The sequence below is a fragment of the Hoplias malabaricus genome, chromosome 8, assembly GCF_029633855.1.
Source record: "Hoplias malabaricus isolate fHopMal1 chromosome 8, fHopMal1.hap1, whole genome shotgun sequence".
NCBI classification, from domain to species: Eukaryota; Metazoa; Chordata; class Actinopteri; order Characiformes; family Erythrinidae; genus Hoplias; species Hoplias malabaricus.
In genome coordinates, this window is record NC_089807.1 from 38,277,943 (window position 1) to 38,508,787 (window position 230,845).

Below are 230,845 nucleotides of genomic sequence, written 5' to 3' on the forward strand. Positions count from 1 at the left end.
ACACTCACACCTACGGACACTTTTGAGTCGCCAATCCACCTACCAACGCGTGTTTTTGGACTGTGGGAGGAAACCAGAGCACCCGGAGGAAACCCATGCAGACACAGGGAGAACACACCGCACTCCTCACAGACAGTCACTCGGAGGAAACCCACGCTGACACAGGGAGAACACACCAACTCCTCACAGACAGTCACTCGGAGTGGGACTCGAATCCACAACCTCCAGGTCCCTGGAGCTGTGTGACTGCGACACATTTGGGATTCTGGAGTCTAATGACCAATCTGTGCAATAAAACAATCCACTCCTTTTACTCCCAAGTCAAGTCCAGAGAATGTAGAATTGTCCCTCGTCCTCATTTCAGAATCTCCAGTCACAGTCCTGGATCAGGTTTATTTTAGAGCACAAAGACATGGTTAAAGAGCAAAACACGAGTGTATAGAAGTCTCTTAAAATGAATTATGTGTTACAGAGGTGATGGATACAGATGAGTTCATTACAAAGTAGAGTATTTCTTTAAGACATGTTCATTTTTATAATAGTTGCTGCAGTTAATTTACTGATTATTTCTAGATAACACAGTATCTACAGTTCTGCATTATTTTTTTAATTTATTAAAATTAATACGTACTGCATGATTTAATGCAGATACAACTATGTGCTTGTGTATAATTAAACTCTTAATACATACTCTACATATCAACATGTTTGTAAAGACACCTCTTTTAGGTTGTGAATGCACTGCTTGCCCATAGAACAACACAAAATGAAATTAACTTAAGGTCAACATGCCCAATGCCAAACATTGCCTAGAGGGGTATAATGGAGTAAACGTGGAGTAAAAGTTACTTCAGCAAAGGGACATTTCAAAAGAAATGTTGGATGTACAGGTGTTCACCCAAACTTTTGGGCATAGATTGTAAGTTATAATTACTTTATTTTAAGCAAAACATAACAGAGGAAATAAATCATGAAGGTTATATTCGTAGTATTTGTTTAAAGGCTCAAAACTTATGAGGGATTCCTACTTTCTTGGAACATTAGGGGCTTGCCACGGCCCTTTGTACTGGGGCAGTACAGCAGCACGCTCCTCCCAGTACTCCATTGGTCTTTGTTGGGAGATGCTGAGGTAGTGAGGATTATCTGAGAGCATGTCCTCCGGAAAGATGTCCTCAGGAACTGGGAGCAGCCGGCCTTTCCTTCTGACACCCAAGCTTTTATTCCACCACAGCCATGTTCTGCTCGTCCTGGAGCCACATCTTGTCCTTGAAGGGGGCTGTGACACTGTACGATCTTGGGCCTAAAAGAACAATGTATAAAAGGTTAGACTGGCTCACTGCAGTTCTCAGAAGGAGAATTTATTATTTTAATTATTAAAAAATATAAAATAAAACATAAGACCTGCATCATAGGCAATCAAATCTTATTGAAATATGAAATAATAAGTTTGAAATAGGGCGGCACGGTGGCGCAGCAGGTAGTGTCACACAGCTCCAGGGACCTGGGTTCTAGTCCCGCTCCGGGTGACTGTCTGTGAGGAGTGTGGTGTGTTCTCCCTGTGTCTGCGTGGGTTTCCTCCGGGTGACTGTCTGTGAGGAGTGTGGTGTGTTCTCCCTGTGTCTGCGTGGGTTTCCTCCGGGTGACTGTCTGTGAGGAGTGTGGTGTGTTCTCCCTGTGTCTGCGTGGGTTTCCTCCGGGTGACTGTCTGTGAGGAGTGTGGTGTGTTCTCCCTGTGTCTGCGTGGGTTTCCTCCAGGTGACTGTCTGTGAGGAGTGTGGTGTGTTCTCCCTGTGTCTGCGTGTTTTTCCTCCAGGTGACTGTCTGTGAGGAGTGTGGTGTGTTCTCCCTGTGTCTGCGTGGGTTTCCTCCGGGTGACTGTCTGTGAGGAGTGTGGTGTGTTCTCCCTGTGTCTGCGTGGGTTTCCTCCGGTTTCCTCCCACAGTCCAAAAACACACGTTGGTAGGTGGATTGGCGACTCAAAAGTGTCTGTAGGTGTGAGTGGATAAGGGTTACAGATAATGAATGAAGTTTGAAATAGAGTGTAAACAATGCTTAAAGCACAAAACATGCCTCTCTCACACACCTTGTATAATTGTTGTATAAAAGCATGAAATGTAAGATGAAATCTATCATCTGTACCTGATCTTACTAATGTTCCCAGAGCCAAATGTTCCAAAATCATGTATAAAGCCTTCCCAAACGAGCAAATGAGGACAAACTGGTTGTTATGGGCAGTAAACAATCTCACTATTTGCTTTGTAGATGTTTTAAATTGCGTTTTTAACCACAGTGAACATTTATGTGATAGGAGTTCTCTGTTGGAAAACTAATTGACTGTTACATCTTGCTGCGCTGTCACATCTGACTGAGTTCCACTGTAACGCCTCGTATTTGGCCTCTCTCTTGTTGTCTTAACGTTCTGTTAAAGGTGCAGTAAACAGAATAGACAGGTCACAGCCCGTTTAAATGAAGACGAATGAGAGTGGGACTGTGGCGTTAAGTGTGGTGTGTTCTCCCTGTGTCTGTGTGGGTTTCCTCCGGGTGACTGTCTGTGAGGAGTGTGGTGTGTTCTCCCTGTGTCTGTGTGGGTTTCCTCCGGGTGACTGTCTGTGAGGAGTGTGGTGTGTTCTCCCTGTGTCTGTGTGGGTTTCCTCCGGGTGACTGTCTGTGAGGAGTGTGGTGTGTTCTCCCTGTGTCTGTGTGGGTTTCCTCTGGGTGACTTTCTGTGAGGAGTGTGGTGTGTTCTCCCTGTGTCTGCGTGGGTTTCCTCCGGGTGACTGTCTGTGAGGAGTGTGGTGTGTTCTCCCTGTGTCTGCGTGGGTTTCCTCTGGGTGACTGTCTGTGAGGAGTGTGGTGTGTTTTCCCTGTGTCTGCGTGTTTTTCCTCCAGGTGACTGTCTGTGAGGAGTGTGGTGTGTTCTCCCTGTGTCTGCGTGGGTTTCCTCCGGGTGACTGTCTGTGAGGAGTGTGGTGTGTTCTCCATGTGTCTGCGTGGGTTTCCTCCGGGTGACTGTCTGTGAGGAGTGTGGTGTGTTCTCCCTGTGTCTGCGTGGGTTTCCTCTGGGTGACTGTCTGTGAGGAGTGTGGTGTGTTCTCCCTGTGTCTGCGTGGGTTTCCTCCGGGTGACTGTCTGTGAGGAGTGTGGTGTGTTCTCCCTGTGTCTGCGTGGGTTTCCTCCGGGTGACTGTCTGTGAGGAGTGTGGTGTGTTCTCCCTGTGTCTGCGTGGGTTTCCTCCGGGTGACTGTCTGTGAGGAGTGTGGTGTGTTCTCCCTGTGTCTGCGTGTTTTTCCTCCAGGTGACTGTCTGTGAGGAGTGTGGTGTGTTCTCCCTGTGTCTGCGTGGGTTTCCTCCGGGTGACTGTCTGTGAGGAGTGTGGTGTGTTCTCCATGTGTCTGCGTGGGTTTCCTCAGGGTGACTGTCTGTGAGGAGTGTGGTGTGTTCTCCCTGTGTCTGCGTGGGTTTCCTCCGGGTGACTGTCTGTGAGGAGTGTGGTGTGTTCTCCCTGTGTCTGCGTGGGTTTCCTCTGGGTGACTGTCTGTGAGGAGTGTGGTGTGTTTTCCCTGTGTCTGCGTGTTTTTCCTCCGGGTGACTGTCTGTGAGGAGTGTGGTGTGTTCTCCATGTGTCTGCGTGGGTTTCCTCCGGGTGACTGTCTGTGAGGAGTGTGGTGTGTTCTCCCTGTGTCTGTGTGGGTTTCCTCCGGGTGACTGTCTGTGAGGAGTGTGGTGTGTTCTCCCTGTGTCTGTGTGGGTTTCCTCCGGGTGACTGTCTGTGAGGAGTGTGGTGTGTTCTCCCTGTGTCTGCGTGGGTTTCCTCCGGGTGACTGTCTGTGAGGAGTGTGGTGTGTTCTCCCTGTGTCTGCGTGGGTTTCCTCCGGGTGACTGTCTGTGAGGAGTGTGGTGTGTTCTCCCTGTGTCTGCGTGGGTTTCCTCCGGGTGACTGTCTGTGAGGAGTGTGGTGTGTTCTCCCTGTGTCTGCGTGTTTTTCCTCCAGGTGACTGTCTGTGAGGAGTGTGGTGTGTTCTCCCTGTGTCTGCGTGGGTTTCCTCCGGGTGACTGTCTGTGAGGAGTGTGGTGTGTTCTCCATGTGTCTGCGTGGGTTTCCTCAGGGTGACTGTCTGTGAGGAGTGTGGTGTGTTCTCCCTGTGTCTGCGTGGGTTTCCTCCGGTTTCCTCCCACAGTCCAAAAACACACGTTGGTAGGTGGATTGGCGACTCAAAAGTGTCTGTAGGTGTGAGTGGATAAGGGTTACAGATAATGAATGAAGTTTGAAATAGAGTGTAAACAATGCTTAAAGCACAAAACATGCCTCTCTCACACACCTTGTATAATTGTTGTATAAAAGCATGAAATGTAAGATGAAATCTATCATCTGTACCTGATCTTACTAATGTTCCCAGAGCCAAATGTTCCAAAATCATGTATAAAGCCTTCCCAAACGAGCAAATGAGGACAAACTGGTTGTTATGGGCATTAAACAATCTCACTATTTGCTTTATAGATGTTTTAAATTGCGTTTTTAACCACAGTGAACATTTATGTGATAGGAGTTCTCTGTTGGAAAACTAATTGACTGTTACATCTTGCTGCGCTGTCACATCTGACTGAGTTCCACTGTAACGCCTCGTATTTGGCCTCTCTCTTGTTGTCTTAACGTTCTGTTAAAGGTGCAGTAAACAGAATAGACAGGTCACAGCCCGTTTAAATGAAGACGAATGAGAGTGGGACTGTGGCGTTAAGTGTGGTGTTTGTGGCCTTAATGATGCTGTTTGTGGCTGTTGTCTGTGACTGAACGCGTTCATTAAGACTCTCAACGCCAGCCGAGGACTCCAGCAGTGAACCCGCCTCTGAACCTCACACAGAGCATTAACGGGATCAGATACACACCAAAGGTCACAAACCATCTCGAGAACATCATTAAACAGTGCTTCAGTAGAAAGGGACGGCTGTTGAGAGACTCTTACCCCCTGCCTGCTCTCTGCACACTGAGGATTTTCGAGTAGTAATGTCAGAATATCAAAATAGAGACCATAAAAATGGAGGAAAATTAATAGCACAGTTGAAGTGTGCTTTCAGAAAAGAGGTAGTATTAACACACACAGGCCTGCCTTTGGTCAAATGCACTTTCTAACAATTTATTGATATTAAAGGGGACATATTATGATTTAAAAATACCTGTTCAGTGCATTACAACATTAATATGAGGATCGGGAGACTACCAACGCACACACTGTGAAACAAGTCCACCCAGTCCATTGTTCTCTGGATTAAACAAGCCCGTCTGATTCTGTGCCGCTTCGTATGTCAAGTTCACACTTAAGAATTTTCTTGACTGTTCCTCCGAGTCACTCCAATAATGCGTATGTCAGCGCGCAAAACTGAGATTAAATGGAGCAACAAAGAACAATCAGTGCTGAGAAATAACAGTACTGAATAAATATGAAGACAATGAAAACAAAGAAGAAAACCAAGCAAAAATGACTAAAACCCAGAGCTTCTGCTCCTCACGCTTCACTCCTGGGCTCACGCGCTGAACTGAGCTGTGGCTCATTCTCATTGAAAGGGACAGGTGCGGAAACTACTAGTCGTTCTGAACATGGCTGTTTCCACAGGGGAAGATTGCTGCTGTGTTGTTTGATCCTTGTGGTATTGTGACCAATGCATAACACAGACATTTCATTAAGGTCCCAGAACTGGGGTTAACTTGTAAAAGTAATGTCACTACATGTGTCCTGCTGAGTGCAGCTTTTAATCATTAGCAGTGAAAGTTAACTAAAGTCATTTGTAGTCAGCATAGTAGTGTGTGTGTGTGTGTGTGTGTGTGTGTGTGTGTGTGTGTGCGTCTTCTTGTCCATTCAGCGCATAGTGCTGCTGGTCAATGAAACGTAGCTGTGTGAGAAATTATTTGTGAAGTCAATATAGAAGTTTCACAGATGACTAACTGGAACAGTCAAATCAAGGTCTTCTCTCCACAGAGCTGCTCTACTGCTGACATCACTGTGGCACTTGATTCAATGAGTTTTCATTTCATACAAGAGTTCTTAACAGAACACGTTTATTTTAAAGAGCTTATTTCAAGGTCATTTGAGAAAGGCTGTTTTTGCTGTTCCCATTTTACCTCTCAGTGACAGCAACCATTACCGTCCTTGCATAATCCTGAACCACAGTTTCATTTTCACTGAATAGTATTCATTCATTCATTCATTATCTGTAAGCGCTTATCCAGTTCAGGGTCGCGGTGGGTCCAGAGCCTACCTGGAATCATTGGGCGCAAGGTGGGAATACACCCTGGAGGGGGCACCAGTCCTTTACAGGGCAACACAGACGAAATCGGAGGAAATCGGAGCACACGGAGGAAACCCACGCGGACACAGAGAGAACACACCGCACTCCTCACAGACAGTCACCCGGAGGAAACCCACGCGGACACAGGGAGAACACACCGCACTCCTCACAGACAGTCACCCGGAGGAAACCCACGCGGACACAGGGAGAACACACCACACTCCTCACAGACAGTCACCTGGAGGAAACCCACGCGGACACAGGGAGAACACACCGCACTCCTCACAGACAGTCACCCGGAGGAAACCCACGCGGACACAGGGAGAACACACCGCACTCCTCACAGATATTCACCCAGAGGAAACCCACGCAGACACAGGGAGAACACACCACACTCCTCACAGACAGTCACCCAGAGGAAATCCACTCAGACACAGAGAGAACACACCGCACTCATCACGGGAACCTCGCGGGAATCGAACCCACAACCTCCAGGTCCCTGTGACTGCGACACTACCTGCTGCGCCACCATGCCACCCATCTGTTTTTCACATTGTGTGAACATTTCCTGATGAATGAACGAATAGAAATGCTCAGAAATAACTTGGAATACATTGACTTTCATTTAAAGTTAAGACTTTTTCTTACGGTTACTATTTTGGAGATACATGTTTTTCATTGCACAGAGATGATATGTTAGTAAATGTTTATTAACAAGTTAATGTTTTTCATAAAATGTTTTTTTGACTTTGTGTTAGTGAAAAATGGTTTAAACTGAAAGTAAGTTTATGGACAAATGTTTGATTAATTTACTCTTTACTGTGGCTGTTGGTAAATTCTTTTCAGGTTTTGAGCTTGACCTTGATAAATATCTTATCTATAACATCCTTCACAACACTGTCCACATTATGACCTTTTTATAATAAGAGAATTCAACTTGTTCATGTGTTCTCCGCGTGTCCGCGTGGGTTTCCTCTGGGTACTCCGGTTTCCTCCCACAGTCCAAAAAAACATGTTGGTAGGTGGATTGGCGACTCAAAAGTGACCGTAGCTGTGAGTGTGTGAGTGAATGTGTGAGTGTGTGTTGCCCTGTGAAGGACTGGCGCCCCCTCCAGGGTGTATTCCCGCCTTGCGCCCAATGATTCCAGGTAGGCTCTGGACCCACCGTGACCCTGAATTGGATACAGATAATGAATGGATGGATGGATGGAACTTGTTCATTTGTTCAACAGCTTCTAAAATCTATGCACAGCTCAACGTATCCATACGCATTGCCAAGTGTTGTCTGGAGGGGTCGCACTAAGGTGCTTGGCTTTGGGTGGTGGAGCAATGTAACTGAATTCCCTGAAGTGATGCAGCTTTGGGAGGAGTTGGCTTTTGTAATTCAGAGTAATCAACCATTTCCATCAGAAGATAAAAAGTTAACCCTTTGTGACATTACAGTGAACTATTAGCCAAAGGAGTTTGTACTAAATTTGGACAAAATTGTCACTAAACTCACTGACCAGTCTAGAGCTCCTCCTGACTCTTAGGGTTCTGTGCCTCCTTTCTCCAGTCCTCTCCTCACTCCTCTCTCCAGTCCTCTCCTCACTCCTCTCTCCAGTCCTCTCCTGACTCCTCTCTCCAGTCCTCTCCTCACTCCTCTCTCCAGTCCTCTCCTCACTCCTCTCTCCAGTCCTCTCCTGACTCCTCTCTCCAGTCCTCTCCTCACTCCTCTCTCCAGTCCTCTCTCCAGTCCTCTCCTCACTCCTCTCCTCACTCCTCTCTCCAGTCCTCTCCTGACTCCTCTCTCCAGTCCTCTCCTCACTCCTCTCTCCAGTCCTCTCCTCACTCCTCTCTCCAGTCCTCTCCTCACTCCTCTCTCCAGTCCTCTCCTCACTCCTCTCTCCAGTCCTCTCCTGACTCCTCTCTCCAGTCCTCTCCTCACTCCTCTCTCCAGTCCTCTCCTGACTCCTCTCTCCAGTCCTCTCCTCACTCCTCTCTCCAGTCCTCTCCTCACTCCTCTCTCCAGTCCTCTCCTGACTCCTCTCTCCAGTCCTCTCCTCACTCCTCTCTCCAGTCCTCTCTCCAGTCCTCTCCTCACTCCTCTCCTCACTCCTCTCTCCAGTCCTCTCCTGACTCCTCTCTCCAGTCCTCTCCTCACTCCTCTCTCCAGTCCTCTCCTCACTCCTCTCCTCACTCCTCTCTCCAGTCCTCTCCTCACTCCTCTCTCCAGTCCTCTCCTCACTCCTCTCCTCACTCCTCTCTCCAGTCCTCTCCTCACTCCTCTCCTCACTCCTCTCTCCAGTCCTCTCCTCACTCCTCTCCTCACTCCTCTCTCCAGTCCTCTCCTGACTCCTCTCTCCAGTCCTCTCCTCACTCCTCTCTCCAGTCCTCTCCTCACTCCTCTCTCCAGTCCTCTCCTCACTCCTCTCCTCACTCCTCTCTCCAGTCCTCTCCTGACTCCTCTCCTCACTCCTCTCTCCAGTCCTCTCCTGACTCCTCTCTCCAGTCCTCTCCTCACTCCTCTCTCCAGTCCTCTCCTCACTCCTCTCTCCAGTCCTCTCCTCACTCCTCTCCTCACTCCTCTCTCCAGTCCTCTCCTCACTCCTCTCCTCACTCCTCTCTCCAGTCCTCTCCTGACTCCTCTCTCCAGTCCTCTCCTGACTCCTCTCTCCAGTCCTCTCCTCACTCCTCTCTCCAGTCCTCTCCTCACTCCTCTCCTCACTCCTCTCTCCAGTCCTCTCCTGACTCCTCTCTCCAGTCCTCTCCTGACTCCTCTCTCCAGTCCTCTCCTCACTCCTCTCTCCAGTCCTCTCCTGACTCCTCTCTCCAGTCCTCTCCTCACTCCTCTCTCCAGTCCTCTCCTCACTCCTCTCCTCACTCCTCTCTCCAGTCCTCTCCTCACTCCTCTCTCCAGTCCTCTCCTGACTCCTCTCTCCAGTCCTCTCCTCACTCCTCTCCTCACTCCTCTCTCCAGTCCTCTCCTGACTCCTCTCTCCAGTCCTCTCCTGACTCCTCTCTCCAGTCCTCTCCTCACTCCTCTCTCCAGTCCTCTCCTCACTCCTCTCCTCACTCCTCTCTCCAGTCCTCTCCTGACTCCTCTCTCCAGTCCTCTCCTGACTCCTCTCTCCAGTCCTCTCCTCACTCCTCTCTCCAGTCCTCTCCTGACTCCTCTCTCCAGTCCTCTCCTCACTCCTCTCTCCAGTCCTCTCCTCACTCCTCTCCTCACTCCTCTCTCCAGTCCTCTCCTGACTCCTCTCTCCAGTCCTCTCCTGACTCCTCTCTCCAGTCCTCTCCTCACTCCTCTCTCCAGTCCTCTCCTCACTCCTCTCTCCAGTCCTCTCCTCACTCCTCTCTCCAGTCCTCTCCTCACTCCTCTCCTCACTCCTCTCTCCAGTCCTCTCCTGACTCCTCTCTCCAGTCCTCTCCTGACTCCTCTCTCCAGTTCTCTCCTGACTCCTCTCTCCAGTCCTCTCCTCACTCCTCTCTCCAGTCCTCTCCTCACTCCTCTCTCCAGTCCTCTCCTCACTCCTCTCCTCACTCCTCTCTCCAGTCCTCTCCTGACTCCTCTCTCCAGTCCTCTCCTGACTCCTCTCTCCAGTTCTCTCCTCACTCCTCTCTCCAGTCCTCTCCTCACTCCTCTCTGCTCTAGGCAGAAAAAAAGATAGGTCATTCAGTTCATGACCATCAGAACAAAATACTGTGTTAACATTTGTCTCCAAGTCATCCATCGACATCTTGTTCATGGCTCTGGTGAGAATAATAAATGCAGATTTGAAAAATAATTTTTGTCATAACAGGATTTTGCTGGAATGTTTAGTTGTTATTATATGAACGTGTCCAGTCAGCAGTGGAGAACAGGCCAGACTCATCTACATGACTCTTTAATATAATAGGAATAAAAATCAATTTACATTCATTGGTCTGTTCATTCATTTATTCGTTTAATAGAATCTATCTATCTATCTATCTATCTATCTATCTATCTATCTATCTATCAGACTAGGTTTGTGTAGAAATATATTGCACCATATGTCAATAATTAATTATGAACTTTGTCTCTATAAAAGCCTAGAGTGTTAATGAATCTAAACAATTATGGTACCTCTTAATGACCCCTCCATTAATCATTTGTTGTAATATGTATAATATATTATCAGTGACATGGCTGAGCATGTTTGATTTGAAACTGCAGTAAACCAAAGAGAGGCAAATTCAGACAGCCAGGTTTTCTCTCGTCATAAACTTAAGAAACCAATTTACATTTGCGGCAAGACTTTCGAGCTGTAGGCGAGCTGCAGAGGTGTTAAGAACACACCCTGGAGGGGGCGCCAGTCCTTCACAGGGCTTAAATGATACCAGTGAAGTTTTTTTTTTTTTCCAATTTATTAAATTAATTTAGAGTGGTTATTTAGGGTGACCAGATCTGAGATGGTGAAAAAGAGAACTACTGACGTGCAGACTGACCAATTAAATGTTTACAGAGAAAGTTATCGACTAATAACGGTAGCTCTACAGTCAGACCGTCCAATCATAAGATTTTAGGCTACTTCACCACGCCCCCTTCTCACTCAAGCGAACCAATCGGAGTAGGGGAGGGCGGGACTAGTTTGTAAACGAAACTTCTGGAAGTTCTATGTAAGCTCTAGAAAAACAAAATTTGTGAAATTCCGCCTGAACATTTTTTAAGTCTAAAAAAGAGGACATGTCCGAGTAAAAGAGGACGTCTGGTCACCCTAGGTTATTGTCAGTCGGTCGCTTAATCAGTTACTCAATATGTATCAACATGTAACTGACTCAAAAACTCTATATTATTATGTCTGCAAACTTCCCAAGCTTATAAATGTACGTTAAAATAAAATCCCCTAACGCTCCCGTAATGGTTTCTCTCAAAGAGGGGGGGCTATCCGTTATTTTCTTCACTGCGTGGATTCATCCCATTTGCCCAAAGATCTCTTTACACTCAGAATGAGAAACATGTGAGCGGCGAGGTGTGGGAGTTGAAGTCTCTGAGGCAGTTTCGTCTAGTGAAAGAAGACGGGAGTATTGTCTTTTAAAACTACATTTCCCATGGTGCATTGCTGGAAGTCGGCGGTGCCACGTGATTGCTGAGGGTTCCTGGGTTTAGGAGCTGTGTTTACTAAGCGGCGGGGTTTGAGGCTGCGTTTATCTGTGTTGTGTGTGGTTTTTTTGTTAAAATGAGGACGTACCTGTTGTTTCTGAGCCTCTGTCTCGGTGTTGGAGTGATGGCGGGAAAATACTCCAGGGATGTGAATGAGGTTTCTAATGATAGTAAAAAAGCGGTGGAGTTCAGAATCGCTAAACTCAACCAGGTCTGGGAGAAGGCGAACAGGGTAAGATTTCTGTGCACATATCAATGCTCTGTACTGTACTGCACGTCATGTTTAGAATTGTTGACAGCCTTAGGCAAAGTGAACGTTTATTTCGGTCCAGAGTTGCCACTGGCAACAGGGAAGAATGAATTAATTGCTGGGAAACCCTGGTCATTCATTACATTCAGGTGACTTTATTTTGCTGCCAGATAAAGATTTCTGAGCCTAGAAAACAATAGCTGCATCACTGACAGATCATAACACTCCCTCCAGAGGCTTCAACAGAATTGCTCATCACTTTGTAATCAGGTAAATCTGGGTTTCTTGTTGCTAAGGGCATGTGAAAATGGTTATAGTTTCATATCGGAACACAGCCATGAGTTCTACTCTTAATTTCTTCATAGTTGTTTTTCTTTGCTTGATACAGGTCAATTATTTGTTGCAGGGTCAAAAACAAAAACACACATTCACACAGCAGTCACACAGCTCCAGGGACCTGGAGGTTGTAGGTTTGATTCCCGCTCCGGGTGACTGTCTGTGAGGAGTGTGGTGTGTTCTCCCTGTGTCCGCATGGGTTTCCTCCGGGTGACTGTCTGTGAGGAGTGTGGTGTGTTCTCCCTGTGTCCGCATGGGTTTCCTCCGGGTGACTGTCTGTGAGGAGTGTGGTATGTTCTCCCTGTGTCCCCATGGGTTTCCTCCGGGTGACTGTCTGTGAGGAGTGTGGTGTGTTCTCCCCGTGTCTGTGTGGGTTTCCTCCGGGTGACTGTCTGTGAGGAGTGTGGTGTGTTCTCCCCGTGTCTGTGTGGGTTTCCTCCGGGTGCTCCGGTTTCTTCCCACAGTCCAAAAACACACGTTGGTAGGTGGATTGGTGACTCAAAAGTGTCCGTAGGTGTGAATGTGTGAGCGAATGTGTGTGTCTGTGTTGCTCTGTGAAGGACTGGCGTCCCCTCCAGGGTGTATTCCCGCCTTGCGCCCAATGATTCCAGGTAGGCTTTGGACCCACCGCGGCCCAGAACTAGATAAGTGCTGACAGATAATGTATGAATGAATGAAAACACAGACTGTATGATCCCAGTAGAAAAACCTGAAACGTAATGATATGCATTGGAACCACTGTACAGGTCACCATGCCTTTAGTAGCACAGTGGAACTGTGTTTTCTGGAGTGATGAACCACCTTCCACATAACTGCCCCAGAACAAATCCTTTAATATTAGTACTTGACCTTGCAAACGTGATACTTTCATATAATTTGTGTCTTTCTTACTTAGCCCTCTTTTATCTCACTGTTCTTCCCTCAGATGCAGCTTACCCCAGTGCGTCTCTCTGAGCTCCACAGTGACCTGAAGATCCAGGAGAAAGATGAGCTCCAGTGGAAGAAACTGAAGGCAGAGGGGCTGGATGAGACCGGGGAGAGAGAGGCCAAACTCAGGAGGAACTTTAATGGTGAGACACAGTCATATGACCTGATTTGTTGTTAGTTAAAGAGCTCGAAGAAGAGTTCGGGGGTTAACTAGTCTGGGTTAACCTTAAGGGTAATGATCTACTTCTTACTGTGATTCTATAGAATATTATCTGAGATAATCCTCAGTGGCTTTACATAATGTCTGCTTTCTTAGTCATTCTTGCCAAATATGGAATGGACGGCAAGAAGGATAACCGTGCTTTGGACAGCAACACCTTGAAAGATCACGACATCAAAGAGGGAGACATTTTTGATGACCCCAGACTTGACAAACTCTGGAACAAAGTGAGTTCTGATTCTGAGAAGCTTTTCTATTGACAATAGCTTAATAGTTTACTGATTGATTATGATGAGTATTGCTTTGTTGGTCTTTTTCATTTGCATCTCTTAATCTCAGTCTACCCCCATCGACTGCTCTTCTCTCACCTTTATTTCATTTCTAGGCTAAAACATCAGGAAAGTTCTCTGAGGAGGAGCTGCAGAGCCTGCGGAGAGAGTTCCAGCATCACAAGGACAAAATCCATGAGTATAACATTGTCTTGGATACAGTGAGCAGGACAGAGGGTGAGCAGATTGATGCTTCTTTACTAACGGCCTTAAATAGTAAGGTCTTATTATAGGTCAATCTTTAATTCTTGACTCATGTTTAAAAATCTGTTGGATGAATCACAAAGGCACATTATACCAACACACACAAACACACACAAAATATGACATCTGCGTCTAATTCTAAAACGTGGCTTTATAGGGAATGTCTACGATTGTAAGCAAGAAATACTTTTTATAAAATTCAGATGATGTTTCCTCACCATTTGCTGCTCTATGGTCTGTTGGTGTGCTGTAAAGTATTCTAATGTTTTTGCGAAAAAAAACAAAAAACAAAGTGGCTCAGTCAGACATACTAGGCTTTCTCTCTCTCTCTGCTGATTGCACAGAAATTGCAAAGACAGCACCAAATGTTGAAACTCATGACAAGAATTTAAGATACTGCTTTATTTTACAGATTATTTAGGTAAGAACCCACACTAAATTCAGGAGACTGCTAACTGAAGTTACAAACAGGTTTTTGTTGTAATTCAAACAGTGAATAAAACCTTACATGTAAGTTAAACATGAGCCACGTTTTTCTCTTCAAACTTACAGTTCCAACAAGATGTGGAGCTTCTGAACATAAATAAACCAGAGAGATCTGCATTTCTCCACAATCATAGACATTCCCTTTGAATCATCTTTCTTCTGTGTCCCATTTAGAGATCCATAAGAATGTGATCTCTCCTGTGGAGGGAGAGGGGAAGCAATCAGATCTCCATGAGAAACACTCAGATTTAAAGCAGAGGATGAGGGATCTGAACCAGGGATTTGAGCGACTCCGCAAGATCTCTCACGAAGGCTTCAGCGCTGACAATGGTATTCAGTTACTCTAGTTTGTTTTTTTAAATTTAGCTTCCCATAAATTGCTCTTATAAATAAATGTTTGTTTATTTGCATGTACGGATGCTAGAAAAATATACAATAGATGTCAGAATCCCTATATAAACAGCAGAGTGCAATTTATGCTGATCTCAGTCCTTAACTACAGTGGAACCACGAGTTACGAAGTGTTCCGGATACGTACACATCGAGTTACGAGTAGAGGTGCGGGCAAAATTTCTGATCCAGTTACGAATGTTTTCCGGAGTTACGAAGAGCTGATCTTCGGGACCCGACCGATAGTTGGCGTGGTGTTCGTTCACAGATTCCTCTCGCATGCGGCCACCACGTTCTTCTCACGTGTGACCGTGCAGTATCAAGTCTTATCTCGTTCGTTATAACATTTTTACAAGTGGTTTTAGTGTTTTTTACAAACTTTATTGTGCACCATGGCCTCCAAGAAGACCACAAAAGCAGCAAAAAACACACAATCTAAAGTGCTAAAACAGCGAAAGGCACTACAATTTTGACACTAGTAAGGTCAGCTGTGCACGAAGAAATGGAGAAGCTGATGGTAATTCCTGAAGTAATTTAGAAAGTGCAATTGTAGTTTTGTTTAAAGTGTAAGAAAGCCCTGTTATCTACGCTTCGTTCCGCCAGTATCCCTCCCTCCCGCTCTCCGTTAGCTATGCTCATCTGTCGCCAAGGTAAGATTACCGTACCGTATTTTATACGTTTCTTAATCTATTTCGTATATGTTCTTTCATCTATTTATTTTCTTGTAATTTTAAGTTTTGTGTGGGTCTTTCATTTTGAAAAACATGCATTTTTTCATAAATTAGGACGTTTTGAGGACTCGTCAGAGGGCGGGAACCGATTAATCCAATTTCCATTATTTTAAATGGGGAAAATTCGTTCCAGTTACGAGCAGTTCCAGTTAAGAACTCGGTTCTGTAACAAATTAAATTCGTAACTCGAGGTCCCACTGTACTGTCAGCATGCACAATTATATATTTATGTTACCAACTGTATAACGTGGGTGCAATTTGAAGCAGATGTATGTAAATAATGGAAAGCAGAGACTGCATTTACTGAGATCTGTCATAAAAATGTTTTGAATTCTGGCTGGCATTCACCTTCAGGGGCAGCAGTGAGACATCTGTAGGCATGTCAATCTAAAGAAGCTCAAGAAAGTGCACAGAGCCTAAAGAGTTCTGCCACAGTCGACCTGTTACCTGCTTTCTGATTTGAAAATAGAAAAAATAGGAAGGAAATAAAAAACAGAAAAAAGCTGTGGATTTGTTTTCTGGGTCTGTGTTGAGCATAACTCCAAGCACATTCACAGTCATCCAAAACGGCTGCTAAAAGTAAACCATGACACTAGCATGACTAGCTGACTCTAGTCATTGCTCTATGGCTCTGGCGCTATCCTGGTTAAAACATCAGCTCTTAGAAGCAACGCAGCCTTGGTTCCCATCAAAACTGGTGCAAATGTGAGACGGTTCTCTAGATAGCACCAAAGGTCTACGAATCCTAAATGGTACCAGTTCAGAGATCCATTTATAGTCAAAAAGGCCTTGTTCTTAGGCAAGTCTAGAAATGTAGGCACACTGCGGAGCAGCAGAAGCATCTTGGTTGAGGAGATAGATCTGGGCAGTTAGCATTCTCCTTCAGTACACTGAGCTGTCCAGTAAGTGGCATGTGTTAATGCCAGTTTGGAAAAAAAAGAGGGGGTGGTGGTGCTCAGATTAACTATCACACATTCACATTCTCTCTCTTTTTGTGTCTCCCTCCATGTAGAATTTAAGGAGCCCAGGGTCATAGAGCTCTGGGAGATGGCTAGAAGATCCAACCTCACAGAGGACGAACTTGACTCTCTGAAAGTAAGATTATTCTGATACCTCGCACACATCAGGCACTAAAGCACTTAAATACAATCACTGAATATGGCTCGACTCCACAGAGACAGACACTTGTTTACACTGCAATGCCGGGTGTTCTTATATAGTCTTCAAATGTCTCTGCCTCTGAAAGTTTTTGATGTAACGGGCTCTCAAGAGGAGCAGAGTCGAGTCTTTGTTAGCAGTTTGTTGTCACTGGCAGGCAGCAAAATCAAAGTCTGAGTTTTTGTGTGATGCTGTATAGCATATTTATGATTGGCTAATGGAATTGTTGCTTATGAGGCTTTGAAAGAAAATGGAAGCGACAAAGTATAGCAAGAAGGGTGTCCAGTAGAGAGTTGAATAATATATAACTTAAAAATAGCTTGATTCCTGCTACATTTAAGGAAGTATATTCACTCGGGATGTAATCTGTAATGCGTGTGCTGACTTTTTGAGTTTTTCCCTGCACCTGAGTCCCATCAGCAGCTAATGTGAAATTCCTCCTAGAGCTGATTCAGGTGTGTTACAGCAGGAAAAATATGAGCAGTGAAAGAGGACTGTATTTGTAAACTGCTTTATGAAACCTTGGGTGCATGTCAAATCTTTTAAAGCTGCCTTGCTCTCTATAAAGACTACATCGGCAGATGGAATTGTAACTAAAATTATATTGAAACACACATTTACGTTGTAGTTAAACCGTGATTAAATTAGCACTTATTCTCATATTACATTCTGCTCATATTACTGAAGCCAAAATGGAGGTTACAGAGACACATAAGGACAGCAGAGAATGTCAACAGTGGGATGTTTAATTTACATAAAGTAATGTGATTTCTGGCTGGCGTTATAACTCCTTTAAAAGACAGCAGTGCATGTTTGGTTTATTTGAACTCAAGATGAGGCTCATCAGTTGTGAGCTATCAAGTGTTAGCAGTTAGCTGTTTGGCTTGTCGAAACTAGCTTAAGCAGGCAGAGATACACACTTGATCTACAAAAAAGTATCAGATGAACCAACAACCAAAATATCGAGATTAATAAAATATGATCTTTCCAAATGCCTTCCATGTACCAGATATTTATTCACAGTGGATATGCTAAGTAGCTGTCTGCTAGCTTTAGCCTGATTCAACAGATCTGATTATGGTTTTGTGGTTCAGGAGGAGCTAAAGCACTTTGAGACAAAGGTGGAGAAACACCAGCACTATCAGGAACAGCTGGAGTACTCCCACCAGAAACTGCAGCATGTGGAGGCTCTCGGGGACAAGGAACATATCACGAGACACAAGGAGAAATACAACAACCTCGCAGAAAAAGCCAGAGAGATGGGATACAAAGTAAGACTCCATTTCTGACTGCATTTACATATTTTCATAGTGCTCATGGTTAAAAGCATCAAGGGGTCCATTAGTGTCTCTAAAACACTGTGGTACATCGCCCACCTATAAACATTGCAGTATTTTAGCCAAAAAAAAAAAGTTTCACCGGAGACTTTTAAGAGTTGCAGATCAGCTCTGATTTCACCAACTCCCACCACAGTCTCGCACTCGTGATACAAGTTAAACTTGTAAACAATTACAACAAAGACAGTCATGGCAGACAGAACTTTTCCTCCCTCAAGAAGGTGAAAACTCTCATCCCACTCAGCTTGGAGGAGGAGGAACAATGCTCAGTCTCATAAATATATGTATATTTGCATGGGTATGTAGACAGAGGCACCAAAGCAGATTAGAGTTAACCTTACTGCTTTGTTTAGCTTGGCTCACACACTAAACGGATCAGCCATAATATGTTTAATCCACCTCCATATTTGTACACTAACCTCTTAGTCTGTTGCGTTGCATACTTTTTAGACTCTTTTACACTGTTCTTCAATGGTCAGGGCCACTACACAAGCAAATATCACTTAGGTAGTGGACTGCGGTGCAATAACACTGATGTGGCGGTGGGTGTATTATTGCAGTGGTTCCCAAAGTGTGGAGCTGTGTTGAAATTGAGGGGCAGGGGCGCACTCAAGTCAGCTATAGCGAGTTCACTGCGTGCGAGTTCACATGCACGGACACACCTCCTGTCTGTTCCATATACATTTCTGTAACTCTAAACTGGAGCATGAGGCACCCAAGTCAGTTCCATCTTTTTTTGTGAACTGTGTACGTTCAGGAACTAATAAAGTATATAGTAAGGTCTGCACAGCCATAGATGGACTGCATTCTGTAATTGAAGAACTACTGCTTGCACCAATATTAATGAGTAGAGCTGATAAAAATGGAGTAACAAGGAGGCGGCTTGAGCGTTGTATATGTTTTATGTGTATATAAAAACTCGTAACCAAATTTAGTCTTGACACAATGACTCTCTTTATGTAAAATATAAATTTTATTTAAATTATTTATTGTAAATATTGTACACTGTAAACAGGTATTTAAAAAATATAATGCTTTTATTGTTTCTAACACACATTAATGTAAATACATATACGTCAAATACCACCATAAATAATATTTGTGTTTTTGTTTTTTTATTTATTTACAATGAAAATATATTTTACATTGTTTTGGCACATACTTATTTAAAGATGTCTGTTTTGTGTTAAAATGGACAGAACATACTTTAGGGTAGGGCTGGACTATAATTCAATATCAATACAGGGGGTCCTCGACTTACGACGTTGATCCGTTCCTACGTCGCGTTGTAAACCGATTTTCGGTGTAACACCTATCCTCCTCGGTCCTGAGCCGCGTAACCGTGTATTCTTCCGCCGCTCACACCAAACACGAAGTTCGCGTTACGACGTTTACGACACAAAACCACTTAAGTCGAAACCAGGCTTTATATAGTAAATCGGAGATGTGTCGTAACCACGAAACATCGTAACTCAGGACTGACGTAACCCGAGGACCTCCTGTATATGTCACAATATAAAAATTTTCAATAACAATGATATTTTAAACACACTTTCAATATTACAATATACATTATTTACATCATCTGCCACTGACTGGCGTTCATTACAGAGCACTGTTGTTAGTTCTGTGCACTCAAATTTTGTTTAAAAAAATTAATATTAGCAAAAACAGTATGTTTATGTGTAATGTCATTTGTCTTGTTTGGAAATTTTTCAGTGGATTTTATACTGTTCATATCGATATTGGAGTTATATTCTATCACCCAAACATTAAAAAATATATTGAGATTTACATTTATATTTAGCGTTTACAACAACGCTATCATTTTTTAAAATTATACTTATCATGTTATACATTTTCGACACATATTTACTTGTTAGCTGTGTATATAGAGCTTGGTATATTCAGATGACCATTGGAAACGCAGAGGCTGGCCGCCCTCTGTTACGAGTTCAGTGCCTGGAGTGAATCTCTACACAGCCACAGATGGGTTACATTCAGAGGTCAAATTTTGTTGCACAGTTGTACAATGATCTTGAAGCGTGTCACTTTTAAATGTTCAGAATCTTGTGTTCAGAACATTGACATTGACTCAGGGCGGTTCGTTATCACAGCAGAAGTGGAATGAGTTTATTTCATTTGAAGGCAGCGATGATGAAGTACCACTTTCTCTCTTTTCTCCTTTGCAGATGAAGAAACATTTGCAGGATATAACCAATAAGCTCTCACAAAATGGACTGCAACACAATGAACTGTGAGCGCTACCACGTCTTCTCCATGGCAACAGACCAACCTGCTGCTCACATTCTTCTGGTCACATCCCCCCCGTTTCCATCAGGCACTCATCAGGGTCCACTGATTCCTACAGGTTTTATTCAATGAGCAATTTGTTATTTCAGATCTAGGAACTGTCGATAAGCACTGATTTTTACTTGATTTTCAGTGTTGGGTTTCATCTATGTTTTGGTTTAGTTTAAATTTTAGTGCCAAACATTACACATGGCTTATGTCATTTGACTGCTACTATAGATGACAGAGGCGACTAAGTGCTAGATGTTACTAACGCTGGCTGCATCATTTCAACTGCATCATTTTACTACGTCTCACTGTTTTTTATACTGATCATTTTCACAGTATCTGTTAATGTGATGTCTGTAAATAAAAGGCTGTTTTGTTCATAAAAGACCCATTCAAACTGTTTCAGAAAGTTTCCTCAAGTGTGCCTGGTTACAAAAGGGGACCCACAGTACATGCAAGACATAAATTCATCCCCAAGGAAAGTACATATCAGAGTCTGATTTATGGAGAAAGTGATCACGCTCTGTCAATGTTATGAAACTTTTCAGAACAGAGACCTAGTCAATGAGACCAGAGTCACTAGATGTATTGTTTATTGTACTAAGATAGAAACTTTGAAAAAAAAGAACACATATAAAAATACTGCATCTATTTCTCATGATTGTTACATCTGAAACTGTAAATGTACAAGTTCTGGTTGGTCGTTTGAAAGCAGCAGATTATATACAGTGAAGCTAATTTAGGCTCTGCACTTATGCACACTATATCAATAATAAAGTGAAAATTTTAAATATCTCACATTTTCTATACTCTACACCCAAAAAACAGATAAAGAAGCTGGCATATGTGTGATATGATGGTATAGACACTATAATCATCTAAAACCGATGCTTGCAATATCATTTAACTAAAAAAAAGAAGCATTTATCCTATGTGATAATGTGGCCGTTCTGAGAGCAGTGTTCAGGTGAGTGTACCACGTCTCCTCAGTTCAAGCTCTTGCAGTCTCTCCTCTCTCCCTTGAGCATGCTGAGCTCCCACTCTCTGAGCTGTCTCTGTGGCTGTGATGTCAATATGGGCATATTTAGTGCTAGGCGCTCCTGTATATACACACACACACACACACACACACACACACACACACACACACACACACACACACACACACAAACAAACAAAATATACTCTTCAGGGCTCTTATTTATACTGAGCTCTTATTCATTCATTCAAGCACCTTTTTGTACACTGCAAGTGAAAAGCTCACATTGGATAGAGACTCATCGCTGATCAAGTGCTGCTTGAAATTCGCAGCACAGCTGTGTAATACAGGAGCAAAGCAGTAAACAGTGAAATACATTTATTTATTACAAGATTGACAATATTTCCCATTTGGGATGGATCGCCCATCTGTCCATTTACTTGCCAATCATTTCAACCATCATCTGTCTATACATCCACTCACACACACATTAATCATCTCAACCATCCACTGATCCATCAAACTATCCCTCTCATCCTTACTCATATATAAAAATCATCCATCCAATCACTCAGCTGTCCATCAATCCATCTATTAATCCACCCAGCCATTTTCTTATTTAGCAATTTATCCATTCGTCCACTTGGAATTTGGCAGACTGTAAACCACCAACAGCAAGAGAAACTCAAAATTCAATAACAGTACATTTAAGACTGATTTTCATAACTCATTTTGGCTGTCGTCTTGACTTTGTTAAGGTGTGTTTAGGGCAATGGGTCGGCAACCTGCGGCTCTTTGATCTCTCTGATGCGGCTCAGCTTTTGAAAATAATGAGTATTTAATTAAAATGTATTTTATTTTGGTTCGTTCATTTTCAAAATGTAATTCTATGAAGATTATGGCGATCTTGTAACATCTAAAATATTTTAATATTGAAAATATTTTTGGGGGCGGTACGGTGGTGCAGCAGGTAGAGTTGCAGTCACACAGCTCCAGGGACCTGGAGGTTGTGGGTTTGATTCCCGCTCCGGGTGACTGTCTGTGAGGAGTTGGTGTGTTCTCCCTGTGTCCGCGTGGGTTTCCTCCGGGTGACTGTCTGTGAGGAGTGTGGTGTGTTCTCCCTGTGTCTGCATGGGTTTCCTCCGGGTGACTGTCTGTGAGGAGTTGGTGTGTTCTCCCTGTGTCTGCGTGGGTTTCCTCCGGGTGACTGACTGTGAGGAGTTGGTGTGTTCTCCCTGTGTCCGCGTGGATTGGCGACTCAAAAGTGTCCGTAGGTGTGAGTGTGTGAGTGAATGTGTGTGTGTCTGTGTTGCCCTGTGAAGGACTGGCGCCCCCTCCAGGGTGTATTCCCGCCTTGTGCCCAATGATTCCAGGTAGGCTCTGGACCCACCGCGACCCTGAATTGGATAAGCGCTTACAGATAATGGATGGATGGATGGAAATATTTTTGTCGCCCTTAATACACATCACAACTTCCAATGTGCGACACGCAGAGGACAGCATTTTTGTTTGCTGCCAGTGGATAATTTAAGTTCGGCGTTTTTTTTCCATTACTGCAAGGACTCAAATAGACATTGACTATTTTAATTAACCGTCAACACAACGTCTTTTTTTCGGAGTTAAAAATGTTTTGTTGCGTGCAGAAATGTTATTTCATTTTCTCTGCAGTCGTTCATTGATTTCATAAATGTAACACAGTATAGTTTGTTTATACATAGCACAAAGGCAAAAAGACCCTGTTATGCGCATTGTTATTTCATTTAAAATTTCAAAAGGGTTTTGTGGCTCCCAGTGTTTTCTTTACTGTGTGAAATGGGTCCAAACGGCTCTTTGAGTGGTAAAGGTTGCCGACCCTTGGTTTAGGGAAACAGCTAAAAAACGTCAGAATAAGTAAACCCAGTCACCTCTGACAGTGTGGCCAGTGTCTGGAACATCTTGAAGGTCCAGCTCCATGTAGTGCAGCTGTCTTTTAGAAGTCGGACTCACAGGGATATTGACGTAATTGGCAGAATCTCCCTGAAGCCGGTCAGTAAGTGTGGGTCCAGAATCAGCAGGAAAAACGAATGACCTCCCTGTTACACAAAACAAACACCTTATATCGGGACGGTTGACCCGTAGAATGTGTTTCTTAATAAAATACAGAGTATTATAATGCAGTAACTGCATGCAAATGTTTATATCTCATGCGACATTAAATGCAAGAAAAGCCCTAGCACTATTGCAGCCAACGTGTAAACACACAGCGGTTTTTCACTAATACACTAGAGCAGTCAAAATTTTACCAGTTGATTTTTCTTAATATAGGACCGTTATTATGATGTTGATGCACAGTTGCACATTTCCTACAGATTCCTCAGTAAAATAAAAACTTCCACATCATCAAATGAAGGGAATGACTGGGGATAAAGGAACAAATCTGTATCTAACCAGAAGGCTGACCGTCTTCTCTAGCACTGAGCTCTGCTCTTCTGGGCAGCTCCATGCTGTACGCCATGCACACGTAACTGCTCTCTGGATCCGCTGAGGCAGAGCGAGACAAGGTCAGACATTAACAAAGCAGTGTTAGAACGGTCTGGTATCTGCTCACCATGAAGCTCACGCTCTGGTTAATGATTCCTGAATGCTGACCTTTATGCTTTGTTTCACTGTTTTTAATCAATCAACCCCACAGGTCCTCTCAACATATGAAAAACAATAAGACTGCCTCCAGAGCCCTCATTACCAGAGAAAGTGGACTGTCTGAAAAGGCCCCGAGGGCTCATGGGAAATGTAGGCACTGCTGATCCGCGTCCTGCTGAGAGAAAAGCAAGCGACTGTCATTCCATGTAAATGAGTCTATTCAAAACAGAATGGAATGAATTACGGTGAAACGTTTCAAACCCACTCTCAGTGTCCAAAAATGACCTCTGCTGTCTGTGGCTATTCGTCAAGTGACACCTGCTCCTGTCCTCTGCCTGTGGATAGATAAAGGCCATACTGTAAAAACAAGGCCATACAGCTATTTCATTCATTCATTCATTATCTGTAACCCTTATCCAGTTCAGGGTCGCGGTGGGTCCAGAGCCTACCTGGAATCATTGGGCGCAAGGCGGGAATACACCCTGGAGGGGGCGCCTGTCCTTCACAGGGCAACACAGACACTCACACCTACAGAAACTTTTGAGTCGCCAATCCAACTACCAACATGTGTTTTTGGACTGTGGGAGAAACCCATGCAGACACAGGGAGAACACACCACACTCCTCACAGACAGTCACCCAGAGCAGGAATCGAACCCACAACCTCCAGGCCCCTGGAGCTGTGTGACTGCCCCACCATGCCGCCCACTATTTAATTCTGCTATATTTAATACAGTTTAAAAGCAATTACTTCAGGATGTTTAGTTGTTGTTTCGCTAAATTAGTACACTTTCTGCCCCATAAAAATTCTGTGAGCTAATTGTAAAGCCTACATTTGAAAATATTATTATTTAGGGCTGTGAAACTAATCCATAAATATTTGGCAACAAATGTCATTATTAATCAATTGGTTCATTCCATTGTAACATGGAGATATTTTCAGTTAAAGGTGCAGCAGTCCAAGCAGGAGCTATAAACCAACGTGTTCCGCTCAGAGAGATCTTTCCCAGATTGAAGTAACCAGCAACCCACTCTGAATTCAAGTCTGCTCACTTTAAATAGAGGTTGGTTAAATTTTTTAATCAACTTATCTCCTTGCCTTGAGGAAGCAGCAGAGGACCTCTCTGCACTTTTAACCTTTACTTCAACTTTTTCATTCATTCATTATCTGTAAGCCTTCTCCAGTTCAGGGTCGCGGTGGGTCCAGAGCCTCCCTGGAATCATTGGAAGGCAGGGAACACACCCTGGAGGGGGCGCCAGTCCTTCACAGGATACTTCAACTGTAAAATGTTTAAAATCTGAAGACTAACAGCAGACACTAACCTCGGTTATCAGAGTTTACAGAGGATACACTCTGTGGGTTTCTGTGCTTGTTTTAATCACAGATAACATCAAATGGAGAAATGAAGCTTGGTTTGGCTCCCATGTGTAACAGTGATAAACACTGGATAAAAGAACTAGATCTGAGTAAATATTAGACCCCTGCACTCCTCTATCCCTTTTATCCTCAAAGTAAATGTGTCTTTTCAGGTATTTATTTGATTTCTCTCATTATAAAAGCGCTGTTAATTTACATTCCACACTTTTACGCTCAAATCCATGTCGATTCCAAAGGGGGGTCTTTGTGTCTGGATGTGTCCCTTGAACTTTAGCACCATTTGAGTGTCTCTATTCTACAACATGAAATACAGCTTCCAAAAAGAGAGCCAGCCTCAGTCCAGAATGTGACATGTTTATAGTTTTCTCTGTAAAGACAATTCCTACAGAAAGATGGGTGATGGTCATATTATTAATATTATTTAATATTCTTAAAAAAGGGGCAGCACGGTGGTGTCGGTTCTCTCTGTGTCCGCGTGGGTTTCCTCCAGGTGACTGTCTGTGAGGAGTGTGGTGTGTTCTCCCTGTGTCCGCGTGGGTTTCCTCCGGGTGACTGTCTGTGAGGAGTGTGGTGTGTTCTCCCTGTGTCCGCGTGGGTTTCCTCCGGGTGATTGTCTGTGAGGAGTGTGGTGTGTTCTCCCTGTGTCTTCGTGGGTTTCCTCCGGGTGACTGTCTGTGAGGAGTGTGGTGTGTTCTCTCCGTGTCCGCGTGGGTTTCCTCCGGGTGACTGTCTGTGAGGAGTGTGGTGTGTTCTCTCCGTGTCCGCGTGGGTTTCCTCCGGGTGACTGTCTGTGAGGAGTGTGGTGTGTTCTCCCTGTGTCTGCGTGGGTTTCCTCCGGGTGACTGTCTGTAAGGAGTGTGGTGTGTTCTCTCCGTGCCCGCGTGGGTTTCCTCCGGGTGACTGTCTGTGAGGAGTGTGGTGTGTTCTCCCTGTGTCCGCTTGGGTTTCCTCCGGGTGCTCCAGTTTCCTCCCACAGTCTCCCACGCGTTAGTAGGTCGATAGGCGACTCAAAAGTGTCCGTATGTGTGTGTGTGTGTGTGTGTGAGTGTGTGTGTTGCCCTGTGAAGGACTGGTGCCCCCTCCAGGGTGTATTCCCGCCTTGCACCCAATGATTCTAGGTAGGCTCTGGACTCACCGCGACCCTGAACTGGATTAGTTTACAGAAAATGGATGGATGGATGGATGGATGGATAGATTCTAAAAAAGGGGATTGTTTATTATATTTTGTTGTATATTTTTTGTTTATCATATTTTATATTCATTCTATTTCCTTTATAATTATGTTAGTAATTTAAGTACTGTGTACAAACTAAGTAATTGATTAATTGGGGGGGGGGATAATATTGACCAATTAATCAATTATGAATATCATTATTTATCATTAATTGCAACCCTATTATCATTTGGAGTGTAATACTATTTGAGATGATACTATTTGGAAATTCTTATCAATAAACGCATTAGCTGTAGCATGTACAGAAAAAAATACCTCTGGGATGTCTACTCTCATGCTCTCAGCACCTGTAGACAAGGCACTGCTGACCAACTCAGGCTTTGGTTTGTCTGGTAGAACAGGAAGAGATGGGAATCCTGTAGAAGGCATTACCTGTGAATAAAAATAGCATAAAAAAACCAGCATAGCATTTGATTTAAAGGTTATTCTAGGATACATTTTAGAAAAAAAAAAATTGACAACCATTTTAAAAAGCACTTGATTTTCTATTAGGGCTTTAAGGCAGTACTTTACACAAACCTGCTAATGTAGTTAACAATGACTAGAGGACAGTGAGGGCTAATTAGCCTCATTCAATTTGCTTAATGCTCATTTCAGGCTTTTCATGAGATATGAAACACAAATGATGGTACAGTCAAGTCAATACTGTTGACAGTGGAACTCAGATTTTAAAGTGCTTAGACTTATAATCTGTCGTTTTATCTAAAATACAGCATATTTTCTACTGTTGGCTCTCATTCACATAATCAGATCATTTTACTCTCATATCATAAGAGTTCAGTGTAGGTTACATTACATGAACAGGTAATAATGTATAACTAAATACCTGTTAAAATCCAATTTAGTTCCAAATTTAGTTAAGACTCCCCCAGTCACATAATGTCACTGAGATTGAAGGGTAAATATTAGAATGTTGTCGCTGTCCAATTAAAAATGTTTCTCCATTTTGGTTGATTTTTAGATCTACATCATTTGAACACAGAAATTGTCCTTTACATCATGTGTAATTTTATTATCAATGAAAAAATAGAAATGTTCCATAATTTACTTGGAATCTAATCTTTTTACATTCACTTCCATTCAAAATTAAGAAGAATTTATTTTCCTTACATGTGAAGCCAGTCAACAATTTGGCCATTGGACAGCTCAACATACTTGTAGGAGAACTGTAACTGCCCAGCCATGTTAAATTTACTAAAAACCCCTTGTGTTGGATAATATTGCATTTAGTCAGTGGGGTGAGTGAGGGCAAGTCTACACACCCAATGAGAGCGAGGACAATTATACATTGTTGGACTCCCAGTCTCAGATGGTTGTGGCATCACCAAGGGTCAATCTCCCGATAACTAATAGAGTTGTCGCACAAAAGCCCTGGAGGGCATTTTAAACATAACACCCCTGACCCTGAATATGAGAAACGTTATCATTTGTGAATCAAGTAATAAGTATAGTCACAAAATATAGTCATAAGTATAGTCACCTAAACACACAAATGGAAATCCAGACAGAGAAGCCAAACGTCAGTAATCCCCACCAGAGCATTATGACCAAACACTCTTAGGCTGTCAAGCACGTTAAAGCTACCGAGACACTATCTCTGCTTCCAGTAATATCCTCCCTGCACTTCATTTGTATGAAAAACAGGAGCGAAATAATGATGTCTGCATGCCAGTGTTTGGGTGATGCAGAGTGCTTTTGGATGGTAATTACTGCACTCTCTGTTTATTCTGGTGCCACCAGGCAAAAGGGACATGACAAACACATTTAAATTCTCTTAAATTCTCACAACAAGGCTGACTCCCTGATCCAGACGGCTGATGGCAGAAAGGGTGTTAAACAGATGGCTAACTGATCTACAGTGAGACAGAGCCTGGACAGAGGGCTTAAACATATGAGTAAGGTCTGATTTTTCATCACAGTTAAAAGTTTGTGGTCAAATAAGGTTATATGTGATCTCTCTCTCTCCCTTTCTCTCTCTCTCTCTCTAAGGGAAAACTGCTTTAATGTGCACTTCTCACTAAATGTAATATTGGACAGTAGGGCTTAATAGAGGTGGCCTGGTCTAATTTGAGGTATAAAGCTGATAAAATGTACTGTAGCTTTGCCACACTTTGTTGTAAGTAGACTGTTGTAGGGAGTTAGACACTTTTAGGCTTCCTTCTGGACTTTTACGTTGACAAGGCTGAATACGGGTAGAGTTCTGGGGGAGTTGTGTAATTTATTAAAAAAACAACAACAAATACCTGAATTTTAAAATTAAAAACCGAATGTCTACCAAATGAATGAATATCTGAACAGCTGAACGAGCCCTACTGGACAGATAGTCTTTGTAGTAAATAAAATACTATCTAAATCAACAATGAATCTTTAAAGAAGACAAAGATCACATTATGATCTCTCAACAGTTTCTAATATTTGCTAGGGCATAATCTCAATATACCAACACATTTGGGTTTTTGGTATCTGTCTCCATTAACTACAGCAGTTTAGCTCCAGTTTACACATTGATGTTATTTCAGAATAGTTTTGAATAAGGCACAATTCAAAAGGCCATCTGAACTTTACAATGTACATATACTAGTCTTAAACCACACAATATCTGCTGAATTCTAAAGTTGGAAATACAGTGATCCCTCGTTTTTCGCGGGGGATGCGTTCCAAGACCACCCGTGAAAAACGAATTTCCATGAAGTAGAGGAAAGATATTTTTTTTATGAATGTAACGAGTATTTGGACTTTTAAAACCCTCCCTGTACTGTTAACAACCCACCCTTTGCATTAAACAGTCATTCTATAATGTTTTTCAGCTGGAACTACATGAGATATCCTACCAGTTTCTTTAATAGAGTCATTCCTAAGCTGTGATTTAGCGTAAGTAAGTTTCACTCGGATGAGGACATGAACAATACATGTACTGTACGTAAGAAATACTTATAAATGATATATTTTGTCACCTGCAGGCCTAGTCTAATACATTTAAATAATAATAAAAAATGCTTTTAATTTACACACCATAAGATGATGATATTTTTAGGCGATATAGCGGCCATAAGCCCCAAAAAACCCGCAAAGTAGCGAGGTATGGTAAATGAACATGACTGTTTTGGTAAACAAAACAATATAATCATCAGTGATCCTCAAAACCAGGTCTTTATTAAAAAACAAAGCTCTTCTTCATGCTGTTATATTAATATAGATACTAATTATCAGAGCCTTAATAAGTCAACTCTGCCACTTAAAAGAATACAATGTAAGAACTGGCTCTTTTGTCTCCTGAGCACCCCCTACCTGCTGCTGAGTGTAATTCACGTTTACAGTACTCTCATGAAATCAATTCTCAAACACATCTCTCTCTTCCTCACTCACTCACTTAAACACGACCAGCTCTCTCACACCCTCTCCCTGTCTCTCTCTAACAGACAAACACACACCTCTCTCACTCTCTTTTGCCCACTCACTCATCGAGTGATGTTTACAAAAGTAGCAAACGGCTCTGGGGCGCTCCAGCTGATTTTGAGCCGGGGGGAGTGTGTGTAATCGAATAAAATAATGTTGACTGCATAATAAAACCCATATATCGCTCATAATACACACTGGACCATGATATTACAACCATAAAGTGTAACTTTGGTGGTACACTAACCGTTATAACCACAGCAACCGACAGTAAAGCACTTATTACCAGAATCAATGTCCAATGCTAAAAACTGAGCTAATCCGGCTAAAGTAACTCTCAAAAACAGATTATAACACTGTCCTCAGCAAAGGTTCCACCGACACAATGTGTAACTTGTAATTTAGTTCACATAGCAACCAAGGAAAAGCACTTTTTACTAGAATTGATATCTAACCCGTTAAAGTGTGCTAATCCAGCTAAAGCTAGCAACAGCAAACCCTGGCTCGCTGCTCAGTAACTCTAAAAAACGGATTATAACACTTTTGTAAACAAAATTATCACTAAGTGGCACCACAACACATGAACAAAGGGCAACAAATAATTACTGCTCCAACTTGTTTCCTCATGTAAATTCAATCCAGTATTAACTCTTGTATTTCATTGTATTTCAGCTGAGAGCTCATTTTCTTCTTGAACTCTGACTAACATAACCCAGTAAGAACTTCAAGGAGAAAGTGAAACTCCTATTTCTTTTTACTTAGATCAGATGCCTGCATAAGCAGCTATTTTGTTATGAAAGAGGGAAAGACAGACAGCTTTCCTATACACCTAGAGACAACAAGGCCTGCTGTTCTCACTTGGAACAACCAGAGGTTTTTGTGGCTTAAAAATTAAAACATTTTACTGTGTTACCCTACCTTGAGTCCTCCGCATACGGGACAGATCACATGACGTGATGTGCTGGAGCCTCCAGAGGGCATTATTCCTTCAGCAATCCCACTTAATCGGGCAGATGCAGTCAGTTTGGGAGCAGGATCTACAGGGCTTGTTGATGGCCCCAGAAGTCCAGGTTCACTGCTCCGGTCTGGAGCAGATTGGACTCCAGTGTCTAGGGCAGATGGGTATCCAGTATCTAGGGCTGGGGGCTGGGGCTGGAGCTGGAGAAGCCTGCGGGGGGTGTCGTAGCGCTGCAGAATATGAGCGGGCACCTGGTACTCAGATTCCTGCTCTTGAGAAGTCCTGCTAACAGGACAAACACAAACTGGCATGTGCTCTGGTGCCAGTGAAGTCCTTACTGGTGGACAGGAAATGTGGTGAATGTTCTGGAACTGTGGCAAATGTTTCTGACCTGTGTTGATGCTGAGGTTTGTATTGGACTGTACATTCATGTTGAGGTTGGGGTTGGAAATGAGACTGAAAAGTGACCCAAACTCATCTGTCCCCACCTTCCCAGTGTCCAAGCTACTTGCACAGGATGAGAAGCTTCCTGAATACGAAGAGTGACTGGCGGTGGCGATGCCACTGTCGGTGGAGCTCTGGCGGCCAGCCTCCTGAAGGCCGATTGGTGGCGGAGGTTTGGATGGAGGGATCAATCCCTCCAACATTGCCCTGTACAAACGTTCCTCACTGGATGTGCTGATTGATGCACTCAAAGGCTTCATGGTTGATGGTGAAGATTCTACAGGAGTGGGATACCTGAGTGGGTCAGGCCACACTGCCAAACGACTGCTAGTGTCTGATCGGCTGGTATCCGAGGAAGAGCTGGATATGCTGCGGTCATCTCCAGCCAAGGAGGGGCCATAGCTGGAGTGGGATGCTGAACAAGACAGAGAAGGTAAGGACAACGGGTGACTGAGTGAATTAAGTGTTTGCCACAAAGGTTTCACTTTAATAGAAAACTTGCAGAAAAGGGGGATACTTCAGACATCACCCTTCTGATGTAATTTTACATGTAATCAATCATCGCATCTCTTCTAAAATATCTCTCTACTCTAGTGTGTGTATGTTCACAGCCCTTAATAATTAGTGTGTGTGTGTGTGTGTGTGTGTGTGTGTTCACAGCAATGAATGGGTTTTTTAAAAAAAGATTTTCATTTTAGATTTACACTATATAAAATACACTATATAAAAATAACAGTGAATCATAAGAATTGTGTAAACCATATTACTTTGATTTGTGTGTGTGTGTGTGTTACCTGAGCTGCTGTGCCGGCTGTTGAAAGACAGCAGGCTCAGGCGTTTCTCCAGCTCACAGGCCTCCTGACAAATCCTCTCCTCCACAGAGCATGGGTTAGCAGCAGGGTCTAGAAAATCAAAAACAACCAATTACCATTAGACCAAATGAGCTAATTTAATGTTATCTCTTTTATTCTGTCTTTTGAAAACGTCTGCGTGCAGGCACAGGCACAGACACAGACACACACACACACTCTCTCATCAGTGTATATTCTGATACACCACACAACACCACACAATACCACAAAACACCACACACACAATCTCATCAGTGTATAGTCTGACACACCACAACACCACACACACACACACACACACACACACACACACACACATCTGAGGCAGGGAAAATGACTGCAAAGCAAGAAGTGAAAGTGGCAGTGTTCTCTCTCTGTAGAATAAGCCGGGAAACTGTTCCCAAACAGCTCAGATAAGATAATAAGTCAACTCAGAAGAGAATAAATAAATTATCTCGGCTAGAGATAAAATGTATGGCTTAGAGACAGCAAAGAAATAAAAAACTACCAGCATAAGCAAGAGATAAAAAAGCTATGGAGGCATAAAAACAACACAGCCCAAGAGAGAGGGAGAAGTTTACAGCCACAGATGAAAGGACATGAGTGAATCGAGAGATTAAAGGAATAAGATGGACATTCAGCAGTGGCTGCTTGGTTCCAATGACAACCAGAGTCGGAGTGAAGGACAGTGGCGACTTCTCATGAGAGTGCTGAGGTTTCTCCTTTTGATTATGTTAGGCTTTGGGTTTTTGACATATTAGTGCTTTAAAAAGTTTAAAATTCACGTTTTTTACCAAAACAAAAACAAAATGTATGTGTTAATTACAAAAATTATACCATTATTATAAAACCTAAAAACAATATTTTGACATCAGGGAGTTTGACTTGTTTGCTTTTAAAGGGGACATGTACAATTGTAGACAAATGCTGTTCTCTGGTTTGTTTACATTCAGAAGCGCGTCGTTTTTTTAATTGGGATTGGGAAATAAATGATTGTGTATGTGACTTAAGTTTACCTTGTCTGTATAAGTATATTCACTGTTTGAATGATCACAAAATCTCATTTTTAACTGAAATTGTTTAGTTTTTTTTACACTTTCGGTCAACGTTTTTACTTTCATGCAGTTATCGCTCTCCTGAATTTAGAGCAAGTTCCATTTACAGCAAAAATTAGTAAATATTATTTCCTCATGGAGCAGTAATAGAGCAATATCCTCATTTTGGTTCATGCTTTTCAAAGTTTTGAGGGCTCCTCATTGTCTGAAAACTTTCAAAATACCGTTTTTCTAACGTAAGAATATAGACAGTTGGGTTTCACACATTTTCAGACACCGGGGGCTTCATAAACACATTAGAACAGAGAGCTAGCAAATGGTGAGGAAACATCCTCAAAATTTTAGAAACGATTATCATACAAATCGTGAAAAATCACCTTTATTTCTTAAATTTGTTGTGATTGAGCTGGCACCATTCTTACAGAAGAAATTTAATGCGCATTACAATTAGCTCAACAAGAAAGGGCATTGATGTTGGCCTTAGGCACCAAAGATATTTCGATGTCCACTTGTGCACAGGTGCATGAGCAGTGTCCATTGTCCTTCACACCACATTCACCCATACATTTTGCCCTAAGGATGAATTCATTCCATTTGAAGGATACAGTAGAATTAATCAGAATCAATTCATCGTCATATAAATTATGCAGCCCCTCATGAACAGAAAAACACAAAAATCCATAAAGGGGCGAATAGCCAAGGTCATACTATCGTCCCAATGAACAAAGACTGAACTGTGCGTAATACAGACATTTGCTTTAACAGCACACCAGACATGGCTGCATCGTGTTCATTCAGCTACCCCCAATAGCTCCCTGTCAACCAATCTTTATTCTGTGTCACCGCCTGCAACAAGAACATGTAAACATGATGCAATACCCCTGAAAACATGGAGTCATCTGACATATGACATAATCTGATGATTAAAAAATGATGCCATAAAGAAAGCCAGTTTCTAAAGAGGATAAGTTCAAAGTGTTCAGCACCAATACGTCCAGTTTCCTGCGTCCAATCACAGGTGTTCTTAGTCATTCTAACAACAGAGCTGCTTCTTTATACCGCTCGCTGTCTTCTCTTAGCTTTGGCACTTGTTCTATGCATTAAATAATTTTATATTACTCAGCCGCCAGGTTTTCCACTGCCTTAGTTAGGGCACCCTCCCGCTTCAAATAAATGAGAACATAAAAACAGACACCAGTGGCACCTTAACACTGAGCCTGCAGTGCTATAAACCACAGATAACTACAAACAGAAAAACATAACTGTAAAAGATTATTGTAGCATTGTAGGACCCCCAACATACACCAACAAAAACAACTGAACGGCTTTAGACAGCACTTGGCCGACTCTGTGGCATGAGACACCTGACCCTAACACCACAGAGAACTATGTGAGTTATTAAGATATGATTCAGTCTGCCAAGTTACTGCTTCCAAAATATACGGTTACACTAGAAGTAAGGGTGGCCATTTGAGGACAAACTTCATACACACTCAGTCTTACATTAACACATAAAGCTGCTAATGAACATGCTAATCTGACAAACAAGGTACCAGACGGTCTTAAGCCAACACACACACACACACACACACACACACACACACACACACACACACACACACAAACACCCACCCAGGTTTTTAATGCAGTACAAAATGTATCTATACATCAAACAGCCATAACATTAAAGCCACCAACTTGATTCTACATTGTCACTGTTTTAAACACACTCTCTGCTCTATCCAATTCTTCAACTTTATTGGTCCAACCTTATTGGTTTGTGTTGGTCGTACTATACTCCTTCATCAGTGGTCACAGGAAGCTGCCCACATGATGGTGTTGACTGGATAATTTTAGTTGGTGGACTATCCTCGGTCCAGCACTGAGGGGTTTAAAAACACCAGCAGACAAGTTGTGTTTGAACTATGTTTAAAGCACAACACACCACCAACATGCTCTTCTGTAGTCCTCCAGACCATTACGGAACAAGGTACAGGGTGCTTTATGAAGTATGCAGAGCAATAGACAGACTACTATCTGTAAATGTAGAGTTGCAAAGTGTACTTTTATGATATAGTGCTGATATAAGTGTTTAAACGAAGTGGCTTTAAGGTTATATACTGGAGTGTTTTCCCCATCAAAGAGGTCTAATATGAGGCAGTGTAATTAATACAGAAAATCAAGCCACTCATTAAAGATTGAATATGTTATTAAGGTGGTTAATGGAAAAAGATCAGTCTGGACCAGGTCGATATCTGAGGAGTGAACTTTCCATAGATCCACGAGGAGTTTGATTCCGTGTTAATAAAAGTGTAGTGAATCATAGTGTAACCCACTCCCAGACAGATGAAGCCAGAGGGAAAAAAGCCTGGATAAATCATTTAATCACTGTTCATTAGCACTCATTAATGATAATTAACATGATTTAACAGTACATGGTCATGAGTGCGGCTGCAGCTGCTTGACGCAAGCGCCCCACAGTAGCCTAGTTCAATAAAACTGTAATTGCACAAGCTATTAACTGTGGAGAGGAAACGAAAGGCTGCTGTAGGTTCTCCCTGGGGATCTGCTTAATGATACACATTGAGAAAAGTGAGTGAATGTCTATTTTCCCCTTCATTTTAGATATTTTTTTTCTCATCGCAAAAAAATGAGTGATTTGATATCAACACAGAGCCCAATGCTGCTCTACATTCTCTGCTCCAGAAATACTCAGTCATTCACTGTCTGAAACTGATTAAACAGTTCAGGGTCGCGGTGGGTCCAGAGCCTACCCGGAATCAATAGGCGCAGGTGACACACACTCACACATTCACACCTATTGACACCTGTGAGCGCGGCACAGTGGCGCAGCAGGTAGTGTGTCGCAGTCACACAGCTACAGGGACCTGTGTCTTCGTGGGTTTCCTCCGGGTGACTGTCTGTGAGGAGTTGGTGTGTTCTCCCTGTGTCCGCATGGGTTTCCTCCGGGTGCTCCGGTTGGTAGGTGGATTGGCGACTGAAAAGTGTCCGTAGGTGTGAGTGTGTGAGTGAATGTGTGTGTGTTGCCCTGTGAAGGACTGGCGCCTCCTCCAGGGTGTATTCCTGCCTTGCGCCCAATGATTCCAGGTAGGCTCTGGACCCACCGTGACCCTGACCTGGATAAGCGCTTACAGATAATGAATGAATGGACACCTTTGAGTCATCAATCCACCTACCAACGTGTGTTTTTGGACTGTGGGAGGAAACCAGAGCACCCGGAGGAAACCCACACATACTGCTGCGCATTTTCCATGTGCTCAAATCTTCCATGAGAAGCAGTTTAATAGTCGGCTCCACTGTCCTAATGTAGGTACAGAGCTATAGTAATTGAATGATGTTTTAAAAATGTCAACACCACACTTCAGTGATGTCATACAATAAGCAAAATGCTGCATGACGACAAACTGAAAGCCTATTTTAATGTGAATTATTAAAAGCTCAGTTTTGCTTTGTTCCATCCCATAGACTCATCACATTTGTTCACCACATGGACTTCTCATTCTACATTTAACATAAAGCAGGACAACTCTGAATTAAATCTTTGCTACTGTGCAGTCTTTAGTCTGCATGACTACACCAAAAGTGCAGCTAAACTGCTTCTAAAAGTGTGTAGTTTCCCAAACAACTTTTCTGCAAAGCTCATTACTTTTGGGAGCCTTGCTTTCAGAAGGCTGCAGAAACAGAAGAGGTCTGGACTCTAGCACGGCCGGACCATTGTTCTAAGAACACCAGCAGCTTCTTTGTTTTATTTAAAAATGTTCTTCCTTTTCGTCTAGGCAGCAGCATCTTGACAACTAACCACACTTTTAGAAAAAGATCCTTTTAATCATGCCAAAGGTCCTTCAGCTGTTCAGGGTTTTATATAGAACCATTTCTTTTAATAAACAACTCTTGTAGAACCGTCATTTTTAAGAGTGTACTTACAGTAAAAGGATGTATCTGTTCTGATCTGAGCTCGACTGTCTCCTGTCTGTTAAAGATGAACGCTTTAAGCTTTAACTGTTGATGGTGATATTTTTGAAGACTGCCAAGTTTTTGCATGACTCCTATTTTCTCTTTATAATTTATAAAACACCATAAAGCCTTGATTGAAGCCTTGAGTTTCTCATTGTTTATGTACAAGTGTTATCTCACATTTACTCACCAAATATTTCCTAAAAATTAATGTCTTGTATTTAAACAAGAGTTTTGCCTAAAAATTGAGTAAACAAAAGCCATTTACCCAGTAGTATATAAAACTGTATTAATTTCGAGGGTATAAAGTGCAAGCTTATGACTTTTCATGGCTCTATGAGCCCCCCCCCCCTCTCTCTTACCTCCGCTCTGCGTGAGCTTTGACAAATGTTAATTAATGTAATTAATGAACTCATTTTGCTGAAAAATACAAAAAGAGAGAATGAGAAAGAGCAAGAACCAATGAGAGGCAGCAGAGCATGAGAATGAAAACCACTTTAACCCCCCTGCCCCCAAACACACACACACACACACTGTATTAACCTGGCAGAGTTGGCCGCAATCCAAATGGTGCCCTGCTTGGAGACATGCCTCGAGCAATACAGTCGAACAGAAAGCTGATCTGCTCCCCCTCTGTACAGACCAGAAAGAAGACACCCGTCCCTGAAAATGTGTGAGAGAGCGAGAGAGAGAGAGAGAGAGAGAGACAAATCAATCCCTGAAACCACATTTCTTCTCAAGCCATAATATTCCATTCAAAGGGGGGGATTATATCTACTCCCACATTAACTGACCCTGCCTTTCAGCAGGAGATCAGTTCAATTCAGCTTCTACAATAACTCTCTTTGGGTAATCTCTAATGAAAGAACTCCATGTAAACCTCTTCCAGTGACAAGCATTCACCGCTTTCTTGTTCTCCCCTGGGTTTAGCTGATATAAAACAACATATACGAAAATACAAAGTACATTGTAAAGCAAATTTGTCCACAAATGTGAGGTATCAACGAGTGTTTTTCCCTTCCACAGCGACTGCTGTTAAGCTTCTACTCTTTTTGAAAGGGTATGCACTAGACTGTGAAGTAATTATATGAGAATTTTAATTAGATTCAGCCACAAGAACAGCAGTGAGGTCAGGTACTGATTTTGGATAGCTAGTCCTGGATCAAAGAACTCACTCCACTCCATCTCTTACATACCCAGCCAGCACTTGGAATTGCTCATGGTAACTTTAGGTGCAGACAGGATTAGCTTACAGAATGGGCATAATAAGTTTTGAATCGGCACAATGCAGCTTGTGAAGCAGGTATAGCAAGATTTAATCGGAGCAGGGTTAGCTCACAGAAAGGGCATTGAAAGTTTTAATCAAGCAAAAGTAGCTCAAACAAGTTTTAATCACTCTTGAGAAGCTGGCACAGAGGGCACGGTTAATTTTAATTGCACCGGCAGCTCCTGGAGCAGTGAATTTTTAAAATCACAGCAGGCCAGCTCGCAGAGCAGCAATAGTGAGTATTATTAGTCACTCAGCTTCACTGTTCCACACCACCATCAAATTACAACATTATAGTTTGTCAACGGCGGCTTCATTCACTTAGTGTATTGATTGTGCACAGATTCATTTGTAAATCACAACAAGAAATTTTATATAATTAATTTTAATAATAGTTAGAATTAAATGTTGGAAAACAACTGTTTGAAACACCGAACACAACTGTGAGATTCATAAACAAATCGTTCTTTTAAAAAATATGTGCTTTGCTGTCGGTTGAATGGATCCTCAAAACCGGATAAATAGTTTATGCAGTGTATACATCTGTTCTGTCTTAATTAATTCTAATAAAATGTGAATGATTGTGTTTCACAATTAACATCCATCCATCCATTATCCACCGCTTATCCGGGTCCGAGTCGCGGGGGGAGCAAAGAAACCCAGACCTCCCTCTCCCCAGCCACTGTCTCCAGCTCCTCCAGGGGTATACCGAGGCGTTCCCAGGCCAGTCGAGACATGTAGTCTCTCCAGCGTGTTCTTGGTCTGCCCCGGGGCCTCCTCCCTGTTGGACACGCCCAGAACACCTCACCAGGAAGGCGTCCAGGAGGCATCCGAACCAGATGCCCGAACCGAGTCAACTCCGAGTCTCTCCTGGATGTCCGATCTCCTAACCCTGTCTCTAAGGGAGAGTCCAGACACCCTGTGGAGAAAACTCATTTCAGCCGCTTGTACCCGCAATCTCGTTCTTTCGGTCACTACCCAAAGCTCGTGACCATAGGTGAGGGTTGGGACGTAGATCGAACGGTAAATCGAGAGCTTTGCTTTTCTGCTCAGCTCTCTCTTCACTACAACGAATACACAATTAACATAATACATTTAAACACAACTATGTAACAATGTACCTGTTCAAATGATAATATATTTTCACCCTGTGAATCTAATCTTAATCTATGGTCTGTATTTTCTGAATAAAAGCCTTTTGTCCTTTATGAGGCAGAGTCACATAAAATTTTACATGCGACGCAACAGATTTTAATCAGGGAATTACCCAGAACAGAATCTTAAGGACTAAAACACTTTTAAGGACTTCTAATAAGAAGTATGTGTATTTTGAAAACATGCATGATTGCCTCCTGTTTATAGAAATTCCGGTAATCCTTGTGTCACAAATGCTTTGCAGCTCCTGTAGGTCTGGCATTTTTGCTGCTCTTTTTATTTGCTTTGCACAGGGTTCCATTTGTGAAACAGCTAACTGAGTGGGATTATTTGTACAAATTAACTGAAAAAAACTAAGCGTTTTTATGCTTTAAAATGAGTGAGAATTTTACATGGACAAAGTTTTGCTATGACACTGCACAGGTGCATGGTGTGATTCCGCTACAGCATTTCTTTGCCTCCAGTTTAATGAAGCCTCAGCCTCCAGAACTCTTTGATGGTTGTAAATATAGCGGTGCCAAATCCCTGGGCGTCACTATGGAGACTGAGAGGCCATGGCTATAGGAGCAGAAGGACTTTATAAAAATAACCAGAACACACTTACTGGTGGGTTTCATAATACATCAACAGGGTTTATAAATACAAGAGACGCCTTTTCAACAGCATGTCCTTTTCCTCTTGTCTCCACACCGAGTCGCTGAAATATAGCCACAATCACGGATGCTCTGAGAGACTCTCTGCCAGCGGGTTAATGCAGTGGCGTCAGCTCAGGAGATTAATGTGAAAGGCACCGAAGATGTGGCTGATCTTCGGAAAGCAAGGGTCACTCCAATGTGCCAGAGTGATGAAATCTGCCTTTATACACTTTATCAGATTGTTGGGGAAAAGTGAAAACATTTCTGCACTTCTTATACCGCAGATCCCTTAAGCATCTCATTATTCATCTAAGACCACTATTGTTCAAAACTAGGGATGTGTATTTGGACTAATTCCTTACCGGCCCTTAACGCATTATCTCAAAGTTCACTGGTTTTACTCTCAGTCTCGATGGTGTGTATGTTTCACCCTCATCTGTGGTTCGTAACCTCAGTGCACTTTTTGATATTAATCTTTCATTTGAAAGTCTTTTTTCACTTACGTAACATTGCCCGTGTTCGGCCTACCAACCAACGCAGAAATCCTGATACACGCTTTCATTTCATCTCAGCTTGATTATAGGTATTATATAGTTATTCCTCCTTATAGGTATTCCCAATAAAACAATTTGCCTACACTAAGAAATCCGCCCACATTACTCTTCTTCTACTCTACTTCTATTACTCACCTACAAATCTCTGCATGGTCTTGCACCTTCTAACTGAACTGCCTCCCCCATACTCTCTTAGACCTTCTAATGTTGGCCTTCTGTCAGTTCCTAAATTTAAATTGGTCTCAGTAGGTGGTAGATACTTTAGCGTATCTGCCCCAAATGTGGAATAACTTGTCGCAGTCTCTCAGTCTTTGTTCCTCACTTTCCTCTTTCAGATCTAAACTTAAAACCCTTTTCACTCTTTGTTAATTTGATGAATCTGCTGTCCTGCATTTGTCACTATTAGTTTTTTATTTCTCTCCTCCTTTATGGAAAGTGTCCTTGAGTTTGAGAAAGACACTATATAAATTAAACATTCATTCATTCATTATCTGTAACCCCTTATCCAATTCAGGGTCGTGGGGGGTCCAGAGCCTACCTGGAATCATTGGGCGCAAGGCGGGAATACACCCTGGAGGGGGCGCCACTCCATCACAGGGAAACACAGACACACACACATTCACTCACACCTACGACACTTTTGAGTCGCCAATCCACCTACCAACATGTGTTTTTGGACTGTGGGAGGAAACCGGTGCACCCGGAGGAAACCCCACGCAGACACAGGGAGAACACACCAACTCCTCACAGACAGTCACCCGAAGGAAACCCACACGGACACGGGGAGAACACACCAACTCCTCACAGACAGTCACCCGGAGGAAACCCACGCAGGCACGGGGAGAACACACCAACTCCTCACAGACAGACACCCGGAGCGGGAATCGAACCCACAACCTCCAGGTCCCTGGAGCTGTGTGACTGCGACACTACCTGCTGCGCCACCGTGCCACCCTAAATTAAACATATTATTATTAATATTTATTGATTTGGACTAATTCTAATACGAAATGGAACTCTCCCTGTTCTGTCTTAAACCAGATTAAGTACTGCTCTCATATCATTTCTCTTCAAAAGACTTTCCCTCAGTGGCAGAAAGAGAAAGTGATTTGGAATTCCTCAGCACAGAAAGACTGCTCATAAACAGCCAAACAAACCCTGCTCGGTCTCCCTCTTCAAATCAAACATGACAGCTGACAAACTCACTAATGACATGACAGCATTAGCGTGAGCTGTGCCAGAGCTCTGAGCAGTGACGGTGTGTTTGTGCTCCCCCACTGGGGCAGGACCACAGGTACATTTCCATTTTAATACAGCAGCCCAAGCCCAGAGTCATCAGCTTCTCACTTTGCACTAATGAATCAAATAAGACATGCCCTTTCAACCCTGATTCAACCATCCACGCTACATTAGTGTGTCATGCTAATAAAACAAGACACGGATCAACTGCTCAGAGAGGAACACGAGAATGTGAATATCAACAAAGTAGAACACGTTTATTAGGTAGTTGTTTTCCAAGATTCCATCAATTTTGTGCATTTGGAGTGGTCCCTTATGAAGCAGAAGTCTCCAAAGCATTTACACATGCTGAGTTCAGGTGTAAATGAGAAACTGAGGAACCGATTTTCCACTTAATTAGTGTTAATGATCAGCATGACTTTAGCTCCTTGCCAATTATTGATTTAATATATTTAATATCATTTTTACAGCGAAACTCATTCAACTATTTTCAGTCAAACTATTTTTTCATCAATTTAAAGAACGTGCAAATTAAATTATCATTATTTTTTATGTATTAACGTATTATTTTTAATTGTCGTATATGTTTATACGCAGCAAAACACTCTAAGAAAAACTATGGTACCATTCTTTATTTTTTACCACACTTCACCATGTAAGAAATTGACTGCATTGTGAAGCTGTGTTTGGTGCTGATTGGGACCTATATATTTTTTGTCTCTGTATGTAGAGGTCTGAAGTCGGCATGACGCCTTTAACTCAGTCCCACACACACCTCCAACATATAAAACTGCCGTGAGTTCCCTTCATAGCCCACGCTAACAGCTGAGCATTCCCCAAATGAGCCAGACACCACCTTCATAAGCAATAACAAATTAATTAAAAAATTCATCAAAAGAAAATTCGTTTTTTTAGGGGGATGTAACAGCAGGACTTGGATCGCAGACATGGCTTATATAAGTCAGGCTTTTGAGACTACTGAGGCTAAAAGAACAGCTGCAGGCAGTTATGCCAGAAAGGCAGCTGGTGGGCTTCAGTAGTGCTAACGAAATGATCTCACACTGGACCCTGTCACACATTACCGAACACCGTGCGTGAGCGTGTGTATATGTGCGTGTGTGTAAATGGCAGAGTACACAGGGGGGGGGAGGGCGTATGTGTGGGTATGGATTGGCCATCATCTCATTTTCACATTCAGTATTGGCACAGACCCTCTGCTACTTCCACTGCCTGGAATGTCACTAACACAGAGTGAAAAAGAGCAAAAGGAATGGAAAGCCTCAATGACTCCTCCAGCATCCTATAATACAGTTCTTAATTAATCGCTACTTTCTAAGATTTCCCAACCTCCATTCTATATTCTACCAACAACTATATACACTAACAACCTAAAAGTATTTTATATTTACTCACTGTTATACAACTGTTAGCTCAGAACAAGTAAATTGGTTAGAGAAGAGACATATTATAAGGTGCTGGGATAGAGTATAACAGCATGGGGACTTTTAAACACTTACCTATTACTTAGCTTTACAAGTGTGTTTTAAAAATTGTTAATTAAGGAACATGTGATGATAAGTGAAATATGAACTCACAGTAGCCACAGCGTGTCCCTCCCTCGAAGACAAATCCATTGGGCACTGCGCCATACCGCCTTAAGTCAGACAGCCTCCAATGGCCAATAATGGATGGAGGGATGTCTCTGGCTATGACTAACAGGTTGTTGCACAGATGGAGTACAGCTGGACCGCTCTCTAGCTTGGTGCCAGGCTGGACATTGACACTGAACCTGTGGACTGAGAGTAAGGATAGTTTTAATTTGGGATTTGATAGAGTGGTCCTGTATAGACACTGCATAGTGTTGTCCTCCAAATAGGAACTACACTGAAATACTATGTATCTAAACTCATCCCCACTGACCATACAGGAGCGCTTTATAGTTCCACAATTAGACTTTCATCCAGCTGTGGCCCCTACAGGACCACCACCGTGCAGATATGATTTGGTTGGATCATCATTCTCAGTGCTGCAGTGACCCTGATGACGTGGTGGTGGTTTGTTAATGTGTGTTGTGCTGGTACAAGTGGATCAGACACAGCAGTGCTGCTAGAGTTTTGAAGGCCCCAAATGTCGAACAATAGTCCACCAACTGAAAATAATCCAGCCAACAGCATCCTGTGGGCGGAGTCCTATGTCCACTGATGAAGGATTAGAGGACGACCGACACAAATTGTGCAGCAACACGTGAGCTACTCTCTTTGAATTTACATCTACAAGGAGGACCAACAAGGTACGAGTGTCTAATAGAGTGGACAGTGAATGGACACAGTATTTAAAAACTCCAGCAGCGCTGCTGTGGCTGATCCACTCGTACCAGCGCAAGACACACTAACACACCACCACCACCACCACATCAGTGTCACTGCAGCGCTGAGAATGATCCGACACCCAAATCATACCTGCTCTGCAAGGGTTCTGAACATTGGAAAGCAAACTGATATGGGGATAGGAAAATATACAGCAACAGAGGGACTACAGTCTGTAACTGCAGAACTACAAAGTGCTTCTAAATGGTCAGTGAAGCTGACAGAATTAACAATGAGGGTATGCATTTCAGGGAATGAGGGAATCCAGTTCAGTGTATGCATTTTCCATTGGATTCCATTCTGCACTACATTGTTAATGTCAGTCAATGTGTTATGCTAAATATAACTAGCCAACTGTGTGATCAATTAGCTAAATTAACCGGGTTATAAAGTGCCATTAACGACCAAAAAGACATTACACTACATAGCCCTACCAACTATTTTAAGAAAGTGGTAAATAAACGTGAAGAGTATGTAAGAATTTATGTCATTCTTGTTTTGCAGTATGCAGTGGAAAAAAGCTAACATTTACTATGTATATACATCAGCACCAAGCTCAAATAATGCCTTTACAAAGTTGTGAAGTGTAGGCAGGCTACCATTTAGCAGGTTTGAATAAACTGTGCTGTGAGGTGCGTTTAAATTGAATAAAATAAACAGATGAACACAGTAATGTGCATTAGCGCCTGTGTAGCCAGAGGCAAGAAAACCTAATGAGTTCTCTTATGGAACAGGAAAATAAATCATTTATGGAAACGATGAGCAAACAAGGGAGGGATCGGAGATGCTAACACCATTTTATAACACTTGGGACAAGAAATCGATTATGGGCTGAGCATAATCAATAAGTGAATCCTTTCAAAGAGACATTATTAGCTGTTACGCATCGATGAAGAATCTAATTTCCTGAGTCGGATTCCCATGTCTGTTCTACCACACACAAATACACTCACACACACACACGTGGCACTAACACTCTTCCATACACAGACAGACGAGCAGAAGTCCCCTATGGTGATGGACTCATCAATCAAGCTCAATCAGAGGCGATTTAGCGACCCGTCCCACAGTGAGGGAGTGCAGTGGAGGACCCAGTGAGTGATGAGAGCCATCGAGTAGGATGGGGAATATTCACCGTGCTTCGCTGAACTCAATCTATTATCAGCTTGATTGTCGGCATGGCCTCAGCAGAAAACACAAACACACACAGATACAAACAAATAAACATGGGATGGACTTGAAAATCAAAGACGCAACAGAGCACAAAAATGACCTCGGTATTTATGGCCTGCTATGATCAGAATTCAGTGGGACTGATTCAGAGCTGTTTCCTGAAATCAAGGGCATAAACACTGCCACACTTCTGCACTATCAGCATCTGAGAAGGCATTGCGATAGATGTTGTAATATTTTTGTGAATATCTGATTACATTCAGGCGCCTTATTGACATTAGCTACTGATGCTGGATGATTAGATCAAGGACACAAACACCCACTGCCCCTCAGTTCAATGCTAGGGAGCTGTGTAACCCCTTCAGCTGATGCTTGGCACAGAACATGGTGAGCTTAAGCTCAATTTAAAATGCTCCGGCAGGTTAAAGCAAGTAACAGTTCAACGGACTGAAATGTTGTGCTGTTCTTGACTCTTGCAAAGAAAATTGATTGATCCATGCATCTGAAAAAAATGCTGTTGAAACTCGTCCCTGAGGATTTCAAAACAAACTGCTTCACAATGCAACCAATTACAAACGAGATATTTTAAATATGTCTGTCCTAAAGGCACTGCAACAGAAACATACTTTTTACAGGATAAAAATAGTTTGGCAAATGATCAAGCCCAAAAGACCTTGACTGCTCTTGTACAGGAAATATTCCATAATATTAGAATACATTCATTATCTGTAACCCTTATCCAGTTCAGGGTCGCGGTGGGTCCGGAGCCTACCTGGAATCATTGGGCGCAAGGTGGGAATACACCCTGGAGGGGGCGACAGTCCTTCACAGGGCAACACACACTCACACCTACGGACACTTTTGAGTCGCCAATCCACCTACCAACGTGTGTTTTTGGACTGTGGAAGGAAACCGGAGCACCCGGAGGAAACCCACGCGGACACACGGAGAACACACCACACTCCTCACAGACAGTCACCCGGAGGAAACCCACGCGGACACGGGGAGAACACACCAACTGGGTGTGTTGGAAATATGGGTTCTTTACATGTAAACTGCATGCACTTGAACCATGTCAGTGTACATATAACCTAACATGTCATGCTGGTCCAATTGTGCCTAAAAATGTTAGCTTTTATCTTCACAGCTTATGGCAGGAATTTGATGGGAGCACGTTCTGGGAAAACTTTAGGTCTCTGACTGGATTTCTGACACCTCAGGAGACCATATTTAACCTCAGCTTTTCACAGAATGATGTGGTTGCTTCACACATAACCTTGCCTGGCATTCAGCAGTGTGATCTGAGACGGACCTCGCTGCCACTGAAGACGTCTGCTATGTGAGGGTGGAGGGGTGTGTTTTTGTGGGCAGCCTGAAACAGGCATGTGTTGAATGGTAGGAGTCAGGTGCCAGACGGCAGGGATTCGGTTCATTCGGACCTGACCTGTGAACCTGGGACCTAAGTCCCATACAGTACTGAGAATGTGATACGAATATTATCTTTTGGAAAAGCAAATGGGAACGCTCTGAAAAAACATAAGTCATACATAATCAAAAGCCTGCATAAACTATTTTAAGTTGTGTACAAATTAAAACTATACCAACCTATATTTGGTTTGAGATACAGGGCTGTTTTTGCAATAAATATTTAGAGCTATATAAAGAAATAGACATTTTACAGTGCGATATGTTTTGGTTTTTTATGTGTGTATTTTATATAGTTTCATTTATATTTCATTTCATATTTGGAAAACAATCTTCACAGTTTTGCTGACCTCACCCAAAGGCAGCTTAACATATGAAGTGAAAGTGAAGGGAATTCACTGTCTCACAGATACAGAAATAAAATCTAATTTGATAAAATATGCCATTTCTTCCACTGGATTAACAAATCCCTCATCCATTACACAGACAGACAGGGAGACAGACAGAGAGACACACACACACTCACCCTCTCCCAGGCAGTAGCGGATGCGCGAGTCCCAGGCAAGGAGGTTTTCCCGGCTGTCGAAGCCCAGTGTGACGGACTGAGACAGACAGAGAATGCTGAGTGTGTAGCTCATTCCCTCAAAACCCTGCAGAGCCTCCAGACCACAGATATCCCCAAGAGTGGCCTGACTCCTCTCTCGGTGACCCTTACTTCTCTCAGAGCGGTCCTTATACACCAGCAAAGACACACAGTCTAAAAGAGAGAGGGATATATCAAATTTCACAAAGCTTCAACATACAGTATATTTTCAAATGTATATGAAAATTAACACTATGCTTAAGTGGGCTGCCATCCAATCAGATATGCAACATAACTATACACTGATATACTCTGGATGCTGCTGTCATTTCACAAGCTTCCGAAAATCCTAGAAAAGTACTTGGATATCATTTATTACAATGCAACAATTGTTTGGCTTTTTCATGGGCTACGCATTGTATTTATCAATTAACTGAATTAATGCAAGGGCGGCACGGTGGCACAGCAGGGTGATTCCCGCTCCGGGTGACTGTCTGTGAGGAGTGTGGTATGTTCTCCAAGTGTTTGCGTGGGTTTCCTCCGGGTGACTGTCTGTGAGGAGTGTGGTATGTTCTCCCTGTGTCTGCGTGGGTTTCCTCCGGGTGCTCCGGTTTCCTCCCACAGTCCAAAAACACACGTTGGTAGGTGGAATGGTGACTTGAAAGTGTCCGTAGGTGTGAATCTGTGTTTGTGTGTGTCTGTGTTGCCCTGTGAAGGACTGGCGCCCCCTCCAGAGTGTATTCCCGCCTTGCGCCCAATGATTCCAGGTAGGCTCTGGACCCACCGCGACCCTGAACTAGATAAACGCTTACAGATAATGAATTAATTAATCCAATTTTTATGCTTGCAATTAGATTATGATAATTTATATTAAATTAAGTCAAAATCAGGGTGGCGCAGCAGGTACTGTCGTGGTCACAGCTCCTGGAGGTTGTGGGTTTGAGTCCCGCTCCTGGTGACTGTCTGTGAGGAGTGTGGTGTGTTCTCCCTGTGTCTGCGTGGGTTTCCTCCCATGGTCCAAAAACACACGTTGGTAGATGGATTGGTGACTCAAAAAGTGTTCATAGGTGTGAATGTGTGAGTGTGGGTCACCCCCTCCAGGGTGTGTTCCTGCCTTGCGCCCAGTGATTCCGGGTAGGATCCGGACCCTGAACTGGATAATCAGTTTCAGACAATGAATAAATCAAAATTGAAATCATGTCCTAATAGTAAAGAAAGACGTGTTAACGCAATGACATTGCTCAGTATAAATGAGGGTAACTGCTGAATTTCAACATACAGTAAGAAGTTAAGAGGGGTCTTTATGCTGCAGTGACTTTATCTCAGCACTGTAATGCCTGAGTCATTTAATGTACACTGAGAATTTATTTCTGTGTCTACAGTACTACAGTGTGTGTGTGTGTGTGTGTGTGTGGGCTCCATCACAGTTCCACAGCACCTGGCCACTACCACAAGTATGTGTGGATGGACTAGCAGCTGTCATAACAAGTACACAGCAGATAGAGAGTGATTTCTACCAACAGCTGGAGACTCAGTGACTCAGTCGGTAAGAGAGAGAGAGGTATAGAAAATTGAGAGAGAGAGAGAGAGAGAGAGAGAGAGAGAAAGAGAGAGACTGACTGAGTTGGCCAGCTGAAATGTAAAAGGTTCCCATGTGAATTCAACATATGGCTGTAAAACCTTTTTCATCATTTCCAATTTAAATGTTAGTTTGCCTGGGGAAAAGCTAGTGAAATATTCAGCATATGTGTTCACGTTCATTCATTGTCTGTAACCACTTTATCCTGTTCAGGGTCGGGGTGGGTCTGGAGCTTACCCGGAATCACTAGGTGCAAGGCAGGAACACACCCCAGACTGGGCGCCAGTCCAATCTGGCCATATGTTGTAGAGATCAATTCATCTATCATTTCTTCTGAGATCAAGCATGTTAAGGCGTTTTTGTTTTTTGTCTCCCTTTGCAAAAGCAACAGCTTACACTCCTGTTAGTGAAGGGATAGCGTAGTCAAGTACTGGTGTATAATACCACTTCAACTCCTCTCGAAAGTATGTGGCGATCATAATTCACAGAATGAGGTGCCATTGCTCCACAGCCCAGTGTTGGGGGGATTTGTACCATTCTAGCCAACACTTGGCTTTGGTATTCAACATAGTCACATGAAGCTCACGTGCAGCTGCTACAGAGCGTCAGTTAATTTCTTACATTTCTGTGGAAATTACTGTGTGAGCACAATATAAAACCCTTCGTCTAGTGTTCAGTTTTATTGGAATATCACAGCTACAAATATGTTTAAACAAAGAACCGGATACGTTCATAAGCACATTTCTAGTTTTCCGATATATTTTTCAAATAACAAAGCTGCTAGCACACTGATCTTTTTCTGAAGGTCAATCCTGTATACATCATCTGTCTTAATGTGTCAGTTTTGGTCACATGCCTGGAATTATTCAAATTAATGTATTTCTGATATTTAAATTTGTTTGTCTCTGTATTTTACCATCTGTTTGATTAAAAAGTCCTCCTCCAGCCATCAATTAAACACTTAAACGTGGATATCTGTTTACTACAAGACATATTTAGCAATTATTTCCAGGAAATATCCATTTATGTCTGAAAATGTAACGAGATGTAGGTTTTACTCTACACTTTCACCTCGTACAGAAGGATGAATATGCAATTAATCCTCTCCTATGGTACATATTCCTATCTATGTTTACCTGTTGTTCTAGTTTACCAAAAACACGCCCACACCACACGCTAATGTGATTGGTTCCTCTGATTTGTGACATAAGAATTCAAGAACACTGTAATTGGTAGAAAATGAATAATGTATAATGTATGTATGTGTGGGTTTTAATGGGTTAATATTTAGTTAATTAGTTAAAATGTATCAGAATCGTTTTTTGGGCAAAATTATACATATTTTAAGCATTTAATTTTAATCATAAGCTGATTTAAATGATTAGTTTTAGCCCACGTTCAATTAGCCTTTTGTTTAAACATCTAGAATATTCCAGAACCCCAGAATTTGGGACGAGGACAATAGGACTCTCAGTTCTGACAAATTAATACCTTCGGTGTTCTTTGTTAATCTCGGATATTAAACTGAAGTTAGTACAAATTTTAAAAGTGCGTTAGCTGACCTGCTACCGGCGACGGTCTCCGAAGAAGGACCCATCTGCTCTTCCACTGCACAGACACAACAGAAACTGGTAAACTGGAGTTTAGCACAAAACCAGCGACAAATGAACACTTCACAAATACAGAGGAGTCGACAAAACACGAAATAGCGCACAGAAAGAAAGTTCTAGAGACCTTTTTCCCCTCTCTGAGTCTCACTTGGCCCTCTACGACAACCGTATCCGTCATCTTCTGACATGGTTCCCGACAGCTGTGTGTGTGTGTGTGTGTTTGTGAGTGTGAAGGAGTGAGGGTCTTAACTAAAGGGTCACTTTCAAAATAGCTTTAATGATCTACTCGTGTGTGCTAACCCGCTAACCTCTCGTCTGTCTCTCTGTGACACACGCGCGCATATACCCCCACCACCCACAGAGAGAGAGAGAGAGAGAGAGAGAGAGAGAGAGAGACTCCCAGCGTTTTCACAGTTGTTCCCTTGGGTCAAGGCGGCAGGTTAAAAAGTGAAAATTGAATTTAGAAGCCCTTAACCCTCCCAGTCCACACGCCATTACTGAAAAGTCCCAGATTATAGTGCCCAGTTATTGTTGTTATATGAAGCTTGGAGGGTCTTCAAATCAATTCAGTGACCTGCTAGAAACTTCTACCTTACATCATTATGTTATCATTTTCTCATAATTCTTGGCTCTAACCGACTTTCGTAACTGGCTAACCCACACGGCCCTCAGAACTAAGACACTGTGCAAAGTAGCATTACCCGCTATCTTTCCCTTTCGCCTTCATTTTTTTGTATTAGATATTAACAGTTTGACTAAATAGGAGTCTATTAGGTGGAATTTACTGTGTGCCAAAGTGAACTAAACAGGGAGCATGGAGCTGAGCTTTTATTAACATATTGCCACATGCTAAACATCTTAAAAACAAGTATTTAACTACATGATCCATCCATCCATTATCTGTAACCGCTTATCCAATTTAGGGTCGCGGGGGGTCCAGAGCCTACCTGGAATCATCGGGCGCAAGGTGGGAATACACCCTGGAGGGGGCGCCAGTCCTTCACAGGGCAACACACACACACACATTCACTCACACACACTCACGGACACTTTCGAGTCGCCAATCCACCTGCAACGTGTGTTTTTGGACTGTGGGAGGAAACCGGAGCACCCGGAGGAAACCCACGCGGACACGGGGAGAACACACCAACTCCTCACAGACAGTCACCCGGAGCGGGAATCGAACCCACAACCTCCAGGTCCCTGGAGCTGTGTGACACTACCTGCTGCGCCACCGTGCCGCCCTTAACTACATGATTGAAAACTTAATTTTCATAAAGAACCTTAAATTATGATGTGCTTCAAAATAATTCAGTTTATACAGGTATTATCTGTAACCCTTATCCAGTTCCGGGTCGCGGTGGGTCCAGAGCCTACCTGGAATCATTGGGCGCAAGGCGGGAATACACCCTGGAGGGGGCGCCAGTCCTTCACAGGGCAACACACACATTTACACATACGGACACTTTTGAGTCATCAATCCACCTGTGGGAGGACACTGGAGCACCCGGAGGAAACCCTTGCGGACACAGGGAGAACACACCAACACCTCACAGTCACCTGGAATCGAACCCACAACCTCCAGGTCCCTGTAGCTGTGTGACTGTGACACTACCTGCTGCCCCACCCCATCTTCATGATGTTAATACTAATTTATAAACAGAGAGAATAGCGAGAATAAAGCCTCTGCCATTGCTACTTTAGGCTAAAACAACCCTTGCCTTCCCCTTGATGTAAAATTACAGTCTGCAACTACAACACAGGGGCATACATATTAAACTGTCCATTGTGTTTACATTGTATTTCCTTTAAGATGTGTCCCACATTTACAGCTAAAGGAGGAGGAGGGAATAATTATCATTTATACATTTATGTAACTGCATTACCAAGAGAAAAGTGAATGCACACTTACTAACTCTTAGCTAATGAGATTTAAGATTTTCTTTGTGGTCTTATGCAACCACACACCGGTGCACAGAAAAGCCTCTATATACTGTGGCTGAGGTTCTGGGAAAAAAGGGTTGGTGACCACTCTCTTCTAACATATTTTACTCAGATGTCTTCTTTTCCAGGTGACCTGTGATTTTAAGAGGACTCAGAGAAGTCATTCCTGTTCGCAGCGGTACCGGAGAGTTTTATGGAATAATTTGTCCCCGAGGCTTAGTGCTGTGCCTCTCACAGGGGAAATTAGTTTCTCTCCCTGATGTCTCTCTTTAGTCCTGCAGGCATCAGTGACCATTTCATAGGGTAACTTTGAAAATTTTTCCTTGATAGAATTCTTTAAAAGTTTTATTTATTTTGTACTTTTTTCCCCCCTAAAGTAACTTACTACAGGAACCACAGGAAGAGTAGCAGAGCCAAGCTGAAGCTACTCACACCGTTGAAAATTTGAAGAAGGTGTCTAGACATTTGTGCCTATGGTATGTATTATTGCAATACATGTACTGACGATGGAAGAGAGAGCAGTGAATCTTTAACAGACCCTGATTTTTATGTATGTAGAACTTGGGAGTCGTGTTATCCTCATCAGAATCATAAGTGCTTGGCTGTTACAGAGACGAATATACTCAATATACACTGATGGGCCCGATATGTGTAGCTCCCACTCCTTAGCATTGAGATCAGGTTCTTTAAGCATATTCATTGCTAACAAGTTCATAAAATCCAGTGATGAAATCTCTGAGGTAGTAGAATTAGACTAAAATAGATCTGCCCTGGTCTATTAAGTGCTTTTATTATGAAATTAAAACGTCTACGCGCAACAACAGATCAAGTGCAGATACACACAAAGTTAATATCATTATGTGCACTGCCGAACAGCTGGACTTATGTACAGTAGTAGACTCTGGAGTAAAGGACAGCTGTTCTCTGAGGTGTAGAACCTTCACATGCTTCACACCTTGGCAGTCTGATGGACCAGTTTTAGTTTGGTGGATGCCTGAATAATGCTACGTATAAAAATGCATATGTTTCATGGTTTGAAGGAGGAGGGATAATGGTCTTACACTTGTTTCCATGGCTTTGAAACTCCATATTAATGTCCTTTAACGTGGTTTTGGAAACGGATATCCAACAGGCTCTTATAGATGTGATTGTCAGGTTTTCAAAATACATTTGGTCATCTACTGTAACTGCAGTTAGTAGGTGGTTTTAGCGGCAGTGACTTTTGCTGTTGAACCTTTGGTCTTGGTTTGAATTGTGATCCAGTATATTTGAGAGCCTGGTTCTGAAGGGGACTTGCGCTTATGTTTCTAAATTTCTGCCCACTTAATTGTTTAAAATGTAGAGCCATTCAGAGTGGTTTGCTGTAGTTGGATTACATTTATCATTTAGCTTGTGGGCCACCCTTTGCACACTGTGTGGTTCCATTTCCAGCTCAGTGCTGACTGTGTGAGGAGGAGCAGTCAACAGTGTAACACCTATAAATATGTGAGGAAACACGGCCCTCACTGTTGTATTTACATAAGTGTGACGGGTCAGTCTTTAGTCTGTAGTACAAAATGACTTTTCACATGGGGGTTTAGTTTGTAGTGTTAAAATAATAGTGTTATTTATCCTCATTTATTCACCTTAAGCAAGGCATATTGATATTAATATCAACCACTAAGGCAGACCCTACAAAGATGTTAAGCTAATGTTAGCTAGTTAGCATAATTTTTCTAAAGGTTATAGTAGTGTATCTTAATGTACTATAGGCAACGCTTACTTTTATTATGGGTTGCAGTGGAAGTGTCTAAAAGTTCATTAAAGGTCATACTTACTATTCCCCAAGGATCTACAGAGAAGACATCAGCATTTTTCTGTTTTACACGACAATATTTTCGAGACCCTCGCCCCAAAACACACACAGAAATCTTTTACTTCCAGACTGCACTGGAATGAATTGTGAACCTTGTAATTCATACATAACTGCAACTTATTATTGAAAAAAAAGTGACAAATCACTTTAAAGTGGAATTATTATAAGTGGCATGCATTATTTATTACATTCATTCACCTAGCTGCGCCCCAACTGCAATAGCGCAGTGCCGCCTTAGGGGGCGCACCCACACGTTGAGAACCACTGGGTTGAGCTAATACATACCTATGCATATATAGACCAACAAATTAATTCATTTTTATGCAGTAGGCATAGGCTATGTGCTGTGTTCTTGATGGATAGTTCATATTTTGGCTTTCAAAAATGTCATCTCATTGTCTCACTTCCGCTTCCGGGTGAGAGTACGCTGTGCGCGTTTGTTGCTGCCGCTTCTCGCTGGAATTATTATTATTATTTATTTTTATTTTTCTTCTTCCCCCCTCCCTCATCATTTATCTACTTTTTCAACTCTTTAACTCCTACGTCTGACGTCTCTCCGGTGGATTCTCTAGACTCCTTTTGCGAGTTTGTTTACATCGACGCGCTGAGCTGCATCGTGCTGTATGCGGGTGAGAGTTTGCTGTGCGCGTTTGCTGCTGCCGCGCCTTTTTTTTTTTTTCTCTTCCCTGTGTCCCATCTCCGGAGTTATCCTGGTGGCTGGCTGGTGCTGTGGGGTGGCCAACGTGGCGAGGCCTCGGGCATTTCGCACGGGAGTTTTTTTTTTTTTTTTTTTTTTTTTTGCGCCCCCTCTACATTGGTCATGGCGTTCGGGTACACGCCAGCCCAACTCCACACTTTTTGCTTTCATTCTCGGCTTGACAGTTCCACGTACAAATTATGTCAGGCACTTGGAATAACCCGGCGCCCACGCTACATTCATCGCTCCTCCAGACCTCGACTTACGGCGTATCGTTCTTCGGACTCTGCTATTCCTGTCATATGGTCTTGTAGGCGGAACCAGCGCTTCGCATCTCCGTACAGCTCTCGAGGAATCAACGCTGACGTTCTCCGGTCTTTCCCACGAGCCACCCCACTGCCATCGATGCACTGCTCCAACACGTCACACAGACTTAAACTTGGACTACTTAACTCCCGCTCTATCACAGATAAAGCTCCTTTACTTTATGATCTCATGGTTGTGAACCACATCCGTGTATTTTTCCTCACAGAGACATGGCAAAAACCTGGTGATCATTTCCACCTAAATTTGTTGACTCCTAGTGGTTTTAGGTATTTAGCCAAGCCCAGGCCCCAGGGGAAGGGGGGTGGTCTCGCTGTAATTCTTGATGATTCACTTAATGTATGTCTCTGTGAGTTTCATGAGGTAAAATCATTCGAATACATGGCTCTGAAACTGGTCAGCTCAACCCCTGTGCTGTTTCTGTTAATCTATCGCCCACCAAAGCCCTCCTCTGACTTCTTCACATAACTCAGAGATACTCACCTTGGCCAGTTCTGCATGTCCAGCTTTGGTCATGCTAGGGGATTTTAACATCCATGTTGATGCTATCTGTTCACTGACAACTGAATTTGAGTCTCTGTTGGGCTGCTTTAGCTTGACACAACATGTTGATTTTCCCCACACACTCACATGGCCACACATTGGATTTAATTTGTTCTTCTGGTCTATTTGTTACCTCTGTCTCTGGCTCTATTGTTGGTGTCTCTGACCACAAGCTTGTTGAAGCATCTGTTAACATCTCTGTTTCACGCCAGTGCGTAATATCAAAGCTATCAAACCTCAGTCTTTTTCCGCCCTTCTTCAGTCTTCTGCACTTTCTTCTATTTCCGGGCTGTCCTGTCCCGATGACATTCTGACTCTCTTTAATGACACTGTTTCTGGTGTACTAGACCAATTGGCTCCCTTAAAGACTAGACAGGTCCCTGCTGGTCGCTCCTCCCCTTGGTTCACTCCTGAACTCCGTGCTTTAAAAACCACTGGTAGGCGTCTGGAGCGCCGCTTCAAGAATTCTGGTCTTACTGTGCACTTAATGGCATATGCTGACCACATGATTTCTTATAATACTGCTTTAAAATCTGCCCGTTCTGCACACATTACATCTCTTATTAATAATTCTGGTAACAAGCCCAAAACACTTTTCGCTACTGTTAGTAAACTCATTCAGCCACAAACAATCAAGAACTTTAACACTGCTGAGCAATGTGAAGTTTTCCATAGATTTTTTAATGACAAGATTGCTAAAATCTACCATCAGCTCCTCTCATCTCCTTCTTCACCTGAAGATTGTTTCCATTTGAGCCCAGCTCATAAACCCCTGGCTAATTTCTCTCCCATTGATCCAGAGCTTATATCAGAGCTTATAGTCAATTCCAACGCTTGTACCTGTCCACTCGATGCTGCTCCTACCCCACTTCTTAAAAAATATTCAGCCATTATATCCAGCCCCATTTCCCATCTCGTTAATATGTCTCTTGCCTCAGGTTATGTCCCCATAGGCCTTAAAACATCTGCCATCACACCCATTCTCAAAAAACCTGGTCTGAACACAGACAACCTTGATAATTTCCGACCTATTTCTAACCTCCCCTTTTTAGCTAAGCTTTTAGAAAGGGTGGTGGCCATTCAGTTAGAGTCATTCCTGATGGACAGTAATCTTTTTGAGCCTTTTCAGTCTGGCTTCCGCACAAAACACAGTACTGAGACAGCCCTTTTGCGGGTTTTAAACGATATCCTACTCGCTACTGATTCTGGTGCACTCAGTATCCTTCTTCTCTTAGATTTGAGTGCAGCATTCGACACTGTTAATCACAGCATACTCATCTCTCGTCTCTCAGCTATTGGCATAACTGACACAGCACTTTCCTGGTTCATCTCTTACTTTACCAATAGATCTCACTTTGTTGCTCTTGGTATACACAGATCTTCCCCTAGTACTGTTACACAAGGTGTTCCCCAAGGTTCAGTCCTAGGCCCTATACTATTCATCATATACATGCTGCCACTTGGTCAGATCATCCACAGCCATGGTCTTAAATATCATTGTTATGCAGACGACACTCAAATATACGTGAGCACCAAAAATACCTCCACTCTGCCCCCCTCTGCCCTTATTTCCTGCGTTCAGGATCTGAGACACTGGTTGCACGCCAACTTTTTGAAACTCAACACAGAAAAAACTGAAGTCCTGCTCACTGGCCCCAAGTCCACTCTTTCAAAAATCTCTGATATCACACTTAACTTTGATGGTGTGGCTGTAAAAACCTCTCCAGTTGTTCGCAATTTAGGTGTACTTCTTGACTCCTCCCTGTCCTTCAAACCTCATATTAAGGCCCTAACCAAAACATCCTTCTTCCATCTACGTAATATTGCTCGCCTTCGTCCCCTGCTTTCTGTTAAGGACGCTGAAATTCTGGTCCATGCTTTCATTTCCTCCCGTTTAGACTACTGTAATTCTCTCTTCATTGGCCTTCCTTCTACGACCATACACTCCCTTCAGTGTGTTCAGAACTCTGCTGCTCGGGTCCTCTCTTATTCTAAAAAATCAGCTCATATCACCCCTGTTCTTCATCAGCTCCACTGGTTACCTGTCTCGCTCCGTATTCAGTTTAAAGTTCTCCTGCTCACATACAAAGCTCTGCATGGTCTGGCGCCAGCCTACCTTTCTGAACTTTTACACTCCTACTGTCCTACTAGATCACTGAGGTCCTCTGAGAGCGGTCTTTTGTCAGTACCAAAATTTAAACTGGTTACTGCTGGTGGTAGATCATTCAGCGTGATGGCACCCAAGCTCTGGAATTCATTACCACAAAGTCTTCGTCTCTGCTCTTCATTTTCTGCCTTTAAAACCCAGCTAAAGACCTATCTCTTCTCTCAGTACTTCTGCACTCTGCAGGCATAAGTGTATTCCTCTATATTTTTATTTTTATTATTATAATTATCTTTTTTTTATTTTAATTTTATCTTTTTTTTTTTTTTTTTTCCCCTCCCCCTTCTCTCCCCCTCCTCTTTGTGTAAAGCGACCTTGGGTATTAGAAAGGCGCTATATAAATATAACTTATTATTATTATTATTATTATATTTTGGGTACATTTCACCTTAAAAAGTGGGTTTTAAGCAGTCTAAGTTGGCTCTGGAAACCATTGTCTGCATACTTCTGCCATTTTTCAGTTTCTCTCCCTTTATACCACTGCATGCCTCCCCACACAATCTTTCTCTCACTCAATTACCTGGGTTATAAATCCTGGCAGAGCGCAGTATCTTCCTGTTCTCAGCTCAATGAGACGTGGCTGAAGCATAACAGCAGCTCAGCAGCTATTACAGCGGAAAGTGTAAGAATAAAGAGAGAGTGAATGGAAACCCAGAAGGCAGTGAGAGTGACCTAGCCACTGAGCAAACTCAGGCTGGAGTCAGTTCAGCAGAGAGACTGTAACTCAGGCAGTTATTAACCCAGATAAAGTATGACAATTGACTCATAGGAAATGCACTGAGATACCACAGGGTGTCCATGACTATGGAAGATGTAGAATGGTGCTCCATCTTCGTCTCTGTTTTGTGAGTGTGTATATGTGTGTGTGTGTGAGTGTGAGTCGGAAAGAATGCCTCAGTCCAGGCTGGTTTATGTTACCTGCTGTTTTACTTTAAAACTCAGTTGTAATGTGCAGTAAGTCATGTACCCAAAGCCTTAAGAACAAGCTACTAGATCTCTATTGAGGTAATAAAGACCAGTGAGGCCAGTGGTAAAAAGGTCTTACAAGTTCCAAGTTCCAAAAGGTCTTACAAGCTATAAATTCCGAAAAGCATGCAAACTGCTATATCTCAAGTTTAACTCTTAGAAAGTCAAGTTAATGCTTGTATTCCTGAATATATACAAAAAAATAAGAATATAATTTTCACCAAAGAATTTCTGTTGAAAATGCAGATTTCAAATCATTCCATTGTGTTAGAAGCACACAAAACATTTTATTATAATTTGAAGGGGTTGAAATGGTTGTGTTGCAAAAAAGAAATGTCTGAAATGCAGATTCGAACCTGTTGACACAGCAAGAAAATCTACATGATTTAGAGTGGTGATGAATATTGACAATCAGAGACAGGCCTCCAGTAAATAATGAGGAAAATACACATCTACACATCTATTAACTTCTGTAATTGCTATATGCTAAAAGCAAATGTTCAGAAGGCCAAGAGCTTTTGCACAACAGTGGTCCCACCCTCTGGAAAACAACATAATTAGTTGATCCAATTTTTAGAGCCTAATCATATTGAGTGGTGCCTGTTTTTAGTGGTGCCTGTGAGGCACTGTATGATACTCTGGAACATTAGCGGTTCTATTCACACATGTGCTTGATTGGACATTACCTAGTCTTTGTACTAGGGGGCTAGCAGGATAAGTCTGATTATATTATATAAGTTAATTATATTTTAAAAACAGTATTACTTCAAAATTATTTATATAAATTATTTTACCAGATTTGCATAAAGTCTCTCTCTCTATATTAATTTGCTGAATTCATAAGGAGTTCTCTGAAGGCCATGGGCCTGCGGGTTCCCCACTGTGTAAATGCAGCATAAAAGAAAGGGAATATAACATTTCTAAGGATGAAACCAGAGAAAAAATAGCCACTGAGGAAAGCCTTTGGGATGCTGAAATAGAAAACGTTGAAGTAACACATGACTACAAGTCATGTAGCATCTGAAAATCATTGCCGTTAGTAAGTTCAGACAAACGTAGCTTTGTGCTTGCTTTGCTCGTTCAGGGAGTCTTTAGAGGGTTTAAGGGTGTCCTTTGTGCTTGGCTTAATGGGAGGTTTATTGGGCAGCAGTGTGTGTGAGGTGTGGTAGACTCCTCTCCTGATTCTCCCTTTGCGGCGGCTCAGATCTCCCAGCAGCTCTTCCGCATCCAGCTTCGGATCCAGAGGCCGGGGGGCTTCTAGACACACTCCGTCCACATCCAGCGGTCTGCGGGTGGGTAGGGCAGAGTGACCAGACCCACCTCTGATCCGTGGTACTGGAGGTGGTGGAGGTTTGGGGGGAACAGGTGGCGGTACAGACGGCGCTCTCTTGTGGGAGAGTTTGGAAACGCTGCTCCTCTCTGTCTGCCGCCTCCTGTTTTTTCCTGAAATGATCCGCGAGTGCACAGGAGAGAGTGAACACATGGTTAGAGAGCAAAACTTGATCAAATGCAGTGGTGCAGTCTGATACAGAACCCACTGGGGCTGTTTTAACCTGGAGAAAAAAAAACATCTAGGGCTTAATCTCAGTGAGCTTTACACTATTGGTCCAATGTCTAGAAGTGAGCTTCAACATGCAAAACAATGCAAAGCAGCTACCTTTACAATCATATGCAAAAATACTGATAAGTAAACATTCTCTGTAGAGAACACTCTTAAATAAGGTATTTGTTTATATTTCCTGAGTTTAAAATATTGAAAAATAATAAAACATACAATATAAAAAGTGCCATTGCTTTGACCACAGCACATTTAATGTTCATTTCTTTGTCCAATATTTTTGCCCAAAAATGTAAGTCTATTCCATTTGGAATATATTTTAACTTATTTTCAAATGCCTTTTAAAGAGGTTACACAAACTTTTGCATATGAATGTGTTGTGGAGAGGGGTATATTCAATTACATTTGAGTATTTTACCAGTTAATTTGAGTAATTTACCAGCATCACTGTAGAACAGCAAATCCAAAACAAGGATTAATATATAATAATGGTGGCAATTTGAGTATAGTTTGAACAGTGGTATATTATATACAATTTATATAGGGGAAATAATACTCAACACTAGGGTGACCAGACATCCTCTTTTACCCGGACATGTCCTCTTATTTAGACTTAAAAAATTTCCGGGCGGAATTTCACAAACGTCCGGGAGTTTGTTTTTCTAGAGCTTACATAGAACTTCGAGAAGTTTCGTTCACAAACTAGTCCCGCCCTCCCCTACTCCGATTGGTTCGCTTGAGTGAGAAGGGGGCGTGGCGAAGTAGCCTAAAATCTTCTGATTGGAAGGTCTGACTGTACAGCTACCGTTATTGGTCGATAACTTTCTCTGTAAACATTTAATTGGTCAGTCTGCACGTCAGTAGTCGTCAACACAAAACCATACCATACATAAAACCAACCTATCTATTGGGACCGTCCTAGGAAAAACATGTATCTCCATTTTCTATCGATATTTTGTTTACAACCTTGTTTTGTACACAGCAGCTGTCCTTCACACGGTGTGAGCATTTTATTTTAATGGAATAAAGACTTTTGTACATTGACTACTATTCAAAGGTCTTCTATATAATTACTTGGAGACACTTGTTATTTTTTTTGACAGCAATGAAACGCATGCACACACCCTAAAACACTACAACATTTTCATGCACTCACAATTTATGCGAAATTCCACTGATATATTTATAGAATTATTGTTAGTTCAAACAATAAGGTATAAAATGAATTAATTCAGAGTGGTTTAATGTGAAATGGCCTTCTTAGAGAAAGTAAACTATTTAGAATAGTTCACAGAAGAAGTGACTGGAAACAGATGTCTGAAGTACATTTGAAAATACATTGAAATAAATATAGTCACATGTTCTGCTAAAGACTGGGAGATATATATATATGTATTTCAGACACTGTGGCCTGTTTCCTACATCACTACTGATCACTACACTCACTACAGTAAAGGGATCAGAGTCTACCGTAGACCATTTCACATCAAAATGACTTTTTTGATTTATAACAGTTTTTTTTCTTTATAAGTTAATAAAAATGGAAAGTGGAATTTCCCTTCATTAAACAGGAGCACACAAGAAAGAGAAAAAGAAGAACAGTACGGATTCCTGGAGTTGAACTTACAGCTTTGACGTCCCAGACCATTTCAATTAAGGTAAACACTTCGTTTTAATTTGCAATAGTGTGTCAGTAAATGGACTTGGGCAGAGATGGATGACTGCCCTGGGCTAATTCTGGAGCCATCAGTCTTGATGTTGTCATAAGGCGAGTCCTTTTCCATCACATGACTGTAAACACTGAGCTAATGGGAGCAGAGAGCTGACCTGGGCCATTTGTTTTTGAATTAAGAGTGAAAGGCCAGCATCTTTACCAGAAGTAAGTGTGCAGAGCAGGAAAACCTAGACTCCTGATGTGCTACTATGTGTGATTTGAAAAAGAGGTTAAAAAAGATAGCATTTATGTTACTGCAGGTCGTACATAAGGCTACATTACAACAATATAAATAAGCCTTTCATTAGAACTGACATAAACCTACATTAACGTTCAGAAAGCCTTTCCCAGTAAACAAGGAACGTCCCTGGACGTTCAAAATAGGTCTAAAAGTAGTCTGTCCGTCAAGGACATATTTTAAACGTCAATAGACGTCCAAAATCTTAATAAGTTAGTTAAGTGGTGACCAATCGATAACGTCAATGGACGTCCAAAATACGTCTAATGATCGTCTTTCCAATGTCTGTGTTTGGACGTCTTTTCAACTTTCATTTTCAACCTTAAGAGAACGTTGATTAGACGGCAGTCATTACGTTATTTCAACGTTGAAACAACGGCTAAATGTTTACTGGGTTGTCAGCAGTCAGTTGTTTCAACATAGCCAGTGTTTTTTATTGATAAATGTTTTATTTTAGTTAATGTCAGTGTAATGAAAGGCTTTTATAGGGGTTTTACAGCCTCGTGAATGATGACCTAGAGTAGTGGATTAAGTCCTGAAAAAATAAAACAGTTGGTTGAATTTATTATTATATTTTTAAAGAATGTGTTTGTCAAGAAGATTTCATGAATGAGCTGTTAATATGAAATACTAAAACATTTTTTAAATGGTCCTTCAAGGGATTTTCAGTAAAGGTAATGGTTCTGAACCACAAACACTCCCAAAAAACTGTTTAAAGGATTTGTTGCATTGTGAAAGTTTTCTCCAGATTGATTGAATAGGTACTGTATATGGTTCTATGGTTTTCTAAAAAATAACAGATTACCAGAACAGAACAACAGACATTTTGGTGGTACGTAGCAACCCTTTTCAAAAAGGTCCTACAGAACCATAATTCAAAATATTTCACATCAACTTGAACAACAAAAATCCTTTAAGCATGAAAATGTTTTTTGAGTGTTCATGACTTTTACAGAACCACTGTCTTTACGGAAAACTCCTTGATAAACTACTTTAAATTCAGGCCAAATAATGAAGCTTAGACTTAATCACACTGCCCCCTTGTGGTAAGTGTAGCACCTCACAGCGTGAGTTAGATCTGTGAGGATTAGGCGGGAGAGGACAATTTAGTCAGGCCTCAGATTGGAACTCATTAAAGATCTGTGAAAAAGGGTGAAAACGTTTTAGAGAAACACTCAGAGACAGAACAGAAGTTAAAGACCCATGCCACTGAACTGAAGAGTGTAAAATCCAGACTATGGGGACATTTTAATATGTGAGAAGCAATCAATCAGCAGAGTACAAGCTGCCATGACCAGTAGGTGGCGCCACGTCTCTGCTGAGTGTTATAACTCTACATGCTAATGCTAATAATGTTTCAGGAAAAACCTATCATAGACCCAAGTCAGATTTATTTTCTGCTATAAGAGGCATAAGCAGTTGAATATTAATTAGAGTTTTGTTTATGTAATTAGTGTAGATTTTTAAAAAATCACTGCCACAAATCTCCAGGGTCTCAAAGCCCTGGGTTTGATTTTTGACTTGGGTCACTATCAGTGCAGAGATGTGTTGTCTGTGTCTGTGATGCGTGTGTGTGCTTGTGTGTGTGTGTGTGTGTGAGACTGGGTAAGCTTCAGACACCCTATGATGGACTGGCGCCCTTTTGTATGTAGGGTGTATTATTGTGCACAGTGCTAAAACCGAGCCACTGGACCAGACCCTAACAGGTTTATGGGGTTATAGAACATAAATATATGAATAAATCACAGAAATTATATGTATGCCACTGTTACCAATGTTTTAATGTCTTTTTGGCATATTTATGTACATTATAAAATACACATTTTATTTACAACCCCAAAATGAACAGTGTATTTATGAATGTTTATATAAGTTTGATTTTTGGGAATTCTTTATTGGTTTTTTGGGTCTGTATGCCTTTTATATACACCTCTGCCATGAGTGGAGCAGGAGAACAGTGCCTTCTCCTCCCTCAACATTCACAGCTGAGTTGCCTTTGAGCAAGGTACATAACCCTACAGATCCAAACTGCTAAGATGGCCGCCCACTGCTCCAGGTGTGTGTATGCTCACTGTCACGGGTGGGTTAAATGCAGTGGCACAATTAAGTTATACTGGCCTGCAATGACAATAAAAGCATATTACACTTTTAATCTCTATCTGCGTGTGCTGAAATCTTGGGGTGAAGCGTATAGCTATAATCATAATAATAATCCTGCAGTAGTCTCAAGAGGCCTGGGCAGGTGTTAATGCAACACAGATGAACAATAGGGAATAGGGTTTATGGCTGAAAAAAAGTGTTTTTCAGTGATTGGATGATCATATAACCACAGCGTCATTGGTGAAGATGTGCGTAACCCTTATTGTGCAACGTGAGGTCTGATGTTTCTGAGTGACGTGTAAAGCATTAGGCTTTAATGCGGTAATAATCAAGCCCTAAACCTGGACGCGCCCTGAGACTGACTCATTACAGGTGATTGGGCAAGGACACGAAGACTTTTTTTTTTTTTTTAAATAGTCACAAAGGACATTTTAATCAGATTTTCCAATAAAAGGAGCCACATGACAGCGGTGCCCTAAATTACTCCTGGTATGAATGAGACCAAACATTCAAAACCATCTCCTGGCGTATCACAAGATAGGCTTTGGCACTAGGACTTCCTCTGGTAAGGTTAAAATGTTACTAGTGTCCTTTAGGCACGTCTAAATCAGGTCTTTGTGAGGCCTCTGCCTGTTTTCATAAGAACTCAAGTGACAAAAACAATACAACAAAAACCTTCCTAACTTTCAGTGGAGGTCAATGTAAAAAATAGATTTAATTTAAAGTATTTTTGGAGCATTTCTCTTGGTCATTTCTCATCGATCAGTGAGACAGGAACTCGGTTTTATCTGAAGGATGGCGCCGTGTCCCCACAGTACATGTCATGCCTGAAATAAGTGGTCAACACCAGGGCTGAATATCTCCCTTTTAAACCAGTGGTCTTCCAAAGATAATGTTCTTTTTTATTTCCCTGGTTTCTATTCAACCATGGACCAGAATTCAAAGTTAAGCTTCAACCAAAGGTGTCAGGTTTGGACAAAAGGCACCGCGGAGGTCAGCCGAACTGGTTCAGGTCATTTACACAAACTCTTATCCCTTTCTAAATGTTATCGGAACACACATGAGAACAGCGAGCCTCATTCAAAATTCAGGCCTGTGCCCATTACTCATTACTCTACCTCCACTCAGCACAACAACAGAGAACAAACAGGCCTTGTAGACAGTAATGAACCAGTGTGTGTGTGTGTGTGTGTGTGAGAGAGAGAGAGAGAGAGAGAGATTAGTAGTATGGGCTGCTATTGGAAAGTGGTTAGTATACTGAAAGGGTCATGAAAAAGAATGAGCATAAAAATGAGAGAGAGAGAGATCTGGCAGTGTGGGTTGTATTATGTCACAGCACAGACATCTCACATCTCTGTCTTTAGAGGGTTTCCCTTCTTTTTGGAGCATTAACGGAGAGGGGTGGATGCGCGATAATGCGGAATTAGGACGCTTCCCCTGGAAGAAGGGGGGAGAGGAGGGAAACAGGCTCGTTTTTGTGTGAACCCAATAGCAGCATCCAAACAACACAAAGCCTGTCTAAGCAGCCATTCACTTCATCTAGGCCTCCATGCATAGCTAATTCACACACACACACACACACACAGAGAGAGAGAATGTTGCGAGGCTGAGGCTGAGAGAGCATGTTTGTGATGCAAATATATTTGCTGTGGCACATTTGCACAGAAAACACTCATTAAGTATTAAACGTGTCGGTCTAGAAATGATAACACACAACGTTCAAAAGTTGTAGTCAACCCGTATAATGTAGGAAATGAAACAGAATGCTCTGAAGTAGCTGCACATGGGTTAAACCTCACTAATGTCCAGAGTCTGCAAGAGGGGTATAACAATAAGTAGCATTGAACCTGCGTTCTCTGGAGTGATGGAACTCATTTACATAAAGGAGTGGCAGAGTGACTACGACTACACCAGCGCCTGACTCCCCCTATCACCAGTAGGAGGTGTAACTGCAGCAAACTGGGACAAGCCATCTATTAATAGCCTGAATTACAGAAGAAACGTTAGAATGAACAGGTATTTGCAAAATGGTGTATATTGCCAAGATAATACTGATATTACGACGTATATCAAAGTGCTTCATATACAAGATCGACAGTAGTGTATGAGAGCAGAACATGCACAGACCAGAAGACGACACACAGAGTAAATCAGAGATAGATCTCACCTCTAACATTTATTTGACTCTATTTACACAACTGCAGAAATATAGAACTGACCGGAGTGAATCGGTCATCTCAAAAAGACTGCTACGGAAAACGAAAGTGGATTTTCAGTGTCGAGAGCAAAAACGGCAGGCAATTCAACAATGCTGGCATATTGAAAAAAAACAAAAACAACCAAATAACTGTACACAATTAGTATTTTTTCATCATTTAGCATAAGGTACGTTTCAAATAAAAACAAATGGGATAAATTAGAGCTGTGTCTAGATTATATTACATAATACCATAGGTAAGGTAAGAGATCAAAAACTATGATAGCACTGAAGAGCACGGCAGGAGATGTGACAGTAGCTGCGTAAACATTGTCAATACATTGTTGAATTGCTTGTTGGAAGAAACAGATGATGGAAAAACAAAAGCAATCTGTCGTTCAGGTATGAGGATTGGCACAGTACGGGAATCTGAGGTCATGTGGAGTCACATTCTAAATCAGTGATCATTCGGAAACTATATCGTCCTGATTTGATTGACAGATCCATGGAGACCTTGCCGTATTTGCACTTGTGCATTTGTGCATTGTAGCACATCCCTTCCTCGTAAAGGTACAACAAGCACGGTTTCCCGAAATACACCGCGTTCTGCGTTTCAGTAGCGGTGGTCCGCCGGCCGATTTGGTGCACTTGATGGTGATGCTGCACCCAGTCATGTGACCACGATGTCACGATACAGATCTGAGTGTTACCAGTCGTGCCGTACCTTCAGCTGATGTTCGTATTTAGTGTGGAGGCACATGTCCAGTCCGGTAGGTGGGGGCCCTGTTGGGGGCTGTGTTGTGATCAGCCAGAGAGGTGGAGGCACACTCTGAGAGAGTGAGGCAACTACATTACCACTCACCTACAATCACACTGTCTACAATCAACTCTGTTGAGCTTCCTAGGTAACGTTTTACTGTTGGGCAGAGGTCATAAGGCAGTGACACCTACCTAAGATCTTAATTTATGTTGTATATGATAAAGGTCAACTTCTTGATTCCACAAGCGTCCAGATCACACACAAACCTGTTCCAAAATGGTAGACTTGTGGAAGCCCATATTTATGCAAGTCCTGTAAGACTCTATAATGGTGCTTTTCCACCGCATGAGATTGGCTTTACACGACTCGACTCAACACGGCTCGGCACGTTCAAAGTTTGTCGCTTTTTGAAAGGCCTTCCCCGTGAAATGTAGCCCGTGACATCGTAAACTCCGTCCCTAACAGGAATCGCTGGGTTTTAAAAACAAAACAACGGCGAAGGTAAAGTTAGGCGCTGTTTACTCAACGTGTATTCACGTGTTGTTGTTCCGCACGTTCAGCTTTCACTGGAAATATCCGTCGGCCATCAGCCCAAGGAGCGTCTGAACCTCTTCAAAACACCTCGAGGTAAAGTTACGAGCTGCCGTTGTGAGTTCGATTAAAAGATTTCGTGGTGAATAACAACAACATTGTTTCCGAACAATCAGCACTCTTCAGGGTTCGCAAATCACCATTTAGTACCTACTCGGCACGGTTGGAACCCGGAGTGACCTGGGACTGAAAACAGTTACCAGATTTGGTCAGTGGAAAAGCAAAAGAGCCGTGCAGAGTCGAGTAGGTTCCATGCAGTGGAAAAGTGTTCCATTAGCTCCACTACCTTCATGTGCCCTTCCTGTCGATCCAAAATTAGGTGGCATGCTATTTCCACTTGATATCAGAGGTAGCAAACTTCATGAGCGATATTACCTATGAAAGTAAGTGGTTATTAATGTGAGTGTAGGTCTATTTCTGTTTTTATAAAAGCTTATGTACGTGTCATCTAGCTTTATACAAACCTCCCAACAGTAAAGCGTCACCCGTTCCTTGAATAATGAGTCTTGATGACAAATGATTGTCACGTTGTTGTTGCCAGATGTTCGAAAGGTAAAACTGAAACCCTTATAATAAAGGGTTCTAAATCAAAGAATGTTAGCATATATATCTATGTCTCTTTCCAATAGTTCAGTAAAGTGCTTTGCTTAGAGGGTGATGTATGTACAAGGGAGAGTGGTGGCTTTGCCAAGTTTGGCAGAGGGTTTAGAGATAGGGACAACAGAAAACGTCCACAGCACTCTATAAATCAAACGCACACACACACACACACACAATCTTCAGGAAGAACACGAGAGAGGTGCGCACGTGCGAGGAGTACAGTTCACACAGGAGAGGTACCTGGTTGGCCCCAGCTGTCCTGGTAAGCGTCCTCCCTGAGGAGGCGAGGCCTATCTGGGGAAGTTAGTAGGGGCATAGGGGATGGGGGGAGGAGCTTGCTGTTGGGGCTTGTAATGTCACCCTCGGCAACCAGCGTCAGGTCCATTCCATTCTCCTCCTCCTCCAGTGCTTGTGCCCCACCCTCGCGGCGCCAGTCAGATGTCCCCGATAAGGACGTCCTGCTGTGGCCCCGCGAGGAGGCAGGGTTTCTGTGGAGCGGCATCAGGGCCCGTCGATGTCCGTGGACTTCCACGGCCGAATCCAGGCTCTGCGACTGGTGGCTTGCGCTGAGGGCGGAGCCGTTCTCCTTGGAGCGTGGGCGGGGCTTGTGCGAGGTGGACGCAGGGCCTAAGGGCTCGTGGCTGGGGTTGGTTTCCGGGTCGAGGCGCAGGAAGTCTGGCAGGACGAGGTCCGATTTGTTCAGCAGACCCCGCTGGTCGTCAGCTCGGTTGCTCTGTGCTTTGGATATGAGCTCGAAGAATTCTGGCCGGAAAAGAGCGATTTTAAATTTTCAAGTGAAAATTACACAAATAATAGTGACTACAGAACAACAGTACACAACCAGCACACACTGGAGACAAAGAAATGCAAAAGAGAAGCATTCCTATGTTAAAAAAAGACATTAGTAGCAGATTCACAGTGCTAGCATCACCCAATGTTGCTAAGCAGACCAGTTAAGCAGGAGTGGTAGCCAAGCAACTTCAGAACTAAATCAAAGAGAATTTGGTGGAGAGCGAAGTAAAAACAGGAGACAGAGTTAGACAGAGGGCAGTGGTTTTACCTTCAGCTTCATCTATATTAAGCTTTTTCTGTTTTCTTTTTTCCACCTGGGCCCTGGTTTTGACAGACGTGGCCTTTCCTGACGATCTGTCCTCCCCCTGAGTGGTCACAACGAGAAGGGGGAACGTTAGGGGTGTGTGGATGAGGGGTGGCTTTTCTGGGCTGAACTTCTTTTCAACAGCTAGTGTGTGTCTACCTGGGTCTCGTGAGGTCGTATAGGGGCCGGTGGGCTATCTCCAAAGCTAATGCACATACACTCGCATCCACAGACACACAGACGCTACAGCTACTAGCAGGACTAATCTACTCAGTTCTGCTACAACACAGCACAGCACAACAGCCAACACCACCACCAATGCAGCACACTAGCAAAACCCCAAAGCACACATCTCCAAAAAGAAGCCCTCCGTTAGCTGTTTCCACATTTATATATGTATCTCTCAAACTGTTATTGCCAGCTATGGAACAGAGGGCTGTTTATAGCTTAGTGGAAATCAATTCGCTCAAATTTTCCCTGATATTGAATCCAGTCAAATGGCCAAGACATGTTTGGAGTCTGAAGTTTGTTTCTTTATTTTTGTGCTACATAATCTATATCTTGAGCTACAAGACTAATGTACTGTAGAAATACTGAAAGCTTCGCAACCAATAGGTTAAATCGTCACATTACGTTATTTAGTAAACGCAAATACACTTTTTTATTTATTTTTTTTCTTTTTTGGCACCGCATGGGTCCAGCTCGACACGGCTCGGCACGCTTAAAGCTTGTCGCTTTTCCACTGGCAGGGCTCCCCCACAAAATGGAGCCGGTGACGCCGCAAAACCCCCGTCTCTAGGAATCACTGGCTTTGAAAACCACGACAACGGCGGCGGTAAGTTAGGTGCTGTTTACTCATCATGTATTCGCATGTTGTTTTTGTTTTTTGGACTAAACCTGGCTCTGCGCCCCCGTTCTCATAGATCAGTTTTACTTGATGCACGTTTGGCTTTCACTGGAAATTTTCATCGACCATCGATTTCATAAAAATAGCTGCTGTATTTTAAGAGATTTTACAAGCGGTGAGTTTGTGCTGGATTTGAATGGACTTTGCATTTCGTGGCCATGGTTTAGACGTCACCATTTAATACATACTCTGCACGGTTGGAACCAGGAGTGACCTAGGACTGAAAACCTACCCGGTTCCAGGGACCAGGTACCAGATTTGGCCGGTGGAAAAGCAAAAGAGCCGTGCCGAGTAGGTTCCATTTAGTGGAAAAGTGCCAAAAGTGATAAAGAGACAAGATTCAGGTCTGAATTCGTCCATTTTAAAGATAACGGTGAGAAACCACAGAGATAAGTCTATCTGAGATTACTCAACAAGTCAGCTAGGTTCAATGCATGATGTGGTAACACTGTTGCAGGACAGTGTTCAGAAGGTTGCATGAGCTATACCTACATAAGCTAATCATGAAAACTGACATACACCTATAGTACTGAACCGAAGTCTTAGTCAGCTAAGACTTATCTTCTCAATAAGTGTGGTGCTTGTATAAAATTATACATAATTTCAATAAACAGTGAAAAAGTAAAGTTTATTTACTTCCTCTTCATCGTAAAGATTTGTTTAATCAACAGCACTCTTGATTTAACATCAAGTATGAAGTATTTATCAACGGGTAAATCTAGGTATTGGATTACAACCTCAGATAATAGTGGACTGTCACGAGGAGAGATTTGGAAAGTAGTTCCTTTTGTTTTAATATTAGAGATTGTTTTTCTTTTGGACCAAATAAACTCTCACTGCTTAGATAAATAGCTTTTTAAATCTCATTTTCTCAGGTGCCTATAACTTGTAGCAGTACCTGCTACTGATGTCAAGCTGATATAAAATCTAAAGCATACTGTTCAGCATTTTTTCTTCAATGAAATAACGTATTACATAGTTCAGAAGGCTTAATAATGAAATGAGAGCATGTTTTGAGAACCACAAAAAATGTTCATTTTCATATTCAAGCTATGACACATTATCCAGATTAGCACTGAGCTGTAATGTCAATATTACGACATATAATGTCATTTCACCCAAATGACACAGGTTAAACACAGCTTGACATCAGTATCTTTATGTTTATTGAGGTTAATGCCAGTTGTCATTAAGGCTTTTGTAGGTGTATTGTATTCTGGACAACACTACTCTACATTAAAGAGTTCATTTAATTAATTATAATGCTAATGGGTGTATATCAGCAACCAGTACTTGCTAGCAAGAGCAAACTTCAGATGCCAAAAATACCTTAATAAACAGACCACATCTGGACCAAAGAGAAAATTCTGTAAATGAAAAATGTTCCTGTTATTAGAGATTCCTGATGTTCGCCAAACTATTCTTTAACGGGGGTAACCCAGTAAACTCATCCACTCGAAAGGCTCGTGTCTGGACCCAAAGCAAGACTGAGGTGCAGGGAGTTTGGAGGAAGAGTGCGGTTAGATCATCCACAGATTCATACAGCTTCAGTTGGATAGAGAGGAGGTCAAGGGGTCAGCCATGCACAGATCCCCCCACATATACCGGCCAAGGAGAGAGTGACAGTAAGTGACAGAGAGAGAGAGAGAGCGAGATAGATAGAGAGACAGAAAATGGTGATCTTGTACAGATAGAGAATCAGTGTCAGCAACTAAGGCTTGGCACACTTACAGTGGCAGACTGGCTTCGAGTGGAAAGCGGCGGTCCGTGGCTTTTTGTTGGAGCTAGTTTCTGTTTATCTGTCGAGGACAAACAGACTGATCAGTCAGTACTGGGGATGCATCCTGTCTAGCAGCTTAAACAAAGAAGAAAAGCTAGTATTGACTATTGTTCCAGGTGATGCCTCAACAAGCCAAAACCTGATATCCAAGGAAGTGCTCTCTGGGTGAGTAAGTTAGTGAGGCTCTCCCTCTTACATCCCCCGTTAGCCAGCACAATGCTACTTAATGCAGACGTCTATATTTGGAATATATAATTCCAAAAATGACTACTGTGAGAAGTGTTTCCATATGTTTGAACAGTAGTTTGTGATGATGATGTTACTGTGCCTTGCCTTTTCCTGGCACATGTTCCGCTGCCTCCAGCACCACCCTGAGTCCGTCCAAGTTGGAAATGGGCAAACCCAAATCCAGTGGCTCTTTCTCTCCACTCTGTTCACACACATAAATCAGAATCAGTTTCATCCTTGTTCAGTCTCAAATGTCTACGTTTACATGCAGATTGATAATCTGTTAATAATAATCTAATATTCTAGCTTATAACCCATACAGAATTGAATACATAAGTGTGTACAAATTAAACTGAGTTACTATGGGTTTAGCATACTATAAAATATATTTTATGCTTTATTCAATATTAAAAGACAGCAAATAAATACAGCGGGCCACCAAACTTCAAACAATTACGCTTGTACTCATATTCACTAAAAATAAGCTACACCTTTGATTGGGAACATTTACACCTTATTATATTTTACGTCTTTTTATATTTTGCATGTCACAGCCAGCAATTGCTTAGCCAATGGCTCACTCACAATCCTGGCCACTAGGTCTCCTAAGTGCAGGCCGTACTTGGCCACGACAGGCCTCAGCACCTCTGTCACAGGCTTAGTGGGTTTAGCTTTGAGTCCAACAGAGCGGTTTATAGGCACCAGGTCCAGCCTAGGAGACACAGAACACACTGATTATTCAAATATGCATGACTAATGATTACAACTATGCATGACAGCTAGGATGATAACTTTGCCTGATGAACCATTACAACTATGCATGACTAATGCTTTATAATACAGCACTAGGCCTAAACATTTCATTTTTACGTTTATAAATGGACTTGTAGAACAATGGGTGGATAAACTTATAAATAAATGACCTTATTAATGTGAATGTTACGACTGATGGATGGCCAAAAGAATGAACACACAGGTGTGTGTGTGTGTGTGTGTTTGTACCTGAATAATGTACGCTTCTCTAGTCGCAGGTCGCGGGAGCACAGCGTCATGCAGTCCTGGTCTAATACTAAAGGCTTTACACACAGACAATACACGCTATTATTATACATTACACCCCCCACAGGATTGGATGACATACACGCACATACAATTATGCAACCCCACACACACACACACAAAACTGAAACATAAATTAAAGTTTTCCACATATTTAAAACATTACGATGCAAACGAACTCAATCAGTGAGAATGGTTTGGGTGTAAAATTGTTCAAGAGAAAGTTGAACAGTAGAACTAGAGTTATTACACGAGATATTACATGAACACTAAGAAAAAAACTTGGATTCCGGTTTGTCATTACAGTAGTATTAAAACTTTACCTCTAAAAACCTTTCACAGCTTCATTTATGCTTTTGAATAGTGAATAAAATGTGAATATTAGCATTGTAAACATAACTGATTGTAGACACTGGATCCTATCACCACCAGCAAAGAGTAAAGAAACCAGCAGTCCATCTGTTGTTCTCTTAGGTGTACGAATAATTATTAAAGCATTTGTATGCAATATTTAATTGCAATTCAATTTCAAACATTCTGCTGCTTTTGTAATTTTACAGTAATTGTCGTATAGTATTACAAATGACTAATGTAATTTGACAAAATAAAAGAAGTATTAATACTGCATTTTTATGATAGCTAACAGTGAAATCACTATCTTTAAATCGTATAAACTCACACATACTTGTGCGCAAATCGATGCACATGCTTTTTCATTCATTCATTCATTATCTGTAACCCTTATCCAGTTCAGGGTCGTGGTGAGTCCAGAGCCTACCTGGAATTATTGGGCGCAAGGCGGGAATACACCCTGGAGGGGGCGCCAGTCCTTTACAGGCAGCACACACACACACACACATTCACACCTACGGACACTTTTGAGTCGCCAATCCACCTACCAACGTGTGTTTTTGGGCTGTGGGAGGAAACCGGAGCACTCGGAGGAAACCCACGCAGACACAGGGAGAACACACAGACTCCTCACAGACAGTCACCCTGAGCAGGAATCAAACCCACAACCTCCAGCCCCTGGAGCTGTGTGACTGCGACACACTACCTACTGCGCCACCGTGCCGCCTGCACATGCTTTTTCAGGGCCTTTTCCTTGATGGAACTCAAAAGGAATGTGGTAATGAATTAATTTTACAGTACGTTATTTTCTGTTAAATAAGATGAATATTGTGATTTTGAATACGCAACAGTTATCAGCAAACGACAAGAAAATGTTTGCATTGAATTACAATTACGCATTACACAACAACTTCAAACTTATTTGTACACTTAATACAGTGAACCATTTCACATCCAACCACCCTGAAGGACTCGTTACATCGTAACATTTCTCAGCTCATGCAGAAACAGTCAACTTCCTGTCAACTTTAAAAGGGTAAAAGGCTGAGTGGATGTGTGTTTGTGCGTGTGCTGGACTTACCTTCTCGCCTCCCACTAAGAAGAGGTCTACAGCTGCCAGGTTGATGCAGAGTTTCTCACACAGCCCCAGCAGAATCTCCCTGATGGACAAACCTGGCCTTATGGGCACCGAGCAACAGGAACCGTCCGGCAGGTTAATGTTACAGTAACGTACTGTACGCTCAGATAACGAGACAGAATTACGGGACACCTCTCCCTGGGAGACAGAGAAAGAGAGGGGAAGAGAGAGCAGGATGAAAAGATGAAGGATAGAGAGACAAAGAGGTTATTGATTTTTTTATTGCTCTGCATACTTTCTTGGCTCCCTTTCACCCTGTTATTTATTGTTCTGTGCAGTTATGATTTGGGTGGTGGATCATTCCTAGCGCTGCATTGACACCGATGGTGTGTGTTGAGCGGGTATGAGTGGATCAGACACAGCAGTGCTGCTGGAGTTTAACACTCTGGGTCACTGCAGGACTGAGAAAAGACCACCGGCCACTACCCGAATTATACCTGCTATGTGGTGTTTCTGTGGGGAAGCTGACTATAGAATGCAGTCTATATATGACATATGCAGTCAGTGAACAGTGAGTGATGAAACAAGGAGGCGGTAGTAATGCCATGGCTAATCCGTGTACACTACAGTGATAAACCTTTGAGTATGGCTATGGTGTTAAACAGCCTGTGTTAATTGCACAGCTGGGTGTGTGACTGGACTAAAAGCTGCTCACCTCATTTTTGCCAGAAGCAGAAGTGCCCAGCTCCAAACTCGCCCCAGATGACAAAGAGCCCTGAGACTCCCTCCGCCCATTACTGCCCGAAAAACCTGCACAAACACACATGTACACATTCACAATCCCTCTAGAGTTGCTCTAGAGTTCATAAACAGTGATATTGATGATCAGAATCCTTCCTTTTAATGTTAAAATGAATAATTTTACTCCAGTTTTAATACACTGCTCAAATTCAATCCTCAGGTCTAATAATTCAGTAATTAAAGCCCTATTAGTGGGGATTAGTTTTACCTGTGGGCATGAAATAAAGTAATTATTACTGGAGTATCTCAGTAGATTTAATCCTGCCCTAATTGACTATTTCTGTCATTTTTTCCAGAGCTACTTTTCCAGAGCTTTCATTTTACCTACTGTAAAATGAGCAGAATAAATAAGCCCAGGTTAAACGATCCCCATCCAAACTGAACTGTGGGGATGATGTCCATTGATACAATTGCCCTAGCTCCCCCACAAAAAACATATCCTGTCTGAATAGGGCTTTAGAGACCATTCGGAAACTAGTGTTTAAGTTATGTATGTCTGTGAGTGAGGACTCTCATAAATACACACATACATTGGCTCACACAGCTCTCGAGGTCTTTATGCCTGAACATTAAGCTTAAGTATGATACAACATAAATAACATGTCAATCCCTTCTACTTACCGTACTCTCCCAGTTCTTTCTTTTTGGGGCCCTTGCCGAAGCTCCGGTTCCTGGACCAGGAGAAGAAAATACCTTTCTTTTTATCGCTCTGTTCATCTTTGCTCTCCTCATTTAGGGATTTTCCTGATTTACTCTTCTTCTCCTCCTGCAATGGTCAAACATGGTTAATCACTCACTAAAACAAGCGATAACAGAGAGATCCATTTCCCCGACACCGAGAACCTTTCCTATAAACAGACTGTCACTATTCGGCTTTAATGAGACGTAAGGCAGAAATGCAAAGTGTTAGGAAGAGTGTGTTAAAAAACTCTTCGCAGGTCAATGGGTTCTAGACTGCCTCCTTCACTATGGGCTCCCAGTTCAGTGAGACATTAAGCTTTAAAACTCATTGATGTTACTTATCATTTTCATTTTCTACAACTCATTTAACTCAAAGGTCTACAGCTGTGGTATTATTTTGCTATAATACATGGACATGATTAGAAATACATAATAAATTATATTTACAATTGATTTGCAATCTGTATCTCCAGGTTCAATCCAGGTTCAATCAAGCACTCATGAGTTGTTCTTCTTCATCAAAGACAATAACACTGGTTTGGTTATGAAGTGCACCAAGACTTAGACAGATTTACAATAAGAAGAAAAATCCCATTCACAATGTATGATATACAGTACACAGAAAAGTAATATAGAAGATTGTAAATACATATGAAACTGTGATTTCCAGAATTACAGGGACAAAATCTTAAATGATGAAGAGTAGGAACTGCATTAAAGCAATTAGCTAAAAGTAGAATAAGAAACAGAAAGAAAGAAAAATTGAGGACCACTGTGTTAGCGAAAAAATAGATAATGTAAAATAAACGTATACTATTCTACATATCAAAAAGGTTTAAGTGCATTTCAGTGCGGTTCTTTTTTTTTTGCAGAAAGAAAATGACAGGCTTGCTTCTCCAAGTTTGAAGTTTTGCATTTTGCACATTACATGGGAAGCTGATGTCTCGCTTGTGGTTTTGTTGTCACAATATGCAAAGCGTTCTCTGATGCACTGTCTCCAGCCAGAACTTACAAACCCTTATTACAGTCTTTCAGACCCACTCGTTTCTAAGCAGACCTAGGAAAAACCTTTCATTGGTGTAGAACCATGACATTATGTAGAGATCTTTTTAAACCTTTAAAAAGGTAATTCAATGGAATTCAGAATGGATGTTTTGGTGGTTCTCAGTCCTTTAATGATGATATAGGGCTGCTGCCTTGTTTATAAAGTGTTTTAACAAACAGATTTGATCTTAAAAGGATTATAATTGAAAAGGCATGTTTAGTTTAAACTGTGTTTAGAAGCTGGGATGTTGAGGGCAGCACATTTTTTCGAGTGACAGGGAGAAGAGAGTGTCATCCTACTGGCTGCGAGGCAGTGAAGCTAACTGGGGCTTTAGTCCAAATTGAAGTCCAGAAGCAGTTTGGAGATAAAGTGATCTGGTAAAAACCTGAAGAGACGAGTGAGGAGTTTGAGGTAGAATTGGAAATGCCGATCCCTGATCTAAAGCCATCTTCCTCCAATAATGCCTTATCATCCAATAAAACAGCCTATTTAACTAAATGCAAAACCTCAGGACTGGTCTCGCATCAGCTTAAATGAACACTCTCTTCCAACACCTCCCACCTGACTACAGAGCCGGCTGATTACTCTGATGGGCTGCCTTTGTGTTTAACAGCTTTGATGATAAATGCACTAATGATAAACTAGATATGGTGTGAAAGAGCCAGAATGAGTCATATTTCACACCTGGAACTACATTAACATAATTGGGTTTATTGTGTGGTATGCACCGGGAATTCTGCCAAGATGCAGAGGCAGTTCTGGTTAAAATAAGCTGAAATAGCACGGGTATGAGAAGTCCACATTAATCATAATGGAACATTCTGCAAATTCATTTTTAAACCAACGTTAAATGGTCTTATATGGATCTAGATTGACAGCTGTTTCTAATGAAATGGTGACTAGACCTTTCATATAAAGTGGAAACTGAGGTGCTTCTTTGTGTACTTCTCTTGATGTTCAGGTAAGGACCAACTATCCTCATAATGCCAGGAAAACACAAGGTTTGGAATAAGTGGGGATCATTTCTGCTGCTCCTCTGAAGAAAATGCGCTCAATTCTCTACATGTGTAAGGTATTCTTCTTAAAAATAAAATGATAGCATTTTATTATACGGCTCTACTGTACCTTCTTGGGTGTGGAGAGGTTGGAGCGGTCAGAGCTGGTGCTATGTTTGGACGTGGGGCTGCTGGGAATGTGATAGGGGTCTGGAAGTGGACGGGCCTCCACTTCAGCCAGCATACACTCCTGATACAGAAGCGATTTCAGGAAGCGCGTATAACTATCAAACTTCATCAGGTTAAAAATCTGGAGACAGAGAGAGAGAGAGAGATCATACTGAATAAACTGAGTGCCACACTAAGGCTACCCTAATAATGTGTTTATGAATGATTTAAAATGAAGTTGTTTGTTCGTATGTTCATTTATACTTTTCTTGTAATCACTAGGTACAAGACAGGAATACACCCTCTACATGGGTGCCTGTACATCACGGGGGATTATACTTATCCAGTCATTCACACTCTCACACCTGTGGACAATTTCACACAGCCAATCACCTACCAAGATGTGGTTTTGACTGTGGGATAAAACAGGAGGAAACCCATGCAGACACAGGGAGAACACACCAACTCCTCACCCCAAGAAGATGGAAATGCAAAGCATAAAACACTAAAATACAAGGATTAGTGCAGTGGGAGGGAGGGAAGAGTAGAGAGAGAGAGAGAGAATGAATAAAAAGAATCAGCCTAAACATGCTGAAGTTGTAACAGTGGGAATCCTATTTTTCTGTTGTTTTGGCAATCGTTTTGGTCTTTCATCACTTAATTCATGTTCTTATCTCTGTATGAGCCTAAAGCTCTGAGATCTGATGATTAAAGAACTCATCAGAGAGCATGAAAAGTGACGGTGGACCCGGGTTCTGAATATAGCTTTTCTACAGAGGAGATAAGAGGCTGCCTTTGACAGAGCAGATCTCACATTCAGAGCTCAAAGATGTGAGATGATGAGAGAGGAGGATTCTGGGTAGATTTCTAGCACCACATGCTGAGCCGTAGCCTCAGGTCGTCACAAAGCCTTTCTCCTTCCGTCATGTGCTCCCTGTGTTTAGGCTGTGAAGCTCTAGAGCATGGAAGTTATTTTCAGAACCTCGTGATAGTGGAGTCGGGGGTAGCATCTTCAACTCACCACAGGACTAAATAAATAAATAAAAAAGAAACCTCATCTAAATCATGATGTAGTCACTTCTTACTATTGAGCTGAAAACACAAGTGTCTCTTTTGCAATGTGAAGTAAATTTTGCATTTTAACAGCTGAACTGGGAGCAGGACTTTAAAATTCTTTATCGTTCCATGTCTGTGTCATTGTTTAAATTCCAATAGTGTGACCATATGTCCTCTTATTCCCTGACATGTCCTTTATTTTTCCCTCAGTCCAAAAACACACGTTGGTAGGTGGATTGGCGACTCAAAAGTGACTGAAGGTGTGAGTGTGTGTTGCCCTGTGAAGGACTGGCACCCCCTCCAGGGTGTATTCCCGCCTTGCACCCAATGATTCCAGGTAGGCTCTGGACTCACCGCGACCCTGAACTGGATAAGGGTTACAGATAATGAATGAATAAATGAATGTCCTTTATTTACAAATGTGTCCAATTGGGTTTTCCAAATGGCCACAAATGTCCTTTGCCTTACTACAATGTTCATACATGGTCCATCCATTTTACACTGCTTTAACCTTTCTCTTTAAGCTACACCTACTCATTGGCAGGGTGCCTGGCACTATTTGCTGATCATGTACACATCCTACACATAACCATCGGTCAGACTGCTTCTCAGGAAGATGGAGAGTGAACAGTTGCTTACTTGACAGTAACTTATGGCCAGAAAAAATACCTAAAGTTTGCAAAATATATCTTTTAATATGGTGGCACAACAAAGCCTGAAAATAGCCACACACCAAGCCCAGTTCTCATGTGTGGCGATGTTCACAATACGGAGCACATATGATATTATATTTTGACAAAAACAGTCTGCCTGCACTCCCACTCACTTCCGCCATGTGATCAGATGAGTGTTTCAGGGAATTAAGTCTGAAAATCACAGAAAGTAAACAAAAACCTGAACTAGATAGAATTACAAATGTTACGTGGCCAGAGTGAAGTCCGCTTTGTTAAAATGGCTTTCGTAGTTTACAAGACAGGAAAAGAAAAAACGTATTCCATATCTCAGACAGACCATCTTCAGGAATATCTACCTGGACGCATCAAAAGGACTGAAGGGTGTCTAGTTTATCTTTGACATTTCTTCATGTTTTTCATGTAAAATAAGGATATTTCACAGGAATAACATGAAAAAATCCAGCCATTCTATCAACCAACCAACAATCCAACCAACCAGCCAGGAAATATGTATTATGAACACTTATTAGCATAATAAACTACCAAATAATCTTCACAGTACTGCTAACTATTCTGGAACACTCAAAGTTGGAACCGAGAGCATGCCGTCTTTATATTAATACTGTACAGTGAGTAAAAGTGGAAAATGGATTGGAACAATGAGCAAGATTGGAGCTTGATTTTGTCTTATAACTGCATATTATTTACATTTTGGTTTTTTACTTTTCCCTTTCTCGTGCAAGCACATCATCTCATATCAAATCCACGGAAATATTATTAATATTAATATTTTAGATGCACATTAGAAAGAAGTGTCTCTTTTTAAATAAACATAAGGTCAGTGAGACTTCTGGGAACAGATCTTTTGGGGCACAGGGCTGTAACTCACAGGTTTTAAAACTGGAAGAACGGAAGAGATAAAGCAGCAGTAGGGTACACAAAAGTAAGGCCTGGACAAATTAAACATTGACTAAACATTCACACTTTCTGTTAAACATATATTTGCTAACGTTTTCCTTAGCTCTGAAAAAGGAATCACACGGATCACTTGAAACTGCAGTAGTGTGTAATGTTTACCGCTTACATTTCGCCCTGGGTCTTTGCTCACCTGTAGCTGCTGCTCCTTGAACATGTCGGGCCTGGGTGCGTTGAGAATATCGTCAGCCAGCTGTGCCTGACTGTCAATGTTGACCGGTGTGGTGGCTTTACTGGACAGGAAGCTGTTGTATATCTCTCTCGCTCTCTGGGATAACTAAAAGTCAAAGGTTATAATGAGGTCAGAACACAGAAATGCATTAGAACCATCATTTATTCTTCAACAAATATGTATTTCAAATATCATTTGTATGTCAAAGTGTGAACTTTGAAAAGATTATTCAGTGCTTATTTGGTGCAATGTGGAGTTTTGTGAGTTTTACAGCAGCAGAATGAAGGACTCCTCTGTTTGACATTTCCTGCACAGGCGAATGGTATTAAACTCTAAAGCTGCGTACCTGTTTCTTGTCGGTTTCCGGAACATGGCTGAAAAATTCACACGCTTGCCAGAACAGGATATTCTCCTCACTGAACTCCTTCTTCAGAAACTCCTGCAGAGTTAGTTAGAAAAACAACACAGCCTTTAATCACGCACTACCACTCCCACAAGCTCAGAGATGTAAAGCCAGCTCCTTTCTTCTTTATGCAAGCAATAATGGCATGTTTTGTGTGAGAAGAGTTATATTTAAAAAAAAAAAATCTCCCAATTATCTAACATCTCTCAGAACTCTGAACACTCCATGCGTTCTCATGCTGGTTTATCCTGGAAATCCCTTTTTGAAGCTACTATCTTGGGGTAAGCAGCAGTTAATAAGTTTGCTTGCCATAAATGGAAGGCATTTGAAAAGCTTCTTAAATTAGAAGCTCTCCATCCGCTCTCTGAAGTTAAAAGAAAGCTGACGATGTGGTGTTTTCAGATTGTAGGTGTTCTAAAGGACGCACACATATTCACTTGATTTCTGTTTACGCTGTGAAAGATAAAGTCACATACTGAGAAGTAGCGGACTCCGACGGGGTCTTGCAGGAGGCGCTCGAAGCAGACGGCCCATGATGCAACGCGCCGCTCCGTGTGGCGTCTGTGGCACTGAACGCTGGGTAAGCTGGCATTGCTGTTCAGACTATTATCACTGCCACAGCCCTTCAGATCCGCACTGTTCAGCTCTGTACACAGCACACACACACACACACACACACAGAAAACAAATTTGATAGTTAAGCTTTCACCTTATTTTGGTTCTTGATCATACAGAAACCTTCACTGACCTGGCTCTCAAGAGCAAGGTTTTCACATTCACAAAACATTTGCAAACCCTCCCTTTAAGCAGACTCAGATCAACAGCTCATTCACAAGAACATCATAAGCTTAATTGCTGTGTTTATGTGGGATTTTGGTATTTCAAAAAAATTCAATAATAAACCAATGGTAGAGATGTAATCAAAGCTACTTTGAAAGGTTTGATATGAAATAATTGACTATATTTATAGACTTCTATGGTTACTTCCTTTAAAATAATAACCTATGGGTCCTTAGGTAGCTTCTCATCCAAGGACATACCCTTTGGTTCATAGACTTCTATGGTTACTTCCTTAAAAACTGGAAGAGCTTATAGGACCCCTGGACTAACCAGGGCAGACCATACTTAGATTCACATATCAGCTAAGATCGGGTATTTTTAGAGTGGTTAGTTCGCTGGCTAGAGTGGCCTATTTCTAATTACTAACCCATGGGCATTTGCTCATTTTGAGGCTCTAGTAAACTTAGAAGTACTGGAAATGCTTGGTATTTTCAGTATTCGATATGATGTGAAATGACCAACTCTGATTCCGAAAAGTGTTGGTAGTGGGAACCCAACGAGTCGTCATTATGTTTAAAGCCAAATAAGCACTTCGGTCTATCACCTATCATAAATGAGCAATGAAACTGCGCATGTAAACTGTATTCTGTGTGTAATCTGGATAATAATAACGTAGTTCTATGTTAGAAAAGGACAATTTGGCCTTTTGACTTATTCTCAGGCTTTCATGCAGGGTATAATCAGCCTGAAGACTTCATGCAATAACTGTGAAGGAGCTTTTATTTGCGATAAGGGCTCTCTTTTTTGTGACTGTGCTGGACCATTATAGACATATACACATATTTTTAACCACTTTAGTAGGGTGCACAGACATTTACTGCTTCTGCTAATTTGGTCAGAAATGACTGTATCTCCAAGGATGTAGGAGGAGTGGGGGGGTCTGATATTTAAAATATGCCAGTGCAGCTTTATATATGATCATATCTGGGTCCAAAAATGCACTAGGGCTACCATTTCCTCAGATTCTCTAGAGTCATGCTCAATGGCTTTATTTCTCTTTTAATAATTGAACTATGCAATTATGCATCCATTTAAAAAACCAAAAACAAATGTAAAGATATTTTAATTCTCCTGTAAATCAAAGAACACACAGTCCTACTTTGTGATTCTCGTTTCATGGCTATGAAACCACTAGATAACTCAACCTCTCTCAAACCTCTCACCTCTGAGTAACTCTATGTGCTGTAAACAAGCAGAGCCACTCAGAAAAGCTGCACTGAGCATTCTTGTGGGTGGGAAATGGAACTGTTAAATGAATGGCAAATTATGATTTATGTTCCATTCCTCATTAACTTCATACTAAGCCCTTATCTGTGTGTTTAATGACTAAAATGATATGAGAAATATATCATCATTGACTGCAAATGGTCCTGCAACCCAGCTTTTTCAGTTGATTCTACTGATCTGACTCAGATAGAGACAGGGCACAGGCCTTGGATATGTATTACATGTGAACATTACAGTGTTTATACATTTTAAATTCATCAGGTTACTATTAATCTATTATCACAGGTCATGCCACATTTCCCAGATCTATTTAATTTAAATATTTAATTAGTTGTACTTTAATTCTGACAACAAACGGCTATGAAGAACCATTGAAATGACATAATCGTGGTTGTTCCAAGTTTGAATGTAGGACACTATGATCTCATCACAAATCCTCTCGTCCTACCTCCTCACCACAAACAGACAAGTTAAACATACTCAAATTATCAGCTTATACATTCTGCTTGTTCTGTGCAACCGAGCAGCCTCCACTCAGAAGACAGAGTTTTGAGCTTCAGCTTCATTTCTCAAATATACGCTAATCTACTCATATAATCAATGTTACAATTAATCAGCTGGGTTTGTAAAGCCTAATGTTAATGATGGTGCCACAAACAATACAAAAACCCTCAGAACGTTTCTGTAACATTTACAGGGGAAGTTACCAGACAATAGTGATGTCCAGATCTCAAAAAATTAGTGCTGCAATAATAATTTATACAAGCTACTTATAAAGACATCTTTTAAAACAGTTTGGATGTAGGTAACTGTTCTTCTTAATGCACAGCAGCTGTTAAATGGCGATTTCAGTTGTTAAATGGCACTTTTCCACTGCATGGTAATTACTCTACTTCACTCGGACCTATCCTGCTTTTTTTTTTTTTTGCTTTTCCATTTTGCTTTGTACCTGGAACTTTGCAGAGTGCTGATTTCCCAGAGAGATTTGTAAAACACAACAAAATGCAGATATACACAATACACTAGACGTTTGTAAAATTTATTATAGGCAAGTACTTGTTCGGGACTCTGAGACTTGGAAGGAACTCAAAAATAAATTACTCTAATTGGGATCATATTCCACAGATTTACGAAATGTATGTATAGCCTTTTTCACATGTGAACTATGCCTTGACATTCCCCAGAGTTGTCCTTTTCAGGCCTGTTCTCACAGCTGAAATATTCTGTTTGGTGGATGTTTGTGCAGCTCATGCAGGAGATACAATACGATTCTCTGGAACATAAACAGCTTTATTCACACCTGTGCTCACTCTGATTTTACCTGGATATTGTTCTAGGGGACTAGCAGGACAAATTCTCTTTAAATTACAAACATTTGCGTTTACACATACAGCTTCAGCAGGTGAAGTCTGGAAAAATTCAAGGTTCCCATGCATGTGTGAAAGAAGCAAATGATTCTCGGCTGAGAAGAGAACAGCATTACTCAGTGGTTTAATGTAAAAAAGATTCACTGTGGTGAAACTTGCTGACTCTGATTTCTTTACAGTAGCTGTGACAGGAACCAGGGTTCACAGTACACTACAAACATTGCTGTTTTATTTACTGTCAAAAACCACCAGTCACCCTAAACATTTTCTGAGTTGGTATATGTAGTGTTGATAATGGCAACATTTTGGTAAACTTGTTAAGTTTTCTTTGGAGGATATTTTGCCTTACAACACTCCACCATTCACACCAACCCATCCTGCCAGTTTCTGGCTACAAGTCTTCTGAAATAACATGTTAAACAAACCCAAAGTAAACCTATATTAATATATAACAATACTGATGTATAGATTTTATAAAACTGTAACAAACAAAGGATTTGAAATCAGTTTTCAGTTAAACTGAAAAACAAGCTTAAAAAAATGGCGGAAATATGTACAAAATTAGCACATCAATGCTAACGATAATGCTAGCAGCTATAAGTCTCCTCAGACTGCTTAAGCAAAACAGAATAAAAACCTCCAACAAATCCAGTGCAAAGGTGTTTTAAATTGAAAGTGCCTTCCTTCTGGAAGAAAAAAAGTGACATCTAAGAAATATCATCAGACGTCTGTGCCATATTTAGCCTCGGAGAAACATTTATAGCTGCTAACATTGTTTTTAGCATTGAAGTGTACCTTCTGACTTTTCTGCTTTTAATTTTAAGAAAGCTTCTAAATTATTAAAAAGAGTATTAGAAAGAGTACCTAAGTGATAATAAATGTATCAAGTATATAAGTCTTAATCCACTGCTCAGCAGAACAGAATGATCCTTCCAACAAATTCAGTCTAAGGTGTTTATTAAATGTTCTCTTTCTGAATGTAGCAGTGACACTAAACGTTGTGCTATCACACCCACAGGTTCCATGTTTTCCATGTTTAGCCATAGCTGCTCTCTCTCTTACCTGGGTACAGCTGGTAGGAGCCTGTATGATGCCATTTAACCAGGTACTTCATCCCCACAGGACGCCATGCCTTCACATCCATACCTCCACCCCATCACACACACAGCCATGAAGCAGCAGAGGGCCAATGACCATCAAACTACACATAAACTCTCACACAACTACGGCACAACACGGCCAAAACAGCCAGCAGGAAGCTGACACACACACACACACACACATACACACACACACAGTTATACAGTGTGTCTAGGACAATGCCCTGTCTAAAGATGAATAATTGAAAGCTGAGAGAAGAGGGAAACGTAGAAGACAGAGGCAACAGGAACCTGCAAAATTAATGAGAGGCTAGCATGGCCACCACAGAGTGCCTTAACAACACAGGCACAATAGCACAAGGTAAATATTCTCCCAGGGATGGACAGTTATGGTGGACATAATCCGGTTAAAACAGACGGTTTTATTTGAAAGAAAATAAATCCCCAAATGTAATGAATTATCAATTTACTACACATTTTTATACTAATACACTAGCGTAATTACCCCAATTTCCGGCCACTTTAATTACAATATTGGAAATCTAACTGTAAATAAATAGAAGTACTTTACTCACTCAAATCAACATTTTTCAGGAGTCAGATATGTGTAGATTAATGTCCAAGACTTGCTTGACTTTGAAAGAAAATATGTTTTTAGATAAAAACACATACTTTTGTTTAAGTAGGTGACAATAGTGCTAAGATTATTAATTAGCCCCCTAACTTCGGCCACCTCCCCTGCTTGTGACAGTCAAACGAGACAGTTGCTACCACATTCAGTGGTTTTGAGAGGTTCACAATGAGATTACGTTTGTCCTGTTCTAGTATCCGTACTCTACATGTAAGGACTACAATGGTGGTAGATTTTTCCCTCAGAGAAAAGGAAGCTAACCGGTAAGCTAACTTTTACACTGAGGGAAATAGGAAATGTGTTGTGTTCCACATGCAGTTTTGCACACAAAAACTTACAACACTGTTAGAGATACTTAAATATTGTTTAGATATGTGATTTCTTGCAAGACTGATGTTTAAATGCCCTACTAGGGCTTGATCTTATGTTTTATTGTTTTACCCAATGCGATTGGTGAAAAGAGAGAGAGCGGAATTGCACCATATATGGCAGTGGCCGGAATTAGGGGACGGTCGGAAATAGGAGGAATACTGATAATATGGGACAATGTCAAAATCCTTTACATATCCACCAACATTTGATTACTAAACGTATAAATATGACTGATTCCATCTAGATTGGAAGTACAGATAATGATACTTATAGCTACAAATGCAAGTACATCAATAAAACAACTCACCATAAGTTGATTGGTACAGTGTCACCTAGCTTTTCTTACACATCTAAACATCTGCTCAATGCTGACGGATTTTGAAATTCATATTTGAACTTTGAAATACATTTTGATAACATATAAATCTAATTTGAAGGACTGGCGCCCCCTCCAGTGTGTGTTCCTGCCTTGCGCAAAGTGATTCTGGGTAGGCTCCAGACCCACCGCGCCCCTGAATTGGCGGTTACAGACAATGAATGAATAAAACTAGTTTATTTAAAACATAACTGTTATGAACTGTTGTTTTAAAAGGAGGAAATAAACAGCATGTTCCATTTAGGAGAAACTGTGGTCTTAAGATACACACCAGATTGAAACTAGACATGAGAAATAAGACTACTTTCTGTTCTGCAGGACAAATGTTGACTGACCTTCTGTCACTTCGAACCATAAAACTAGTCCTAAAACCAATACCTGCTGGTGGGAATCTCAAAGTATCCAGTGTGTCACGGTCCTGTTTTGTAGTCAGGCATTTATTAATGTCACCCTCAATCTGTCAATCAATAAATAAATGCAGTGATATATTTATATATATCACTGCATTGAACACACAGATCATCTGAGATCCGACAAAAACAACAGAGCCTTTCTTCTGATGTCTAATGAGTAATCTAATAAAACAACAAGACTACATTTTCTGTCTACCACCGTGGCAAATAGCTGCAGCAGGGAGTCTTTGAAATGCATAAACGCAACAACAACAGCTATTAAGCCAGTGACAACTCAGACAAAATTAGCAACTAGCTCCTAAACAGTGCTGCTTTCAGAAAAGTAAGAGTGGGAAGACTTGTACAATGTGTTGAAATCTTCACCTCCAACGCCAAATTGAAGAGGTATGTTAACATATGAAAACGAACACACACACACACACAAAGCTGTAAAAACAACACTTTGATTTTCACACTTTGCCTACATGCGTTCATCCTCTTGGAAGATGGTGGATCCTGCCCTGCTCCCCCAGGGCCTTTGTTATTAAGAAAGCGGAGGCTCTGAAGGGTTGGAGTACATCAAAACATCAACCGTGCTCTCAAACACTAACAGAGCTGAGGGGCAGCATAGTTAACTATCCCTAATAACTACTAACTAAGCCTACACGGTCTTAAGGGCAGTGAAGTACAGAATTCTTGTACGATAGCAGATTTATAAATACTGTCTACAGTTTACCATATAAAAGGCAAAATAATGAGTGGATGAATATCTCTGTATATGAATGTATATCAATATCCATCCATCCATCCATTATCTGTAACCGCTTATCCAATTTAGGGTCGCGGGGGGTCCAGAGCCTACCTGGAATCATCGGGCGCAAGGCGGGAATACACCCTGGAGGGGACGCCAGTCCTTCACAGGGCAACACAGACACACTCACACTCACGGACACTTTCGAGTCGCCAATCCACCTGCAACGTGTGTTTTTGGACTGTGGGAGGAAACCGGAGCACCCGGAGGAAACCCACGCGGACACGGGGAGAACACTGTATATCAATATATTTAATACAAATATTTTAGGAGTAGAATATATAAGACAAATAAAGGACAACAGGAGTTGCTCGACCTCTCATGGCAAACAAAACAGTGCTTTCAAAACGTTCTTTTAGCACACAGAATTAGGATAATATTGAATTTTGCCCACACCTTTAGATCAGTTCACCATGATGCGTTGATGGCATATTAATACCCTACTGTTTACTACCTTTACACAGCTGCCAAGTAGTTTGTGGCCCAAACCGACCTCTGTAATATTATGCTTGTGCTGACCTGTATCAGATGTAACTGCACCAATTAGAACAGCACTGAAATCATTTGAGTGTAACTGCTAAACTTTTTTCATCCTACGCAACATCAGCCCAGATCAGATCAGACCAGATCAGATAAGACTGCAGCTTTAAACCGAAAAGGGCTTTCTGATGACGCAAGGCAAAGCAGCAGCATCTAATCAGGAGACATCAAGACACGTTAAAACAGAGCCGGCGTGGTGTTTGCTTTCCTTTCTTCAAACGGGCACGACTCTCTTTATCAACTCATCTGCTCGTCCCTAATCCCATGGCATCACCATCCGCAGTGGACAGAAGATTTACTTATTAATAGATCTATTAAATCAATAACCTTTAGACAGAGAACAACAGAGAGAGAGAGAGAGAGAGAGAGAGAGGGAAAGTCAGGGCGTTTTTGAGTTGATGAAATTGTTCTGAACGTATCAGAACAATAGAACACGTGATAAAGGACAGAATGAGATGTGTAGAGGCTGAAAGACATGCTCTGTGTAGAGAAGCAGAGAAGCGGTTAGCTCTTATTGTTGTCCAGAGGTCTGAGGGGAAGTCTACGTGTGCACAGAACAGAAAAAAAGCAGTGCAATTAAATGTACATAATTTCCACATGAATAATACATTACATTGACACAATGTTTTCTTTCAGCGACACCTGTTTTGATGTAGTAAAGTAGTGATCTGTATTGAGCTGTGAAGCAGTGGAGCTGTGAAAATCTAATACTTTATTGGAGGTGTGTACCTCACCTCAATAATGTTTGTGTGGCTAAAGGCTATCAAATCCTCACAGCAATATTCCAAGTTGTAATCTAATGTACTTTTAAAATGAGAATATATAATTAGGTAGTGCAGTGCTCTCCCCTGTGATAATCATGTGGAATATTACACATTAAAATCACAGTGAATGCATCACTATTTCCCAATTGGTCTGTGTGTGTGTGTGTGTGTGTGTGTGTGTGTGTGTGTTATGAGCATGAGTCAGTGCACCCAAACGCAGCCTTGAAGTCAGCATTTGCAGAAATGAGAAATGTGACCAGAGTGATAGCCTTAAAAACAAACAACAAATAACTCAAATGGTGAATAAACAGAAAACCTAAGGCAAAATGAAAGTAAGGAGGAGTAAATAAGAAAAAGAAGCACGGACGACTAAAAGAAAAGCTGAATGATCAATGACCATCTAGAAAAGAAGAATCGAGAGAAAAAAAGGAAGCAGAGAGAGAATTTTATTGAATGAAGTGAGTACTCACCGCCATCAGAGACAGCTGCAGACTGTAAAAGAACACAGAGAGACATGTGTGAGTGACTGTCCTCGATACACTCACACACACTTACATACACATAGCTACACCAGAGCTCAGAAGAGTGAGCTGGTGACATCACACACACAGTATCTCTCTCTCACTGTTCCTGTTCTACTGGTAAAGTCTTCCACACACTCCCACTCTGTGTGGAGATAATGACAAAACATGAGGTAAGCTTTAGTGTACTTTGCCCCGCCCACTGGCCCCACATGTGCTCCACCCACATATGCCCGGGCATGCCACTTCCGTCAGGAAAGGGCAAGGTGAAGGAAAACTAATTCCCACATTACAAAAGAAGCTAAAACATGCTAACCACATAACAAAACAAATATGATTATGATAATAATAATAATAACAACAACAAACAACAATAGAGTTGCATCACTTTGATGTACATACTTTGTGCTTTTTACTAAAGTTAATCATAATCAGAACTACCCAGTTCTCACTCAGAATTCCCGATACTGGCTGAACATGGGTGAAACTAGGATATTCTAAGGTGTGTGTTGTTTAGGCACGTTTACTGCTCTGTGATGGACTGATGCCCTGTGTGTGTGTGTGTGTATGTGTGTGTGATCCAGCCAGACAATTATTCCGGTTAGGCTCGAGACCCAACAGGGAGATGGGGTGAAGTGGTAACAGAACATGAAGGAATTTCATGTTTGTCGTTTGTAGTTATAGTATTCAATGTAATTTCCATCCAATAGTATTTTTTAAAGGGCAGGCACTGAAGACATTAGGCCACTGTTTAAGTACCAGACTACAATTTAATGAAATCAAATATATATAAATAAATATAATAAAATATTTAAATTGTTTTGAAACCTCTTGAAATGTATGGGATTTACAGTAAATACTTTAACCCGAATGTTTGTAAGGTGTGTGTGTGTGTGTGTGTGTGTGTGTGTGTGTGGGACAGGACCCTGATGAGTCATTTCCTTCACTTGTAGGCACTACAGTCAGACAGTGACAGGAGTGTTTAGGGTTGGAGGAGGAACCAGAAAAGGAGCCACATGGACGTAAATAGCAGCTGAGCCCACACACTTTTCTAAAGCCTAATGTACACATTAACATACTCACACGCTCTAGACTAGTGTCTGAGTATTAGACACATCCACCCACCCACGCGCACTTTGTCATTATCATCATAATCAGAACCGCCTTGACTTTAACTGTTTCACTTGATTTTCAGCAGAGAGACAGACAACCATACAGAGACAGACATATAGACCTACACCCGGAGCCTGTCGAACTGTCTGAGTCACAATCAGACAGACATCCACACACACTAAGATCAGGATTCCACCAGAGCAGGGCTTTAGTGTGATAAATACAGTCATAAAGATATGAGGGAGAGGAAAGGGAGTGAGATGGACTACATGATCAGAGGGAGAGAAAAAATAATAAGAAAAAAAAGGGGTGTGAGTGACCACAAAAGGGTTAAGACAGAATTGAGTGATGAGGAAGCAGAGGCAGGATGAAGAGCAGACGGATAGGCTCTGTATTACACAGCGCAGCTGTTTCATGTACAAACTTCAGTGATTCATAAACTTTTCACCTGTTTAGGCCCCACCCAATGAGACAGTTAACGTGGACAGCCGTTTACATGATTGGGGCAGCCTTGGCTTAATGGTTGGAGGACCAGGCTTGGTCCCCAGGACCAGCAGGAACATCCATGGCTGAAGTGCCCTTGAGCAAGGCACTGAACCCCCAAACGCTACCCCAGGTGCTGGGCGTGTGTTCACAGCCCCTAGTGCAGTAGTGTGTGTGTGTGTGTACGTTATTACATTACATCAGCCGATATAAATTTGTGAGGTGAAAAATGATTTCGCCTCCAACAGACATCAAGTGGCACAAGTGTCCGAGGGTTTAACGGTGTAAGGTCACTCAGCCCAAAGCCAGCCAACCCAGGCATCTGTCAGCTAACGTAACACAGCAGTTAGTGTGTCCCAGTGTGCTGAGCTGTCCAAAAATGTAAAAATGTGTTGGCGGCTGTTTGAATAAAATCCATGACTTAAGAGCTAAAATGCTGTGGCTCTGGTTAATGTAGCGTCACGAATTTATGTAACATCACAAATTCCGCAGCCTAATTTTTACATACAGGCCTTAGGAACAGAAGTGAAGGTATGGTCTGCCACTACTTAGAATATTCTAGAACTGTCTTCCCAAATATTTGCATAAAACTGTAGCTAATTACGTAATACCGTACATTATAAACATATTTTCTTTCTTCAGATCAAACATTTTTATCAATTTTAAATCACAATATCCCTTGTCCTCTATTTACAATTTTGGCAAGGATTGACCTCAGCAGTTTAACAGAAAACTGCCTGTTTATGGACTGTTTATGTTTGTCTGTTCATCAAAAAAATAAATAAAATGGAGGTATAAATGTTTGTCCCAATACTGACAGTATACAGGAGGTCCTCGGGTTACGTCAGTCCCGAGTTACGATTTTTCGTGGTTACGACACATCTTCCATTTACTGTATAAAGCCTTGTTTCGTATTAAGTGGTTTTGCGTCGTAAACCTCGTAACGCGAACTTCGTGTTTGGTGTGCGAGGCGGAAGGATACACGGTTACGCGGCTCGGGACCGAGGAGGATAGGTGTAAGGATAGGATAAGTGCTTACATAAGGTGACCAGACGTCCTCTTTTACCCGGACATGTCCTCTTTTTTAGACTTAAAAAAGTGTCCGGGCGGAATTTCACAAACGTCCGGACATTTTGTTTTTCTAGAGCTTACATAGAATTTGGAGAAGCGTTTGGTTCACAAACTAGTCCCGCCCTCCCCTACTCCGATTGGTTCGCTTGAGTGAGAAGGGGGCGTGGTGAAGTAGCCTAAAATCTTCGGATTGGACGGGCTGACTGTAGAGCTACCGTTATTGGTCGATAACCTGTAAACATTTAATTGGTCAGTCTGCACTTCAGTAGTCGTCCACCCCCCATTTATGTTTTTTTATTTATTTATTTATTTATTTATTTATTTATTTATTTATTTATTTATGTATTTATTTATTTATTTAAATAAATAAATAATCTGAAATATTGAATTATATGTTATAAACATGACATTCCCTGTCTGACTCCGATCTTAGTAGAGGATGTGCTCACTTAATTTCACTTAAAAATGTGACCAAGGGTATGTAAACTTTTGCATGATTGTAGACAGTATTTGTAATCTTGTGGGCAGCCGTGGCCTTGAGGTTAGAGCTTGAGGCCGGAGCGTCACCGGTTCAATTCCTGGGGCCGGCAAGAGAACATTCATTCATGGCTGAAGTGCCCTTAAGCAAGGCAACTAACCCCCAAACTGGGCGCTGAGGTGGTTGGCAATTCAAGCAGCCGCCTGCTCCGGTTTTGTGTGTGTGTTCACTACCTCTAGTGTTTGTGAACAATTGCTCACTAGTGTGTGTTTGTGTGTTCACTGCCACAGATGGGTCAAATGCAGAGAAGTAGCTTCCCTAAAAGGATCAATAAAAGGTGTTTCTTGTGAAGTTTGTGACTGATGAGCAATTAATTCCTAAATGATGCGGAAAAGCAGTATAACACAAACACACACTTTCTTGTTTGCATGACTTTAGGGGACTTACATACACATTCTTTTATTTTGTGCAGACATACTATAACTTTACCCTAACCTTGAACCCTTACCCTATCCTTCAACATAACTAGGAACACTAACCCTAAACCACAACTAGTTAAGCCTAACCCTAACACTAACACATCTATTCACCATAAAGTGTAATGATTGACTCTGTGGTTTTTATCCGCATAAATACAGCCTTATAATGCGTGTAAACATGAAAAAGAGCTGGACCCAACACACACACACACAAGCACACACATGCAAACTAATGGAAATTCCACTTCCGAGTGAAGCTACTGACTCTTGTCCAGTGATATGAACTGACATTAACGTTCAGGGTGTGTCCCAATATTTTATTTAACACTAACAGCTATTACCCTTTGTGTATGCCATATGTAGTGTAGTTAGAGGTGTCAAAGGCAAGTGTGCTTCAATAACCACAGTGAAGACCTTGGTGGGTTCAAGCAGTCTGTGTTTGAATATGGTGCTGAAGGACAACTTTCCCACCCATAATAAAACAGAAAAGGAGGAGTTAGGAATATTTTGGGACATAGGACGCAAGGAAACACACAACGAAAATCGCTCTCTGAATCCCATGCGAATATCACATCCTGCAATGATGCAGTGAAGATACATATATAGTACATACCTTGGCAGTATTAGTGGTACGAAAGTAGGATGCATCCACACTACTGTCTGACACGGATGATATCATCACCACACGTAATCAGTGACTGATTGGTATGTGTGAATATGAACAGGGAAATGTAGTCATTTACAATGCAAAACTAACAATCCTCCTCTCAGCAGTATCCAATATAAATTTGCATCACAGCACAGTGTGTACAGTCTTTTTGCTACTGTGTAGACAGCCTTAAGGTGTTCAAATTCCCTAATTTTGCAAAAGGGTTTAAGATCAAAACACCAGTCATTTAAAGCGGTACAAAGCTGCCCTGCAATAGGCTATAGAGCAGTGTTCTCTGCAAAAATAGTGACTGTTGGGTTAGACCGTCAACTGTTGGGTGCTGAGATTATTTTCACTTTAAATATAACTGTAGTTAAATGGAGAAATGCAGTAGTGTCAATAAATATTGTACTGTAAGTCAAACCTACACAGGCACAGTGCATTTAATTGTGAGTATTTCTGAGAGAGCTGTGAAGGAACTGCAGCGGCTTGAGTGCTGAATGTTGTGTGTGTATTTATGTGAATATTTAGGCTGTGTCTTTGTGGCTCTTCTCCGTCAAACTCCCACCCCCAATCCTTCCATCATTCCAGTGGCTTCCCTCTATTTTTCTGGCAGTAGAAACATATGTGACCTCAAAATATTGAATTATTAGTGGGATTTTCCATACTCCTCCTGTCTCCAGCTGCATGTCTTTATAGACCTGTCCCTCACACACTTTCCTCTCTCGTGCTCTGTGTGTGTTTGGATGTCCCGTAATAATGGCGTCTACCGATAATATCATTCGACTGATCAAATGAACCTGTGTTAAACTGCAGATTTACTAATGGCCAAAGGTAAAGAGGTACAACATGTAAGGTGCTGTTATTCTGAAAAGTAACCAAACATAATGTCAACACTTATACGGTTATTCATATATGAGATTGCAACACGTTCATGTCCGACCTCTAAACAAAGTGCAATATGCAAACATTGCTACAATACAGCAGTTTTTAAAGCAACAGTTTCCAAATTAAACAGTGCCCTTTAAAATCTATTTTGAAAGAAAAAAAATAATATTAGTAGCAGTAGCAGTCAAAACTTTGGACACATTCTCATTCAATGTTTTTTTATTATTTTTATTTTCTACATTGGCGGCACGGTGGCGCAGCAGGTAGTGCCAGGAGAGGGGCCCGGAGGTTGTGGGTTTGATTCCCGCTCCAGGTGACTGTCTGTGAGGAGTTGGTGTGTTCTCCCTGTGTCTGCGTGGGTTTCCCCCGGGTGACTGTCTGTGAGGAGTGTGGTGTGTTCTCCCTGTGTCTGCGTGGGTTTCCTCCGGGTGACTGTCTGTGAGGAGTTGGTGTGTTCTCCCTATGCCTGCGTGGGTTTCCTCCGGGTGCTCCGGTTTCCTCCCACAGTCCAAAAACACAGGTGGATTGGCGACTCAAAAGTGTCCGTAGGTGTGAGTGAATGTGTGTGTCTGTGTTGCCCTGTGAAGGACTGGCGCCCCCTCCAGGGTGTGTTCCCGCCTTGCGCCCAATGATTCCAGGTAGGCTCTGGACCCACTGCGACCCTGAACTGGATAAGCGCTTACAGGTAATGAATGAATGAATGAATTTTCTACATTGTAAATGAACATGGAAGACATTAAAACTATGAAGGAACACATATGGAATTATGTAGTAAACAAACCAGAATATGTTTTATATCTTAGATTCTTCAAAGTAGCCACCTTTGCATACTCTCAATCAGCTTCATGAGGTCGTCACCTGGAATGATTTTCAGCGAACAGCTCTGGCCCCCATCAAGGGTTAATTTGTAAAACCGCTCTCCTTCTTAATGTGTTTGAGACCATGTCTTGGGTTGTTGCAGAGGTAGGGGCTGGTACACAGTTCTGTACAGTGACTAGCCCTATTCCACCAATGACTAATGAGAAGATGTGTCCAAACATTTGACTGGTACGTATTGTATACGTATTAATCAATAAATAAATAAATGGTACAAAATGATGTTTGTATTTTATTAGTGTTTAATAACTCAATTTTACATAGTAAAATAACATTTTATACCCCAGATTTAAGGTGTTTATGGTCTAAAGTAACATAATTTTGTCTCATAATAATACACAATAATATTAATACTTTGAGTACTATTAATTGTAATTTTTGAGTTTACAACCACTCTTTAATCTACTTTTTACACAGCTGCACCACACATGATCTCTCTCTCTCTCTCTCTCTCTCTCTCTCTCTCTCTCTCTCTCTCTCTCTCACACACACACACACACACACACACACACAAGCATACACGCACACACACATTAGATGTGGGTAGATATATGAAAATTTCAGAGTTCCTGCTCCAGATCAAGCACATTCTTTAACAGTCTCGTATTGCTGACTCAGCACTGATTCAATGCAATCCCAAAATACACACACACACACACACACACACAAGCCTCCTGCAGGGGCTTCAGAGCTGTTTTTAGAGACACAGGCTTCAGCATGAAAGACAGCCTCAGTACGGAGGAGTCATCACCAGGCAGCTGCATTTGTTTCCGTTGCCATGGTGACCTAGTGTCTCCCCTGCTGACCACCTCTCTGGTGGAGACTGTCTGCCCGAGCTACTCATATCTACCCAAAAGAGCACTTCTAAAACCTCACACCGATATAAAAAGACACATCATGCTAGACCAGTAAGAGTCAATATACACATTCATTCATTCATTCATTCATCTTGTGTTACTGCTTAATCCTTATCAGATTTGTGGAAGGTTCAGAGCTCAACCAGAATTGGCTCAAGCAGGAACACACCTCAGGCAGAGCCCCAGTCTATCACGGGACATCATACACTCACCCCATCACTCACACACTCACACCTGTGGACAATTCCACACATTCACCCCATCACTCACACACTCACACCTGTGGACAATTCCACACACTCACCCAGTCACTCACACATTCACACCTGTGGACAATTCCACACATTCACCCCATCACTCACACACTCACACCTGTGGACAATTCCACACACTCACCCAGTCACTCACACTTTCACACCTGTGGACAATTCCACGAACTCACCCCGTCACTCACACACTCACACCTGTGGACAATTCCACACATTCACCCCATCACTCACACATTCACACCTGTGGACAATTCCACACACTCACCCAGTCACTCACACACTCACACCTGTGGACAATTCCACACACTCACCCCGTCACTCACACATTCACACCTGTGGACAATTCCACACATTCACCCCATCACTCACACACTCAAACCTGTGGACAATTCCACACACTCACCCAGTCACTCACACTTTCACACCTGTGGACAATTCCACATACTCACCCCGTCACTCACACCTGTGGACAATTCCACACATTCACCCCATCACTCACACATTCACACCTGTGGACAATTCCACACACTCACCCAGTCACTCACACATTCACACCTGTGGACAATTCCACACACTCACCCAGTCACTCACACACTCACACCTGTGGACAATTCCACACACTCACCCAGTCACTCACACTCTCACACCTGTGGACAATTCCACACACTCACCCCGTCACTCACACATTCACACCTGTGGACAATTCCACACATTCACCCCATCACTCACACACTCACACCTGTGGACAATTCCACACACTCACCCAGTCACTCACACTTTCACACCTGTGGACAATTCCACGAACTCACCCCGTCACTCACACACTCACACCTGTGGACAATTCCACACATTCACCCCATCACTCACACATTCACACCTGTGGACAATTCCACACACTCACCCAGTCACTCACACACTCACACCTGTGGACAATTCCACACACTCACCCCGTCACTCACACATTCACACCTGTGGACAATTCCACACATTCACCCCATCACTCACACACTCACACCTGTGGACAATTCCACACACTCACCCAGTCACTCACACTTTCACACCTGTGGACAATTCCACAAACTCACCCCGTCACTCACACACTCACACCTGTGGACAATTCCACACATTCACCCCATCACTCACACATTCACACCTGTGGACAATTCCACACACTCACCCAGTCACTCACACTCTCACACTTGTGGACAATTCCACACACTCACCCCGTCACTCACACATTCACACCTGTGGACAATTCCACACATTCACCCCATCACTCACACACTCACACCTGTGGACAATTCCACACATTCACCCCATCACTCACACACTCACACCTGTGGACAATTCCACACACTCACCCAGTCACTCACACTTTCACATCTGTGGACAATTCCACATACTCACCCAGTCACTCACACTTTCACACCTGTGGACAATTCCACACACTCACCCAGTCACTCACACACTCACACCTGTGGACAATTCCACACACTCACCCAGTCACTCACACTTTCACACCTGTGGACAATTCCACACATTCACCCCATCACTCACACACTCACACCTGTGGACAATTCCACACACTCACCCAGTCACTCAAACTTTCACACCTGTGGACAATTCCACATACTCACCCAGTCACTCACACTTTCACACCTGTGGACAATTCCACGAACTCACCCCGTCACTCACACACTCACACCTGTGGACAATTCCACACATTCACCCCATCACTCACACATTCACACCTGTGGACAATTCCACACATTCACCCCATCACTCACACATTCACACCTGTGGACAATTCCACACATTCACCCCATCACTCACACACTCACACCTGTGGACAATTCCACACACTCACCCCATCACTCACACTCTCACACCTGTGGACAATTCCACACACTCACCCAGTCACTCACACACTCACCCAGTCACTCACACACTCACACCTGTGGACAATTCCACACACTCACCCAGTCACTCACACTTTCACACCTGTGGACAATTCCACACATTCACCCCATCACTCACACACTCACACCTGTGGACAATTCCACACACTCACCCAGTCACTCACAAACTCGCAGCCGTGGATAAGTCCCACACTCACAATATTTTACTGCTATTGTATTACTTTTAATTGTCAGTGAAAACTGTATTTTTAGGCCGTCACTTGACACTGCTGTTTCCATTTAAGGGGGAGATTCCTCCCACAAATCCACACAAACACACACATCACATGCTGTGCTGACATCATTAAATGAGACCATGCTGCCAAAGTCTATATTTTACCAGAACAAAATTTACAACTGTTTGAAGAAAACGAGCAGATAGAAAAACAGCAGAGCTGAGACATACACAGAATACACCTCTCTCTCTCTCACCACCCTGAGTGTGTGTGTGTGTGTGTGTGTGTGTGTTTGTACAATGCCCTGACTTCCTAGGAAAACCAGTAAAGAAACAGGACCAACAAATCTGTCCTGACTGTCTGTTTATTTCATGTGTGTGTTTACATCTATATAAACGTAGCATCAAGAACACAGTGTCACTATTACAAATGAGAGTGAATGTGTGTCAGTGAACGTGTGAGTGAGCTACAAGCTCCAGGTCCATACCATACTTAACATATAAGAAAATCTGTTTAAGAAAACCAACAAAACCCACATTTTAACCAGGGGTTTTAAAACATCTGCACACCACGTCTTCACAAACCAACCTCTGTGCACATCTGTATGTGTGTGGCCATGACACAGGGGCGTCTGAGAGCTCAGCTGGGACCTGAGTGTGTGACACACTGTACAGTCCCGCAAAACTAAAGTATACACACACACACACACACACACACACACACACAGAAATGCACGCAACACAGTGACACAAAGACACTTCTGTTCAGAGGCAGAGTGAGGGTCATTCACAGCCCAACAGCACAGAGACAAACACTACAGCTCTAATCCTCCTTCACTGAGAGAGAGAGAGAGAGAGAGAGAGAGAGAGAGGGGAAACATGAGAAAGTGACAGAAGACAGAGAGAGGGAGAACAAGCAAGAAAAATAGTATGTGTGATTGAGAGAGTGATGGAAGAGAAAGTGGGAGCAGGGATAGACATAAAGCAGAGAACAAGATAGATAGAGTGAGAGAGAGTGAGAGAGAGAGAGAGAGAGAGAGAGAGAGATTGTGAGAGATAATGCATGACTGGAGGAGATGGAGATAAACTGAATAGGGGAGAGATAAATGGTGTGGAAAAAGTAGAAAAGAAGAAAGAGTGAGATAAAGAAAGAAAAATGAAAAAAGAGAGAGAGGGGGGCGAGAGAGAGAGAGAGAGAGAGAGAGAGAGAAAGAGCGGGAGCGAGAATGAGAGATGGGTTTAAAAGAATATTAAGATTAAAATGAAATAGCACTGACCCACAGTATTTTATTGGTATTCATGAATGGACTGATTCATACGAACACTCAGAGGCACTGCTCATCTGGAGATATGACTGGTCAGAGTGCTCACAGTGCACAAATACAAAGACACACACAGTGGCTTATTAATAAAGGGGTTATTGGCATACTAATGATTAACAGCATAATAATCAGCATTAAGCAATATATGAAAAACACAAATACCTCTGTTCATCTGTGAATACTTTCTATACTCTCTCTGTGTGTGTGTGTGTGTGTGTGTGTGTGTAGAAGGGGTGATGTGAAGAGGATTTCTCTTTCAAACACAGTACAGAATGTGTCTTAAGAGCAATGGAGCAAACCTTTCCTACAAAATGTACACACACACACACACACACACACACACACACACACACACACAGCACAGCGCACTGAGGAAGGACAGGAAGCTTACAAGTGAACATTCTCCACACCAACTGACTCCACTGTTTACTTTTAAATTCAAAATGAATAAAACCTGGCACTGAAGGCGATGGAGAAAAAAAAGGAAGAGAAAGAGAGAGAGAAGAGAGAGATGTAGGGGACAGGAACAAGAAAGAAGACAGAGCGAGAAATACAAACAGAGAGAGAGAGAGAGATTCAAATGTTTGCTATTTGGTTTTGCTCAGTGACTGCGCTTCATCTCAGGTCTCACGTCTTTTCACCCGATTAATCATTGCACGCCACTTGATATTACACCCTACAAACACACAGCATAAGTATGAGGACTTAGTTTCGCAAGACCAGCTGCTGTCAGCAGGACACTGCCAAGACAAGTCCAGGTGTGTTCAAACCCTTCCATTCTCTCAGTAAATCTGGGAGATTTCAAAGTTACTTCATTAATTGCACATTTGGACCTCGTATAACTAGTATTAGAGCCGCTAGGTCTGGGAGGACCACTTACAGAGTCACAGAGGAACTGGGAGAATAGAAGAAGAAAAGGGAGAGAGAAAGCAGAGAGAGGGATGAAAGGAAAAAAGAAACACAATAAAATGCGGTCAGTTCAGTTATGAATAGATGGAGTTTACAACACAAGACAACAGTAGTCAATATTTTGATGCCAAAAAATCTGGATCTGAATTCAGAGTAAGTGAAAAGGTGTGAACTGAATGGAACAATGTGATTTGAACTGAACTGAACTAAACAATTTGAACTGAACTGAACTAAAAATACTTTTCTACAGTCATGGAACAAAATTAAATTAATATGAACTGAATATAACTAAAGTAAATGAATCTGATGTGAACAGAACTAAAATAAAAGATAAAAGAGGTAAAATAATTCAATTTACACACTAATTTCCGCAGTAGTTATGGTATAGTTAACTAAACAATGAAAAACATAGAGACAACACTGTATTAAAACAGCTGTTATCTACATTAACACTCGGCATTAATGTTGAAACGATTTTTTGATGACTCTTTTGATGAACTGAACTGAATTAAACTGAATTGAACTGACTTGAATTAACTGAACTGAATTGAGAAAGTGCTGCAGTGAGTGGAGCCGCAGCGTAAACTCTCGCACTCACCGTGTTGAAGTTGCTGATTCTTTTGAAGGAAAGTCTCTTCTTCAAACTCATGTTGCACTCTTTATGGAGGTAAACGTCCCTCATTTACCTGAGCTGAGAGCACACAGGGACGCTGCGGCACCACAGCTGGAGCCATGCCTCACACACACGCCTAGGCAACCCAGTCATTCCTCTACAGCAAGAGCAGACACGCTCAACCCACACTCTCTCACACACACACACACACACATAGTCAGAAACCACTCTTTCAAACTGACGAGGAAGTTCCATTTTGACTCCTGGGCTGTTTCTATGGCAACGGCGGCTCTCGGCAGGAAGTGGGTCTGAGTTTAGTTAGTGAGGAATCCAGGAGACAAGGAAAACAGAATTCTTTCGCTTTATCTCTCGTCGCTCCCTTTTGTTTGATTTGTGCAGTGACTAAGAGAACACCTGTCTCACTCTGCTCTTATTCATTGTGTGGAATGAAATCACCACAGACTAGCATTTCTCCCTCTCAGGACTCCAAAAATGCTTACTCCACCGTTTCACCATACCTGGCCCAGTCTCAAGCCAAATAAATCCACCAGTGAAAGGCCAGAAAACCCCAGGCTCCCAGCGAGCACCAGCCCAATGCCTTGCTCGCACTTCAAATAAGCATCCGTCTTCATTCCCAAACATAAAACATCTCACTTCCCTGTGGTGGAACTCACAAAGGCACTTAAGGAGGCCAAAAAAAGGGATCCTTGACATGGTGGGAAGGTTGAGGAGTCTGGAGGAGGTTCTGGAGTGCTCTGGGTCATGGTTTTTCAGCTGTAGAAAAAAGGGGGATGTACCAAAAGAAAGCCACATCATTAGGTGATATGGCATGGGCCAGGTTTCTGCAGCAGGGCCAGGTCAGAACAGACAGAGGGAGACTTTCAGACACAAAGGCTCTGTTTGACACACACCACAAAGGACCACCTTAAAAGCTGCACATGCAACGGCCGGCAATTTCCTGTCCCACGGTGGAAAAAAAAACACTCAAAATATTAGGCTGCTGTAAGCTTTCTTGGCTGGAGGGAGCAATGTATGGTTTTTAACTCTTTGGAATCTTTGAATGAATTACAGTAGAAATAAATTGACATTTTATGGTTCCTCACATCAAAAGAAATGGTAATTCACCCATGCAATATTTTTCAATGTCCTGCAAAAGGTCTTCCATTTGTTTATTTCTTTTTCATAGTCCATTATCTCTAAAGTGCAGCGCAAATGTCAGAAACCACCATTCATTTATTTAACAATCAGGGATCTGAGGGTATTTTCTCATTCTTTGTGTTCCTAAATTGTAAATTCAGTTTAAAATGCACTTGATCCCCATGCTTCAGTCTCAGCTCTCTCTGTAATGAGGTCTGTCTGACTTTGTGAAGAGATCATTTAGCTCTAAAGCTCCAAAGGTTGAAGTCCAACTGTAGAAGTTCTCTAAATCTAATGTCAAAACATAAACTACACACGGTGACAGAAATGAGTTTACCTCATGTACCCTAACCTTATAACTCCAAATCTGAGTCATTTCCATTCTCGTGATGAGATGGAGTTGAACATGCAAATACAGATTTATTTATTTATACAGCATTTCTGAGTCTAGTTTCTGTAGTCATTTGAACTAATGAGAATTTCTGATGTCAGTAACATACACTAACGTTAACCAGGGCCCATTAACTGTCAATGATGGCTGACCTGTCACAATCCAAGGCAGCTTTCCAAGATGTTGGGCCACGCTGTCAAATTTCTGCAGCTCGTGCTGTGGACAGTCAGCTACCACAAGACCCCAGGGGCAGTGCCAGGAATCCTGAGTCGATGGCCATCACCTCACCACAGAACACGCTGATGGGCAAATTATCCTTCACCAACATTGAACAGATTACCCCACAATTACATCCTCAGGCCACCACACATCACCTCTGCTCACTGCTCACAGAGAGAGCAAAGTTTGTTGACTTCCATCACCTGATAATTGTGGATGTTGGCTTCACAAGCCGTAATTCATTGTGATTGTACTAATGCTATATTTTAATACCGAAGTGGCATATCTTACAAATAACCTCATCGTTCTATCAGTTAAAATGGTACAAATGTTTATTCTGTAATTATATTATTTATTATGATATGATTTATAATTGTTATTCTGTTTATTATATCTGTAAGCGCTTATCCAGTTCAGGGTCGAGGTGCGTCCAGATACTACCTGGAATCATTGGGCGCAAGGTGGGAATACACCCTGGAGGGGGCACCAGTCCTTCACAGGGCAACACAGACACACACCTACACACATTCACTCACACACTCACACCTACGGACATTTTTGAGTCGCCAATCCACCTACCAACGTGTGTTTTTGGACTGTGGGAGGAAACCGGAGCACCCGGAGGAAACTCACGCAGACACAGGGAGAACACACCACACTCCTCACAGACAGTCACCCGGAGGAAATCCACGAAGACACAGGGAGAACACACCACACTCTTCACAGACAGTCACCCGGAGGAAACCCACGAAGACACAGGGAGAACACACCACACTCCTCACAGACAGTCACCCGGAGGAAACCCACGCAGACACAGGGAGAACACACCACACTCTTCACAGACAGTCACCCGGAGGAAACCCACGAAGACACAGGGAGAACACACCACACTCCTCACAGACAGTCACCCGGAGAAGGAATCGAACCCACAACCTCCAGGTCCCTGGAGCTGTGTGACTGCGACACCTACCTGCTGCACCACCGTGCCGCCCTACAAATGTTTAGCCCCTTTTTTTTTACCATTCAGCAAATATTTGAAATTAGTTTTTAAAATATGGATATATTTTATTAAACGTTAAACTGATTATTAATCTATTTTTAAAGTAATAAAGAGTCAAAATTCTTATTGTAAATGAATGGGTAAAATGTTTGTAAATGTGCTAGTCCTGGACAAAAATTCTATATCAATATATATTGCAATAAAAAAAAATTCAATAACAACAATATGATTTTTAAACACATTTTCACTGACTTCAATGACTGTCCTTCGTTATAGACTTTAAAACTAATATTGACAAAATTAAGAGGTTTATGTTTGACGGTGATGTCTTGTTTCTTGTATTTTCTTGGCAGTGTTTCTGTGGTTTTTATATTGTTCATATTGTGTATCCCTATGTTGAAGCTCCCTGGCTGCAGTGAAGAATAAATAAGGGTATCTCATTATTTTTTATTAACTTTGAAGCTCTCTTTTAAACTTAGAATTCCAGATTTCAAAAATCTTAGAGAAAAAAAACTTAGAGAAATCCAATATTCTACCATTGCACCAAGTAGCTGAATACCACCACCTTTATGGTGGTAGATGCCTGCGGAGGCAAACAGATATTTTCCCAACTGGGAGACTTGATACACTGCAATTACTGAGCAATAAATACATCTAAGCTTTTCTGCGTTGTAGACAGATTTTTAGGCTGGGAAATGGACGTGTGGTTTATCATGTGACGTTACTGAGACACTCCACAGACTTCCAGTATAGGTGGAACTATTTTAACAACAGTATTGACAACTGCAGTTGAATAAATTAGCTCTCAACTTTACAGTTTGAGGTAAATACAGTATAAATACATATTTAAAGTGGAAAAATGTGGAAATATGCAAAACTATAATTCAAAAATATGCTAAATTTATGATGTTTGATTGATTGATAACCCCACTAAATGCTCCAGAACCTAACAATAATATCCAGTCCTCTGGAATGCAGACTGAAAAAATAGCACACACACACACACACACACACACACACACACACTTTTGTGACTTTTCTTAAATTTTTTGGAATTAACTCCAGATATTCTTGATTTCATTTCATTCATCCATGGGGATATCATCAGAACTGACAGCTCTACCATGAAGATTCACTTAAAACAATAAGGCTTAGTTTATTATTCTGATTCATATTTATATTAATACACCATTTCACTCTCTATGCTTTAGTAATTATATTATGGCAAAGATAATAGTAAAATTAAAGTATTATATAGTTATATGAAAATACACAGTACATATTATTTATTTTATTTTATATTTTGAAGTTACCCTGCGAAGGACTGGCGTCCCCACCAGGGTGTGTTCCCGCCTCGTGCCCAATGATTCCAGGTAGGCTCTGGACCCACTGCGACCCTGAACTGGATAAGGGTTACAGATAATGAATGAATGAATGAATTATATTTTGAACTAACTGATTAATTTAAAGGGTAGCACGTTGGCGCAACACGTAGTGTGCTGTCATACAGCTCCAGGGATTTGGTGTGTTCTCCCCGTGTTCACGTGGGTTTCCTCCCACAGGCCAAAAACACACGCTGGAATGTGGATTACCAACTTAAAAGTGTCCATAGGTGTGAGTGTGTGTCACCCTGCAAAAAACTGGTGCCCCCTCCAGGGTGTGTCCCCGCCTTGCGCCCAGTGATTCCGGGTAGGCTCTGGACCCACCGCGACCCTGAATTGGATAAGCGCTTACAGACAGCAAATGAATGAATGATTAATTTAATGGCAGGGCATGGTGGCACAACAGGTAGAGCTGCTGCTACACAGCTATAGGGTGCTGAGGTCCTGGGTTCGAGCATCATCTGGAGGTTTCTTACACTCCTCCAAAAGTTACACAGTGCAGTTTCAACAGTGTTGAACCTGGAGTAACTACAACGGTAGCTCTATAATTTTGAAGATGTCATTTTAAGGTAGAATTTCTAACTTTGTCACTGAATGAACAAAGATATTTAAAATGAACATATGGAACTGGACATAATAAATGTGCACGGTTAAAGGTAAACAACTCTTGATAAATTGACACATGTAGACCAGTCTCAGTTATAATCTAAACCAGATTAATAACATATAGATTCAATTTTATGGTCATTTTATAAGCTATATATATAATATATATAAAATAGCTGTCCAAGGAGCGCATATCTGACATAACTGAATTAAGGCTGACGGCTAAAACAGCTCTTGCCGTCCACAAACATAATCAGTGACAACATATTAGTCTAAAAATATATGGTCAACTTTCATTATCAAGCAACCATCCCCTCAACTACTATTCCCCCAGTGAGCTGGATTCAGAGGAGCACCGCACTCAGTCGACAACATCATCGCTTGAACCCTTCTGTACTTCTCATATTTCAACAAGCTCCAGAAAGCCATAGTTTCTGGGTATCTAAATAACCCACAGTTCTTCAAAATAACAATTCAAAACAAAGGGAAAATTATATGCTGGTGGATGTATTGCCCAGCATCAGCATGTGCTTAACCAGATGGACTAGTTCAAGCGGACGCTGAGTCTGCTGAAGATACACAACTGCGCGATATTTAGAAACAACACTTAAACACTACCAGAGAAGGAATCCCAACAATAAAGCGAGGTGTTGAATGGATCGAGGGCTGAAGGATGGCTCAATACAAAAGGAATGTGCTCTTAATCTATGAAGGTCAGCCACATTTCCCAGTGTATTCTTCAGGAAAAGCACACCATAATTAGACATGCCAGCAGGAATCTCATGATCAGGGCAATATGACTTCATCACTAGGGTTGGATACACAGCATTATGTTTCTTGCCAAGAAATTCATTAACGTCATCTACCACCACTATGTGGCCAACAGTTTATGGACAACTGCTCATGCAACATCTTTTCAGAGCTTAGATTAGGCGTATTAATAGGTAGTTTGTCCTTCTTTGTTGCAGTAACAGACTTGAGGCTTTACACTAGATGTTTTGAATGTATTCAGCCACGATACCAGTACTGAGGTCAGGTAGGGATGTTAAGTTCTTGATTACAGATGCTACAGTGACCAAGGCTCAGAGATTGTGAATGTCCTCAGTCATTCTAACAATGGACTATTATCTCTTACCCTGTAAAACATGCCATAACACACACACACACAAAGTCGCCGTCCCCCGCACCCCCACGCACTGGACATTTATCACTCTCCACTACCTCCTGCTCAAAGCTGCCCATCCACTTTTGCACATTTCCCTTAGCTTTATTACAGTGTTATCTTTGTTTATATCTTTATCTTATTCTGTGTTCATTTTAGATCTTTTGTTTACCATGACATTTTCAAATTTTTGTTATATTATAGTGTTACTTCTGTGTATATATACTTTTATCTCATGTTTATTTCAGATCTCTCTTGATTTACCCTCATGTATCTTTATTTTTAATCTCTTTATCTTATAAAGAGATGCTGATATCTTTGGTTTTCATGGACGTGAGCTGACATCAAAGCATTTCACTGCTAGTTGTAGCATGTATGGCTCTGTATGTGACAAATAAAACTTTGATTTGATTTGATCTGAATACATTTACCACTCAAGCGCACTCCTACACTCAGTCAGGAGGGCTTTATCTTTATACAGCCCTGTAAGCAACAGTCCACGGACATAAAAGATCAGCACTCTTTAAAGGGAAAGGTCTAAGGTAAGTGCACCACCCTAGATGTTGACCCCTTTTTATTTTATACATGTCTCTGACATGTTTACTTCCATTTTAATCACCATCTTTGGGTAACTAAAAGCACTATATACATATCATTAATTAATATTAAAGGCTAAGCACCAACGATATGAAAGTGTCAAACAAATAAATACAGTGGAGTTTGAGTTCCTAACTTGTGTTTATTGATAGTCAGAAAACATGTTATTTCTCACTAATTCAAGGAATAAGGTTTAAAAGACCGTTGGTCCCCCCCTCAACGGTGTTGGGAAACTCTAATAGGCGTCTTGCCTGTGACGTAGATGGTGGACAACAACTCTAGAAGCTGCACTTAATTTAATGCAAAATGTCGAAAAGGTGTGTTGTTTTTGGCTGCAATCATTCAATGTACAGTGGGACATCTGTGCACAAATGGCCCAAAGATCCCAAAATATCCAGAAAATAGACTAAATTTGTCAACTTTAAACGGGCACTTTGGAAAGGACCATCCGCTCACTCCGTTATCTGTAGCTCATTTTACTGGCACTTTTCCAACAATATGGACATGTAAGGAAACCAACGAAAGGTGTTCAAGAGCCTCTGTAACATGGAGGTAAACAGGGTAAGGACACTCACTTCGCCTGTTTTAGTTGGTGTTAGTTAACGTTAGCTTGACTCGCTAAACTCGGTGGCTCAGATTATACTCGGCTACGTAGCTGCATTACGGAGGTTTATAGTGTCGGATGAATTCGAGTTCGACTTTGATCACATTTACAAGAATAACGGTACCTCTAAATTTCAGTTTAGCTTATTGCTAGGCTATTGTCATGAATAATGTTGGTTATTTAGCTAGATACTGTCATAACAGTCAGTCATAACGGTGTTTTACCGCGGCGTTGTTCAGCTGTTGTCCACCAGTGACGTCGCGGATGCGTTCGAGAATTTCCGTAGCGAGCTCGGGTTTTTCCGTCAATTTAATAAAATTGTCAGTTTTAAAGCAAATTAAGCTGCTATTTTCATTTTAATTCATACTTATATATGTCAGTAACTACAATAATGTGAAATATTCATGGAGGTCCATTAAGTGGTGCTTAGTCTTTAAATGACATCAAACTAGCAAAAAAGAATTTGAGATATATTTAAGATAACTGCTGCCATGCTTATTAAAAGGGCAAGGTTTGGCTGAACTAATGATAACGAGAAATGCCTGTTTCCAGATTAAAACAGACTGATTAAACAGGTTATTAAACATGCCACCTCTGATGATTCAGTTCAATCGGTGCTTTACATTTTTAACGGGTCAAATGTTTATTCTCAATAAGTTATTGGGGGAGGGGGCGGCACGGTGGCACAGCAGGTAGCGTCACACAGCCCCAGGGACCTGGAGGTTGTGGGTTCGATTCCCGCTCTGGGTGACTGTCTGTGAAGAGTGTGGTGTGTTCTCCCTGTGTCTGCGTGGGTTTCCTCCCACAGTCCAAAAACACACGTTGGTAGGTGGATTGGCGACTCAAAAGTGTGAGTGTGTCTGTGTTGCCCAGTGAAGGACTGGCGCCCCCTCCAGGGTGCATTCCCGCCTTGTGCCCAATGATTCCAAGTAGACACTGGAACCCTGAACTGGATAAGCACTTACAGATAATGAATGAAGTTATAAGGGCAAGTCTTTGCCTTTATGTTAAAATTATGTGATAAAAAGGTGTTAGGTTATTTCCACAAGTGGACACTGGCCTAGTTTGAAAAAAAAAAACAGCACTTGCCACATTTCAGGATTTAGTAATGACTCATGTCTAATTCAGCTTTTGCATTCATAGTGATTTAATATCCTCATCTGAAAAGGAACTGGGCTGAGACTTTGCAAGAATTTCATCAAGGAGAAAGGGCAGGTTCTTGAGCATCTGCAGTCTATTTACTGCTATTGTGATATGTAGATAGGATAAAAGTTCAAGAACCAGTCTCTCTCTCTCTCTCTCTCTCTCTCTCTCTCTCTCACACACACACACACACACACACACACACAGTCAGAAAGCCAGGAGAACACAAACCTGCCGTAATGCTGCCCTCTGCTGTGTCAACTATCCCCGGTATAACACCCCACACACACAACGTGAGGTTGTGAGAAAGAACCTCCAATGACAGTGAGACATCATTAACTCTTAAATCCAATTAAAGAAAGCTTGGGCTGAATATTCATGACAAGGAATTATTAAAATCAGCTTGAATATTCATACAGGAAAAGCATGGAACAAATCTGCATTATATATTGGCTAAACCACAGCTTAAAGACCCCATACAGGGGGGTTTAAAAGTCTGAACATTTGTGTTTGCTAATGACAGAAAAAGCTAAAATCTCTAAAATATTTAATATGTTTTGGTCTAATAATCATGTCTCTTCTGAGCTGAGTTCTCAGGACTGTAGTTTCCCTAGAGGTCGCAGATGGACAGACAGTTCAGAAAGTAGGGAAAATGTATAAAATAATAAAATGAATAATCACTTCAGAAAACTGAATTTACTTTTATATTATATTTTAATCCTCTGTATCATTTATAAACAATCATCTGTAGCGATGTGCCTTTAAAAGTGCATTGTAAATATTATTATTATTATTATATTACAATAGTTATTGCTTAATTTAGAACATTCAGTTGTTCCATGTATTCCAGATGTTTGCACAGAACTCATTTATTTAATATTCAGTGTTTGAAATTCAGTAATGAACATGACATTTTGCTTGAAGTAATGAACTGTTAGCATTTGGTGCGAGACTGAAAAGGTAAAGACAAGATGGCAGGGGGGCCATTTATTATTCATCTCCATTTCAATCACCAGATTTAATGGATTCCAAATTATACAAATATGTTTGCTCTCTGGGAACAGAAGGGAGTGAAAGAAGTGAGAGACCCTGAAGGGAACAGCTTGGAATGACATTGTTCAGTTCTGGGCTAAATATGGAAACCATGCAAAACTAGTGCTTTAGGAGTTCAGTGGAAAATTGCAAAATCCATATCTAAATGAGAGAAGTACAGAGGATTTGTCCATTTCAGTCCGTATGAAACAGAGTTACCTTTGGAGGGCCTCACGATGGCTTTTTAACCCTTGGTTTGCCAGCAGAGGAGCCGTGATCACAATACCATTAAGGTCAAGGTTTATAACATAGTGAAACAGTTTATAACAGGGTAGAAAAGTTTTCTGACAATGAACACTATGCAAAATTAAACACATTCAAGTTAGAATTTCAAAGAATATCAAACATTGCACTTGTGAATTTGACACAAACGTAAAGATCAAAAGAACAAATACATTTCTGATGACCAGAGAGCAGAATTATAGCAGAGTGATACACTCAAGTTCAGAAAGGCTTACAGCTTATGTAATAGGAAAACAAAACTGACAAATTAATAAATACAACTGAAACATATGTTCCCATAAACACATATACAAATGACAGAATGAGTGGCGCTAGCTTTAACAACAAAGAGCACCTTCCATGCCACAAGATCTGTGCATTCCACAGCATGACTACACAGGCACTTGTGAGAGCAGTGTGAAAAAAGCATGAGCCCTTACTGATACAACTAAGCTCTCTAATCCTGAACACATACACAGGAACACAGAGAGAAACCTGAGCCCAAACACAGAGAGAATACATAGAGACAACACAGAGAAGAACAAGAGCCAGAGCCCAGAGATATTCCAGAACCCAAACACAGAGTGAATGCAGAAATCCAAACCAGAGATAATCCAGAACCCAAATGGGAGGAATGGGGAACACTAACCCAGACATATTCCAGAACCCAAACACAGAGGATATCTAGAACACCAGCCCAGAGATAATCCAGAACCCAAACGGGAGGAATGGGGAACACTAACCCAGAGATAATCCAGAACTCAAACACAGAGGAAATCTAAAACACTAACCCAGAGATAATCCAGAACCCAAACACAGAGGAAATCTAGAACACTAACCCAGAGATAATCCAGAACCCAAACACAGAGTGAATCCAGAGATCTAACCCAGAGATAATCCAGAACCCAAACGGGAGGAATGGTGAACAATTAACATGGAGAGAATCCAGAACCTAAACCCAAAGGAAATCCAGAACTGTAACACAGAGTTAATCCATAACCCAAACACAGAGGGAATCCAGAACACTAGCCCAGACATAATCCAGAACCCAAACCCAGAGGAAATCTAGAACACTAGCCCAGAGATAATCCAGAACTCAAACGGGAGGAATAGGGAACAATTAATTAATTAATACAGAACCTAAACCCAAAGGAAATCCAGAACTGTAACACAGAGTTAATCCATAACCCAAACATACAGGAAATCCAGAACACTAAAACAGAGAGAACACTAACCCAGATGCAATCCAGAAAAATATCCCGGAGAACTAAAACAGGGATAATTAAGAACATGAACCCAGAGCGAATCCAGAACCCAAACAAAGGAAATCCAGAAACCAAACACAGACGGAATCCAAAACATGAACACGGAGACAAATCCAGAACACTAAAATACCAAAGACAGAACACTAACACAGGACGAATCTAGAACACTGAATCAGAGAAAGTCCAGAATATAAAATAAACCTGAGAATCCACAGCTCAAAGATCACTAACACAGAGAATACAGAATCCTTACACAATGAGAATCCAGAACAGAAAATCTGTGAATTCAGAACACCAACAAAGAGAGAATCCATGACAATAACACAGAGATAATCCAGACACAAACACAACAGGGAAGACTGATAAAGAAGGGCACTCACTCCATCAGGCTTGATGCTCAAAGTTTGCTCCATCTATGGCAGTGTGAGACTCAACAGAACACTCAGACGTCAGGCCACCGCACACTCCGTAAACACCTCCATCCACTGGCTCTGTGTGTGTGTGTGCCTGTGTGTGTGTGTGTGTGAGAGAGAGAGTGTGTGTGAGCGTGCACGTGAGAGTCCGTGTCCACAGCTTGTCTCAGTCTCCGTCGCTATCTCTGAACTTGTGACGCTTCTTCCACAGACCCTCTCTCTCGCTTTCTCTCCCGTCTCTTGCTTGCTCACTTGCTTGATTTCTCTCCTCCTCCTCCTCTCTCTCTCTCTCTCTCTCTCTCTCTCTCTCTCCCTCGCTCGCTCTCTCTCTCTTGTGCAACGCACTCGCAGGGCTTCTTCTGCGGATTCTCACTCGCTCTCTCTTGTCACTCTTTTGTCTCCTCTTTCTCGTTCCCGTTGTGCTCTCTCTCTCTCTCTCTCCTCTCACTTGTAGTGCACTTGCAATGCTTTTCCCAGACTCCTTCTCTCTCCTCTCTCACTTTCTATCCCTGTGCTCTGTCTCTCTCTCACTTTCTAACTCCTTTCCCTCTTCTTTCTCTCTCTCTCTCTCTCTCTCTCATCGTTCTCTCTCCTTCTTTCCACCCACCCTGTAATTCCTATTCCGCCCACAGAGCTTACGGCTCACAGACAGAGATGCAGAGACACAGCGCGAAGGTGTGTGTCTGTGAGAGTTTGTTTGTTGAACCATAAGCACTTCGCAGACCTTTGAGAAACAGAGACACACTTGCTTCTCTAAGAGCAACATGCAACAAACATTATATTCTTACACACATACACACACACATAAAAGTAAGTGGTCCACAACAGGGTCTTCCCCTGTGATCATGCAGGATGTTATTTATACAATGTGTCACCTACTTAGTATGCCTGAAGCAAAGCATCTGCTTAAAGAAAGCGGAGAGTGTGTGTGTGTGTGTGTGAGTGAGAGAGAGAGAGAGAGAGAGAGCAAAAGAGCACACGTGTGTGTGTGTGTGTGTGTGTGTGTGTGAAAGCACTGTGGCATGGTGGCTAGGGCAGGGTATAGTCAGGGTGTAGGAGGCCCCTGTCCCAGGGTCCATGTATTCATGTGTATCAGCTTTTGTGTGTGTGTGTGTGTGTGTGTGTGTGTGTGTGTGTGTGTGTGTGTGTGTGTATGCGAATTGGACCATAAAGTAAGTTGCTGCTCTGAAGGAACATTTATTTTGATTGTACGGTTAAACTCTAGCACCTGCTTGTAAAGAATTTTAAGGTTCGATTTCTACAAGTAATATTATTATTCCAATTCTTCTACTATGATGATGATGGGGATTGTGAGGCAGAGTTACTAAGGGCAAACTGGCCTTATGCACAGCCTAACTCTCCCTCTTCCCATCAATCAGCATTCATTCATTCATTCATTCATTCATTCATCGTCTTTAACCGCTTATCCAGTTCAGGGTCACGGAGGGTCCGGAGCCTACCTGGAATCACTGGGTGCAAGGAGGGATCACACCCTGGAGGAGGCGCTGTCTGTGAGGGCACTGTCTGTGAGGAGTGTGGTGTGTTCTCCCTGTGTCTGTGTGAGTTTCCTCTGGGTGACTGTCTGTGAGGAGTGTGGTGTGTTCTCCCTGTGTCTGCGTGGGTTTCCTCCGGGTGACTGTCTGTGAGGAGTGTGGTGTGTTCTCCCTGTGTCCGCGTGGGTTTCCTCCGGGTGACTGTCTGTGAGGAGTGTGGTGTGTTCTCCCTGTGTCCGCGTGGGTTTCCTCCGGGTGCTCCGGTTTCCTCCCACAGTCCAAAAACACACGTTGGTAGGTGGATTGGCGACTCAGAAGTGTCCATAGGTGTGAGTGTGTGAGTGAATGTGTGAGTATGTGGGTTGCTCTGTGAAGGACTGGCGCCCCCTCCAGGGTGTATTCCCACCTTGCGCGCAATGATTCCAGGTAGGCTCTGGACCCACCGCGACCCTGAACTGAATAAGCGCTTACAGATAATGAATGAATGAATGAATGAATATGTTAATTAATAATAAAAAAATGAATACATTTTTATACATTTTTTTCCATGCCTGGCTTCTAAAGTTATTGAAGCTGAAAATGGAGGTGTTTTATTGTCGGAGCTACACACTGCAGTCTTCTCAATTAAAGCTTGTGTCCAAGCTTTGTTGTTTTTTAATCAAGAAATTTAGAGATTCTAATTTAAACATTGGGCGGCACGTTGGTGCAGTCACACAGCTCCAGGGACCTGGAGGTTGTGCGTTCATGTCCCGCTCCGGGTGACTGTCTGTGAGGAGTGTGGTGTGTTCTCCCTGTGTCTACGTGGGTTTCCTCCGGGTGACTATCTGTGAGGAGTGTGGTGTGTTCTCCCTGTGTCCGCGTGGGTTTCCTCCGGGTGCTCCGGTTTCTTCCACAGTCCAAAAACACACATTGGTATGTGGATTGCTGACTAAAAAGTGTCCGTAGGTGTGAGAGCGTGAGTGAATGTGTGTGTGTGTGTGTCGCCCTGTGAAGGACCGGTGCCCCCATATATTTATATATGTAATTTTATTTTATGTACAAATACACAATACATTAAATACATTAGGAACTTACATATATTGTACTGTTCACCCCTTTCAGTTGCTACTGGTATAAAAAAGCACATGTCCTGAGATAATGTGTAAAACAAGTGTAAATATTTGTTTCTCTCAATGAATTTGTCAACATCTGAAAAGGAGAATGTGTGGACGCTTTAAATTCTTCAGCATGTCCCAGCACTTTGTTCCCTCCCAACACACACAGACACACCACACACACAAACACACACACACACACACGCACACACAAACAGGCCCAAGCCTAGAGCCCATAACCACCCAAAGGCAGCACAATGCTCACAGCTCTGAATGTGCTGCTACATGCAGGAGAATTTTGACTAAGTGACTGAATGAGATGACTCGGGGATACACACATACGCACACACACCCACACTCACACACACACTCACACACACTTGATTTATATTCTCCAATCAGTTGTTGCAACAGCAAAGTTCCTTCTCTACTCCTGTAATTCAAGCACCTCCTTCACTTTGTAATTTTTCTCCATGTCTCTTTGCCTGACGCCCCATGGTCCTTCCCTGTCTTCCCCCCTGAAGCCTAAAATATCTCGACTGCTACAAAATTTCAGGATCAATGACGAGTTCAGTTTACATTAGAACATTTCTTAGACACACTTATCCAAAGCGAGATACAAATTTAACTATTTAAAGACGTAAAAGAATGCAATGTTAGGAGTCTTGCCAAAGGACTTTTACTGCTGTAGTGTTCTGTGTTCCTCCCGGCAAAAAAAATCAAACCCCATACCTCTCTGTTGAGTGCAGGGGTGGTCCTCAGCCCTAAATGAGCCGTTTCTATAATAACCCCATCTGAAACATCGCCTTATTTTCTTGGCCCTCAAGTTACTGCTTAGCAACCGTTGCTATCCACCATAGAGATGGTACAGACACTATAAGCGGGAAATAGTAGATGGTGGAGATGATATAGCCGGCAAAGAGAGGTGGTGCAGATAGTATAAGCTGGAAATACAGATTAAATAGAAAACATACAGGCAGTAGGGAGATATAGTAGTAGGCAGTATATAGAGACAGGGAAGACAGTATATGCAGAAACAAACAGGAGGTGATATAAGTAGTGAATGGATACAGTAGAGTTTGTATAAGCAGTAAATTGGGATTGAGATATAGGAAGTAAAAACAGAGATTTATAGAAACACCATAACAAGAGGCTGTATAAGCTGTAAAGAGATCTGGTAGAGATGGTAGTCAAAGTATAAGAGAAATAACAGGAATAGAGAATAATAATAGAGACAATATAAGCAGTACATAGATTCAGTAGAAATGGCAGATAGTATAAGAGAGACAAATAAAATAGGAAATAAAAAGAGAGATAATAGAGACAGTATAAGCTGTAAACAGTGTAAGTAGAGAAAGTATAACCAGGAAATTGTGATGTTAAGGCGGTATGGGCAGTAAAAAGGGATGGTAATCATGATGTAAGCAAGAAATAGAGATGGTAGAGAAGGTAGAAAAGGTATAAGCAACAAATAGGTCTGATAGAGAGGGTATAAGCTGTAAACAGAGATAGTACAGACAATATAAGTAGTAAATAAAGATGGTAAAGGCAGTACAATGCAGTTAATAGACACAGAGACAGTATAACCTGTAAACAGAGGAGGTACAGAGGGTGTAAGTCATAAATCAAGATGGCAGAGAGAGCATAAGCAGTAAATAGAAAATGGTAGAGAGGGTATAGGCAGTAAAAAGGGAAGGTGACCATGTTGCACGCAGTCAATAGTGAATATAAAGACAATAGAGACAGTATAAATATAAACTAAAATATGGCAGAGGGGGTACTGGCTGTAAACATAGATGTTAAACCTGTTGAAGGCAACAAACAGAGAGTGTACAGATGCTTTAAGTAAACAGAGAGGGTACAGACTGTAAAAGCCGTAAATACAGACTAACGGCAATGGATGAAGAGCAGATCAGTCTGGCATATTTTCACTTGCAGAGGGCACTCAGATGCCATCTCACTGAGTAAACATTCACCCACAAGATGGCTGAGCAGTTATGCTGTCGCACGACAGGCCAGCCGGAGGATAATTGTGTGTGTGTGTGTGTGTGTGTGTGTGTGTGTTGGGGCCTAGTGATTAGTGTGTGCCGTGATGTTGCTTGTCTGTTTGAGAGTGTGTGTCACAGCATTTAGGCACACAGTATTCAATTAACATTTACTTTAAGTCTTTGAACTTTCATGTATTAGTGCAGCACAGTGTGTGATACTGTACTTCTCAAAGACAGTAATTATGTGTGTGTGTATAGAGAGAGAAAGAGAGAGAGAGGGACAGCAAGATCGTCAGGGCATTTCACCAGAGGGCAGTCATTAGTGTGTGTGTGTGTGTGTGTGTGTGTGTGTGTGTGTGTGTGTGTGTGTGTGTGTGTAATGGACCTACAATCCTCGCTAACGAGAGAAATCCCGTTCAACACTCATTAGTAGTGCTGCTGAAAACAAACACACACACACACACACACACACAATAATTACTGTGCTTCTTCTACACAAAGCGAACTCTGTTCACACACCCTGCATGAGCCACAATGAGAAAAGGAACCAGGCAACCGGAAGAGTAAAGTAAACAGAAATGAGAGAGAGAGAGAGAGAGAGAGAGAGAGAGAGAGAGAGAGAGAAAGAAAGAAAGAAAGAAAGAAAGAAAGAAAGAAGAGAGAGAGAGAGCTAGGAAACAAATGTTCAGTAAGAGTTTCAGGTTTTAATCGCTATCGCGGTTGCAGTATCACTGATACCGAACATGACCCTGAGCACATCTCATTTAAACTGTGTAGAACAGTACCACACACACACACACACACACACACACACACACACACACACACACACACAAACACTCAGTCTTAACCTGTTTCTCCGTTCAGCATTCCAACTGTGATTCCTTCAGCATCTGGCCTCAGACCTAAAATCCCCAGACACACTTCAAAGCCATGAGGTGCGAGTGGAGAGTTTTAAAGAGATGACTTGCAATGTTTTCACACACACACACACACACACACACACACACACACACACACACACACACACACGTATTAATGCTGGAATTTTTTTTCTAATGGTACTGAGAGCTTGTCTTCTTTCAGGCATAGATCATGTCTGGTGATGTGATTGTACTTCAGACTGGTGGCTTTTTTTTTTAACATTTCAATGTTTGTATTTGACTTGTGTTCATCATCAAAACATCAGTGTAACAAATATAGGCAAGAACACATTTTTATTTATTTTTTGAGCGTTGATTTTGATTCATTTTCGGTTGTTTGCCCGGCCCTAAAATACAGACAATTTTGTCCACGTCATGTGTCTAAGCACACTGCACATAACCACCACTACACAAGCTTAAACCCTGAGCAGTGACCACGCTCCATATGTAAAACAGCTCATTTTTCTACTAAAGACCCAAGACCAGGCTTGAAACTGGATCTGGGGAATTGTCTTGTACTTTGACCTAATGTATTTACTTTGGTGTTTGTTAATATGTTGGATCTAAAGGGTCAATCCTGACTGATTTGTCCCTAGTTTATTTCAGCAGTGCAGGCAGGAGAGATATGAAGGCGGCAGCTAATCACGACAGCTACACGCAGGAGCCTGGAGGGGACACAACACGCTACACACACATGACTATCACAGGGTGTGGGCGGCTGCAAGGAACAGCAGACTGAAGTAAGAAGCCCCATCTTTTCTTGCTGTATGTAGCTGTCCTTGCTGGAAGCAATCTTTTCTTGTGTCCTCTTCACTACTGCTACTCTGATTACTCTGATTTAACGAGAAACATGCCCTCAGCAAGCACCAAGTCTAAAGTATACACACATTACACACTCTCTTCTAATCAGTGATTATAGCTACGTTAAAGTACACCTTTTTTGTTGTTGTTGTTGTGCATACACAGCTTGGACAACCTTTAGAAAAGCAATAAAATGAACTGAGATGTTGAGGAGCAGCTGCATATGTGCTTAAGTTCACTACGCTCAATGCCAAGGTTCTGCTAAACAAGTATAACCCACACCCCACCCCCAAGTAAAGGGCTGTGGAGCAGAGTATGTGTGCCCTCCAATACATATGAGTGGATTTTGTGCCCCATAGCTATTATCCAAATCCAGTAGCTGACTTCAGAAGTGCTCTCATAGCTGACTGCCTTCAAATCCCCACAGTAATGCTTCAAAACCTTGAGTACAGTTTTGAGTAGAAGCTGTTACTGCAGTAATGGGGGACAAATGCCATTATAATGCCTTTCATTTCAGAAAAAAAGGTTGATAACCTGGTGTCCACATTTTCCTGTTCTGGTTTTCCATTTTCCACACTTACTGCTTGATTAAGAATGGGAAAAAAATGTGCTGAAGCAGGAAACACATTGTTTTGCTTTTTTCATATTTACATTTATGTTGATTTATGTCCAAAGTAACTTCTAAATAAATCATTTGAATGTTTAAAAGATAGCTGTTGTGGCTTTGCTGTGGCACGTTCTTGGACGTCAGCACCTTTATGAAAGTACTACTGACCAGCAACAGACAAATCTTTCATTTGTTTTGGGCTTAAGATAGTCCCGTTATATTATATAAAAACTATGTAGTATGTAGCCATACTTAAACACTTAAAACTAACAGGCGCACCACTTGTGGAAATAATTTTGTCCACACAGTTAGTATAACCTCTGCAGAAAGTGTAAACTAAGATGCTTTGGAGCTGACGCACATGAGCGTTAACGTCAAACATCACCCAGAGGGGTATAAGCTCCCAGGAATCGGGTTGTGATACAGTGGAATCGCATTCTCTGGGGAGATGGAGCATCATTTATTATCTATGAGCTGCCTTACTGGTTTTTTTTTTTTTTTGGGATGCAGAATTTATCATCCAGCATCAATGCCAGAACTCACTAATCCTCTCACAGCTAAATGCCATCAAATACTTACAAAACAATTCCAATATCCTGTGTTACTAGAGGAGTACAGGCTATAAATACAGCAATGGGGATTTTGCTGCACTATTTTGCACCTGTTAATATTCTTAATGTCAGAAATCAATTCTGACAAGCAAGGGCGGCACGGTGGCCCAGCAGGTAGTGTGTCGCAGTCACAGATGTGTGTGGGTTTCCTCCAGGTGACTGTCTGTGAGGAGTGTGGTGTGTTCTCCCTGTGTCTGAGTGGGTTTCCTCCGGGTGCGCCGGTTTCCTCCCGCAGTCCAAAACACACGTTGGTAGGTGGATTGGTGACTCAAAAGTGTGTGTGTGTGTGTGTGTGTGTGTGCGCCCAATGATTCCAGGTAGGCTCTGGATCCACCGCGACCCTGAACTGGATACGCACTTACAGATAATGAATGGAACTGTAAAATCTTGATTTAGCAGAGTCCTGTTTGAGGTTTTATGTAAAAATAGCTGGATATGAGAGATTTAACTGAACTTAAACTTAGAGTTTACGCAGCATGGCGTCTGAAGTCACAGACATGGGACCAGTGCTGCAATTTTCAGCCAAGACGGCGGATGGTCTGGGGTTCACTGTTTTTAGTGAATTTGGACAGGTTGATGTGTTTATTTCAGTGCAAGGGGCTGTGGCACAACAGTTAGAATCACTGTTAAGTTGCTCCAGAGTCCTGGGGTCATGGGTTCGAGACCTGCATCAGGTCACTGCCCTGAGGAGTTTGGTGTGTTGCCCTACAGTGCAAACACTTTGGTAGGTGGACTGGCCTTGCAAGAGTGTCCATAGGAGTGAGTGTGTGGTGCCCTGTGATGGACTGGTAAATAATGCATATTTTTTGAGTTGTATTAATATTAAGCATTAAATTTTGTAGACACTTAAAGTAAATATGTGTGCATACTTCTGATATTTTCATTCATTCATTCATTATCTGTAACCCTTATCCAGTTCAGGGTCACGGTGGGTCCAGAGCCTACCTGGAATCATTGGGTGCAAGGCGGGAATACACCCTGGAGGGGGCGCCAGTTCTTCACAGGGCAACACAGACACACACACACACACACACATTCACACCTACGGACACCAATTCACGCCAATCCACCTACCAACGTGTGTTTTTGGACTTACAGACAGTCACTCGGAGCGGGAATCGAACCCACAACCTCCAGGCCCCTGAAGCTGTGTGATTGCAACACTACCTTTGGAATACCTTTGAAAAGGCCTTTTAAAGCACTAATTTGGATGTTCATGTTACGTTATCATTTAATCATCATTAAAGTACTATTAAAACGAACATAGCCTGTTATTTCTGACCACAAATAAATATATAATGGCCAACATTATCAATGTTCAGCATCAGGGTCAGTGACAACATGTTTATATCAGTGGGTTTTCTAACTTTAGTAAATCATGTGGGCATTAACAGTACTCTGTGTCCTGTTGCATTTCCACTGTGAACTGCTTCCTCTAAAAATTGGTTGTACTAACAGTATGCATGCTCGGTTTGTGATACAGCCACGGTCTCCACCCTGACCAGGGTTTGAGCCTCCTCTCTTTGTCTTGATCACGAGAGTGCAGCAGAAGAGCTATTGTGTAATATTCATGAATTATAAAGAGAACTATTATCAGCTGTTAAGATTTCACAACAGGGATTTCATGACTGTGAATTTGTGTTGTCATTAGTGATCAAACACACCAAAAATTAGCATATTAATTGATTCATTCATTCATTGTCTGTAGCCACTTATCCAATGTATATGTACAGCTATCACATGCTCTGCAAACTCTCACTGGATTAATAAACTCCATCCATCCATTATCTGTAACCCTTATCCAATTCAGGGTCGCGGTGGGTCCAGAGACTACCAGGAATCATTGGGCGCCGGTCCTTCACAGGGCAACACACACACTCACACATTCACTCACACACTCACATTTACAGACACTTTTGAGTCGCCAATCCACCTACCAACGTTTGTTTTTGGACTGTGGGAGGAAACCGGAGCACCCGGAGGAAACCCACGCAGACACAGGGAGAACACACCACACTCCTCACAGACAGTCACCCGGAGGAAACCCACGCAGACACAGAGAGAACACACCACACTCCTCACAGATAGTCACCCGGAGGAAACCCACGCAGACACAGGGAGAACACACCACACTCCTCACAGACAGTCACCCGGAGGAAACCCACGCAGACACAGGGAGAACACACCACACTCCTCACAGACAGTCACCTGGAGGAAACCCACGCAGACACAGGGAGAACACACCACACTCCTCACAGACAGTCACCTGGAGGAAACCCACGCAGACACAGGGAGAACACACCAACTCCTCACAGACAGTCACCCGGAGGAAACCATTATGCTTTAGAGCCAACATCATTCAAAGTCCTGTTCCTGCCACAATGAATTTCTTTGGTACCACTTCAAGGAACTTCTAATAGGGAAATATTAATGTCTTATTTGCTCAGCAAAGCTTGTATTAGACACTTAGACATGTATTTACTATTCATTAAGATTAGCTCATAATCTGCATTATTTTAATTTAAAAAAATATAAAATATATATTTTAAATATAAAATATTTTTTAAATAATTGCAGTTAGCTGATGCTAAAACATAGAAAAAATGTTATGCAGACTATGTATTTATCATTAATAATTATTTGCATTAAATATATAAATATACACTAATGAAGCTTATTTAATCCACTGAATAGCTAGAGTAAAGTGAACTGTTTTTCAAAAGGAGAACTCTTCAGGATCCTGCAAATAATCCTAAATAATATAAATAAGAGACAAATAATTGACTTTGTGAAGAAATCTTTGAAGTTCTACTGTGTTCCTGGACCTCCACGGCAAAGGTAAAGGAAAAGGTAAGTTTGAGCTATAGCCTTTATGCATCTAAACTGACAGACGTTCACATTAGAACTGACGGTTCATCATTTCAGGACGGCGGACCTGCTGGAGTGAGGTAATGTGCGGAGAAGCGGATAGCAGGAGGTGTCGTGAGGGAAAATTTGGAGAGTGCAGAAGCTGCTGTGGTTCTATCTGAATGCCTGAGCATCTTAAAAAGCACGTTCCTCCTCCGTGCTGCCTCCTCTGTTGCCATGGCGATCCACCGTCACCGCACTCGCGTGCTTCTTCTGGAGTCACACGTGTCTATGTCACATGACAAACACATGCAGCTCCCCTGCTTTCAGTAAATGCTGGGGTCTAAAATTAAACTCCAACCTGTGTGTGTGTGTGAATATATATGAGAGAGAGAGAAAGACTGTGAGTCACCAGTGATTTCTAAAAAAACTCCCAAAGCAGTTACCTATTAATTACCATTTACAAGCCCTAAAGGAAAAAGCAGAGACAGAGACATTATTTAACACTGAACTTAAAGTGTTTCCTGTTTATTTTCTGTACTGTCCTTTTAAGTAAAATTTTCAATTGGAAGAACTGACATCATCCACAAAGTTGTTAACAAAGTTTTAAGTTGAGAACTACAACTTCACATCGCACTGTTTATAAACTGCCTGTAGACCAATCAGATACAAGCATCTACCAATTCTAGAGCATTTACTCAAATTGAAGATGCCTCTGGTATTTCCTATCCAGATAATGAACAGTGCAGTAAAATGACTACGCAAAAACGCAAAAGTCACTTGCAGTATTCCTTTGAGACCAGATACAGACACAGAGGCACCCTCTCCAGAGTTTACCTTCATGCCTTATGTAACCAGTGCCAACCATGCCAGATAATATCACAATCCCAGCAGGCGTTACAGAGGGAAGAGAGAGAGAGGTACAGGGAGATAAAGACATAGGAACCAAACAGAAATAGAAATCAGAGTCATGAGGGCGTGTTTTGTGGGTTATATTTTTTTTGCTCTGTTTCTTTTGGGGTTTGCTCTGAGCTTGGTGAGGCGTGGTTTGTTTTTGTTTTCAGTTTGTAGCCATGTGTCCGGTGACAGTTAGATGTCACACCTCATTAACACCTCCAGTGACCGTAAAAATGTGTTTACCGTGTGCCGGCTGATTATGTGGCTATAGAAAAAGTTGCTTGTATTGTACTCGGTACAACACGGAAACTCAAATAAAACGATCACGTTATTGACACAGGTCTAGCAGTGTGTGTTTTTTGAAGTGTGAGGGTTATAGTAAAGTGTTACCTCCAGGTCATCCAGCGAGCGAGCTAGGCTGAGGCGCTTGGAGCGCCCGAACGATCGCCTCCCAGATGAGCGCTGAGGAAATCCCATGGTAACACCCCGGAACCTTCCTCCCTGACAACACAGACACACACAAACACATATAATAAACATGTTTTAATTAAACAGCCCTTTGTCATATTTGAATACCACTGGTCAAATTAAAAACGTTGTTGACTTTTCTAGGTGAATAATTACGATTTCTACAGGAAAGAAACTAAACATTGTGTATTTATTTAGTCTAAATTAAACTAACAAATAAAAAAGTAGTTCTACGTTAATGTTTCTTATGTTTATAGCTCCACAGAATCCCTCCCTCATCATGAGCTTCACAATAATCCACGAATCAGTTCAATATCAGCAGAGACATTTATCAGCTGGAGATCCAACCTGAAATAGCATACATTCACAAGGAGTAGTGTAAAGTTACCTGTGTATTTATGGAATGTTTCAGTAGGTTGAACATGATAGCCTCCTTTTAGAAGCTCATTTTAAGTTAAGTTAAGGCCTTCAGGTAAAAAAAGGAACACATTTCTATGGTCTTCTATATCTATCTTTATACGGGAAAAGACTAAGAGGTGTTGTGACGTCTGTAGACTAGACTGAGGAGAAATGACAGTAGTGACATTGTATCGTCTGTATATAACCTGAGGCTCCTTCTGTCACATTCTCTTGCTCTACATCTCTTTCTCTCTCTCGCACACACACACACACACACACACTCACACACACACACGGAATGTCTAGAACACACAGATAATCTCTTCTCCACTTCTCAGTAAGATACATCTGATAGTGGTATAAGGGCAAAGTGGAACTGTGCGGGGTCACATGGACAACCAGGTTATTGGGTTGTTATTGGATGTGTGTGTGTGTGTGTATGTATGTATGTATGTGCGTGTGTGTTATTCAGTGTCTAAGAGGCTGCAGGCTCTAATACTCCTCCACAATTGACCATTCAGCTCTTGTCCAAAGCACTTAGGTCCATCTTTCTGCAAGAGAGTTATAACAATTGCCCTGTCTCTACTGACCACTGACCTTCTCAAACCTGCAGTCCTGATAACACAAGGAGTGTGTGTGTGTGTATATATATATATCTATATATATATAGGGCGGCACAGTAATGCACCAGGTAGTGTCGCAGTCACACAGCTCCAGGGGCCTGGAGGTTGTGGGTTTGATTCCCGCTCCAGGTGACTGTCTGTGAGGAGTGTGGTGTGTTTTCCCTGTGTCTGCGTGGGTTTCCTCCAGGTGACTGTCTGTGAGGAGTGTGGTGTGTTCTCTCTGTGTCTGCGTGGGTTTCCTCCAGGTGACTGTCTGTGAGGAGTTGGTGTGTTCTCCCCGTGTCCGCGTGGGTTTCCTCCGGGTGCTCCGGTTTCCTCCCACAGTCCAAAAACACACGTTGCAGGTGGATTGGCGACTCGAAAGTGTCCGTAGGTGTGAATGTGTGTGTGTCTGTGTTGCCCTGTGAAGGACTGGCGTCCCCTCCAGGGTGTATTCCTGCCTTGCGCCCGATGATTCCAGGTAGGCTCTGGACCCCCCGCGACCCTAAATTGGATAAGCGGTTACAGATAATGGATGGATATGGATATATATATATATATAGGGCGGCACAGTAATGCACCAGGTAGTGTCGCAGTCACACAGCTCCAGGGGCCTGGAGGTTGTGGGTTTGATTCCCGCTCCGGTTGACTGTCTGTGAGGAGTGTGGTGGGTTCTCTCTGTGTCTGCGTGGGTTTCCTCCAGGTGACTGTCTGTGAGGAGTTGGTGTGTTCTCCCTGTGTCCGCCTAGGTTTCCTCCGGGTGCTCCGGTTTCCTCCCACAGTCCAAAAACACATGTTGATAGGTGGATTGGTGATTCAAAAGTGTCCGTAGGTGTGAGTGAATGTGTGTCTGTGGTGGCCTGTGAAAGACTGGCGCCACCTCCAGGGTGTATTCCTGCCTTGCGCCCAATGATTCCAGGTAGGCTCTGGACCCACCATGACCCTGAACTGGATAAGGGTTACAGATAATGAATGAAAAAAAAAATTATATATATATACATAAACACAACGGAGTATATATGAATTAAACTGACAATATATTAACTTTATGACATTACATTTGTTGTTTTTGTCAAATAATGGATTTAGAGGCAAGCAAAACCTTTCTGATGAAAAATTAAAGGAAAACTTGACTTTAAAATGATGTAACACGATGAACCCTGCTTCCCATGACCAGGGGCATTAACTATTAATTGCTAATAAATAATGTTATAATTTTTGTCAAATCAAAATGCCTTTTCTTGGGGTTGAGAAGATACTATAAATATTGGTTGTATATTTGTGCACAATAAAAGGGTGGTTGCACTAAAACTTTCATGTTCTTCTGTTAGGAGCCATTCATCACCACTCTGAACATTTTGTCCATTTAATAACAGAAAGAGAGGCAGGCAGACAGACTGTCAGACAGACAAGAAGGCATATCTCCATAAGCCGGTGTTGAGAGGCTGGCTGATTTGAGCAGTGTAATCAGTCTCCTGTGTTGCCTGGATACGCAGAGAGCTCTCAGCCTGTGTCTTCAGCACCATCCCGAGTTTTAAACACACACACACACACACACACACAAGAGCTACAAACACACACCAAAGGCTTTCTGTCTGTATTCTGTAATCTATTTTTAAGCACACACTTCTTTAGCGTCCTACCAAGAGAGCAAGCGAACAGAATTATGTCAGTGCTCTGCAGAGAGCTGGAAAAAGAGAAGAGAGATGAACTACTCGTCTTTTACACAAATATTTTACATACACACACATTCATGAAGCGCAATATAACAGAAACATGTGAACCACAAACCTCTGACACATCCACTATACCACAATATACTCCACTGTCACCAAGCACCACCATGAGCTCAGGAGGGAGTTCTACTTCTTTAATAAAACACATTCGACTGAGGCTTCCAAACAAATGCTATATTATTAAGTAGTGAATAGTAAGAGCTCATATAATCGCTAGGCTAAGTATCTAAGTAAAATGAGTGCAGTACGGTGTTAAACTAGGTTTTACTTGAAGAGATGAGTCTTCAGATGCCAGCAGAAGCGAATGAGTGACTGTATAATGAGTTTTATCCAACGCTGATGGAAAAAGACACTAAACTAGTGAGACCCGGCTTTGTGGTCATGCTTAGATTGAAGAAAGACACGTAAAGGGTCCAGAAGTGAAGACCCAATAGGACGACCTGACAGACTGGGGTTTCGTGCTGAATTAAGGTGCATGTGTAATGTAGAGTTAGGACTCCCTTTGAAGCTGGGACACTCTGTAGTGGAGAAATTGAGTCTGATGCTATAGTCAAGTGCGGAGAGGACTAGGGCTTGAAGAAGAATCCTCTGTGGTGAGGAAGCGTCACATTCTCCTGATGTTGAGAAGCAGAAATATGCAAGGTTTGGCGGCAGTCATTCAGCATGCAGAGAGTGTGTTATCCACCGCACGACCAACCCAAGTGATTCAGCTGTAAAGTGTTAACGCACTATTGATGGAAATGCAAATAGCACACTCAGTATTGACAGGCAGGGGTAGAGACAAAAATCTAAACTTCCCCGTTTTTTAGCCTTCAGAGCAACCAGGTAGAAGACCAAGTGAGTTGCGACACCCCTCCACATTCAGCACATGCCACAGCTATGACTTGAACCCAATCTCCAAGTAAAGAACCCACTTCTGAACTGCTGTGTAATTACATTGGCTGGGTGGAACCTGGGAAACTACCATGTTAATAAGATCTGGACGTGTCTGTACACAATCACACACACACACACAATAAAAGGAAACATCACATACAATTAAATACAGAAAGAAAGAACAATGTCGACACAGAGGTTCACCAGTGCTTTCAGTGTGGATTGTGTGTTTGTGTGTGTGTGCACGTTAGTTCATATGACCACATCCACATGATCAGAGCTTGAAGCAGAGTATCAAACAGATCAGGTTTCCATGGCAAACACGTTCACTTCTCCAAAAAGCCAGCTAAGACGCCTCATTTACACTTACTCTCAGACTCACACATATTCTCAGCTCTGCCTTCATCACAAATTTTGTTTCTCTGCTCTGTTAATTAGAAGTTTCAGGACACCTCTCTTTTGAATTTGCATTGCATTTTATTTTATTAAAAAAGAACAACAAAAAGCAAAGCAAAGGTTTGTGAAACAGTCAATGTACAAAATAAACATCCTTCAAAGTAACAGCTTTAAATATCAGTACTTGTAATTGTGTGTAACACACACACACACACACACACAATATTGCATAGCCAGACCGGGAGATGTTCGACAAGTGTCCAACATCTGTTATAACACCTTTGGGGGGCAGTAGAGAGTAATGTTTGTTTATTTGAGCTCGAGCATTACGACAGCGACAGACAAGAATTAAAATGTAACCAAATTGTTGATCACATGTATTTACACTGCACTTAATTATCAGCTACCACTTCAGGATCTGAGCTTTGATGGACTGGAACTTTTTCCCGTGGGTGTTCCTTGTGATTATCCAGTGATTCTGGGAAGGCTCCGGACCCACTCCGACCCTGATCAGGAGGAAGCAGTTACAGATGATGTATAAATAAATAATTGAATAAACCTAAATAAAGCACGATCAGAGATATTTCCACAAATATAACAGGACACTATAGTCCTCAGTAACATACTGAGTAATTGCAAAATGGCATTTATTATTGCTACCTCATTCAGAACATTACCAGTGAATTTCTGAGATGGACCTTCTGGATGTTGGAATGAGATAACATCATGGGATGCATGTGCAGAAGGAAGGTCTCTCTCCTTCTTTTTGCTTATCATGGCATTGTAAGTCCCTAAAGAGCCATTTTTCCTGTTTACTCCGTTCCAGAGTGGCCGAATTTAAAGCCCACCACAACATGTCAGTGTGAAGTCGGCATAGACGTAACTCTCTCTTCCTATCTCTCTTTCTTTCTTCCTCCCGTTTGTGAATCCATCTCCTTCTCTCCTCTGTGTCTCTTCCTCACTCTCTTCTCTCCAGCATTCGTAAACCTCCCCTCTCTCTCTCTCTCTCTCTCTGGTCTTAATCATCAGTGACTCTGTGTACCTAAAAGAGAGCTGGTCAGTGTCAGCACACCGGACGTTTGTCACGACTGTCCAGACAGCGCAGGGCAGTGCCAGTCTCTCAGCTGAAGGTATGTTTATGTAGGGAATGTTGCAATTAAAGAGGCATGCTGGAGATGCAGGTGTGGTTTACAGCTGACATGACAGTTATACTCCTTTCAGACCCCAAGCATTCTTCCAGTCTAGACATGATCTGTTGCAGGAATTTAAGGCAACACACACACACACACACACACATACAGACACTGATACAGAAACGCACTTGTATTCTAGCATTCAGCTAAACAATACTCTTTAAGCAATCGCTTAGACATTCGCCGGATTCAAAGAAACTAAATATAAACCTTTACATCTTCACATCAACTGAGGAGGTCCTTTACTTTTTCCACATTCAAGATCTTATAAGCAAGATCAGATAGTGGAACACTTCCCCCTGCTGGTGGGCAGGAGCGACACTCATTTACAAGATTATTGGATGGGATTAGTCCGGATAATACACAGTAAGTATTATCAGTTATTATCAATTATCTTTACTAACATAAACATACAGAGAACTCTGTGCCCATTGCCAAGTGTTACAAAGGGCATAAACATGAGGAGTTGTGGAACTGTATTGCAGTCTGCAGTGATAGAGCTCCTTTAAACACAACTGCGATGAGTTAGAGTGGCGTTTGTGATGCAGAACTAATCGTCTGACAGCAGTACCTGACCTCGCTCTTCTGCTGCTGTGACTAAATGTCATAAAATCCTACAATCAAAGCACAGAACATCTAACGTCTTCTAACATCTAGACTGTTCCTGCAGCAAAAGTGGGCAAACAACTTATTCATATACTTGATTTTAGAAGAGATTTTGTCCATGTCCACAAACTTTTGGCCATAAAGTGTTTCTTATCAGGTGCAAATCAGTCATATATTTCTCATTAAATAATTCACTAATGCACAGATTGGAACTAGGGCTGGACAATAATTCAGTATCAATATACATCACAATATAAAGGTTTCAATAACAATGATATGACTTTTAAACACATTTTCAATCAATATACAATATTTATAGCATCAGTCATTGACAGGTGTTCATTACAGGATGCTGTTGTCTGTCACTGCACACAGATTGAAAGGTAGTTTAAAAATATTAATAAAATTAATTAATAAAACTAAAAATTTTTTTTTTTTTCCAGAAAAACTAACAATGTTTTGACAAAACACTTCAAAGCACAGAGTCAGTGAAATGAGATCTAATAATGGGCTGGCATGTGTGAGCTGACTGGGAACTACTAAAACTCGTACACTCCTGATACCCGTTCTCCACTCCATGAGTCACGGGTCCTGTGTGAGACAGCCACATGGGGCCGTTTCCACGGTGACGGTGCTGACTCTGACCCAGCCTGCTCTCTGCTCCGAGACGACCTCACTGATGCTGGTCTCCCCTAGCAACTGTGATCTGAGGTTCGGTGCTGGAGAATCGTGACCAGCGTTTCAGGCTATAGCTTAAAAAAGCCCATTCGTCAATCGGCCCCAAGGCTCACATTAACTCGTCTACTCTGATCTTACTACATCAACTAGCAGCTTCGCCACCTGAAATGGTTTAGGGTGGATGCCAATTGAGATAATAAAAAATTACTCGGGATCCACTGAACTACCAGCTAACTGCTGCAGTTCTGTACAGAACACTGGGCTGAGGAAAAAAGTTGGCAACTCAAGGCAATTTAAAGCTTTGCTATGCCATCCCTGACACTGTGTGACATTCAGTTTTCTATAAAAAGTACAGGACAAAATTCAGTCCTCAAGATGCCTGCTGACACTGTTTTTAGTCAAATGCATTTTGAAGACAGGATGCTTGGCCACATTATTTAAAGGCTAAGCACCAGCGATATGAAAGTGTCAAACAAATAAATACAGTGGAGTTTGAGTTCCTAACTTGTGTTTATTGATGGTCAGAAAACATGTTATTTCTTACTAATTCAAGGAATAAGGTTTAAAAGACCGTTGGTCCCCCCCCCCCCCCAACGGTGTTGGGACACTCTAATAGGCGTCTTGCCTGTGACGTAGATGGTGGACAACACTCTAGAAGCTGCACTTAATTTAATGCAAAATGACGAAAAGGTGTGTTGTTTTTGGCTTCAATCATTCAATGTACAGAGGGACATCTGTGAACAAATGGCCCAAAGATCCCACAATATCCAGAAAATGGACTAAATTTGACAACTTTAAACGGGCACTTTGGAAAGGACCATCCGCTCTCTCCGTTATCTGTAGCTCATTTCACTGGCGCTTTTCCAACAATATGGACATGTAAGGACACCAACGAAAGGTGTTCAAGAGCCTCTGTAACATGGAGGTAAACAGGGTGAGGACACTCACTTCGCCTGTTTTAGTTGGTGTTAGTTAACGTTAGCTTGACTCGCTAAACTCGGTGTCTCAGATTATACTCGGCTACGTAGCTGCATTACGGAGGTTTATAGTGTCGGAGGAATTCGAGTTCGACTTCGATCACATTTACAAGAATAACGGTACCTCTACATTTGAGTTTAGCTTATTGCTAGGCTTTTGTCATGAATAATGTTGGTTATTTAGCTAGATACTCTCATAACAGTCAGTCATAACGGTGTTTTACCGCGGCGTTGTTCAGCTGTTGTCCACCAGTGACGTCACAGTTGCGTTCAAGAATTTCCGTAGTGAGCTCGGGTTTCTCCGTCAATTTAATAAAATTGTCAGTTTTAAATCAAATTAAGCATAATATTTAGATTTTAATTCATTCTTATATCTGTCAGTAACTAAAATAATGTGAAATATTCATGGAGGTCCATTAAGTGGTGCTTAGCCTTTAATTTGCAATCGAATAGTGCTGGGCGATATGAGCGCAGATCAATATCATGATTAATTACACATTTTATCATGATTATAATTAATAAACGATTGTTTTGTTTTTGTATTTTTGACCCTTATAGTTCAGTGACTACAGCATGCTCCAGCATTAAAGCTGGGATATTTTTTCTAATGTTGCTGGGAGCTTGTTCCTCTCTTGTTTTTTGAGCACTCTTCATATTTGGTGTGTGACTGTGCTTTGGTCGCTTAAACTGTTTACTTTTGACTTCTTTTTGTTCAGGGTCATCTTAATTTAAGTCAAAGCCAAACACATCCAAACCACCTTTGTTTCTCTTTGGTGTGAACTGCTTGGTCAGCCTCTGCGTTTAGGTTCTCCTTTGTGTTGCTTCCATGTAGCAGAATCACTTGACTACAGCATGGTAGTGTGGTTTTAAAGGGACAATACATGAACACACACTGGGGACATAACAGAATTTTAAAAAAGTTTAAAAAATTGATATAATCGATATAGACAAGATTATGTCGATTAGATGTTCTGAATGTTGATTTCGATTCGTTTTCGATAAATTGCCCAGCCCTATCCAGAATCACTGGGCGCAGGCGGAAACACAACCTGGAGGGGGCACCAGTCCTTTGCAGGGCGACACACTCTCCCACACTCACACCTATGGACAATTCTGAGCAGCCAATCCACCTACCAACGGGTTTTGGGCCCGTGGGAGGAAACTGAAGCACCTGGAGGAAACCCACATGGACACAAACTGAACTGATGACAGTAACGATAACAGTACATTGCAATATATATTGAATTACTGTCTACTATAAGGTACTCTAGAACAGAGCATTTCACATCAACTGACTCAGACATGCTTTGATTACATATTCACCATTTTTTAAAATTGGTGAAACTTCCTCTAAAGCTGATTCCCAACTCACAGTTCTGTGGTCTACCCGTGCTCTCTCTCCTGTATGAGTCCGAGAGTGCTTTTCCCTCACTTCCTCGTATTGTGAAGCCCAATCTGATTTAAGAGTGAAGCTGTGAAACAATAACCACGAATGCCAGTTTGCTTGTGGCAGGAAATCTCTCTGTGTCACTTATCTGAAGGAGTCAAAAGACGCTGGCCTGCTGCATCAGGTCCTGAAAAGTTCACACACAGTGCCCAGAACAACTGTGCGAAGTTCTCAGAGAACACAATTCTCAAATACGGTTATAGTTTCTGTTTATAAATGGAAAAGGCTTGTCAGACTGAGCAATGCCTCTCAGTGTCTGTTGATCATACTTCGGAGCTGCATCTTTGTTTCATTAGCAGGACATAAACCCTCATTCCAGATCATCTCTCCCCACCCTTAGACGAATGCCAGTTTGTATTCTGAAACCAGCATGGAAACTGAAGCTGGAAAAACATCTTAAATCATTATGGAAATCCCAGCTACCAGGAGTTTATCATTCATAAACCAGATCAAATATAATCATGTCTGAAGAGTTCAGTTTAGGACTGTATATGAATGGCAAATAAAAACAGAAAATACTGTAAAGCCAACTGGATATTTACTAAATAAGAACTGTACCTTAGAAAATTATTATTCGCCTACAGCAAGGCCTAGTCTTTTATGAGGAAAGGTGGGATGAGACTTAACTCTTTGCCAAAAAATGCAAAGAATGATTGAAGGATTTCAGGTATTTCACATTTCACAGTGGATAAGATCATCAAAAGCTTTCTGGAATCCTGAGAAATCTCTGTAAATAAAGTGACCAACCGATTGCCCTTCAATCCCGCAGACAGCTCTGCATTAATAACAGACATGCTTCTGAGAATAATATAACCATGTCAGCTCAGGAATGCTTCCATAAACCATTTTTAACAAATGCCCTTCTCTGCACCCAAGAATGCCCTCCTGTTAGGACTCTGCGTCAGCTCGGACTACAAATGTGCCTGTGTGCGGTGAACAACGTGCCATAAAATGTCTCGTTTCCACTGGTTTTGAAGCCATACAAACTCCTCCCCTACTCCAGCCATGTACACGCCTTCTAGATGGACAAGTGCTGCACGCGTATGTGTCTACCTCTACAACCTTGCATTGTCTAGTGTTTAAGCACCCTAATGCTATACACTGTGATGCACCGCTGCTTATGACAACAACATCAATGCTAACTTCTCTTTGGCCAAGTTCTGAAATGGAAGGCTGCACGATACCATTCACATGATACCTTCTAGGTGATGTCTTTTTCACTAGCCCCCACTCATTTCAATGTGACATTGACAAGTCACATTATATTTGAAACATGCAATGCATTATGGGGAAATGGTGGTGTTTAAATAAAATGTAACCTTTTGTGGCCAATATACAGGGGGTCCTCGACTTATGACGTTGATCCGTTCCTACGTCGCGTCGTAAACCGATTTTCGGTGTAAGTCGGAACATACGTACATACTGTACGTAAATAACATACTGTACGCACTTATCCTATCGTAACACCTATCCTCCTCGGTCCCGAGTCGCGTAACCATGTATTCTTCCGCCGCGCACACCAAACACGAAGTTCGCGTTATGACGTTTACGACGCAAAACTACTTAAGTCAAAACAAGGATTTAAACAGTAAATGGGAGATGTGTCGTAACCATGAAACAGCGTAACTCGGGAATGACGTAATCCGAGGACCTCCTGTATTGTTCCAGAAATAATGATGATAAATGATATTATTGTATTATGCCACTGATGTAACGATAATATAGCAGCATAGTAATGCAATTAAATCCCTTTAAAGAGCAATTAACATATTAATGCAAATAATCTAGTTAAGAATATTTAGACACTGGAATTTTAATATAATAAATGTTTAAATATCCAGAGAAAAACAGAGAACAGCGCAACTGGCAAAAATATTGGTGCTGTTTATTCTTATGTAAACCAACACACAAACAAACACAACATTTATATCAGCACTAGATACTAGATAGTAACACAGTCGTAAACATATCCATTTACCAACATTTTTGAACATGCTATAGATATCCAAGTTGGAATAACTTCATATCTGTTTTTGTACTTTATGAAACATATTAAATACTAATTTCTGTTTGTTGTTTTGTTTTTTTTCTAACTATTTTGAGGACTATTTGAGGTTTGAAGGAGCACACAGTCATTTAGACCTGGATGATATGAAACCTGCACTGTGTGTCAATCTTATCATCTCAGAGTCAGTTTTAACACACACTCACCAAAGTGAAGACACAGTAAATCCACCCTGCACGCAGGTATGAGGATCTTTACACTGTAGCCACGCATTCAAGCCTACGGTACATCTCCGCTAATGTTCTAAAAATCCCAGAATAGAATTTAAAATCCACAATCCATTTAAGGGGCAGGGAGCAGATCTACACTAAAATGGAAAACGAATGTAGTTCCCACGGCAGTGTCACCCATCAGCTAATAATTCCTGCCCACTAGCAACAATTATAGCTCATGTTTGTGTGTGCCTGAATTCAGTAACTATACTTCGGGTGTAAGAAGCAAAAACCGAACAGTGTCAGTTGAAAAGAGAGAAACGTAAAAATAATTATAGGTCAATATTAGTTTATTCCCTTAAACTGCAACTGCCAAAGGTCTGTGAGAGGTTTCAAAATAACTTATAGTCAAAGGCTAAGGGTTAGGAACCAAAGTCAAATTAAGTGCTTTGTTGAGCACATTGTGTTTAGAAGAGTTATTAACAGAATATTAACCTGTATTTAAGAGGTTAATTACTTAACTATAAGTTGTATTTTAATGTGTTAATAACCAAATTATAAGACTTGAGTTTAAGGTTTTGAGTGAAAGCCCACCTTTTTCTCGGAGTCCTTTGTCCTCTTCCCTTTGTGCTGCTGGGGCAGTTGTTGGTGCTCCCGGAGAGTCTTCTCTGTTCCAAACAGTTTCTTGGCCCACTCATCTTTCTGGGCATGGAGACGGTGCGGCTGGGATGCGATTTCCCCCGCCGCACGATACCGGTCAGCTGGGATCTTACTCATGGGCGGTGGCAGGGTGCTGCAGTTAGCGCTGGACCAGCCGTCAGTGGATTCAGCATAAGATTCCTGGTCACTGCTGTGGCCGTGCCTCCAGTCTCTCAGGACGTGAACTGGCAGCCAGCGCTGCCCCGCCCCTGTGGCTACAGACTTCTTACCGTGGACTGGGTAATGATGCCGCGATGGAAGGCCAGACATATCCAGTCTAGAGGCGGTGCTTAAGTGTCTACTTGAGAGAGGGGGCGGGTCTCCGTGGGGGTGTTGGAGAGGTTGAGAGTGCTCTGGGAGCTGCTCGTGTCTGTAGCCATTCCGATGGGATACGGCAGGATGAGGAGGAGGAGGAGGGGGAGGAAGACCAGCCTGAGACCCGGAGTTACGGGCACCCTGAGGGGCTTCCCATAAGCCTGTGGGGACATGGCGGGCAGGGTTAGCTCCCAGGTCTACCAGTAGGACACGATTACTCTTTTCCTCAGGAAGGAAGTTGCCTATGCCGCTGTCACTGTTGCTGCTTGTGCTGTTGTTCTGCTGAGCATCCAGGTCGCCATCCAGAAAGGCCCGAGCCCTCATCCCCTCAATGGACTCTCCCATGTCTCTGTACAGCACAGAGACAAACTGCAGCAGGGGCTGGGAGGTGGGAGGGAACTCCAGGCAGCCACCTGTGTCTGGGTCTGGAGTACAACTGAAGCCAAAGCGCCGGGACACAGCCTGGTGGGTTTTGTGGTGACAAAGCTCCGGATCCACGATGAAAACATGGCAGGAGGTCCTCAGGCCCTGGTCTTCCTCACTGCTCCGGCTGGCACCTCTGTCATCTGAGGCCTGCATCGTAACCAGCCCAAAGAAGCGGCGGTCATCTGGGCACACTGCACTGAAAGCCAGCTTCTCAGCTGGGTAGGCGGCCAGGATGGCACCACGGTCACTGCACAGACGCACGCAATCATGCATGACCTGGAGGAGCACCAAAGAGTGGATCTTTTGTTCGGCTCGCAGACGCCTCATACAGCCCCGGATCGCCTGCGAGAGCAGGAAATGTAAACAAATAAATATAATAATTAAATTATGAGGAAAAACGAGGAAACATATAAAAGATGCATAATAGCTGTTATTTTGCTTATTACTATTAAAATTATTGTTATTATGGTTCCAATAACGCTAAATTATATATAAAAATATGTTACAAATAAAACTTGAGAAGTCATGCAAGATTCCTTCTTAAAAATGGGAACTTTGTACTAATATTTCTAGCAGATTTTTACAATAACAATATTTATTGTACTCTGAAGAGCAGAATGTTTACGTGTAACTTAGCAGCTGTGCTAAAACATCTGCATTTTATTTATCTTTAATCCATCCATCCATCCATCCATCCATTATCTGTTAGCGCTCATCCAATTCATTGTTGCGGTGGGTCCAGAGCCTACCTGGAATCATTGGGGGCAAGGCGGGAAAACACCCTGGAGGGGGCGCCAGTCCTTCACAGGGCAACACACACACTCACACTTACGGTCATTTTTGAGTCGCTAATCCATCTACCAACATTTGTTTTTGGACTGTGGGAGGAAACCGGAGCACCCGGAGGAAACCGGAGCACCCGGAGGAAACCCACGCAGACACAGGGAGAACACACCACACTCCTCACAGACAGTCACCCGGAGGAAACCCACGCAGACACAGAGAGAACACACCACACTCCTCACAGACAGTTACCCGGAGCGGGAAAAAGTCCCTGGAGCTGTGTGACTGCGACACTACCTGCTGCGCCACCCTGCCACCCCTGTGTGTAGCCCCAATTTCAATTATATATATACTAGTCATCTGCAAAATAATCAAATGTGTTTTGCAGTTTAAAAGTCGTTTATTTATGCTAAAGTTGGGGCCTATCACAAAATTCATCAGATGGCACATTCCATATCATGGTACAATGACATACAGACTCTCACACTTACCTGCAGGCTGTCATTCTCCAGGTTGGCACTAGTGGACGCCAGCTCGATGGAGCCCAGGTAGCCTACGACCATGCCCACGTTGAGGATGCCTTCTAAATCATCTGGCTGTTCAGCTTCAAACACATCCACAAACACAGAGTCATCCTGCAGCACTCTTGCCATCTCCTCCTCAGACAGGAGGTTAGGGTTGCTCCTGTGAGGGTCAATGTCGACGTATGGGATGTCCGGTTCAGAGAGTGGCCTGCGTTTGGGCGCACAGGCCACAGCCTTCTCTGAACTGCTGGACGAATGGCTGGAACTCTCGAATATCATGCTAAAGATTCCACCTGACTGCATCTCAGCCACCACTCGCTCTGCTCGGTTTATGCCCAGAGTTTTGGAGTCCATTTTGGGCCGGAGCCAATGGCTTTTATGGTCATGGAAACTCAGCTCCTCGTCACTTGAACAGGAGTCCAGTTGCCCACCGCAACCATGCTGCTTCCCCTCAGCAATGACTAAATGTAGCACCCCTGAGCATCGACCAATCAGTTTGACCACATCTTCATGAGATGCTTTGGAAACGTTAATGTCGTTGACGCTGAGAATCTGGTCTCCAGAGCGAAGGCCTACATAGTCAGCAGGACTGCCCTTCAGAACACAGTTTAGAACACAGGGGGACTGACCTGAAAGAGTGAATCCATATCCTGCCCTTCCTCTGGCGACCTCTACACTCCTAACACGACCAGGCGGCTGACCATTTACACGCCGCCGGCCTGTCTCTGATGGCCGAAACATGTTTTGGCTTTCTGGTTTTTGGCAAGGGCTTTACAATTAGCAAAATAGTCTAAATGCAATTCTGCTGCCCTGTTTTGGGATTTTTATTTAAATGTGATTACTTCCAATACCCTAAAAGGGTTCTTTGGTACAAACGATGGGTTCTAACTTTGTAAAGTGTAGTTTGTGATTACAGTTGTAGCACTTCATTGGAACACTGTATTTTAATATAAAAAAAATAAATCATCCAGCTGTACTGTCGGAGTCCTCACAAATGCAGAGCTGCGGAGCTAAATGTAACACTGAGGTGAGAATGTCGCATCTGCACCAGTCTCTTTCTGTATGGCATCATGCTGATGAAAATTTGACCTGTGATTACAAGATACTTTCTGTAAAAGAGAAAAAGAGGGGAAACCCCAGCAATGGATTAACTGAAGTAGACAGATACAATTATGTATAAACAGCTATTTACATTGCAACAGAGATGCACAGTCAGTGACGTTCTCATAATTAAAATTACAGCAAAAAAAAAAAAAATATATATATATATATATACATAGACATTTTTTAATCAGATAGCTTGAACTTATAGTCAAACTTTCAGACTGTCTCAAAACAGTGTATTAAGCATAAATATGTGACCCCATTTTGTACCAAAGTAACCACCTGAACATTTCAAAATACATAGAATTTTTTCACTTGATTATGACAGTACTACACATTAAAGAGTTATATTAAGGATCACGTCACAATTCTTATTAAGTATACACATTTTAAACGGTTTTATCTATATTCTCTCCTTTACCCCACACGGTAAAAACTATTATTCGCACATTTTTCTAACGGCAGTTAAAAACTGTTCTTCATTGTTCGTCAATGTTCTCCACTGGATCAGCGAGGAGTCGTTCTCGAACGAGCACTTTAAATCGACTCTTTTAGGCGAACGTTGTGAGTCGACTCTTGTTGAAGAACAATATTATTTCATGACCAATAGAACCGTTATAGATGAGAGAGAAGTTAAGATACTATTATCTATTATTATCGTATTATTGTGAGTTCTTGAGTAATAATTATTAGAAACTCCCTGTAATTAAATATTAACTTGTAAATATACAAGCCTCAATATTAGAGAAGAAAGTTTAAAATGTCCTACATTTTTAAACGGTTTCCACATCCTATTTATTAGCTTCTATAGGTAATATACAATACACAATATAGCTTTATGCTGCTAACCACTACTCAGCATGAGATGTTTAAATTTGTATTAGGTCAAATGCTTCTGAATGAAGAGCACCGAAAGAGTCGACTTTTCAAATGACTCGCCAATAAGATCCGAAGCGTCCATCGCTTCTCATGCACCCTTGCTACACGGCTATGTCCCGCCCCCGAGCTCCTATTGGGCAAGTAACAACAAGTCAGCACATGTAACTATGACAACGTAGATGTCAACAGACAATGACCAACGGCCTTTGGCCAATGTCCGCGTCAATCATCTCCCGAGTTCGGGAATCCGGTTTGATTGAGGCTGGCTAGTAGGCTCGGAATCCAAAGTATTCCACAGGTGTCAAACTTCAAAAAAGTTCACCCTTTATCAAACTAAACAGTTTAATTCATTAATAAAATATGTGATACATTCGGTAAAGCTTCCCTGGCCATATCTAAGACCTCGTTAAATCGAATACATCAAAAACTCACCCTAGACCTCTGCTCGAACGCCACAACAGCAAGTAGCTGAAGTTGGCTTCTTGTTCGCCAGCGTCTTATTTAAATTTTTCCGGTCCACCTTAAATTCGGCAGCGGTTTCTTTCTAGCGTCTATAACAACTGCACCACTTAAGGTGGAACTGGAAAAGACGCTGAAGAATAACGTTAACGAGAAAACATAAGCCTCGTCGCAAAAAACTGCCCTTATACTCAGCAAGTAAAACAGAAAAGGCAGAAATAAAGTCTGCTTCATGCTGCGATAAACGAGGCCACACTGTCTGTGTGTGTATATATGTATAAACTCTAAACGTTACAGAAGTCAACCAGGCTGAAATGGCCAAGCTAACTAAAATGAGCGAAATGGGATATAACTTCCAGGGAAGATGAACTTACCCAAAGTCTGATATAATATACTCCTCTATCTTATCGCTAACGGAGTTCCGTTATACTCTCCTAGTAATAAACGTGTCCTCCGCCGTTGCACGGTTATTGACTGCATGGTAACCTCAGCCTATCGTCCTGCTGGAGTAAACAAAAGAAGGCCAGCCAGCTGGTGGAAGGATGGAGGAGGTGTGGGCTTCCCCAAGTGTTTTTTCTTTTCTTTTCTTTTTTTAAGGATGGACCACTACTGTAGCTCTGTTTCAAGTCACATGACTTCATGGCTCTGTAACTTACATCCAAAAAAGGTTCTTCAAGGGATCATAGTCAAGACACTGGTTCTGTACAGAACCGTAAAGTCAAAGATCTATTTTCATGAATGCATATTTTTTTAATCCTGTTAAACAGCACTCTAAGGGAAACCTCTTGGTTCATTAAAACACTTCTTCAGTAAAGATCAAATGTATTACTGTGTTAGCATGTCACAGCGGCTAGAAGTTGCATCATAAGTGCCAAGACAGAGCAAATCAGCTTTGAAATTGTGTTGTTCCAAAACAACCTTAAAAACATGGATTCAGACAGTCAGTATTTCTTACATCACAAACTTCAGGAACCAATCCAATCGTTATGTGGGGTGGGTTTAGGGTTAGGGGGTCAGGCAAGTGGCAGAGGTGGTTGAGACAGTGAGTTAATGCATTTTTTAATAGATCTATGCATACTAATGGACAAGAATATATGAGATACAGCTGAGCAGCTTTTAAAGAATGAGGATTTGTTTTTTTCTTTGATAACTTCTAAACTAGGGTGACCAGACGTCCTCTTTTTTAGACTTAAAATAATGTCCGGGCGGAATTTCACAAACGTCCGGGATTTTGTTTTTCTAGAGCTTACAAAGAACTTTGAGAAGAGTTTCGTTCACAAACTAGTCCCGGCCTCCCCTACTCCGATTGGTTCGCTTGAGTGAGAAGGGGGCGTGGTGAAGTAGACTAAAATCTTCTGATTGGACGGTCCGACTGTAGAGCTACCGTTATTGGTCGATAACCTTCTCTGTAAACATTTAATTGGTCAGTCTGCACGTCAGTAGTATCTATGTCATTTTGGTTTTAGGGACTTATTTGGTGACTGGAGGGGAATTAAATAAAGATAAAATGCACTGAATGGGTTCAGCTACAGTTTTGTTCCAAGTCAAAAATTTGTGTTCAGACCCTAAAACAATGTCAAAAGGACCCCTTTTGCTAAAAATGGTGTATACTTTTGTCTTTCAGGAATGGTAAAATGTCACGCAAATGCAAGTGCAATGAAATGAAGGGGCTTAATGATGAATCATTTTTAAATAATAACAAATGTTAAGTGCAGTTTTAAAATCACTGGAATTTTAACCACAGTTAACCACATAATTCCATGTTGGCAAAGCTGGCATTTAAGTCACATGAAAATATTGGTCTGGAATATTGCCGTTTGATCACTTATGCCAATAATTCAGCGCTAGTAACAACAAACATCAATCTTATTTTAAAGGTGTGCCATTTGTAAGGTTATTTAGCTTGTTTCGATGGTGCAGGTGCAGAACTGCAACAGGATACTGATATCAGATCAGCGTAAACGGGGCTCCAGCCTCCATCTGTTACAGTCACAGATTAATAAGCAGCAGTTCAGTGTATGCAGACCATCAGTGTGCACACTTTAAGCAATGTTTGTGGTGGGCAGAGGACCAAAAGGACAATAATATGCATTTAAAACCAACAGAAATAGCCAATCATTATTTCATTACCTTACTTCTCGTGGGATATGTTTGGAGAGATACGTTTTGTTTCAACAGCAACGATATGTTTATTCTCTCACTGCGTGTGGGGGTGGGGTTAGGCTAACGTTCTGGTGAGCCAAACTAAACTTTCTTTGGGCAGGTTTAGACACATGTCCACACAAGTCAGGTCAACACCGAGAGAATGACCGCACTCACATGAACGGTGGAGGCCTGTGCCCAGTCCACCTCATATTTTAAACACTAACGGATCCTGTCTCTTTCTTGGCGAGCTTGAGATCTCCCCCTGATCTGCTGAGCCTGTTAAGACCCTGCTAAGTGTTTGAGAGGATTATCACTACACACTGTCCCAAACAGAAGTCTAAAACCATTGGCCACTACTGTGATCTGAAAGGGGTTGACATTTTTACACACATGCGACTGAAGCTCTTCAGTTTAAATTATGCTTAAAAAAAGTTAAATAAAAAAACCAAACAAAAGTGTTGCAAAATAACTGGCAGGAAGGGAATGGAAAAGCAAAGAAACAAAAAAACCTCTTTAAACATTGCATTTATTCATTTTATTACTACATTATAATCTTTCCAGTAATTTTATATTAAAATAAGCCATTACATTAAATACAACAACTTTGTCTTCATTCGACTGCATCAAGCTTGCAGAAGTGAGTTGGAATACTTAACAACAGCAGAAACAACATGTGATCAGGAGACTCCAGTGCCAGGCTATCACAGCCTCCCACACTGCCGTTTTGAACGAGTGCATACTTTCACCATCTGCCAATCTTTTCCTGATACACACACGCTGACCCTCCTCTACGGTACCCACGCGCTTGACTGATCTATGACTCAATTACAATGAGCAAAATGGCAACACTGACCTTCAGATTAGCACTTAGGGAACTTAAGCAAGCTGCAGGAAAGGTGGGGGGGGGGGGGGGGGGGGGATGGGGGGGGTCTGGGTTGGGCTGGTATTGCAGATGGAGAAGAGGAAGGGAAACGGGGGGAGGGAAATAAAATATAAAATCATTTACGCTTAGGGCTTGAGCAGAGGAATAGGAGAAAACATAAAAAATAAAAAATAAGTGAGGTGTGCTAAATCCATGAAAGCAGCCACTAATTCCTAAAATGGACCATGAAATCAGGAGTTTGTAACCATGCTGTCATTTGTATTTTGCAGGGCATCAAGTCTCTGAATACATCATCTCCAAAGTAGCTTTCAAACAACACACAAGTTAAAAGTTTATTGTGTAAATGCAGAATCTGTTGTGGCACCGATGCCAAAGGGACTCAGAGGTTACAGTTGAGAAATCTCTGTGTGCATGAAGAAACATTGACTGTGTCTGTACAAGGGAACACTTCAACTGTGACGATGTCAAAGGCTGGATATTTCTGGCTCTCTATACCACTAAAACAATGCGGACAGCACTGGATATTTGTTCATATTTAACATATCTAAAGCTATGACTGCAATGCAACAAGACCGACAAACTCCGCTGCCTTGGTACAGAGCCGATAAGCATGCCAGTGGTACCTACACACAACCTGTAGGATTTATTCCAAGTTTGTCATTGGTCAGAGGGCCACTTTCGTTGTAGTTTTTACATCACAAGAAAATACAGATTTCATATTAAAAGCAGACAATGGCATGCTGCAGGCTAAATATACACGATGCTGCCAGGTTGTTGACTAAGGCTTCTATTTACAGTGAAGTGATGTCTGTACCATCGAAACAAATGCAACATGATTGTTCATTCTAGGCCCCTTAAAGAGTGAATAGCTGTGTTTATCATAACACGTATTCCAGTCTCTACCAGGAGAACCCTTAAGCACTCAGGGGGCTTACACACACTGTGTGTACATCTATATAAAGGGAAGAAGTCTGCACACATTCAGTAACTGTGGTGTTCAAGCCATCTCTACTTTTGGTGACCAAACTTGCGCACCATGTTTTTAAGCACAAATATTTCACTTTTGCATACGTTACAGGATTCAGGGGACTAAAAGACGTCTAGTGGTGACTCTATCAATAATCACGTTACATCCTGAGCATTAAAAGAAATCAAATGTACGAATACGAATCTGAAAATCTATGTGGAGCGCTTTCATATTCGGACTTAAAAGTAGTGATTTCTTCTTAACTGTGGTCAGTATACAAATATAAAACACCACCAAGCACTATGGCTATTTCACACCCTTCCGTGGAGGGCTAAACATTTCGTATAACGAGGTGAACCTGCCTGAAAATGAACATAAAAACTATCTGAAGTTCAGAGGAGAGTAAACACACGTCGGCCAATTCTTCACCAAAACAAAATCATCACGTTTTAAACTTTAAATACAGGAAGTAATTCATGGCTTTAGCAGCTCCCTTAGATAAGGGAGAATTATCCAAAGACAGTTTGCAATTAAATGTCTCCGTTTTCCCCAAGTGCTAAAGGTCAGAAAGGGCAAGCTAATGCATTGTTTGTGCAAGAGGAATGATTTAAGAACAAGATTGGGTGGGGAGGGGGGGTTCTTCTGCTTCTTGGGCAGGAAGAGAGGGGAGTTTAGAGAGAAGCGGCAGAAATGGTGGGTTGAGTTTGAGGACCACCACCAAATGGGACACATCCAACCTACGTGCGTTTGCTCCACCAGGTTAAACAGTAAACATCTTAAACAGTAAACGTCTTTCACAAAATATGTTTACCATGACATGGAGATATAATGAAGTTTAAACAGGCAGTCCATCTAGATGTTGGTTTCGCTGTTGTGGGAGGGTTCAGCAAGAAACATCCTGAATGTATACTGGTGAAGGTCTGGATGGAAAAAGGCTATGTACAACCTGCTCACTGTGAGTAGGCTACCTAGGTCTGGAGGGTTTTGATCTGCATTTCACTATTGGCTGGTTGCGGTCTGTGTATTGGCCGTCTGATCTTACATCTAACGGGATTTCACCTTTGTGTAAACAATTCAGATCAGTTCTGTTACATTATGTTTCCTTAAAGATGCTGAGGTATGCCTCTTGAGTATTTTCGAAAGCTGGCTATTCCAGTTTTCAATTTTAGGGATGCAAGGATATCTATCTGATTAAAATTCTGCCATTTCTTGCCAATCCCAGTCTCGTTTTTTTGGTCAATAACACAGTAAACTGCTTAGGCCCTCCCTCATCCTCCAAATCCTGGTTTAAAAGGACCTTTTACATCACTAATACTGTATGATCTCTTTATAATGGTAAATCTAAAAGCAATATGGCTCTAAGCGATCACCTTGCCTGAATTATGGTGTGTCTCATTGAGATCTAAACTAGTGTAGCATTATGGTCTGTCTCGCAGCGACACATCTTGGTGCAATTATTCGTATGTGTCTCACAGCGATGTGTCTTTGTGAATGATTTGCAGGCAGCAAAGCAGCTGATGATAAGGGCTACCGGGTGATGCCACCATTTCAAAAACAGACTGGAAGGACCTGCGGTCCAACTCCTCATCGATCTGGTGTCGGTAGAAGTCCATGGCCACCAAACAGAACAGGCTTACATCCACAGTGTCTGACTTGCCCATGCGACTGATCACATGAGGAAGACTTAAAAGGAGAATTAAGGAGAACAAGAGCATTAATGTTTACAGCAGGTAAAAATGAGATATCCTCACAGAAAATTTTCAACTATGATTCAAAAGCCTTCTCTGAAAGTAAAAGATGACAAACTACTTATTAATTACCTTCATTTCACAAGAAATATTTGATAAGCCAGTGTCCAGTGTCACAGCTCAAGTTATTGTTACTGAGATAGCACCTATGACTATTGCCATAAACCCTTACTGGCCTAATTATAAATTCAAAAATCAAATAAGTATCTAAGAAGTTAAATCACGGTTGGTCGAGAACATTAATAAACGCTGTTACAGATGGTGTATCTGTGTGTGATTAAGGATACAGGGCAGAGATCCACTGGCTGGTGGAGGCACTGATGAAAAAGCAGGACAGGCTCCACATTGCCATGGCAACAGGTGTTCTCTGTGTGAAGTTAGAAAGGGAAAGTAGCACCCAGTCTCGCACCATGGAGGACTGACCTGTGGCATGGAGTGTTTGAAAGACCTGAAATATAAAAAGCATAAATTTAAATTTAATGCCAATTCACAGTTCAAATTAAAGCCTAAAGTAAAACTTTCCTGGCCTTACTAAACTCTCTCACTTAATGCATTACAATAAAGCAGTGAAGCACTTCCCATTGTAACGAGAATGCCCGATTATGTATAAATCAAATCATAATGCACCTTATAAACCACAGTTGCCATGAACTGTGGGTAAGGCTGCTGATTGGACAGGAACTCTCCGATGACTTTGTTCATGACATCTTGTGGTGGGAAAAAGTCATCCAAGAACTGTGGCAGGATACGGGAGACCACCCTTGCTTCGCATGGAAAACCTTTACGGATTCTGCGTTTTTGTGAGGGGGAGGGAAATACATCAATAAACTCATCACCTCACTTTGAATCAGAAATAAACCAGAAACTGAAATAACCGAATGTTGCAATTGAAAACATGCGTAAGATACATATACAATATATGTACAGTGGAACCTCTACCTACAAACTTGATCCGTTCCGTGACCCGGTTCGCAAGTGGAAAAGTTCGTTTCTCGAGTCAATTTTCCCCGTTTAAAATAATGGATAAGCACTTAATGCGTTCCAGCCCCCACCCTGAAAGTCACCCTTTTTGCACTGATATATGTTTACAACACTCTCAAATTAGTAAAAAAATACATGTAGCGTTACTAAAAATAAAAGAGAAATACAGTGGTAACAGTAATAAAAAGCAATTAAAAAAGTTAAGTGGTTACATATCGCTACCTTGAAGACGTGACGACTGGCTGGAGGAGTAACACAGGCACTGGCTGTATGACGGGAGGTGGGGGGGGGGGTGGTATAACGGAGAGTAGGCGGGTGAACGTGGGGGGACGAAGCGTAGATACGGCTTAACTTAGCACGAATTTCGATGTCTGCTATTTACACTAATGCTAAATTGCTAAAGCTACAATTTGCTAATCTTAAAAGCTCACTCAAGTCTGGGCGCTGGGAGACTCGTCTATTGGGGTCAGTGGCCATTTCCAGCCGCCGGCTCGGCGGAGGCTCGAGTTCGTTTCTAGAGTCGTGGTTCGTTGGTGGAGGCAAAAAATATTCAAATGCCCAATTCGTATCTTGGAAAGTTTGTTAATATAGGCGTTCGTTAGTAGAGGTTCCACTGTATATCTTAATTAGACATGCTCAAGTCTTACCTGTCAAAAAGGACCGAAACACGCTCCATGGCAACAATAACGGACTCGCTGTCAGGAGCCGTGGGATCTGTCTCAGCCGGACGACCAGGACTCGCTTTCTCTTTCCCTGTAAGAGAAAAGCACAAGGCCCTTCAGGTTCAGCCGCACATGAAATTCAGGCAGAGTGTAACATCTAGCTTTCTAATCATTGCATGTCATAGTATTTAACTCCACTTTAAAGCAGTTAAAACTACAAAGCTTCTTTGTCTTACTGTTCAAGGCACAAAATCATATCTTATATGAAGAGATGTTTCTAGAACTATTCTAGTCCTATCACTGAAGATCATTAGTGTGTGTGTGTGTGTGTAGGTGCCGTGTGTTAGTCAGGATTGTTAGTATGAGGAGGGGAAGCTGTCCTACAGGCTGGTTCTCATTAGTAAAAGGTTGAGTAAGGAGAAAAGGTGAGCTGAAATGTGTCCTGCCTTCCTCTCCGGGCACACCTGTGTACATGCAGGTGAGCATGAGACCCAGGGCGGCCATGGCGCGGTGTGGGCTAGGCATGTTTACGCGATCCACGCTCAGCTTCACCAGGGTCTCGGCGTCCATCCGCGACAGCTGCTCAGACAGAAGTAATCGCTCAAGACCTCGCAGTGCGCAGTGGTAGATCACTGACGGAGTGGCTTCCTCACTGGCAGAGAGCATCACTCCACACAGCTTGGAAAAACAGGGATAAACAAAGACTGAGCATGTGTACAGAGTACAGAAAACAAAAATGTGCCTGATTCCCATGTCTAGCACTGTGAGCAATTTTGACCAAGTCAGAAGCAAGCATTTCGCATGAAAACAGTTTGAAAACCTCTTAAAAACCCTCACCTGTATGACCCCTGCATTGAACTCTGACCCAACATCCAGTGGGTAGTTCTCCATCATGTAGAACGCCACAGCACACATCACCAACACATGCTGCTGATTATGCAGGTTCACACAACTGGAAAGAAGATATGAACACACAGATTAGTTTGTCTTGCACATGCAGACATATTTCATTAGCCCGCACCAGCTGTCTAGTCTTCTTAGGTCTCGATACAAAATCATATTTTACACCTAATGAGAGGCTGATAGCCAAGCAGTGCAGCTCAGCATGCAACAGGCTTTGCCATTAGATTTAACTACAGGGGGCTGAAAGTCTTAAAAGAGCCATGGTCAGCACGTGGTCTTTTATCTAGAGAGGAACACTAACTGCTGATCTAACTACTTTCTCATCTCACATTCTCTCATATGTGACACACACTGAGCTCTGATGACTGTGAGAGGAATCATTGTTAATTGGAAGAAAAAAAATAATGGTAGGAATTTGCTGACAGCAGAACTACTCAACATTACATACTCAAGGACTGTGAATATATATTGTTGATAAATTATAAGATGAATAATTTTGTTAGTAACTCAGTGTTGCATTTAAGTTATGTAGGTTTAGTGAGTAACTCTGCATGTACATACTCTCCATTTCCAAGTACAGTTACTTTTGTTTAGCATTAAAATAGTGCTGCTGCTCAAAATCAGTCAGAAGTAGGATTGGGCCGTATAATGGTAATGCCATATACTGTGGAATTTAAAAATGTGCAAGGTATCTCAAAATGAGCACTGTGTTTATGACGTGTGTGGTGTGTCAAATTTCTATTGTGTCTTTTCTTGTGCATTTAAGAGAGTCACAGGGAGGGGGCGCTGTGGGAGTTCACTGACGATGTCACACACTAAAAACAGGTGGGGGAAAATGCAATCCCAATAGCCCAGTGCTGTTGTGATTTTTTTATCATCATCAACATGTGTTGGTTTGCACTGTCTGGCTGCGCTGAGATGAACTGCACAGCGCCGAAAACCCTTCACTTGACCTACATTCACGCAGTCCAACAACGCAACCACCAACCCCACATTAATACCGTTTACCATGTTAATATTTTGAGATGGTACTTTGATAATTTGATGCCTAGTCAGAAGCATCTTTCTTTTCAACCATGCAGTAAACAATGTGTCTTCTTTTCTTGTCCATTAATCCAGGAAAATCAGTATTGTTTGTCATGATAGTGCGAATAAGCCAGCTTTAAACTTGTTGTTACAATGCTGCAGTGTGAACCTGTCCTAGGGATAAAAACTTTAAAAAGGGACCATTTCATTAAAGTATGGGACATTTAATAAAAATTCCAACAAAACATGTAGCATGACCATGGATGTCAAGAGGTTTGAATCTGGCTGTATTAGTTGACAGTGTATATGATCTGGAGTATTGTTGTCCCTGATACTTGGTGCTAAAAGAGGAAATTGTGTGTTCACTGGAAACAGATCATGTTTGTATGTGTACAAAATGTGTGTCACTCACTGGGCAATGGCCCGAAGATTAGAGAGTACATAATCGCTGACGGTGGGTATGAGTTGGCGAGCAGTGTCATCCAGAAGATCACACTCCAGCACGTACAGCACTCCATGCAGAGCTCCAATTCGGCTGGGCAAATGAGTGCTCCGCAAAGTTGTCTCCAGCAGCCGACACACAGGCTCTGCGATCACTTTATCCTAAACCACACAGACACAGTCTTATGTGACATACATATTTACAAATCCTGAAAGTAGTTTTCATTCACAGATTTCTTAGGGCCCAGACACACCAAGAAAATGCAGAATTAGAATATTTCATGTGTGTATGTTTTCTTACTTTACCCAACTTGTGTGCCATTTCTCACACCTCCTTTTTAGAATAAAAAGCAACACTGCCCTATAGCTCCAATTACTCCACTCACTAATAGCCGGAATGTGTCCAGTAGAAGAGAGCTGGTTTGGCATGTTAATGACCCCTCCACAACATACTATCTTACCATTCCCAGCACAGCGGCTGCTTTGCAGATTGCAGGAACAAGGTACTGATTGAGAATCTCATCCTCTGGGGGGTGGACCTTCTGCAGTTCCATCAGAGTGGAGAACATCATATCAAACTGATTCCTCTCCGTAAACAGATCAGACACTGCCAACAACTGAGGAAGGGCAGAGGAAGAAACAAACAATTAAACAGAAAGCACAAGACAAACAAGGCAAGGATAAAAGACAAGGAACACCAGTCACAAATATGCCAAAGAAAATTCACACACTTACCGATCGCACCACCTCACTGATAAGCACCACTGGAGTTTTCCTACTGCTGGGACTGCTCGGGAGGATCCACTGGCTATAGAGTTCCAGGAGGAACTGGGAGCAGGAGTGGATGTCTACCCCAGCCCTGTGCTTCCTGAACAGCAGACAAGACAAAGCTTTCAAGCCAAACTGGAGATATTCAATCTACATGATTTATACTATGCAAAGTCGTTGTATGGTCTTCTATGTGGAAAACTGTGGTCAGATTCCACAAAAATTCCTAACAAAAATTGTCCCACCCATAACACTACAATCCCTTACCACCTGCTGCTTATGTCATTGATAACGTAATAAAATAATCTGATGAACTGCACAACATGCATTTGTTCAGTAAAATACTGATGTAGATGTTTATATGTAAATCCTAACCTAGAGTTAATAGGAGATGTTGGAGGCGAAGTAGGTGCTGGAGCATCTGGTTCATCTTCCTCATCATCACCCCACTCTTCTTCCCTCAGAGGAGTGATATTATTCCCCAACCACACAGAGTGAATGGACACCTAGAAAGAGTAGAAGAATAGTCGAATATAAAAATGAACGATAAAAAGATTGCTATTAACTATTTTAATGAAATCTAAGTATGATGTAAATTTGCAGTTGGGGAGTGTGTAGTTTTTGACATGCTGACCTGGCCTAGTCTGTAGTCCATATTGCCGATTTCTCTCTCAGTGTTGATTTTCAGAAGGAGTTTCTCATGGCTGATCAGAGTGCCTGCATAAATACAAAAGGCACCTATTCAAGCATTTCAGGTTCAGCAAAGTATTACCACAAATTGAGAGCCAGAGTGTATGTGGCCATACACGTGTAAATTACCTGCTGATGAAGATGACAGCGATGGTACTGGGTCCCAGGCTTGGTAAGGAAAGTGTGTAGCGATATTATCTCTCTTCGACACCATGGCCTGAATCTCCCTCTCCACTACACCTCTGATGACACTCAGCTTACGCCCAAACCTGCAAAACAAAACACAGATGAATCAGAACTTTCAGGTGTAAGAGACAAATAAATCTCATCATATTTTGGGTTAAACAGGCTACCTATATACAATGGTTGAAGCATAAATATTTATAGGTAATTATTATTTATATGTGTTAAGCCAATTTTCAGACCATCAGAACTGCAGAATATGAGAGTATATTTTTCTGAGGATTCCAAGGTTTCTGATAATGTATTATCTAACTGTTATTAACAGATAATGCAATGAATGACACTCTTGCCGTGCTTGACAAAACATGCTTAGGTCTCACCACTGAGAAATATTAATAATGACCAATAATTCCAACATTACATAATTATTAGTGGACATTCATTTAAAAAAAAAAAAAACAAACAAAAAAAAAAACAAATATGTTCATGCATCATTTATTGTCAAAAACAATAAAATGTTCTATAATGTAGTTCTTTAAATGTTGTTGCTAAGAATAGTATGCCCTCTACTGGTTATTTGGACTACAAAAGATTATAAAAAGAACTGATCACATAAATATAAAATTGAATGACAGAAAAGTGAAAGATAATGACACCTCAACTCATCATTTAACCTTGTGTTCATTTAAATATCAAAGTAATCAATGTTGGCTGATAGAAAAAGAACCGCACAATTCTCCAAACATCAAGCATGACAATGCCTACCAAACACTGCCAGCCAAATTAATGTACTCCAAAAATATCTGAAGGAATGACGTACTGTTTCTGCATTACTGTTTAAGAAGATATACCTTGTGTCGAGAGCTTTGAGGCTCTTGTTGCGTGGCTGCTGCTCTGGACAGCTGACCGCAGGGTTCCCTGCTGCAGGCAGAGTCATGGCGCTCAGCACCAGAGAAGTGATGGCCTGCACCGCCAACACATTTATCTGAGTCCTCTCCAAATCCTCCTGTCACACACAAACACACACAATGAATGCAAATACGTCTCTGTTAACAAATACGATTTTGCTTCATATAAAATGAAATGTATCAAAGCAATTACCTCTTGCTGATTCTCCTCCTCCTGGTCCATTGTGATTGGCTGGGTGACCAGCACCCCTAATAATGTGGCCCAGGTTTCCTCAAACTGGGTCCTACTGCTCCAACCTTTAACCCACAAATCATCCACAAGTTTCTTCAAAAAACAAGACTTGCAAATGTTTCATCATAGCCTCATCACACAGTCTGTCTCTTACCTAGAGTGTTGATGCGGTAGAGGAATTCTCTGAAGATGTCTTTCTCCTGGAGGAACTCGACAGGAATCTCAGGCAGTGTTGTCCTAAACTCCCCACCACGCCTGGGGGACCAGCCCAGCTTCCAAACCTGACACAAACAAGCAAATGAAATTGCATCGCACAACCACACCCAAACTTATGTTCAGACTCTCAGTCCTGTGTAAAACTCACTTGCTGTTAGTGCGGGGCGATATGAGCGCAAATCAATATCGCGATTAATGGTACATTTTACCACGGTTACGATTAATGAATGATTATTTTGTTTTTGTATTTTTGACCCTCACAGTTCAGTGACGAGGCTTGTACTGTAAATATGCTCCAGTATTAAATATGGAATATCTTTTCTAATGTTGCTGGGAGCTTGCTTCTCTCTTGTTTTCTGAGCACTGTTTATATTTGGTGAGTGATTGTGCTTTGGACACTGAAACTGTTTTTTTTGTTTTTTTTTATGTTCAGTGTCGTCTTAATTAAAGTCAAAGCAAAACTCATCTAAACCACAGACGCTGTGGTTTTCTTTGGTACTAGCTGCTCGAGTTGCCTGGTCAGCCTCTGCGTTTAGGTTTTTTCCATGTGGCAGACATGGGCAGAATCATGTGACTACTGCCTGGTAGCATGGTTTTAAAAGGGGCTGTACATGAACCCACAGTGGGGACATAACAGAATAAAAATAATCAATATAATCATTATAGACAAGATTATGTAGAAGTTCTGAATGTGGATTTCGATTAATTGCATAGCCCTACATGCTATAGTTTGTTTTCGCATTTTACAAATTATAAACTTACACATGTTCTGAGGAGATTAGATAATATACTTGCACAAGTGAAGAGTAAGTCAAATGAAAACATACAGAAATTTGGAATGTCAAGGTAAAGACAGTTGTGCAAGTCTTGGCATGGCACTTAGTCTGTCATTAGATTAACAGTAATTAAAGCTTTAATTTTTGATAGGGATTTTGCAGAGAGGGGGCTTGGAATCTACTAGCTAGATATTTTACATCCAAGACTTGAGCACAATATATTGTATAACGCATTTCAGGTCTGGAAAAAAGGCAGACTGATAGATATATATACCCAGAAACACACACAGTCAAACACTCACCAATGGTGGTACACGTGCGTAGCTGTTGACAAGAGGCAGCCTGGCTAAGCTGATTATGACATTGCGTAAGGTAGGAGTGAGGAATGCTGGGATATTGCTGTTCCTATGGTGACCAAGAGAGAGCACGCTCTGCAGGCTTTCCACCAATTCAGCCATGATCTCACAGCACTGCTGCTCATGCATATCTGAAATGCACAAAGTAATCAATGAAGGAAAAAGCCAAAGTCTTATTTTTTGGTCTATTGGCCTATTTTTCCATCTTTAAATGTATGCGTCTCTGGAAGTAAAACTCACTGTCTAGTGCAGAGTCCACCTGGTCCTCAGAGTCACAATCTGTGTGTGATTTCTTCTCAGGCCTCACAAGTTGGTCACCAGGACAAACTGCGACTGCATGATCACAATTAAGAATGTTCACTGCCTAATCAGTTACATTTTCTGTGGATTAATAGGTCCATGATGCTCACAACTTCAAGCACATACCTGAGTAAATGAGCAGCTTGATGCAGTGGATAATGGAGCACGTGTGTGTGAGGTAGGTGCAAGAGGCAAACTGTGCCCACACTGCGGGTTGCTGTAGGGCCAGGCACAGGCAGGACACGCTAATCTGCACGTCTACGCTGAGAGGTAGCCGATCCTGCAGCAAACGCCATGCCACCAGCTGTAGACACACATTGGGGGAGAGAAAACAATGAGCTTTTGTTCGCTGGTTCTGGCCTTAGTCTGGAAAACTATATCTGCTCATTGTTAGTTGAACAAGCAATAAATCTATGATGATATTCAAGAAAGAATTAGCGGTGTGACCACTGCCATGTGGTGTGTGTGACAGACCTCTATTGCGAGGGTGCTGAATGAGGTGACGAGGTGCTCTGCAGCTGGAGGGATCTGTAGAGGGGAGGGCAGTTTGGGTAGAGCCAGCAGGTACTGACTCAACGCACCACACACACTCAGCACTCTCTGATAGAACCCAGGCTCTCCTATAACACAAAACAAAAAGTTTACACAGCTGTGTTTAGAAGTTATAAATTACACATTTTTCTGACTATGTGAAGACAGCACAACTTACCATATATACTGCTGAGTGCATTCCAGTAGGGTGTGTCCATACAGTGGGAGGAGGGCAGGAGAGGCTGATGAGGGGATTGAAGGAGCGCTGTGATGCTGGTCAACTGCTCAAATGTCACATGGAGTGTGGTTTCAAAAAGAACAGCCCCCTGATCTCTGCACAGTCTCTGCAGGCCGACACTCAGACATGGAGCCAAGAGACACAGGTTAAATTCCTGGGAGAAACAGATAGAGAATTCATTGGCACTTAAATTTAAAAATGTAAACCAATTATGTGCAATCTATTCACAGTTTCGCATAATTGTGAGAAGGCTATTTAAAATGCAACAGACGTTTAGAGTGTTACCTTGCAGGACATGATGGCATTTAAATCAGCCTGGGGTAGTTTGGTTAGCAGATCTGTGGTCTCATACAGAGCACCTTCGCCTCTCATACAACACTGAGATTTCACCAGAGCAACATACCACTCCTATGAAACACACACATGGGGCAAAAACACACTGCCCAAGTTGAAATACAATATTATAAACCAGCATTTGAGCATTGTACTTGATCCGTTATGTTCTGTATAGATTAATTGCACCACATTTTATTACGTTTCAATAGTCACAAAACAAAATAGCACTATGACCTCACCTTACTAGCTACAACATTCTCAGGGGGAGGGGGTGGGTCCCCATCCAGTGGGTGTGAGGTAATGGGACAGGATGGGCTTGTGGTTTCCTCAGCAACAGTGGCTCTGAACCTGTCCAGCAGGGAATAGAACCGCTGATGCCTGTTAGGAATGGAGAGAGAAGAGGGGGAAGAAAAAAAAGAAAGAACAGCCACTTTAAATCAATAGCAAGCCCTTCTTCTGAAGTAAGTAGAATGGGACTCCCAACAAATGAAACCAACAATAAACCAAAATGGTAAGGCAAACACAATGAAGCAGAAATTGAGATGCTTGCTGTAACTTTACCTCTGAGCAAGGCCACTCGTCTGGAGGTATTCTTGGATCCTGTCCAGCTCCTCCACCGGCAGCTGAGCTATACTATTCTATATGAGAGAAAGAGAAAAGCAAGTTTCTTCTCAGACATACTTCATTTATAATATATTCACATTTCCATTTAGGCGGTACGTCGGCGCAACAGGTAGGTGTCACAGTCACACAGCTCCAGGGGCCTGGAGGTTATGGGTTCGATTCCTGCTCCGGGTGTCTGTCTGTGAGGAGTTTGTGTGTTCTCCCCGTGTCTGCGTGGGTTTCATCCAGGTGCTCTGGTTTCCTCCCACAGTCCAAAAAGACAAGTTGGTAGGTGGATTGGTGACTCAAAAGTGTCTGTAGGTGTGAGTGTGTAGTGAATGTGTGTGTGTGTGTGTGTGTCTGTGTTGCCCTGTGAAGGACTGGCACTCCCTCCAGGGTATGTTCCCGCCTTGCGCCCAATGATTCCAGGTAGGCTCTGGACCCACCGCGAACCTGAACTGGATAAGAGGTTACAGATAATGAATGAACGAACGAACGAACGAACATTTCCATTTATATACAGAGAAAAAATATATATAAAAATCGTGTTGCTTTCATGTCACTTTAAGCTTCTAGAAGCACCATACAAAACACACAGGAAAATGCGCTAATGTGTGCGCTATTTCAAGATTGATTTGTTACAGGATGAGTGTAGATTATTTTTGTATCCGTTATTTTTCTCATCTCATGACAAACAGAAAAGTCAGGAGTACGAAAGCATTCAAAGTGCTGTGTATTTACCAAGAGTATATACCAGGATTAGTGAGGTATATGAGTGCATGTGTGTGACCTGTAAAGTTTCAGCGAGCAGCATCTCCACACGTCTGCAGGCAAGTGTGTCCACCATGCGGGCCAGCACACGGAAGGGTGTGTTCAACAACTTGTCCACATAAAGCATCAGCAGCGCTCCAGATTGACTCAAATGAATCCCCTCTAAACACTGTAGAGTCTTCTTCAGCATCACCGGCTACAGACAGAAAAGAGTATGTGTAAAGATAATAACAGTACAATGTCTGGTTGTCTGAATGACTGTACATATAACATGTGTGTGTTTATTTGTAGGTGTGTTTTTCAACTAATTATGTAACATACCGTACAGAGGTTTTCACAGCGGGACTGGATGGCCTGGATGAAGAGTCCACTGGCTGCAGAGTTGCGGTGCACTGCACTGATGAAGTCCTGTACAGGTGGCTCATGGGACAGACTGATAAGGTCCCTTACATGATTCACAGTCAACCAGGTGAGATGCTCTGAGTCATGTAGGTTCTGACACTGGGAGACGGTGAGAGTGAATAACAGTTAGAAAGATTAGAGAGACAGAAGAATAGATAAAGTAACCATCACTACCAAGCCACTAAAAATGTTGTCAGACTCACACCATTAAACCTATCTTTCATTGATGGATTTAAAGTCTCACCACATAGTCACAGAAGAGGATGAGTGCTCCTCTGCGAACAATCTCTCTGTTGCACATGGCCTGCTTTGCCTCCGGCCGCTCCATTTCTCCCTCTCCAGACGAATGAGGGCTCAGCAACTTGGTGCTAGAAAGACTGTGTCTTCTTAAGAGAGCAAAAACCCAAGGGAGTATTTAGTACACTGTAAGAGTTGACTCTAAAATCCATTAATTTCCAAAAGCGAAAAGCTTTTTTCCATCCCTGCCAGTTTTAAAATGCAACATACCTTGGTGTTTGATGGACTTCCGACCACCACGTGTAGTTGGTGTAATTGATTATCAGCAGCACCTGACACCAGAGCAGTACTAAAGAGGGGTGTGTGGTAATGAGCTGCAGCACCAGGCCATTAAGACCCTCCAGAGTGTAGAAACTGCCTCCCTCACACCCCTCTGCCTTCAACAAACGGCTGCCCGCAGCCGTAATCCGCCGGAACATTCCTGAAGAAGAAGATTAACATTTCTTTTACAATGATGAGATGAGCTCTAGTTTTGTCTCAACAATCTGAACATGAATAAAAGTTGAGTCACAAGTTTATTTTTTATTTTTTTTGAATGACAGCACAGGCCCCAAATCATGCTACTTGCCTCGTCCATCATTGGACTAACCCAAATTATCTTCTGAAACATATGCTAGCATTCAATTCCACCCATTTGCAGCCTCTGTCTGTTTCGTATGGATGTGATTACCTGATTTGAATATGTGGATGAGGCACATGAGAAGAGTCCCAAGTTGCTGGCAGTAGAAAGTATGCTGCTGTTCTGTCATATCCACCTTCACCTGCTTGCTAGAGATGTCATCCAATAACACTCCTACCAACTGCAACAAGAACCTGGCAAATTAAAAGAGTAAACAGAAGGAGAGTGAACTGAATGGAAACTGACAGGCATTTCACTTACAAACACATACAAAGCCTAACTTAACAGATTCTATATTGGTAGCACTTACCTGGCAAAAGTGTCTTCAGGCGGGAAGCGCTGTGGTTCTCCATTCATCTCTAATGCAGCACTGGGTGGGGCAGCTGGAGGGGAGGGGTCATCGCGCTGAAGACGGCAGATACTGGAGCAGGACAGAAGGAAGGGGGACAGAGAAAGCTCCTGAACACGTGACAGAATGATGTCCTCCGTGGACTGTGAGATCAGAACACGTAGGATCGCCAGAATCCCAGACACCCACAGCTGCACTGTGCTGACCGATGCCTACAGCAAGAGCAAAAAACATATCATGAATGCAGTCAGAGATACAACAGGTAGATGTAGAAAATATGATTTTAATTCTCAACATTTGTGATTGAGTGTGCGAAGCACAGTGGTGCAACAGGTAGTGATGTGTTCACAAAGCTCTAGTGTTATGGTTTCAATCCCCACCTCAGGTCACCCCCTAAGAATATGAGCGTGTGATGCCATATGATGAACTGGGGGCCTAGACAGGGTGTGTCCTGCCTTTAAACCAATGATTCCAGGTAGACTACGGGCCCACCCCAACCCCACCCCAACCCTTAACATGATGAAACGATTACAGACAATAAATAAATAAAGGACTGTTGAGTGCCCTGACCATTGTAGAAGGTGTGACGAACATGCTCTTCAGCAACATATCGACTGGCCTCAGAGAGGAAGGAGCCACTGTCTCAAACAGCGTATTCAGCACGCCCAGTGCTTCAGGAGAATCCAGGTGCATCTGTACCATACATGCATACATGGGTAAGAACATACATCCATTCAAATATTGACAACTACAAGAGGAAAAAGAGCAGATTTTAGCTTACCTGTTGCTTGCCAATCATTGGCAAGATTATATCAGCAATCTGCCTTGACAGCCTCTTCCATTTATCTTCATTCTCCTTATGGCACTGCTGCAAGACCAAGATGAACATCTCCAAGACCTACGCACACAGAGAGGTAAAATTCAAAATACACTTCAGTGCATCAGCAAATCAGATTTTTCCAAGCAGGGTTCAGTCTAGAAATATTGGGTGATACCTGATGATGCTGTATTAACCGCAACAACATGGAGACCACCACCTCTTTCTGTGTCTCCAGCTCTTTTCCTGCATCAGCCTTATTGGAGCCCCGGAGCACAAAAAGATCATGCACTATTGGCTGCAAGGCAGGGATTGCTAAAAGGTAATACAGAGGTCATTAAGGCAAACCTCTAATCACGGATATCAGGAGTAATTTCTGCATTTCATTATTATAAATTTAACATAATGTGTGTTTTCTGCACACAAGAACTGTGAGGATATATTAAATATTAAATGAAAAAAGCAACATTTTGTTTTAATTTGTCACACACCATGCGTAACTGCTTTCCTCCCACTAGCCATGATGCCATCACACAGCTGAATTATCTTTGGAATGCTTATGATCTGTTTGGAGTGATAACGCTCATAGGACAGCAGCACCAGGAAGAAGAAAATATTGGGAATGATAGCCTCGGAATCCCTGTGTAGAGAGGGGAGAACCCACGTTAGGGGCATTTAGACCGTTTTACCGTTTTACATGTATTTGCATGTTTTTGTTTGTTTTGCTCACCTGAACTGCCCCACCTCGATATATTCAAACTGTTTCAGCACAAAGCCAATGAACACCTGAAATACCATTCAGAACACATCAACCTACTGCATACAAAGGAATCTCTTTAACTTAAGAGTTTAAAAGAGTGTATGTAAGAGAAGCAATAAGACTCACTTGGTCTGAATCAAGCAAGCAGTAGTTGACACGGAGCTGCACTAGTTGGGCGAGCAGATCCAGCACTTGTCTCTGCAGAGCCACAGAGGTGCTAGTGGTGTACTGCTTCAATGCTTTGATCACCAAAGGCTCAAACAGACGAATGTGGTTGTGGATGGCATTCTGAAGCAAAAAATATATGTCTTGTAACCAACCATATTTTGGAAAATGAATTTATGTTAAATTCCACTATAAAAAAAAGAATTAATTAAGGAATACAAAGAAATTACACTTTGCACTTTCAAAAGACTAAACACATGGAATCAGTAGATGAGTGTCATCTAAACACAAAGCAATACCCTTCAAGCACTAGTGAACAGAAATCTCCGTGTTAGATCAAGAAAACAGTCAATGTCACAGCCCAGATTGAGGCATTCTGTAAGCTACATTACCTTATCTCCCCGATGGCGTGTTACATTGGTGATGCTGGACCTCAGCTGATTGGAAACTTTCTGCATTACATCAAACCATCTGAAAGACAGTAAGGAAAACATCCACAGTTTTGTACAGGTGCAAAAAAAAAGGTCTGTGCTCATCTGTTTGTGCTCTTACTTACCCTGATGTGTCTTGTTCTTGTTCAGCTTGTACCATGTTCCTTAAACTGGCATCTGCAAGAGCCTGAGTAAAGTGTGTGTATGGTGCCATGAAGCAATAGTGGTAGAGGCCTGGTCTCAGGCTGGAGGAGCCCAGGCGTAGGGCCTTCCCCTGTGAGCGGCATGGGTGAGAGGAAGTCCCATCATACTGGGAGGCCAAATTTGTTCCAAAGAGGGTCTTCAGCAGCTGAGGGGAAAAAGCAGGGCTTGGTAAGACTAGACACATGAAGGAAGTGTGTAAATGTGTGGTGCTGTGAACGTGACAACATAAATGCACAGATTCTGAAATGCTATTTCCCCAGAGAACATAAGACTGAGTAACACAGATAGAATCTTGACTCTGAAATATTTCTCTTAAGAATCAGAATCAAATTGTTGTGTGTGATGGAATTGTTGTGGTATTTGCGGCGGTATTTAAAAGGTATGTGTCGCTGTGTGCTACAAAACACATATGACACACCTGTTGCACACATACAGTTGACAAGGTGGGTTCCCGTGAGAAGCAGGATTTTAGGTAACCCAGGATTTCCTCCACACACTAAGGAATAAAGCCAAAGGGACATTCAGTGTTAAAACAAATTAATTATAAAAATACACTCATTTCATTTCTTTAGGTAGAGGCAATCATACTTTGCCAATGTCGTGTAGGGTCGCAAGCTCCAACAGCTGAGACAAAACATCAAGGGCTGAGTGCAGGAAGCTGCCAAACTTCTCACTGGTGTTGTGGAGATCCAGTGTAACCTGGAAAGATCCACAAAATAAGAGATGAGATAATATCCAGATCAAGATCAATAAGAATATCCAGAAGCTAATACCTCCTATGTCTAAAGCAAAAGGTATATTAAAGAAAGCAGACTAACTTTGTAGTTGGCATGAGTGGCTTTGAGGACATCATAAAGCTTCAGGTAAGAAGGCAAGTGGTAGAAGCTGCCCACTGAGGTGGACTTGCTCACTGGAGCTGTACCGGTGCTGTCTCCTTGTCTGCCTGTTTCAAAAATGAGAAAAGTCTCAAAAGTTAAAGCAGATATTAACAATAAGGCGTCATACAAGCACTGCAATGTTTTATTTCAATAGAATTGTGCATGGCAGTTAGCATTTTTTCATAAATGTGAGCAAGCAGGTCACCATTTGGCATTTCACTGCAATGATCCCTCTTTCTTCAAAATAGTTGGAATACTTTGAAACAACTTTCAAAACAAATCTCTCAAACTGCACACAAGTAAGGTTTTTAATACTGTGATGTTCTCTAGTGGACTTCCGAGTTCTATTTTTGACACCTGATTGGCTTAAACCAGTGAAGCAAAAATGAAGCTGGCAAAAGTGATGCAAGGAGGCAGACACATGCTTGTTCACAAGTGTAAAATGGATGTGTGAAGCATCAGTTTTACCTGCATTGGTCTCTCCTCCTTTCTTTGGGCTCAAGGGAGTGGTGCTGGACTCTGAGATTTCCTTCTCTTTGCCCTTCCGCCTGATTGGACTCAAGGAAGGCGTGTTGGCCAAAGAGGGCAAAGTAGCCTAGGAAAAACATTTAATGAAGTAAAACCTACAATTGCAATGTTAACAAATAGTTTCAGACGCCAGACATAGGTGACTTATACAACAACTATAAAAAATAGAGTTATATAAAAAGTAGTTTTGTAATACTGTAATCCAGTGTTTTTCAGAGCAAAGCTTACAGAAGATTCCAAATTCAATGATTTACCTTGACAGCTGGGCCTGGGGGGGTGTCGTCCAGCACATGTGCACAGATGTTGAGGATCTTCAGGAGGTGGGAGAACAGCTGCTCCACCATAGCAACCAGGGAACGTTCACTAAGGGCAGGCCATGCCTCCTCCTGTTTAGAGGGAGTGGAGCTAGACTCCTCTTCACCAGACCATGGACTCTTCATGCACTTTGGGGCAGCAGCTTATGTGTCAGATTGGACAGGTTAGGAGAGATGCAATGGCAAAAATTATAAAACAAATATTTTTAACAAAGTGCTGTTTTAAAGAGGGCAATTATTCAATATCAATATACAGGGGTTAGACAATGAAACTGAAACCCCTGTCATTGTAGTGTGGGAGGTTTCATGGCTAAATTGGAGCAGCCTGGTGGCCAATCTTCATTAACTGCACATTGCACCAGTAAGACCATGTGCATCCAATGGTTCAAACACTGTGTCCTGAAGGTGGTGCCGTGTATCAGGACGACAATGCACCAATACACACAGCGAGACTGGCGAAAGACTGGTTTGATGAACATGAAAGTGAAGTTGAACATCTCCCATGGCCTGCACAGTCACCAGATCTAAATATTATTGAGCCACTTTGGGGTGTTTTGGAGGAGCGAGTCGGGAAACGTTTTCCTCCACCAGCATCACGTAGTGACCTGGCCACTATCCTGCAAGAAGAATGGCTTCAAATCCCTCTGACCACTGTGCAGGACTTGTATATGTCATTCCCAAGACGAACTGACGCTGTATTGGCCGCAAAAGGAGGCCCTACACCATACTAATAAATTATTGTGGTCTAAAACCATGTGTTTATATATATATAAAAAAATATATATATTGGCCATATTGTCCAGAACTAGATTTAATTTTGCCTCACTACAACATACAGAAAGGTCTTGCCAAATAAAGAAATAACAAACACAAATTCGCACCAGCAAGAAGGTTTCCAGCCAGCAGCAAGGTGTCCTGATGGGCTGAAAGATCCAGTGGGAACCAGGCAGAAGAGAGCAGTGAGAGAACCATGTTGGCTACACCCACACTCAGAGTCCTGCGGTTCTCCTCACTGCTGCCAGACTGAGACAGACTAAAGTGACAAAGATTTAATGTCATAAACATGCCTCTTTGTTCTTTAGGGAAAAAAAACTAAAAGGTTATGGGTAAAAGTTTGTTGAAATTTACACAAACACACATTTTATTTGATGAATTCAAGACAGGAATAACCTCATAAAACATGGTCTGTACATCATTTCGCAAATAGAAACTCTTAAAATAAAAAAAGATAAAATGATATTAAATTCTCAAAAAGAAGATCATGCTAGATCATGATATTATGCTGTGAAACAAAACTATCAGTAAAATTATATAAACTCACCTAAAAGAGCGTCCACGGCTGCGGTAAAGGCTAGAGCGTGTAGAGTGAAACACAGGGGAGCTGACAAAGCCACAATGCCATCCTGTGCTCCACATGCACACTGGGAAAGTGGAAGACAGCAAACAAAGAGCCTCGCAGCAACCAAACTGAAGGGTACAAGTAAGCATTATGCATGTATAAACATATGTATAACTTTAATAATTCCATAATCTAGATCTTGAATTCTGTGCCTGTCAAAATATAAAGCTCTACACTATAAACTCACAGTCAGAGCTCTGGAGGTGGAGGAGGTGAGAGCGTGAGAGATGGCAGTGATAAGTCTAGATAAGTTATTCTCCACTGTGACATCAGTCACACTCTGGGAAAGGCTGTATCCTCGATATGTCCTGTCCGGAAGCATGAGTTGAAAAAGTTATTTGACAAATTTCACTGTAAAATGCTACAGAGCTACTTAATTAAAAAAAAAATCTGTTTTAATAAACCACTATTAAATCTCTTGTATGTGTAAACAATTAAGAGAACAAAACCCCTCGTTGATGGTTGGGTGCGTCGATGTCTTGCCAGATTTGACTGACATTTTACATAGCATTAACACAAATGCTGAGAATACGAGAGCTTTCATTTCTTACCGTGTGATGGTACTGACAGTAAACTGCGATGGAGGCTGGGTCTCATGCATCAGAAGCTGCAAGTACACACTGCTCTGGTCACGAGCGATTGCTACCACAGGATCTGCTTGAGCCTGGTCACAGTCATAGAATAACCTGGACACCAGCCTGGTGCATCATAAAAACACAAACATACACATATATATTACATTTTATTAACAAAACTAAAAGATACACATCAGACATACATATCTACGTAAACACTTGTGTCAAAATGAATTATGTATCTTTATACCTGCTAACAGTTGAAGCAGCAACATGTCGTACACGTGGATCATCATCTCCCAACAGGAAAAGCACTATGTCATTCAGCACTCTCTCTTGTAGCCGCAACAGCTGAGAGAGGGTGAGGGTAATGTCATCACATGTTGTAATGATTTATAATTTATAAATAACATTTGTTGTGTATTTGCAAGGTAATGCCAAAGCTATCCAAATATCCATAGTTCTTCAGGTCTTTGTCAATAGGCATGTACAAATAAATGTTATTACAACCACCTCTTTGTTTCTACACACACTGTCCATTCTCTCATCTCTAATGACCATAGAGGAGCACTCTGAAGTTCTACAATGACAAACTGTAATCCATCTGTTGCTCTCTCTCTCTCTCTCTCTCTCTCTCTCATATATATATATATATATATATATATATTTATTGTTTGTCTCTTTTCACACTGTTCTTCAAATGGTCAGGAGCCCTTTAAGTGGTGGATTCTACACTGCACTGACACTGTCGTGGTGGTGCTTTAGTGTGTGTTGTGCTGGTGTGAGTGGATTAGACACAGCAGTGCTTCTGGAGTTCTTAAACCTCCCAGTGTCTCTGCAGGACTGCTCTGTGGTGGACCTGTGGGGGTACTGACCATTTAAGAGCAGGGTGTGGAGAAAGAGGTCGGCAGTCAGTGGACAGGAATGTAGAAGCAAGGGGGTTAAAGTAACGTTATGGCCGATGGGTGAACTATGCAAAATTCCTGTACAGGTCTCAGTTTGGATATTAGTTCCTGAGAGGGTGGGAGATCAGCCCAAACTTACCCTAGAGTAGTGATGCTCTCCTTTGTGCAACTTCTCTGTTTTTCTTTCCAGGAAACACATTAACCTACAAAAACAAGTAGAATGCTCACTTAAAAAACTATTTTCATTGACAACAAACTTGCTATTAAAACCATTAAAATGCAACACCCTTTATTTAAAACTTGGTCCAAATCTAAATAAAATTAGGCGTGTCCTACCTAAAGTCCACCTCAGCCAAAGTTTCAAGCAGCTCAGTACGGACCAGCCAGTAGGAGCAATCCCTCAGGGCCAAGAGGTTAATAAGAAGCTGTAGACCCAGTTCACTGAGAGTGCTGCTGCACAAAGCCATTATACAGTGCTGAAAAGAGAAACACACACCCATATATGAAGCTGGAAGATATTTAAACATACACATGGGTTAACACCAACTGTAAAGGTTCAGACATGAATGCACAAACCACTCTGATGTCATCAACCTGGTTGGAAAAAGTGTGTACATTCTCACCCTCACAGCCGAGCAGGCCATTTTGCAGGTCACGGAGGACTCATCCCTCAGGCTGCGCTGCAGCAAGGGCACAAGGTCCTCCAATGATATAGGATTTCCTGATGCACAGAAGGAATAAGAGCAGAGAACTGCAACAGACTGATAGTGGCAAAGTTTTTTTTTTCAGTTTTTCTAACATACCACTCACTCTTTGTATTCATCAAACCGAATATGTCAAATTTGAACATGCCCCGTGTCTCACCAGTGGAGCTGTGAAGACGAGAGAGCCACGTCTCTGTGGTAAATCGAGTCTTGATCAGGATGGCCTGTATTAGAGCTCCACACAATATGGCTGTAGCTCCTCTGATTTGAGGGTCCCCATGTTCAATGTAGTGCAAAATGTCACTGATGTACTGCTGTTCTGTTAAAACAAACACCATAGCACGTACAGTTTCTAGGCATTAAGTAAATCTCTTTCAGCAGATGCAGTTAAATATGCCACCACAGGAACATTTTAACAGCGCAACTGTTAACAGTGAATGCCTTACCATCTGGCTGTTGTCCGTCAAGGGGCTCCAGGTAGAGTTTGTTAAAAAAGGCTTCTGGGAGAAGGGCTGCTGCTGCTCCTACACAACTAACAGCTAAGGCCTTCACGCTCACACGGACCTCCTTATCAGGAACCAGCCCTTGAAAGCATAAACATTTACCCATGGGAAAAAAAGCAATAAGTATTGCCACATTCGCCATTCAAACCAGGAAGTGATATGAACTCGAAAGGCCTTTTATATTTTATTCTGTTTTTGTACCTCATATTTCTAGCACTCTCAAAATCCAGCTGGGAAGACTTACCATTTCTGTGGCCGGTGAGCAAAAAGGATGCAGACAGCAGCCGGACACAGTGGACCAGGGGTGCCTCCGCTGGGTCAGTGTAATGGCCAATCTCTCCTTTAATCCGAGACGGCTACAACACATCAACGAAACAACACACATTCTCAGCTGTAGTGGCTTGTGAACATTTCTCACTGTTTTACCAAAGCAGCAGATAAAACAGAAAGACACCAAAACATATAATAACTACAAAAAAAATTCTAATCTTGCAATTAGATAATAAATAAATAAAAATAAAAACAAACAAATAAATAAATAAAATAAACATTTATTAATAATAAATATCATTAATTTATTATTAAATATAACATTCATTGTTTTTAATCACTTTAATGAACCTGCACAAACCTCTGTGTATGTTTTGTTTTGCAAAAATAGTATACAGGGGGTCCTTGGGTTACGTCAGTGCCAAGTTACGATGTTTCGTGGTTATGACACATCTCCCATTTACTGTATAAAGCCTTGTTTCAAGTTAAGTGGTTTTGCGTAAACGTTGTAACGCAAACTTCGTGTTTGGTGTGCGTGGCGGAAGAATACACGGTTACGCGGCTCGGAACCGAGGAGGATAGGTGTTAGTATAGGATAAGTGCTTACAGTATGTTATTTACGTACAGTATGTACGTATGTTCCGACTTACACCGAAAATTGGTTTACGATGCAACATAGGAACGGATCAATGTCGTAAGTTGAGGACCCCCTGTATTTGCTTGTGCTCACCTTGATATCGAGGTCCACAGGTTCCAAAACCTCATCCTTTGGTATAAAGCGATCTACGCTGCTGTCAGAAGCTTGCCTGTTGTGACCTTTACCCTCCAATAGGTGAGGCTTACTCAGTGCTGGCAAACAAATAAGATTAAATCTCTATTACAAACTGCAGTACAGACAAGGACAGCTATTTAAAAGACATTAGGAAGACAGTATGTATTTTGCCAACCACCAAAGGATAGCCTTAGTGTAACATTGTTTATGCTGATTCATCAGAATTTCCAGCACAATGGCTACATGGTTAACAATGATGCCTTGCATAACTATTTCAGTTTCTATTTGTATTTTTATAAATAGTTTAGTGTTGGAGTATGAAATGTAAGTATGAAATGATTTGTTCTAGGGGATGTTTACAGAGTTAGAAGTGTTTACCCAAGCTGTCATAATAACCAGAGGTTGTAATAGTTTAAATCTATCTCAGAAAATGTTATTACATGAAATGTCTAACAATGGTTAGTGGCATAACTGTGTGGCTCAGTTTGGTACTCACCCAGCACAGACCCAGAAAAAGGCTCCAAAGCTTCACCAGGGGCTGCAGCCCCTCCCTCTTCTTCCTCATCCTGCAGAGTGCCTATCTGCATCCCTGAGTACTGACTCTCGCTGCCATCCAACACCTAAAGCACACACACAAAACCAGTAAAGAGAATACATGAATGAAGAACCAAGAACAGCGATAAACAGAGACACAAACAGCAACCAGAACATGCAAGAAAGAAACACACACACATAAGATGCATGCATTAATACGCCAAGATGATTTGCACCAATTATTAAAATACACAAGAACACCAATGGATGCAAGATACATATTCAGCTGTGACTTCCAGCTAAACCATGTCTCCATGTTGTATTTTGGATGGACACAGGGTAAAGGCTTTTTAACCAGTCCTGAATGAAAACTGGCAAAAACCGATGACACTCTAAAAACACTCAGACATGCTTTGTATGGTACTACATATGAAATCATCAACAAAAAAAATAAACATCATCATGCTTCTGAAGGCCAGAGAAGGCCCCTCAATAAACCAGTAGTCACTTGTTCTAGGAAAGGGATCAAGAAAGATCAAAAGGCCTAAAATAGACTGTAGGGAGCAGAGGAGAGTATCATTCCTCAAATAAATCTGACTGACACTAATGGTCAAGGGGTCTTTCTGCAAACTCAGAACTGAGGCGTGCATGTGGGAGGGAGGCTGATAAAGGGCGGGGCTCAGACGGGAGAGCGGGATAAGTTTTGAGATAGGCCCCACCCCCTGCCACCTGCTGACCTTGTCACTACTGCTAGCGAAGGAGACGGCAGAACAGGTGGAAGAAGAAGATATGGAAGAGGTGGAAGAGGAGGAGGGCCTGTAGGATGAAGAGGCCTCGCTGTCGGAGTGGGAGGAAGTGTCTGGGCCCTCGGTGGGAGTCGGGGAGGGCGGTGAAGGGCTCCGGTGGCGTGTACCTATATCGGCGCCATGGACACTTACGAGTTCAGCGCAGTCCGAGGGAGTGACAGCAGAGTCCGGTCCCTCTGTAGTGGTCTGGGAGCTGTCGCTGGGGGGCGAAGATGATGCTGGACCAGCTGAAGCCTGAGTGGACTCTGCGAGGATGTCCGTTGCTGTGCCGATGGTCCCTGCAGCACAGCTGGAGCTGCGGCTCAGCATGTCCTCTTCGTCTTCTTCATCCGGTGTGTCAGGCCCACCGCCCTGCTCTGACGAAGCACTGAGGTCCACAGAATCACCCGGCTGAAGGGAATGCTGGGAAGATCGTGGCTGTTCAGTGATGATGTCGGCTGGACCAAGTGAGGACACGCCGGACGAAGAGGGGGCATCGCTGCTGCTTTCACCACCCACAGAGGCTGAGATGTAACACAATACACTGTTTACATTAGTGGTGGGAAATTTCATAATGATGATAACTTTCCAAATGTCCAATTGTTGTGAAATGTTTTTGCCAATCTCTAATTTGCTTCATGATTTGCAAACAGACATTTAATGTCAACTCTATAGAAAGATGTTTTTATTCACAATATGCTTTGGTACATTACATTTCAAGAAACGTCAAGGACTAAATCTCACCTGAAAAAGAGCCTGTGGTGACATCTGCCCTCTCAGGGTCATCCTCCAGACCTTCCTCTTCACCAGACAGTAGCTTCCCTGAAGCATTATCAGCACAAAAGGTCATATGTTGCTCCAACATGAACAAAGTGAATAACTCAAAAAACTACATTTAAAAAATGTACACATAATATACAACCTGTTTTGCCATTTAATTATGATAAGCCCCATTTTAGATGACAAACTGCCATTGAGTTTTATTAATACAACACATGCAATTATTTTTCCAGTGGTAAAACTGTATTTTTGTTGAAGCAGTGCAGCTTGAAACCATGCCACTCTCCTATTTCTGCCTAAATCTTGTAACAGTGACAATGAGAAGATGCCATTAATGGATAAGATGAAAAAAGTTAAAGGGTCAGACAAGATGTCACCTTTCTGCTTCCTGAGGATGAGAGGACTGGACGTTGCCCCACCAGCTGGACACAGGAAACAGGAAGTGAAGTCAGCAGAAAAAGCCCCAAGAAACCACAGAAAATGGAGTTTGGACAATTTGAATAAGAGGTTAGCGCAAGAGATTCAAAACATCTAAGAGTGAAAAAAGTGTGAGCGATTATTTGATAGAACTACAGGAGCTTATTGAGAAAAAAAAAAAATAGTAGAATTAACAAATTATTCATTCGACATGCAAAAGTAGTAAAGCACATGTGAGAAAATAGATGAAAACTGTTAGGAATGTAAGGGATTGACCATTACAGCATAACATGGCTTGCTGTAGCCAAGGGTGGAAACCCAGAGGGGGCCAGCTGTAGATCAGATTCCTCTACGTCCCATTCCAAGAATGTTGGGACATTTTGTAAAAGGCAATAGAACAAGAATCGGATTTGTTACTTCCCTTGAAACGTTATATAATTGACAAAACTACAGAAAATTGACTTGTAATCTTTTAGATTTAAGCTGAACACATTTAGGTTGTACATTTTAAAACATTGTATATTTTCAAACATAAGTAACAAACCACATATTCTTGTTTTTACTGCATTTTACACGCACAACATTAGCAGCCATACAATTAGCTGGTCAGATACACACTTTACCAGCTGGTAATAAGTGTCTAAAACCTAGAACTTTAATTTTAAGCCAATTTAAAAGAATAAACAAAGACTATGGTACAAAATCTCTTTTTATCTTGATTGCACCTTATGAAGTCCTGCTGGTGAAATCTTAAAAAAAATATATTATCAGCAGAGATCAAAAGTAGGTTATTAAATCTGATTCTTCAAAGAGAGATCAGACAAAAAAAGATGTCTACCTTCTAACACTGCAAAACCTCAAGCAATTACTGAAATGCAAGAATAATGATCCCTAACACTTAATTGGTTGAATTACATGAATGACACCAAAACATACCAATGAGCTCAAGGATGCTACCACTGCGAGCACGGCTCTCTGTCTCCTCTCTGAAGACACTCGTGTGTCTGATGTTGCCAGGAGTAATGAGTGTGTGGAGGAGCTGTGGAGGAGGAGTACGGAACAGCTGCTGAAGTAGCTCCAGAGACGCAGTCACCACATTATGGTCATGGTGCTGTGTGTAGTGTAGCGTTAGTTCATACACCTGAAAAAAGATACACTTGCTTTCATTCATACAAATCCCAAGGCTGTACACAGTTAATGTGACCCCAACACAGTGATTAAGCCACATTTCAGAATTATGCCGCATGAACGTGTTGAACCTGCAAGACTCTTATACCTGTATGAGTTGTTCAGGTGTTGGGGAGATGTCTGCTTCTTTGCGCATGACTCCAAAGCTGCCCTTCAAGCTGATACTAGCATCGTGCTGCTGCAGAAGAGGCATCAGGTAGCGCAGAGTCAGTAACACTCCCAGAATCAAGTGGCTGGAGTGCTCCTCATCCACTGGCACTACAAGACCTGAGAATAAATTGGAGGAGCAGAATAGAGGACGGAAAAGAGAAAGAGGAAGAGGAAAAAAGTGTGTAGTAAATGAGTGTGTGTGAATGAAGGACAAAATTTCAGTAAGACTGGAATAACTGATCATTTGGAGCTAAAACAGTTATTATACAATAAATACACAAAATTCATGGCATTTTTTAAACATAATTTTACCAGTAAACAATATTTGACCCTTTATGGAATCCATATTCAGAATCTTAATAGTTTTACCCTAAATTTTTTTTTACCTGCAAACACAGTGGTAACTGTGCTTTAGAACGCTGTGTTATTTGCTACGAGAGTAGTTACTACTTCAATTATTTCATCCATTATCTGTTATCTGTAACCGCTTATCCAATTTAGGGTCGGGGGGTCCAGAGCCTACCTGGAATCATTGGGCGCAAGGCGGGAATACACCCTGGAGGGGACGCCAGTCCTTCACAGGGCAACACAGACACACACACATTCACTCACACACTCACACCTACGGACACTTTCGAGTCGCCAATCCACCTGCAACATGTGTTTTTGGACTGTGGGAGGAAACCGGAGCACCCGGAGGAAACCCACGCGGACACGGGGAGAACACACCAACTCCTCACAGACAGTCACCTGGAGCGGGAATCGAACCCACAACCTCCAGGCCCTGGAGCTGTGTGACTGCGACACTACCTGCTGCGCCACCGTGCCGCCCTTCAATTATTTCAATAAATATAAATAAATAAACAAACAGTGTCATTTGGCCAAGGGTGCCCAAACATTTGCATAAAAGCTGTATGTGAATGCACCATGTGTGTCATACCTAGCAGCACATTCAGAAGCCAGGTGTAGAAGTAGTTTGTTCTGCGCGAGTGCTGACACACACTGACGGCACAACTGGCTGCTGTGCGCCGAATAGTGGGAGAGGTGGACTTAAGATTCGCCACAAAGGCTTTCAGAAGCACCTACATAAAAAAGGACATGAAGTATCAACAATACATCATCAACAATACATTCTTCTGTTTACATCAGTGTTTCTAAAATATGACTAAAGAAAATGGGTATTACGAATGCATCCTTCAACAAGGACACCACTACACTTTAGACATTTGTTGATATTGGCACTGCTTTAGTCATAATTTTGTAATGTCCAAAAGAAAAAGAAAACAAAATTCAAGCCTTTTTTAATGACAGAATGAAGCAAGCAAACCACTATGTTATTATCTAATTAGCTTATGCTAGCAGCTATACTTGAGGGCATGACAATACATGCTCCTAACCAGCCTCTATTTGTCTACAAGCCTGAACATGTGCCATAAAACAACAACTGTTTGGGACAGAGCTCGAAAAGTTTCCTCTCATGCTGAAAAATGGGAAAGGGAAGGAAGAACACAGAGTGAGGGAGAGTGAGGACAGAGATCATAGATAATTGAAGCCAATCGGAGTGAGTCAGCTTCCCCCTTTAGAGTATGATGTCACTCCTATGCACTCATGAGCAGCATGAGAGTGGGTGAAGAACTAATAGCAACAATAAATGAAAACACACTGGAGTCCCCAGCTGATACAGGCAATAAAGTGACATGGCCTTTGCAAGTTATAACTGCTTTACAGGTGTTTAACATTTATTCGATTAATTTTTCCACATTCGTATATTATTTTCTAGTCTTCTTAACCCATCAGCTAGACTCACCTAGTGCACTGTTTGGGCTCAACAAGAGAAAATGAAATTATAAAGAAGTAATAGGTGTATCAAAACTACAAAAAATATATCTGATTATATTGTTAATTGTAAATGCAGGACCAATACAAAAGGCATGTTCCAAGTTCCAATATAGTACTTCATTAATTGAGCCTTTTAAATAAAACAAAACAAAACATTATCATTCATTCGTTGTCTGTAACCACTTATCCAGTACAGGGTCACAGTGTGTCTGGAGCCTACCCAGAAACACTGTGTGCAAGGCAGGAATGTACCCTGGAGGAGGTGCCAGTCCTTCACACGGTGACTCACATTTGGAGAATATTGAGTTACGGGCCAATGTGTTTTTGAACTGTGGGAGGAAACCTGAGCACTCGGTGGAAACCCATGAGAACACAGGGAAAACACACCAAACTCCTCATAGACAGTCACCCGGAGCAGGACTCGAAGCCTCAACCTCAGATAAAACTTTATCAGTAATTTCTATTTTTTACATAGAACTGCTTTCTCATCCTGCTGTAGCAGTGGAGGTAATCGGTTTTTTAGCCTAATAATTTATTTTTTATTAAATTCGTGGCAATAAAAGGTAGTGAGATGCTATTAACTTATTAATACAGTTTTATTTTAGGGAAATTAAGGTTGTCATCTATTTACGTTTGTCATATGTATTGCTTAAGTTTTGTGACTGACAGGAATTTTAGGATCGCTGTTGCTTTTGTAATGTTGAATAATTCTGTTATGGACTTTGCAGTTAGGATCTGTATTTAGATACAACAGTAAATGTTTTGTCGTAGGCAGAGTTTGGCATGTTGCACAATATGGGGCTGCTTCACCCTTTACTAGATACATAAAAGTTAATCTGGTTTGTCCAATACAGCATCTTGTGTACAGTGCTTGGTTTCAGTGGTTTTCAATGTAGTTTTGTGTTTTTTTTATAAAGGTTTGTAAACAACTCAATAAACAGAAGCAATGCTTTTGTGACCGATTTGTTACAAATACAGTGGAGTTTTCGTTTTAGAGTGTTGCAGGTTTCTGGTATTTACCTTTACCTCCCCGTCATTAGCAAAGTGTCCAAGGGCCGCCATGATTTTGGGCATGGAGGAGGCCAGCGTTTCCTGCACCGTCTCCTCCTGCCGCTTAGTGATCCTTGTCAGGCATTGCAACAGGTTCACCAGGTACGGCCTGAAAGATGATCATACATTTAAGGTTTATATTCCATGGTTTTGCACCCACACCTAAACTAGGCTCACTGGTTTGTTTGTATTTAGCTTGTAAGGTACTTAGTAAGTTAGCAATTAGTAGTTAGTAAGGTTTACAAAGCTAACAGTGTATGTTACAATGACAGCATTCACTATTATAGCCTTCCTGTTCAAATACAGCTATAATACACAAAATAATGTTATTAGCCACAATTAAGTTTTTTTTTGACTTGATTTGATAGGCTTATGTACTCTCCAGCATGAACTTATGAATATGAGAGGATGTTACATCACCTTTAACACTGAAATTCATTCAAATCTGTTAACAATTAAACAAAATACCTGCATTTCTGTGGACGCACAAGATGAGCGAGCTCAGCAAACCTCCAAAGGGCTGCCCGCAAGCTCCGAGAGGCACCATTCTGAAGAACCAAAAAAGTGGAAGATGAACAGGAGAAGATCAAGATGAGAGAAAAGCAACACAAAAGATATTTAAATAAACACCTGACATCTGTACATAAACCCTACTAAACTTCCAACATAACTATAACACTACACTTGCAATAGAACTGGGAAGGCATTGGTACTCCAACATGGAAATGGAAAGCAATTTATTTGATAGAGGTTCTGCAAAGTAAGGTCCAACATACCTTTTTAATTTCTTTGTACAGTTCAAGCTGAAGTCGAGGCAAGTTGGAATCCATTAACGCCTATAATATATAAAATAAACATACCGATTCTCAAGGTTCTGCTCCAGTTTACCACAGTAGGTACAGGTTCTTTTAAATATTGTCAGCTACGTTCTTTCAAAATGACAACATCAGTATTAATATGGTAGAACATACTTTAATAATTTTGTTGAGGCACTCATCTGCCACCATTCTGACATCAGACTCCTTGTCGTCGCTGCACAGCAGAAACATTTCCATGGCAATTCCCAGAAGTTTCTGGAACTCTGGGGAGGTCCTGATCCCAAAGCAATAATTAATAACAAATAAAACAGATGTTCAGTAAAAATATTCACCATATTAACACAAGATTAACAGATGAAAAGAGGAGGAAGGTGACAACACTGGAATGAAATCTCGTTTAAAATTAAATTAAATCCCAAAATATAACAAACCCTATAAACTTTGATACTATTGGCAACAGTAGCAATTCAGAAACAACCAAAATACCTACCATCATGTTCACAGTGCAAAGGAGGAATAAGGATTATTTATATTAAGTGCATTAATTTGCAATGTGGCTCATGTAATAATCAAGTCGTGAAAAAGTATTGCATATACTTTTATGACTACTCCACGAACAGCCTTCTCACAAAAGACATCTACAACATCCCTACAAACATTTTACCAAACACAAACCATGAACATGTCATTGATCATACGGATTATACTTGTCAAACAATGAGATAATTATTGTACAGTGTTATCAGTGTATCCTGCAGAATTAACAAATCTATCATTCATGTGTTTAATTCTCATAATTCTTTATTGCGTTGGCACTAGATTTTTAATTTCAGCTAAGAATACTTCTTCTTTCTTCCCAGAGAATGTTCTGAAAGGGTCCTTTTTTACCAATCCTTTAACAATGAAGGCATTTTGAGCCATTCCGGGATCTGCTAAAATTAGGCCCTGAATAACTCATTTATCACTGCTTTTCAGTTTTATTTACCACATAAATGGAACAAAACAAGTGGGGAAAAAATTAATGAAAAATCCATGGTCTTGTTTATGATTACTCCAAACATGATGTTATTAAAGGCTAAGCACCAGCGATATGAAAGTGTCAAACAAATAAATACAGTGGAATCTGAGTTCCTAACTTGTGTTTATTGATAGTCAGAAAACATGTTATTTCTTACTAATTCAAGGAATAAGGTTTAAAAGACCGTTGGTGCCCCCCCCCACAAAACGGTGTTCGGAAACTCTAATAGGCGTCTTGTCTGTGACGTAGATGGTGGACAACAACTCTAGAAGTCGCACTTAATTTAATGCAAAATGACGAAAAGGTGTGTTGTTTTTGGCTGCAATAATTCAATGTACAGAGGGACATCTGTGCACAAATGGCCCAAAGATCCCAAAAATCCAGAAAATGAACTAAACTTGTCAACTTTAAACGGGCACTTTGGAAAGGACCCTCCGCTCACTCCGTTATCTGTAGCTCATTTCACTGGCGCTTTTCCAACAATATGGGCATGTAAGGACACCAACGAAAGGTGTTCAAGAGCCTCTGTAACATGGAGGTAAACAGGGTAAGGACACTCACTTCGCCTGTTTTAGTTGGTGTTAGTTAACGTTAGCTTGACTCGCTAAACTCGGTGGCTCAGATTATACTCGGCTACGTAGCTGCATTACGGAGGTTTATAGTGTCGGATGAATTCGAGTTCGACTTCGATCACATTTACAAGAATAACGGTACCTCTAAATTTGAGTTTAGCTTATTGCTAGGCTATTGTCATGAATAATGTTGGTTATTTAGCTAGATACTGTCATAACAGTCAGTCATAACGGTGTTTTACCGCGGCGTTGTTCAGCTGTTGTCCACCAGTGACGTCACGGTTGCGTTCAAGAATTTCCGTAGCGAGCTCGGGTTTTTCCGTCAATTTAATAAAATTGTCAGTTTTAAAGCAAATTAAGCTGCTATTTTCATTTTAATTCATTCTTATATCTGTCAGTAACTAAAATAATGTGAAATATTCATGGAGGTCCATTAAGTGACGCTTAGCCTTTAAATGATGCGTATTAAATCTGTGGCATACCTCAGAGATTGTGCTACGATGTTCTCACATATTGTCAAACAATGAGTCACTCTGTCCTTTTTGGTCGTAGCTAGGTCTTTTTTCCTAAAAAAGGAAAAGTAAAGCATGTGTTACATCCTTTAACATTTTCATGAAACAACTTTAAAAGAGCAAAGAATGGAACAAATGACAACATACAGTTGCCTTTCATTTGTACTACTGCATAATTATTTCTAAAAATAAAGACAAGTGCAATGCAGTGTTCAACAAGTCACACTGTCACAGACTGAATCTAATAGCTACTTGCCAGTGATGCTTCAAATGCTTAGGATTTATTACCTGGGTAATACATATGCATAAAGACGCTGACCAATAGCAGTAGTCTGCTGCACTGATTTCTCTGCAATGTGCAAAACCCCAGTATATAAAGTCATCTGAATGTCATGCATAAACCCTTCAGTGATGCAGACTTAGACTTTCAATACTATGGAGCCCTTTTTCCAAGTCATGATTTCATGATGAGCTTCCCCACACACACCCAGGTCTCTATTTTAAAGATCACATCCACATCTTCAGCGCAGCGTTGACTATTGCTGAATGTAAGGCATCAGTTCAGTGACACACTCTACTAAGTGCACACTTCCACAGCCCAATAACGACTAAAGACTGATGCAGTGGCCTCGCTAACAGTTTTAAAGTCCGCATTAGTCACATTATCAGCTAATGAATCAAGTCGTTCTGGCACTGAATCAAACTTGTTAAAGTAAAGGAAGGTGAGCAGGTGGATTACAGGGACTGGAGCTGGAACACAATGCTCTATCAAAGATAAGTATGTAAGAATTTATAAGACATAGCTCCTCACAACGGCAATATACAGTAAAATAAGTAGCCAAAAAAATAACAGCAATGATAAGACGTAAACAACAACAACAATAATAATATGAAACGGCTGAAGAATAACATACAAAACTTGAGGTAATATAATGATCTTGAAAAATATAAAAATATTAATTAGAATTGGAGAGGCTTAATCTGTCTTTTTCAATAAATACTGCGTTCCACCTTAAGTTGTGCGGGAATTAATTTCAGGAGGCGAGAGTTAATGTGGAAGAGAATTTCGAAATGACACTGCTGGCGGATAAGCAGTCATCCTCAGCCTCGCAGCATAACTAACCGCGGTGCTGCTGTCTAACACTAAAGCTAAACACATCATCCGGGACAGGTGCGTTAGCCCCGGACACTTACTGTTTCTGGACGAGCTCCTCCGCGGAGAGCGGGCCTTGCTGCTGCTGGAAAGATTTGAGCGACTCGAAGGCCTTCATCAGTTTCTCCATAGTGGCCATTTTAGCAGGAGCGCGCAGCCGGCCAGCAGGCTAGCTTATATTTACCAGTGCGAGCTTAGCCAGTTTGCTAACTAGAGCAAGAGGCGAGCGCTTGGAGAAACAAACCGCAAACTGACACAACACAGAAAGCGACGGAAAGTGCGGCGAGGGGCGTTTAATCCGCTAAAGACGTCCGAGCGCTGGGGAATGTCACCAGAACTCTGACAGCGACAGAGGAGCGCAGTGGAGAAACCGTCGCATTTTCAGAGCCATCTTTGAAGAACACAATAAACGAAACGCTCAGCTATTTCTTTTCAAAACAAAAGTCCCACAGCGGCAGCAAAGCATTAATTTCTGAAAACCAAGGGGGCATACCAAATAGCTCCATGCTATCTACAAAGTGCACTGCCCGGGTTATTAAACAACATTTTTGATACCTAATATATGCACTGAATTACTGTGGCTTATGACTGAATATAAATGACCTTCTAAAATATACATAATGGTCTATTTTGGTGCAGAAGTTGTTATATCCGAAACGTTTGGGATCCAGTCATGAAATTCAGTCTTAATCAATGCTCCATATTGCAATAAAAGGCATTTCATAACTGAAAACAGCATAGGGCCACATTTATAGTCCCCTACAGTAACAATCATGTCTTTATACAGTGTGATTTGTTTTTAACTGCAAGACCTATTATGTGCAAAGTATATAGTCAAGTGCCCTCCATGGATGAACATTTCAGTTTGAAACTGCAGTGTTCCAAAGACAGATTCAGTTATCCAGGATTTCTTATGTCACATACCAATAAAACCTATCCCAGCTTTTGAGCTGCAGGTGCGTGATGGAGGCGTGAGAGGAGATAGAGGTGGGGACTAATTTCATATTTATAGCTCAGCACACACTCAGTTAAAGTAAAGTGTGTTACATCTAATGCGCTTACAAAATTAAAGAATTTATGAAAATAAAATGTATAAATATGATATATTTATTAAAAGCGTTCTTCCTTTTTCCTGTAATTTTATAGTTTAACTTCTAGTTATTTTCTGTCTTTAACATATATAGAATAATATTCCACAAGTGTTGTTTATTTATTTATTTATTTATTGATATATTAAATTCAGAAGTTGAACAATAACTGAACATAACCCTTTTGGACAGCAGGTAGATAGTTAGTGAATCAGTCATTTTTCTTAATGTAATTAGAAGATAAAGTACTCTTAATCTTGATTTTACTTTTATTTTATTTTATTTTATTTTATGGTGATGGACTTGAACATTTAAACCTTGGACTGTAAATGTACTAAACAGAAAATACTGCTTTACTGTGGTATAAACATATAGAATTCATCCAAATTATTCAACCCAAGCTACAATAAATAAATATTATAAAAGTGAATGTGACATGTTTTATGATCATTGCATAGGGTGACCAGACGTCCTCTTTTACCCGGACATGTCCTCTTTTTTAGACTTAAAAAATGTCCGGGTGGAATTTCACAAACGTCCGGGATTTTGTTTTTCTAGAGCTTACATAGAACTTCGAGAAGTTTTGTTCACAAACTAGTCCCGCCCTCCCCTACTCCGATTGGTTCGCTTGAGTGAGAAGGGGGCGTGGTGAAGTAGCCTAAAATCTTCTGATTGGACGGTCTGACTGTAGGGCTACCGTTATTGGTCGATAACCTTCTCTGTAAACATTTAATTGGTCAGTCTGCACGTCAGTAGTCTTCCACCCCCGGAGGCGTGTCCTCTTTTTCACCATCTCAGATCTGGTCACCCTATCATTGTATAGCTGTACAACAAAATCTGACCTCTCTATTTGACCCATCCACCACAGTGAACACACTTACACTAGTGATTTGGGGCAGTGAAAATAAACAACGGGAGCAGTAGGAAGCCATCCTCAAAGCCCAGGGAGAATTTTAGGGGTTAGGTATCTTAAGGGCACTTTAACCATGGATATTCCTGCTGGTGAACATCCAGTACCTAGCCTGCACATCTAAACTAGGCCTTGTCTACCCCTCAAATTAGGTTAAGGTGACATTTCTAGTGATGTTTTTATGGGATGACCTTAAATTAAAAACACATTGTGTGCAATTTTCTGGCAGCATTTGGTGAGACCACTTCAAGTGTATATGATATATGTTGAGTACATCTCTTGCAATATATCCATCTTTTCGAAGGATGGGGAAGCTTTTTTTCACATATCCAGTGCTTTTCTGAAGTGCACTGGAAGTCATTCCAATTCTTTAAAGGACTTTTTTCACCAGTTTGGATAGAAACACAATTTTGGTTTCCGTTGAAGTTATTTGGCTGATCATTCATCCAGTACCTGAAACATGGATATGGGTACATTAAATTCTTCAGTCCAAAACCACCATCAATTAATTTAACTTCACAGCATGTAAATATAAAACAATTACTACATAAAGAAACCAAGAACAACATAATATAATTTAAATGCCATAGCTAAGACTAGCAGTAAAGCTCAGAATGTGGTCAAGAAATGGTCATTCTTACTTTTGGTCATGTTTACTTTTACTATATTTGCCTGACACCACTTAATAATCTCAGTGTCTTACCCCAGTGTTTGTGGTGTGTCATCCACCCATTTCCACACTCCTTCTGTTTCAGAATCAGTCAGACCAATCCAGACATCTCTGGACATTCCTGATATGTATATCTGTTAAAAATTATATACTGTATGAATATGCTTGTCACACACACACACACACACACACACACAGACACAGACACATACATACAAACCTGTTCCTCTCTGCTGTTTATGATCACCAGGTCAGCTCCTCTCTGTCTGCATTGCTGTCTGCTATTTGTCCAGGTATTTTTTTGAGCAGATAAGTAGTAAATGCTGGAGTTAAAATATATCCAACCTTGTCAGTAGAGAGGAAAGAACATGCATTCAACATTACATCTGTCAGTATTGTCTCACCAAGCATCAGTTAGTACACTGTAAAAATTATTTACAATGAAAGCACATGGTGTTTTCAAGATTAAACAATAAATTTAGATTTAAACAATCTGTTAAGCTAATACTTCCTTTCAAGATAGTCTTCATAAAGAAATTAAAGAGTTAAAGTCTAATATTATTTATAGGTGTACTATCGAACACAAACGGGTACGTGTACAGAAAGTGGAGCAAAGGTGTCCTGATCAGAGAAAGAAACCAGACACCTCTCACACCTTCCTGAGATGGAGAAAATAAACTGCTGCTGAAACCTCCAACATAAATTTGAACTCGTATTTCTTCTCTTCAATGCATACTTTTATTGACTGTGCTCCCTGGCTGTCTACCTCCAGGTAAATGCTTGCAAAATGCCTGATTCCATTGTTGTTTTTTGTCCAACTTTGTTACTGGTGGAGCCTGCTTTTCTACGCTCCTGGCCAATGCTTTTATTGTCTATGCACCGATGAAGTGTGCTCATTTTTTCCATTACTACTCTCCTTGGCCCCAGCCTAAAATAACAACCTTCTATTTCATTATAGAGGTCTGCATAATTCATTCATTATCTGTAACCCTTATCCAGTTCAGGGTTGCGGTGGGTCCAGAGCCTACCTGGAATCATTGGGCACAAGACAGGAATACACCCTGGAGGGGGTTCCAGTCCTTCATAGGCATTCACTCACACCTACGGACACTTTTGAGTCGCCAATCCACCTACCAACGTGTGTTTTTGGAATTTAGGAGGAAACCAGAGCACCTGGAGTGGGACTCGAACCCACAACCTCCAGATCCCTGGAGCTGTGTGACTGCGACACTACCTGATTCGTCGTCTATAACCGTTTCTCCAGATCAGGGTCGGGGTGGGTCTGGAGCCTACCAGGGGGCGCCAGTCCTTCACAGGGTGACACACATTCACACATTCACTCACACACTCACATTTATGGACACTTTTGAGTCACTAATCCTCTCTGCCGCGACTCTGAACTGTATAAGCAGTTACAGATAATGAATGAATGAATTCATCCTCTCTGCTTTATTTTGAAATAAAATTTCCATTTGACATGAGATATAATTTTGTATGAAAAATATTTAGTATTGTCCGTAGGTGTGAGTGTGTGAGTGAATGTGTGTGTGTCTGTGTTGCCCTGTGAAGGACTGGCGTCCCCTCCAGGGTGTATTCCCGCCTTGCGCCCGATGATTCCAGGTAGGCTCTGGACCCCCCGCGACCCTAAAATTGGATAAGCGGTTACAGATAATGGATGGAAATATTTAGTATTTATTTTAACATTAAGATATGAATAAAGTAGCTTACCTAAATCAGTCAACTTTTTTGTCAGTTCACCATTCTCGCTCTGCAAGAGTTGCTTGGCTGAAGTAAGATTGTTGTAACTTGTTTGTAATTGGCCAATCTCTATAAGAAGATAATTGATAGTGTGCTGTAAATGTGCTGTGTCAGCAGTGAACTTCACACACAGTCCAATGATGGTCCCCAATTGAAAAAAACACAGGAGCCCCAAACATACTGCAGACGTTCTCCAGCACCTGCTCCCTGATGATGGCCCACCTGGTGAGGAAACACACACACATACACACACAGGGCATTGACTGGAATCACCCAGAATCACTGAGCACAAGGCTCACAAGGAACACACACTGGCCAGGGTTTGCAATATTTGGATGCATTTTGCCCAGACACTTTTAGACTTTTTATTTTCATGGAACATACAGAAAAAAAGATGATAACTGTAATTGTGAACTCCTGGAATTCCTTTTTGAGTGTGTGTGTATGTATGGTTATTTTAAAAGGGAAACAGATACAGACGATACTTAATATTAAGAAGAACACACACACACACACACACACACATTGCCAGCAGCTTAAAAAACTAACAATAAACAGCTAAATAAAATTACTATTAATAATAACAACATTTGAACATTATCTGTGTTAAAGGAACTGAATAACAACAATATTATAGTTACCTACATGTATCTGAACGCATAAAATGAGGGGAAAAATGTCCACAACTATTACACAGGTGATACAGTACTTTTCACTGTTTCCCAACACAGGTCCATTCCTTCACTTGTATAAAACTACCAAGCCCTCTTAGCTAGCATCCCTAGACTCTTAAACAAGTGGAGCCATAATGGGTGCATGCACTGTGAGTGCGTCTCAGTTGTGGCGGCTAATCAGCTCTTAAGGAAAGTATGAGCCCAATATTCAACTCTTTATAACAATAAAAAATGTATTTTACAGTTTTTTAAGCAAACAAGGCATTAAACCTATAATTAAATATATTTTACTTGCAGTCACACAGCTCCAGAGGCCTGGAGGTTGTGGATTCGATTCCCATTCTGGGTGACTGTCTGTGAGGAGTGTGGTGTGTTCTCTCTGTGTCTGCTTGGGTTTCCTCCGGGTGACTGTCTGTGAGGAGTGTGGTATGTTCTCCCTGTGTCTGCGTGGGTTTCCTCCGGGTGCTCCAGTTTCCTCCCACAGTCCAAAAACACATGTTGGTAGGTTGATTGGCGACTCAAAATTGTGAGTGTGTGTATTGCCCTTTGAAGGACTGGCGCCCCCTCCAGGGTGTATTCCCGCCTTGCGTCCAATGATTCCAGGTAGGCTCTGGACCCACTGTGACCCTGAACTGGATAAGGGTTACAGATAATGAATGAATGAATGAAAGTTATAACTGTATATTTGAGTATATGTGAGCGTACATTTGTAATGCTTTTCAGCCTGTGGTCATTTTTAAATTTGTCAGGAATAAATTGTATTGTTATATGTATCAGTTTACATATACTTTATTTAACACTGACAGATGGTTGATGCATTGCATACTTATAACATTTCATCACTCACACACAGGGACCAATAGAAATGCTCCAAAATTAAAATTGCTGTTTTGGAGATACATGATTTTCATTTGACAGTGACAATATATACCAGCTATTGATATGTATTCTGGTGTCATGGCTGAGCAGGGAAGACGAAGAGGCAGACGTACACGTGAGGCAAACTTTTATTAACAAAACAAAAGCAAAACCAACAGTGAAATCAAACATGTGCAGGACATAGAAACGCTAACTAGATCTAAACTGAAACAAACAGGAAACAACTATGAACTGGTATAGACACATACAAAAACACTCCTACACAAATGCATACATCTATACACAAGACCAGACAAGAGAGCACTGAAATAAAGGGACTATATATACACAGGACCGTAGACCACAGACAAGGAATACCTGGGAAGGATAACGAGAGGGCAGAGACTGAGGTGGGGCTAGAACAGCGCTAGGGTGGAGACAAGAACAAAACAAACAGAGGAAATATGGAAACAAGGAAGACAGACAGCAGGAACACACTAGACGGGACAGAAGTGTGACATCTAGCTACAGATTAATTAACGATTTTACTAACTAATCAAAATTTGCTGTCCCTCCTTTTTTACGACCAAAGGTTTTAATAAAGAATATTTAAATGTAAAATGTAATCAGTGTAAGATTAATACAATGAGCTTATTTAAAATTTTGTGTTTCAAAAACTTTTATCATTTTAATCACAACAATATTCTGTCATTGATCATGGTTAGTTCAGCTAGTATTTAGTTGTAAATACATTTGTAGTGTGGTGTGCATGACAATCTGGCTTGATGATTTGATGATAGCATCTATTAATTGGCTGAACTTTAGCATTGAAGCTTAAAGACAGAAATTTGATGGAGAAATGTAATGCTACTGCAGCCCAGACTGATTAAACATAGAAAGACATGAAACATACCAAATGTCTCCACAGGAGCAGCAACAACTATGTGTGTGTGTATGTGTGAGAGAGGGTGAGAAAGAGAGTGAGAGAACAAGACAAGAAGAGTAAGGATGTGTAAACGTGAGAGTTAAAAGATCAAAAACATATTTCAACATTTTATTTTAATTCGACAATTTTATCTACCATCTGAACTCCGCAATTTACATCACTAAAAAACGGTAACAGGTCTCTAGGCTATGGAAAAAGAGTGAAGTACTGTTGGAAGATGTGGCAACATTGGTAACATTATTATTTTTTAATAAAGTTAACGCATTTAAGTTTCCAGATTAATTGCATGTGTTTAAGGTTGACAGCACTAACATTAAATACTTACTGTTAAAAGGAACCCTGATGGCATGATTCCTCAATGTGTCCTCAAGATCATAGACAGTTTCAGACATTTCCGCTACCAGAAACTGAAAGCCACCACTGCTGGGAAGTCTGTTTCTGTAAAGCTTCTGAGTAGCCCTTTGAGTTGCCTATATGTTTTATACGACAGATGAAGCAGGCAGCAGAAAGCACAGGAAGTTTGGTGGTCAGTTTATGTTTGTTGCATGTGGTTAGTGCATATACATTGTACCTGGTTTTCATGCTTGTAGGTTGTAACATCAGTGTATTTTCTGCTGAACTGACTTCAGAGTCAGCACCAGAGTTGAGGACAGTAAGCTCAACAAGGAAAAGTGTGGTTGTTTTAGGAATATAATGTTGAGCAATTCTGAGAGGCAGAGTCTTTCAGAAGTAAAGATGTAGAGTTATTCACCACTCTGTGAAAGGCTGTATGGGCAAAGAGTGAAATAACTCATGGATAACGTTTCTCAACTTAGAACTTTGGGATTTCATCTTGTAATATCACATTATATCCTCAAAATTTTTAGAGAATCTGGTTGAAATCTCTATCCTTCTGAGACCCAGAAAAAAGATGTTCATTTTTTTCAAAAAATACATTTAGTGGATAACAGGATGTTGCACAATAATTGTGTTGATGTAATATTTGTTATTTCCTATTATACGTTAGACCAAAAGTATGCTGCAACTTCAACAACTACTAAGACAATCATTGAAACTAAGATTTTGTCAAATGTGATACCATGATTTTCATAGAAAAACAGGTTTAGTATGAATGTCCATCACAGAGGACATAAAAAATGTATACTGTTAGACAGATAAAGGTTTCTGCAGATTAATTAAGAACTGCCCCAAAAATTTGCTAAATTTTTTCCTCCCTAAAACACATCAACCTAAGACTTCAGAAACATTATAAATATGTAAAGGCACCGTTAATGCTAAATGATATATACAAATTGTTTTAAGAAAATGTGAGCTTTTGTAACAAAACTGAAATAAATAAAGACAAATTCAAGTAAGGGCTTTCTGTGTCCTACGATCGTTCGTTTTGTGTAATGGGGTCAGGAAATGTTTGATATTATCACAAGTCTTTAGTCTTTGCTCATGCAAATAGTAACGTGTACATTGTAAATAACCAATAAACATTACAAAGTTCTTTACTTAATTTAGGAAAACTGCTTGGATCTAATTATGTTCATGGGAGGCTGATTATTTTAATGAGGAGTGATCTATCAATGTGCATGTCTCACTTGGAACACCTGCCTTACACTTCCAAATATATACTTGTAAAACACAACGCAGCCCCACCACATCAATTCCCCAGGGAATTAATAGTGTATTAAAGGCAACATAGACGATTCTGGAGAACTACAGTCCTGGTTGGGGAGATTAACTCTTGTCCAGAGTTTGAAACCAAATAGCTACTGAAATATTTTGAATAGAGTGTTGAGCTAGTTCTTCAGAAGTCTTTTATTTTAGTAAAACCTAGACGTTTATGTCATACTCCTTGCATTGTGTTAATCAGAGCTCATGGGTTGTTGAGTAACTGTGATAATCCTACAGATACATGTATCAATATTATACTAATAACAGTGAAATATACCAGAGTCTGAGAGATGCACGGGAAAAAACACACACATTAATATTTATATATGTAAAACATCAGCTTTATTAGTGTTAGACATTGTAAACTACAACAAGGAAAATTCTGAATACAAGTCCTTCTATATACAGATGTTAAGACAGTCCTAAATTGTGAGGGGATTACAAAAGAATCACTCATTCTAAATAAATAATCAAGGAAAATGTTATACAGCATATGTACCTTCATTCAGCATATAGCACACATTTACACATGACAGAAGACAACACTAATTACATAAAGATTGGAGGACAAATAGTTTCCTCTTGCTAAACTCTGATTAAATAATATTTCCGCTCACTTCACAAAGGTTTGCAAACACATTCTTGCGTATGGTGTTCAAAGAATGTTAATGAGGACCACAAAATCAGTTCACAATATCTCTGTGATGGTGTAAGCATTTTAGATGACCTTCCCTTTGCATTTTTAGGATTGGTGTAATTATCACATCCAAACCACTGAAGGAGTACATGAATGGAAAAATTTCACACATCATCAGTGTAATATCAATGTTTGTCATTTGAAAAAAAGTAATTGAGACCTGCGGGGTGTAGCAGAACACAACGATAAGCAATCCTGAATAGATTATATTGAAGGCATTTCTCTTTTGTCGGTTCCCTACGTCTTTGCCTCTCTCTACTGTGGTGTGTGTGTCTCCTGGTCCTGGGTGTTTCAGGGCACACAGTACAGACACGCAGCAAAATGAGATCACAGTCACTGCTAAAATGAAGACAATGTTGGAAATGAGGTCAGGGTAACTGCTTTTTTTCGTTATATATAGGGCATATACAGTGGCTATCAGGTAAATTACTGCAGCTGACAAAATCCTGTAGTGGACAGCCTTATATTTCAGGAAGGTTATTGGATGGACCACTGCAAGATACTGTTCAACACAAATACAGACCTGGAAGAGAGGTCTGCCAACACAACTTAATCCAAATATAACAAATGTCACTGTCTTTAATGTGCCACTGTTGAAGATCAGATTATTGGGTATCTCAAGGGCATATTCAATGCAGAGGATCACTTCCAGTATGGTATGATTCAAAGGCAAAACTTGAGTAGGTTTTATTTTCAAGACATCACGGACAATGAGCCACAGGAGCCAACAATGCACAGGCATTCCCAGGAAGATGCAAAGGGACATGACAAAATAGCAAATTCCCGTTCCAAAATGAAGTGGTTTAAAACAGGATGGAACATCTGAAGTAGAATTTGTGTCCATTATCTGTGTCCTTGACGACCAGGAGTTATGCCATAATGTGGAAAAGAAAATAATCTTATAGAGGAACCTAAGGTAATATTCCATGGTAAAATTGTAGTGCTATTGTAAAACAATTATCCTGAAATTGTTTTTGTCAGATCTGCTTATCAACAGAAAAGTTAATTCCAAAATTTAGCATATCCATATGAAACACATTTTTATCTTAAAAATGATACTGGAAAATGTTAGGTGTTATTAATAATAGCGCTGGTATGTGCACAGAAAAGCATATAGTGAATGGCATTAGTGGAATAACACAATTAACAACATAGAATTCACTGATTTTGAACTGAATGTATAATGACCTTAATGCATTGAATACATTGTAAGTAGTCTAAATTAGTTTTTACAATAGCATTGATACATTCCCATAATCATTTTGGGTTCCTACCTTGTGGTAGGGGTTTCTAGAACCCTGCAATTCTTCTGGAGTGTCAGGATGGCAGTGATTTATCAAAGTGATGCAAACCAGCTATTTAAATGTAGTTTAGACAATGAATGTGTCAAAATTTGCATGCATGAAAAAACAGTTTCCAGACATGCCTGTAAGTGATGGGATTCAAATAAACACTTTAGATTATGTGTACAATTTTTATTTAGTGTTCAGTAGTATGACACTAGATAATAGTAGACACTAGTAGATATTTATGGAAACTCAGAAATCGATGAATCCAAGTGCAGAGGTTTATTTGAAAATCCAAAAACATATAAAGAACTGTCCATGTCAAAAGATACAGGGAAATACACAGAGAAACACACTGTCTCTACAAGAGTAGCCCAGGCACAGTCCAAGTAAAAGACACAATACATATAGATACAATAGAGCAAAGAGTCATAATGCAGAAATCAAAGTGAAAGAATATCATAAAACAAGACTTAGCAAAGAAAAACCCAGTGTCTGTCCATATAACACAACTCGATTAATCCGACACAGTGCAGGTGAGTGAGGGACTGTCAGAACATGGGTAAAAGTCTTTCTTCAAGCAAGGTTGAGAATAACCAGGACGTGATGTGACAGAATCCTCCTCATGAGGGTGACGTCTGATGTGGTAATACACTGGGTTTGTGTGTGGAGTGTCAGGGTAATTTCAGTTGAAATATGATAACAAAGACAGTCATAGAAAATCTTCAAGTGGAACAGGTGGGAAAAACATTGAAACACTTGAAGATTATTGACCAAGGTATGATTTCATTTTGCTTTTTGTAAAAAAACAAACAAATAAAAGCAACAAGTGAAGTAGAGAATTAAATGTGCTCTAGTCTGAATGTCTCATATAAATTTACTTTGGTAAAATGTAGGTAAAAATTCACCCGTGTTAAATTAACACTGTGAATGTACAGATTTAACACTCGTCAACACTCCTTGTGAGTGTTAATTTAACAATAATAGTGTAGATTTAACACGGGTGAATTTGCTGTGTGGAATACAGATATACAATCATTGGTAGTTTACACCTGGCTGTGCCCATATATTCCTAGAATTGAGTTGTGTCACAGCAGAAAGCTAAACTCATGTGAAGAGTTCACTGCCAAAGGTTTTCAATAGAACAGTGCAATGTTTAATTTACAAATTCTGTTATTGTCCATCGGCTGATTCTCCATTCTCTCATTTTTCTTTTGATAGTAGCCTATGAGAAATTAAAAAGACCGTTCATGTCATATATTAAGAGCGAACACAATAGAAAAACACAACAAAGCAACAATTCCATATCTATTTTTAGCACATTAAATAAAGTAAGGGCTTATTAAGAAATGTAGGTACAGAGAATATGAAATAATCCTGAAAAGAGGATTTTCTCTACCTCACTCTGCTGGGGGTCAGGGAACAGACTGTAAATATGACATTTACAGTCTAGTCAGCCACACACTGAAACCTACAAAATGGCAGCTGATGATCTTTTTGCATTTTTAACAATGGTGTGATAATCACACCCAAGAAGTTAAAAGATATCAGCAGTGGAACAAAGGTACAAAGATACAATTCTTGTCCAATTTCAATAAAATTAAATAAAATGAATAACACCAGTGGGGTGTAAGTGAAAAGGATTATAAGTAATTGTGAAAAGATTGTGTTAAAGGCGTTTTTCTTTTGTTGGTTCCCGACTTGTCTAGATTTCTCTACTGTGCTGTGTGTATCTCCTGGTCCTGGTTTTTTCAGAGCACACAGAACAGACACACAGCAAAATGAGATCACAATCACTGATGTGAAAAAGATAATATTAAATATGTTGTTAGGGAAAACTGTAGCAAAGGCCTCACATACAGCATACACAACAACAATCATCCAAACTACAGCAGCTGATGCAATCCTGTACTTGATTCCTTTATATTTCCGGAATATTAAAGGATGGATTACTGCCAGATATTGTTCAACGCAAATGCAGATATGAAACAGAAGTCTGCCGACCCAGCACATGCCCAAAATAATAAATAGTACTGTCCACAACGTGTTACTTTTAAAGTACAAATTGAGCATTTGAACACTACAGTGAAAACAGTAGATTAGTTCCAGAATCATATGATTCAAAGGAAATATCTGGGTAGGTGTCATTTTATGGAGATGGAGCCAGAGAATCCAAGAATGAGCTGGTGTTCCCAAGAAGAAGCAAAAGGACATTATGACTAAACAAGCAACCATTCCAAAATGAGGTGTCTGAATACAGGTATAAAAAGTAAAAGGGGAAGAAGAGGTGGAATTAATATCCATTTGATGTCCACTTGATGTCTTGTATCAATCCTGTAATATGGAAAAGAAAACGGGATCATTATAAATGTTTGAGGAATGTGATGTTTCAGGAATGTGTTGAGCTGCTACTCTGCATAAAGGAAACTAACCATGAACGAGCAGGTCCTGCAAGATTTTAATTCGTAGAAAATAATGAAGAAAATAATTGCATTTGTGGCATTTTGGCAGACGCCTTTATCCAGAGCGACTCACAAGGTTACTGATCTCACAGGTAGGCCAACACAGTGTTAAGATTCTTGCCCAAGGACTCTTATTGGTGTAGCACAGACTGATTGCCCTGACCTGGAATCGAACCCAAGGTTCTCAAATAGGAGTCAATGGTACCACTTTACAACTGTACCACACCACAACCACCATATAATCCCTGTATATGTATAGCTCCAAGTAATAAGTTTGATTCAAATTAAATTAGGTTTTTGGAAAATGTTTTAAGACTGTATTAATAATAGTATTGATATTTCATGCATGTGTACAGCTCATTCCCAGCAATGTATTTTGTGGAAAAAGCAGCATCAGTGGAAGCGCATGAAAGTCCCCATCCCAAATAACAACACACAATCCATTGATCTTGAAATGCCTGTTTAAAATATGGCAACCCAGTTGATTTCACAAATCATAGTTTTTCTGGTCTCTGTAGATGTATTCGATAATTCTGGAAATTTTTTTCATTGGCTTCATACCTGGTGTTTGTTGTCTCTCGTGTCCTGCAAGTTGTCTGATGTTAAAGAATGACAGTAATTTGGTGAAGTGATAAAAACTCTCCTTCTATTTAAATGTTATGCAAACAATGAAAACACATCAACGTTTGCATAATAAGGAGGTCCAAATTTGTTTTTATTGTAAGTGATGGGACACAAATGAAAACTCTAAATTTTAAGTTTCTATTCAGCGCAGAGTATTGCGAAATTTAGGGTCCAAGTGCAAACAATTCATTGCCTCACACTGCCCAACCCCCAATCTGGAACTGTCCACATTTAACTGGCAAATGTAAACACTGAGAAAAGCGACCAAAGCACAATCACCAAATATGAACAGTGCTCAAAAAACAAGAAAGGAACAAGCTCCCGGCAACATTAGAAAAAATTAACCAGCTTTAATACTGGAGCATATTTAGTCCAAGCCTCGTCACTGAACTTTTAGAGTCAAAAATACAAAAGCAAAATAATCGTTCATTAATTGTAATCATGGTAAAATATACAATTAATCATGATATTGATTTGTGCTCATATCGCCCTGCACTTCCCCTTGGCATTTTTTAGTAGCTATCTATCAGTAGCTAATTTACCCTTTCACATCTCATGACACATGTCAAGTCTTTGCTTGCATTGTGGTAGGTGACTGTGGTGACTGTGGTGTCCTGCAAGTCGTATGATTTTTCAGAATGACAGTAATATTGTGAATCAATAAAAACACACCTATTTAAATGTTATTCAAATAATTTAAACAGATCAATATTTGAATGATAAAAAGCATCAAACTTGTATTCCAGCAAGTGTTGGAACTCAAATGTATATATACATAGTGTACAATAATGTTACAATGGAAATCCATGAAACAAACTGATCCAAGTGCAGAGTTTTATTAGAAATCCAAGAAGAGTTAACATTAAATCATATGTGGAAACAATAAAGCACAGCAAAAAAACGACCAAGAACCCATGAAGTAGTGCAAATGATTAAAAGAAAGACGTTTAAAATTAAACAACATCTCAGAAGCTGAGTAAAGAAGAGCAAGACTTGACAGAGAGCAATCCAGTTTACTCTCCATTTAAAGCCAACTCCATTAATCTTACACAGTATAGATGTGTGAATGAAACCAGTACCTGGTGTATGTGGGTTTCTAAATGCTAGTCATTTATCTGAGTGATAAAAACACACCTGTTATTTAAATATTGTTCCAACCTGCAATGTATACATGTCACAGTTTGCATAAAAAATGCTGTAATGGTGTGCAGTCTAAAGCCAGTTTCTGAGCATGTGCCTGAGTGGACCTGCTGCCTCTCTTCTTACTGATAGTTATACAGCTTTATATTTAATTTACACTGCTCCCGTTAGGCTGTGCTAAATTACCCTTAGATACAAGTGTCTCGGTCGCCCAGTGATTCAGGGCAGGCTCCAGACCAGATCAGAATTAAGAAGTCACAGAAGATGAATAAATAATTTAATTCATTCATTCATTCATTCATTCATTCATTCATTCATTTATTCATTTTACCAATCAAGTTTCACTGATTAAAAGTCTTGCTTATACACAGCAAATTCTCCAGTGTTAAATCAACACTATTAGCGTTAACTTAATACTGAGAGTGTTGACACGTGTTAAATTATTACACTAATAGTGTTATTTAACACTAATATTGTTGATGTAACACTGGTGAATTTGGTCTCAACAGCATTTAGACTCAGCCTTTTTTTTTTTTTTTTTTAGGTCAGTTGTGCCCTCTAGGACTCCTAGTAAGGCTAAGGCATCACTAGGAACTAAACTCCAAATTTCCTGATGATAAGACAAATGCTTAGACTGCGGTGTCACTCAGGAACCATGCTATCACCTTGTCCATAAGCCGTAAGCCATTGGATGTTTTTGTATATATATTTTAAGTTTAAACTTATATATAAGTTTGATGTGACACATGACCCTCTTCGCATTGAAAAAACAAAAGTTGGATCCAAAATGGCCGACTTCAAAATGGCCGCCATGATCACCACCCATCTTGAAAAGTTTCCCCCCTCCCATACACTAATGTGCCACAAACAGGAAGTTAATATAACCAACCATTCCAGGTGTATCCATATAAATGGCTCACCCTGTATAATAAAATTACATACAAAAACATTTATGTTAGTTCACCAACTGTTTATTGTTTTGTATTCAAGCCTAACAGCATAACACATAAGAATCCACATTATCTTTAAATGATACAAATTAGAAAATAATAATCATTATTATTATTTGTATTATTATTGATGAGAGGAAATAGCAAAGATAATTAAAACAAGAATTTTAGGAAATAGACGACACAAAGTTAAGAATTTGCTAAATATAAAATTAAATATTGCCAATTGAAAAATAAATAACCTGAAATGTAGTAGTAATAATTCTAACAATAATATCAATAATAAGAAATAATAATGAGGACAAAATGAATGAAAATGAAAAATAATTTAAATAAAAAAAAACACTTTGAAGTCAAAAATGTTAGAACAGAATTATTAATAACAAAGTCTAATGTGACTAATTGAAAAATATAAACACTAAATGAAAATATTGGGGAAAAACTGCAACAAGAAAAAAACAACTGAATTAATTAAACTAGACAGCACTTGGTACGATTAAACTTTCAGGATCAACTTAAATAAAAAGTAAAATTTTTAAAAATGTAATTGGTGACACACCAGTAAAGGTAAAGTAATAATAGCTCCCTTTTTTATTATTTACCATTTTTATACAGTGCAATTTATGTCAATAAAATTAACATTTTATACACCACAAAGTGTCAGTACATGTTCTGTCATTGTGTAGTGACTATGCAATTCCACAGCAGGTATTTTATATTCTATTTCTCATACGTTTATTTTAATGCATTTAACGTACCCTTTCCTATACATTTCCAGCAGTGGGGTAAACATGACACTGTTAACATTGAAAGAGGTCATTATGGGAACAATATCACAATCCAATAGTGTTTTTTGTATTTTTATTATGCAAAATATAATAATCAATGCCAGTGGGATATAACTCCACAGCACAGAAAGCAGTGTGATAAAGATAGTTTTAAAGGTATATCTCTTTTGGTGGCTCTCTCTTTCACCAGGCCATGGATGTTTAAGCACACGCAAAACAGACACACAGCAAAATGAGATCACAATCAATGCAATGAATGAGACAGACAAAATAATATACTCATTCACACACACACACACACACACAACCAGAGCCCTTAAGGGTTGGGTGCCTTGCTCAATCGCAATTCAACCATGGATGAATTTTTTATAACTGCCTGGGAATGGAACCAGCAACACTCTAGTCTCAAGTTTGCCTCTCTGACCTCAGGGACACGGTTGAACATACTGCAAAGTAGGCCATTCCTACTTAGTGAATTCAGATATTGTAAATTGTATTCCTTTCTGACGCAGCCCTCCAACTGAATCCAGAGAAAACCATTCCCAAGAAAACGGGACCATTCGTGCAGCTGTACATAAGCCATTCCCAATGGCAATTTTTATAATAGAATGCAATTTCTAATACAATATTTACTTTTTCCTTTCACTTAATTACTTAAATACATTTATAAACTTTGCAATGCCCGAATTTGATTTATATCCTATTATTTATTTTTTGATTTTCATACATTTTAAGTATCCGTCTCGATATATTTTCAGCAGTGGTGTAAATGTTACACAGATAATATTAAAAGTGCTCATTACAACAACAATATCACATTCTAATATTGTCGCATCTATTTTTATTAGGCAAAGTATGATAACAAATACAAGCGGGATATAGCTCCACAGCACGGAAAGCAGTGCAATGAAGATAATATTAAAAGCATTCCTCTTTTGTTGGTTCCCTATCCCTTTAATTTTCTCTGTTGTGATCCCTCTGTCTCCAGGTCCTGGATGTTTCAGTGCTCGCAGGACAGACACGCAACAGAATGAGATCACAATCACTCCAATGGATGAGCCGGACAAGTAAATATACTCAGGGAATTTAACTGGGAACAAGGCCAGATACAAGCCGTATCCAGAAGATATCAGCTCAGCCACTGCAGCTGGCACAATTCTGTACTTGTTACATTTACATCTTAAGAAAGTAACTGGATAGAGTACAGCCACGTACTGTTCAATACAAATTAACACCTGGATCAGAAGCCTGCAGATCCAGGACAAGCCAAAACTGAAATAAACCACATGAGTCATTGTGTAGTTTTTAAAGAAAAAAACATTTAACGATGTGACACCTGCATGTAAGCATAAAAACAGATCCATTACAGTAAGGAAAAGAGGAAACACTTGGGTTGGTCTGATATTCCAGCCATCACGGAGAGAGAGCCAGAGGACCCAGGAATGAGCTGGGGTTCCCAGGAGAAAGCAGAGAAGCTCTATAACGTATGTCCAAATAAATCCAATATGAATTTCTTTCATACAGTGATATATATCATATGGAGCAACAGAGATGTTGGGCAGTGCATCTGACATGCTGAATCAGTGCAAAAGAAATAGAGAAAAAGGTTTGGATGACATTATAAATCATTAAGAAATCACACAAGCAATCTAACATATATATTATATTTGTCTGTAATAATAAGTCTTAATGCATTCATTTGCAGAATTCCAATGCGTCATGTTAAGGCACGGTTGCATGTAGAATACGTTTCACTGTAAAATTCAAATAATGGAATATGCAGTAATGCTGAGAGCTCATAAACCTGTGGATATGATGAGACAGAAGTGAATAATATATTTACACTATGAAGATTCTTTGCACAAAAGGAAAAAAATACTTATTTACCTGTTTGTCTTGATGAAGGGCTTATGAAAGTCTTCTAAACACTTCTTTGATGTTTGTGCAATAGACTCACACAGTGTTGTTCAAGCCAATAAACCACTGATCACTTGTTTAACACATGCAATAGTCAACAAGTGCTTGTGTTGAGATTTTGCATATTTCAAAATAATGATATAAAACAGAAATATGTAAAATACTAAAGACATTTATGGAATCGTAGCAATCAAATTTGTGTATGACCATACGCCAGTGAGATAAAATGACTCTAAAACCTTTGTTGTTGTACATTTGAATGTAAGCCTAGGCTTTGGAATGCAGCTCCTGACACTGTAGACACAGAGTGGGCCTCAGGATGCTGACATATTTGGCCTTGATGCATATGGAGGTCAGGAGAATCACCCGAACGAAATGAAGATAATGCATTAGGCACTTGCATTGATGAAAAGCTTGGTTAAAGAGGAGTAGTTTTAAAGTGCAAATGACCCAAAGGCAGGCCGTGATGGATCAGCTTGGATGGGGCACATAGGGCCAGCTGCACATGGGCTTTCATAGATGTTATCTCTTTGTTTACTAAATACTAATATTTAGGTTAAATGGCCTATGAGTGCTGTTGTTTTTTATTGCACATGTTTTGTTATGATTTTGAAATGTTACCTGCTTTACAATATTAACTTTTATTTGTTGGCTTATGTGTTTTATATATAAACACACACACACACACACAAACACAAATAAATACAGGTACAATTAAAAATAAATATTAAAAATTTATTTTAAAAAAGTATTTAAAAAAGGTAGTGTCGCAGACTCACAGCTCCAGGGACCTGGAAGTTGTGGGTTTGAGACCCACTCCGGGTGACTGTCTGTGAGGAGTTGGTGTGTTCTCTCTGTGTCTGTGTGGGTTTCCTCTGGGTGACTATCTGTGAGGAGTGTGGTGTGTTCTCCCTGTGTCTGCATGGGTTTCCTCCGGGTGACTGTCTGTAAGGAGTTGGTGTGTTCTCCCTGTGTCTGCGTGGGTTTCCTCCAGGTGCTCCGGTTTCCTCCCACAGTCCAAAAACACACGTTGGTAGGTGGATTGGTGACTCAAAAGTGTCCGTAGGTGTGAGTGTGTGAGTGAATGTGTGTCTGTGTTGCCCTGTGAAAGACTGGCGCCCCCTCCGGGGTGTATTCCTGCCTTGCGCCCAATGATTCCAGGTAGGCTCTGGACCCACTGTGACCCTGAACTTGATTAGCGGTTACAGATAATGAATGAATGAATGAATTAATAAATACAGAAATGCTATATATCAGAAAAAAGGCACACATTAAACTTAATTAAATGAAACCATAATTTTTAATAGATATTATAATCATAAGCATCTTTTTATTTAATCACATAATTTAATAAATATTTGTTTGTAAATATCACCTGAGCTGCTCTGTATTAAAAAAGTAATAAGACATGATTGCAATGTACACAAACCGGACAGGCATTCACACAGAGAAAATAAATACATACAGGTTTTATAAACAACACACCTTTTTATTTCTCTATTGGCTGTTGATACATTTTAGATGGCCTTCCTTTCACAGTTTCAGCAGTGGTGCCAACATCTAACGATAAACATTTAGAGACATCAGTACATGAGTTATTTCACAATACATTAGAAGTCAGTTGTTCTCAGTAAGCGAAATACGGCAAGCGATGCCAGTGGAATGTAGCTCAACAGCACAATAAGCAGAACAACATTTTTAAAAGCAGTCCTCTTTTGCTGGTTCCATACATCTCTGCCTCTCTTTATCACTTTCTCTCCTTCTCCTGGTCCTGGATGTTTCAGTGCACATAAAACCGACACACAGCAAAATGAGATCACAAATTGCTCCACTGAAGGCAATGGAACAGAAAATGGAGTCAGGAAAACTAACTTGAGTTAAAATCAAAAAGAGACCCTATCCTGAAGACATCAACCAAGCCGTAGCAGCTGATGCAATCCTGTACCGGATGCCGTTATATCTTAAGAAAGTCACTGGATAAAGCACAGCCATGTACTGTTCTATACAAATACACACCTGGATCAGAAGTGTACAACACGAAGACAAGCCATAGATGAATAATATCATCCATGCCACTTTGTTGTCATGGAGGATGTAACTATTAAGTGGGTCTAAACCTACATTTGCACAGAAAAACAGATCCATAACTGTGAGGAATAGAGGTAACACTTAGGTTGGTTGCATATTCCAACCATCTCAGAGAGAGAGCCAGAGGATGCAAGAATGAGCTGGTGTTTCAAGGAGAAAACAAAGTGACAATGCAACAAAGACCCAAATATATCCAACAAGAATTTCATTTGTACAATATTCATTCATTCATTATCTGTAACCCTTATGCTCTTCAAAATTAATACAAGTAGCCTATGAACCTAAGGGGTACACCTTTTAATTTTCTTACATTGCAGGCCAAATGTAATGCTTGAGCGCATCCAAGCAGTAGAAGCAAATGTAATCCTGTACCAGAGGCTTTAATATTTCAGAAATTTCACTGGATTGATCACTGCCAAGTGTTGCTCAATGCCCTCTGGAGCAGTGGTATGCAGAACCAGGACTGACCGAGGGACAAATGAGTTACAGACATGACTGTTCAGCACTACAGCAGGCAATGGCATGCAGAAGAGCAGTTCAGAACCAACAAGGGTCAGATGAAATACTTGCCTGACTTTCCAACCCACATGAAGTGAGATCCAGAGGATCCAACATGAAGATAGTACCCCCATGAGGAAGCACAGCAGCATGAAAATATAGTTTAGAAAAAAGCCAATATGAAGAGTTTTTGCCATTTACAAAAACGTCTAACAGTGTGTAGGAATGTTGTCATTAAAAAAAACAAAAAATTAAATGAATGATGGAGGAAGTGGTTTGTAATCAATTCAGTGCTTTTATCTGAACCACATCACGGCATCACAATTCTGTGGAAATTTATATAATGACATATTATCTTTCTAACTTCAGGGTAACAAATTCATCTAGATGTGCCTGACTTTTTCTTTTTTTGCTTTGTTTATTGAAAATTATAAATGAATAAACATTTTGCCATTGTAACCTCCATAATATGCTACCTTTTTTTTTTTATTTTACATATGTGTGTGTGTATTGTTCATGGGCGTAGTATCGCTATAAATGTGTAGGCATATAAAAGGCCACATGGAGGCACCGTGAGAAGGCAACACCAGCGAGGAACATTCTCTTGATCTTGTCCTGAAAAAACAACCTGTCCAAAACAGACCAGCATTCCTCCAAGCACAGTAACTGTCTCATCAACTCTGTAACACTCCCGTATGTACCATTATGCAGTGGATTCATTGTGGTTTTGAGCTCCTAATCAGGACATTGGATCACCACTAAGAGCTTTAGCTGAATGCACAGGTTCAGTACAGTGCTGAATGATTCCAGTAGGATGCTGGCACCAATAATTTTAAGGTGAAAACCTTCTGATTTTAATCTTGTGACTTTTAATCTGTGTCAAGTTTAAAAACCTGCGTGGGTTTCCTCTGGGTGCTCCGGTTTCCTCACACGGTCCAAAAGCACACGTTGGTAGGTGGATTGGCGACTCAAAAGTGTCCATAGGTGTGAGCGTGTGAGTGAATGTGTGAGTGTGTGTGTTGCCCTGTGAAGGACTGGCGCCCCCTCCAGGGTGTATTCCCACCTTGCACCTAATGATTCCAGGTAGGTTCTGGACCCACCGTAACCCTGAACTGGACAAGCGCTTACAGATAATGAATGAATGAATGAATAAATAAAGTATATAAATAGTATTAAATCTGTGTTTACATTCATTTATGCATTTAGTTTCAGGTGAGTTCCAGGTTGTAAAAATTGAACAGTTGTTTCATGGAAAGCCAGTCCATGTATAGACAGGAGGCAAAGTGTGTGAGATGAAAGAAAAAGTGTTATCAACAAATGGACTTAAGTAATATATGTTTAACTAATGAACAAAAAATAGAAAAAAAAGGAGATACATGTTTGTCTTTGGATAGCGATGATCAAATAGATAAATAGATTCAAATGTATTGTCATAGCTCAGTACAGGCACAAGGCAACAAAATGCAGTAAATGAGTGCAAGAGCAAAGAGAAAAATGTGTAATAAATATAGTTCACTGGTATGGTATTGGTGTGTTATTTATTGGCACCATAATTCTAGGGTGATTTATGATTTGGTAGTGAAATCAGGACACATTTTAATATGATTAATCATGGCACAACACCCTTACAGCTTACAGATATACTGCATTCAACATCAGCATCTGTTTATTCACGACGGGTACATGCTCAGGTGATGTTTTACTATATTTATAAAGTATATATAAAATATAAAGAATCAGTGAATCATAAAAACATCAGATCTAATAATTTAGGTATTTATATATGTTTGGAAACTATATTGTCAGAATAATTGTTTTATTAATGTGTTTTCATGTTTTTCTCTAGGATTTCTGATCAGCTTTTTTTGTGCTTCACTGTGCAAAAGTAAGGATATTTGTGTGAGAAAGGCACGTAAAGAAGAGATGAATTTCACGGAGAACAACACTTTACCTGAACAATATTATCCTAGTGTTTTAAAAAAAATTTGGCCAAGCTATGTCTACACTACGGTTTTTGCTATAAATATCATCTTGGGTTTACCTGCCAACGTCTATACAGTGTGGCTTATGATAACAAGAAAAGGCACTGGAGTAGTGTCAGATTTTTTCAGCTTCAATCTTGCTATTGGTGAGATCATCTATTACGTTACAAGTGCTGTAAGCTTTTGTGTGTACATCTTTGCAAATGTTTCTTATTTTATGCGATTTATGACTGTAATACCCTTCTATTGCCGTCCTCTGTTTCTCTGCTTGATCTGTGTGGAGCGTTATATGGCGGTGGTGTATCCTATCACCTTCCTAAAGCTCAAACCCCTGAGATACAGGCTGGGGTGTTCTGCTGTGATTTGGCTCACAGTGGCTGGCTTTGGTGTGTTTTGTATGTTTTTTTTATCTACAAATAACGTTTACATATTCTTCTGTGTGCTCCTGCCACAGTACTGTATTATTCTCATCATTAAAGTGTTCTGCTGCTTTACGGTCCTTCGGGCTTTGAAGAATCCAGGGCCAGGGGCAAGGGGTCAACAAAGAGCGGAAGTTAACCTGATGAAGAGAAGAGCAAGTATTGTTATTATGGTACTCACGGCTAACATGTTTGTTAATTATATGCCTATATTTGTAGCGGGACTTTGTTATCATTCTTTGACAGAAGACCGGTTTACTGCACTCTGGACAGTCTGTCTTTGTATATCCTTGACAGCTGCTTTTGCGCAGCCTTTTATGTACATACATCGATTTGGGAATCTCACTCGGTTTCTAAAATGTTCCACCGTCTCTGTTCATTGACACTGGGTTCTACATGTGTGAATATAGTTCAGCTTTAAAATGGGAACTTATGGCTAAGTTGCTGAGCACCATTCTTTGAACTCCTTAAACTACTTTGTAACTTCTCCCAGTTCATATGTAAACAATGAACATAATGGTTTTATTTTTAACAAATATACACAAATAACTAAGTTATTTACTAGTTGTAAACAAGAAAGTTGCACATGGAGCATCATACGTGTAATAAAATCAATAGAAGTCCATACAAAATCTGTTTTACAAAACAGATTTGTTCGTATTGCTGCAAACAATTTGCCCAAGCCATGGTCCAAACGGATATTAAACACTCAGTATACTCTCATATGACTGTACACCACTTGAATTCTGTATTGTTTTGCTCCCTACATACCACTGTTTTAAAAATACTTTTGTCTATAATTTGTGCCCATATACAACTATTTAATTTTATTTTAAATTTACTTTGCATCATTAATGTATATTCAGTCTTTATTGTGTATTTCTCATTGCTTATTTAAAGTTTAGTCTTACAACCATTTATTTACGGCTGTTTGAAATTGTTTGCTTGAATTCATATATTAAACTAGTGTTAAGTCATTGTTGTTTATGATTATTATTTAAAATTTTGTTTTATTTAATACTTGTTTATTTTGTCACCAGTTATTTCTGCTCATGCGTTTGCCATTTTTTCATCAAGTGGCTCTTATACCCAAAGGCAAATGTCCATGCCTCTGTTAAAAAGCTATTTGCTTTGTAATCAAATGAAGTTAAATCTGTCCTGTTTAATTCATTGCTACGCTTCACTGCCAATGGTGCCTGCCTTTGCACAAACATATACAAATAATGTTTATGATGCATTAGCTGCCTTTTGTTTGTCACACAAAAACATATATAAACATTTGGGCACCCATATGCTAGGCTTACGATTAACCCTAGTGTCAGGAACGCGGGGCGGACTGACGGAGGTGGGCGGACTTGCTAAAACACAGAATACTTTTATTTCTACAAAAGATAACAAAACAGATAGACAGACTAGGGTAATGAGGCAGGATACTGAAACAAAGAAAGACCAAGACAGAGATATTTGAACAGAATGACCTGGACAGAGAGACTTCGACAGAAGGACAATACATGGAGAGCTTAACAGGGGCCTAGACAAAGAAGCTACACAGAATAAACTTGAACACAGAAAGCTAAACAGACTAAAGACACAAACAGACCTGAGACAAGAGAGCTACAAAGATTGATTTAAAGGGAATGAGTAACAGACAAGACAAGACAAGACAGACAGACAGACAGACAGACAGACTGGAGAAAGCAAACCAATGGTAGAAAGCAAACTAAAGGTGGAATGTCCAACAAAGAAGGACAGAGACAAGGAAACTTAAATGAACACCACAGACAAGGGACACCTGGACTGATAACGAGGGGGCAGGATTACAAATGACACTGACAAGGAGGAGGAAGAAAGGCGTGACTTTGGGCGGAGACATGGACAATGACAAACAGAGCCATGTGCCAAGTGAGCACATGGCAGGGACAACAGACATGACAGGACAAGGGCGTGACACCTAGCCATCTCTTCTTTCCCTCAGTTCCCTCCGTCTGCAACATGGACTGTTGTTTATGTGTGGCCTTCTATGTACATGCAGCTTTTTGAGAATCGTATTTCACTGAAATTGTAGGATTGTAGATACATCCATCCATCCATTATCTGTAACCGCTTATCCAATTTAGGGTCGCGGGGGGTCCAGAGCCTACCTGGAATCATCGGGCGCAAGGCGGGAATACACCCTGGAGGGGACGCCAGTCCTTCACAGGGCAACACAGACACACACACATTCACACCTACGGAAACTTTCGAGTCGCCAATCCACCTGCAATGTGTGTTTTTGGACTGTGGGAGGAAACCGGAGCACCCGGAGGAAACCCACGCGGACACGGGGAGAACACACCAACTCCTCACAGACAGTCACCCGGAGCTGGAATCGAACCCACAACCTCCAGGCCCCTGGAGCTGTGTGACTGCGACACTACCTGCTGCGCCACCGTGCCACCCATTGTAGATACAGGTTAGTGATATTTATTTTGTTCCCCTGACAGATCACAACTGAACATTTTCCTTGAGAAAACAAAAGAGAGGTGAAGAGCGAGAGGAATTCTTCCACTACACCTGAACAAAAAAACACTGACATTTTTCGAATAGCACCACTTAAATGGTGTATCTCTTTATTTCTACCAATTTGGATTAGTGTCTGATTTTGTTGGCCTCAGTCTTGTTGTTTGTGAGGTCATTTATTGCCTTGTTACTCCAGTAGCTCCAAAATTAATAAGCTTCACAGTGGTAGTACCCACCATGGCACGTCCTCTGTTTCTCTGTTTGATCTTTATGTGGCGTTATATGGCAGTGGTTCATCATGTCACCTTCATTTTTGAATTTTGAATTACAATTAAACATCACATAACGATATATACACTTAATAGTTGGCAGATGAAGGTCTCTGACAGACTGTCTACCATACAGAAACCAAACCTGTCAGCTAATGTAACAGCAGTTGATTTTTAACTATATCTACACTTTGGTTTATGTAGTCAATATCCTTCTGGGCATTTACGTAAATTCATACCTTATGGCTTAGTTTTTACAGAAAATAAGAGTGGAGTCAGACTAAATCTGAATCTGTGAAATGATCATCCACGTTGGGGGCGTTCTCCTTTGCTCTTACGTATAGCTTTCCAAACCTTCTATCATTAACTTTGTATGATGGAGGACTACCCATGTTTGGCCATCCTCTCTTTCTCTATTTGGGGTGTTATATAGCAGCAGTCTACTCCATCACCTTCCTGAGTTTCAAACCATTGAGATACAACCTGGTATGGTATGTATCACATCTTTGGTTTGGGAAGAAATGGAAAGACACCAACATGGATCCTATAGAACGAAGATGGAATCTAAGCATGTCACCAGTTTACCTACGAATAATGGCAGGTGGCATTAGCCGTAAAGACGAGAGCGGTTATAATCGTGATGAAGTGATGACAGATCAAATAGTTATATATAATTATAAATATATAATTATAAATACTTATATTGCTTTAAGGTGCTTTAAAAATGAATGAATGAAATACATTCACTATTCTGGGCAGCCAAAGCGTTTCCACATTTGTACTGATTTGTAATTCATTTGCATGTTTTCTGTTTTGCATTTTTGCTAAGTACATCATATGATGAAACACCTGCTGCTAAACTGCTCCTACATTCTTCCGCTTTAATTGCATAGGTATAATATTAAGGTTTTGGACCAGTAAATAGTCTTTCTGACTCTGACCATTGTGTATGCATAATATCTTGTTTCTTTATATTTTCTTTGCTTTGACCAGTGTCATACTATTTGTATTCAGTGTTTAAAAATCAATTCTTAATCAGTGATGTAGTGATTAGACATTTTTAAAAAACTTTTGCTTCAATCTAATATTTAATGATGATTTATCTCATTCTGATAAACATTCCAAATATTTAATATATGTAATTTATTCAAATAAAATTGCTGATAAAAAGGGCATAGTCTTAACATCATGATTTTAAACACTACATTAGGTTTTGTAATTAAAACTTGTATTATATGATATTGCAACACCGCAGCCCTCATCCGAATGAAGTGCAAACAGAATATTCATTCATTCATTCATTGTCTCTAGCTGCTTATCCAGTTCAGGGTCATCCTGGGTTTGGAGTCTACCCGGGTATCAATGGGTGCAAGGCAGGAACACACTCTGGAGAGGTCAAACAGAATACGAATTAATTGTTTAATTAATAAATTCCCAAAGTTATTGGACATCTCTGTTAGCATGTGTATACGCAGACACAGGGAGAACATGGAAACTCCACCCAGATGGGACTTGAACCCAAGATCCCAGCGCTGGGAGGCGAACGTGCCACTAAGCCACCGTACCGCCCAGAATTCTGTCAAACCCTGACCAAAATGTTCCAACATCTTGTGCATACGAAAATAGGCTGTTACTGAAGCAAAGAAGGAACATGTAATGTATTACCTTTGACCCTAGTTTGACCATGCATTGTACATTAAAGTGCATGCTGAATCAAATTAATGTGTTTTTTCTCTGTTTTATATACACATTTGTCTTCCTCAGCAATGTGGTGAGACCATCCATAGTGAAGATAATGGACACCCCATTGTCCCTCACAAAGAATAATGGAACTGGTGCCATGCTATCGGTTTCTTTCTTCTGTATGAACATAATAAACACCTTCTTCTGTCTACCATTCAACATCTATGTTGTGTGGCTGATCGCAACTAAAGCAGGAAGTAGACCAGCATCAGAGTTCTCCGCTCTCAACCTCTCAGTGTGTGTGTGATCCTCATTTGTTGCAACTCTGTGCCTGCTGTGATATTCTTTTCAATCTAAATAGATGACATTGCAAACCCTGCACTTTATGTTGTTAGTTTTTATCAGCACTGCTTGTCGTCGGCCGGCCTTTCTTTTTTTTCCAGTGCTGTGTGTGTGGAGCGCTATGTGGCGGGGGTTCATCCTGTCGTCTTTCAGAAGTACGAACCTCTAAGATACAGAGTGGCATTTCCAGCTGTCACATGGGTGATTGAGGTGGGAATGTGGACATATTGTCCATTACTACCAGTGGGATCTGTGTATTATTACATTTTATACTTACTTTGGCTTTGTATTAAAGTGTTCTGCTCTGTAGCAGTGCTTAAGGCCTTGAGACAGCCTGGGCTGGGTGAGAAGTGGAATGTAAAAGATGCTGAGGCCAACCACTTGAAGAAAAAGGCTTTCTGGGTCACTATGAAAGTCCTAATGTCTATGATTATTACTCACATCCCAATGGTCATCTTCATATTTCTGTTGATTCTTTCTCTGATGTCCAGAAATGGCATGGCATGTTAATGTACTCTTGCCTACTATTGTTTGTAGGTCTTGTGCACCATTTGTTGCATCTGTGAAGGGCTGGAAAACATCCTCATGTCAAATGCTTTTGATACTGTTCCAGTCACTTATCCTTACAGCATTTACTGCTCAGACTTGATCTTATGATCTTGAGTTGTTAAAACAAGGATGTCAGTTGGATACTTTAGAATTTCCAAAGAGAAACTTGCAGTTGAGACCACAGTAAAAATCCAAAGACTTAAATGACTAATTTTTATCTCTGAGAGATAAATCAGTGGTGTTTATTTCACTACATGATAACGGCAGGCGGTTAAACACTAAGTCTGACTACACAGAATTACCACTGAAAAACAGAGTGTAGTCTTTTAAATGTGTCACAGTTGGACAAGGGGCGAGGAGGCGACAAATTACAAAACCAAAAAGAACACAATCTGAAAAAAACAAACAAAAAAAACAAACAAACAAACAAAAAAACAGAAGCAGGACATTGAATACAAAACCTAAAACAAACCTTACAAATCTAGACAAAAACAAACGTGAATCGATTTGGGAAAAGGGAGGATCACATAACTGATATAAAACTATACAGACAGGAAATAGAATAGATAAAAACAAAGCAGGAAAACACGAGGGCAAAAGCGTGACAAAATGTTGTTTAAATGTTACTGTTGATTAAATTATTACTTTGAATTTATCACAGATGGTAATCACAGATGGTAACAGTAGAGTAGAAATAAGTGGTTGACTTTGGTTCTCCTTTAACTGTTTTGTGGTGTTTGTTTTTTTGTTACTCCCCATTGTTCATGGGTCTAAAAGACTGAAAACAGCTGAATATAAAACCATATAGCCATAACAATTTATATAATGCTTAACAGTGGTTGACTGAATGTATACATCATATTTTGTTAATGTTTGCAATTTATCTCTTTTAGACCAGAAGTACTCTTTGTTTCTATGATAAAATACTCATTAATTCATTCATTTTATGAATAACCATTTACAAATATTAATAAAATGAGGTTTTCATCACTATAGAGGTTTTTCATAAACACAGAATACAGATTAAATAAGCCACTTGTCTCGGTTTTTATTACATTTGAGGAATTTAAGAGTTAAGAATTTTCATTCATTCATTATCTGTAACCCTTATCCAGTTCAGGGTCACGGTGGGTCCAGAGCCTACCTGGAATCATTGGGTGCAGTCCTTCATAGACCAACACAGACACACACACACATTCACTCATGCCAATCCACCTACCAACGAGTGCTTTGGACTGTGGGAGGAAACCGGAGCCCCGGAGGAAACCCACTCAGACACAGGGAGAACACACCACACTCCTCACAGACAGTCACCCGGAGGAAACCCACACAGACACAGGGAGAACACACCACACTCCTCACAGACAGTCACCCAGAGGAAACCCACACAGACACAGGGAGAACACACCACACTCCTCACAGACAGTCACCCGGAGCGAGAATCGAACCCACAACCTCCAGGCCCCTGGAGCTGTGTGACTGCGACACTACCTGCTGCGCCACCGTGCCGCAGTTAAGAATTTAGAACACTCAAAATAACACGGTAAATGAACCAAGTTTTTGTTTCCACATTTGTTTATATTACTTCATTTGTGAATAATATTGAATCTGACATGGTTCAAGCACTGTCTGTGAGGAATTTCGTGTGATCACCCCATGTCCGAAAGGGCTTCCTCCGGGAATTTCACTTTCTTCCTGTGGTCCAAAAACACACATTGGCAGATGGATTGGCAGCTCAAAAGTGTTTCTAGGTTTGATTGTGTGAGGGAATGTGTGAGTGTGTATTGCCCTGCAGTGGACTGTCGCCCCCTACAAGGTGTGTTCTGGACTTGCACCCAGTGGTTCTGGCTGGGCTCCAGACCCGCTATGGCCATGAACTGGATAACTGGTTGCAGACAATGAATGAATGAATCTAACATGTTTTAGCTGTATTTGCTTTTGTACAAATTAACACCTGCAGCTAATCGTGAGAATTAAAGGGGATGTCTAAGATTCTGGGGAAACACAGTTCTCTCTGGTTTGTTTACATTAAGAGGCTTCACACCTTTTAAGGTGGGATGGTATGTCTGAGGAGAAAAATGACTCTTGATTGAATGTGGCTGAAGTTTAACTTGTCTGTAAGTTTTTTTTTCACTGTTTGAATAACCACAAAAACTAATTTGTCACTCAAGTTTTTAGTCTTGTAGCACTTGAATTTGGAGGCATTTCCATTTTAAGTGATTTGAAACAGCATAAACAAGTTAATATTACCCACTTAGGGAGCAGGAATAGAGCAATATCCTCATCTTGGTTCATGCTTTTGAACGTTGGCTCTCCCATGAGCAGAGAGAGGCAAAGAGAATACCGGACCAAGACAGGTTTTTATTTGTTTGTTTGTTTGTATTTTTAACGAATTTACCGACAGTGGGGCTTTGTATATACAATCAACCAGTTTCCACCACACAAACAGACTGGAAAGCTAGCAAAAGGTGAGGAAACATCTTCTGAATCTTATTAAAAGTGTTTTTTTTTAATTACAGTAATTAACATCACCTTTAACTAATATTCTCTACAAAGTATTTGTGACCTTTGTCTGTACAACATACTCGATACTCCAAATTTCACCCTCCAAATTGAATGTTAAATCATTTTTAATGAATATAACTTTCAGGGTTATACCAAACATTTATAAACAGCCACTTTTTGTGTGATTTACTGTGAATTATTTACTTTTTCATGAATTACAAAGATGTTATTTACATTTACATAAAGATGGTGATTATTGTTTTAGTACACGGGAGTATACTATCAACACTGAGCCTTAATACCTCATCTTCCTTTATTTGCATATTAAATACAGTGGTCAGCAGAAATATATAAACTACTTCCTTCAAATCTTGTGATATTCATTTATACCCAGGGGAACTGGAGAATCACAGCATCACAGCAACAAGCGTGACACCTTGTTCTGGTAAAATGTCCTTTATATGTTTCATAATCTGGTTATAGAGAGGATTACCAGTCGAGATTTTCTTTATTGACTTGATAATCTAAATGACACTGACATGCACGCAACCCATTCTATGAACAAAGGAAACAGAACCAGTAGCTTGAGGACAGATATGTGGGTAGATATTGCTGGACTAGTTTAAAGCTGTAGATGTACATATTACAATATGTATAATAAGTATAATGTAATATAGAGTAATGCACTGTACTTACATTTATATTTAACTTATGTTCGATGTAGATGGCTGCGGAACTGAACCTTGTGGCTGAATAACTGTATTTCAATCCTACTCAACATACCTGTACAGTAGAAGTTTATTTTTCATGACAATGTTTAATGGTTGATTTTACCTTATTATTTTTGCTCTCCCTTTTGCATTAGAGTTTCCAATATGGCAGCAGGAAGACTGACCACAGAGACAGTTGTGAATACTTCATTCACACCAGTGGATCAGGAAAACTATAGCTTAGTCAGTTGCGTCCATGCATTAGTTACTCTCTACATATTCAACCTTGTTCTGATCTTGCCGTTCCACTGTTACGTCATGTGGCTGATTGTAACTGGTATGAATAATGGACTCACATCCGATTTCTCGTCTCTCAACCTTTCAGTGTGTGAGATTCTTATTTGCCTCTCTTCAGTATCCTCAATATTTTCCTTGTTAGACTATGAGACTTGTGTAAAATATTTCTTGTACAACGCTGTCCTGTTTCTCTACATTCTCCTGGAAATTGGTCGTCCCCTACTCCAGTGCTATGTGTGTTTGGAGCGCTACGTGGCAGTGGTCCATCCTGTTATCTACCTGAAGTACAAACCTCTGAGATACAGAGCGATATATTGTGCTTTTGTTTGGGTGGTAGTGTTTGGATCTTGGTTTGCCACCAGTATGTCACCATTAGGACTAAATCTGTTTTATTATATGTTATCTCCATATTACTTAATTTTATTTGTCATTGTAGTCATTTGCTCTGTAGCCGTGTTTAGGGTCTTAAAGCAGCCCAGACCAGGATGGAATGTGAGAGATAAAGAGTCCAATCACATGAAGAAAACGGCTTTCTGGATGATTATAGTCTTTTTGGTTTCTATGGTCATTAACTTTGTTCCTGCAGTTATCTTTAATTGTGTGTATGAGCTCTTACCTTACACAGAGCAATGGACAGGATCCGTTTCAATTTACTGTTACAGGGCACTAACTGGATTTGTGCATCCAGTTATGTACCTATATAGGACTAGAAAACTCCCCTTTATCAACTGTTTGTAATGCATTGTTGAAACTGACAACATTTATTTGTTACATATTACCTTAATAACTGGTTCAGCTCAGAGATACGGGTCAGTAGTCTCAGTTAATTATAGAAACAAGTGAGACCTGATTTACAAATCAGGGTATTAAGGGCCCAATTTACAGACTTTGGCTTTCTGTAATTTAGCTATTTTACTGACAACTTAAATATTTAGACTTAAATTAGATACAATTCTAAAAGTATAAGTTAAAGCTTTTGACTAAACCCAGTTGAGGAATGTGGAGGTTGACTTAAAATATTAGTTTGAAAAAATCACAATGCAGTTGCTGTTGTTATGATTTTGGCCTCCAGATTATGTTTTTGTGGACCACAAAGACCCATAACTGAATAGACTTAGAACAAGTCTAAATCAGAACTGCTGTTATTGATTTGCTTTGCTGCATTGTGCTGTTAATTTATAAGGTAAAATATAGTTGCTGTCCAAAGAAAAACATTCAATCATTCATTATCTGTAAGCGCTTATCCAGTTCAGGGTCGCAGTGGGTCCAGAGCCTACCTGGAATCATTGGGCGCAATGTGGGAATACACCCTGGAGGGCTGGTATTTACTTATATAATACTAAATATTATACTATATAATATTTGAAGGTGTTTTTTTGCCCCTGCTCCATCTATTTGTTATGAATTTCATGCAAGCATCAGTTTTAAAATTTGTTCGAATTAACAAATTACAGTCAAGTTGTAATCAGTAAAATAAAGGTTCGAGGAAACTACACATTCTTGTTTTTATTGCATTTTACAAGATATCTCACCTTATTTAATGTCTCCCTACAAAAATACCTATAGATCCTTTTTATTCTTACTCACACACTTCTCAAACTATTAGTCACACTCAAGACTTATTAGATATTTCAAAACAGACAAATACATTGAGTGAGTGTGCTTTTAGGTATACCACAGTTTTGCATGGTTTACCATTGTTTTCTTTCACATCTGTGTGATGCCCTGTTACAGTGATACCAGAATCCAAACGTGCATTTGCATATTACCTACATACCACTGGGAGTTGTTTCCAGTAAGTATTACTGCTATAGCATGGTGTGCTCACACAAGCATGGTACTGAATCTTAATATTCTACATATAACAACAGTGGAGTTATTAGAGGAGTAGCAGCCACAGTTGGAGCCCTTTTTTAAGCAATCTTTGCATGTGCCTTTTGATCTGTGTTTCAGAGACATCGCTGTAGGTGTAACTGTGTCTGAGAAGATGAATTACTCTTCCGTCTGGTTGAACAGCCCCTCAAACTACTCAACAACTGGAGGAATCACGCTACCCCCTAATTTTTTTTACATACTCATCACAAACATTATGTGTGGTCTCCCAGCCAACTCCTACATCATTTGGCTTAATGTGAAACACGGGCTACGAAATGAAATCTTCTTCTTCAACCTCGCCCTGACTGACATATTCTTTTGTTTTGGCTCTTTATTTTTCATATTAAATTCATCTGGGCTTTTTGATTTTAATAAAGTAGTTGCATTTTCTGTAAGCTTTCTCAATCAAGGTCGACCACTTTTCCAGTGCTGCATCTGTCTGGAGAGATATGTGGCTGTGGTCCACCCCATCATTTACCTGAAGTACCAATCATTAAGGTACAGGGTCATGTGCACTGCTTTGGTCTGGATATTTACGCTTAGCATCGCTGTGTTTTCAGTGCATTTCTATAATTCATATTGGCTTAACAATGTCATTATAATACAGTACATAGCTATATATCTTTTGGAATTTTTCAGCTGTTTGATGGTGCTCAAAGTTTTGAAGCAGACTGGGCCAAGTGAGGGGAAAAAAGTTGTTCCGAAGTCAAAAGTAAAAGCGTTCAGGGTCATCTTAATTGTTCTGATATTTTCATTCATCACCTATATTCCTACGGTTTTCTGTCTAATGCTTATTAATATTTTAGGTTCTCTGAAATTAATCTTGTTCTGGAATATTGCTCTAAGCATAGTAATACTATCTGGATTTGTACACCCTTTCATCTATTTGCATAGGTTCTTCTCTCTTTCTTTCTGTAAGAGATTGTAAATAATGTTGAAGGATGTATGTGTTTTCAAAGAAAATGAAGCAAGCAGTAGGTTTTCAATGGTTTTATGACTCTTAAAGCTCAGACAAACACTTTGTGGGCACTGATTGGATTATTTCCACAGAAACAGGCATGAACAAAAACAGATAATGCACCCAAACAGCTGTAAACACAAAATTACCACTATATACTGTAATATAGTGTCTGGGAACACTTTCAATGATTCTGGAATTTTATAATGTGTGTGTGTGCACATTTGAAAACATTTCCACAGTTGGCATACATTCAAAATCTAAATTCACTCATTTTAAATGTGGTCTATAAAAGTTTGTACATAGTGTATGCAATTATAATAATGCATTTTTTGGTTGTATTATAGCTAATTGGGTTCAATGCAAAGGAGTATTTCAATATTTTTACTTGTATTTTAAATATATTTTAACCAAATTTTTTCTGCTTTTTCTTTATGAACAGAATTGTACAAATATTATTTTTCATTCATTCATTCATTCATTATCTGTAACCCTTATCCAGTTCAGGGTCGCGGTGGGTCCAGAGCCTACCTGGAATCATTGGGCGCAAGGTGGGAAAACACCCTGGAGGGGGCGCCAGTCCTTCACAGGGCAACACACACACACTCACACATTCACTCACACCTATGGACACTTTTGAGTCACCAATCCACCTACCAACGTGTGTTTTTGGACTGTGGGAGGAAACCGGAGCACCTGGAGGAAACCCACGCAGACACAGGGAGAACACACCACACTCCTCACAGACAGTCACAGGAGGAAACCCACGCGGACACGGGTAGAACACACCAACTCCTCACAGACAGTCACCAGGAGGACACCCACGAGGACATGGGTAGAACACACCAACTCCTCACAGACAGTAACCTGGAGGAAACCCACGCAGATACAGGGAGAAAACACCAAACTCCTCACAGACAGTCACCCGGAGAAAACTCATGCAGACATGGGGAGAACACACCAACTCCTCACAGACAGTCACCCGGAGTGGAAATTGAACCCACAACCTCCAGGTCCCTGGAGATGTGTGACTGCGACACTACCTGCTTCGCTCCCAAAGAAAAACATGTATGTGCATTTTTAAACAGGACTACTTTTATGCTATAAACACACAGACTAAATGAATGATCTTCCTTCATTTGCATATTATATGCTGTGGCCAGCGGAAATGTAAAAACTACTTCTTCTGATATTCATTTGTGCCCAAGTGAGCGAGGAGAATCACTGCATCTAACTGTGACACCTTGTTTTGGTAAAATGTCCTTTGATAGTTGTTTGATAATGTGGTTTTTGGGAGGATTACCTGTAGAGCATGCTTCATTTGATTTACATGTAAAAATATTTTTAAACTCGATCTGTTGTGATTATGAACTTCCTTATTGATTTAATTATTTAAATAAAACTGAGACGTACGCATCACATTTTAAAAACAGAGGATACATAAGTAGACAGACAGTGCCAGACTAGCAACAGTCAGTGATCAATATTGCAAAAGCTACATTTAAAGCTTTAGACGTTGAGTATAATTGCTACGTACAAGCATTTTTTCCCCTAAAACATACCATTGTAACTGGCAGATGCAGCTTCTGAATGTAATCAAACCAGAGAGAACTGCATTTCCCCACAATCGTAGACATTCCCTTTAAACCACTGAATGACATACACATTTAGGAAAAACATGGAAACAAGGAAATTCCTTATTAAATATATACACTAACAAGTTTCCATAGAAGAGATAATGTTTGCTCTTAGCCTTTAATAGAAAATTTTTTGCTCACATTTACAGTTTAAAACTAATTATGTTTCATTTAATTAATTCTTTGACGGGCTCCTACCTCTGTACACAAATACACTGGAATTTTGAACTTGTTTTTTAAATGAAATATGTCTTAACTTGTTAGATGTAGTGTTCAAGGCACTTGCCCCAGCCTTTTTCTGGACAAGCAGATGATGTATTACATAGACGTTTGAAATAATGAAATATATCATGTAGCCCAGCCCCTACAGGTGTAGAGAACCTTGTCCTCTCTCTGGTTTTCTGAAGCACAAATACATAACATATTGTTCAGCAGAGATATAAGAGAACTACGTTGACAACAGGCAGGTGAGAATAATATATATTTTGGTTCACCTGAAATATGAAATAATATTGGTTTAATTTAGGGATATACATGGCTTTGACAAAGGTATCTAATTGCATCTGTAATGGTGTCTAATCAATGGAACAATGGGTTCCAAACTTCTCCAGAGCTGATGTCACTCTGTGTTTATGCCAGTTTCTCACGTAATACTATCTAAGAGCTCAAAAATCATTTGAGGAAAGTGATTTCCAGCTTATGTGCCATATTTGGTAAAAGACCAAAAATATTTGCAATTTTGTTGAGAAATGTCCTCCGTTTGACAATTCTCTCTCAGATTTTGACACTGTGCAGTGAGCTATGACCTCTTTGCTTGCTAATCCTCAGCAAATATTTTTATTTATTAACTCATTTATATACTTTTAGTGGTGGATAACCCTTTTATGCTTTTTACCTCGCTTATACATAATATTTAAAAGTGTTTTTTTTTTTTTGCCCCTGCTCCATCTATTTGTTATGAATTTGATGCAAACATCAGTTTTAAATTTTGTTCGAATTTACAAATTACAGTCAAGTTGTAATCAGTAAAATAAAGGTTCGAGGAAACTACACATTCTTGTTTTTATTGCATTTTACAAGACATCTCACCTTATTTAATGTCTCCCTACAAAAATACCTATAGATCCTTTTTATTCTTACTCACACACTTCTCAAACTATTAGTCACACTCAAGACTTATTAGATATTTCAAAACAGACAAATACATTGAGTGAGTGTGCTTTTAGGTATACCACAGTTTTGCATGGTTTACCATTGTTTTCTTTCACACCCTGTGTGATGCCCTGTTACAGTGATACCAGAATCCAAACGTGCATTTGCATACTACCTACCTACCACTGGGAGTTGTTTCCAGTAAGTTTTACTGCCATAGCATGGTGTGCTCACACAAGCATGGTATTGAATCTTAATATTCTACATATAACAACAGTGGAGTTATTAGAGGAGTAGCAGCCACAGTTGGAGCCCTTCTTTAAGCAATCTTTGCATGTGCCTTTTGATCTGTGTTTCAGAGACATCGCTGTAGGTGTAACTGTGTCTGAGAAGATGAATTACTCTTCCGTCTGGTTGAACAGCTCCTCAAACTACTCAACAACTGGAGGAATCAAACTATCCACTCATTTTTCTTACATACTCATCACAAACATTATGTGTGGTCTCCCAGCCAACTCCTACATCATTTGGCTTAATGTGAAACACGGGCTACGAAATGAAATCTTCTTCTTCAACCTCGCCCTGACTGACATATTCTTTTGTGTTGGCTCTTTATTTCTTATATTAAATTCATTTTGGCTTTTTGATTTCATGAAACTAGTTACATTTTCTGCAAGCTTTCTCTATCAAGGTCGACCACTTTTCCAGTGCTGCATCTGTCTGGAGAGATATGTGGCTGTGGTCCACCCCATCATTTACCTGAAGTACCAATCATTAAGGTACAGGGTCATGTGCACTGCTTTGGTCTGGATATTTACGCTTAGCATCGCTGTGTTTTCAGTGCATTTCTATAATTCATATTGGATTAACAATGTCATTATAATACAGTACATAGCTATATATCTTTTGGAATTTTTCAGCTGTTTGATGGTGCTCAAAGTTTTGAAGCAGACTGGGCCAAGTGAGGGGAAAAAAGTTGTTCCGAAGTCAAAAGTAAAAGCGTTCAGGGTCATCTTAATTGTTCTGATATTTTCATTCATCACCTATATTCCTATGGTTTTCTGTCTAATGCTTATTAATATTTTAGGTTCTGGGAAATTAATCTTGTTCTGGAATATTGCTCTAAGCATAGTAATACTATCTGGATTTGTACACCCTTTCATCTATTTGCATAGGTTCTTCTGTCTTTCTTTCTGTAAGAGATTGTAAATAATGTTAAAGGATGTATGTGTTTTCAAAGAAAATGAAGCAGACAGTAGGTTTTCAATGGTTTTATGACTCTTAAAGCTCAGACAAACACTTTGTGGGCACTGATTGGGTTATTTCCACAGAAACAGGCATGAACAAAAACAGATAATGCACCCAAACAGCTGTAAACACAAAATCACCACTATATACTGTAATATAGTGTCTGGGAACACTTTCAATTATTCCTAATTCATTTATTTTATTTTTTTTTATTTGTATTTTTTGGTTATATTATATCTATTTGGGTTCAAATCAAAGGAGTATTTCAATATTTTTTCACTTGTATTTTAAATATATTTTAGTCAAATTATTTCTGCTTTTTCTTTATGAACAGAATTGTACAAATATTATTATTCATTCATTCATTATCTGTAAGCTCTTATCCAGTTCAGGGCCGTGGTGGGTCCAGAGCCTACCTGGAATCATCGGGGCGCAAGGCGGGAATACACCCTGGAAGGGGTGCCAGTCCTTCACAGGACAACACACACACACACACACACTCACACATACGGAGTCGCCAATCCACCTACCAACGTGTGTTTTTGGACTGTGGGAGGAAACCGGAGCAGCCGGAGGAAACCCACGCAGACACAGAGAGAACACACCACACTCCTCACAGACAGTCACCCGGAGGAAACCCACGCAGACACAGGGAGAACACACCACACTCCTCACAGCCAGTCACCCGGAGGAAACCCACGCAGACGCAGGGAGAACACACCACACTCCTCACAGACAGTCACCCGGAGGAAACCCACGCAGACGCAGGGAGAACACACCACACTCCTCACAGACAGTCACCCGGAGGAAACCCATGCAGACACAGGGAGAACACACCAACTCCTCACAGACAGTCACCCGGAGCGGGAATCAAATCCAAAATCCTCCAGGTCCCTGGAGCTGTGTGACTGCGACACTAACCTGCTGCACTACCGTGCTGCCCTAAACAATATATATATATATATATATATATATATATATATATATACATACACCCTGCGCAAAAACACAGTTTTTTTTTTTTTATTCTGTGAAGAAACTCTATTACCTCACAGAAATCCATGCAGATAAGGAGAGAATATGTCATACTCCTCATAACCAGTGACTTATTATAATTGTTGCTGTTCTTGTTGTTGTTATTCTCATTACAAAAATTGTTGTTGTTGTTTTGTTGGTGGTGGTGGTTGTGGTGGGTTTGTTGATGATTTCTTGCTGGAAATGTATTAGATTTTAAGAGCTAAAAGTTTAGTAATATTTTCTAGTTTTCTGACAAGATAAGGGCAGCAGTGTTGCATTTAACCCATACATCTGCTTTACTTTCATTCTATTTTTACATCCATATCTAAGTTATTTTTCCATTAAAACGAATAAATAATTAAACTCTATCAAAGATTTTTTTTCTGTAGCTTGTATTTTTATTTTTTTACTTCTAAGTCTAATGTCAAGTCTAAGTTTTATGTCATAATAGAAAAATAAACAGCATTGTTTATAGATAGACTACACCAGGTTGACTGACAGAACTCTGATTAAAAATACACTGAAAAATACATATAAATGAATGAATGAACAACAGTGTATTCTGGTACTTAAAATATACCAGTCAGCCATAACATCAAAGCCACCTCCTTTTCTACACTCATTATCTACTACCATAGAGGTGCACTGTCCTCCACTGGTCTGCATATTCTGTTCATCCAATTCATCAATGATCCAGCCCTCACAGGACAACTGCAGAGTAAATTTGCCCATTATTTGGGTGGTGGACCATTCTCAGCACTGCACTGACACTGACAAAGTGGTTTCATGACTGTTGTTGGTAGGAGTGGATCAATTACCTCTTGGCTGCATTTACACTAGCATCATCATGGCTTGAGCTTGTCCAGATATAGTCCTGGCGTTTAAGATGGATGACGTGACCTGGTGTAAAGGTGACAGTGTGACTACACTTTCTCTGTGGCAAACCTGTGTTGACCCTGACCTGAAGAAATTGGTGAATGGGGACTAACAAACTATATGGAACAACAGATTAAATACGGTAAGTAACTGTACATGCAAAACAGTGCTGATAAAATAGACAGTGAGTGTAGAAACAAGGTCATGTGCTGTTTGTATTTCCCACACGGCCTCTGCTGTTTCAACGTTTGTCCTAAGCGCTGTGTTGAATGTGGCCGACAGAGGGCGCTCATATGTTTGTTTGAAAAGCACATGAAGATACTGACGTAGTATAGAAAACTGTCCAGGTAACAGTGTTGCTGCAAGTAAAAGGCCAAATTTGCTTTATCGCGGGAGTTTTGTTGGATCAATAGAGAAGACCAATATCGGAAGAATGCCTGGTAAGTGAAATTAAACCACAGCGTTTACTCTTTTCCTTCAGTGTCGCAGTATGAGCCCCGTTGTGCTGGTGGTGGAACAACATAACGTGCGATTGTAAACAGCGTCTTTAACGTTGGACTAAAGGAGAATTTTCGCTATCTGCACGGTTATTTTAGTAGTTCTGTTCTTTATTTTGTAGAAAAGAACTTACTCGATGTAGCTGCGATTAGTTTTGATGGATTAAATATGTTTACATGTGGGTTGTAACCCTTTGGAGTAAAGGCCTTGTGTCCTACGTCGGCCTGCACGCCTGATGGAGCGAAATCGCAGATCTTCAAACCATCTCCCACTGAAATTTAGTCCCTGCTGTTTGTTTTAAGTTCGCGTGTTTTCTCCCAACAAAGTCTCCGTTACTCGAAATGCTGGCTTTTAGTTGTCGTTTTCCTGAACGCCAAACATATTGATAATTGCTTTTCTTAATTTAATCAACAAAGTAACTTCACGAAACCCCTGTTAAAAAGCCCCAAGCTGCCGTTGGTGAGGTAAAAGCTAACTCTCCGTTCCATCTTAAACGCTGAAAGACTAACTAGCGCCTCAGGCTCGGTTTAAGGTGGAACGGAGATTTTAAAGCCAACTTCAGCCTCGTTATTATGGAACCAAAACACTGAAAGTCATTGGAGTAGTGAAATTTTGTTACTATTAACTTAAACACAGTCCCCATCGATTAAACCCACGAAAGTCGTCTTTGTTTTTTAAAAAGACAAACTTCATTTGTTAATATATAAATGTTATATTATAAAATGTGTTTATACATTTTTTTTTTAAATTAATGTAGTGATATATTTTTTTATTTTCCAAGCACTGATACTAACTTATTAGTTATTTTTTACTAATATTACTTATTAGATTGCTGCTTTAAGGAACTTTTCCTCTTAAAGTTAAAATCTAGATAAATTGGTTGAACAGAGATTCATTTTTATGATTTTAATAGATGATATTTCATTTTGAGTCTTTTTTTTCAGAGGCATGCTTAGTGTATGTGGATGAAAATGGTGAAAAGACCATAATGACATGATGGTAATTTTAGATATTTTAAAAATAACGGAACCAGACTCTGTATAAGAATGGTGAACTTAAATGTGAGCAATCCCTTACCGTATTTAATAAATATCTTAAATGGATCACATTACAACATGGCATACTGTATCTGTGGATAGTTACCTAAAGTTATCTCACTGAAACATAAGTGGCCGAAGTTTATCAGCACAAATTTAAGTGTACTGGGGTTCTAAGTTTTAAAAAATAATAATAAGAAGGTTCTTACTCTCAGGCTCATTTATCACTCCCTGTCTTGGCTTATATCTTTTATATTTCTTCTGTTTATTTACTGGCTGTACGCTACAGTTATTTATCATAAGTGTACTAATTTAGTGCTTTACCTATTCCTTTCTCTAGAACCTGCAGATATTAACAGTCCAGAGGTGGCAAAGACACCAGGAAGTGGCAGTGGTTCTGGAAAAGATGACATTGGGATGAATGGACACAAAGAAGGAGAAGCAAACCCTTTTGCAGAGTACATGTGGATGGAGAATGAGGAAGAGTACAACCGACAGGTCGCTTTAAGCCTCTAATTCAACAGCAGTAATGTCTTAACCTAGATGGCTACAACATTTTACTGTTAATATACTGTTTAAATTATCTGTCATTGTGGGTGGGGGGTGGATGCTGAAGAGAGCCACTTATATGATCAGAATGATATTTGGTAAATTTTACTGATAGTATTTAGAAGTGTGTCATTCATTCATGCATTCAGTTTTATCAGTTTTTTTTTTGGGAAGCATTCCACTTTGCTGTCTGTAATCTAAATACTACAGTGGTCACCCATGAGGCTTGCTGGCAGTTACATGGTAATTGCAGTGGCTCCCATGCAGGTGTCAACTCTGGGTGGCATTCACACCTAATCTTTCCCGTTTCCTTAGGGTTAAATTTCCCTGGTGGGGGGAGCGTGTGAATGTGGCTGTGGAGTGTTGTGGTCCTGCTGTATTATGATTGGACAAATGTTTATCCAGTGCATTTAAAAATAGTTGTTACACTGGCTGCATGTGTGAGATGTGTTCTGAAGATCACCATGAAGGAAAACCTGTCTGATTTTTTGCAAATTAATTTTGCAGGTGGAAGAAGAGCTTTTGGAGCAAGAGTTTCTGGAGCGTTGTTTCCAGGAAATGTTAGAGGAAGAGGATCAGGATTGGTTCATTCCTGCAAGGGACCTCCCCTCTGGGGTTGGGCAAATTCAGCAGCAGCTTGGTGGGCTGTCGGTCAGTGATGGAAATGCTGAGGATATTGCAGTAAGTCTTGTGATTTTGTAGTTGTACAGAATAGATTCCTTAGGCTATTAAAACTACTAAGAAGGAAGGTAGAGTTACTGTAAAATTAGCTGTTTAAGCTAAACACACACCTGTGAGTAATTGTTGTCATTGTTTTTTTTCCCCCCCAACAGCGCAAAAGCAGTTTGAACCCGGAGGCGAAGGAGTTTGTTCCAGGAGTGAAATATTAGGGACCTTCTGAGTATGGGCTACCTTAAAGACTCTTTGTGACTGCTGATGATCAGTGGTCACCCCTACCCATGCCTCACTTAAAAGTGGAGTGTGTGTGTGGGGTTGGTGGGGTGGGGCTCATGGGGTGGGGGGTGGGGGTGTGTTGGATGCTCTTCTATAAGCTTTTTATTTTTGTCTGTCTCCATATGTAACCTGGGCAGGGTAATCAGTGTAATGCTGCCATTGGACCGCTTCAGAGTGTGACTAGCTTTCCAGGAAGTTGTCTGTGTTTCAATCTGAGAGGCAATGTTATCTCCACTATTGTGATAGTGACCAGCAGTTTGTCCCTGGACATCGTTAAGAATTTCAGATTTTTTTTCCCGTTCTATTTTTCCAGTTATTTTCCCTTTCTAAAGGGAGTTTAGAGGAGTAAGTGGGAGGGGAAAGGGGAGGGATGGAGAAAGACAAGCAGCGGCTCATTGGCAGGTGGACCATTTCAAGATGTTTGGAGCTGATGGCAGCTGACTACCTGTGAGGGATTTCCACTTTTTTATTTTTTTTTTTCTTCTTCCCCCTCTCCTCAGTTGAAGTCCTGTCACTGTGCAACTTGCATTAACAAAAATGAAGAAAAAAAGTATAATGAAATAAAAAGAGCAGGTTCCCTCTTTGATGTACTTTGTCTTGGTGTTTTTGCATTGCTTTAAAATTTCCTAAAAAATTTGAGGGTCGTTCATGGTCAGCTGTCTTTGACAAGAAAACATCTGGTTCTTCAGAATTTAACCCCTGAAAGTCAAATGACTGAAAAAAGATAATGTCACTGGTGTAAATCAAGGGCATTTCTTTCATACCTTCAGATAGGGAATATAACTGAGCTAGTTTTTAGTGTTGTTATTTGTTTCATTTTTATTTATTTTTTGCTAAGTCCTATATCATTTGCATGCTATTTATGTTAATGTATAATAAATGTTAATGTACTGAATGTTTTATTTAATGCCTCTAAAAGGGCAAAACTATTCAAAGTGCTTTTGAACATGTTTCCTGCTGCCTTTAAGTTTGTTTTAAGTAATAGGTTTATATAACCTTTTAGGACCTCTTAAAATATATTTTTGAAAACATTATGGTGGCATCTAGCATACATTTTTGTTTCACCATTATCTTACTATTGCCAGCATGTTAAAACATACATTCGTTACGTTAAAACATTAGGAATAAAACATTCCTAATTCCTGTCATCTTCCCTGTAAGGAAATTTCTCTATAGTGAAGTGTTTTACATCACTTTATATAGTCACATTGTTCTTCTCAATTTGAATTAAGCAAAATCTTTTTGTTCAAATATCCCCTTTGAAGGCACGGTGGTGCAGTAGGTAGTGTCGCAGTCACACAGCTCCAGGGACCTGGAGGTTGTGGGTTTGAGTCCCGCTCCGGGTGACTGCCTGTGAGGAGTGTAGTGTGTTCTCCCAGTGTCCACGTGGGTTTCCTCCTGGTGACTGTGAAGAGTGTGGTGTTCTCCCTGTGTCCGAATGGGTTTCCTCTGGGTGACAGTCTATGAGGAGTGTGGTTTGTTCTCCCTGTGTCTATGTTGGTTTCCTCAGGGTGCTCCTGTTTCCTCCAAAAACACACGTTGGTAGGTTGAGTGGCGACTCCAAAGTGTCTGTGTGTGTGTGTGTGTGTGTGCTGCCCTGTGAAGGACTGGCGCCCCCTCCAGGGTCTATTCCTGCCTTGCGCCCAATGATTCCAGGTAGGCTCTGGACCCTCTGCGACCCTGAACTGGATAAGCGCTTACAGATAATGAATGAATGAATGTTCCCTTTGAAGACAAACGTCTACTGAGGAGGTGGACATTCAGCTTGTTTTCTGGAAATTTGTAGAAAAATTAAAAATAAAAGTGATAAATGTAACTCTTAAAGTTGGCATTTAATAACAAAAATTGGCCGGTGTTAAAATATTTTTTAAATTATTTACTAACTTATTTTTAATTTGCAGAACTGTGTGAAGAAGGGTGATTTAAAGAAACACGAACACTAGCACTGTGTTTGGTGATGTCAGATTTTAGGTTCAGGAGACATATTTAAGATCAAGTAAATGCTTTGTTATATTTAATCAATTACAGCACATCATTTGTGTGTGTCCATAATGGCTCCCTATTCACTATTTCGTATATTATTAACTATATCGTTCACTATTATAGGCAACTGAATTCAGGCGGGTAGTGAATGATTTCGGACACCAACTCGTGGGTTTTTACCAAACAATGCAGTGGATTATGGGTAATCTGATATCGGTTTGTATACATGGGTTGTACACTACTCTTTGCGGTTCATTGTGGGATTGTTCGAGTTGCATTGAAAATCGTTCACTATGTTTTTGTACACTACTACAAAATGGCAGACACCCAAAAATAGTGCACTATATTGTGATTAGGGCACAGTTTCTGACACATATCTTTTCTCTTCAATAAAACCCCACCTTGTATTTAGCTTTAACTTCCCGCCATCCTTTCCTAATATGACTTATTCTTACATATAACTAATTGAAGAAAAGTTAATCAGAAACATACCTGAGTTTCTGCTGATTCATTAGTTTATCTACAGTATAATCACTGACCTCTCGCTGATACTATGGTCTCCATGACCTTTTGAATGCCTCATACTGTTTGTAACATTTGATATCACATCTGATACAAAATATTGTCCGATCAATCCACAGAGGAGCGCTGCGTCCATCATAAATGTGTAGAGAGCAAGGCCAATTTTACACTATTAGACTCATGGCCTTGGTCCGAGGCAGGGGGTTGCGCCAATTAACTCTTACTGTAAGAGGTTGCGCGGCACGGTGGCGCAGCAGGTAGTGTTGCAGCTCCAGGCACCTGGAGGTTGTGGGTTCGATTCCCACTCCGGGTGACTGTCTGTGAGGAGTGTGGTGTGTTCTCCCCGTGTCCGCGTGGGTTTCCTCCGGGTGACTGTCTGTGAGGAGTGTGGTGTGTTCTCCCTGTGTCTGTGTGGGTTTCCTCCGGGTGACTGTCTGTGAGGAGTGTGGTGTGTTCTCCCTGTGTCTGTATGGGTTTCCTCCGGGTGACTGTCTGTGAGGAGTGTGGTGTGTTCTCCCTGTGTCTGTATGGGTTTCCTCCGGGTGCTCCGGTTTCCTCCCACAGTCCAAAAACACAGGTTGGTAGGTGGATTGGTGACTCAAAAGTGTCCGTAGGTGTGAGTGAGTGTGTGTGTGAAGGACTGGTGCACCCTCACGGGTGTATTCCCGCCTTGCGCCCAGTGATTCCGGGTAGGCTCTGGACCCACCGTGACCCTGAACTGGATAAGGGTTACGGATAATGAATGAATGTAAGAGGTTGTTTCATCAAATGGCAGAAGGTGAGTAGCAATCTTGACTGTGTATTTAGAGGGGCTTTTTTTGTGGGTGTGTGTTACCCAAAGGTAGCATGCCTGTGCAAAAATCATCTTAAATATATGCACAAAGGTAATAACATGAAAGGGAAAAAGAGCTGGTATGTAACAAAAATGAATGTGGAAGGTTTTGTCCCACAACGTCAATATGTACAGTGCTTAAATGTGGTGTAATCTCTAAAGCAGAGAGGCTTTAAAATGTTTTTTAAATCTGACGGATGCATTCTAATGTGTCACCATTCTGACTAAACTCTGCAGTAAAACAAACCTATGCTAACATATGTGGATGTTCCACCCTGATACAAATTCTAAATAATAATAATAATACATTTTCTATTGTCTAGTATTATACATGTACTATTGTATTAAATGCTTGTGGAGCTTTGTTTTCCAGTGGGGACCTTGTGATGCCAAAGTCTGAGAAACACAGCTTTAAAGCACTACTCTTCTGTAGCCTATATTGAACTTTACAGCTTGTATGAACAGAACAGTTTGAAGTATTATCTATAATAACACAGGAAAATATGAAGCAAACCCCAATTCTTTCATATTCAACAACAGTTCTCTCTGTCTCCATGTTTACAATGTAATGAATGTTTGGAGCACTAGGACCTGGGGGAGCAGCATGTCCATTTGACGCAGTTGGCTATCGTTCCTGTATTGCTTTCTTACAGAATACGCACACGTAGTGTCGTAGTGTTGCTAACCGACGTAAAATACGAAATCTTCCTTTATTCGGACACTAAAAGATGCGATCCGTTTTGTTACGTACTTTTGAGGTCACATTGTTAAGATGACGGTTTGAAACAGAAAAACGTATCTCTCCTTTCAGCCGGAGCAAGGGGCGGATTCTCCACGGCTCCTAAACAGAGGACGCGATTTTCATTGGTCGCCACCTTTATTTAGCCAATCAGCAGCCAGAGTTTTATGTCTATCTTTCACTGCTGCAGCCAATGGAGTCACAGTCCCTCCTACTGCGGTGTGTCAGGTCCGTGCTCCAAACCCTGAAAATTACAGCAGATATATTTTTGAATCAAAGTCATTCTTTACACATAAAAATCACATTAGATAATTTAATATACATTAACAATAACATTAATAAGCTATTATTAAAGTGTAGGACAAATATGAGTCCTAAAAAAGCTATTAATTCTACGACATTTTTATCATTGGACATATATCGTAATGAGGACGAGAATGTCTTTTAGACTCTTAGACCAATAAGATTATTTCACATAAGATCTTATTGTAATTAGTGAACCTTTTAAAAATATTTATTTATTTTAAACTGGTAATATAGCATTTGCAAAATACTCGGACAGATTCTGCTTTGCCATTGTTCAAAAAGGCTACTGACAGGCACTAATATTCCTGATGACATTTGGCTTAATAAAAGTCTGACAACAGATATTTTATATCCGATTTACTACAGTCGAAAAGGATTTACATACTGGGCCACCGGCCTCTGTGTTCCTTATTTTGATTTTTGAAAGTTGGCAACCTTATGCACACAGTGCATGCTGGTAGAAGGTGTAGTCAGTTTTCAGACAGCAGTATGTCATTTTAAGACAAATATAAAGAAAAAAAACATTGTGGACAATCTTTAATTAACCGAATTGCTGGCACAGTAGTGCAGCAGGTAGTGTCGCAGTCACACAGCTCCAGGGGCCTGGAGGTTGTGGGTTCAATTCCTGCTCCGGGTGACTGTCTGTGAGGAGTTGGTGTGTTCTCCCTGTGTCTGTGAGGGTTTCCTCTGGGTGCTCCGGTGTCCTCCCACAGTCCAAAAACACATGTTGGTAGGTGGACTGGCGACTCAAAAGTGTCCATAGGTGTGAGTGAATGTGTCGCCCAGTGAAGGACTGGTGCCCCCTCCAGGGTGTATTCCTGCCTTGCGCCCAATGATTCCAGGTAGGCTCTGGACCCACCGCGACCCTGAACTAGACAAGCGGTTACAGATAATGAATGAATGAATGAAAAGCCACTGATGCACTAGCTGAAATAGCATTATGCTAGCAGAGGAAAACTGATTGTTGTTGAATGTAAGGTAAGCCTGCTGAAATGTTAAAATGTTCATGCATTAAACGCAGTATTTAGGGCAGACCGAATTGATGTTTATGTTCTTTCCTGATGTTATGACTATTTAATGAGCTAATAGGTGTTTACAACTGTACAACTCAGGTTTGTTTTTCTACCTGTAGATGTACATTCAAAAGAAATTTTTTGTAAAGGCAGCAGCACCTTGTGGCTTTGCTTAATCTGTACCTCATCAAAGAAATGTGCAGGGTCAGGGTCGCAGTGGGTCCAGAGCCTACCTGGAATCATTGGGTGCATGGTGGGATTACACCATGGAGGGGGCGCCAGTCCTTCACAGGGCAACACAGACACACACATTCACTCACACACTCACACCTATGGACACTTTTGATTCGCCAATCCACCTACTAACGTGTGTTTTTGGATTGTGGGAGGAAACCGGA

General features: G+C 41.1%; 5 protein-coding genes across 16 annotated transcripts; 2 read left to right on the forward strand and 3 right to left on the reverse strand.

Moving 5' to 3' along the window:
- The first annotated feature begins 11,362 nt into the window (after window positions 1-11,362).
- lrpap1 (low density lipoprotein receptor-related protein associated protein 1) lies at window positions 11,363-20,222 on the forward strand. Its single transcript, XM_066679456.1, has 8 exons — window positions 11,363-11,618; window positions 12,898-13,042; window positions 13,216-13,346; window positions 13,505-13,625; window positions 14,313-14,468; window positions 16,272-16,354; window positions 17,512-17,688; window positions 19,947-20,222. The coding sequence occupies exons 1-8, from the start codon at window positions 11,463-11,465 to the stop codon at window positions 20,013-20,015; spliced, it is 1,038 nt and encodes a 345-aa protein (XP_066535553.1). The 5' UTR covers window positions 11,363-11,462; the 3' UTR covers window positions 20,016-20,222.
- Window positions 20,223-20,420: 198 nt separating this feature from the next.
- Window positions 20,421-55,345, reverse strand: dok7b (docking protein 7b). 6 transcript variants are annotated; one of them, XM_066679454.1, is made up of 13 exons: window positions 55,292-55,345; window positions 50,482-50,527; window positions 47,284-47,514; window positions 43,389-43,589; window positions 37,487-37,606; window positions 31,857-31,964; window positions 30,579-31,477; window positions 26,520-26,636; window positions 23,919-23,988; window positions 23,757-23,828; window positions 23,462-23,554; window positions 22,939-23,106; window positions 20,421-21,155 (listed from the first exon to the last, which is right to left on the reverse strand). In XM_066679454.1, exons 1-13 carry the CDS (start codon window positions 55,325-55,327, stop codon window positions 21,019-21,021), a joined length of 2,298 nt encoding a protein of 765 aa, XP_066535551.1. In that variant the 5' UTR covers window positions 55,328-55,345; the 3' UTR covers window positions 20,421-21,018. The 6 variants fall into 6 exon arrangements, 5 of the variants coding, with proteins under 5 accessions (XP_066535551.1, XP_066535549.1, XP_066535550.1 ...); XM_066679452.1 differs by lacking the exon at window positions 55,292-55,345 and adding an exon at window positions 50,654-50,884 and having other exon boundaries at window positions 23,757-23,825; XM_066679453.1 differs by lacking the exon at window positions 55,292-55,345 and adding an exon at window positions 50,654-50,884 and having other exon boundaries at window positions 23,474-23,554.
- Window positions 55,346-66,607: 11,262 nt separating this feature from the next.
- Window positions 66,608-143,136, reverse strand: rgs12b (regulator of G protein signaling 12b). 3 transcript variants are annotated; one of them, XM_066678403.1, is made up of 18 exons: window positions 142,983-143,136; window positions 140,134-141,275; window positions 138,014-139,201; window positions 126,215-126,325; window positions 91,140-91,161; window positions 82,726-82,895; window positions 82,193-82,285; window positions 81,808-81,951; window positions 78,932-79,111; window positions 76,702-76,846; window positions 75,995-76,089; window positions 75,283-75,477; window positions 73,794-73,867; window positions 73,377-73,503; window positions 72,897-72,993; window positions 72,515-72,582; window positions 69,841-69,937; window positions 66,608-69,542 (listed from the first exon to the last, which is right to left on the reverse strand). In XM_066678403.1, the coding sequence occupies exons 2-18, from the start codon at window positions 140,905-140,907 to the stop codon at window positions 69,004-69,006; spliced, it is 4,119 nt and encodes a 1,372-aa protein (XP_066534500.1). In that variant the 5' UTR covers window positions 140,908-141,275; window positions 142,983-143,136; the 3' UTR covers window positions 66,608-69,003. The 3 variants fall into 3 exon arrangements, 2 of the variants coding, with proteins under 2 accessions (XP_066534500.1, XP_066534501.1); XM_066678404.1 differs by lacking the exon at window positions 69,841-69,937 and having other exon boundaries at window positions 69,337-69,542; XR_010804017.1 differs by lacking the exons at window positions 66,608-69,542; window positions 69,841-69,937; window positions 72,515-72,582; ... (3 more) ...; window positions 75,283-75,477; window positions 75,995-76,089 and adding an exon at window positions 77,209-77,271 and having other exon boundaries at window positions 76,815-76,846.
- A 2,537-nt stretch (window positions 143,137-145,673) lies between these two features.
- htt (huntingtin) lies at window positions 145,674-181,361 on the reverse strand. 5 transcript variants are annotated; one of them, XM_066678374.1, is made up of 67 exons: window positions 181,022-181,361; window positions 179,798-179,881; window positions 177,879-177,999; window positions 177,684-177,743; window positions 177,376-177,455; window positions 176,878-177,016; window positions 174,959-175,100; window positions 173,957-174,135; window positions 173,617-173,821; window positions 172,641-172,685; window positions 172,228-172,305; window positions 171,637-172,007; window positions 170,661-170,784; window positions 170,123-170,241; window positions 169,367-169,478; window positions 169,066-169,203; window positions 168,780-168,938; window positions 168,539-168,636; window positions 168,252-168,391; window positions 168,055-168,118; window positions 167,261-167,361; window positions 166,987-167,133; window positions 166,623-166,743; window positions 166,358-166,503; window positions 165,918-166,069; window positions 164,977-165,179; window positions 164,663-164,789; window positions 164,135-164,259; window positions 163,905-164,015; window positions 163,735-163,812; window positions 163,238-163,461; window positions 163,074-163,152; window positions 162,643-162,804; window positions 162,487-162,542; window positions 162,248-162,396; window positions 161,935-162,071; window positions 161,721-161,837; window positions 161,510-161,632; window positions 160,901-161,151; window positions 160,642-160,784; window positions 160,182-160,392; window positions 159,919-160,057; window positions 159,594-159,773; window positions 159,292-159,468; window positions 158,460-158,536; window positions 158,138-158,276; window positions 157,848-157,970; window positions 157,503-157,716; window positions 157,268-157,413; window positions 156,920-157,097; window positions 156,734-156,826; window positions 156,440-156,624; window positions 155,300-155,426; window positions 155,107-155,210; window positions 154,857-155,011; window positions 153,952-154,091; window positions 153,767-153,849; window positions 153,508-153,638; window positions 153,100-153,232; window positions 152,826-152,981; window positions 152,336-152,526; window positions 150,832-150,946; window positions 150,441-150,672; window positions 149,980-150,085; window positions 148,979-149,141; window positions 148,639-148,799; window positions 145,674-148,286 (listed from the first exon to the last, which is right to left on the reverse strand). In XM_066678374.1, exons 1-67 carry the CDS (start codon window positions 181,117-181,119, stop codon window positions 148,073-148,075), a joined length of 9,381 nt encoding a protein of 3,126 aa, XP_066534471.1. In that variant the 5' UTR covers window positions 181,120-181,361; the 3' UTR covers window positions 145,674-148,072. The 5 variants fall into 5 exon arrangements, with proteins under 5 accessions (XP_066534471.1, XP_066534472.1, XP_066534470.1 ...); XM_066678375.1 differs by having other exon boundaries at window positions 150,459-150,672; window positions 159,919-160,060; XM_066678373.1 differs by having other exon boundaries at window positions 159,919-160,060.
- Window positions 181,362-222,295: 40,934 nt separating this feature from the next.
- paip2b (poly(A) binding protein interacting protein 2B) lies at window positions 222,296-225,638 on the forward strand. Its single transcript, XM_066679421.1, has 4 exons — window positions 222,296-222,454; window positions 223,890-224,047; window positions 224,606-224,779; window positions 224,932-225,638. The coding sequence occupies exons 1-4, from the start codon at window positions 222,448-222,450 to the stop codon at window positions 224,986-224,988; spliced, it is 396 nt and encodes a 131-aa protein (XP_066535518.1). The 5' UTR covers window positions 222,296-222,447; the 3' UTR covers window positions 224,989-225,638.
- Window positions 225,639-230,845: the final 5,207 nt, after the last annotated feature.

Coding starts and splice junctions, on each gene's coding strand:
- lrpap1 (XM_066679456.1), top strand. CDS start 11,463: ATGAGGACGTACCTGTTGTTTCTGAGCCTCTGTCTCGGTGTTGGAGTG. Junction 16,355..17,511: donor ACGAACTTGACTCTCTGAAA/GTAAGATTATTC, acceptor TTTGTGGTTCAG/GAGGAGCTAAAGCACTTTGA. Junction 17,689..19,946: donor CCAGAGAGATGGGATACAAA/GTAAGACTCCAT, acceptor TCTCCTTTGCAG/ATGAAGAAACATTTGCAGGA.
- dok7b (XM_066679451.1), bottom strand. CDS start 50,707: ATGACGGATACGGTTGTCGTAGAGGGCCAAGTGAGACTCAGAGAGGGG. Junction 31,965..37,486: donor ATTGCGGCCAACTCTGCCAG/GTTAATACAGTG, acceptor TTGATTTTCTAG/ACCCTGCTGCTAACCCATGC. Junction 23,555..23,756: donor CAGACAGTCCACTTTCTCTG/GTAATGAGGGCT, acceptor GCTCTGCCTCAG/CGGATCCAGAGAGCAGTTAC.
- rgs12b (XM_066678403.1), bottom strand. CDS start 140,907: ATGTTTCGGCCATCAGAGACAGGCCGGCGGCGTGTAAATGGTCAGCCG. Junction 126,326..138,013: donor CAAAGGACTCCGAGAAAAAG/GTGGGCTTTCAC, acceptor CTGTGTTGTCAG/GGAGGAAGGTTCCGGGGTGT. Junction 72,994..73,376: donor GAGACCTAGTGGCCAGGATT/GTGAGTGAGCCA, acceptor GTGTGTGAACAG/AGTGGAGAGAAAGAGCCACT.
- htt (XM_066678372.1), bottom strand. CDS start 181,119: ATGGCCACTATGGAGAAACTGATGAAGGCCTTCGAGTCGCTCAAATCT. Junction 178,000..179,797: donor ATCGTAGCACAATCTCTGAG/GTATGCCACAGA, acceptor CTTTGGGATCAG/GACCTCCCCAGAGTTCCAGA. Junction 165,180..165,917: donor GGCTGGAAACCTTCTTGCTG/GTGCGAATTTGT, acceptor CTGACACATAAG/CTGCTGCCCCAAAGTGCATG.
- paip2b (XM_066679421.1), top strand. Junction 224,048..224,605: donor AGGAAGAGTACAACCGACAG/GTCGCTTTAAGC, acceptor TTAATTTTGCAG/GTGGAAGAAGAGCTTTTGGA. Junction 224,780..224,931: donor GAAATGCTGAGGATATTGCA/GTAAGTCTTGTG, acceptor CCCCCCCAACAG/CGCAAAAGCAGTTTGAACCC.